This window comes from Phocoena sinus, chromosome 8 (assembly GCF_008692025.1).
Source record: "Phocoena sinus isolate mPhoSin1 chromosome 8, mPhoSin1.pri, whole genome shotgun sequence".
Taxonomy (NCBI): Eukaryota; Metazoa; Chordata; class Mammalia; order Artiodactyla; family Phocoenidae; genus Phocoena; species Phocoena sinus.
The window spans coordinates 68,742,144-69,030,501 of NC_045770.1; the positions used below are offsets into that span (position 1 = coordinate 68,742,144).

Consider the following 288,358-nt stretch of genomic DNA (forward strand, 5'->3'; position numbering starts at 1 on the left):
TATCTTAGATGACAGCCCAAGCTTTTAAAACAACAACAACTTTATTTATTTATTAGCAACAACTTTAATCTGAATTTGTTCTGATTTTCAAAGCAATTTATTATTTCCTATGAGAATTTATAATGGGCATTTCAGTGATGCTGATACTAGTTTGTCATGCCCTTCTGTACAAGCTCAAAATGTATCCATCAAGTTTCCTATTTTAATCTTTGATTGGTAATGATGAATTGTTTATTTTTAAATACATTTTAAAATGTATTTGCTGAGTTCTGTTGAAATGAGATTTTTTTTTTGTTTTTAATATTCAATTGTCATGGTGGAAAAAAGACCCCTTGGATTTTTATCTTTTAGGGCAAGCATTTGACTAACCAACTTGAAAACTCTATTAAATATTTTTTCCTTTACCCAAGAGGCAGACAAGGAAAGGGAATTCTGGTCTTTTTTCATCTTGGTCAAATTCTTGTGCTGATTTCTGTGATTTCTGCTATGCATTGTGAACTATGACCATATATGAAAATAATCTGTTTTAGGTCATGGCTGTGGGCAAAGATTAATTGGTGAAAAATGGGCCTGTTTGTGGGATTTACCACACAGTAAGGTTTCAGATCTCCCTGGAAAAATGTGGAATTAGCTCTTTGAGAAATGAAGTTCTGTCATGAGGTTGAAGGGAGAGTTTTGGTGGAGGGAAACACAGTTCACTCTCTAAGGCGTTATGATTGGTTAGATTCCAGAGCAGTCCCTTCGGTACAGCAAAGTTCTTCCCGCTTTCAAGTCAGCGTTTCCCACACGTAGCTAGTTTCACCAGTAATTCACAGATAGCATCTTACTTGGCTTCTTTCATGGCCAACTGATCCAAACTGGGCAATGGTCCTGGAGAGAACTCCTAATCCGCCCATTCCCCATCTCTAGAACATGTAGTTACAGTGAAAAAGCCTTCCACGGGGAAAGAACTTTTCGACAGCAGATTTTCTATGCTCCTTGAGACGGATGCAGATGTCAACCAGTGCGTATGTTTGGCAAGGACGCAGGGAGGATGGAACGGTAGTTCCTCCCCTAGGAAGATGGTTCTTGAGGAAGACAATCTCGGTAGTATCTTCTAGGATGCTCCCAGAGAGCGCTCCCCGTGCATGCTCCTCTCTAAAAGCCGCTGCAAGGGCCTGCTGCGTGGCCCAAGAATCCACGTTGCTGTTGAGGTCAGACCTAGCCACAGTGATCAAGGTTTCTTCCCCATGACCTTGGCGGTGGCTGGCCCTTTACCAGGTCACAGCTCGGCTCGGACAGTCCAAGGGTCCAGCCTAAACTGGGATGAGGGTAGAGGCACGACCCGCCGCCTCCCCCCCCCACCCCCGCAACTCGGTTTCTCTACTAGACACTCCCCTTGGGAACCGTAAACATCCTCTTTCCCTACGCCCCGGTGGTGAGCCTGCCTGGGGTCCGTGACTTACCCCCAAAGGGAACCTGCGCGCCTGGGGTCCCAGGATGGCGGGCTTGCCCCCTTCCACCCGAAAAGGACCCCTCCCGTCTCTCCCAGCCCGGGCGGGTCTTCGGGCGGCCGCGGCCGCGCTCTCCCCAGTCTGGGGACGCTTCGTCGGCTGGGGTCCCCAGCTCACTTCCCGGAGGGCGGGCGGCCGGCAGTGCGAACCGCGGAGCGGGTGGCGGCGGGACTGGCCGGGGCGCGGGCGCGCGCAGGCGGCTGGCGGCGGGCGGGGCGCGCGCCCGGCCCGGGCAGCCGCGGGGGAGGAGCGCCCGCCAGCCGATCGCGCGCCCAACGGACTAGGATAAAGCCGTGAGGTAACTGTTGCAGCCCGCGGGAGCTGGGAGGCAACACCGAGGCTCCAGTCCCGAGAAGTGCCCGAGGGAAAAGGAGGGGGTCCTGCTGCAGCGGTCCCAGGCAGAAGCCCCTTCCGCCCCTCTCCCCAGCCAGCATGTCGCGGACCCCGCCGCTCCTCCGCCCGCGCGGCGGGGACCCTGGGCCACGGCGGTGGGCGCAGCCCTGACGCGCTGCCGAGCCGGGGGGCTCCTCGAGCGCGGGGGCCAGGCGGGAAGGAGCGCGAGCTGCAGCTGCGGTCCGAGCGGGGCGTGCCGAGCCCCTGCGGCCACCCAGCGTCCCGGCCATGAGGAGGGACGAGCGAGACGCCAAAGCCATGCGGTACCCGCAGCCGCCGGACGGGGCCGGCTCGCCCCTCGAGAGTCTGAGGAACGGCTACGTGAAGGGCTGCGTGAGCCCCCTGCGGCAGGACCCCCCGCGCGGCTTCTTCTTCCACCTCTGCCGCTTCTGCAACGTGGAGCTGTTGCTGCCGCCGCCACCGGCCTCCCCCCAGCAGCCGCGGCGCGGCTCTCCCTTCTCCCGGGCGCGCCTCTCGCTGGGCGCCCTGGCCGCCTTTGTCCTTGCCCTGCTGCTCGGCTCAGGGCGCGAGAGCTGGGCTGTCGGGGCCGCCCGGCTGCGGACCCTGCTGAGCGTCTGCTCGCACAGCCTCAGCCCCCTCTTCAGCATCGCCTGTGCCTTCTTCTTCCTCACCTGCTTCCTGACCCGGACCAAGCGGGACCCCGGGCCGGGCCGGAGCGGTGGCGGCTCCTGGTGGCTGCTGGCGCTGCCCGCCTGCTGTTACCTGGGGGACTTCTTGGTGGGGCAGTGGGGGTCTTGGTCTTGGGGAGACGGAGACGCTGGGGCCTGGGCCCCGCACACGCCCCCGGCGGTGGCCGGCAGGCTGTTCTTGGTGCTGAGCTGCGTGGGATTGCTGACGCTCGCGCAGCCGGGGAGGCTCCGGCACAGCATCCTGGTACTGCTCTTCTCCGGCTTCGTCTGGTGGGTGTCCTTCACCAGCCTCGGGGCGCTGCCTCCAGCCCTCCGGCCGCTGCTGTCCTGCCTGGTGGGGGGCGTCGGCTGCCTGCTGGCCCTGGGGCTGGATCACTTCTTCCAAATCAGGGAAGCTCCCCATCATCCTCGGTTGTCCAGTACCGCGGAGGAAAAAGTGCCTGTGATCAGACCCCGGAGGAGGTCCAGCTGCGTGTCGTTCGGAGAAACTTCGGCTAGTTACTATGGCAGTTGCAGAATGTTCAGGAGACCTTCATTGCCTTGCATTTCGAGAGAACAGGTATGTTACCAGAAAGCAAAGTTTGGTAAGGAAGGGAGGGGGGTTTTATCGCTTCAGTTCCCGAGTTGAATTAGCGTGTTTGAAAGCATGTTTACTTCCATGGTGAAAAAAAGACAATTTTTTTTTCTGAAAAGAATTCCTAAAATACAGGAAGCTTTTAAAAAATGCGTAAGTACTATTTATCTTTGAATAGAAATGAAATAGCAGACAAAACATGTTTCACTTTTTAAAGAGTTTGTTAATGTAGATGCGTTCTCAGAAGAATGAAGTGAATTACTTGAAGTATAATAGATTGACTACTCCCACTTTGGCATAGTCTGATGTGTAGCTGTTTGGTGACATTTATCTGTTGCTGTTATAATGGTGATGTCTCCCCAAAGATAGCGTACAGCCATTAGAATGAGTGGGGAAAAAAATATATATATATGCATTTTAATCAGTGTGGTTTCATTATTCTTGATAATTGAGAGGGCAAATCTGAGATCTCATAATATAAAGAGAAAACAGTGGTGAGTTTTGGAAGAGACTTGTTAATTTAGATAAAAAGACTGTTGGGGATAATTATAAGAGATTTCTCCCCCACCCTCCACCCCAAATTTCAGCAGTGTAGGCTAATATAATCTTTTACAGACTAACTCATGGTCCTGTGTGTTTGTTGCATAATTAGGAGAATGTTGTAACAATTTAACCTTTAAACTTAGTAATGTTTGGAAATATGCCAAAAGCATTTGTACAATTTCTTTTCCTGTAGGTTTATATGGTTTTGCGTTTTAAAAAAATGGAAATCATCACTAGGGAAAGAGTGTCTATTTTTGTATAGCCTAGGGAAATCTTACCTGTTCTACATCACTAAGAAACTCACCAAGTATAGCTACTGTTCACAGAGCATTTACTAAGTGCAAAATCCTTATATTGTCTTAAACCCTCACAAGGGCTCTGTATGGTAGGTGACATTAACCTCAAGTTAGAGATGAGCAAGTTGAGGCTTATAGAGATTATCCAACTTCACACATTTAGTAAGTGACAGTGCTGGGATTTGAACCTAGATTTTTCAGTTTTCAATGATGTCTTCTAAGCAACTAAAAGGATGAGTGTAGAGGTTTTCCTTAAGTAGGAGAGTAGGAGTCTATACTATTGGTTTTCAATCTTTTTGATTAGTGATATGCTTTACACCAGGGACCCAATATATTTGAAACAGGAGTTTCTTATTACTACATCTGATGCTCTTTGCTCTTTGCTCTTCAATATAATCTACAAGCTCTTACACTATCCGTAGTGCTCAAAGAGACAACACCTTGCTCCCTGAAAAGTGTTTTCAGAGGCTGCTTTGTGGTCTGTAGTTATTTGGCCAAATGCTTGAAAAAAATTGTTCAAAAAATACCATGGCTTTTGTTTTCTCAGTTTACTGTCAGTGATAATAGACAATGTTCAGAATAATGTGTATCAAGAGAAAAATTGTCAGGAGAAGATTCACTGTAGAGCAGAGTCATATCAGCTATTTTCATAGACTGGAATAGCGTTTGACATTTGACTATTTGCAAATATATTCTATTTTTTAACACCAGGAAAGTGTTTTAGCACAGTTTCATCACATTTGTAAACAATTTTCCCGAGCTTAGCAGCGTTACAGTTTAACGTAACTTAATTGCAATATGTTGGCCTAGTGAATTATGGGTGTTATCTTATAAATTGAAAATTCCTGGTCTACTTGATCCTGGTCTGGTGCTCTTTCCATCACAGCAACCTTTTTTCAGCCATTAACTAGGTGCGGCATTGTTAGGCTAGGTAGCTTTATTAGTTGTATTAGAGGAAAATATTGTGCTTTTAAAATTTGTGCTTTTAAAAAGGGCATATTTTATTAGTGTAGAAAACCCTTATTCACATTCCACTATGAATAGGAACATTTTCTTGGTGGAGGGGGTCTTAAATATATGCTAATAGTTCAAGGGTTTATACATGGTTAATGTTCAGTGTCATAACATAATACTCTTTGGGCAATACTAGAAACTACTAGATATTTTTAGCTTGGCAGAGACTGTAATAAAAAGTTTTACTTATGCTTTTTCCTGAAGTTTAACAGTGGATCTGTGGTTTTGTTTGGAGGTATGTTATGTGAAAGAAATTAAGTGGAAACCAATACTTTTATGGAAGTAACAGATCAAGAGATTTTCTAATTTTTGAAGTGCTAAACTTTGTATGTGATAATTGTAAAGTCACTCTCTTGTTTCAGAAAGTGAAGGGAGACAAACGGTTTTGGGTAGAAGCTGATATAGGGGAAAGTCTCCTGGATTCATAGAGGTTCAAGGGTAAAGTCTTAGCCCTGCTGTCATATTGGAAAAGTTGGTGAGCCTTTCCGAGTCTGAGTATCCTGTCAAATCAGGGGATCCAGTAGGTGAATTCTATACCACCTTCCAATTCTAGAATTCATTTCTTTTAGTTAGTTTACACTTTTTGTAAGGTATAAATAAATGTATGACTAAAACTTCAAAAGTTAATAGATCTCGAAGTTTTACTTAAATGTTTAATGTTGATACTGCTAGCCTATATTTTCCAAGGTGTGATAATTGGAAAGTATGAACAAATATTCTGTATTATTTGAAGAGAAAGAACTTTTAACATGTATATGTGGACTTTCATTTGTGGATTGATAAAATTATTACGCTTTCATTTCCTTAAGAATTTAAACGTTTTTATTAACATCTTTGAAAAATAATTGAAAACTCATTAATATAAATGTTTTTAATTGTGTGAGAGTAGATTCAAAGTAATTTTTAACATTTGGGATGTTATGTTAGATACTATATTGAAAAATAGTGACATATGTTTGTAAAACGTATGATTTTTCATAATTAGGTTTAAAGTTTAGTTACTGCTGACTGTGTTCTGCCTTGGTGGGTTAATGGAAAGAAGCACTAAGTTTGTAGTATATTTGTGAAGAATCAGCTGAGACTAATAGGAAGTAAAAAAAAATTTTTACATCTACCTAAGATGCCTTGGCCTGAATTTAACAAGCTACATTTCTATGCCATTTTAATTATACATTCTACAATGCAAATTTCGGCCGTCAACCAGATCATTTCATGTGTGATAGGCTAGGTAAATATAAGGTTTTGAAAGGCATAAGTCTGTGTGTGAGATATTTTTCTATACCTAAAATGCTGAGTGCTTTCTAAATGGTTAGGTAAATATTTAACAATTCTGTGGCCTTAAAGCCCATAAATATTATTTAAAGTGTTAATTTTGTTTAAAAAAGGATACACATGTAGTATGAAGCCTTTTTAAAAAGATTTTAAAGTTTAAGTGATTATTTATTCTCCTGAGGAATCTGCAAGTCATAACCCGCCATGAATTTTTTAAAGAATCCTGTGGAATTTGTGAAATTTAATGAGTGAGTGTTTTATTCTAATTTCATGTTAATATTTTGTAGTGAAACATCAGCCTACGTAATATTTTTATGCTTTATTTTGTAAATATTGTATGTACCCTTGCCACAGAGTTATCTTCCAAAAACACAGATTTGATCAAATCACTTGCTCTGTTTTAAAAATCTCTTACGGCTTTTCATTGTCCACAAAATAAAGTTCATGCCCTTGACCCTTGCTTGCAAAGTCTTAACCTGCTCTTGGCCTTGTTTTGTTGTTTTTGAAAGCCGTTAGCAGTTATGGAGCACCTCCCCACATCCATCCACCGCTCTAGCTATTTGAGGACTGCTTATTGTTACTGACGTGTAGACTTTTTTCTTTTGGTTCTACCATTCACACTGTTTGAAATCTCCTTTAAGAAACATATAAGATTAAGAAGTGTTTAGACACTACAGTGATGCTCAGACTAATGCATAAGCTGAGAACAAAACTCCATCCTAGTAGAGTTGGCCGGGTTTAAAAATAAAAGTTGACAAGTCGTGTCAAGCAGTGATGTGGTGAAGTGTGATAGAATATTTTCATTATACCACATGAAATAGTAACATCTCCATAGTTTGTTTTCCCACAGTGAGTGGAAGGTAAATAGGGCCAACCATATGTAAAACTTTGACTTTAGTATAGTTTAGTGATGTTTGTTTTCATTGTCTTCTGATTTAATCCTCCTCAGTGGCAGGCGCTTCTCTGATTCTCTTTCCTTCTTCCCTTTCAGTTACCAAGTCAGCCTGTTTCCCTAGCGCATTCTCCTGCCTTCTTATACCCCACCCAAAGCAGGAAGAATCTATACTTGCTGAAAAAGTTTATTTCAACATAAATATGTTTGTATAGATATAGAAGAAATAGAAGAGATTTGGAGTTTATCTAATTGAAATCTGCTCATTTTATAGAAAGGAAAAAAATTCAACTCCAAAGAAGTATATTGTCTCTAGGTTACGCCACGAGGTTTTGGGATACAGGGACTAGAACCTAGGTCTTGACTCCTAGTTCAGCTGTACTTTCCATTAAGAGCGTATGCACCTGCAGTCATAGTTTTCCAAGGCTGTTCTTAATTTGCCAGCTATCTCTAATTATGTGATAAACAATGCTCCTGAGTAAAAGCGGTTGAGGGTGGTGGTGGGAAAGAGGGGAGTGAGAGGTAGGAGGTACTCTTGAAAACACATAGTTCATGATGACCTTGAAGATAAACTTGGTACCTGATATGGTTATTTCAGGATGACTTGTCAGGATGCAGCTGGTCTGAAACTCAGGTGCCTTAAGAGGCCAGCCACATAGCCTATTTATGTTATACGTTGGGGAAGGAGGGGGGGTAAGGAAGAATGGAAGTGAACTGTTGCCTTCTTTGCCTAAGGGCTTTCAGTTTAAATAAAGCAAACTGAACAACCCTGTTAGCCAAGCAAAACTTTAGAAGAGCTGGGTTCTGTCTGTGGGTAGTTCCTGACAGTTTATAACTGTATATAATTGTGTATAAACAATTATAGTTTATAATAATTATAATTATTATATTTGTTTAATTATATATTTAAATACATAATATTTTTATTATATTTTATTAAGTTTATTATAATTAAATAGTTTATAATTGTTCACCTTATTATTTACAAACGGATTCAGGTTTATTTAAGAGATTGTTAGAAACCTGTTCTTAGAACTTGGGGAAGAGGAGGGTGTTTCCCACTTTTTCTTTTACAACCTAGAACTTTTTCTCCAGTATTGATTGACCTGGAAGGTTATCTTATCTTCATAGATTATTCCCTCCTCCATCAGATAGAGTACATTGTTTGACTGCTTCCTTACATTTCGTACAACTTGCTTTCAGTATATTTTAAATTTATTTAGTTGGCATTTAAATTTGTTAATGAGAAATGCCATACATAAAAGACTGTACATATGTATATTTTTATATGGTTTAAGGAAGAAAATAAAACAAAAAGAAAAATGTCAAGTACTTACCACTCATTTCCTTTGTATAACCTCTTTTGCATCCCCTTCTCTCTGCCCCAGAGACAACACATCTATCTTGATTTTTTTTTTTTTGCTGTTCATTCCCTTGCTTATCATTATAACTCCCCCGAACATATTACTGAGTAATCTAAATAATATGTTGTCAGTATTGTCTGCTTTTGAACTTTAAGTAAATAGAATCATGCTGTATGAATTCTTCTGTAACTTTTCTTTTTTCTTTACATTTAAGATTCATTCATGTTGATGTGCATAGATGTGGTTCACTTTTTTCAATGCTGTATAGTGTTTCATTGTATGAACATAATAAAATTTATCCATTCCACTGTTCATGGACCTGTGGGTGGTTTTCAGTTGTTTGCTATTAAGCACAATGCTGCTATGAAATTTTTTGTAAATGTCTCCTAGGGGCATGCACACATCTAGAAGTAGAATTGCTGAGCTGCAAGGTATGCTCATATTCAACTTTACTATGTATGATAGGCAGAATAATGGTACCGTAAAGATGTCCATGTTCTAATTCCTGGAATTTGTGAGTATGTTGCCCTGCCTGGCAAAAGAGACTTTGCAGGTGGGATTAAGTTAAGGACCTTGAGATGGGGAGATTATCTAGGTATCCAGGATTATCTAAGTAGACCCAGTGTCATAGGGTCTTTAAAAAGTGGAAGAGGGAGACAGAAGAGATCAGAGAAGGAGAAGTGACAATGGAAGTAGGATTAGAGTAATGTAATGTGAGAAAGACTCACTCAGTCCACCTTTGGCTTTCACAGTGGGAGAAGGCCAGGAGCCAATGAAAGCAGGCAGCCTCTAGAAGCTGGAAAAGACAAGGAAATGCATTTTTCCTTATAGTCCTTGAAAGTAACAAAGCCCTTCCAATACCTTGATTTTAGCTCAGTGAGACCTTTGTCAGACTTTGGACCCACAGAACTGTAAGATGTTAAATGTGTGTTGTTTTATGTGACTGAGTTTGTGGTAATTTGTTACAGGAATGTATTAGTTTGCATTAACTGCTGTAACAGTTGACATGGGTTGCTGTGACAAAGTACTACAAATTGGGTGGCTTAAACAGCAGAAATTTATGGTCTCACAGTTCTGGAGTCTACAAGTCCGGATCAGACTGTCCCCAGGGTTGGTTCCTTCTGAGGACTCTGAGGGGGAATCTGTTCCATGCCTGTCTCCTAGCTTCTGGTGGTTTACTGGCAACCTTTGGCATTTTTTGGCTTTTAGATGTGTCACCCCATCTCTGCCTTCATCTTCACATGGCACTCTCCATGTCTCTTCATATAGTCTTCTCTCTGGGCCTGTCTCTGTGTCTCAATTTACCCTTTTTATAAATACCCCAGTCATATTGGACTAGTGCCCACCCTAATCACCTCATTTTAATCTAATTACCTCTGTAAAGACCTAATTTCCAAATGAAGTCACATTCTAAGGTGTTGAGGGTTAGGACTTCAATATATCTTTTTTGAGGGACACACTTTAACCCATACAAGTAGCAGTAGAAGACTGAGACACTCTGGGAAGTTGAGTTGTTTTCCAGAATGGTTGCACAATGTATATTCTGCTAGCAGTGAATAAGAATGCCCTTGAACCAATGATTCCTATTTAATAACTTTAATTTTTGTTAGTCCAGTGAGTGTGAAATGTATTTCTTTGTGATTTTAATTTGCATTTTTCTAATTACTAATAAGGCTGAATATTGTTTATGGATTGCATTTCTTATTCAGGGATTACCTGTTCATGTCTTTTGCCCTTTTAAAAATTTAGTAGTTTGGGGACTTCCCTGGCGGTCCAGTGGTTAATACTTCCAATGCAGGGGGTGCAGGCTCCATCCCTGGTCGGGGAGCTAAGATCCTACGTAACTCATGGCCAGAAAACCAAAGACATAAAACAGAAGCAATATTGTAACAAATTCAATAAAGACTTTAAAAATGGTCCACATCAAAAAAAAAATTAAAAATTCAGTGGTTTGTTTTTTCTTGGTTCATGAGTTCTTTATATATTTTGGACATTAATCCTTTATTGGTTATTTGGGTTGCAAATATCTTCTTCCAGTTTTAGTGGTGTCTTTTGATAACTGAGATTCTTAATTTTAATATTATCAAATTTACCAATCTTTTCCTTTAATGGTGTGAGACTCTCCATGTCTTGTTTATAAAACTCTTCTCTATTGGAAGTCATAAAATAAACTCTTATATTATCTTTTCAGAGTTTTAAAGTTTTGCCTTTCAAATGGTTTTTATCCACCTAGAATTGGTTTCCATGTATAATGTGATACAGAGATCGAATCTCATTTTTTACCCGTATGTATATCCAGTTATGTCAGCACAATTCACTGAAAAGTTTATTCTCCGTTTATCGGCAATGCTGCCTCTGTCAAATGTGAAATTTCAGGGTGTGTGTGAGTCTGTATCTGGCTTCTCTGTCATGGTTCACTGACAAGTTTATGTGCCCTGTGTTAATGCTACACCATTGTAATTATAATAGCTTTATAATGAGACAATATATAGGAAGTCTCGTCATCTTACGGTTTTTCTTCAAGAGTTTGTCAGTTATTTTTGGACCTTTGCTCTTCAATATAAATTTTAGAATAAGTTTGTCAAGTTCTACAGAAATTCATATTGGGATTTTGATTGCCATTGCATTAAATCTTTTGAACAATTTAGAGGAGAATTTGATTTTGATTGAAAATTTTAAGTTGCATTTTTCTACAAATTTATTTAGTATAACTTTTCAAATTTATTTTCTTTGTAATATCTTTTTATTATCTGTAATATCTTTTTTATTATCTATTTATTTAATTTGTTCAGCATCTGCATTTTTGTCTTCTTTTTCATTCCTACCATCATTTGTATCATTTTTCTTTGTTTCTTAATCAACCTGGCTAGAAGTTTGTTTTTTTGTTTTTTGGGTTTTTCTGGTCACGCCATGTGGCATTCGGGATCTTAGTTCCCTGATCAGGGATGGAACCAGCGCCCCCTGCATTGGAAACGTGGAGTCTTAACCACTGGACCACCAGGGAAGTCCCAGTTTATTTGTTTTTTAATCTCTTAAAAAAACCAGCTTTTTGGATTGGTACTTGTTTTCTTTTTTTAATATGTTAATTTTTATTGGAGTATAGTTGAAATACAATGTTGTGTTAGTTTCTGCTGTACAGCAAAGTGAATCAGTTATACATATACATATGTCCACTCTTTTTTAGATTCTATTCCTATATAGGTCATTGCAGAGTGTTGAGTAGAGTTCCCTGTGCTATACAGTAGGTTCTTATCAGTTATCTATTTTATATATAGTAGTGTGTATATACCAATTCCAATTTCCCAATTTATCCGCCCTTCCCCCTTGGTAACCATAACTTGGTACTTGTTTCCTATTTTATTTATATCAGCTCTTTTATTATTTCTTTTTTTCTTTTATTTTCTTGTTCCTTTTTTTTGGCCATGCTGCACGGCTTGTGGGAATCTTAGTTCTTAGTTCCCTGACCAAGGATTGAACCCTGGCCCTTGGCAATGAGAGCCCAGAGTCCTAACCACTGGACAGTCAGGGAGTTCCCTCTTGTTCCTTTTTTTAACTTTGTAATTGAGATGCTAAGCCCATTAACTTTGATCTTTTCCAGCACATGCGTTGAAGATTATACATTTCTCTCTGAATGTTGCTTTAGTTGAATGTCACAAGTTTGGATGTATAGTATGGTTATTGTGCAGTCTGAAGAATTTTCTAATTTTCATTTTGATTTCCCTTTTGATTGACAGTTGTTTAGAAAAAAAATTCTAATCATATGCAGGTTCTCCAGTTATTGTTGTTGATTTCTGACTTAAGTGCCTTTGGGCAAAGAACGTGGCCTAACATATGATCAGTTTTCATAAGTGTTCTGTTTGCTTGAAGAAATACATCAGTTTGTTAGCTGTCTGGTAGATAAAAGGTGTAAAATGTCCTTTTCATACCTTCTGCGTCCTTATTGACTTTTTATCTTATTGACCCGTCAGTAACTGGACAGAGTATTAAAAAATCTCACTTTCCTGGTGTTTTCTTCAACCCCCCCACCCACAGTTTGTGGGTAAGTGTATGGAGAATAGAACTTTACAAATTGGATGGAATTACTTATCAGAGGGACAGAAAAAGGATGCATGAGAGAGAGCACATGTCATATGTTTAAAGAGTCAGTGTAAGAAAGTAATGAAAATTTGATCAGCATTAATATATATTTACAAATTGCCTTTTATATGTACCAGCCCCTAGAGAGATACTAAGACGACAGTCACAGGGTCTGTATTGCAAGGAGATCACAGTCTAATTGAGATTAAAAAAATGTAAATAAATAATTACAATTCAGTGTGGTAAGTGATATAGCAGAGGTACACATAAGGTACATGGGAGCTTTAGAGAAGGAACAGCTAACTCTCTCCAGGAGGAGAGTCAGAAAGCCTTCAGAAAGTATATAACAATTGAGCTTTAATCTTCAAAAAAGTTTCTTATTGATATAAAATGTATAAAAAATGAATTTAAAAATTTTACTTCTATGACCTTAGAAAGAATTTTTCAAAGTTATTCCAACATAATCTCCACCTTACTGTAAATATGTTTGGAATAAGAATACTTCTTATCAACTGAGAGACTATAAAGTCACAGAAAATATACTGAGTCCAATCAGGCAAACTGTTTACCTTCAGTCCCCAGTCAATACTAACAACCAAAAAAGATGCTTAAATTTTCTATCAGAAATGTCAGTATCAGTGGTAAAAATAATATAAGCAATAAAGAAATGTAACCCAGGATTAGAAAAAAGGGATTATTATAAGATATATTTACCAAGTGCTCGCTATGTGCTAGTCTCAACAACTCTGTGAAATAAGTATTGAAATCCTGTTGTGCAGCTGGAAACGAAGGTAGAAAGGTGAATTGACTAGCCCCACATCACTCAGCTAGCACACAGAAAATACCGTAATATGCTAAATGCCATTTTCAGTGTATAACAAGCCCCTAAGAACTCTCCCAATTGAAACAACTAAACTACAGGTTTAAGCATTTTAGAATGTATCTTTTGAAAGGAATCACTGAGTAAGAAAAATTTCAGATCCCCCCAAAAAGAAGTGAAAGCAGTGTGGGGGAGAAAAAAAATGTTCCCTTCTTCCCTTCTAGGGTCTTTGTTTGGGCTATTAATTAAATTGATTTAAGACAAATTAACAGGGGAAAAAACAAATTTAATTTTGTATATGGGAGCCCCGTAAAAAAGTGAGACTCCAAGAAGTAACCAAAGCAGGAATCTTTTATAACTTTAAGACAAAGAAGTAATAAATTTGTGAAGAGTTGACAAGACAAAGGAGTCTGGGCTTGGGGTAGTGAATTGGCGAAGAAGTAACAAGGTTTGTTAGAGCCAAGTATTCTTGGCCCTAAATTCCCTATCTCTGGTGATAGGATGCCTTCCACCCTCCTGGTACTGGGATGGGTGCCTTTCACATGGGAGATTTATCTCCTGCTTTTGGGGAGGGGGGGAACAAAGGAGGGTCAGAGTGTTCTTCACCACTGTTTCTCAAGTAAACTTTAATTCAAAATAAGCTATATGCCGAGTGACATATTCTGGGGTAGCACATTCTGCTCCCTTTCAGTAGGAATCCCGAGAGGTAAGCAGACATTAAAACCAGCTTTCATTTGATGGTTTCTGACCATCCTTAGAGACCATGAACATTTGCTTCTGTTAGATATGGCTAGGCTCAAGAGATAAAACCTAGGGTCTGTCCAGAGTCAGAAATCTAATAGAAAAACTGCATAAAGCAGAGACCCCAAAGTGCTACTCTTCCAGTGTAAGGGTAAGTGAGAAATAAATATGACCAAGGAGATGGGATGCGGGTCTTGACCTTGGCACGGGGAGTTGGGGGACAGAGAAAATAAATCTTCCCTGGGAATGTATAACCACAGGAGGGCCCTCATAGGGTTTTTGTTTGTTTGTTAGTTTGAAATTGTGGTAAAATATGAATAACATAAAATTGACCATTTTGGCCATTTTTAACTGTACAGTTTAGTGGCATTAAGTACATTCATACTGTTGTGCAACCATCACCACCATCTAACTCTAGAACTTTTTTTTATCTTCCCAAACTAAAACTCCATACCCATTAAACAGTAACTCTCTCCATTCCCCCTCCTCCCAGCACCTGGTAACTGCCATTCTACATTCTGTTTCTATGAATTTGACTACTTTAGATACTTCATACAAGTGGAATCATTTGTATTTATCTTTTGTGACTGACTTGTTTCACTTAGCAGAATCATCTTTGGAATTCTAATAGGAATTACATTGAATCCATAGATTGCCTTGAGTAGTATTTACATCTTAGCAATAGTAAGTCTTACAATTCATTAACATGGCAGGTCTTTCTATTTATTTGTGTTTTAATTTCTTTCAACAGTGTTTTGTAGTTTTCAGTGTACACGTCTTTCACCTCTTTGGTTAAGTTTATTCCTAAGTATTCTTTTTGATGCTGTTGTAAATGGGATTGTTTCTTAGTTTTGTTTTTTAATATTTCATTGTTAGTGTTTGAAAATGCAACTAATTTATATGTGTTGTTTTTGTATCCTGCAGCTTACCTGAATTTGTCTATTCTAATATTTTTTCGTGTGGAATCTTTAGGTCCTCATTTAGTTAAATTTTTTTAAAAATAAGACTTAATTTTTTAGAGCAGTTTAAAGTTCATAGCAAAGAAGGTACAGATTCTCCATATACACTTTGCCCCCAACATGGCCATAGCCTCTTCCATTATCAGCATGACCCGCCCCCCCGCCCCCGACTGTTACATTTGTTAAGACTGATGAACCTACATCATAATCACCCAAAGTCCATAGTTTATGTTATGTTTCACTCTTGATCTTGTGCATTTTATGGGTTTAGATAAATGTATAATGACATGTATCCATCATTATGGAAAATAAATACAAAGTATTCACTGCCCTAAAAATCCTTTGTGCTCTGCATATTCATCCCTTACCTCATCCCCACCCTTGGCAACCACTGATCTTTTTACTTTCTCCATACTTTTGCCTTTTCCAGAATGTCATATAATTGGAATCATAGAGTACTCATTTAGATATTTATCTAAATTACTGCTACATATGTGGGCTTAGAAACCTCAAGTGAAAATGTAAAGTGGTCCCAGGTGACTGATAGAGGTAAATTCAAATTCTCTAAGGCCTCAAATGATTCCCACAGATAAAATTCCAAGGATATTGAGCAGTGCATAGTCAAAAATCCACAGAACTTGCGCAGAAACAAGGCACTATGAATGAGAAGCTGCAGAAAAAGTACACAGCAAAAGAAACCCACAAAGACTTCAGAGCTTAGAGCTATTATTTATCAGATATAAAAAATGTTTAATATGCTTAAAAAAACAAAATAGAAGCTTGGGAAAATGGTTGGGGAACAGAGAATTAAAAGAATAGTCATGCAGATTTGAAAAATAGAACTTCTAAAGATGAAAAAATAGCCACAGATTTAAAACCTGATGCACATATTAAATAGCAGTTGAGAGACGAATCTGTGAACCAGAATGTAGATCCAAAGAAATTGTCCGTAATGTTTTGCAGAGAGAAAAAATGGAAGTTAAGAAAGAGGGATCGAAAAAGTTGGAGAATAAAGAAAAAAGTTTAACATGAATTTAACTGAAGTTCCAAAAGGAAATAATAAAAGGGAAAACAGGCAATATTTGAGGAGATAATGGTTGTAAAATAGAACTTTACAGAACTGATGAAAAATACCAATTGGTATCCAGAAAGCCCACTGAATCCCAAGCAGATTAAAGAAAAAGAAATCCACCCTTAGATTCCATCATTGCAAAATTCAGAACACACACACACACACACACACACACACAGACAGACACAGACACACACACATGAGAAGTTCTAAAAGAAGCCAGAGAGAAAAAAGAAGTTACCTACCAAAAAAATGAACGGCAGTTACACTGAAAGGTGACTTAGGAAGAATGGAAGCCAGAAAACAGTTGACTGTCATTTGTCATGTGCTGAGGGAAAATAACTGTCCAAGTAGAAACCAATGTCCAGCAAAACTTTCTAGAAAGAGAACATATTAAGACCATTTCAGACCAGTAAAAACTGAGAGTTTTTTTACCAGCAAAAGTATGCATACTTTAGGCAGAAGGAAGAACTTAAATCAAGAAGGAATGATAGTAAATATATAGGTAAAATTAAGTAGCCTTGATGTTCTGAAACATTACTAACAGTGCCTAATTTGTGAGGGGAGAACAAGCTAGAACTAAAACTAGAAAAAAATAGCATTTACCTTGGAAGGAAAAATTAGAATAGTGAGCTGATGTGAGAATCTTCTGTCTATAGTGAGAATACTAGGAGTGGAGAGACAGAGAGGTATAAATATTTTCATATGAAGAGAGGTCTGAAGATATTTAAGGTCTGGGTGTCTGAAAGGTTAGTGGTATTGTTAGCCAACATAGGCAGTATGGGGAAAGGACCTGGTTTGGGAGAAATGACAAAGAGCTTGGTTTTATTGATTAATGCATGTTTTCTCATGTGTATACTTGCTATCACTAAATGGGATGTAACCTCCCTGGCAACAATGATCAAACATTTCTATTTTGTATTTCTCATAGTATATTTTGGAGTTGACAATGGTTATCTAATATTGTATTTACTCTTGATAGTTCCATGCTGACCTTGAGAAAAGGAAAGAACTCTAGGTGGAGATGGGTCTCAATTCCCTACTGTCTTTGGTATTCTCGTTAACAGTAAGCTGTGTTGCACAATGATGAAGCCAGACTGCTTCAGAGTTTCAATGGCATCTCCTCCACTTACAGGATATTAGGCAAGTTGTTTAACTTCTCTGTACCTCAGCTTCCCCAGGTGTAAACTGGGGGTAAAATAGCATCTGTCTCACTGATGTGAGGATTAAATGAGTTAATAACCTGTAAAGTTCTTGAAACAGTGTCTGGCACCTGGTAAGGTTGCCATGCAACGTTGGTGCTGTTATTATAGTTAAAATTTTCATTCTTGAATTGCTTGGTACTTCATGCCAAATTACTCTAAAATTAATGGTGGGCTTCCCTGATGGCACAGTGGTTAAGAATCCTGCTGCCAATGCAGGGGACATGGGTTTGAGCCCTGGTCCAGGAAGATCCTACATGCTGCGGAGCAACTAAGCCCATGCGCCACAACTACTGAGCCTGCGCTCTTAGAGCCCATGAGCCACAACTACTGAAGCACGCGCGCCTAGAGCCTGTGCACCAAAACAAAGAGAAGCCCGCGCACTGCAACTAAGAGTAAGTAGCCCCCACTCTCGCTGCAACTAGAGAAAGACCGCAAGCAGCAGTGAAGACCCAACGCAGCCAAAATTAAATAAACAAATTTATCAAAAAACCCCACAACAACCCTTTAAAAAAAAAATCAATGGTAAGGTTAATTGAAATTTAGCTCTTTCAAGCAATCCCTTTTTATTGTCCTGAAACTCCTTTTGCAACCTGTATTGAGTAAAAAGCCTGTGCATAAGGGATAATATGGGGAAAATTCTTCCAGCGGATTGTTCAGTATTAGGACAACAAAGAAAAGATGCAAGTGATGAGTTTAAAAGAGATTAAGGGGACTTCTCTGGTGGTCCAGTGGTTAAGACTTTGCCTTCCAATGCAGGGGTGCTGGTTCGATTCCTGGTCGGGGAGCTAAGATCCCACATGCCTCGTGGCCAAAAAAAAACCCCAAACAAAAAACAGAAACAATATTGTAACAAGTTCAACAAAGACTTTAAAAATGGTCCACATCAAAAAAAAAACCTGTTGTATAAAAAAATAAATAAAATTAAATTTAAAAAAAAGAATAAAGGAAAAGCAACAGAAATGATTTAAAAGAAAAAGCAACTTCAAACGTGATTAAAAGGGGTAATTGGGGCTTCTTATCTTTTGAAGTTTCAGAGTTAAAGGTTAAGAACCTTTGGTCCAGCAGACGAAGAATTTGTCACCTACTGCAACCATAACTTTCTGTCCCTTAAACTTTTGTTCCAGTTTGTCACTTTGGGGTTGGAGGTACACTGGAACTTCAAACAAATGCTCTCACTCATAATTCTTGCTTCATAGTTCACTGTCTGCTAAGCATGTTGACAGTTATGCAGCCCCACTCCAGGGCTGATAAGAGGGAAACAAGAGATGAGGGAACAGAAGGAAGAGAAACGGTGTCTAAAAAAGTGACTCCTCCAACCCTCCAGCCATTATGAGGCACCGAGCTTTACTGCTTCTTCAATTTAACGCTTCGTTCCACCTTTTAGATAAAGTGCCCTGAAGATCTTTCACTACGTAAAAGGTAATGGTTTAAAGCAGACAAAAATAATTATGGATGTGAATTTTTACAAATATATGGGGACATATTTTTCCTTAGGGGGAAAATACCTATGTATACATTAGTAAACACCAATATTTATTATTTTATAGTTTGCTTTTGTTGTAAATTAAGTACCATGTAGAATTAACTTTACTATCTGAAAATTCATTCCTTCAGCAAACTTTGCTAAGGCTAACGTTCTGCTAGGAATTGTGAGGGCTATAAAGAAGAATCATGTATGGATATTATACCTAGGTGTTTAGTATAAGATAAAAGTGAAGATTTTATTTTAAATGAGAAAGCATTATTGTAATTTTGTAGTGTCTGAGGGGCTCAATAAAACCCACATTCCTTCCCCAAATTCTGAACAAACTGAGAAAAGAGTGACAGATGAGAGATCAGAATACCACCTTTATTCCTGATAAAACTCATGTTGCAGGACATGGCTTATAATTGCAGACAGTTTTGCTTTCTAATCATGAAGCCCAGAGTTAAATAGACATACGTGGTCATAGAAAGGACAGGGCCAGGAACATCCTCCCTACTTGCTAGGAGGGCCCATCCATGGAGGAGCACTGGAGAACTTCTAGCTAGTAGGTAGGCTCCCTAGAGCAAAAAGCAACAGGTAGAGTTATGCTTATGTAATTCTTTAGGCTAAACTTACCAATCATGTTAAGTTACTATTCGCCTTCTAAGAGAATAGTGAGGGGATAGAGAGAGTCCAGAAATTTAGGGAAAATTCCAACTCGTGGAAACTGTAGGATTGAGGAAAAGGCATTGCCTTTTAACATGAAAATAGGAAAAGCTATTTGTAATCCTAACAACTTTAATGCAACAGGTATTTTAAATTTTGTGTGGCCTGGTTTTTGCTACTGTAGATTTTTACATAGTTGCATAGAATGTACTTAATTTTAAAACTGAGTCTAGGTTCTACCTTTTTTCATTTTTTCCCTCTCGACAAAATTGAGTCACTGCCTTCTCAGTGTGCATCTACTCTTAACATTCAATATATTTGTGTTTATTTTGTATTCTTTAAATGCAGGGATAGTTTCTCATTCGTTTATGTATCCCCCGTGCTTGAGATATAGCAAATAGTTTATTGAATTGAATTATTGCATTAAGTACTGTTCTTTTTACCACTTAACATGGCATTTTTTTCTAGTTGCTACATACTACTCATAATTCCATCATTAAAAATAACGTGAGTGGGATACCTAAAGAATATGTTCTTGGAATCACAGAACCCAGAAGCAATCTTCTCTAACAGGAGAAGATTGCTTTAAGTGAATGACAGTTTGTAGGTGAAGTTTTAGAAAAATATTCAAAGCTGGGAGAATGGAGACTAATGTAGGACCTTATGGGTCGGAATTCCCTCTTTTGCAAAAAGAGTGATTATTTGAGGTGACATTGTAATGGTTCAGTAGTGCTGAAAACAACTTTGATGTTACTTTTTCAGATATGCCTTACAAAAAAATGCTTAAGATTTGGTTAAAAATTCCTAGGTGTTTGAATGGTTCTCAGTTAACCAGTGTTGATAGAGTGAACACTTTCAGTGTTTAGAAGCACTTTAAAAAATTTTCTAGGGAGAACTTCACCTTCTTAATACAAATCTGCTAATTTTTATAGTTTACCAAGGAGGAAGATGGTAGTAAATGATTAGTCATAATTGTTTAGCAAACTCCAGAAATGTGATTATTTTAAACTAAGTACATTTATGTCCAGTAACCAAGGTTTATCTTGTTACAAGTAACACCTTTTTAGTTTAGATGCATTTTTGCCATGACTGTTTCTCATATGTTTAACTCTGTTTCTGCTTCCTGACAGATCTTGATGAAAATAGTTCATTATTTCCCTGATAAGTAAGGGTTGTCATTTTAAACACTGTTTCTCTTACTGTGCTGTGATACAATGATGCCCTAAGTGCCTTATAAAGCCTTGCCGTATACTAAGTGATCTCAGTCATTTTGTATCTTGAGTTTTTACCTGCTCATTAATAGTTATTTTGCTTGCTTCTCATTGTTAGCTGTTATTTCTTAGTTATCAGTCTTTAACAGACATCTTCCCCACCTTCCCAGTTTGTTACTGATTATCAACAGTAGGTCAAGAAACTAGTTAACCAAGCTAATTGGAATTGGCCTTAAAAGTAAGGATGGAGGGGCTTCCCTGGGGCCGCAGTGGTTGAGAGTCCACCTGCTGATGCAGGGGACACGGGTTCGTGCCCCGGTCCGGGGAGATCCCACATGCCGCGGAGCGGCTGGGCCCGTGAGCCATGGCCGCTGAGCCTGCGCGTCCGGAGCCTGTGCTCCGCAACGGGAGAGGCCACAGCAGTGAGAGGCCCGCGTACCGCAAAAAAAAAAAAAGTAATGATGGAAAAAAAGTCTTTCTCATGGATAAAGTGTATGGACTTTGTAACATCTATTTTGACTATGCAGAGACCTTTTTTGCTTGTTTTGATAAAGAATCTCTGGATAAATGAGGTGTTAGCCGTATTGATTCAACACGAGCAGCCAAATATAGATTTGTTTTTCCTTTTCATTTCTAGTGAGATATACTGTACATGCCATAAAGTGAACAAATGTTAGGTATACAGCTGAACAAAATTTTACATGTGTATATACCCATATACTTACCACTCATCAAAATAAGGAACATTTTCAGCACCCTAGTTGCCTTCCTCATGTTCTCTCCCAGTTAATAGCTACATCCAGAAATGTCCACAATTCTGACCTTTATCCTAATAGATTAGTTTTGTATGTGTTTGAATCTTTATAGAAACTGAAATTTGAGTTTTAGATCATTTTCTTATGTCATGAAGTATTGTTCTTTTGATTTTTTAATGTTATTTTTTCCCATTCTTGAAACATTCTTTCAGTGCCTACTATGGGCAAGAAATTAATGAGTTGGGAGATTCAAAGATGAATAAAACATACCTTGTCATCAAGAAACTTGGAGTCTAGTACAAGAAAAAAAATAAAGTGTCATAAAGGAGGTATAAACAAAATACAGAGAAGGCATAGGGAAAGGGAAGTGGTGTGTCAGTGAGGTCCTTGGCAGAAAATAGATGATACAGTCAAATGGGTGAACTTGCAAGAACTTAATGTAGGGGGTGATTTATAAAAGTGTGGGTAGGGTTAAGGGAAACTGACACGGAATAATGAAGTGTCTGGTGAGCAACAATAGGTAGCCATCACAGCCCTCAGACAAGTAAGGGAAGAGTTAGGAGGTTATTATCAAAACTCGGAGGGCCGCTGTATAGAGGTCCATTTGAACAGAAGCTTTGGCTTCTGGTAGAGTGAGATTACTAACTAGAGGTGACATTACTCTAGGCTCACTCTCTTCCTGTCTCCATTGGCTGAATTCACCCAAAAGACAGGGCAAAGGAGACTGTTATTACAGTCTATTCAGGATAGCCTTCTGGGAACACAGAACAGAGTAGAGAAAAGTGGAGAATGGCTCTGGAGGGGCAAATGAAATATACCCAGCACAACTGGCTTTCTAAAAACACAGTAGAGGACTTCCCTGGTGGTCCAGTGGTTAACTCTGAGCTTCTACTGCTGGGGGTGCAGGTTCGATCCCTGGTCAGGGAACTAAGATCCCACATGCGCGACATGGCCATAAGTAAATAAATAAAAATTAAAAACACAGTAGATCCATTCTCTGCAGAAGTGGAAGGATAGCTCCTTAGAAAGAGAAAATCATGTAAACAGAGGTGGAGGAGTAGTGAAATAAAAAGTGTGCTCAGAAAATGGAAAGTATTTCAGTTTGGAGTGTGTGCTGGACAAAGAGGAATAGTAAATGGATAGTATTTGCAGAGATATTTTAATTTTTACACTGCTTTTCCTCTTGTTTATTATTAAATCTTGCATTATATCATGGCTCTTATAAGTGCATGAGAATCAGTGTTGCCTTCATCATTAGTTTGAAGATATTGGGTCATGTTTTGAGTTTTAGCGTTGCTGTCTGAGTGTTTTGCACATGGTGACAGAGTACAAATAGTAGAAAGAACAGGAGTCATTTAGAGAGTGAGGCTTACAGTTAAGACTGTAGGCTCTGGAGTTGGCCTGTCTGTGTTTGTATTCTGGCCTCAGAATTCACTTTCCAGCTTGATGACCTAGGCAAATTACCTAATCCAGGCCTCAGTTTTCTCATTAGTAAGATAGGCATAGTCATAATAACTTTACCATAGAGTTGTTGTGACGATTAAATGAGTGGTTCATATGAAGTATTTAGCCCAGAGCCCAGCAGGCACTGTCAAGAAATGTTACCTAATTTTTAAATTATATTTAGGAGGATGTAGTTGTCTTCAAATATTTGAAAGCCTGCCTTATGAAATAGGGATTAAATTTCCTGTTTTCATGAGAACTTCTGGGGACAGAACTGAGCTTAATATGTATAAATAACAAATAGGCAGCTTTTTGACTAATATGAGAAAATCTTTTGGTCATTTAAAGTTGTTTGGGTCAGAATTGATTAGCTCGTGACAGTGATTTGCGTGCCAGGGGAAGTGTTCAAGAAAAGACTGGGGATGTTTGAAAGTGTATTCATGCATCATGAAAACACAACAAAACTAACTAATATCTTCAGGATACCTCCCAACTGTAACTTTATTCTCCAGAGTCTGAAAATTGAAGCACTGGATAATCCATGTTGATTTCCTTTTCTCCTTCTCTATTTATTCCTCTTGAGAAGGTCAGTCCCTCCTGCCCCCCCTCCCCCGGCCCTCACCACCTTAATCCAGCTTAAATGTCATCTTTATTTAACTATATTGAGCATATACACATGTGCCAGGTTTTGTTCTAGATACCGTGATTAGTACTGTGAACAAGACACATAAGGGTTTTGCTCTAATGGAGCCTTAACAAAATTCTAGCACAGGTAAATAGAAAATAAAAACACGGTAAAATAACTTCATGTAGTTCTAAGTACTGTGATGCGTGAAGAAAGTAAAACAGAATAATGGGTCAGGGTGGTGGCGGTGGAGCTTTAGGTAAGATGGTCAGGAAAAGCCTCTCTGAAGAGACGTTTTAACTGACACATGAATGTTGAGAAGGAGCTGGTCATGCAGGCTCTGGGAGAAGAACGTTCCAGACAGAAGGACTAGCAAAGGCAAGGTCCCTGTGGTGGGAAAGACCCTGGCATTCTTGGGGGTTAGAAAGAAATATGGGTGGGCGGAGAGTGGTAGGTGAAGTAAGAAGCGTGTGGATCACATAGGGCCTTGTAGACCATGTTGACACTTGCACTTCTTTCTAACCGCATTCTAATGGGAAGCAGTGAGACAATTTCATGACATCATTTAATGCTTCAAAAATATTATTCTGGCTTTTCTATGGGCTCTTGGTGGGGAGTATCTAGAGTGGAAGCAGAAAGATAGGTGGCTGTTGCAGTTGTCTGAGTGAGAGGGGACTGGCTTGGACTATCTCAGTGAACTTTCTTCGCCACCACCCCCTCCCCGCCCCACTTTGATCACCTGGATAGAATGTCCTTTTTAATATTTATAATGTTTTACACACACTACTGTTAAAGTACCTTTAGTTACCTATGTGATTGCCTTCCTATTGAGAAGCTGAGTTCCTTAAGCATAGGGGCAATGTCTTATCCCTCTTCTGCATTCCTTATCCTTAGTGCTGCAGATAGCACTGTAGCACTGTTATTAACATAGCACTTAATAAATGTCTATTAAGTGAATTCATATATACTCTTTATTAGGTTAAAGAAGTTCCTTTCTATTCTTAGTTTGCTGAAAGTTGAATGTCATCAAATTTTTGCATCAAATGATATGGTCATATAGTATGTCTTTTTTTCTTTATACTATTAATATGATGGATTACACTGCTTGTTTTTTGAATATTGAACCAGCTTTTGCATCGCAGGGATAAGTACCACTTGGCTGTGGTGTATTATTATTCTTGTGTATTGCTGGATTTGACTTGTTAATATGTTGTTGAGGATTTTTGTATCTATGTTCATGAGGGATGTAAGTTTGTAGTTTTTTTGGTACGGTTTTTGTCTAGTTTTGGTATCAGGGTAATGATGCTCCCACTATGAGTTGGGAAGTATTCCCTTTTCTGTTTTCAGAAGAGAGTATATAGAATTAGTTTTATTTATTCTTTAAATGTTTGGTAGAATTTCCGAATGATATCACTGGGGACTGGAAATTCTCTTTGGAAAGCTTTGAACTATGTATTCAATTCGTTAGTTTTCTCTATTGCTTTTCTGGTTTTTTCACTGATGTCTGATCTTATCATTGTTACCTTTTTTCTGCTTGCTTATAGGCTTATTTTGTTCTCATTATAGTTTAAGGTGGAAGCTTAGATTATTGATTTTAGATTTCTTTTCTAATATAAGCATTTAGTGTTTTAGCTTTCCCTCTAAGCACTATTCTATCTGCATGTCATAAATTTTGATATGTTGTATTTTAATTTTTATTTGGTTCATACTATTTTCTAATTTCCCTTTAAACTTCCTCTTTGAATTACAGGTTATTTAGAAGTTATTTGATTTCTAAGTGTTTGGAGTATTTCTTTTATCCTTTTGTTATTGATTTCTAGTCTAATTTCTAATTTTATTATGGTCAGAAAGCTTACTTTATATGATTTCAGTTCTGTAAATATATTTGGTGCATGTGTATGATCTTTTCTCTGCTGTATTTACCCTGGATGGACTTGCTAGGTGGTAGGGTACGTCTGTGCTTCAATTTTGCTGAATAATGCCAAATTGTTTTTCAAGTGAAGTGACGACATAAAACTTTGTGTAGGTTGAAAAATTACTAATTTGTGGCTTCTCAAATCTTTATTTAAATAAAAAATTTATAGTAAATTTATAAGTTATATTGAATTGATTTGAAATATTTGAATCTTGAAATAGAAATGGAAGTTGTATCCCAAAGAATATGAAAGTTGAAAAATATTTAAATAGTTCGAAAGCCAGTGGGGAATGTGAAGCAATATTGTTAAATGCTGTTAGAGAAACAATGGAACTGTGTTCATTTAATATTAATCAATTCTGAAGGTTTTCCTGGAAATTTGGTTTTGCTGCCCACTAAAGGTATTTCAAGCCCATTTTATGCACTATACCTGTGTTGCCCCAAGAGCAGATGGAAGTTCCTGGGGGAACTTTCTCAGTGACCCGTAATTTGAGATCGGATGATAGTTTTGGAGCTACAGAAAGTAGTACTAAAGTTGCCACTGTTTCTGTTTTATTTGCCTAACAAACAGATTTCTCGTTGCCTCTTCTTTCACCGATCTTATGGATGACATACAATTCACTTTATTTATTAGTGTCTGATCGATTAGCATATAATCTTAAGATTATAATTCTAAAGGTGAAATGGATCTTAATTGAGTAATTTAGGAGTTTACTCAAATCACCACATAATTTCCTTTTTCTGAACAACGCAAAATATGCACTTCTCTTATCACACAGGTTCAGAAACTTCCTGACCAGATAGGAGATAGTTTTCCTTTAAAGCTACATTCAGAATTTTATTTCTAAGATAGTAACTTGAAAGTATGCAGTTTCTCTTTTCATTTCATTTATTGAAATTGATTTTTATTGTTGTTTTTGGTAAAGAAATTTAAAATTTCACTAACATTTGTTTTTTAACCATAGGGAAAATGTGTTTTCAAGAAATTAGAGATTTGAATTTGAAATATTTTTTATGTTAAACATTCTGCCAATATTTTGTTTAACTGTGGACTCTTCATAACATCAAAGAGTTGCATGTTTTAGAGCTTAGAGAAAAATGGACACACTGAATCCTAGCAACTAAAGGCAAATAGACAGCTACGTCAGTACCACACTTATGTCAGCGGTTTGTCCTATTTGCTTGGGAACTCTTTTGTTTTAGTAGTGTGTTTACAATGAAGTCTTTCACTGGAGCAGGACTACATGACTGAATATGTACTCCGTGTTGTTTGAGTACATTCTGTATACAAACTTTAAGACATATGTATACAGGCATATTTACTGTTATTTAGTTATTTGTTATTGGTATTTAGTCTTACTTATTGTATTTATTTTCTTTCTTAGAAGTATTTTATCTGTTCATATTTAATAACTAGCACTAGGCTTTGCATTTCTAATTATGGTGTCCTTGTATAGGGCACTGAGTGTGATTCTAGATAAGTTATTATAATTAGATCTGTATGGTTTATGAGCCACATGACTTGTTTTTAAGAGGGAAGTTTAAGCTATTAGAGGTGGAATAATCTGTATTCTTCTTGAACAAGGCCTATAATTTTATCATGCCTTAATTTTCCTAAAGGTTACTCTGAAAATTATTTACTAAGAGTTTAAAAGTTATCATTAAAATGAAGTTCAGAGTGCTCCAGGGGCTGTGGGATTTTGTGTGTGTTTTCTGAGGTGGGGCAGATGTTATCTTCATGAAAAAGGCCAATAGGCAGTTGAATCAAAGATCATAGGTTTGAAAAGAGAATGAGGCTAGAGATAAAGTTTTGAAGCTATTCAGTATGTTTCATTCATTCCTCTATATGCCTCAGGGAATTCAGGCCTTGGAGTTCATGCAGACCACAAGGCTGGCATCTCCCTTTCCCAGAGAGTTGATAGTCTAGTCACTATATTCTAGAGGGAGGATTATTTGCTAAAGAAGGTCATAGATGAAGCTTGAGAATAGATGAGACTGGGGGGAAAAAAGGAGTGCAGATAGAATTTTAAAAAAATTAAGACCAACCTGACTTTGGGAAGTACCTGTATTGTGTAGGTTTTCAGGAGAAAGGCAAGAATTGTGGGAAGTACCTATATTTAGTGGTTGGCATGTCAGAAAGGAGTCAGCAAAGAAAACAGAGTCAGGGTGGTAGGTTGTGGGGGATTTACCACTTGTGCAAATTTCTTCTAAGCCTTGGGGAGAAAGGTGTTCACATGGCCACATGTTTCTGTAGGATTTCCAAAAGTAAGGTATTTTAAGTTAAGAGTGCTGTCTCTTTCCATTCTTGATTTACCCACAGGTCATGTAGCATTGGAGTGCCTGTAGGCATTTTTGGCATCCAGCTAAGAGAAAGTTGAATTGGGGTTACATTTAGTTTGGGTGGCATATGTTTATACGGTTCATTGTCACTTCAGAGGGTAGTTAGGTTTTTGCTAGCTGTTCTGGTATAGGGATGACATTTGGAATACAGTTGACCCTTGAACAACACAGGTTTGAACTGTGTGGGTTTACTTACATACAGAATTTTTCCAATAATAAATAACTATAGTACTACGGTATCTGAGGTTGGTTGAATCCATGGATGTGGAACCTCGGATATGGAGGAGCTGCCTATACGGAGGGCTGACTATAAATTATATACAGATTTTTGACTGCTCGGAGGGTTGGCACTCTTAGCCCCCCCGGTTGTTCAAGGGTCAGCTGTACTCTTACTACTTACTGTGCTGACTCAGTGTTATGAAAAAAGATGCAAGGCCAGAGATTATAGATGATATGGACACGTCCTACAGAATCTGACACTAGAAGTACGTGAGTAAGGTAAGAGAAACACAGTTTGAAATACACGGAGCCAGAAGCTAGTCTGGGGAAAACTCTTTTGAATCTGATAGCTTATAAAGGAAAGAAACAAATGTAAGTTTCCCCAAATTTGACAACAGTACTAAAATTTTATATTACATAGCCAGTAACAGTTTGTGAACCAAAAAGAATATTTTCTAAAATGTGAGTAATGATTTAGTCTTCTGAAAGTTTTAAAAAATCTATTTCTTTATAGAAAATCTTACATATTTCTATCTACTTATAGAAAATGTTACATGTCATTGTCACATGAAGAAGTGATCATGAAAGATATGCAATTAAAATGTAGAAAAAGTATCCTAGAAGTGTGTCAGGGAGTTTATTATTGATAGAATTATGATGTTATTTTTCTAGATTTTAGTGATACTTGTGTTGTGATTCTTTCCCCCCTCATTCTAGATAAGTATTCACCATTACACCTAAGTTTGTATTTCTAATTTTGCTTTTTTTTCTTAAAGAGGTTCCCCTAAATTGTTTAAAGTTCAGGCCCAGCAAAACCTGGGAGGCACAGAATCATGCATGTCAAGAGGATACAGTTTAAAGATGGAGGATGTGTCCTGTTTTAAATGATGCATTGAGGTCATATGGAAGGCAGTTTGACTTGGTGATAAAGGTCATTATTGATGATCATATGAATTTGGGAGTAGGGAGTGGAGGTTGTATATTTTTTTAAGAAAGTGGCTGTGACATCAAACAACAGTATTTTGGAAGGGAAAACAAGGTCCAGGCAAGTTTTATGTGTATGTGTGTGTATGCTTCAAAGATAGATGCACATCTAAATATGTTAGAGAGAAAGATATATATATATATATATATATACACACACACACACACACATATATATATGTGTGTGTGTGTGTGTGTATATATATATGTATATACACACATATATAGCACAGAAGGAAAAATTAAAGATAATAGCAAGTGAGGTTAAAGCTCACAGTAGCTAGAACAGAGGGGTAAGGAAATGAGATCAAGACACAGGAGTAAACTAAACAGTAGAATTCAGTGAAGGGGCAAACATCTATCCCTATACACTTAAGTAGTGTTTTTTAAAAAAATTGACATTTAATTGATATATAACATCATGTTTGTTTCAGGTACAAATGATTCAATATTTTGTATTTATTGCAAAATAATCGTCATAATAAGTCTAGTTAACATCCATCACCTTACATAGTTATCAAAAAATTGTTTTTTCTTGTGATGAGGACTTTTAAGATCTACTGCCTTAGCAGCTTTCAAATGTGCACTATAGTATTACTGACTACAGTCATTTTGCACAGCCCTACCCCCCACCTCTGGCAAACCACCAGTCTGTTCTCTGTATCTATAGCTTGTTTTTTTTTTGTTTTTGTTTTTTAGATTCTACAAATGAGTGAAATCATACAGCATTTTTCTTTCTCTGACTTATTTCACTTAGTATATAATACCCTCAAGATCCATGCATTTTGTCACAAATGGGAAGATTTCATTCTTTTTTATGGCTGAATGATATTCGTGTGTGTGTGCACGCACACAACACACATATACCACATTTTCTTTTAATTCATTCATCCATCAATGGACACTTAGGTTATTTCCCTATCTTGGCTATTTGTAAATAATGCTGCATTTCAGCACTTGTTTAGTCATCACTGTTTTAGCTCTGTGTTGATGTTGAGTATTGTAATTGGTTTTTATAATGCTGGCCCCAAGCATTTCTTCCTAAAACCATGACATACTCTGTGCTTAGTTGGCTCCAAAACAATACAGTTTTAAAAGATTAACATTTGGATGGTTATGTCTTTTGTGACATAAATGGAAGATAATTATCTGTATTAGTTTAACATGTTAAAATCAGTCTTCCCAAATTCTTCTTTGCCTATATGTAGTGGTTGCCCCAAATTAGAGATAAATATCAAGTCTTTTGCTGGTAAGGTTATACAAACTGATTATTACCAGAGACTTGGAATACATTTATTTTCTTTTAGCTTTATAGATCTTATGGAAAAGGGTACAAATTGAGTATCAGATAGGAATTTATTATTACTTATTCCATCCACCATTATTTATTAGGTGTCTACTACATGGCAGACATGGGTCTGGGTGCTGGGGGAGAGCAATGAACTACATGGACAAGGTCTCTGCCTTCATGGAACTTGCATTCTAGTGGGAGAGAGAGAAAATAAGAAATAAGCATATATACATGTAATATATTATCAGATAGCAATGTGTGTTGTGAAGAAAAATAAAGGAGAGTAAGATGACAGTGTGGTGGAGGATGATATTTAGGTAATGTGATAGGAAAGCCAGGTAGGATATTTACAAATCACTTTTTCTCAGTATATTTAGAAAATTATTTTATGCAAGCCGAACGGTGTTTACAAAGATAAAACCATTTAAAACTTAATAGGAGCAACATCTATTCACCATAGTTTTCTCATCTCTAAAATTAGTACCTACCCCATAGGTTTGTTGAAGAGTTTAAATAAGATTGTGTGTGTGTGTGTGTATGTATGTGCAAATATAGCCTTAGCACAATGCTTGAGTTATTATCAACTCTCAATAAATGTTGAGTCTCCTTTTTAGCATGACTTTATTTCCTGTTATTTATTTTATATGCATTTATATGAACCAAATAGGTTATGAGTTGACCAAGTCCTCTGTTAAGTACTTTCTTTTCCTGCACATATCTCCAAATTCCAGATTGAAGCTTTTTTCTTCAAATTTAGAGAATATAACTTTTTAAAATTGAGGCATAACATACATACTACCAAGTACAGTAATCTTAAAATATAGTGCTTAATGAATGTTTTCATAGGTATATACATATGTGGTTACCACCCAGATCCAAATATAAAACATTCCCAGCACACCAGAAGAAATCTTTGTTCATGCTTAGAGGCATTACTCCCTCCATATGTTAACGACTATCTAACTCCTATCTCCATCAATTTTTTTGGCCTGTTTTTGAATTTCATATAAATCGAGTTACATGGTATGTTATCTTTTGTATCTGGTTTCCTTTGCTGAAAATAATGCCTACAAGATTCATACATGCTGTTAAATTATCACTAGTTTATTCTTTTACAGTTCTGTGTAGTATTCCATAGTACAAATTCCATAGTACAAATGTATCATTATTTATTCATTCTCCAGTTTATGGTCATTTGAGTTATTTCCATTTTGGGGGAACATTTATGATTAAAGCTGTTGTGAACATTCTTATACATCTTTTGGTAGACATATATTAATTTTTGTTGACTATTTACCTAGGAGTGGGTTTATTGAATCATAGGGTAGGTATATGTTTGACCCTCAATAGAAACTGCCAAGCAATTTTCCAAAGTTGTACCAATTTATACACCCGGTAGTAGTCGATGAGAGTTCCAGTTGCTCCACATTCTAATCAACACTTCAGATGAGTGTTTAGCCATTCTGTGAGTTGTGTAGTGTTGTGTCATTGTCACTTTAATATACATTTCTTTGATGCTAATGATGCTTGAGTACTTTTCTATATGTTGATGGGCCATTTGGGTATTTTCTTTTTTGAAATTCCTGTTTAGATCTTTTGCCCATTTAAAAAATTGGATTTTTTATTATTGATTTCTAGTAGATTTTACATTCTTTATGAATTGTAGATACAAAATTCTTTTGAATTTTACATTCTTTATGAATTCTAGATACATTCTTTATGAATTCCAGATACAAAACCTTTGCTGGATTTACGTACTGGGAATATCTTCTGCTGGTCTGTGGCTTAACCATTTGCTCTCTTAATGATATCTTTTGGTGAACAGAAGTTCTTAATTTTAATGAAGTATACGATTTTTTTTCTATTAATAGGCTAGTATCTTTAGTTTTTAGTTAGCAGTTTAGTGGCCTTTTGAATATTTTTTAAAATCTTTGCTTATATGAAGAGCATGAAGATATTTTCTTATATTTTCTTCTAGAAGCTTTATAGTTTTACCTTTTACTTTTAGGTTTGTGATCTATCTTGAATTAATTTTTGTTAATGGTGTGAAATTGAGGTCAAGGTTCATTGTTTTTTCCTACTAGTTTCCAAAACTCTAGCACCATTGATTGAAAAGTCTCTCTTTTCCCCACACAGATTTTCAGTGGCATCTTTTTCATAAAGCAAGTGATCATATATGTGTGGATTTGTTTTTGGACTCTGTTTCTTTAATTTGTCCATCCTTTGACCATTGTCACAATAAAACTTTATAGTAAATGTTGAAATCTTGTTGTGTAAGTCCTTCAGCTTTGTTCTTCTTAAAGATTGAAGTTGGCTATTCTAGGGTCTTTGCAGTTCCATATAAATTTTTGGATTGGTTTTTCAGTTTCCACAAAATGTCTTGCTGGAATTTTGATTAGGATTGCATTGGAGCTATAGATTAATTGGGGGGAATTGGTTGTCATAATAATATTGAGTCTTACAAACCATGAACTGTGTGTATTTCACCATTTATTTACTTCTTTAAAATTTTTTCTCATTATCATTTTTTAGTTTTCAGTGTAGCTATCTTACCTGTCTTATGAAAGATTTATTCATTATTTGATTTTTTGTTATTATATAATAAATGCTGTTTCATAAATTTGATTTCCCATTTGATTGTTATTACTATATAGAAATACAATAGAAAAGTCTTGAACTTGTATCAAAAAACCTTACTAGATTCACTTATTCATTGTAGTCGCTTGTTTGTAGATTCCTTTGCATTTTCTACATATATAATCATGTTATCTGTGAGCAAAGACAATTTTACTTTTTCTGATCTTTATACTTTTCTGCCTTTTTATTGCCTTATTTCAGTGGCTAGAACCTCCAATATAAAATTGAATAGAAGTGAGGACAGTGGACAATCTTGTTTTCTCCCCAACTTCTGGGGAATATATTCAGTATATTGACATTAAAATTGATGTTAGCTGTAGTTGAGGGATGTGTGTGTATTATTTTTGTTAGAAGGTACCTTTTATCAGTTTAAAGAATTTTCCTTCTTCTATTTCCAGATTGCTAAGAGGTTTGTAAAATTATGAATGAGTTAAATTTTATCAGATACTTTTTCTGTATCTATTGAGATGATCCTAGGATTTCTCTTTTTTTATTTTGTTAATGTGGTGGGGTACTTTGGTTTATTTCCAAATGTTGAACCAACAACCTTGTTTTCTTGGAATAAATCCCACTTAGTCATATGTATTATCCTTTTTGTATGTTGCTAGGTTTGCCTTGCTAAATTATTATTATTATTTTTAGAATTTTCATTAATGTTCATGAGAGATGTTGGTCTGTAATTTTCTTTTCTCATAATGTCCACGTCAGGTGTTGGTTTTAAGGTTGTGCTGGCTTCATACAATGACTTAGTATTTCCTTTTTCACTATTTGCTGAAAAAAGTTGTGTAAGATTGGTTTCTGCTACTTTTAATCTGTGGGATCATCTCTTTTTTTCTCTTATAAAATTTATGAAGTAGTCATCAAAATACAGGGTATGGTTATCTTCTTCTACAGTTGAGGAACCTGAAGCTCAGAGAAGTTAAGCAGGACTAGTCAGCTGGTAGTTACTGATCTGGTATTAAAAACCAGTTCTGTCTTACTTCAAAACCTGTGATGCATAATGTACATGGAGGAAAGTGACTGACCAAGTGGTCATGGAGGTCTTAAGAAATACTAGAAGTTATTCTTTTGAAAGCTGAGAGAACTTCTTTTGGAAACTTACTTTCTGCTAGTCTAAGAATCACACTCCTGATGACTGCTTCTTAGCTGTTTGTGAGGGTTGTGGCTTAAAGCAGCTAAGCTTTATAATTCTCAGCTGGCTCTGTCCAACGAAAAGCCTGTCCCTTCCAAAACTGAACAAATCAGTTTTATTTCTCTGTGGTAACAACTGGTTACTTGGAATTTACTGGAATTCCTCTTTTTCCAAATCCACATAATCCTGGCAAAAATTCTTTGGCTTTGTAGAAGTTAAGATATTTCCTAGCATATGATAGGTTCAGAGAGTCAGTTCATCCTATACTGACAGGACCAAGGATAGGGGAAAAAACTTCATACAAGGGAAATATAAGGTGATTTTTAAGACTTATCTAGTACTTTATTTCCCCCTTAGTACAAGCATTCTCGTCAGAGAGGCTTTCTTATAAAAATAAAGTTAACTTTTATTTCACGTAGAAGCGTCTTTTCTTTCTACGGGGTACAAAGTACATGAAAAGGGGTACTTGTTTGTTGATCATTAAAAACTTCAGGTTTTCAAACAATTATTTACTAATGACATCTCATGCTGTAGCTATTTATTTTTTATTTTTAGAATTGTACTGGAAATGTTTGAATCCTTTATGATTTTTCAGCAAGTTATATAAAGTTGTTTAGTCACTAAAATTTATACTGTGCCCATGACATTATTTTATTCCCTTCATATGAAAGCCTCAATAAGTTTTTCTTGTTTCCAGTTAACTTAATTAGAAAGTCTGGCTTCGTTTGAAACAGCTTCTCATTTTTAAAGCATAAAGCGTTATTTAGTGAAGCCTATAAAAGAATAATATGAGAGAAGGTAATTCTTTTTAGGAGAAAAATGTTCTGTGTTAGTAAAACCTCAGGATTTTAGAGCTGAAAACTTTTCTAAGAGATCATTTAATCCTTTTAGTACTTGTGATATTGATATCTTAATGGGATTATTTTGCTGACAAATATAGTATTTATTGCTTTCTAAAATCCTTTGTTAATTATGGGTGCCTCCAACAATGGAGACACAAATTTAATTTAAAGGAATAGATATTATTGAGAAAAACAATTTATTCAGTCTTTCAGGCAATAAAATTTGATGGAGGGCATTACGTATTATGCCAGGTGCTCCTAGGTACACAAATGAAAGCAGCACAACCATTGCTCTCAGTGGTCGCAATCATTGAAAAAAAAAAAGCCTTGGTCACCTTAAAAATTGGAGTTAAAGTATTGGCCCTTTTTAGTTCTGCTGGTAATAGTAGATCTTATTCTCTTGCCATTCTATAGGTCTAATTGGTTAATATGTGGACTCTAATATTTAGTAAGGTTAATTATTAGTGTGAAATTAAGGATTTCATTTTGGTTTTTATATAAAGCTAGACATAAATAGACTTCATAGTTAATTATTTATGCTGAATAATAAAAGTTTAAGTTTGGAGGTTCTATATATTATTGGGAACACTTGCTCTTAGAAGTTGTATTAAAAATTTGATAGAAAAATAGGAAGTTGATTGATTTTATTGTAATAATTTTGTGAAACAGGAAAAATATTTTAAATTATCAAGGTAAACTGTCAAAAATAAGTATTTAGAAAGGAATGTTTTAATGTTGAATTACTTATGAACTGACAACCGTAATCTTTTGCCTAAGATTAATATCATAGTACAGTGCTTTAAAAACTTTCATAGCAAAGGCTTGTCAGTTTTTCCCATTTTTAGGAAAAAATTTTAGGGTATTATTTCTTAAAATATTTGTTTAATAAAAAGAAAAATTACTAATATTCCAGATGAAGTTTTCTTTCCAAATGAAGTTTTCTCTTTTAACCTTACTGTGTTCTCACTTGTAATGTTCAAGTGATATTGTTGCTGGCAAGGTCTCCTGACTAGTGAATTTATTCTCCTATCATAAGTGTTCTGATGTCATTATTTCCTTCTCTGTCTTTTATCATGGCTCAGTCATTTTATGGGAACCTGACACAGTGGCAGGCAAAAGGTTAGCTGGAAGAGAAAAGAGATGAAACTGAAACTAAAAGTGATTCAATATATACTAAGTTATCAGTTACTACTTGCATATTATCTATGGTAAATTTTATATTTGTACTGGCTTTTCCTTGTGTTTTTAGGAGCCCTGTTTGGAGTATCTCCTTTGGTCATTTAGTTAACAAATCTAAGTGCCTATTATGTGCATAACATTTCTGTGACTATCTAGCTCATTGATTTGTGCTTTAACTTTCTAAAACATATAGAGCTTAGTCTTCCCCACATACAGGGCTTAATCTTCCCGACAAATTATATGTGTGTATTTTAATGGCAAAAATAAATGGATTTATTCATATTCTAGCTCTCTGCCATCGGCACAAATAAATAGGTTTAACTATATTTCCTGTTAGCACTTTCTGAAGTTTTATTGAATGAGATGTCTAAAATGAGTAGTAGATATTATCTGTGTTGCAATTATCTTTGGATTCCAATTACTTACACCATCTCTTTACAACTGATATTCAAAAATAGTTTCAAAAGTTTGAACAATTTTAACATAAAATTTCTGTTCCGCTTTTGTAATACATTTTTATTTCCTTCAAAGTAATACATACACATAAAAAATCAAACAGCACTAAAAGATTAAAATGAAAAATTGCAGTCTCCTTTCTAGTTCTTCCCCACTCTCCAGTCCTGGTCCTCAGATATAATCACTCCGAATTCTTTTCACTGTTTCTTGTGGTATTTATCTACGTAATTTAAAATAGTATGCCTCTTCTGCCAATTTCTTGGCTTAAGTGATTCTTGTATGTTATTGAGAATTTAGGTCTCTTAGAGTCCTTCCCTTTCACTCTTCTTCCATTCTCTTACTGTAGCTATGTCACAATTTTAAAATCTATTTTTGGTATTTACATTTTTTGATTATAAAAATATTGTTTACTGTTGAACTAAGTCTACTTTAAAAAAAAAAGCATCCAGTGTTACTATTAAAATGTCTGAAGCTAATCTGATTTCTCTCTGGAAGTTTTTAGGATTTTCTTTATCCTGGTGTTCACAAATTTTGTGATGTTGTGCCTTGGTATATGTCTTTTTTTCAATCATGTGCTGATATTTGATTTTTTTTTAATTTAGGAGATTCATGTCTTTTAGTTTGGGGAAAATTTCCTGTGGTTTTTAATAATTTCTCTTTTTTTCCTCTTTTCAATTCTTTCTTTCTGGACTTACTATTAACTGGCCATTGTATCTCCTATTTTGACAGTGTATCACTTGGATTAATTGCTTAACTAAAAAAAATTTTTTTTCTCCCCAAGTCCATCTCTTAGGATTTTTGTTTTATTTTCCTTGTTGTCCTTCACTTCATCTTCTCATCCTTCTACTGACTTGCAAAATTTTTGTTATCGTAGTTTTAATTTCTCCAAGAGCTTTCTTGTTCTCTGTTCCCATTTCAATATTATGTTTTTGTTTCATGGATGCAATATCTACTCTTATCTCTTTGAGATTATTAATAACATTTTATCCGTGTTTTCTTCTGTTTCTTTTTCCTGCCATTTCCTAATTTCTTGTGGCTCATTTTAGTCTTTGCCTTTCTATTGCAAGCTTTCATCAGATCCTTAGAGTCTTCATTCTCTCAAAAGCAGACTCTAAGATAGGGAGATGATTCTAGGAATTATAATCAGAGAATGGGGAAGTGAGACAGTACAAGAGGAAAACTAGTAAAGAGTATATTGACTGAGTGGATTACTACTGTGGACAGCTGGGATTCAATATTACTGGAGACTCTCAGAGAGACTCTATGCTGTCCAGTACTAACCACTAGCCATGTACTGTTATTTAAATTTAAATTACTTAAATAAAATTTAAAATTCAGTTTTTGGTCACACTAACCACAACTCAAGTGCTCAATAGCTACTTGCAGCTAGTGGCTGCCATATAGGACAGTGCAAATATCGAACATTTCCATGCTGGTTTAGACCATGATACCACAGAATTGTCTCACTGAGGTGCAGGGAAGCTGGGCACTTTATCTACCAACATCTGTCCCTTATTGGTTAAAGGTTGCTCCTGGCACTTTTTTTTTTTTTCACACCAAAACAGTACTTTATTTTGTAAATTTTGACCCATTACTACTCCCATGTTATGGGTTTTTTCAGCTGTCAAGTGTACAAGGTAAAGAAAAAATTTAGTTAGGTGGGGGTTGTACCTGGAAAATAAATTTCTTCAACTCCATATACACATTTCAGAACTGCTGGGTCCCAAGTCCCTCTATGAACTCCTGGGCTGCCAGTATCACGTGCAGCCTACAAAGCTACACTATCTGAATAGCTTATTAATTCTGCATATCAGGTCAATCAACGTGTCAACCTGTAACAGACTGCACACTTTTAACTGAACATGGCAAAATATTCACTCTCTAGAACTTTACATCATCATTTGATGTCAAACAATGAAGCAAATCCCAACAGTATATACAAAAAACAGCTTTGCATTTACAGAAGATTGTTTCCCATACTGATTAATCCAGGCAGCTAACTCATTGGTTTATGCAACTTTTTTGAAGAAAAATAAATCAATTACTAGCAGAACTATTAGTTGATCACTTATCCATTGACAACTTGCATCGTTTATTCAGTGCTATATTAAATAATGTATTGGAAGATAGATTAACTAATAGCTCCAAGCCTCCTAACGATTTAAATGAAAATTACAAAATGTTTGAGACCCTATTTGGTAATACAAAGGGTGTTTGACTTCCAATTTCCATTCTGTGTAGAACAAGAACAGGTCATTCCTTTATGGACATGCATAAAATACATCACGTTTTCTGTTCTGCTGATGCTATAAATTCAATACCAATTCTCCAGCCACATCAGTTATGAGCATAAAGTATATCATGTAACCTCAGATCTCTAACAGTGGAAGGCTTACCCAAGAATGGATGCTGCTAGAATAATGCTGCTTCCTTTGATGTGATAACTCAGCATCCATCTCCCTCCCCCTCAGATGATTCTTCAGCGTGTTAGAGCAGTGAGGAATGGTTTTAATCCCATACCCAAGTTAGAGTGAAGACATTGGTCACATAATACACATGCTTCATTTTTTAAAAAATTCTGAGTCTTGGGCAACTCTTCTCCTGTAACTACTTTATAGTTTCTAAAAGCAGTTATTGTCCAAAGCTGGAAGAACTTAAGTCTTCTCAGATGAGCATGTGAATGAATGGAGGGAGGTAAACAAAAGATAAAAAAGACGAGGTCTGATGGGGGGAGCAGCTGGATAAGAAAATCAAAAAAGGAATAGTAATTTAAAGTTTATTCCAGCTATAATGCAGGTTATTCTGACTTTCAGCTAGCATCACATGGCATACTTCTGAGTCCATTCCTGAGTTATTCTGTTGTACTTATCTCTGTTTTATAGACCCGTGCAATCTCTGGCAATAGGGGGTCATCTGGGTTTGGATCACATAGCAGTGAACAAATGGATAAAAGAAATTTAGAAGTAGTTAAAGCAGGAGACCACTGTGATCTTAGAATGTCGAGACAAATGCTGCCGTTACCGTTAATATTTGGATGATAAATTTTGTTGCAAATGCAACCTTAGCTGGTTTGAAGGGGTAGTCTGTAGGAAATGAACTGTCAAAAAGAATACACCGCCTTGATATGGGCTGTCATTAGGTCCCATAATTGTAGCTTGCCAATGAAACATATCATCCCCAACTGGACCTGCAAAACTTTGTGCCGCAGGGTCTCGGGCCAAATCACCAAGTTCTTTATTAATCCGTTTCAGTGCCATAGTCTGTGCTTTTCGTTTGGCTCCGTACTATTTCGGTGTGTGCTCAAAAGTCAGGCCAAAACTCTTGATTATCCCGGTGGCTGGGAAGGATTGTCTTTTGTCTCACACCAGCTCTGCCAGACACAGGCACAGCGGGCCGGGGCCTCCCTCAAGCTGCAGCCTGGCCTCCTTCCTGCGTGGCAGCTGGTGCCTCCCTGGCCTTATGGAGCTCACGTGCACGACCTCTCCTGGTGTTCTTAACTCCCTGTTACTTCTGGCCTGTGTCAGTCTGCTATCTCACCTCTGTCTTCTACTAGGTGCCTGCTATACCAAATGCAGAATTTCTCTAGATCTCTGGTCTCTAGAATTTCTCCAGAGACCAAAATTCTGGTCTGCCAGTCTGAAGGGAAGTAGTTGCTTGACTGAACACAGTGGAGGCAGCGTCTTATCAGTATAAATATGTAGGTTTTCAATCAAACTCCCCAGATTTTAGTGGGAAATCTTACCCCAACATTCTATGGCAATTGCTATCTTCAAGTGCTAGATCTTTGGAGGGGTCTGTGAGTAAATTGACTTCCTATTCTTTTCCCTTACTGTAGGCATTTAGGTTTCAATCTTTTTTGATCTGCAAATTACCACCCCTTTGGAGCTTAAGAAAAATTGTGATATATAGTGTTTCAAACATACGGAAAAGTATAAAGAAAAATATACGTGCAATTCTTGTAGTGCTGTGGTAAACCCAGCTAGGCCGTGATGTATTGTTTTGTCTTGTCTTTTCTTTTCCCTCCCTCCCTCCCTTCCTTTTCTTCTTTCTTTTCCTTCAATGCCAAGATCTTTTATTTGATTAAATTTTAGGAGACTTGCCAACACTCATTGATATCAAGGCAGCTAAGATTTGTATTGGTTTTTCTCCTCTACTTTGCTGTGTTTAGTTTGGTAATATTTTATTGAGAATTTTGTGTCTATTTGCATAAGACATTTTGGCATTTAATGTTCTTTTCTTGTAACATCTGTTCTCATCTGGTTTTGATATCAGGGTAGCACTAGACTTATGAAAAAGTTGGTGAGCGTTACATCTTTTTCTGTTATCTGAAACAGTTTTTAAAAGATTAGGATTAGTTGTTCCTTAAATGCTTGTTTGAACTACTCCGTTTGGGGCTAGCTGTATTTCTTGTGTGTGTCACACTCCTTCCTTCTGTTTTAATATTTTTCTTTATAACACAGAAATATCTTTCAGTTAGTGTAAGCTCTTTTTGTGTGTCTGAAAGTTTCTTTGTTTAACTCTCACTTTTGAATGATAGTTTACCAAGATGTAGAATTCTAGATTGTCAGGTTTTTTTCTCCTGGGTTTTTCTTCCTCAAATATCTTTAGAAAATTTTCCAAATTTCTTCTTTTTTAAGTTTGGCATGACCAGGAGGCTTGGGTCTTATCTAAATATTAGGTCTGAAGGTCTAACAAATGGAAATTAATTTTTTAAATGGATATCCCAGTTTTTAATTAGACACCAGCAATATTTATGACAAAAAGTTCCTTATAGTCTCAGATACCTTTAATTTTAATGGAAACATTTCCTCCAAAAGATTAAACAAGAATTTCTGAATCATGGCTCCATATTAGAACCTACTGATTTGATTGGTTTGGGATGGGGGTCTAGGTAGGCTTGGGTTATCTTTTGATGTGTCCAGGTAATTCTAATGTATAGATAGAGATTAAGAAACACTGAGTTACAAATTGATCTGTACTTCAGTGAAATTTTAATACAAATTTCAGCAGTCTTTTTCTTTTTTTTAAAGTTACTGACAATCTAATTCAAAATTAGATTGAATCTAATTTACAGGACTTCCCTGGTGGTCCAATGGTTAAGACTCCATGCTCCACTGCAGGGGGCACGGTTCGATCCCTGGCGGGGGAGCTAAGATCCCTCATGCTGTGCGGCGGCCAAAAAAGAACATAGCTCAGACTACCTGATTCAAGATTTATTTAATTACAGTGTGTAGTAGTAATAAGATAGACATTATGGATCAATAGAATAGAATCGAGGGTCCAGAAATAGACCCACACACATAAGATCAGTTGATTTTTAGCAAAGGTGCCAAGGTACATCAAAGGAGGAAGTTACAGTCTTTTCAACAAATGTCCCAGAACAACTGGCTACTCTGTGGGGGAAAAAATGAACACTGACTCTTACTCACACCATACACAGCACAATTGTTATAGACCAAAATTTAAAAATAAAAAAAACTTTAAAACATATAGAAGAAAATTCTGAAAAAAAAACATAAAAGAAAAAAAATTAACTGGACTTCATTACAATTAAAAACTTTTCTTTGAAAGCTATCAGTAAGAAAATGCAAAGGTAAGTACTAGCATGGGAAAACTATTTATAATAAATATATCTGACAAATGACTTCTATCTAGAATATTTAAAGATCTCTTACAACTCAATAAAAAGAAAACAAATGATCAAATTAAAATTAGGCAAAAAATGTGAACACTCCTGCTAGGAATGTAAAATTGTACATTCCCTTGGAAAATGTTTTGGCAATTTAGCGTATGATCTTGGAGTTCTCTCCTAAGTATTTAATGAAGAGAAATAAAAACATATATCCACAGAAAAATTTGTTCACGTATGTTTGTAGCACTGTTGTTCATAAAAGTCGTAAATTGGAAACAACCCAAATGTTCATCACAGGTGAGTGGGTAAACAAATTGTGGTATATCCCTACAATGGAATACTACTCATTAATAAAAGGGAATGAACTATGAATACACACAACATGTATGAATCTCAGAACATTAGCAAAACCTTATGCTAAATCGAAGAAGCCATATACAAAGGAGTAAATACTGTATAATTCAGTTTATATACAATTCTAGAAAATGAAAAATAATTTATACAAAGCAGATCAGTGATTTGCCACCTAGGGCCAGTGGTAGGGGGAATTGAATACAGAGGAGTTTGAGGGAACTTTTGTTGGTGATGGAAATATTTATATCTTAATTGTGGGGATATATACACAGTTGTACAATATTTGTCAAAAATCATTAAACTGAACATTTTAAATGGCTGTAAGTAAATTTGACTTCAATAAATTTGATTTTAAGAAAAGTAACACTGGATTGGACAATCTCATATTCTTGTCCAATTACCATAGTATATAATTATGTGTCCTTTTCATAAGTTTTTATTTATTACTTTACTATTACGGGTATACACTGACAGTTTAGTTTGTATTATAATAAAATAAAATTCTAAAATCAAAATTACATTTCAAGAAGGTTTATAACTGCTCTTTTTAACTCTGTGTGTGTGTGTGTGTGTGTGTGCACGCGTGCGTATGTGTAGAGTCTTTACTATAGGTATCCTCTTCCAAAACAAAATAAAACAAAAATAAACAAACTGGGAATTGTAGCTTTATTTTACATAGTGCAGAATAAAATAGGCAAAGACAATTTTGGGAATGAAATTGTAGCTTCTAGTTTTTATTTTGTGACTTCAAATCCATGTTAGTGGTTAAATTACAGTGTTTATGGTTGAATGAGGAGTATTTATTGTGGAGAAAGTATATGTATGGTCTTGGCTCATTTACTAATAAAATATTTTAACCTTTAATTGAATGTTGCTATAGCATGGATGTTATGGATGTATGTTACAATTACATTCTGTTGTATAATACCGGGAATGTTTTTATTATTTATATAGTAATAAGGTGAAAAACTGTATACTGTTTAAAAAATATATGGATAATAGCTATTTCAGATCTTTCATGTGAGCCTATTAAAGCAAAAAAAAAGGTTAAATACTGTTTTGTATATGCTGAATTCGCTGCTGCACAAAATAGAATGCAATGACCGTGTTTTCAGAGTTTTGGAGTGATTGTAAACAGATGAAGAAGTGCTGAATCAGGCACTCTAGGACTTTGACAGTTGCCCTGGAAACAGGGTGCATTATACTTGCTAACAATAATCTCCCTCCCTCCCTCCCTCCCTCCCTCTTTCTCTCTCCTCCCCCACTCCCTCCCTCCTCTTCCTTTCTTGTTTTTTGATGATGGCAGTGCAAGTTGAATTTGTATATTGATCTAGGCTCACACTTAATGTAAATGATTTTTTTAAATTGAGTTCAATGAAGGAAAACTAAACTATAGTTTTAATTAGACTGTATTGTACAGTGCCTGAAACTGAAAGGCTAAATAAACTGACATCTTTTTTTTTTTTTTTTTTTTTTTTTTTTTTTTTTTTTTGCGGTACGCAGGCCTCCCACTGCTGTGGCCTCTCCCGTTGCGGAGCACAGGCTCCGGACTCGCAGGCCCAGCGGCCATGGCTCACGGGCCCAGCCGCTCCGCGGCATGTGGGATCCTCCCAGACCGGGGCACGAACCCGTGTCCCCTGCATCGGCAGGCGGACTCTCAACCACTGCGCCACCAGGGAAGCCCTAAACTGACATCTTTTAAAGTATTACATTTTCTTAGCATCTGTTATTGAGATAAAAACGTAGATTGAAATTTGTAATTTACTAAGTGACCTTGGATAAATTAAGCCCTCTGTTTCTCAATTTTCTCATTTGTAAAATGGCAATGGTAATAGTACCACAACTCCTAGTGGTGATGTAAAGATTAGATGAGCTAATGTATTTGAGGTGCTGGCACACAGTAACTTCTCAACAAATGTTTGCATATCATCATCATGATCTTATCCAAAGTAAAACAACTTCTATACCTCACTATGGCTATTTTAATATACATGTTACTAAGCAATATAATGTATTTAAAAGAAAAATGCTGGTAATGACACTTGCAAATAAACAAAAAGAAGTGTATTGTAAATTTTAGATCATATATGTGGTTGAATTTTTAAATTGTATTTATTGCCAATGTATTAGGTTTTGTAATGATCATTTAGATAGGAGCAATATTCATTCATTTTTAGAGTTTTTGGCCAGTTTCATAGATTTTTAAATAGCTGTAAAGACATAATTACAGTTTTCCTACACACATATTTTAGCATTTTGGTGCATGCTGTAGTAGATTATATCTTCAGCATCTGACAGCATGTAGTGACAATATTGATTTCTTCCTTATTCAATCGTCTAGCAAACACATATCGTGTACCTACTGTGTACCAGATGCTGGGGATATCACAATGAACAAGACAGTCAAGATTCTTGCTGTCATGAAACTACTGTCATGAAACTTAGAAATCATTGTTGGGGAAGGTACTAGGGAAGAGTGATTGGATAAAACAACACATAAAAGAACAAGATAGCTTCAGAAAGTGTGATAAGTCCTGAGAAAAAAATAAAACAGGCTGGTGGGATACAGTGTGCCTGGAAGGACTAATTTAGATTGCATGGTTATAGAAGTCCTTTGTAAGAAGATGACATTTGAGCTGAGACTTGAATGATGAGGAGACAGTCTCATGAAGACCTGGGGATGGAATTTCTGGTTAGTGGGAATAGGAGTGCAACTGCTTCTTAGACCTGATGAGCTTGGCATATTTGAATACTTTAAAAGATGAGTATTGCTAAAGGGTAACGATTGAGTGGAAGAGTGATAAAGGAGATGGTGCGTAAAGATAGGCAGGGATCTATATTTCACATTTAGCCCTGGGAATCATTTCTTACTGACTCTGTGAACCTTGATGCCACTAGCAAAGAGAAGTATGGAAAACATGCAGTTGGTGTTAACAATGTGGCTTTTAGGAAACCAAAAAAATATCCACAGAGGTTTTCATTGCAGATTCGGAAGTATAATAAAAGAAATAATCATTAATTTTGTAGGCTCTGGAGATAAATCAGGCCTGACTGATTCCTGGCTTCTTTTTAGTGAAATATCAAGGTATAAAAATTTGTTTTGAAAGCAGTGGAGGAGAAAACTTGTACATAGCACCCTTTCCTCCTATTATATATGTATTTATTATGTAACTACTTAAATATATTCATATATATGGATATGCATATACATAGGGATTGATATAGACACATATATGAATACTAATAATTTTGGTTCATGTTTTGTGAATGCTATTACAAGATATGAACCTCTCATATAGAATTACCAACTATGCAGTTTGCTAGTAGTTTTCTATTTTGGATTAATGCACTTTGAGAATTAATCTTTCAGTCACTGGAATAGTGAATTAGTCACTCTTTGCTTTACTCACTTTGATAATTTACTTGAATATCATGGATTTTATGAAGGGATAGACTGATTTGTTTAAGTTTTTCCTTATAAGTTTAACTTCTGTCATGTTGATAGGTGATTTTTCTCTTTCTGTTTCAGGGCCACAGGCCACAAGTATCCTTTGCTCTAGTCAACCATCTGGAAATTTTATGCCACTGATAATTACTAGAAAGATAATAATGGAAAAACATTAGCTAAGTGCCTACTATGTATATGTGCACAATTGATGATTTCTCCTTCTGGGTTGGAGATTAGAATTAGAATATGAAAAAATATAGTTTTATGCTCTTTCTAGCAGGTGATAGTTCTTTTTATTTCACTTTCAGTTGTGATCGCTAGTTCACCTCTGGTATTGAGAAAATTGTCACAAATTTTAAAAAATTACAAACAATTCATGCTTATGGTTAGCAATTTAAATATTAGAATAAGAAAAATGGAAAGTAAAAGTTCCTGACCCCTGCAGTTTTATTCCCCAGAGATAAACTTTGCTAACACGTTCTTGTGTTTCCTTCTAGAATTTTAGATGTTTATGCAAGCATATGTAAGTGTATGTTTGCGTGTATAAATTTACATATATAGTGTATCTTCCTTTCCTTTCTCTTTTTACATGTATAGGATCTACAATACTGTTCTGCAACTATGTGTACCATCACTTAGTACATATTATTGATATCTATAGACCCATCTTGTTCTTTTTTTTTTTTTTTGGTTGCTTCGGGTCTTAGTTGCGGCATGCAGGATCTTCGTTGAGGCATGTGCAATATTTCGTTGTGGCATGCGGGCTTCAGAGCATGTGGGCTCAGTAGTTGTGGCTCATGGGCTCTCTAGTTGTGGCACAGGCTCAGTAGTTGCGGTGCAAGGGCTTAGATGCCCCGCAGCATGTGGGATCTTAGTTCCCTGACGAGGGATCTAACCTGCATCCCCTGCATTGGAAGGCGGATTCTTAACCACTGGACCACCTGGTAAATCCCCCATCTTGTTCTTTGTAACAGCTGCATGGTAGTCCATTGTTTGAATACAGTGTAATTTATTGACCTGGCTTCTATTGATAAACAGTTTCCTTGTAATTTGTATACTTGCATCGTGTATAAGTTTATCCATAGGCATTGCCTTTAAAAGTTTTAGAGCAGTTGCCAAGTTGTCTTTCAAAATAGTAGCAACAATTTATATGCCCCTCACTGTGTTCCAGTATTTCCCTTTTATGTTCTAGCTAATGCACAAAAACAAAAACAGTTGACTGTAGATAGGTAAATTTTATTGATAAACAGAAATATTTTTGGTTATGATAAAAGTACCATTTATTTTCTTTTTTTTTTTGGTATCTTGTGACATCTTTATAAATACTCACATGGCAAAAGTTGAATTTTACATTTAATCTCAAAGATGGTAGTACAGAGCTCAGCATCTTGTTAGAAAACTTATATAGGACACGAATGATCTAAAGTGGTTAAAATAAATGATATTTATTTTAATATTTAGTTATTATATGCAAGCTAAAGTTCATGTAATTCAAATAACGATAAGTACATTTTTAGACTTCTCAGCATGGACTTTTTCTGTCATTAAATATAGTTAATATAGTTTTAAAATGAATGAGTAAAATGGATTTAAATTTTGCAGATTGGATCAGGCAAGAATCATCAATGGATGCTAAATCCATGGGAAACTTTTAATGAGGAACAGGATATTTCAGTGATTTTAAAGAGTATCCTTGCAGATTGCTTATTAGTTGCAAGGGAAAAAACAATAACTATACAGAGGATAAATCAGACAACACCTTGATCGATGATCAAAATTAATAGTAAGGGGTAGATGGATATCGTGTGTTTCCAGATGTGATTCTCCAAGCAGTGTTAGTATTTCAACCAAGAATGAATAACCTAAATCTAGTTATGAGAAAAGATCAGACAAACCCCAAAATGAGGAGCATACTATTAAAAACAAAGGTTTAGGGCTTCCCTGGTGGCGCAGTGGTTGAGAGTCCGCCTGCCGATGCAGGGGACACGGGTTCGTGCCCCGGTCTGGGAAGATCCCACATGCCGCGGAGCGGCTGGGCCCGTGAGCCATGGCCGCTGAGCCTGCGCGTCCGGAGCCTGTGCTCCGCAACGGGAGAGGCCACAACAGTGAGAGGCCCACGTACCGCAAAAAAAAAAAAAAACCCAAAAAAACCCCACAAAGGTTTATATTCTATAAAAAGTCAGTGTCATAAAAGGCAAAGAGAGGCTTTAGATAGGTTCCAGATTAAAGGAAAGAGATGTAACTAAATGTAATACCGATTGTAGATTGGATCCTATAAAAACTTACAGGACATTACTGGGTCGATTGACAAAATTGGAACAGGACAGTACATTTGATACGAGTATTTAGCAACATTAATTTTTCTGTTTACTGTAGTATGGTTATGTAAGAGAATATCCCTATTCTTATAAATTTACACTGAAGAATTTAGGGATAAGAGGGCATGATATAAGCAATTTTCTCTCAAAAAGTTCAAGAGGAAAAAATAGAGTATGCTTGTAAGGGTGCATATATATGATAAGGTAAATAGGACAAAATATATTTTAAATATTTATTTATTTTTATTTTAAAATTTTCTTTTATTGTTTTTTGGCTGCGTTGGGTCTTAGTTGCAGCACGCAGGATCTTCGTTGAGGCATGCGAGATCTTTCATTGCCGGACACGGGCTCTTCCTTGCAGCGCGCAGGCTTCTCTCTAGTTGTGGTGCGCAGGCTCCAGAGTGCGTGGGCTTCTGCAGTTTGCAGCACACGTGTTCTCTTGTTGAGGCGTGAGTTTAGTAGTTGTGGCGCACGGGCTTAGTTGCCCCACGGTGTGTGGGATCTTAGTTCCCTGACCAGGGATTGAACCCACATGCCCTGCATTGGAAGGTGGATTCTTTACCACTGGACCACCAGGGAAGTCCCCAGGACAAAATATTAACAGATTAGTCCAGGTAAAGGACAGACAGGACTTCTATGCACTCATCTTGTTTTGCAACTCTTCTGTAAGTTTGCAATTATGCTCAAATAAAATGTTTAAAAAATGGATTAAAGATGTTTTTAAATAAGTGACTTTTTTTTTGTGTGTGTGGTACGCGGGCCTCTCACTGTTGTGGCCTCTCCCGTTGTGGAGCACAGGCTCCGGATTCGCAGGCTCAGTGGCCATGGCTCACGGGCCCAGCCGCTCCGCGGCATGTGGGATCTTCCCAGACCGGGGCACAAACCCGTGTCCCCTGCATCGGCAGTCAGACTATCAACCACTGCGCCACCAGGGAAGCCCAATAATAGTGACTTTTAAGAGCTGTTTATACATCTAAAGATTTTCAATCAGTGGTATTTTATTATGTATTAAGTAGGGAGAAATAATTCCAAAATCTAGCTATACCTCATTGCCAGAAATGCTAATTCTTTGTTGGAGAGTTTCTCATACAGAACAGCGTGGCTACTATGATTAGCAGGTGTTAACTATTGGGTTACAAACTAAATGTTTTTAGAACCTTGAATTGGGAAAGATTAGTGTGGGCTACATGTTAGGACTCTGAAGAAAGTGCAAAAGTTTGTGTGTTAGTAGTGGTGGTGAGGTGAGATAGAAGAATTGGAAGGAAATGGCTAGAGGAGAATTCAAACTTGGAGAAAGTGAATTTGGGAGTAAATTTCCATGTAAATGCTACCACTGTAGAGCAGTGGTTTCCAATCTTTTCCTTCCTGAGGATACGTGTCTCATTGATTTTAATATTCACTACCCGCACCGCCCCCCCCCCCGCCGACATTTTAAAACCTCTGAAGTCTGGGTGTGCCTTACGATCAGTGGCATCTGACAGTCAGTGTCAGAGTGGATTGAAGTCAGTTCTTCCATAAAAGATTTGTGTTTGCTCCTGCCATAGCGTGGGGGCCCTAGCAACCTGAGACCATTTTAAATTAAATTTAGTGCTTGAGAATTTGGACCACACTAGTAGCATGAATTCAGATTACAACTCTGTGTTAGTTCTGGATGGCGGTTCAAATTTGAAGGGGAGTTCCCTACCCTCCCCCAACTAGTGCCAAAGTTAGGAAGACAAGTTTCTGTGCTGTTGCTTTTCGTATAATAGGTTTCTCTTTTTCTCCTATATACTTTCTTTTTTTTTCTATATTCTTTTATCATAGCTTTATTATAGGGTTTCCTATTAGACTCCCCATATTGGGCATTTTTTAGTTCTTAGATGTACATAAAAATAATGGTGATAAAATACCTTTTTTTCCCTTCCTGGCTAACTTTCATATCCTTACTATTTGGATATATGTCCTTAATTATATTATTCCTATTCATGGTTTCACAATATCTTTAATCTTGCCTGACCCAGAGGGATCCCTCTAAAAGTAAAATAACACTGTACATTTATAGTCCAAGCTCCCTTAAGCAATTTTTCTTGGTGAGAGGTTGCAAAGTAGTCACCGTCAGTTTTTGGTTTGGAAGACATTTGGGGCAACATTGTAGAATAGGTGAATGAGTATACATATGCCTTGGAGTGAGTCCTGCTTTTGAATCCTCTGCAACTTACTTTTGCATGTTACTTAACCTTTCTGAACCTTAGTTTCCTCATCTAGAGAATGGATATGATAATACCACTCTGATGATGTTATTGTGAGCCTTTCACGAGGTAGTATATGTAAAGGTCTGGTGTGGCATCTGGCACAGATGTGGTGCTGAATAGTGGTTGATTTTTTGGGGTTGACTGTAATAGCTGTTGTTTTTGGTTTCTCAGGGTATTCCCTTCTACTCAATCCCTCTTCTTTTAGAAATCTGTCTTGCCCACCCATTCTCCCCCTACTCTTCCACCCAACCACCAAAGGGATGGACCCATTACTCATCCTGGTGATCTAGGTTAATCCCGTTGATACAATAGTAGGTCTAAGTCTGAGTGGGCATGTGACCAAAGTCCATCAGAGTCTTGTCCAGCCAGAGATCGATATGCATGCGTTGGAGGAACAGAACCTCTCTTTACACACTATTATGAGTGTGAGATTTAGACTATGAAGCTTTAGGCAGCCATCTTCCAATTCCATGTGGAGAAGTTCTGCTTAAATAATAAAGCTAAGGGGAAACTACCAGGGATAAGAGTTGGGTGTGGGGGGAGGGTGGTTAGGGAGTGACACACACACACACACACACCCCCTAACCAACTGAAGGAGACCTACTTCCATTTTTTTGAGGCCCTTTCTACAGTTTTTCTTTCAGAACTATGCCAATTTCCTGCCCAGCTTTATAAGCCAATGAATGCCCCTTTTGGCTTAATGTGGGTTGAGTTGGCTCTCACTTGCAATGCAGATTTCCGATGGGTATGATAATGATATTATTTTTCCCAAGAATATTTCTTGTTCAAAGAACTGCCTTTATTGCTTCCATGCTGAATATTCAAAAACTAGTGTTCAACAGGCCATTAAATGGAGGATAAATGTCTGGGTAAAGAAAGAAAAATGATGAATTTTTTTTTTTTTTTTTTTTTTTTGTGGTACGTGGGCCTCTCACTGTTGTGGCCTCTCCCGTTGCGGAGGACAGGCTCCGGACGTGCAGGCTCAGCGGCCATGGCTCACGGGCCTAGCCGCTCCGCGGCATGTGGGATCTTCCCGGACCGGGGCACGAACCCGTGTCCCCTGCATCGGCAGGCGGACTCTCAACCACTGCGCCACCAGGGAAGCCCCAAATGATGAATTTTTAAAGGAATATCCCTGAGTTTAAGCTATTTTCCATGTCATATGATTCTTTCCAGTGATGGTACAGAGAACACTGTATTGAAAGTAAACTTCTATTCAGATGTGCAAAGAAAAATTTCAGTGTAATTTTAATTAGAAACTGTTAGTCACATTTAGAAGCTCTGATTAAAGATATAATGGGCAAAATGGATGAAGTTACATTTGCAGTTTTTCGTGGGTTGGATCTTCACTGGTTTTGCTTCTTAAGGATCTCAGATAGAATGAGCGGGACCTATCTGGTCTGAAGCTTAAAGGGTGATCCAGAATGCAAGTGAGAGGACCAGCTGGTAAAATGCTCTTTGTGTTCTCATTCGGGATAGTTACTTTGAATAGGGGCCAAGGATCATAATATGGCTACATGCAAGTTTGCAATTTGATTAGACTTGAGAACATGTTAGGGAAGGAAAGAACTTCCTTTAAAATCATGCTGCACACTGAATACTCAGAGTGGTAGAAATGATTTAAGCTGAGAAGCCAAGAAAAAATTTAGTCATTCTTCCAAGTCTAAGGATAGCTGTATCCAGAGAATAGTGTGTAAACTCCTACCATTTGTACTTCTGTTTTCTTTTCTTTGTGTGTGTTAGTATTTAAATTTTACCCAAGATAGGAAAAGTGGTTTATGTGGGTGTACAAGAGATGTGTTTAAAAGTAGATCATAATCCTGTGGATTGACTTAAGTAATTTTCTTTGCAAGTGGTTGCATAGGAGTATTAAATACAAGTCCTCCTACTAATGTCATATTTAAATAATGCCTTAATATAATATAATGTCTTAGTGAACTGCTTGATTATACTAGAGATTATCCCATGATTCCTTTAATATGTCTCATAAAGTTGCACAAAAGAATGATATTGAGATCCTTTACTGTCAGGCACATAGACTTATTTCATTTAGTATTTATTTTAAAAAATTTGATTACCAGTTATATGTAGGACACCATGATAAATACAAAAAATATAGGAAATAGTCTTTGCTTTAGGCCAATTACATTCTCAGAGAGAGTTAAAATATTTATACAAATATCTGTTACTCAAAGCATTGTATATCAGATATCTTGTGCGGACTATAAGTGTTTCAAGTTTTGAACTCTTGTATAGCAGGATTTCATTAGGTAAAGATGGTAAAGAAAAACACTACAGGCAGAGGAAATAGCATATGTGATGGGAACAATCTCAAGTACTATAATTTAGTTGGATTTCAGGGTGTTTCTACTGCTGTTTTGCATTTCAAGAGTTGTGGGAGAGCACCAGTTTTACCACAACCTGGCTAGTACTGGATGGTCGTAGTGGTTGTATGTATGCAACTTTATTTTAAATGACTGTAGCAGGTTGTTTGGTTTTGGTTAAAGGGGAAGCCTACTTTCTCAGCATCCTAGTTAATCTAACCTGTGATCATTTTTCATTACTTTGACATGTTCTAGTCCAGGGGAGGGGATGGTTAGATTCAGAGAGACTATAAATGCCTAAGTGTGTGTGTGTGTGTGTGTGTGTGTGTGTGTGTGTGTGTGTGTTGCTATTTGTATTGGTCTTGGCAGGTTGCAAAGTGAACATGGTAACATTCTTCCTTTGGCCCTATTTTAAGCTTGCTTCTCTATTTGTGGATCTAAGTTATATGTGTGGATATAAAGGCAAAGATTTATATAGCTTTGAAATTCATGTTTATTATTGAGCCCTTGAAATATGGCTAGTGTGGTTGAGAAATGGAACTTTAAGTTTTATTTAATTTTGATTAAATTGTTACATATGGCTAGTGGCTATTGTATGGGACAGCACACTTATAGAGCTTCAGCAGTTTTGACTTCTTTTTAGCTCTATGGTGTTGAGAAGGGATGACCAGATAGTATTTTCACTCACATATGGTAAAGTAAACACAAATTTAAAATAGAATATTATTTTAAATTTATTTAAATATGTTTTTGGTGGTTACACAAATTTTGATATTGTCAACTTACTAATTAGTTAATAGTTGATCGATTACTTATACTCTTCCTAATACCAAATACTGTATGTGAATGTTCAGAAGTGATATATCAATATTAATAATAGGATTATTAAAATAGTGATGAAGGGAAAGAGCCATGTAATAAAAGAAGGCAGGGGACTTCCCTGGTGGCGTGGTAGTTAAGACTCCACGCTCCCAATGCAGTGGGCCTGGGTTTGATCCCTGGTCAGGGAACTAAATCCTACATGCATGCCACAACTAAGAGTTTGCATGCCACAACTAAGAGTTTGCATGCCACAAGTAAGGAGCCAGAGAGCTGCAACTAAGACCTGGTGCAACCAAATTAAATAAAGAAATAAAATTCCTTAAAAAAAAAAAAAAGGTGGCAGAATAAGGGCAGGAGGGGGAGAAAACTTTAGAAAAGTCTAGGTGGAGATTAGTCTGGCAAAAAATCTATCTGTACCAACTGTCAGAGTAAAAAGAGAAATCCAATTAAAAAAATAACACCTTCGTATAGTAAAAAGACATATGCCTTTTGGTCAAGAGAGAAACTTTTCTGTAAGATGAAACACAGAGAGAAATTTATTGAATTTTATAGAGGGTGTTGAATAGCATAATGGGTGGCATCATTTCATAGTAATTTTATAAATGATGGGAGACATTTTCATCTACTATATATAACAGTAGATGAAAAATTTTTGAAGACCTAAAAATTTTTGAAGACCTAAAGTCTGCCAACGACTGTGAGTGAGCTTAGGAGCAGATCCTTCAGCCCTGTTGAGTCTTGAGATGGCTGCAGCCCTGGCTGACAGCTTGACTAGAGCCTCATGAGAACTGGAGCCAGACGCACTCAGCTTGGCCACTTTCAGATTATTTACCCACAGCTCTGAGATAAAAAGTGTTTGTTTTAAGATGCTCACTTTGGGTGTAACTTTTTTACACAGAGGAGATAACTAAAATTATATACTTACTATATGTTTATTAGGCTATGCTTTTTTTTTAGGATGCAGGTACTTGATATTAAATGTGAAATAAAAATTATTTATGAAAATATATTTACTTGAGTTGAAGGTATAGTTAGAAAAAGGGTAAAAATAAGGTACTTAAACTAGCCAACCTAAATGGCTATTTGAATGAATGAAAAATAGCTAATAATAGCTAACATATATTGAACTACTTCTGTGTGTCAGAAACTGTGCTAAGCATACTATGTGCATTATCTCATTTGATCCTCACAAAATCCAACGAGGTATTTCAGGCTTTAAGAGGTTAAGTAACTTTCCTAAAGTTATATAGCAGATGCATTCGGGACTTAACCCCAAATCTCTTTGATTCCAGTTTAGCCAGTGTACTATACTGCCATCAGAGAACTTCTCAGATGCAGAAATGCATTTACCAACTATCTGAGGAATTCTTTTTTTTTTTTCCATTTCATTTATTTATTTATTTAGTTGGCTGCATTGGGTTTTCGTTGCTGCGTGTTCTTTCTCTGGTTGCAGTGAGCAGGGGCTGCTCTTCGTTGCGGTGTGCGGGCTTCTCATTGCAGCGGCTTCTCTCTCTTTTTTTTTTTTTTTTTTTTTTTTTTTTGCGGTATGCGGGCCTCTCACAGTTGTGGCCTCTCCCACTGCGGAGCACAGGCTCCGGACGCGCAGGCTCAGTGGCCATGGCTCACGGGCCCACCGCTCCGCGGCATGTGGGATTTTCCCGGACCGGGACACGAGCCCGTGTCCCCTGCATCGGCAGGTGGACTGTCAACCACTGCGCCACCAGGGAAGCCCCATGCAGCGGCTTCTCTTGTTGCGGAGCACGGGCTCTAGACGCGCGGGCTTCAGTAGTTGCAGCATGCGACTCAGTAGTCGTGGCACATGGGCCCTAGAGCATGTAGCCTTGAAGTAGTTCCAGCGCGTGGGCTCAGTAGTTGAGGCACACAGGCTCTAGGGCGCACGGGCTTCAGTGGTTGTGGCTCGCAGGCTCTAGAGCGCAGGCTCAGTAGTTGTGGCGCACGGGCTTAGTTGCTCCGTGGCATGTGGGATCTTTCTGGACGAGGGCTCGAACCCATGTCCCCTGCATTGGCAGGCGGATTCTTAGCCACTGCGCCACCAGGGAAACCCCTGAGGAATTCTTAAATTTTGATGGATGCTGGAGATGTAGTGATGAAAAAAGTGAGACACAATCTCTGCTGTCACGGCATTTATAATCTTGTGAAGGGAGTAGACATTGATATAATAAGCACATATTTACAAGCTGAGGGAAGTGCTGTGACGGTGGGTTCTGTGAGATCCTTTAAGAAGAGCCTGTCCTGTTTCAGGTGAGTAACGGCACGCTTAAGGAGCCAAAAGAAGGCTGATGTCGTTGTAGCACAGAAACCAAAAAGAAGAGTGGTGTGAGATTAGGCCAGAAATATATGCACGGGCTGGACTGGCCAGGCCTGGGAGGGTGGCCTTTCATTCTCCCTAAGAGGCATGAGAAGCTATTGAAGAGTTTCATGTAGTAGATGTCAGGGCTTTCTTTTTGAAAAGATCAAATATGGACAGATAGAATATAGAGGTACCAGAGTAGCTGTGGGGAGATTATTAGGAAGCTGTTGCAATAATCAAGCTAAATAAGATGGACTAGCCTGATGGCAAAAGTCTTTTCAGAAAGGGAAGTAGATTTGGAAGATGGTTACAAGATAAGATCAACAGGACTTGGCAATAGATTGATTACCAGGGGTTGGGGGAGAAGAAGGTATCAAGGACGACTGAAGTATTTCTGGCTTGCCTATCTGGATGCATGTTGATGCTGTTTATCAGGATATAGAACATCAGAAGTGGGACCGGTTTGGTGGTAAAGCTCACTAGTTAGCTCTTGCTGAATTTGAAATACCTTGAGTCATTCATGTTGAAATCTTGAGAAGCATATATTAGGTTAGGTCTCAAAGAACTCTGGACTGGAGATAAAAATGTTCAAAACATGGGCAAGTAGATGGATATTGAAGTGGTGGGTAAGAATGCCTTGTGAGAGCTAGTGAGAAGAGAGTCTAGAAATTGGGGAGCACCAATTTAACTGGCCAAGCCGAAGAGAATAAGTGACGAAGGAGACAATAGGAGGGTTTTTTCACTCGTTTACTCATCCATTCAACAGATATTTGAGTGCCTGCTATATATCAGGCAATGTTATAAGATCCAGGGATATAGCAGTGGACAAGACAGTCAAAGTCTTTACTCTCATAGAGCCTGCACTATAGTGGACAATATGTAAGTAAACTAAGTTATTCAAATAGGGACAAGTGCTAGAAGGAAATAGAAAAGGATTATGTGGTAGCATCTGAGATGGGGAAGACTAAAAGAGGAACAAGGTTTTTGATGAAAATAAGTAACTTTGTTTTAACCATGCTACTTTTGAGGTGTCTGATAGCCAAGTGGGTAACAGTGCCTGCTGCATGCTAGTAAACAGCACTGCCATTCACCCAGTCTGGCAGTCGTTCTTTATTCCTTCTTTTTGTCTTATATCCCATATTCAGTCCCTTAGAGTAACTGCTGACAGCTGTCTTTAAAACATATGCCCAATCTGATTACTTTGATTACTGGTACGATCTCTTTGGTGCAAGTCACCATTTCTGCTTACCTAGACTCTTACAGTAACCTCTTCTCTGGCCTCCCAGCTTCTAATCGTGTCCCTATGTAATCCATCTTTCACATTGCAGCCAGAGTGATCTTTTAAAAATGAATATCTTACAATGTCGCTTCCTTGATTAAATGCTCCAGCTTTTTTCCTATAAAGTCTAAACACTTTACCATGGCTATAATGCTCTATTAGATCTGGTCTCGTTCTACTTTTCTGACTTCATATTCAAATGCGTTTCACTCTGTTTCAGGTACACTGTCCAGGACTCTTTGCTGTTCCTTTAGGGTGTCAACATTATTCCTGAATTGAGGGTATTTACATTTGCTGTTTCTTCTGTTGAACTTGCTCTTCCTACATATTTCCACAGAGCTTGTTCTCTCACTTCATATCAGTTTCTGTTCAGGTGTGACCGTGTAAGAGAGGTTTTTTTCTTACCATCTCTCCATGCCTGCCTACCATTCTATATTTCCGTAACACATTTTCTTTTTCTTCATTCCACTTACCACCCCCCTCCCCCCACACACATTTGTTTATTACCTTTTTTCCTATCTAAAATTCAAAGATTTTGTCTTATTTATCTCTGTATCCCAGTAACGTAGAATAATGCCTGGTGCATAATGTGTGTATTCATTAACGATCTGTTGAATGAATGAATATATAAGTCTAGAGCTCAGGGGAAAGTTCAGTGCTGAAATGTAAATTTAGGAGTCAGTAGCATATAGATGGTTTTTAAAACCATAGGCGATTATCAAGAGACAATGTGTAGCCATAGCAGAAAAGGGGACCCAGATTTAAGCCTCGGGCTACTTTTCCATTTATAAAGCAGAATAGAAGGACCCAGGAAATTAGGAGGAATACCAGAAGAGATACATCATTGAAACAAAGAGAGGAAATGTTCTAAGGATACAGCTGTGTTGAATGTCCCTGAGAGGTTGACCAAGATGAGGTTTGTGAATTAACCATTGGATTTGGCAAGTTGAAGGTTGTTTTATGGCCTTCAGAAGTTATTTCAGTGGGACGGTTGGGACAGAAATCAGATTTTAATAGAAGAAGGAATGAAGGTTGAGAAGTAGAAAGAGCCAAATAGAACTCTTTTGAGAAGTTTTGCTGGTAAGGGGAACAGAGGATTGGGAGATTACTGAAGGAAGCAAATGAAGCCAAGGGAGGGCTTAAGCAGTCCCCAGGATTTCCTGAATTTGGGATCCATCCATCTTGGTTATCTCCTCTTATCTTATATTGAGGTTGAGCTGTCATCAGTTAACTGGAGGATTTGTTTATAATGCCTTTTTTCAAGGTGGTAAATCCTAGCTTCCTCCCCAAACCTTGTTTACCAAGGTGCTTTTTCTTCCTCCATTCCATTAGAGTCCTTGGTAAATGCTTTCTGTTTAAGTGATAACTCGCTAGTAAATTAAGCTTTTTCAGTTGTTTGCTTTGCTTGATGATTTTATTGCATTGTATAACCATCATAGATACTTTCAAGTGTCAACAACAGTAGTAGTAATTGTAATATGATGCTAATGTATATTGACATTTACTATGTACATGGGACCTTTTGAAGAGATTTACGTGTATTTATTGAGTTAATATTTCAAAACAACCCTGGGAAACAGGTGCTATTTTTATTCTTGACAGAGGATCCAGGGATATGAGGTACAGAGTTTGAACTAATTTCCTCAAGATTATGCAGTTAGTAAGTGGCCATCAGTATTGTTGGAGAGCTTCTGCTCTTAGGCACTACACTAATCTGTCTCTACATTAACAAACAAGTGTCTCATCTTCAAGTTGTGTTAAACAAATATGCCTTTGGTTAAACGTTTTGGTAAAGTCAAGAATTCTTCTCCTCTCCTTTTATATCTATCATATGACTATATGTTTTGGACTGGGTTGTTGGTAATTCCATTATTCTTACAATAATCAGGTTTCAGAGTTAAATGAGACATTTAATTAAATAATGTCTGGGATAAAATTTACTAATCAGATAGACCTGTTTCCTAAATCGCATTTTTTTCCCCAGTATCTTTTTTGACGTACCTCTATTAGGTCAAAAGAAAATAAATATTAAAAAAAAACTTAATGAAAATATTTTTTATTAACTATTAGCTATGAACTTTAAATTTATTTGTGCTTATATCAATATGTACTATTTATTCCATGAGTAATTTAATTAACCGTACAAGGCTTACAATTTCCAGAATGTCAGAGTAGCCATTATCAAGTGCACACTTCTTAAATATACTCTTTTGGATTCATGACATTCCATTTTGACAGTGATAAAGAGCATACCCATAGGCATCATTGAAAAGGAATGTTCGAACTGTTTATGTGATAGTTCTTCAAGTTCCTTTCATCTATCTAACACAGAAAGGTCTTATCAACATGCTTACTATAGTTTATAATATATGAGTAGGTTTTGTAAGGTAATTAGTCATATGCTTAAGTGACAAAAGAGTTTTTAGGAATTTAAGTTTTGAAGTTATTTTAGGATTTAAATTTAAATTTTTTAAATTATGAATTTAAGTAAGTTTGTTCATTTCACATTATTGGCCGAACCAAATGTGGCTGATAAAAATTATGAAGTTGTTTATTATAATTTAAATATGTTTTTATGCTTTTATGAAAGTCACATTTAAAACTTAATGAGGAGGACTTTCCTCGTGGTCCAGTGGTAAAGAATCTGCCTTCCGGTGCAGAGGATGCGGGTTCGATCCCCGGTCGGGGAACTAAGATCCCATGCTGCGAGGCAACTAAGCCTGCACGTGACAATTTCTGAGCTCACAAGCCTCAGTGAGAGTGTCCGCATGCCACAAACTACAGAGAGAAAACCCATTTGCCACAACTAGAGAGAATCCCGCGCTCCGAGCAACTGGAGAGAAGCTCACGCGCTGCAACAAACACCCGACGCAGCCAAAAAAATAAAGAAAATAAACATTAAAAAAAAACTTAATGAAAATATTTTTACTGCTACAATTGTGAAGAACAACTGTGAGAACCTAGATTTAGTCAGTTCTTTTCATGTTAACATTATAAAGAATGCCAGAGGCAATGGAGAGGAGCTGGGAGGATCAGAGAAAAGAAAGAGGAAGTAACATTTTTTTGAGCACCTATTATATTCTTGGTAACTCAGTGATAGGGCTTTTACTTGTATTATCTCATTTAATTCTCACGGAACTCTTGCAACGTAAGTATTAATCATTTCCCTTTTACAGATGAGGAAACTGATGTTGTACAGGTTATCTTGATCTTCATCAAACAGATAGAACCAGAATTAAAATCTAGAGCTATTTGACACTCAAACCCAGTCTGTACTCTTGCTTCATGGAGTTGTTATTTGACCCTGTTAAGCAGAAAATTACTTTAGGTAATAGCAGGATTTCTATGATACTTAAATTTTTATTCATGTAGCTATCATAAACATCAAAATAATACACTACTTCTGTATATGCCTGCAGATCTTTTCATTTATAAATACTGAGTTGCATAACTGCCTCATCTATCAGAGTGTTATAGAATAATTAAAAGTAATTAAAGTAGGTCTCTCAAATATACATTGTCACTGATATTTTTCCAAAGCCCAGACACTTTTATAGCAGTGTGGTTCCAGACCATGCTCACTGCCACATTGAAGATACTCCTGAACAATCTCATCTTTATCTCCACCCAGTTCATTTATCTTCTGTAGGAGCCCCTGAGTTAGACGACCTTCCCTATTACTTCCAACATAGTTTCAGATAAGGGCATGATCAGATGTTTCTTGGAGACATTTTCTTTAGCATTTACCTTAGAATGCCAACAGCAAATGCATTATTGACTGTTGTGGATAAATAAGAAAGCATCTCAGTCCTTTTATTGATCAGAGTTATAGCTCAGTTGTTTTAGGAATTTTAAATAAAATGATAGTCTTGTGTTAATTTGATGACTCTCTTTGAAATTAATTTGAATATACTGACTTTTATGTTTATTACTTTTTTGTAGTTTATAACATTTCAAAGATCACATTGTGCTTATTTCCCCAGTGACCTCTGACCAAAAGCAATAAAGTTCTAGTCTGGGTGGAACTTGGCTAGTTGTAGTTTCTCAGATTTATATAATGATGGATTTGCTTTAGTAAAAATAAATCATATTTCTCACTGCCACCTCTGCCTACTTACCTATGTTATTCCATCTTGGTTGCAGAAATTAACTACTACATAATAAAATACCAAGATTTTATAATTTTTTATATTTTAATTTGCAAGCAAAAAATTTTACTGAAACATACGTAAGACCTAACTACTGTGCGATAAGTATGATGGATATTCAGAGATTGATTATCTAACTTTCAGGACTATACTCATTATATAAAATATAATTAATCTCTATTATACAAGTACTGTGAAACAAATTTGAGTATAAAAATCATAATCCTAAATTTTGTTTTGCACTTAATGGAACACTTTGTAACAAAAACATAATGCATGACTAGAATGAATAAATTATGAATTAAGGGTATATAAATTAGAGTTCTTAGTTACAAATAATAGAAACCAACTTTGGCTGTTTTAAGAACTGAAAAAAATTTTTTAAAGAATATTGAGAATCTCAAAGAATCACTGGGAAAGCTGGAAAACTAGTCTCAAAAAAAGGACAAAAATAAGAGAAGTTAAGGCAGCAGACAAGACCACATCCAAAAATCACAGCACAACATTCATCTGGTGAATATATGCATGGCTGCCACCAACAATGAATACTTACTTGCACCTTGATTATCCTAGCCCACAAATGCCACCTGCTACCTCAGAACCTTGATGTTGCTGTCATCAGTTTCCACCTGTCTCCGGAATGGATTCTCCCTCTATTGCATCATTATCCTTCAATTTAAAGCCCTGATGGGTGTTTCTGAGTAGTTGATCTAAGGATATACGCTAGTGCCATAACTCCAGGAATGATTGGGAAGTGAATGTCTGGTGTTTTCAGGAGGTGTAGTGGGAAGTGAGCTCTGCAGGCCATCAACATTCGTCAGGTAGAGAATTTCTCAAATGTAGAAAAGGAGTTCAGATGTTGGGTGGCCAAGAATGGGCAGTTATCCACGACATTCTCTTTGTTACTGCATCTACTTTTTCATTCTTTTATGAATTTTTTTAACCTACAATTGTATAAGAGAAAAAGGGCATAAATGGTTTTAATATTTTAGATTGAGAGATGTGGTTGGAGACAATATTACTCTAGATGTTCATTGATGTTTCAGGTTATTTTTCAATCTTATTTTTAGTTATTGTTTTAGCAGGTTCTGTGAAGTCATGGTAATATTGATAACATACATACTGATACTGTTCTTTGAGCATTATCACTTGAACATAGCCTTCTGCTTCTTCTGAAAGATATGATTTCCCTAGGCACACCTTCAACTTTTTACCTGGTTTGGGTAATATGCCCTAAAAGTGTAATGGAAGGAGCAAAAACTTTAGAGCCAGATTTGGGATCAGATGTGACCTCTGTCACTCTATCGTTATCATTTAACATCTCACATTTTCTGTTATTTCCATTTTAGTCATGAGAAAACTGAACCATAGAGAGGTTAAGTAGCTCAAGAATTTTTTATTAAACGTGAATGATTAAACATGAAAAAGCCAGAAAAATTAAGTAACTTTGTCTTTTTTTCCTCAATGTAGAATAGATATTTTTGTATCTCAAGTATGCAGTGGTGTCCATATTCTAATTGTGGATGTCTAATTTTTAATTTATATGTAGTAACAGTTAATCATGTTATATCAGCTTGTCTCAGTTCCCTGTGTTTTATGTTTAGAATTTTGTTCACATTCTAAATAACAACTCTTGATTATACCCCACCACTATCACTTCACATTTGTTTAATTTTTTAAAGTCTTTTACTTTGATTTTATCCTTACGACACCCTTGTAAAATGTCTGTTTTATAGATGTGGAAACTGAAATATAGAGGAAAAGTGACTTCTTTTAGATCAATCTTCTAAATAGTGATTATACACTTTATTTAAGGACTTTTGGTATATAATTAAGTCAGAGCATGTTGTTTTAATTATTTTCTGGATAATGTACTATTTTAAAAATATTATTACTTTTTTTTCTTTGTAGAAATGCATTACTGTTTGGTGCTATTTAGCTATCCAGCTGTAGGTCCCATAGAGAAACTGCCCTTATTGGCCTTATATACTAGTAGAAGGAGACAGAAAATAAATGCAAAAACTAATGGTCAGCTGTGATAAGTAAGTGCCATGGCCAAAATTAAGCAAGGAAGGGTAAAAGAGAGTTCTGGGGATGGGAGAGGAAGTTGTAATTTTAAACTGGGTTTTTGAGGAAGACCTTCCTAGGAAGTTGACATCTGAGCAAAGAAAGACCTAAAGGAGGTATGGGAGGGAGACATGCAAATACCTTGGAGAAGAACCTTTACAGGCAGAGAGAAGAGCAAGGGCATTAGTCCTGAGACAGGAGTGTGTCTGACATGTTCAAGTTGAGGCAAAGGAGACAGTTATGTCGAAAGCTGGGCAAGCAGAGGGGCAAGTAGAAGATGATGAGATAAAAATAATAAAAAAGCTTACAAAATTAAGAGTGATTTTTTTTTCCTTATGTCTAGATTACATACTGGTACGAAACTGTCCTGAACGTTGTTAATGCTCAGTTAGCATGTCAGAGGATGGGGTTTTAGCAGCTATTTTATTGGGGAAACTAGGTTGAGAACCATGGCTCCAGACTAATTTGATAAGAAGAATAGGTCATATTAAATATCCTCTGAGGAACTATATATAATTTGAGGCCTTTTTTAGTATCATTTTTTCATGGTTAGATAACTTTGAGAGGAAAATAATGATCTTAAAAAATACAGCTGTTCGGGGCTTCCCTGGTGGCACAGTGGTTGAGAGTCCGCCTGCCGATGCAGGGGACGTGGGTTCGTGCCCCGGTCCGGGAAGATCCCACATGCTGCGGAGCGGCTAGTCTCGCGAGCCATGGCTGCTGAGCCTAAGCATCCGGAGCCTGTGCTCCACAACGGGAGAAGCCACAACAGTGAGAGGCCCGTGTACTGCAAAAAAAAAAAAAAATACAGCTGTTCAAGGAAACTTACTAGGAGGGATCATCTGTGTTTGCCAAATCTAAGAGAACAATTTAAAATATATCATGTTAGCATTCTAGGTGTTTTGTTTTGCTTTGCATGAAATACTGATTGATAACATGATTTCTGTTTTGTGCAGTTTCATAAAGACCTAATGAAATTGGTTTTTGTTTTGTTTTGTTTTGTTTTTGCGGTACGCGGGCCTCTCACTGCTGTGGCCTCTCCCGTTGCGGAGCACAGGCTCCGGACGCGCAGGCTCAGCGGCCATGGCTCACAGGCCCAGCCGTTCTGCGGCATGTGGGATCTTCCCGGACCAGGGCACAAACCCGTGTCCCTGGCATCATCAGGCAGACTCTCAACCACTGTGCCACCAGGGAAGCCCTGAAATTGTTATTTTAATTCCCATTGTTTAGACACACGTATTCTTGATATTTTAAAAGTGCACATTATGGAAAACTCATTTTGGCATATTGACATACTTATTTGGATAGAGTAGTATGTATCAGAATATTGCTTTACAAAATGACAATATGAGAAAGTGGCATTCAGATTCTTCCAACATGCTTGAACACCTTAATTTTTACTCATTAGGTTTCACTAATATTTGTTATAACAAGGACTTTGTGAGGATTCTATAGAGTGTTGAAAGATTAGGATTGAATCTATATAAGTTTTATCTTATAAAATTATCCTTTAGGATAGTCTAAAAAAAGAGACAATAAAACTGCAGTTGTGTATTTTTTCAATTTCTTATTTTACCTGTGTCTGTCTCTTGTCCTCTGTTTTCTCTGTTTTACTTCCTGTTACTCCTGTTTATTTCTCTTAATCTGTCAAAGTTGGAAATTGACCAATATATCTGGTATATTATGAGGCATGAGTTCTGAGATCTTTGTGAATTTTCAGATAGAACCTTAGTAGTATATATTTTCAAATAGAAGTATAATAATTTTGTTAAGGCATTACTTTTAATTACATACTCTTCAGGCTAGGGTATGGGGGTCAGCTAGTAGGTGAGCCTAGATGATTGTCCTACTGTAGCATTTGCTGCTATTTTTCCTGTTTACAATAACTTCCATGAAGTGACACAGACTTTTGTGCAGTATCATTTTGAAGGAAATGGTCCTAAAAAGGAAACAATTGGTATTGATAAAAGTAGAAAGAAAAACGAAAAATAAAAAGTCTAAGAAAGATCTAACAAAAGCTAAAACTAAAGCTAGAAAATGTAAGTTTAAAAGACCTCAAAGAGTAGGATGTTATTTTTTTGCAGGAGCTTGGAGCCATTAACAGGGCCACCATTACACTACATGAGGGGAAAAAAAAAGGGATTCTGACTGTTTCAGAAAGTGATTTTGCTGTATTAAATACTTGAGAAAGAGAACACTTCATTGAAAATTGAAAATTACTGAAAACTGAACATTCACTGTTAGGCTATGCATAGGAGTCACCTGACTCAAAATTTCAATTATAGTTTTGACTCAAATATATCATTTCTTCTGACATTGAAATTAAACTTGTATATTAATAACAATCTTGCTGAACTTACTGTTTCTTAGAAATTTTAGGTTGTTTTTCTTGAAGCTTCCGAGTAAATAATTATGTCATCTGTAAGTGATCATTTTTCTTTCTTTCCTATCTCAGATTTTGCTTTTCTCTCTAATTGCAAAGACAGTATTTTTTCAGCATCTGTTGAACAGTTACATATTTTTTTCTTTCACTTATTAATAAGGGGAAATATATTAACAGGTTGCTCAATACTGAATTATACTTGCATTTCTGGAACATAGGATTCTATTCATTTTTCATTAGTTTTTGTTGTGAAAATTTTTAACCACACAGAAAAGTTGAAACAGTTCATCAAAAATCTGTGCATCCTCTGCCTGAATTTAATAGCTGTTAATGTTTTGCTGTATTTACTGGGTTTTTTCCCTAAACCATTAGAAATCATGATATTTCACGCTATATACCTCAGCATGCATTCTAAGAATAAGGACTCCAACATAACTACAAAACCCTTACATACCTAAGAAAATTAATAATAATTCTATATTATCTAATATCTACCTTTAAGTTTTCCCAAATGTCCCAAGAATATCTTTTATAGCTCTCATTTTTTCCAAATGAGGCAAGGTTTTATACATTGCGTGTCGTTATGTCTCTTTCATCTTATTTAATATAGAATCACACCCTCCCCACCATTTTTTTTCCCTAGTGAAGTGACTTTTGGAAGAATCCAGGCCAGTTGCCTTGATAGACACTGTCCTTATTTTCATAGAGGTTTTTACTAATATGAGAGACAAATATTATACATGCAACTTTATACATTATTTTATAAATATATAGGATTATATAGATGAGAAATGTGAAAAGTGGAGAGATTATGTTGATTATTCAAGATAACACAAGGGATAGTGGCCAAGATGTGTTTTAACTGAGTCTGGTTTCGAAACTCAATTTCAACCATTATCAAGATGACTCTAATTTTAAAATGTTAAAGAGAATTTTCAACTTGTGCAATTCAGGTGATAGGTGTTTTTCTTTAAAACTGCAGGCAAACAATGTTTCTAGATGAGAAGTAAAACATTAAAAAACACTTTCTCTTAACTGTCAGGCTATGGGGTTCTAAATGTACAGGTTAACTTGCAGACCTACTTTAGATTAAGGATTTTCTTGTGATATACTGTCTGATGAAGTAGATCTCACTGTAGAGCTTTGTTTTAGAATCTCCTTTAGTTCAGTTTTCCCAGAATTTTATCTACTGTTTTAATTTTTATTTTTTTTAAATTTGCTTACACACCATCCGTTACGTTGTAAGACCCACTGGCAGTTAAATTCTCCTTCAGCCACACTCAAACACCTGCGGATCAGATATGTCCATGATACCAAGAAGACACCCCTATATTTGTGATTCTTTCAGTTAGGAATCTCTCTAAACTTAGAGGTAACTTCTGTGCAGTGTGGATACTAGAATAAATTCCTTAATTCTTTCCAACTAATGTTTGCTTTGGATTTCGGGGCACAGTAGTCTTGTGGTTTGTTTGTTATTTGTGGTTGACTGCCACAGACAAAAAGCCAGAACATTTAAATGCCTGAGTATTAGAGTAGAGGTATTGAATTTAATCCATTTAATTTTTCTGTAATCTCTGCTGGCTATTTAGGCAGTACTAAATCAAATTAATTTCTTCAGTATGTTCAGTTTTTCTAACTTTTTTGTCGTTGTTGTTATTAGGTACAGATTGTTAAGCTTTGGTATAGGGGCGCTGGGATGGGGGGCAGTGTATTTAAACTACGTTGGCAGGATAGATCAATAATATCTACTAAGCGCTTACACTTACTTTGTGCTGAAGCACAAGCACTGTGTTAAGTGATTTATACTTGTTATCGTCTTAATTCTAACAACAATCCTTTGAAGTTGGTACCATAATTAGCTCCATTTTTACAGATACCAGGCAAAGTTAAAACTTTTCCAGGGTCACACAGCTATTAAGTAGCAGAGCCTAGATTTGAACTCAACTCTGGGAAAGTCATACTCTTTATTGCATTGCCACTGCTGCTACTACCTGTTCAACTCTATTCTACAGATGAGGAAACTAAGGTACAAAGAGGCTAAGTAATAAAGGACTTCTTTGACTACTTGGCCCACCTGATGATTCTTTGACTGTTATCTAGAATAAATGCAAAGAATGTGTTACCTTTCATGATTCTACTAAAGTGACAGCTGTTAACAAAATTCGATTAGTTTGATATACAAAATAATATATACATATAAGAAAGCATGAAAACTTAAGAAACCACCTAGAAGATCTTAACAAAATCTGTATTGTCTTGGAACTGCAATTTGAGAAGGACTTTACTCAGTTGCTAATTTTGGTCCTTTTTAACCAAAGCACAATACACAGGGATAACTAAGAGATGGCCTCTGTTATTCTATTCTTTTTCTGAAATGAGCTGTCCTTCCATTCTGCTCCCCCTACACCCCATTCCTGTTCTTTCTTCCCTTTCCCCCACCTCTTTTCTATTTTTGAGTAATCAAATCCCACCTACCTTCTTCCTCTGGCTCCCTTAAAAACAATTTCTTCTTCCTTTGAACTTCCATAATAATTTAACTGTTTTTCTCTTGCTCAGTGTACTCCTTCATTGTGCTAAAGTACATTCTCAAAGCACCTTTGAAGAAAGACTATGTGGAAGGTATGCTTTCTGAATTCTTGCATGCTTGAACATGACTTTATTCATCCCCAGACTTGATTACATAATATATGTATAGTTTCTAAGTTGTTTAACATTGCTTTTCTTCAGAAATAGAAAGGTTCTGTTGTCTTCTCTCACTCAATATTGCTGGCAGTTGAATTCCAGTCTGATTCTTGGTAGGTGACATTTTTTTTCTCTGCGAGTAGAGGGCATGGTCAATACAATTCCTTTCTTTGTTGACCAGAAGGTTTCTGAATTGGCATCAATTCCTTTACATGTTATATACTCTTAAGTCCTTCGTAATAGAGAAAGAGCATAGAGCAGTGGTTGAGAACACAGTTTTTGGAACCAAACTGCCCAGATTTGAATCTCAGCTCCATCATTTCCTTGGTTCTGTGACCTTGGGCAAGTTCTGTACCTCAGTTTCCCCACCTTTAAAATGGAAATGATGGTAATAATAGCACCAACTTCATAGGATCGCTAGAATGATTTAATATTTATAGATGCTTAGAATTGTAACAGGTATACAGTAACATAGGGATTAGCAAGCTACAACTCTTGGACCTGATCCAGCATTTGGCCTTTTTTTGTACTGCTTGTGAACTGAGAATGGTTATTACATTTTTAAAGGATTGTTTAAAAAAAAACAAAGAAAATAAATAACAGCAAAGAAGAATATGCATGGCACAAAGCCTAAAATATTACTCTCTTGCCCTTTACAGGAAAAATTTTCTGACCCCTTAACACATTAAATATGATTGTTTAAAAAAAATTATACTAATGTAGTTTCAGGAGAATGAGGAAGATAGAAGGAAAGTACATATTAAGTTCAGAATATCTTTTGACCTTTGCCCCCAAATTTTATCCCACCTAATTTTTATTAACCTGTTGGTTTTGTAATTGTGATATAATGACACATCAATTAGAGTGAACACTACAGTTTTTCTTTGCCATTTCCTTTGTCTTCATTGTAGGGCCTGGATAAGTTGTCTGAGTAATAATCCAACTTCTCCTTCTCCTTTTCCTTTCATTATAATTAAAGTTAAACTCATGGTACTTATGGCAGGAATAATTTACAGGGTAATTAGGAAGAATTTTTATTGCAGAGGAGAAATTTAAAATGTGTTTAGTTTTAAGTGTACTGGTTAAATAAACAAATGCCCAAGGGTGTCACTGGCAGGTCTGTGGAATAGGCTATGGTACCACAAACCAAGGGAATATAATAAGAAAAGCCAAGAAAAAAGCACAGAATGGAAGAAATAGGAGTAAGAAAAGGTTTGGCAGTGGTAGTGAATCACAGGAAACTATCTCTTTTGCTGTTTCTTCTTGGTTAAAAAATTTTGAGAGACATGGAAACCAAGTCAGTTTTTGTTCTAGCCTCCTCCTTTAAACAAAAACAAGTGACAAAGATGCCTGAAATCTACTGTTTTCTGAAATGTGGTGTTCACGCTTGAAATGTGCCATTGTGGAAGAAAGTTCATTTCTGACATAATATATCTGACGTTCCTCAGTTTGTGGCGTTTCTGTTTTTTCGAAACACGTTTTTTGTCATTACCCTGTCTTTTAGAAAGTCTGTAGGCATTCATCCAGGAAAGAAACTAACAGCAATCAAATGAAACTATATTGTGCCTAGGATAAAAAATACTGGCTTTTGAAACTGTACCGTTTTTACCAGGATAAAAAATATTGGCTTTTGAAACTGTATCTTTTTTTTTTTTCGTTGATCATATTTTCCATTAGAAAATTTTAGGGTAGAACACATACACTGGATTTTGTCATTATAAGACCATTGTTATTTTTCCTAAAATTATAGTTTTGTCCATCTATAAGCAATCTGGATATTAGCATTTATACTTTAGACTCAGTAGTATTCCCAGTTAGTGTTTCTTGCTGGAATCAGGATTTCTATTCTTCATTTGTTATAGTGCAGATTGCCTTTGATTGGATTTCAAAATCCATTATTACCTAACCAGATTCTTATATTTATAATTTATAGACTCTTAAACTTGCAACAGTGAATTGATTTTAATCTTAAAATTAAATAATTACTTCAGTCTGTGTCATAGGGTTCATAAATTGTAGTTTATTGAATTTTTAGAAACATATAGAATAATTAAGCATTGCAGATTTGTTTTAACATTTCCGTTGAAAAACCTTTAAAGTCTATTACATACATACTTTAATAACCACCGTGATATTTAATTTTTCATGGTAACACAGGGCTTTGAATATTAATATACTAAATACTAAACTATTATAATATGTACAAGAGACTTCCTAGTACAGTATTCTCATTTTAGCCCAATAACACCCTACAGATGAGGAAGATAATGTATAGAGGTTATTTGACTTGCCCGAGGTTCCATGGCTAGTAAATAGAGCCAAGTCTCCTGTGAAGTGCCTTTATCCATTATACTATGACTTCTATGCATACAGAAGGCATGAGATAGGAGATCAGCCTCTTCTAATCCTAGTAATGTTGCTAGCCTAGCTGTTTTGAGTAAATTCCTGATAGGTCTCACTATCATAAAATCAGAATGAAGAAAGCACAAGTATACAAACCATAGAAGTAAGAAGTAGAAGGGAACCTTAGCTTTTTAGTGCACTGGTCCCCATACCTGGCTACACCTCAGAATTAACTGAGTAGCATTTAAAAATGCTATTTCCCTGTACCTACTCCCAGAGATTTCTGATTCAGTAGGCTCAGTGTGGAGTCTAGGGATCTGTACATTTTAAAAGGTTTCTTAAATGGTTATCATGATGTTTGGGAACCTCTGATAGTCCACTTCTTTGTTTTATGGACAAAAAACCTAAAAGCCAGAACGGTGAAGATAGTGTAAGTGGTAAAACTTGGACTCAAAGGTGTTCTCTTGAATCTTAGCCCAGTGCTTTTTCTCTCTGTCTACTGCTTACCTATAACTTCTTATACATCTTTTGCCTGAGACACTTATAGGTACTTGCTAAGTAGTACAATACTGAACAAAAGGTAATAATAACGATAATAATTGTCCATATTTTTTCTCTGTTATGAAAATCATTTTGTATTTCAGTGGTATTTACATACTGTGCTCCTTTAGGCTGTTTTTTAGTATCAGTCAACTTTTCTACCTCACATTTTTGTTGTTTGGCAGTCATCTGTCATAGTGTATTTGCTAAATCTCCTCAACATTGACTGCAGAGCTTTAAAATACTCCTTCAGCAGATGGTCCATAAATTGAATGTACTTTATAAGAGACTCTAGAAGGTGGAAAAAAATCAAATAATAGTTAAATGATAGGTTTCCTTGTAGTTGGGCACTTTACAGTCCGGTAACTGTCTGGGAGACTATATTGATTGTACTAATTGGTATTAGTTTGTTGATAAGAACCAAACCATATGTCTGGCCAGAAAGAGAAAACACAATAGTTAGAAGGAGGCTAACAATGAAAATATCTAGCATTTATCAAACTCTTAATATGTGCCAAGCACTGTGTTAAGTGCTTTGCAGACATTACTTCATTTAATCCTTTACAGTAATTCTTGGAGATAACTGCCCTGTGAGAGATTCTTTTTCAAGGTACAGTACACAGAAGAAGTACACTAGATCTTTTCGATAAAAAGTATATACTGTTATTATCTCTGTCTTATAGATTAAGAAAAAAAACTGAGAATGTTTTAAGTAACTTGCCTGTAGTCATATATTTAGTAAGTGGCAGATCTAGGACTTGAACTCAGCCCTGACTCCAAAGTCCACTTTCCTGATTCACTATCATTGATGCAGTTTTTATTTAGCAAAACTTATGGAGTTACTACACTGACCTTGAAAGGTCAGAAGTGATTGCATACTTTGCCCCTGAGATTAGTACAGATAGTAATCCAGAAGACACTAGTTAGAGAGTGCTTATTGAAATTCCAACCGTATTCAAGATGTATGGAAGGCTGTTGGCCTCTTGTACTAATTTTCAGAGATGTCATATTTTTTTTTTTTTTGCCAAAGGAGAAACATTCAAATATGTGTATGATAAATGTGAATTGATTGCAACGCTTGAAAAGAAGGTGATGGGCATTGAGACTCATACTTCTGCACTGCAACTTAAAGGAAGGTGAAAAGTTCCTAGCTAGAAAAAGGAAATAATGTATAAAGACGTCCAGGGAGTACAGAGCCTATGTTAGAGAAATAGGGAGTAGAGGAATGTGATACAAAGAAGGAAGGAAAAAACTTTGAACCTTGGACCTATATGATAAATGTTAAGATTCTCTGTTTTGAGACTGTGAAGCAGGACTATGAAAAAAGAAGGGGAATAGATGAAGAAATTGTATTACGAGAGTTTAAAAAATATTACAAGATTTACCCTAAATAGAGAGAATGTTAGATCTTCTGGTGAAAAGTGTGGAAAAATAAGGGGATATTGTCTAGAACTAAAAGGTGAAAGAAAGCACTTTGCTTGCACTGTGTAGAAGAGATGGATTGTAGTTGTCAGGCTAGCCACAAATAGTTGTTGAAATTTCGATTAAAGTAATTAAGATTAAAAATTCAGTCCCTCAGTCACACTAGCCACATTTCAAGTGTTCAATAGCCATACGTGGCTAACGCCAGTCATTTTAGACAGAACTGTTCCATGATGGAAAAAAGTTTTCTTGGACAGCACTGCAGTAGACTCACCATAGAGGTATGCTGGCTTTTAGGGCATATGTTCAGGATTTGGCAGAGAGCCTTTTAAAATTTATCAAAATCCTTGATAGTTACCAGGTTCAGATGAATCACGTAGGGATGACAGTGAAGAAAAGAATGTGGAAACGTCTTTATAGTCCTCAGAAAAAAACATGTTGGGAATAATAGGTAGGGGTGTGTGTCTGTCACTTTTTTTTGTGGATTGAGATAGTGGAACACTGAAGGGAGACAGCAGAAGACAAATAATCTAGTTTTATCTCTGTTCTTCTCCCTTTCAAGGTAAGGGCTAAGCCTTTGATCTAGGCTGGATGCCCTGAGACTGGGTGTTGTTAGGACATGCCCATGACTATGGCTGTGGAGTATAAGAGCCCACAGTGAGGATAGCCTTGAAAGCAAGGCACAGAACACAGTTTGATAAACTAAATGAGCAAAAGATGCCCAGACAAGAGCACATAAGAGGATAGCCTGAAGTACAGAAGGAAGCAAAAGCTCCAGTGATGGTAAAAGCTTGTTGAAGTATAGAAGTCTTTGGGAGTTTCTGTGTGAAGCAAGAATTTTAAAGAGGAAACAGGCTTGCTGCTTGGGGCAGATTTTGTAATGCTTTTGGATCATAAAGAAAATGAGATCTCTTCAGTATTTTGGGGCAAGGAGAGTGATTTATTTTCTAACTGAAAAGGGTGGAACTAAAGTTGCCTAAGGGAACTAAAGTCCCAGATCAATGAAGATTATAGGAGAGTATGTAGTTGTTTATAAACATTGAAACATCCTAATATAGATGAATTTTGTCAGGGTATGGAGAGAATTTACAAAAGAGCAAACAGCCTTTATTTTTCTAGCAGGCACTGTAGAGAATGGGAAAGGTTCTGGAATATTTGAGATAGGTACACGATACTCTGATTTTCAGAGGGAGGACAAGTGGGCTCCACAAACAATAAATGCATTTGTTTGACATTAGTCTCAGAAAAGATTAAAAGAATGGATTTTGAGTACCCAAGAGAGGTAGTAGTGGAGTCAGTATGGGCTCACATGCATAGTTGTGACAGACTGGCTCCTCAGATCCACATCCTAGCTGTGCAGCCTTGGGCAGTTTGCTTCATCTCTCTATCTCAGTGGTCCCCAAGCTGTTTGGCACCAGGGACTGGTTTCATGGAAGACAGTTTTTCCATGGACTGGGGGGTATGGGGGTTGGGGGGTGGTGGTGTGTGGATGGTTTCAGGATGATTCAAGCCCATTACGTTTATTTTGCACTTTATTTCTATTATTATTACATTGTAATATATAATGAAATAATTATACAACTCAGAGCTCAGGCAGTAATGCGAGCAATGGGGAGGGGCTGTAAATACTGATGAAGCCTCACTCACTCTCCTGCCACTCACCTCCTGCTGTGCAGCCCAGTTCCTAACAGGCCACAGACCAGTACTGGTCTGTGGCCCAGGGGTTGGGGACCCCTGCTCTGTCTCATTTCTCATTTTTAAAATTAAAACTATTTATTGCATAGGGTTGTAATGAAAATTAAATGAATTAATACTTGTAAAGCATTTAGAACAAGACTTGGTATATACATGTTAAGTACATTGTTAGTGTTTGCTAGATAAGGGTACATTGTCTTCTATCAAACTGTCAGCTCTGAGAAATTAAATAGATAATATGTCTGGGTTTCAGCAGGTCTTCTGAAATTCAGATAAAATTCACATCACCGTTTTAAAGTATACAGTTCTGTGGGACAGTGTTCTGCAGCCATCACCTCTATCAAGCTCTCCAACATTTTCATCATCCCAAAAGAGAAACCCCATGCCCATTAAGCTGTCACTCTCTATTTCCTCCTCACCCTACCCCCTGGCAAACACTCATCTACTTTTTGTCTCTATGGGTTTACTTATTCTAGATATTTCATGTAAGTGAAATCATACATGTGATGTATCATTTCACTTACATGACCTTCTGAGTCTGACTTCTTTCACTTAGCATAATGGTTTTGATGTTCATCCACATTGTAGCGTGTATAAGAACATTATTCTTTCTTATGATTGAATAGTATTCCATTATATGGATTACCACATTTTATTTTTCCATTCATCTGCCAGTGGACACTTGGGTTGCTTCTACTTTTTGACTATTGTAAATAATGTAGCTGTGGACATGGGTATACAACTATCTCTTCAAGTCCTTCCTTTCAGTTCTTTTGGGTATATTCCCAGAAATGAAATTGCTAGATCATATGGTAATTATATTTAAAATTTTTTGAAGAACCACCATATTGTTTTCCATAGCAGCTGCAACATTCTACATTCCGGCCAAAAATGCATCAGGTATTCTAAGGGTTCTAGTTTCTCCCCATGCCCCCCCCCCTTTTTTTGGCTGTGCCATGTGGCCAAATATATTTTTAAAAATTTAAATAAGTAAAAATTGCGTTGTTTTTCTGTTGTTGAATTATGAGGCTTCATTATGTATTCTCGGGCCTAGAGCCTTATCAGACAAATAATTCACAAATATTTTCTCCTATTCCCTAGGTTATCTTTTTACTTTCTTAATACTGTCCTTTCTTGAACAAAAAGGTTTTAATTTTTTTTTTAACATCTTTATTGGAGTATAATTGCTTTACAGTGGTGTGTTAGTTTCTGCTTTACAACAAAATGAATCAGTTATACATATACATATGTTCCCATATCTCTTCCCTCTTGCATCTCCCTCCCTCCCACCCTCCCTATCCCACCCCTCCAGGCGGTCACAAAGCACCGAGCTGATCTCCCTATGCTATGCGGCTGCTTCCCACTAGCTATCTACCTTATGTTTGGTAGTGTATATATGTCCATGCCTCTCTCTCGCTTTGTCACAGCTTACCCTTCCCCCTCCCCATATCCTCAAATCCATTCTCTAGTAGGTCTGTGTCTTTATTCCTGTCTTACCCCGAGGTTCTTCATGACATTTTTTTTTTCTTAAATTCCATATATATGTGTTAGCATGTGGTATTTGTCTCTCTCTTTCTGACTTACTTCACTCTGTATGACAGACTCTAGGTCTATCCACCTCATTACAAATAGCTCAGTTTCGTTTCTTTTTATGGCTGAGTAATATTCCATTGTATATATGTGCCACATCTTCTTTATCCATTCATCCGATGATGGACACTTAGGTTGCTTCCATCTCTGGGCTATTGTAAATAGAGCTGCAATGAACGTTTTGGTACGTGACTCTTTTTGAATTATGGTTTACTCAGGGTATATGCCCAGTAGTGGGATTGCTGGGTCATATGGTAGTTCTATTTGTAGTTTTTTAAGGAACCTCCATACTGTTCTCCATAGTGGCTGTATCAATTTACATTCCCACCAACAGTACAAGAGGGTTTCCTTTTCTCCACACCCTCTCCAACATTTATTGTTTCTAGAATTTTTGATGATGGCTATTCTGACTGGTGTGAGATGATATCTCATTGTGGTTTTGATTTGCATTTCTCTAATGATTAGTGATGTTGAGCATTCTTTCATGTGTTTGTTGGCAGTCTGTATATCTTCTTTGGAGAAATGCCTATTTAGGTCTTCTGCCCATTTTTGGATTGGGTTGTTTGTTTTTTTGTTATTAAGCTGCATGAGCTGCTTATAAATTTTGGAGATTAATCCTTTGTCAGTTGCTTCATTTGCAAACATATTCTCCCATTCTGAGGGTTGTCTTTTCGTCTTTTTTATGGTTTCCTTTGCTGTGCAAAAGCTCTGAAGTTTCATTAGGTCCCATTTGTTTATTTTTGTTTTTATTTCCATTTCTCTAGGAGGTAGGTCAAATAGGATCTTGCTGTGATTTATGTCATAGTGTTCTGCCTATGTTTTCCTCTATGAGTTTGATAGTTTCTGGCCTTACATTTAGGTCTTTAATCCATTTTGAGCTTATTTTTGTGTATGGTGTTAGGGAGTGATCTAATCTCATACTTTTACATGTACCTGTCCAGTTTTCTCAGCACCACTTATTGAAGGGGCTGTCCAAAAAGGTTTTAATTTTTATGAAGTCCAGTTTATTTATTTATTTTTTTTGTTGCTTTTGATTTCATAGTGAAGAATCCACTGCCAAGTCAAAGTTTAAGAAGATTAATCCCTATGTTTTCTTCTAAGAATTTTATAGTTTTAGCTCTTAATGGTCTTTGATCCATTTTTAGGTAATTTTTTTTTGTGTGTGTGGTATGCTGGCCTCTCACTGTTGTGGCCTCTCCCGTTGCGGAGCACAGGCTCCGGACACACAGGCCCAGCGGCCATGGCTCACGGGCCTAGCTGTTCCGTGGCATGTGGGATCTTCCTGGACCGGGGCACGAACCTGTGTCCCCTGCATCGGCAGGCAGACTCTCAACCACTGCACCACCAGGGAAGCCCCATTTTTAGGTAATTTTTATATATGGTATGAGGTAGGGGTCCAGCTTCATCCTTTTGCCTGTGGATATCCAGTTGTCCCAGCACTATTTGTTGAAGAGACTATTTTCCCCCCATTTAATGGTTGTGGTGTCCTTATTGAAAATCAAGTGACAATAAATTATGAGTTTGTTTCTCAGTTTTCAGTTCTGTTCCATTGATCTACATGTCTACCATTATGCAAGTCCCACTGTGTGTTGATACTATTGTAAATGAGATTGTCTTCTTCATTTCCTTTTTGGATTGTTCTTTACTGGTATATAGAAATATAACTGATTTTTGTGTGTTGATTTTGTATGCTGCAACTTCTCAGAATTCATCAGCTCTAATAGTATTTTTTTGGATTGTTTAGGATTTTCTGTATATAAGATCATATAATTTACAAATAAACATAATTTTACTTCTTCCTTTCCAGTTTGGATGACTTTTATTTCTTTTCCTTGCTTAATTGCTCTAGTTAGGATGCCCAGTACAATGTTGAAATAGAAATAGTAAAAGCTGGCATACTTGTCTTGTTTCTGATACTGGTGGAAAGACTTCAGTCTTTCACCATTGAACTAGCTGTGGGTGTTTCATAAATGCTCCTTCGTTATGTTGAGGAAGATCCCTTTGATTCTTAGTTTGTTGAGTGTTTTTTTTTTTTTTTGTCAAATGCCTTTCTCCATCAATTGAGATGATCATGTAGTTATTTTCACTTATTCTATCACTGTGGTATAGTACATTGATCGGTTTTCATTTATTAAAACCACTCTTGCATTCTCGCAGTCCCACTTTGTCATGACATATAATTCATAAGGGATATTGGTTTATAGTTTTATGATCTTTTTGTCTGGCTTTGGTATCAGGATAATGCTAGCCTCATAAAATGAGTTAAAACTGTTGCGTCTTCTTCCACTTTCTCAGAAAAGTTTGAGAAGGATTGGTGTTAAATTTTTTAAAGTTATGTAGAAATCATCAGTGAGGCCATCTTGTCCTGGGTTTTTCTTTGTTGGGAGGTTTTTGGTCACTGATTCAACCTCTTTACTTGTTGTAGATGTGTTCAAATTTTCTAAAGAATGTTTTCTAGAGTCAGTTTTGGTAGTTTTTATAGGAATTTGGCCGTATATCATCTCGGTTATTTTAATTTATGGGTATACAGTTCATACTTTGTTTACCACGTATAACGTAACAGTTCCTTTAACAATGTCATATTATAAATTATTATTATCAGTTTGCATAGACCTGAAATATTAATAAGAAGAGATCACATAGTTAAAAACTAAGTTTTAAAATACAAAGGATTACTTCAGACAATATTATTCTGGAGCCATATTATTCATGTTGGACCTCAAACCTCAGAATTGGTTTTATAATGGGTAGCTGTTCTGTGACTTATTGTTCTCCTGGGTATGTAGCTGTTTATATTTCATACTGGTCACAGATTGGTCACAATCTCAGTTTACCATTGGCAGCTGTTTTGATTTGAAGCAGGTGGCCTGAAGAAGCAGCATCCATAAATTAAAACACTAACACTTTTTCTTTGTATTTAAAATCTTTCTCAGAAATCTGAAGGCTTTTTAGTACAGAGGTGATTTCAAAGCTCGAATATTCTTTCAGTTTTCACATAATCAATTTATATTAACCTGATTTTTATATAACAGCATTCTTTTAAGTTACATAAAATAACTCCTAACTTATTTTAACATAGAAATGAGCTAAAAAGACCCAAATTATATTTTCCAATAGAACTTCTTACAAATAATTATTTAAAATTCTGACCCAGATAGATGAATGGTTATTACATTTATTCTTTAATCATTTAAAAATGGGAAAAATTATTAACAATGGAATTCTCACCATCTAACTTTTTCACTTCTCTCTCTCTCTCTCTTTTTTTTTATCAGTCATTGTGGCTTCGGACAGTCTCCAGGCAGCTGCGTTTATTAAACTACATTATAGTTAAGGTGAAAAGGAAATGGTCTTTGTTTTCATTGTTTGAAATAGCCATACTAAAATGATACTACTCAAAGAAAAGCTAACTTCATAAATGTTTAAAGACTTACTTATGTCATAAGGAGCTTTCTATTTTTATATAAGACTTGTTTTCTACCTAGGTTAGTATATATATAAATGAAAACTAATAGAATGTTCAAGTTGGGGGAAGTAAAAGATCATCTAGTCTGACTTTTCAGTGTTTGAATTACCTTGAACACATAACTAAATAGTACCTAGCTTCTGCAAGGACCAATCCAATGATGACTAACTCAGTCCGTCTGAAGATGATACATCTCATTTTTGAACAGCATTAATGAATTAAAAGCAAATACTTGTAGTGAAGCAAAGTCTGTCTCCTTGTGTTTCTTTTTGTTTTTTACCCACTGGCCCTAGATTTCCTTGGGGCTCTAAAGAATAACGTAAACTGTCTTCTGCATGACAGTTTTGAAATACTTGAGGACAGCTTTTGGTACCCCTCTATTTCTCTCTTCATTCCCAAAGTTTCTCTCCTAGATGAAAAATGTCTGATTCCTTCAGGCATTCTTCATGTGTCACGAAGTCCTTCTCTATCATTGAGAATGTCTTTCAGATGGCCTCTACCAGGGATACTGACCATGAATAGAATTCAGGGAATCCATGGATTTGGATATTGTATTAGTCAAGTTTCTCCAGGGAAACAGAACCAATAGGATATATATATATATAGATAGATAAGTATATAGATCTATCTATCTATCTATATATATGAGAGAGAGAGAGAAGAAAGAAAATAAGGAATTGGCTTAGCCAGTAATGGAAGCTGAGAAGTTGGCAAACTGGAGACTGAGGAGTTCTGCTCCAGTCTGAAGGTCTGAGAACCAGGAGAGGTGATGGTATAAATTCTAGTCTGAAAGCTTGGCAAGCTTGAGACCTAAGAAGAGCCAGTATTTCAGTCTGGGTCTGAATACCGAAAGAGACCAGCTCAGCAGTTAGGCAGAAAATTTCCTTTTACTTGGCCTTTTTGTTCTATTCAGATCTGCAACTGATTAAGGTCCACTCACATTAGGGAGGGTAATTTGCATTACTCAGTATTTTATTTTACGCTTATAAGAATATTCTGAAGATGGTGGAAGAGTAAGACACGGAGATCACCTTCCTCCCCACAGATACATCAGAAATACGTCTACACGTGGAACAACTCCTACAGAACACCTACTGAACGCTGGCAGAAGACCTCAGACCTCCCAAAAGGCAAGAAACTCCCCCACATACCTGGGTAGGGCAAAAGAAAAAAGAATAAACGGAGACAAAAGAATAGGGACGGGACCTGCACCAGTGGGAGGGAGCTGTGAAGGAGGAAAGGTTTCCACACACTAGAAGCCCCTTGGCGGGCGGAGACTGCAGGTGGCAGAGTGGGGGAGCTACGGAGCCATGGAGGAGAGCGCAGCCACACGGGTGCGGAGGGCAAAGCGGAGAGATTCCCGCACATAGGATCGATGCTGACCAGCACTAACCAGCCTGAGAGGCTTGTCTGGTCACCCGCCAGGACGGGTGGGGGCTGGAAGCTGAGGCTCGGGCTTCGGTTGGAGCGCAGGGAGAGGACTGGCGGCGTGAACACAGCCTGAAGGGGTTAGTGCACCATGGCTAGCCAGGAAGGGGTCCGGGGAAAAGTCTGGACCTGCCGAAGAGGCAAGAGACTTTTTCTTCCCTCTTTGTTTCCTGGTGTGCGAGGAGAGGGGATTAAGAGTGCTGCTTAAAGGAGCTCCAGAGACGGGCGTGAGCCACGGCTAACAGCGCGGACCCCAGAGACGGGCATGAGACGCTAAAGCTGCTCCTGCCGCCACCAAGAAGCCTGTGTGCAAGCACAGGTCACTATCCACACCTACCTTCCGGGGAGCCTGTGCAGCCCGTCCCGGGATCCAGAGACAACTTCCCTGGGAGAACGCACGGCGCGCCTCAGGCTGGTGCAACGTCATGCCGGCCTCTGCTGCCACAGGCTCGACCGCATCGTGCCCCTCCCACCCCCACGGCCTGAGTGAGCTGGAGCCCCCGAATCAGCGATTCCTTTAACCCTGTCCTGTTAGAGCGAAGAACAGACGCCCTCCGGTGACCTACACGCAGAGGCGGGGCCAAATCCAAAGCTGAGCCCCAGGAGCTGTGAGAACAAAGAAGAGAAGGGGAAATTTCTCCCAGCGGCCTCAGGAGCAGCGGATTAAATCTCCACAATTAACTTGATGTACCCTGAATCAGTGGAATACCTGAATAGACAACGAATCGTCCCAAATTGAGGAGGTGGACTTTGAGAGCAAGATTTATTATTTTTGCCCCTTTTCCTCTTTTTGTGAGTGTGTATGTGTATACTTCTGTGAGAGATTTTGTCTGTATAGCTTTGTTTTCACCATTTGTCCTAGGGTTCTATCCGTCCGTTTTTTCTTTACTTTTTAAAAACATTTTTTTCTTAATAATTTTTTTTATTTTATCTTACTTTATTTTATTTTCTTTTATCCTCTTTCTTTCCTTCTTTCTACTTTTTCTCCCTTTTATTCTGAGCCATGTGGATGAAAGGCTGGGAGAGCCAACTAAAGGACACTGGTCCACAAGAGACCTCCCAGCTCCACGTAATATCAAACGGCGAAAACCTCCCAGAGATCTCCATCTCAACACCAACAGCCAGCTTCACTCAACGACCAGCAAGCTACAGTGCTGGACAACCTATGCCAAACAACTAGCAAGACAGGAACACAACCCCACCCATTAGCAGAGAGGCTGCCTAAAATCATAATAAGTCCACAGACACCCCAAAACACACCACCAGACGTGGACTTGCCCACCAGAAAGACAAGATCCAGCCTCATCCACCAGAACACAAGCACTAGTCCCCTCCACCAGGAAGCCTACACAACCCACTGAACCAACTTTAGCCACTGGAGACAGACACCAAAAACAACGGGAACAACAAACCTGCAGCCTGCAAAAAGGAAACCCCAAACACAGTAAGATAAACAAAATAAGAAGGCAGAAAAATACACAGCAGATGAAGGAGCAAGATAAAAACCCACTAGACCTAACAAATGAAGAGGAAATAGGCAGTCTACCTGAAAAAGAATTCAGAATAATGAGAGTAAAGATGATCCAAAATCATGGAAATAGAATAGAGAAAATGCAAGAAACATTTAACAAGGACCTAGAAGAACTAAAGATGAAACAAGCAACAATGAACAACACAATAAATGAAATTAAAAATACTCTAGAAGGGATCAATAGCAGAATAACTGAGGCAGAAGAACGGATAAGTGACCTGGAAGATAAAATAGTAGAAATAACTACTGCAGAGCAGAAAAAAGAAAAAAGAATGAAAAGAACTGAGGACAGTCTCAGAGACCTCTGGGACAACATTAAATGCACCAACATTTGAATTATAGGGGTTCCAGAAGAAGAGAAAAAGAAAGGGACTGAGAAAATATTTGAAGAGATTATAGTTGAAAACTTCCCTAATATGGGAAAGGAAATAGTTAATCAAGTCCAGGAAGCACAGAGAGTCCCATACAGGATAAATCCAAGGAGAAATACGCCAAGACACATATTAATCAAACTGTCAAAAATTAAATACAAAGAAAACATATTAAAAGCAGCAAGGGAAAAACAACAAATAACACACAAGGGAATCCCCATAAGGTTAACAGCTGATCTTTCAGCAGAAACTCTGCAAGCCAGAAGGGACTGGCAGGACATATTTAAAGTGATGAAGGAGAAAAACCTACAACCAAGATTACTCTACCCAGCATGGATCTCATTCAGATTTGATGGAGAAATTAAAACCTTTACAGACAAGCAAAAGCTGAGAGAGTGCAGCACCACCAAACTAGCTTTACAACAAATGCTAAAGGAACTTCTCTAGGTAAGAAACACAAGAGAAGTAAATGACCTATAATAACAAACCCAAAACAATCAAGAAAATGGGAATAGGAACATACATATCGATAATTACCTTAAATGTAAATGGATTAAAGGCTCCCACCAAAAGACACAGACTGGCTGAATGGATACCAAAACAAGACCCATATATATGCTGTCTGCAGGAGACCCACTTCACACCTAGAGACACATACAGACTGTAAGTGAGGGGATGGAAAAAGATATTCCATGCAAATGGAAACCAAAAGAAAGCTGGAGGAGCAATTCTCATATCAGACAAAATAGACCTTAAAATAAAGACTATTAGAAGAGACAAAGAAGGACACTACATAACGATCAAGGGATCGATCCAAGAAGAAGATATAACAATTGTAAATATTTATGCACCCAACATAGGAGCGCCTCAATACATAAGGCAAATACTAACAGCCATAAAAGGGGAAATCGACAGTAACACATTCATAGTAGGGGACTTTAACACCCCACTTTCACCAATGGACAGATCATCCAAAATGAAAATAAATAAGGAAACACAAGCTTTACATGATACATTAAACAAAATGGACATAATCGATATTTATAGGACATTCCATCCAAAAACAACAGAATACACATTTTTCTCAAGTGCTCATGGAACATTCTCCAGGATAGATCATATCTTGGGTCACAAATCAATCCTTGGTAAATTTAAGAAAATTGAAATTGTATCAAGTATCTTTTCCGACCACAGAGCTATGAGACTAGATATCAGTTACAGGAAAAGACCTGTAAAAAATACAAACACATGGAGGCTAAACAATACACTACTTAATAACGAAGTGATCACTGAAGAAATCAAAGAGGAAATCAAAAAATACCTAGAAGCAAATGACAGTGGAGACACAATGACCCAAAACCTATGGGATGCAGCAAAAGCAGTTCTAAGAGGGAAGTTTATAGCAATACAATCCTACCTTACAAAAGAGGAAACATCTCGAATAAACAACCTAACCTTGCACCTGAAGCAATTAGAGAAAGAAGAACAAAAAAACCCCAAAGTTAGCAGAAGGAAAGAAATCATAAAAATCAGATCAGAAATAAATGAAAAAGAAGTGAAGGAAACGATAGCAAAGATCAATAAAACTAAAAGCTGATTCTTTGAGAAGATAAACAAAATTGATAAACCATTAACCAGACTCATCAAGAAAAAAAGGGAGAAGACTCAAATCAATAGAGTTAGAAATGAAAAAGGAGAAGTAACAACTGACACTGCAGAAATACAAAAGATCATGAGATTACTACACGCAACTCTATGCCAATAAAATGGACAACCTGGAAGAAATGGACAAATTCTTAGAAATGCACCACCTGCCAAGAGTGAATCAGGAAGAAAGAGAAAATATGAACAGACCAATCACAAGCACTGAAATTGAAACTGTGATTAAAAATCTTTCAACAAACAAAAGCCCAGGACCAGATGGCTTCACAGGTGAATTCTACCAAACATTTAGAGAAGAGCTAACACCTATCCTTCTCAAACTCTTCCAAAATATAGCAGAGGGAGGAACACTCCCAAACTCATTCTGCGAGGCCACCATCACTCTGATACCAAAACCAGTCAAGGATTTCACAAAGAAAGAAAACTACAGGCCAATATCACTGATGAACATAGATGCAAAAATCCTCAACAAAATACTAGCAAACAGAATCCAATAGCACATTAAAAGAATCATACACCATGATCAAGTGGGGTTTATTCCAGGAATGCAAGGATTCTTCAATATATGCAAATCAATCAATGTGATACACCATATTAACAAATTGAAAGAGAAAAACCATATGGTCATCTCAATAGATGCAGAGAAAGCTTTTGACAAAATTCAACACCCATTTATGATAAAAACCCTGCAGAAAGTAGGCATAGAGGGAACTTTCCTCAACATAATAAAGGCCATATATGACAAACCCACAGCCAACATCGTCCTCAATGGTGAAAAATGGAAAGCATTTCCACTAAGATCAGGAACAAGACAAGGTTGCCCACTCTCACCACTCTTATTCAACATGGTTTTGGAAGTTTTAGCCACAGCAATCAGAGAAGAAAAGGAAATAAAAGGAATCCAAATTGGAAAAGAAGAAGTAAAGCTGTCACTGTTTGCAGATGACATGATACTATACATAGAGAATCCTAAAGATGCTACCAGAAAATTACTAGAGCTAATTAATGAATTTGGTAAAGTAGCAGGAAACAAAATTAATGCACAGAAATCTCTGGCATTCCTATACACTAATGATGAAAAATCTGAAAGATAAATTAAGGAAACACTCCCATTTACCACTGCAATGAAAAGAATAAAATACCTAGCAATAAACCTACCTAAGGAGACAAAAGACCTGTATACAGAAAATTATAAGACACTGATGAAAGAAATTAAAGATGATACAAATAGATGGAGAGATATACCATGTTCTTGGATTGGAAGAATCAACATTGTGAAAATGACTCTACCACCCAAAGCAATCTACAGATTCAATGCAATCCCTATCAAACTACCACTGCCATTTTTCACAGAACTAGAACAAAAAATTTCACAATTTGTATGGAAACACAAAAGACCCCGAATAGCCAAAGCAATCTTGAGAACGAAAAACGGAGCTGGAGGAATCAGGCTCCCTGACTTCAGACTATACTACAAAGCTACAGTAATCAAGACAATATGGTACTGGCACAAAAACAGAAATCTAGATAAATGGAACAGGATAGAAAGCCCAGAGATAAACCCATGCACAAAGGAGGCAGGAATGTACAGTGGAGAAAGGACAGCCTCTTCAATAAGTGGTGCTGGGAAAACTGGACAGGTACATGTAAAAGTATGAGATTAGATCACTCCCTAACACCGTTTACAAATATAAGCTCAAAATGGATTAAAGACCTAAATCTAAGGCCAGAAACTATCAAACTCTTAGAGGAAAACATAGGCAGAACACTCTATGACATAAATCACAGCAAGATCCTTTTTGACCCACCTCCTAGAGAAATGGAAATAAAAACAAAAATAAACAAATGGGACCTAATGAAACTTCAGAGCTTTTGCACAGCAAAGGAAACCATAAAGAAGACGAAAAGACAACCCTCAGAATGGGAGAAAATATTTGCAAATGAAGTAACTGTAATCTCCAAAATTTACAAGCAGCTCATGCAGCTCAATAACAATAAAACAACCCAATCCAAAAATGGGCAGAAGACCTAAATAGACATTTCTCCAAAGAAGATATACAGATTGCCAACAGACACATGAACGAATGCTCAACATCCTTAATCATTAGAGAAATTCAAATCAAAACTACAATGAGATATCATCTCACACCAGTCAGAATGGCCTCATCAAAAAATCTAGAAACAATAAATGCTGGAGAGGGGGTGGATAAAAGGGAACACTCTTGCAACTCCTGTTGGGAATATGAATTGGTACAGCCACTATGGAGAATGGTATGGAGGTTCCTTAAAAAACTACAAATAGAACTACCATATGACCCAGCAATCCCACTACTGGGCATATACCCTGAGAAAACCATAATTCAAAAAGAGTCATGTACCAAAATGTTCATTGCAGCTCTATTTACAATAGGCAGGAGATGGAAACAACCTAAGTGTCCATCATCGGACGAATGGATAAAGAAGATGTGGCACATATATACAATGGAATATTACTCAGCCATAAAAAGAAACGAAATTGAGTTATTTGTAGTGAGGTGGATGGACCTAGAGTCTGTCATACAGAGTAAAGTAAATCAGAAAGAGAAAGACAAATGCCGTATGCTAACACATATATATGGAATCTAAGAAAAAAAAATGTTATGAAGAACCTAGTGGTAAGACAGGAATAAAGACACAGACCTGGGCTACCCTGGTGGCGCAGTGGTTGAGGGTCCGCCTGCCGATGCGGGGGACGCGGGTTCGTGCCCTGGTCCGGGATGACCCTGCATGCCGCGGAGTGGCTGGGCCCGTGGGCCATGGCCGATGGGCCTGCGTGTCCGGAGCCTGTGTTCCGTGGTGGGAGGGGCCACGGCGGTGAGAGGCCCGCGTACCTCAAAAAAAAAAAAAAAAAAAAGACACAGACCTACTAGAGAATGGATTTGAGGATATGGGGAGGGGGAAGGGTAAGCTGTGACAACGTGAGAGAGTGGCATGGACATACATACACTACCAAACATAAAATAGATAGCTAGTGGGAAGCAGCCGCATAGCACAGGGAGATAAGCTCGGTGCTTTGTGACCACCTAGAGGGGTGGGATAGGGAGGGTGGGAGGGAGGGAGATGCAAGAGGGAAGAGATATGGAAACATATGTATATGTATAACTGATTCACTTTGTTGTAAAGCAGAAGCTAACACACCATTGTAAAGCAATTATACTCCAATAAAGAAGTAAAAAAAAAAAAAAGAATATTATTCTGAGAAGGGTCCATAGGCTTTATCAGACTTAAAAAAAAGGGACCATTTTTCAATAAGTGGTTAAAAACCTTTAGTCTATACTTTTTTAAAAGTATAATTTTAAAAATGAATACGTTTCATATATGTGGCCCAGTAATGGCAAGTAGAGAGGATTGTCACCTCCCTGCTTCTAGAAAACATTAACCAAGATCCCATTTATTTTGAGGAGCATTCAGATCACGCTAGTTAGAATTAATCCATCTTTTGATTCAGCCTATCCTGGTCTTTATAATTTCTGAATTGCTATTATTGCATTCTCTGCTCTGTGTTTCTGTCATCCAGAAATATGATAAGCAAACCCTCTGTATCACAGATTGCCACACCCTGCCTGCCCATCAGAATCAACTGAGGAACTATAAAAAATAGACTCTGAGGTCCTACCTCACACTTATAAATACTGACTGTGCACCTAGTGATTATTCAGCACTCCTGGCACTTGTCTGTGGGTTCATATGTGGGAATACCATTATTTTATATCATATATACTATTTATAACATTCATTAAAATATTATAGAAGTTAGAATTCTGTAGCGTCGCAGTAGCTATGTCTCTCCAGGTTGACCTGCAGTACTGTTAGTTTCTAACAATTATTGGTTTATATTATAGTGCTATGTTATAATTCATACTTCTCCATTTTGATCAAGCTTGTTTTGAGAAATGAACAGTTTACCTACCTCACATCTCTGATCCGCCATCTCACAATAATCTTCTCAAAAAAGGAAACTATCTTTCATTTTTCTAGTGACTTGATATAAACTTCTGATCCCTGCTTTTTCACCTGACTTCTTGTAACTCATTCCTTAAATCTTGTTTTTGAGCCATTGATATCAGCCTCACTATTTGGTTTGGGTTCCTTTAGAAATCAAGACTGAGACAAGGATATGGAGTGGGTAGTTTATTTGGGAGTGGGAACGGAAAGCAGGAGTAAGGAAGTAGGGAAGAGTAAGACCAGGAAGGAGGAAAAGCCCATGTAAGAATGCATTACTGGGGCTAGATTATGTTGGGATTTCCTGAAAAGTCTTCAGAATGCCAATCAGGTTTTTTTGTTGTTGTTGTTGGTTTCTTTTGTTTTTGTTTTTTTGGCTGCGATGCACGGCTTGTGGGATCATAGTTCCCCGACCAGGGATCAAACCCAGGTCCCCTTCAATGGAAGTGTGGAGTCCTAACTAACCCCTGGACGGCCAGGGAATTCCCAGTCTTGTTTTTCATTAGTTGAGGGTTGCCCTCCCTCCTCAACCTGGGGGAGTTTACCTGCCCATTTTTCCAGGCTGTGCTTGCTCACAGGCTGAGTGGCCCATTGTAGTGCCATTGAAGGCCCTGAATGGGCAAATGGAAAGATGAGCTAATGTATGTTTAAAGTGACATTCTAGGGACTTCCCTGGTGGCTCAGTGGTTAAGAATACACCTCCCAATGCAGGGGATGCGGCTTCGATCCCTGGTCAGGGAACTAGATCCCACATGCATGCCGCAACTAAGACCCAGCACAACCAAAAATAAATAAAATAAAATAAAGTGGCATTCTAGGGACTTCCCTGGCAGTCCAGTGGTTAAGACTCTGTGCTTCCACTGCAGGGGGCGTGGGTTCAATCCCTGCTGGGGGAACTAAGATCTCACATGCCAGACTTCCCTGGTAGCACAGTGATTAAGAGTCCACCTGCCAATGCAGGGGATACAGGTTCGAGCCCTGGTCCGGGAAGATCCCACATGCCACGGAGCAACTAAGCCTGTGCACCACAACTAATGAGCCTGCGCTCTAGAGCCCGTGAGCCACAACTACTGAGTCCACATACCTAGAGCCTGTGCTCTGCAAGAAGAGAAGCCACCGCAATAAGAAACCCGTGCACCACAACGAAGAGTAGCCCCCACTGTCTGCAACTAGAGAAAGCCTGTGCACAGCAACAAAGACCCAACGCAGGCAAAAATAAATAAATAAATAATGAATAAATTTATTTAAAAAAAAAAGATCTCACATGCTGTGGGGCACAGCCAAAAATATAAAAAAAATAAAGTGGCATTCTGTTAATATGAGGTGTCTTCCCAGGACAGTCCACATCACAGCTATGACCAAAAGTGGCCCGAGGAGCTGTGACATGGGGTACCAGTGGTACTAGCTACACTCATCTTTTATATTTTATGGAATCTATTTTTTTCCTTTCAAAAATCAATTACATTTGTTTGTTTCTAGAATTCTTCAGTTGTTAGAAATAACCTCATGTGCTAGTTCTCTCCGTATCCTTTGACTGTAATTCATCTTGACAGAGAAATTGGACTTACCTGTACTGGGCTTTAGTTTCAGCATTATGTTTATTCAAATCTTTTCGTTCCCTGACACAGAAAAGTGGGACAATCTAGGAGTTAGAGTTTTGCTTTCTCTATTGGGATTAAAATACTTTGTAAGTTCTAACAACAGAAAAGTCCCTTTTGCTCTCTCTTGTATTTTGCAAGTCATAGATAATTTTGAGGTTTGGCCTTTTTGAATCTACTGGTCAATTCAAATTTCTTTTCCTAGCTCTGTTAAAGTTCATCCCTCCCTTGAGTTTTCTGCTGTGGAATCATGGCTTTAGTTTCTGTGAAAACTTTGAAATGTTTTCTTAAATTCAAGGAGACACATATGACTATGTCTAGACTTTCTCTTTATGGCATCACAAACACTGTTTACATTTGCCCCTTGGTTGGTTAGCACTGGACCCTTATTGACTGTCTTTGTGCAATACAAAGGCTTCTGTCATTTTTTTGCTCTCCCACCCCATTCTTTCTCTTATTCCTCTTCTTCCTGTAAAAGCTGTCTAATATTCTAATACGGTCTATTAGCATTCACATCCTGAACTATCCCTTTTGCTCTCATTTATTTCATTGTTTTGGGACTCTTATTCAGTGATTACAGCTAATCTGATAAACTATTTGGAGCTCAGATATTAGGAATGGTAGTTTGGGAGTGGTTATATAACACATTTGTCTTTTGTCAGGAACCTAGGATCCCCATTTTCCCCACCTTTTCTTCCTTATCTTTGAGACATTGGATCACAGGAAAGATCAACTGACTATTAATACAAGGCAAAAGTAATTTAGTTCTTTGGAGAGAGGAATATAAAAGTTTCGACTTGGGTGGTTTTAACATGAAGAACACATACATGGCGTTTTCTTCAGTACATATTTTAAAATTTTAAATTTAATTTCATGGCTAGTTAAAGAAAGGAAAGTTAAAAGGAAGGAAAGAGAAAGGAAAGCACTGACAGTGGCACAGAGGAAAATATTTAAGGAAAAGAGAAGATCAGGGAAAATCAGGGAGTGGCATTGTGGGATTATATTAAGTATGATAAAGTGAGTTCTGCATTTGTTAACCTGTGTGTGTGTGTTTCCTGATATAGGAGATCTCACATAATGGTGTTCAGAAAATGGTTAATTATGGTAAGGTGGTAACCATGTAATGATTATTGTGTAGATGTAGTGATCATGGTATATGCCTCAAATGTGAATGGTTCCTAACACCAGCACACCAGTGAAACTTGCATTCTTAGAAAAGCTATCACAGTAACTTATTTGTTGTTCACTTGCCTTTCGTTCATATGCATGCAGTTACAGTATGTGCTGGATGACCTTCTGAGTATTCTAACAGCTTTATTTTAAAAATCAAGTAGTGAAATAAATGCCAAACCAGCACTTTCTCTGAATGTTTAGTAATTTGTGTGAGGGTATTTGAAGGAGACTTTTCCAAAGTCTGCACAAATTTCATGTCAAGAAGATGATGTTTTTGTAAACATTTCAGCAGGTCACAGTTTTCTTAGGCTCACCTTGATAGTTGGCTTTTATTTACTCACTTATCCATTCAATATTTATTTATTTGAGTGCCTTCCATGAACCATGTACTTTGTTAGTCACTGGGGATAAATAAGGAAGGAACCTTGCCATCAAAAAGTCTAGGAGAAGAGATGGAAATGTCAACAAATACCTGAATTTTAAAGTCAAAATAAAATTGAATGCTCTCAATGGGTTTTTTTTTTAATCTCTTCAGTAATAATAGCATTTGATATTATTGAATCCTTGGATTCATAAACTGAGTCATTGGTTGGTTAAAGTCAACATATTATTCTCAGATGCCAATTCTGATTTCTTTAATAAAGCTGAAAATTGTTTAAGAATCCAATAGCTTTGATTTCCTTAGGTAAATGTTAAGCTAACCATCCATCCCCATTTTCTTCCAGAGAGAAGTATTGTTATTTTTATGCCTCTGTGTTTAAGTGGTAGAGGTAATTTAATTGAAAACAGTTTAAGTATCCCTTTTAGGGGATCAGAGGGGAGCAAGAGCCACCCATCTGATCACAGCGACCATATTGCTTTTAAACTCTTTTTTTAGCATAATAAAATAAATAAGTTGATAAATATGAAAATGGTCTGTAAAATTGACTTAAAATTTTCTGCATATTCATTACTGTTTTCCATAGGAAGATAATAAATAACATTTTCTGCAATGTTCAGTCAACTCGTGTTCAAATATTTTAGTAAGCAAAATGCACATAAAGCCTTAAAATCATTACTTTTCTTGGAAAACTCAAGCAGGCCCTGGAGATTTTAAAAGCTCCATTTAATTTTAGATGACTAAATGGTGTTTTGCTTTAGAAGTTAAAAAAGAATTGTTATGAAAATAGTTTATTCCACACCAATAAAGTCTGATTGGCTTATTTATTTTTATTTTTGAACAAGATAGAGTAATTGTGGAAACTTGTGTTTTAGGAACTTCCCTGTTTAGATTGTGTTAAATAACATACAAACAAAGACATAGACAAAGTAATACGAGTCGTGAGATAGGACTTGACTCAGTTAGACAGGCAAAAACTTCAAAATGCATTTTTAGCATTAGAGGGATAGTTCACTTTCCTTGGATTATTTGTTCCTTTTTGAGTTGCATGGATATTTATGGACATTCAGTTTTATTTTTTCCTTGGTAATTTGATCATTTAATTTGATAATCTAATTTTACTGGATAGTTTCCTTAACAATTTAGTTTCAATGTTCACTATTCCTTAACTTTTTGTAAACAAGCACTTAAGTCACGAGAACTCATTATTATTAACATCAATAATACTAATAAATAATGTTAACGTTTATTGAGACAGTTTGTATAGTAGTACATAAGCTCTTCATGAGTATTATCTCACTTTAAATAACCTCTGAGTTATTATTATTATTACTGTTTTATAGATGGCATTATTTAAAAGAACTCTGCAGTTAGTCCTTTGGAAAACTGAACAATGTTCAGAATGTGAGCAGCCATACCCTTGATGTATCTTCTTTATACATATGGATTTTCGTATCTGATAGTATTCCTGTTAAACTTATTTCTAGACCTCCTCATCCTTAATTATGTCTGCTTAGACTTGAACTCTCTATATACCTTTTTTTTTCACGTCTTTATTGGAGTATAATTGCTTTACAATGGTGTGTTAGTTTCTGCTGTATAACAAAGTTCTATATACCTTTCACTATGCACCCTCTCCCCTCCTTTACTGGCTCCCAAACCAGGATGCTGCAGTCTTGAAAAGACAATCCCTGTAATATTCTACCATTATCTATTGTGTATTTTGAGCTCAAGGCTGAGATTGAAATTTTTCTGAATGAGAGAACCACCTTCAACCATTATTATTAAAAACTGAATGACTTTGGAAATTTGCTTATGCTACGGAGTTGGTAATATTTCTTAACGAATTCAACCTAAAATTACGAGGAATAACAATGCTTAAGGGGCTTCCCTGGTGGCGCAGTGGTTGAGAGTCCGCCTGCCGATGCAGGGGACACGGGTTCGTGCCCCGGTCTGGGAAGATCCCACATGCCGCGGAGCGGCTGGGCCCATGAGCCATGGCCGCTGAGCCTGCGCGTCCGGAGCCTGTCCTCCGCAACGGGAGAGGCCACAACAGTGAGAGGCCCGCGTAACGCATAAAAAAAAAAAAAAAAAACAATGCTTAAATGCAAATTTTATACTGTGGTAAAAGTGATTTTGATGACAGTGAGTGTTGTTTGGATCACAAGTAATGTCAGTCTGCTTTACATGTTGTCAAAAGTTAAAAAAGGAAGTGGGATCTCCATTTCCACACAAATTTGCAGCAGCTATATTTCCTAGATCAAATTACGGTTTTAGCAGTGGTATTCAGAACTCAGTGTAAGTAAAGGATTTTCCATATTTCAAAATCCATTTAACTGCACAGTCAGGGAACTTCCAAGTAACCTTCAACTGGAATGCAATGTAGAAAAGACATTTTCAAAGGTGAAATGTATAAAATCTCATTACAGATGAGAATTACAGGTAAACACTGATGTTGAGGATAGGGAATACCAATTTTTGAGTCCCAATTAAATGAAATGCTCTCCTTCCAAACTGATTTTATTCTTCTCATGTGCAGATCTGCATTACAAAAACTTATACTCACTATTATTATATTTTGAATTTTTTCAATAAAAAACTATAGAAAAATATGTTTGTCTCATTATAGAAGTGCCTACATAGTAGATTTGATTTCGCTTTTTGGCTTACAAAGTCTAAAGTATTTACTGTCTGGCCCTTTAAATAAAAAGTACCGACACTGAGTTAAACAATTATTCGTTTGTTTTTAAGTGATCCCATGATTATCCAAACACAAAGAAAGAAATCTCTATTGGTGAGCTTTCAACTATCAGTAGAGAAAATAATACTTGTATATGATTTCTGGAACAGACTTTAGATTACCCTTTAATCCAGCTTCTTTATTTTGCAGTTAAGATTCCAAGGTTTAGTGGAAGCTAGTCATTGGTAGAATTGAAAATAACTAAGATATTCTGATTTTCTGTCTGGTATACTTTATTTACATGCAAGTGGTTTTGCTGGGTGCTAAGGATATTAAAGAAGAAATATGAAAAACAGTGCCTAAATCATCAAGGGACGTTATACTCTAGTTAGGTAGTGTATCAGCCAGGGTCCCAACAAGAAACAAATGGCACACTAAAACGGAGTAACTGAGGATCATTTAGTAAAGGACTATTTATAAAAGTGTGAAGAGAGTTAGGGGAAATAACCCTTATTACCACCCAAGGCCTGAAGAGACAAGGGATATAACTGTAGGATCTGTAGACGAGGGTCCCCAACAGGAGCTGTAGCTTTTAGTGGAAGAATCCAGCCACTGCCAGCCTGTGCTGTTGAGGAAGGAGCTGATGATATCCCCACCTATAAATACCTCAGCCTCATTCTCCTCTTGCCCTCTCCTTTCCTGCTGGTGCCTCCTGTAGTCCCCCATCAAAAGCCAGATGACAAACAACCTTTTGATGCAGTCCAAAATGGTCTGCTTCCTAAGCAAACACTGCCATTTAAGAGAGTGGATCTGAAGGGACAAATGGAGAATATCCAGAATAGGGAGCAAGGTTGTTCATACAGTAATGCATGGTAACATATTCTAAGTGTGAGCAATCTAGGCAACATGTATTTTAGACAATAGCATATAAACACATGAAATATTTTATGAGCATTTTTGTAGTACTTTATGTTTTTTATAAAGTACATTCTTAATTTTATCTTCACAACAAGTTTAAGATAGTGCCTTTTATATCCTGACATCTGGAACAAAAGTAGTTCAGCCCTTGGTTTTCTAATTTGGTAGCCCACTTGTTCCATTGCATAAAGTTGTTCTGTTCTCTAATAGAAGCAGATGTTTTTTTAAGTGGTTAAGAGCTCAACTTCATCAAGAGACCAAATACGAAAAGCCAGGAAGGCAAATAATGTATTGTAATTATTTATCATTTGAAAATTCATTACTTTCACATTTTTGTAAACTGACCTTTGCTGGCAGATGAGACTTACATAGTAGAGATTCTTAGCATAATAATGAATTCTGAATATTCCAGTATAATACTGTCATTAAAATTCTGGATTTTGTAGGTAGAAAAACCAGTTTGAGTTCTTGCTCTACCACTCACCTGCCATGTAAACTTGGTCGAGTTAGTCTCGCTCAGCCATGATTAAATGTAAAAATAAGGACAACAGGTCATATGGTAAGCTCTCGATAAATATTAGCTCTTAGTAGTAGTATTAATAGGCTACATAACCAAAACTTCAAATTTATATAATGTGACAAGTGATATTTATAGGTGAATTCATTCTACAAGTATTTATTAAGCAACTAAGTGCTAGGTACTCACTTTGCTAGATGCTGGGATGATCTTGTTCTCCTGGAGGCTAAAGGTGCATAATTTACATCTGATTTATATTAATAATTGGTGAATTAGTAAACTGCCTATACTGACATACGTACTGCCAGCCTGAGAGTTTATTGAGCTGTCTTCATTAACCATCAGCATACCAAAAAAGAGTAGGTTAGTTTATTTTGTAATAGTTTTGTGGTCAAAAATTAGCACAATTTTCCACTGTGCTAGACTCACTAATCTCAGCGAAATGCTAGGTTGGTGTGCATTTGTCCCCTAATGAGGGAGCAGCCATTAATTTGGGGTGTGTTTGTGTGTGGGGAAGACTACTGAGTTAAGAATAGAACTATTTTTAAAATTTTACTAATATATTGATCATTGACAGACCTTAATATCTGGCTTCCTTTTCTTTGCCAGTTGGAGTAACTACTGGTGACTGTTATTTGTACAGCACTGTCAGAAGGGTTAAGGTTTGGGAAAATAAATTGATAGCGCACTGAAGAGTTAGTAGTTGCTCTCAGTTTTTAGAAAGGGTCTCTAGAAATTATTTGAAACTCGCTTTTGAACTGTCAGTTTATTTATGATCCATGTTACATTATAATAATAATTCAAATTAAATAATTCCCAAATTTTTATTATTTTACTCTATTTTATACATGGAAAATTAGTGTTTAGTGGTCTCTTACATGGTAAAATTTTTATTAAAATGTAGTGTTAAATTTATCTCTATATTTTAAATTTATCAGAAAGTCATTTTGCTTATGCAAAGCATAAAACTTTTAGTACTTTTTTTTTTTGCGGTACGCGGGCCTCTCACTTGCCGTGGCCCCTCCCACCGCGGAGCACAGGCTCCGGAAGCGCAGGCTCAGCTACGGGCCCCAGCCGCTCCGCAGCATGCGGTATCTTCCTGGACCGGGGCGCGAACCCGTGTCACCAGCATCGGCAGGTGGACCCCCAACCACTGCGCCACCAGGGAAGCCCAGATTTTAGTACATTTTGTTTGAGTAGTTTAGGATACTGTGATGATCCTTGGGGAAATCTGATTTTTTTTTTAATAGATCAGAGGTTCCATTTTTCATTTTCAGATCAAGTCACTATGGGGCTAGTATCTTTGCTTAATTTTGATCTGTTACTATGACAAAACTTGTTTACTCAAATAAGTGTCAAACAGATACTGCTGGCAACTTGAATAATTTCTACCTAATAAAAATCCCACATGAAAAATGGTGAATTTAATTTTAAGTGGAAAAAAATAGTTTTGTTAGTATACATTGATCTTAAGTTTCTTTCTTGGTTAATTAAAATCTACTTTGATGCTTTTATGATAATTTCCTTTAATACCTCTATCTGCTAAATTTAATATTCAGTTCTAAAGTAAAATCAGGTAAGGTCCTAGTAAATGTATCTCTGTTAGGTATTTAAAATTTTACCCATGAAAAGTTATATAAATAAGTGGTAAGAAAATATTCTTAAATATACCTGTGCTACTTTCCTATATAGTTTTTGTATGAAATGCCCTTTATGTTTCAGAGATGTAGCCATCTGACAGAGTAAGAGTTCTTTGTGGTCCTGAATCTTTACCATATTGGCAGTGAGCTAGTTCATATAGAATAATCTAAGCTCTGGTTGTTACTTTCTAAATGAACGTGCAGTTGCTACCTTCAACAAGCTTTATTGTTTAAAGAATACCTCCATTGTACCCTTCAAGTATTTCTTCTGTTTTAAGAGGTCAGCTACTTTTAACTGAGATTAAGAGATAGGAAATAGAGAATAGGAACCAAGGAAAATAGGAAGGTTTAAGTCAGATGTAGAAAGTGGTAAGCAGATTTTTGTTGTTAGATTTCCCCCCCCATGGGTTTGGGTAGATAATCAGATGTGAGCTTGGTTGGTAGAATTATAAAATAAAAGGTAATCAGAAAAGATGTTTTTATTTTATTTGGGGGAGGCTTGCTCACTTAAAACCAAATAGTTCCTTTGTTTTAATTGACTGTCTGCCTACAGGTAGATTTTTTTTTTTAGTTGAGTGAGGTTAGACACAGAGGTAAAAAAGACAAAGAAAAACTCAATTACTGTGGACCTTGTTTTCTTTAGTGTCTGTAAAATGAGAAGATTGGAATTAACTTCTAAATTCCCCTAAGCTCAAATATACTCTGAATATTTCTAACAGGAGAGTATCATGATAACACAGCTTTGAAGATGTATAAAGTAGATAAAATTGATTGGAGGCTGTTGAAAGTGATCAAGGCTTGATATGATAAAAATGTGAAAATATGGTGGTGATAGAAAATCAGAAATATCTAGATCAAAATAGATTGATACAGGGAAGAAGAAAGAGGGGTTTAAAAATGAGTCATTTATTCATTCAACAAATTATTTATAAAAACTGATCTCACAGGTTGAATGTAATATATATATAAAGCTCCCAAAAGAGTACCTAATGTAGTAAACACACTTTTGTTGCCTGTGGTTTGCTAGACTTGAAGTTGCCTCCCCCTTTTAACTAGGTTTTGTTTTGTTTTAGTTGCAGTGAGGTAGGAATTTGAGGACACTAAAAGACTGAGACTGATTAAAGGTCACCATGTGTTCTCTTTCAAATGACCCAAGCAATATTTAGCTGTTACCGACAGTGATTTCCACCCTCTGTCCAAATGGGTTGGACATGTTTGAGGATGGGAAACTTCCAGTCGGAATGGTCCTGGGCCCGTAGCTGGCTCTGATAGTTCTAATGATCAAAGGCAGGGTATCAAAGCCTGGAGCTGAGCCCTTGGAAGGAATTTCTAGACTTTTTCCTACAGCAGTATTCTAACCCACTTCAAGTACTCCTCTTGGGGCAGAGATCACAAATTGTTGATGAAATATACTCTCTGGCCATGCTGAAATACCATTAGGACTCTCCATCGTGTTATTTGGGAATACAAAGCTCGTGTCTATGTAAACGCATTAGAGAGTCATGAATATCAGAAGAGCCAAGGCGGAGGATTCCTAAACAAAGGGACTTCCAGCAGAGAATTTGCATGTTCTTTTATTTCCCCTCCATACATATATGTAATTATTTTACCAGTAAGACTGGTGTCTTTGGTTGGTTCACCATTCTTAAGTCTAAACTATCATCTGTCTGTTCTCAGATAAATTATAAAGGGCAATCAGAGAAAACATATATGCTGTATTTGCTTTGTTAGGCAGAGGGTATGCCTGCCTAGGACCAGCTAGTCCCTTTGTTTTACTTGAATGTCTGTGCAATTTATGGATCTTTGAGTTATGTGAACTGTATAGAGTTGATTGGGGCGGGGGCGTGGGGAAGCAACCCAGCTTCCTCTGTTTGAGCCTTAAGTAGGTGAGAAACAGTATAGTATATAGTGTTTGAGAACCTGGACTCTGGCATCAGTCTGCCTGAGTTACTGTATGTATAGATGGAGATGGCTTTAGATATGGTCATAAAACCACCATTTTAGGTTGATCTCAGGTCTCCCCTGAGAGAAGGCCATTGTGATCCAGTTTTCTTTCCAGATTGGAGTCAAGTTTGTAGCATATTCCTGTGCTTGAGGGGAGGAACCTTTTTTTTTTCTCTTTTGGTCTTGTTCATAAACTGTGCTTAGAATTCTAGAACATTTATTAGGACGGTCCTCATGCAATCCTGAATTGTTCACATATTTTAGTAAAGTCTTTTAAATATTAGCTATTATTAATTGAATCTTTTGCTTAGATTATACTGAAAATTACATTTTAACTTAAAAGGAAAACATGATTCACAGTAGGAGGAAAACTGAAGTCATAGGCTTTACAATCCCACTTTTTTTCCAGTTATTTTTGGCACATTCTACCCAGAATATGTATCTCTTGGGGGGAATGTAGAGTCCATGTCTGGGATGGAGATAAAATTCTGCTTAACCATAGGCCAGTTGAGGCATGCACCAACTCATATATCTGGAAGGACACAGGAGGTCTAGAAGAGAAGCAGGTAGGTAAAAACTTGAAAACATCTGGAGTGAATAAGAGATTAAGAATACTGGTAAAATAGAGGCAATTTCATAGTATATTTAGAAAATGGCTCTCTGTGCTTGAATTCCCTTAGCACAACTAATTAGACCACGGTGTGAGGAACTGTTTTAAAAGGGTTCTGAAAGGTTAAAAAAAAAAGTGTTTTACTCAATTTCAGAACATCAAATGATAAAAACAAAAGTCTCATAAGATCAATAGGATATAGAGGTTTAAGTAGTTGGTACTTTTAGAGGTTAAATATCTTTTTCAAATAATCTATGACTTTTCATATTTTTCTCACTCAACCTATGTCCTCTGTCCCTTTAAATATTGTTGTTTCTGGTTTTGTACTCTTGAGAGAAAAAAAACCCCAAACTTATATGTACATTTCAAGGGCTACTTTATAAAATCTGAATTATCAGTATGGCTTTAGAAAAAATCTTTGTTGGAATTGCCTGGCATGTTCAAGGACCAGCAAATAAACTAGTAAAGCTAAGAGAGAATTGTAGGAGAAGAATTGGAAACAAAAAGTAAACATCACTCTTGAGGAATTTTGCTGTAAATGGGGAGCAAAGAACTGGGATAGAGACTGAGTATAAGGAAGATCATGAGAAAGTGTGTGTGTGTGAGAGGTGAGGAATTATGGCATGTTTATAGTCTAAGGGGAATGACTTAGTAGAGAGAGAAAATGATGATGTAGCAGACAGGGAGAGAACTGCTTGTGAAATATCCTCAGGTAGGTACCAGCAGATTGGACCTAGTGCATTTATGGAAAAGTGAGCCATTGACTAGAGCTCAGGAAGTTCATCTGTAGTAACAGAATGAAATGCAGGAAATATGGGATTGGAGGGTAATTTGATGATCCTTTTTTATTTATCATTTTTGGAAAGAAAGGTCTCATTAAAAGCTTAAATAATTATCCTTCAAGCATAGTAGTAGAAAGGGAATAAAATTGTAGGGAGATAAATCTGAATTCAAATTCTAGCTCTGCAGTTTCCTAGCTGACACCTGACAGAACTTGGTTAACAAAGTCCCTGTATTATTTAGGAGTGCAAAAAAGAAATAGAATTCACTCCAAGGTGGTTCAAATAAAAAAATTTTAATGAAGAATCTACTTTGAGAGAATGAGCGGGGTTAAGATGATGGACAAGGGGTGGTTGGGCAACAAGAGACTAGTAACTATGGAAAGCTGTTACCTCACCTGAGGCTGGTGGAACAAGGGTGGAAATGGTGTGTTCAGAGTCACAGCTGAAGTTGTGAAGGGAAGACCATCTGGTTAAGACCTGTAGTCATGGAGGCAGCAGAGAAGAAATAATCAACTCTCTCTCCTCCCAAACTCCAGTTTCCTGCTGTCATCTCCCAGCCTAAGTGGAAACCAGCTGCATGAGAGCTCGGGAGATGCAGTGTAGGGCCCAGCCTCCCCAGGGTGGCGAGGAGGGCAAAGAAGGGATCTGGGAGGCAAATACAGAATAATTAGTATAATCGCTAAGCCTCAACTTCCCCATATATAAATGAGGTTACTTGCAAAATTGTTGTGATTTTACATGGCTGCCAAGCACCTGCCATAGTGCTAGCACATAGTAGTGTTGATAATAACAGTAGTAAATGGTAATAATTATAAGATGGTGTAGAATAATGATTAAGAATCCTTAAAGTTTTGGAATGAGGCAGATCTGAATTTAATTTCTGTCTCTGCCACTTACTAATCATGTGACTCTGGGCAGGTTACTTCACCTTTTTAGTCTCTGTTGTGTCAATTGTAAAATGAGGAAATAAGGCTTACCACAAAGAATTCTAGTAAAGATTAAAGAAGACATTAGGTATTAGGCATCTAACATAGTGCTGGGGCATAGCTTACAGTCTAAGTCACCACGGCTGTAATCATATATTTTGATTGATTAGTAAGAATAGCAAATGAGATTAGTTTCCAAGTAATACTAGTTTCCACCACCACCACCCCCCAGCCCCTCACACACACCTTTTTTCCCCTGCTTGTCAGTTTTTCTGACTGGGGCCCTTATTTGTCAAGGTTACTATTTGAGAAAGTACAGTTTTAGTTTGGCTTTTTGGTGGTCCATTTATTTTATGTTTTTGGTTTATGTTCAATAAACACAAAGTTAAATGGGCCTAAGTTGGAAGGCATAGAAATAGATGGCAATACTGAAATTCAGTCAATTTCATTAGCCTAGATTTATACATGAAGCTCAAGCAAAATGTCAGCCAGAAACATGAGAATAAAGGATGCTGTAACGTTAATTCACAGCTGTACCATAGTAGACAATCTTTCAAATTTCACATAAATATCACAGTTCTGTGAGCTTGACTTGAGGACACATATATATTTTTCTTTTTGGCTACATAGGGAACAATGAAATAAAACCTCATTGACGTAATTGAACCTGATAACATCTCCTGGTTGTGCTGCTGATGTTTCTCTGTGGTATTGATGGTTTTGTAGAGCTCTGTAAAGCATGTTGGACTTATAAACATATTCAAAGAGAAACTTTTATCAGGATTCAACTTTATCACCACAAAGAAAAGCTGAATTTATATAAAGGCACAGTCTTGGGTTTACTTTATCAGATCAACTAAAAGAATTTTTTAAATAGTATGCACCTCATATGTTACTTAACTTATGAGAAAATGCTGTTTTAAAAATTATTTTTGAACAGATAACTACAGTGTGTGAAAATATGTACTAATTTCTGATATTGTATTTGAGTTTAGATGGGAACAGACAAATGTAATATTGGAAGCTCCTAAAAACAGCAATTAGGGCTTCCCTGGTGGCGCAGTGGTTGAGAGTCCGCCTGCTGATGCAGGGGATGCGGGTTCGTGCCCCGGTCCGGGAGGATCCCACATGCTGCGGAGCGGCTGGGCCCGTGACCCGTGGCCGCTGAGCCTGCGCGTCCGGAGCCTGTGCTCCGCAATGGGAGAGGCCACAACAGTGAGAGGCCCACCTACCACAAACAAACAAACAAAAAACCCAGCAATTAAAATTTCATACTTTCATTAAATGATGTCTTATGGGGCTTCCCTGGTGGCGCAGTGGTTGAGAGTCCGCCTGCCGATGCAGGGGACACGGGTTCGTGCCCCGGTCCGGGAAGATCCCACATGCCGTGGAGCGGCTGGGCCCATGAGCCATGGCCGCTGAGCCTGCGCTTCCAGAGCCTGTGCTCCGCAATGGGAGAGGCCACAACAGTGAGAGGCCTGCGTACCGCGCAAAAAAAAAAAAAAAAAAAAAAAAATGATGTCTTATAGTATAATAGAACCATGTTTTGAGAACATACCATAGCCACTAAAACTTCCTTTTTTTACTGAAAATTTAGCAGTATTTGAATTATTTATTCTTAAATTATTTATAGGATCTACCTTGCTATTGAGATTGAAGTTTAGATGCCTAAGGTTTTGCTGACTTGGGAACAGTTTATATACAGAGCATATACTGTTTACTTGGAAGTAAAATTTTAAAAGAGCTACATATTATATATTATATAGGAGGAAGGAATGCTTCTACCAATGTTTCTTAAACTTTTAATACCATGCACCATCCACTATGTATTCAGTATGTGTGGCAGGCGCCTACCAATATTAGATAAATGTATAAAAATGATTCATAATTTTTAAAAACTAAAATAAGTACATTATCAGTGAACATTGTTTGCAATATTAAAGGTATTTCTATTTCAGCTCACTGATGAGTAAATAGGTTGTGTGTTGTAGATTCAGCACATATATCCAACCAGATTCTTTTCTTTTCTCTATTTCTCTTAAATTAGAAAAATTCAAGCAAAATTATAATTTACAGTGGAAGGTAGCAAGTAGTTTTTTTGGTTGTTGTTTCTGAATACTCAAATTCAACATGGACCTTCGAGTCATAAAGAGATTTCTCACTGAAGATTACTTTTGAGGCTGTGTCAGTTGCTAAGTTAATGGTCATTGTCACACTTTAAAACTTGAGAAATAGAAGTTCTTTGCATTTTATTGACTACTTCTATTTGCAGTTTTTACTTGCACTCCATTTTCCCACAGCACACTGAAAAGATGTACTTTCTGTGGCCAAAACTTGAGTGCATTTACACTTATGCTATTCCTTTAACACTGAATCGTGCCCAGCATGTGTGTTTTAACTACCAGCTGTTTTCTGTGAATAAAGCAGTGGTAGATCTGCAGTTAAGGGATATTCTAATTGTTTAGCGAGGCTCTTCCTTGCTCTACAAATTCTCTCAAAACTGATTCCAGCACATGTTTTCAAGTCTCTATCATAGTTTACAAAATAATCATTAAATAGGAAAAAAAATCATATTTCGTAGTATGGGTTTTTCCATGATAAACACATAAAAAAGTTGGCTGCCATCTTTTGCTGTGTGTATTGCACATAAACCAAGAGCTGATTTGGATTCATCACATGAGTGCATTTACCTACCAGTAAAGTAAAATATCTGCTGTGTACAAATATGACAGTAATTACTCTTTTACCTTATATGCCTTTTCAGTTCTGTGATGTCCCAAGGTGTCACATAGTAAATACATTTTGGAAAATTTTTGGTCCATTCTCTCTTCCAGCATAATGTTTATCATCTGTGTGGCTAGTTTTACAAGTCTCTCAGCAACAGTTTATCTTTTTTATACGCTTTTCCTACGAGGAGCACAGAATCTGAATGGTGCCTCTAGTTTATGTCACTTCTGTTTCAGGAACAAAAATCTTCAGTTTCATATAAGAAAGCATTATGTGATTGTTCTAGAAAAGTTCTACTGGTTTACCAAAAAGTCTTCACATTTTGTTTGAATGTCATAAGAGTTTCAAAGTGGACAACATTCAGAAGAATATAAGGTGAATGAATTGCGAGTCTAAAAAAAAGTCCAGTTTTTAGATGGTCACTGTTGTATGACTTAGTAATATTTTTTTTATGGGTTTGTGTGGTATCATCACACCCACAGATTTGTAGTCAGATTGCATTAGAGTCTTGCTCTTGATTCAGGCTTAGCATTTATTCTGAGTTTTGTTACTATAGTACCTTAAGCCTTAGGAAACCAATTTTGAGCCATTTATTTTTTGGACTGGAGACGTAATGTAACAATGCAAAAAATGCAAATTCAATAGATATAAACAATAATATTCGAATGACACGAAAATACTTTACCTAGGTTGATTTGTAGTCGTGCAGAATAATGCAGGCCTTAGGGCACCTGCCTCGGTTTTCAATATGTATGGTTGGGAATTCCCTGGTGGTCCGGTGGTTAGGACTCTGCGCTTCCAGTGCAGGGAGCATGGGTTCGATCCCTGGTCAGGGAACTAAGATGCAACAAGCCGCTTGGCCAAAATTTAAAAAAAAAAAAAAGATAAAAAAATATAATTGTTAAGATGATGATATTTCTGTGGAAATCAGAGTTAATCTTGCAGTTCACAATGTTGAAATATATGTAAACTAAATTGGTTCTTCCCCACCGCTCCGCAAATATTCCAGACCCCTGAGGAACAACTAGTGATTCACAGATTTGATTAATAATGACTAATACTCTATTACTGTTTCTTAGTTTAAAATTTCATCTATGTGCTAATAGTATAGAGGTATTGAGCAATATTTTCATTAAGGATTTTGCTCCTTCGGAAATCATGCACTCTACCCTTTATCATTAGTTCTACTGTCCGGGATCATTCCTATCAAGTAGAAACAAGCTCTAGAACCTACAATTTTAACAACAAAAGTATTATTCCCACATTCTTTTCTGGCTATTGCTCCATTTCATTCTTGCCATGTATAGCACAATTCCTCAAGAGTTTACTCTAGTCACTGTCTCTGCTTCTTTACCAGTTTAGACACTAAGGACAGAAAACACTATTGACCCACCATTATCTGTGAACATTACCAGTAACTTTGAAGTTCCCTGTATGGCACTCCCAGATCCAGTTTTCTTCTCCCCTAGAAATAACCATCCAGAATTTCTTCATAGTTTCCTGTATGTTTATATTTCTAAAAAGTATATTTCAATGAATATTTTATTTTATATTGCATGTAATTATACTGTATGTATCCTCTTGTGACTTTTCTCATTCAACATTATGTTTTTAAGATTCATTCATATAGGTTGTAGCTATCCTTCATTCATTTTCACTATTGTATTCCACTGCATGAATGTACCAAAATTTCCCCATTCTGTTATTGATGGACATTTGGGTCGTTTTTAGTTTTCTTGCTGCCCCAAGCAGTGCAGCTCTGTGCATCCATGTTCTTGTCTCCTGGCATCAAACTATATAGAAAAGGATCAAGCTTTGGGGTTTTTGCCCCAATCTGCTTTTGTAAAATATACTAAAATCAACTCAACAATATCAAATTGATATAAAAATTTCTAAACATTTACTCTTCATTTCTGTACTTTCTTATTGTGGACCACACCTTGAATAACACTGCTGTAAGATGTACCTAGCTGCAGCTGTATGATTCCTGGATTATACATCTCCTATTACTTATGCAGAAAATTTTGTTTTCTCAAAATCGCTAATATTCTAGTTGTCCAATTTATACAGAAGGCAGTCTACCAGCAATTTGTGGCTTTCACTGTATCTCTTTTCAGTTCCTAATATGCAGGGGATTTCAGACTAAGACCTGCTGCCTTTGGCAAATGTATTTTTGATCGCAGAGAAAGTGACTATAAATAAGGTTGATCTACTGCTTAAGAGTTTATTCAAAGCCAGAATAGCAAGTGGGAGGCAAGGAAGACTCAGTGTTAAGAAACCCTCCTAATGAAAGTATGCTGGAGTTAGCAAGAAATCAAATTCTACTCAGACTAATGATTAGGAGAAATGAGGTGTAGGTATGTCACCGTTTGATGGTATCATTTGTAGAAGAAATGTGGAGGTATGAATTGGATGATAGTATGTTAGGCAAGTATGCAGACTCAGACGCAAATCTCATAGGTGATCTTTAGTGATCCATCCTGAGGTTCTGTTTTCACTCCTGTTCGTTCTCTACTTTTTAAAGTGAACTTAAGAAAACATCAGATTTACAAATGTCATGATGATGGGAAGAATGGTGAATAGGCTAGTCGACATTCCACTCTCCAAAGAAACTTGGACAGGCTGAAATCAGGACTGAAGTAAAGTACTGCAGTTGGGACTAAAAAGCCAGTTGTGTAAGAATAGCCTGCAGAAAATGGAGCGTGTATATCAAGTATAAAAGAAATTTAGGGATTTTAAGTTATTTTAATCTTAATGTGAATGTTCTTAGGAAGTTATTAATGTTTTAAACTGCATTAATTAATGTCTCTAGAATCTAGAGTTTATGCTGGTTAAATCAAAACCTGAAATAATTATATGAGGACCACACTTAAGGCCATATAAAATACTGCGTAAATTTGATGAGCCTACTAATATATATTGTGTACTTTGCATGTAGCTGTACCATAGCCATTTTGCAGGTACTGGTCCATGAATTTTGTAAGTGGTCTGGATTTTCTTTGGGAAGAGATAGGTTTCTCTTTACTGGCAGGAGATGACCTTCTGCAAGGATGGTGATAATGACAATTGACAATTTTTAAAAGGGGTCAGCAAGCTATAGCCCACTGACCAAATCCTGCCAGGAACATGTTTTTGTATGGCCACTGAGCTAAGAATGTTTTTTTGTTTTGTTTTGTTTTGCATGTTAAAGGGTTGTAAAACGAAAACAAAAACCAAAGAATATGCCATGGAAGACCTTATGTGGCCTGCAAAGCCTAAAATATTTACTATTTGTACCTTTACAGAAAAAAAATCTGCCAACTCCCTATTTAAATATCAGACCAATGAAAGAGTAGATAACATTTTATGATCTTTTGCAATCAGGACCCTTACGACCAAGGACAAGAAACAGCACATATTTCAGTACATAGAAATTGTGATTGTATTACAAATTAACTAGGCTTACGCTCGATACTAGGGTTCAAAGCCATGTAGAAAATCACAATTATAATCAATTGTTTAGGCAAAAGGAGGAGACCTATTTATTACTTAAGTAAAACTTAAAAGAAATTTAGGATTAATGGTAGGTAGCAGTTATAGCTTGCCAAATTTAAGCTAATTTTATCTTCTAGAGCAGTGACTATTAGATGGAGAAGTAACCACACGGCCTGCTAGGAAGAGAAGGGCAGGAAAAAACTAGTCTGGTACTAAGAAGTTACCATTGAGAATCTATAAAGGAGAAAAACAGGAAAACTAATTATCTGTGAATCAAAAGGATTGTGTGTAGCTTTTTATAAATCCATTCCTTTATGCTTAATCTAAACCAAGGGCAAGCTTTTAAAAGTGCTTTTGACAGAAGTGCCTTATTGGTAAGGAAATAGCACCACCTACTGTCACTGGTTTAAAATGACAAATTATGAGCCTTTGGAGAGGGTAGGGAGGGGGAAGAACGGTGATTTGTCATTTTTCTTGTATTTTTAGTGAATGGATGTGCTTCTGGATTGATATATTCAGTTCTGTGGTAATAGATATTTTGAATCTATATTTTGAATATAGATTAGTTTAGTGACTTTATCCTGACTCTTCTTTTGATTTCTCAATCACAGATTGTGTAATTAATAAAATATTCCATCTAGAGATAATTTTTATTCTAATCTTCCCAATTCCTCTCCCAAACTTTAAGGTATTTTAGGTATCTGTAATTGAAGATGCTCCATTTTGTCTTTACATATATTTATTTACTTATGGTTTGTAACTAAGTGAACTCTTTTTTTTTTTTTCCCCCAGATGATTCTTTGGGATTGGGACTTAAAGCAGTGGTATAAACCTCACTATCAGGTAAATATAAGTGATATCACTAATAATTAATATCTGTAATCAAATTTTTGACATAGAAATCTTCTGAATGTAACTTTAATTTATATGCCATAAGATTTTTCTTTAGCTGAACTAAAATAACCAGAACTTCATTTAGGTAGTTTTTTTAAAATGTATTTTAATTGTAAGGGAAAAGAAAATAAGAAACCAAACTTATATAGTTATTTTTAAAATGTTGCTGATATAATCTGGGCTCATCTATATTAAATATGAGGCTCTTTTCCCCCCAGTTCACTCCACCTAGAGTTACTGATAAAGGTACAGAAAATTGCACAGCTCAATGAATTTCCAAAAATTAAACATTCCGTATAACTAGTACCCATAACAAGAAATAGAACATTACCAGCATCCCACAAGCCTCACTTGTGTGCCATTCTAGTCATTACCTATGTTTCCAAAGAAAACCCCTATCCAGACTTCTAGCAATTAGTTTTCTTTATTTATGAACTTTATATATATGGAATAATACAAAATGTGCTTTTTAAAGATATTTTGATCACTTTATGTTGTTATCAGTAGAATTAAAAATAGAAGTATAGGAGAAAAAAGGAAAATCATTCAAACATCAAGGAATAGCTATGTTAACTTCTGATATATATCTTTATAGATCTTTTCCTAGTTTTCCATTGTATTGAAACATATGGTTTATATAATTCTAGTCTACAAAGATTGTAATATTATGTTTCATATGCTTTTGAAACCTGATGTTTTTCACACTAATAGATAAACATTAATAAAAATCAAATCTTTGTCGTTTGTGTTTACAGACATATTATTTCTATTGTCCCAACATAAAATTTTGCAAAATGAACACCCCTTTGAATGGTTGATTCTTATTTTTAAACTTTAAATGGAATAGCCACAACAGCCCATTAAGAAAAAAATATTCTCTGGTGTAACTGTTACAGTCAGGTGATGTGAGGAAGGCCACATCTGACCTAAAAGGGGCTGGGGTTTCTTGACCTAAATAGTGGCCTTTTTCATCAGTCATATTCACCAAGATCCTCAGTTTCCAATTAAAAGAGTATCTACCTAAATTACTGGTAAAATCTAAAGATAAGCAGTAATGGTTGAGAGCATGGGCTTGTGGACACACAGACTTTTATTTCTCTCTTCTCCTACCCCTCTTTCTCTCCCTAATAATCCTTTTTTTAAAATCAAAGTATAGGGAATTCCCTGGTGGTCCAGTGGTTAGGACTCAGCACTTTCTTGCCATGGGCCTGGGTTTGATCCCTGGTCAGGGAACTAAGATCCCGCAAGCTGCACTGAATGGCCAAAAAAAAAAATTGAAGTGTAACGCTCATATATAAAAGTGCACAGGTCATAACTGTATAACTTGATGAATTTTCTCAGAGTGAATATATACATGTGACCATTTTTCAGATGAAGAATTCAGCACCCCAAAAGCCCCCTGTGCTCCCCACCTAGTCATCAACTTCTCCCAAGTGTCCTTTCAAACCTGATTTCTGCCATCACAACTTAGTTTTTCTTGTCTTTTTCTGAATTGTATATAAATGGAATCACTCATATGTAGTTTCTCTCTGTTTTCTGTCTTGCTTCTTTCAAAATTTATCTGTGAGATTAATTCATGTTATTATACATAGTAGTAATTCATCCATTCTCATTCTATTTAGTGTTTCATTGAATGAATATACAGTTACTTCATCCATTCTATAGCAGATTGACATTTGTTTTATTTTTCAGTTTTTTGTCTATTGCAAGTTATGCTGCTGAAACATTCTTGATGTCTTTTGTTGGATATATACATCAGAGTGCATTGCTGGGTCATAGGGTATACATGTGTATGTTCAGTTTTAGTAGGAAGCACCAGATAATTTTCCAAAGAGGTTGTATCACTTTTACCCAACCATCAGCAGTATATGGATGTTTCAGTTGCTCTACATCCTTGCCAACACTTGGTAGTGTCTGTTTTAAATCATTCTGGTAGCTGTTGAAGGATATCCATTGTGGTTTTAGTATTTGTATTTCATTGATGGCTCATCAAGCTGAGAATCTTTTTATGTTCATTTGCTACTCAGATATCCTCTGGTAAAGATCTTTTCCCCATTTTTTCCGCTGATTATCTACCTTTTACTTAGTGATCATAGGAGTTCTTTATGTATTTTGGACATGAATATATACATTCATAAAAAAAAAAACCTTCTCCCTGTCTGTGGCTTATCATGGTGTCTTATTAAAAGTACTCCATCAATCATTCCCTTTTATGCCAACTTATCAATCATTTCCTTTTTGTCTACTGATTTTTTTGTGTGTGTCCTATTTAAGAACACCTTGTCTACCTCCTGGGTTGTGTCTACCCTCTGGGTTGTGTCTACCCTCTTCTGTTACCTCCTAGCAGTTTTATTGTTTTACTTCTCATCTTTAGATCTGTAATGCATCTAGAATTGATTTTTCTGTATGGTGTGATTTATAGATCAAGACATTTTTTCCCCATATGGTTATCCAATTGACCCAGTTGTTGAACAAAATACACATTCTTTCTTCTTTGCACTGTATTATAACCTTTGTCATATAGCAAGTGACCATATGTAGATTTGTTTCAGGACTTTCTCTTCTGGTCTGTTTGTCAATTTGTCTCTCCTGAAACACTGATACCACACTCATTACTTTAATTACTGTAACTTTATAATAAGTCTTGACATCTGATAGTAAGTTCTCCAGCATTGTTCTTCTTCAAAGTTATCTTGACTATTCTTTAATAAACTTGAAAATTTCCACACACAAAAAAAATACTGCTAGGATTTTGATTGAGACTATATTGACTCTATAAATCAGTATGAGGAGAATTTACATCTCATAATACTGAGGCTTTCAATCCATGAAAATGGTATATTCCTTCACTGATCTGTATTATCTTTATCTTAATAATGTTTTTAGTGTAGGGGTCATGCATATTTTGTTAGATTTATTCCTAGATATTTAATTTTTAAAATTGTATAACATTGTAAAAGGTATCAATTTTTAGAAGTTCCATGTTTTTAATAGTTTGTGCTGCCTCATAGAAGTTCTGTTGATTTTTATATATTGATTCTTTTATCCAGTGTCCTTGCTAAATTTACTTATTAATTCTAATATCTTGTCTGAGGATTCTTTTTTTTTTTTTTTTTTTTTTTGCGGTACGCGGGCCTCTCACTGCTGTGGCCTCTCCGGACGCGTAGGGCCAGCGGCCATGGCTCATGGGTCCAGTCGCTCTGCGGCATATGGGATCTTCCCAGACCGGGGTACGAACCCGTGTCCCCTGCATCGGCAGGCGGACTCTCAACCACTCTACCACCAGGGAAGCCCTGAGGATTCTTTTAGAGTCTTTAGGGATATAATAATGTCATCAATGAATAAGGACAGGTTTATTAATTTATTTCCAGTCCTTTGCCATTTTTCTTGCATAACTGTATGGTTTAGGGTCTTTAATGCAGTGTTGAATAGAATTGTTACTAGTAGGCAGCCTTGTCCTGTTCATGAACTCAGGGAGAAAATATTCAGTATGTTCACCACTAATGTTTTCTATAGATACCCTTTATCAGATTAAGAAAGTTCTATTCTAATCCCATTTTACTAAAAACTTTTTTCTTTTAAGTCATAAATGGGTGTAGAATTTTATCAGATGCTTTTTCTGCACCTATTGAGATGATCCCTGGATTTTCCCCCATTTTTTCTATTGATGTGGTAAATTATATTGTTTTATATTTGTGCCTGTGTTGAACCATCCCTGGAATCCCAGAGTAAAGCAAATTTGATCAAGAAGTATTTTCTTTTTAAAAATATGTATCAGGGACTTCCCTGATGGTGCAGTGGTTAAGAATCCGCCTGCCAATGCAGGGGACACGGGTTCGTTCCCTGGTCCAGGAAGATCCCACATGCCGTGGAGCATCTAAGCCCGAGCACCACACCTACTGAGCCTGCACTCTAGAGCCCACATGCTGCAACTACTGGAGCCTGCGTGCTCTAGGGCCCGTGCTCCACAACAAGAGAAGCCACCACAATGAGAAGCCCGTGCTCCGCAACGAAGAGTAGCCCCTGCTCGCCACAACTGAAGCCTGTGCACAACAACGAACACCCAACTCAGCCAAAAAAAAAAAAAAAATACACACACACACACACACACACACATATATCACTGGATTTTACTTATTAATATTTTGAATCTATGTCTACGTGAGAGAATTGGCCTATTATTCTTGTTTTTCATCATGTTTTTGGCATGTTTTTGGTATAAAGGTTATACTGGCCTCATAAAATAAGGTGGGAAATTACCTTTTTTTCTATTATCTAGAGGAGTCTGGTAAGATGGGTTTCATTTCTTCCTTTGGAAGAATACTCTGGTGATGCTATCTCAGTTTGGAGCTTTTCTTATGGGCAAGTTTAAATTATTAAGTTTCTTTAATAGTTTTAGTACTATTCAGGTTTTCTGTCTCATAACAGTTTGGTTAGTGGTGTTTTTCTCGGAACTCCTTTTGTTTTGTTTTCTCCAGCACTGAGACTGCTGAAAACGATATTTTACTTTCAAAACAGAAATCTTTTTGAGGATTTCTGCTTGGTTTCTCCATCTCTTGGCCACTGTTTACAGATTGGCAAATATCTTCAGGGGAAAAGCAGCTCTGAATTCAAGCTTGCATCTTTGTTCTTCCCTTCTCTCTGGGATCTTGCTTGGCATTTAAAGCTCTCCCTGTCTTTATAACCCTAAATTCCAGTTTTGGTCTCCCAGCATAAAGCTGTTTCCTAGCCTCTTAACTGCTCTGCTTCTCATCTTCTCTGCCCCATGTCAGCTATGAATCAGTAGCAAATTCTGTGAAAGGAAAAAGTAGCACAGAATATTGGGCTCATTTCAATCTTTTCTCTTAACTCTAGGTTCTTGTTTTTTCAAGCCCTGGCTGCTTGACTGTGTTCTGATGCCCTGAAATGGACGCTATTTCTATTTTATTTTGGCTTTTCTAGACCTATTGTCCTAGGCAGAAGAGTTGGTCTGATACAAACTAGTCCCTCCCAGCTGAAAAATTAGGCAAGCCTTTTAAGACACTTTGAACCTATTTCTTCATCTATAAATTGGGAATAATACCAGTTTCCTCAGAGGGCTGATTAAAATAATAATATGTGCCTGGTACATAGTAAGCACACAAAAATATAAGCTGATATTATATTAAATTCAATAATAATAAATACTAACATCTCTGAAATTATAGTATAAGATACAAATGTTTTAGCATTTGAGGGACACACAGCTACCTACTCCTCCCCCTCCTCCACTCCCACAGTAACTGTTAAAATGTAGTATTCTTGGCTCTGTGTACAAAAACAAGAGTTTGCCAGATATAAGCCAAATGGGAAATAAGAATTTAAGTTAAACTTTTAAAGTTATAGCAAATAATTTGAATATTCCATTCGATCTGACGTAAGTCAGATGATGTCAGTCTCTTGCTCACTATGCTCTTATCTCACCAAAAATAAAAGCTGAAGTCCTAATCATGGACTTAAAAGACCCTGCACAATATGGTCCCTTCCTTTACTCCCTTTTACTTCTCTGACCTCATCTTCTGCTTTTCTCTTTCATTTACTCTGCTGCTGCTACACTGGCCTTGTTATTCCTCAAACAAGCCAGGTAGGCTTCTGCCTCTGCATCTTTGCAGGCGCTAGTCTGTGTGCCTGGAATGCTCTTTTCTCACAGTTTTGTCAGGTCTTAACATCATAAGTACTGCCTTCTTTTTAATGCCTTCCATCACTTCTTTTTTCCTTTTCTTGCTTTATTTCTCTTTGACGGCCTCAAAATCCATGACTCTCCATTGTCCATATTCCTTAGCCTGGAATCTGGTGTTATCAAATATTGGTTCCAACCTTATCTTCCACTGCTCTTAAAAAAAAAAAAAAAAAGTATATATATATATAGCCTATACTTAAAAAATTTTACGTTCCCTGTACGTCACTATTTCACCACTTTTGTACCTTTATTTATGCTCTCTTCTTCTTGAAGAATGAGTTCCCCCAAATATTGTTTGTTTTTATTGTAAAAAATTCTTTTCTCCTAATCTTTTTGAGTAAAATCCTACCAAATGAACAGCTCAGCTCAAATGCCACCCTTACCATGATGTGTCTGTTAATCACTCAGATTAAAGTTATCTATATATTCTTTGAACTCTGGTACCATTTTATCTGTATTTTTATCTCACCACTTTCCATAATAATAATATTTATTGCCCTTTACCTATATATTCTATACATTGCTTTATGTGTTCTGCATGTATCATCAGATTTAATTCTCCCTGATACTCTCTGCTAAGTACCAGTATAAACTCTGGAAATAACGCAAGAGGCGAACAAAGGAGAACTCTGAAAAATGCAAAGAGGAGAAATTAGGGACCCCAGTAACAGAGGAACAACATAGTGTGACAGGGTGTCTTGTAACTGTCACCCAACAGCAAATGTTGGGGTAATGCAGACTCCCAGCCTAACAACAGAACGTGATGCAGGTAGGCTCTTCCTTTCCTTAAAACTGAGTGAGAGTCTTGCCAACAACACCAAGGGGAAATTGATCAGGAACTCCATTGACGTTAAGTGGCCAGGGAAGTATGGTTATTCCCTACTAGGCATGAGACTCCCCTTCCCCAATGAGACAGAGGGTGGCCAGGTCTCCACAACACAGGTGCCTAGCCCAGAAAGTGCTCTCGGTCCTTGTGGCTTGGAGACTCCCTTCCCCGACCTAGAGGCACCAGATAGCCCAACCTGAGGAAGCTCCTCACCAACTCTCACCCGCAGCACCAGCAGGGACCAGTGGAAACCCTAGTGGCACCAGGAGAAAATCAAGCAGACGGAAAATACCACTGTGAATGCCCTGAGAATTAAATTTTCATTAGAACTACAGCCTGAAAAAGTAGACTAGGACTTGGTGCTAAATCTAAAGAGGAAGACCACCTCCTACTATAAAAGATTTAAATAGGACCCAGAGTCTTCTAGCATAGTTACCAAAATGTTGATAAAATTTTAAAAATCACCTGTCATACCAAGAACCAGGAGAATCACAACTTAAATGAGAAAACACAGTCAATGATTAACACCAAGATGATGGGATTTGGAATTGTCTGACAAAGAATTTTAAAGCGGCCATCATAAAAACATCCTAACAAGCAATTACAAATTTTCTTGAAACAAATAAACAAAATAGAAAATCTGAGCAAAAAAATAGAAGTTACCAAAAAAAAAAAAAAAAAAGGGAAGTTATAGAACTGAAAAATGCAATAATGGAAATAAAAAACTTGTAAAATGGTCTCAATACAGTGGTGATGACAGAGCATAGAATCTGTTGAGCTTGAGGATGGATCAGTAGAATTTACTCAATTTGAACAACATTGAGAAAATAAATGGAGACAAAAGGAGCCTTCAGGACCTGGTGGACAATAACAAAAGATCCAACGTTCATATCATCAGTGTCTGAGAAGGAGAGAGAGTAGGTTTGAAAAAGTATTTGAAGAAATAATGGCAAATTTTACAAAAGATGTAATTCTGCAAATTCAAGAAGCTGAGTGAATCCCAAATAGGATCAGTGCCCCCCGCCCGAAATCTACTCCGAGGTATGTCAATTAAACATTTGAAAACTAAAAGCAAAGAAAATATTTTGAAAGCAGCCAGAGAGAAATGACACACTGCATATAAGGGAACACCAACTCAAATGACAACAGATTTCTTATTTGGGTGAGGGAAAACAGATACTGTTATACACAATTTGTGGAGGTATAGGTTTGACCAACATATGCAAGGGTAGTTTTATAGTGATTTTGGTTTGGTTCATTTACTTTGGTTCAGTAGTTCAAGTTAGGGGAAGCTATCTGTCAGAAGTATGCTTAATATCTACAGTGACATATAGAGAGAGGTGTTTGCTTATAAAGACTAGAAATAGCTGGGCTATGGCCCAATAATGGAGAACGTTTTAAGATAAAAGCTAATACAAAATAATACTTCACAAGGGAAAAGAAAAGAATTCCACAAAGAGCAAAGACATTACTAAGCTAATTGTTGGTCTAACTTTCATAACATTTCTCAATTTCAAAATGTGTTGAGGGTAATTAATAACCAGTGAACTCAATAAATACTTTGAATACTTACGAACACACCCAGATGTAAATTCAAGGCACAATAAAACAAACCAAAGTAACATTTAGTTCACTGTTCTGATTATCAGTGTACTTATTTCTGTGGGAAATTGAGTTGAACATAATATATATTTTCAAAAAGTAAAAATCATATCATATATATTCATCAATGAAATATTAATTTTAAATTTTAAAAAATGTATTTCCTATCCATTTTAAGGGTCCAGCGTCCTGTTATTCCTTCCATATTAACTATTCAGTTCAGTGTTATCACTATCTCCTTTGAACTCTGACACCATTTTTTCTCCTTTTTATCTCATTATTTTCTATAATATGGATAATAATAGTTTTATTTATTGCATTTTAAATATATGTACCATGCATTGCTTTATGTGCTTTACATAGCTTATCAGATTTAATTCTCATATCAGCCCTTAATGAGGTAGTTGTTATCCCCATTTTACAGTGAAGAAACTGAAAAGTTCAGATGTTGAATAACTTGCTCCAAGTCATGCAGTTAGGGCTAAAGTCTAGATTTCCAACTCAGATGTCTTTGCAACAAAGCCTTGTCACTATGCTAGACTGCCTCTTAAGTGAGGAGTAAATAAAAGAAATGCTGTATATGTTTGAAAGAAATTTTGACATAGAGGAAAGAGAATCATTAATAAATTAATAAAATGCCCAAACTATAGATTCTGAAAGAAACACAAATTTGGTTCCATACTAGTTATAAGGAAGTCATTAACGAATACCGTTAAATATGAGATACACTAATGTAGAAAAAAAATTAAAGTTCACAATATCTGTTATATCAGCATCAAAAATTTTAAAGTTAGAATCGTACCACTTGATGTATCATTTATGCCAAGTCCAAATAAATGAAAATTAATATTTAATAGGATTCAAGTACTTAGTTATTGTTAGAGTTAAGTTTTTCTTAAATGTTAACTTTTCCGTGTAACACATATATAATTTTATGGGTTTTTTTTTTTTTTTTTTTCTTTTCTAGAATTCTGGAGGTGGAAGTGGAGTTGATCTTTCGGTGCTAAATGAGGCTCGTAATATGGTGTCAGATCTTCTGGTTGACCCAACCCTTCCCCCGCAAGTCATTTCTTCCCTCCGGAGTATCAGTAGCTTGATGGGTGCTTTCTCTGGCTCCTGTAGGCCAAAGATTAATCCTCTCACACCATTTCCTGGATTTTATCACTGCTCTGAAATAGAGGACCCAGCCGACAAAGGAGATAGAAAACTTCACAAGGTCAAAATACAGTAATCAGCCAGCCCTGTTTATCACGTTTAATAATGTTTTTGAATTAAAACTGCTCCTTTAAATCTTGCATAAAATAGAATTTCTTTTTAAAGGGCCAGCTTCTTTTCCAGTACATTGAGTTGCTTGGGACTTCAGAGGTAGTCATAATCTCAAATAATTCTAAGCAAGTATTCAGTTTTTATTCTAAATAATATTGCTGTAATTAGCAGTTATAACTTCATTGGTAGCAACTCTTTTTTATTATTGTTGTTATTGTTTTTAAGAAGTAGAGAACAACAGGCAAATTTAATTTCAGGCTGTACAGCAAACTAGTATTCAAATTGTGTCATTATTCTATTTTATTCTTTAGAAACCAGAAATTGTTTTTAAACGAAGAAAAAATGATCATTATAATATTCATTTTATGAAATTACACAGCATTATTTTAAACTGATTTTCACATTTTTTGGAACTGTGTCTCCTTACCTCCCGCCTACCCACTGGAGATTACTATAGCCCAATAGGCATTGACTTTTCCATCAGTAGATATGGGATTAATTTTTCTTTAAATATCACTGATTCAAAATAGGATTTCCTTTAGAAAATAATAAATACTGTTCTAAATAGGTATACATTATGTCTGTTCAGTTTGCTTTTAATTCTTTTATTTGACTATCAATACCTTTACCAGTAGCAAAGATCATAAAACTTTAAAAATAGAAATATTTTAGAGATTATTTTAACTACTTTATTCTACTGGCTAAAGAAACTAAGAGAAGATGAAATTCAAACCAGTTAATTTTGTTCATTGTAATAGTGATCTAGAGCTTAGAACAAGTTAAATATAGTTTTTGGAGAGACTTTGATCATCAGTTAATTCTGTTAATTCTCAGCATTATTGTTTAGAAGTGTTGAAAAATTAAGCCCGATTAGGGCAAATTTTTGATAATTATTGTTCACAAATCTGGATCATAGGTAGTTATGTGATGCTTTTATTTTTAAAGTGTATCGAGTAGCACCTGCATTACACAAAACCCAATGGTAATTAAGTTATATGGCATTTTTTTTTTTTTTTAGCACTCTACCTATGAGAAAGGTTAATCACAAGCAACAAAAAGGGATAGGAATAAATTCATCAATAAAATAACTAATATATTCTTGAGTTAGTTTTCATTTGATATGTTGTTCTTCCTTTGTATTTTCCATTGACATCTGATGTTTAGAATAGTAATTTTAAAAAATAATAATTCTTAAAAATCTTAGTGATAAAAATCACGCTGAGGGAATTCCCTGGTGGCCTTGTGGTTAGGATTTTGGGCTTTTACTGCTGTGGCCTGGGTTCAATCCCTGGTCGGGGAACTGAGATCCCACAAGCCGCATGATGAGGCCAAAAAAAAAAAAACAAAAAATCACATTGATATCAGTATTATGTTTGTTATTACGTTTACTATGTAGAAAAGTGTACTGTACATTTTAGAAACATTTAAACAATAATATTAATTAAATAGGATGCCTAATTCCTCATTTTCTGAACATTCTAGGTAATAAGGCTTATTTTGAGTACTAGAATTTACTGATAGGAATAAGTCATATAAGAACCAGGAAGTAACCCTTATTTCTTTTCTTTGTGTTCTTTAAAATTTCTTATTTGAATTTCTTATGTAATTTATCTCTGCTTTGGAAAAGAATATAAAAAGCCTGATGTTACTTCAGAAAAGAGCAAGAGCATTTATGAAAAAATAATTAGTAAGGAAAAGGGAGTTAGAACAGATAATTTAATGTAAATGTCTTATACGTGTATTAAGAACTAAGAAAGATTGTATGGACCTAAATTATAGTGAGAAAGGATGTTACATAAACAACTTTTTCAATGTAAATATAACTAACATTGAACCTTTAAAAAATCAACATCCTTGGGAAAACTTAAATATAAATGGTATTTATCTCTTTGAGATGGTTTCGTGTCTGCTGATAGGGGAAATTTATAAGAAGCAGAAACTGTTTAATGTCAATTTCATTAAAACACCTATTCACAATGGTCAAAAATGGAATATTCTGGTTAACATTTGGATTAACCGAGAATATTTTCAAAAATTAGGGTAAAATATTCTTAATGTGAAAGGTGTTCTGAATTTAATTAAGTCATTAATTCAAAAGGTAGCTCAGAATTCTGCAGTTTAACCTCTATCTATGTACATTAGCATTGTACTGAAAATATATTAGGAAATAGGGATCACTCCTGATCCTAAGCTTGCCCTCTGAAGTCTTTTTTCAGGGTAAATCTTTCGTATCTACTTTTAAAATTGTCAGTTGCATATTTCTCATAAAACTAGGAATAAAAGGTACAAAAGAAAAAAAATTTGGTTAAACTATAGGGAGTTCAGAAATCATGTTTTAGTTGGAGGAAGATAAATAGAAGAACAATATAGAATGTTATGTTTGGAGTAAAATTGACAGATTTTCAGAATAAAATATTTTGTTTCTCCTATACATGCTAAAAATGTATGGTTGATCCTTAAATGACATGGGTTTGAACTGTGTGGGTCCACTCAGACCCGTATCTTTTTCATTAGTAAATACTACAGTTCTACACCATCTGCAGTTGGTTGGATCCGCGGGTGCGGAATCCGGATATGGAGGAAGCCTGCATAGGGAAGGCCCACTTGTATGTTATTTATGACACCCAGATTATTCGACTACACAGAGGATCAGTGCCCCTAACCCCCGAGTTGTTCAAGGGTCAACTGTACTTTGTATTGATATTTCCATGGACTATCTTTTACGGCATATTGGAGGATAACAATTTTAATCATTGTTAAATTATCCAACAGGGGCTAAACAGTAGGAATAGTTTATCAACCCCACAGCTGAGAAGGAGCTCGGGAACCTCAGGTCTGCCACCTATCGACCAGACTTCTCCAAGGTGGGAACGCAATAATGGCAAAAGGCCTCACCAAGAATTTGGCATTTTAAGGTAAAATCCCCAGAGCCTTTTCAAGAAACCTGAATCTAATACATCAACTTTCTTTCTGTGAATGAAGTTTGAAATAGTTCTAAAAGCATAAAGGAACACTGGAAGTATTTTAGTATAGGATGGCTTTGTTTGTAACGTGGCCTGATAGAGAAACTGATTCTTAAAAAGAAGGTAATCTCCTTTCCCCCAAAATAGGTAAGTTGGGTACAAAGCATGCTGGAGCCTTAAGAACATGAATCAGGGAGGCAGTTTAAGGAAACAAGGATCAATTTAGGATGCAGTACTGGGAAAGCCACGGTGGAGGTGGCCATATTAGGGGCAGTCACCAGGCCCCTGCGTAGTATTCAGAGGTTGGTCAACAGTGTCTGACTTGTGAAAGGAGGAGCATCCCCAAGGTTCACCGCAGATGTTACCTCAGATGTGAGATGTAAGATAACAGGACACTTTTAAGCCCTGTTCCTGCTGGGGAACTAAAACTACTAATATATTGTATATTCTGTTGAGTATTTACTTGGAACTAAACAGTGCTAATCCTACAAAGGAGAGTTGTCAATAACTGCAACCAAGTGAGTGAGGCTGGGAGATTGATTGCAGGAGCTGAGATCTTCTCAATGTATATATATCCACTTACTCTGATAACAAAGGATTCAATACTTTGCCTTTTAAAGGCCAGGAAAGATATTGATATCTTATGTGAGTTATAAGCTTCTATTTAGTCAATTATCTAACCATGTTAATAAAATTGGAACCAGTGTAAATTTCCTGTTAAACCACTTTGTTAGGACTGAGCATGTGTTGTGTTGATGCTTTAACTTGACCTGTGTAGTTACACATTTGAAACAGTAGGTGGCAGTGTTGGATCAGAGCTATTTATCTGTTAAAATTTATATGAACGTTTTGTATATGAAATATGATCAGATCATTGTAATTTTCCAGATGCTTGTGTGGTTTATTAATTTGAATCTTATACAGTACATTCAAGTAGATGAACTCCATTTTTATGAAAGAAAAATTGAGTGAAATGATTTATAAAATAGGAATGATTCAAGTATGAAGAGAACATCACAGGAAAATGAGCTTTGGTCCAAAGCTAGCCCAGAGCCTAGACAGGATAATGGTTTTTGCTGCTGTCGTTGTTGTTGTTTTGTTAACGGAAGCAGGATATGACGAAGTAAATGACGTTAGGAACTGAAAATATGACAGGTATTTCTTAACCCTGGGAAATATCTTGAGAATACTTTTGAGTTTAAGAAAGAATGATGAAAATGATTCTATTTTTTCATCTTTCCATCACATTGATGTAACAGCAATGCATTTAAGATAAAAGAAACGTTTGATGCACTGAGTTAAGGTTATTTTTATACTCCTGCCTCACACGATTGATAATAAAATAGAAACATGGTCCAAGGAAAACTAATCTTTATACGAACATATCTCAGAGTTAAAGGTAAGTATAGGCAGATTCCATATATTTACTTAACACTCATTAAAACAAAATCATATGCCTCATAAAAGATTTAGAACTTTGAAGAATACAGTAATTGGCCATATTAGGAAACGTCTACTTTAAAGAGATAGGCTAGAAGTTATCTTTCTAGTGTGCAGAAGCTGGAGCTTCTCAGTAATAAATTTCTAAGTATACTTTGAACGTAGGGTAAAGGGGAATATATGAAGCATTTACAACCACTCTTCCTTTTGAAATTCGAGTCTCTAGATCAGTGCCGTCCAATAGAATTTTCTGTGATGACTGGAATTTTTTATAGCTGTACGTGCAATTTGGTAGTCCCTAGCTACGTGTGGCTATTGAGAGCTTGAAATGTGTCTAGTATGACTAAGGAACTTAATTTAAATTTGATTTGATTTTAATTAATTAAAATACAAAGAGCCATATGCAACTATCATATAGACATAAATGGCAGGCATATTAGACATCATAGCTATAGATCATTAATGTATGGTGACATTTTGTTTGGGAACATTTAAGCTTTAGTAGCACAAAACAAATAGGCTTGTAACTCTGTAATCACGAGGCATTCATTTTGAATTTATTAGCGTACTCCAGAATGGAGATCACATTTCCTAGTTTTGATAGCTCTGGATTCTGATCATAGCTTCTCTGACTATGATTTTAAATCACCCTGTGATTTCAGCATGATTTAAATATTGAACCTCTTGCTCCCTGAAACTATGTCTGAAACCAAATTTCTCATCCCTCCAGCTGCTTTTCCCTCTGTTACTATTATTCTGTCCTCATTTCCTGGCACAGTGCTGCAGTCCTCTAGTTTTGTGGTTGCTTACAAAATTGATTTACCTAGAAAACTTGGTGTTATCTGTACATCTTGTTACCTTACTCTATAGATAACAGTTGTCAAGTCTATCTCTAAACCTCTTTTCCTCTCTATTCCTTTTTTTCCTTTATCACTTTGCCTACACTATTTCATGCTTTCATTATTCCTTACGTGGGCTATTGAATTATCCTTCCATTTCTAATATCCTTCACTACCCAATCCATCTTCTACCCTTCCACCAGAAATCTTCCGTAAACAAAACTTTGATTATACAGTTTTTTCTAATCATTAAGTTTTTGGACATTTGTCAACACCCATAGAATACTGCCCAAATTCCTAGCCTGAGATTTAAAATTCTGTTACTCCCTCATGACAAAGTTGCACCCTTACTTGGAAAAATTAAGCAAACAGAGATGAGCAGTCTTGCAAAGTATAAGAGTAGAAAAATGATTTGGAAAGCTCTCTACGTGAAAGTAACAGGCATGTAACTTGTGTTAGACTCTTCCTTGAAGTTTTCTCATAATTTCGTTTTTAGTTTCAGTCCCTTTGAAAATTAAGCTGAATTATATTTTTCAGCTGCCTCATTTGTGTAAAGCGTAATATAGGACTTAAATTTGGTTTTCTTTATGCTTTGCCTGGAGAAAAAAAGTGAAGTATTATAAACCTTATGTTAGGTATGATGAGAGGACTCCAAAGGAGGAAAACCACAAGGAAGAAGAATTAGTCCTACTTGAACAGCCACTGTATTACCTACTCTTAAGAGTTTACCACTGCTGAGGCTTCCCTGGTGGCGCAGTGGTTGAGAATCCGCCTGCCGATGCAGGGGACATGGGTTTGAGCCCTGGTCCGGGAACATCCCACATGCCGCGGAGCAACTAAGCCCGTGCACCACAACTACTGAGCCTGCACTCTAGGGCCTGCGTGCCACAACTACTGAGCCCGCATGCCACAATTACTGAAGCCCACGCTCCTAGAGCCCGTGCTTTGCAACAAGAGAAGCCACCGCAATGAGAAGCCCATGCACCGCAATGAAGAGTGGCCCCTAGAGAGAGCCTGCATGCAGCAACAAAGACCCAATGCAGCCATATATTAATTAATTAATTTAAAAAAAAAAAGAGTTTACCACTGTTCATCTCTTAGAGGACTTGAGATTTTAATTAATTAAGAAGGCCAGGGCTTCCCTGGTGGCGCAGTGGTTGAGAGTCCGCCTGCCGATGCAGGGGACATGGGTTCGTGCCCCGGTCCAGGAAGATCCCACATGCCGTGGAGCGGCTGGGCCCGTGAGCCATGGCCGCTGAGCCTGCGCGTCCAGAGCCTGTGCTCCGCAACGGGAGAGGCCACAACAGTGAGAGGCCCGCATACCGCAAAAAAAAAAAAAAAAAAAAAAAAAAAAAAAAAAAAGAAGGCCATTACTTTATGACACCAAAATACCTCTCCGGTATCACCTTTATTTATCTGAAAATCCAGTCAGGCTTAACTGTTTGATATTCCCTCTGTTTGTGCACAGTTGTGCCCCTTTTTAGTTATTTCCTCTACCTAGAAGAGACCCTCTGACCCCTATTTCTGTATGTCTTTAAAGATTGAGCTCAGATGTCACAGTTTAAGAATAACACGCTGACAATCCCCCTCCCTTGTTCTCCAAGGAAAAGTAATGTTTCGCCTCTGAATCTCTTTAACACCTTTTCTTTTTTTTTTTTTTTTTTTTAAACATCTTTATTGGGGTATAATTGCTTTACAATGGTGTGTTAGTTTCTGCTTTATAACAAAGTGAATCAGCTATACATATACATATGTTCCCATATGTCTTCCCTCTTGCGTCTCCCTCCCTCCCACTCTCCCCATCCCACCCTTCCAGGCTGTCACAAAGCACCGAGCTAATATCCCTGTGCCTTGCGGCTGCTTCCCCCCAGCTATCTACCTTACTACGTTTGTTAGTGTTAACACCTTTTCTTTGCTCTTTTATGGCAATTTTCATTTTCTACCTTAGCTTAGTCATTACAACCCTTCTGAGACCTGCTTGACTACTGTAAAGAGTTTGGGATTACATTAAAATGGGTCTTTGAAGATAAACAGCTGCTTAACAAGTACCCTGCAGGGGTATGGTGTCCATATGACAGTTGATACTGCCTTCTGCTTAAGTTTCAGACCTAGGATGAAGTTTTACTGGTCAGGAAATTCCAGGAAGGGTTGAAGAATGCTTCTCTGGGTTAGCTGACAATTGAATTACCCAAGTACGGTGTTAGTACCTAGGGTTAAAAGAATGGCTAAACTGCTATGCATGGAATGCCTGCTGGGACCCAGACCCTCCCTGTGGACAACGTATTCAGAACTCACAGCTCATTTCCTTTGAACAGACTTTCCCTGGGGAAATGTAGGCAAATTGCGTACCAAAACTCTGAGGGCCAGCAACTATAGGTACCCCTACACTAAAGAGGCTTGCCTTTAACCTATCCTGATGCATCGTTCATCGCCGTAAGTGCTCTGTAATTAAATCTAATAACTTGTTGCCTGGCAATAGTATGTCCTCTAAATAATGTACTTGGGAACCAGCTTCTCAATTATGAGTCTCATAATTTATTAGAGATTTATACCAATGCCTGGAACCTATTTGAACTGCAGAGATTCAAGAGGGCTAATGGTGTCATCCCACTCAGTTTTTAAGATAATGGCTCTGCAAATCTGGATGTTGGAGCCAGAAAGTTTTACAGCTACCAAAAAAATAATAAACGAGGTGATACAAAACTTGTCAAGGTAATTTGCATTGATTGTCTTAGAAATCAGCTCTTAACATATGACTTAACTCTGTGACCATAACATTTGACATCTCTTGTAATGCTTGTGCATTTGGATTTGAAGACCGATTCCGAAGTCTGACTTTAATCACCTTCCTACCAACTATTAATAATCACTGGGACTCCTAGCCTATCTTGCCCCCTGCTTTCTTCAGTATTTTTTTTTAACATCTTTATTGGAGTATCATTGCTTTACAATGGTGTGTTAGTTTCTGCTTTATAGCAAAGTGAATCAGCTATACATATACACTCTTCAGTATTTTTTATGTAATCTCATTGCGGTATATATTTATCTGGTTATAGGCAGGGAATTAATGATTCTGGAACTGAGCTGAAAACCTGTCATTTGACCTCTCAATTCTAAACAGCTGTTTCAATGATTAGGCCCCCTGGATTAAGGTAGAAGACTATGGAGCAGTGCTTTGGGTCTCTTCTCTGAGGGAGAAAACCCTGTCTTTGTTTTGAATATTCATCAGGAAGTAGATGTTGGTAGAGTACACAGATTGTTCTATTTGAATATTGCCCTGGGTGGTATTGACACTCTACTTTCCCCATCTCTCCCACTCTGTAAGTAGGCAATGAATATTCAAATACAAAGAATGCTTGAGCATTGGTAGGGAGATGAGTTTATTGAGTGGTATTATTTACATATTGCCTCTTTTTGTAACATTGCCAACAAATTATTATTACTATTGAGCAAAAACTGTTATAGAATCTAAAGGCTAGATGTTATCTTAGAAGTCCTTTATTCTAAATCTCTAATTTTACAGGTGGAAAAACACATACAAAGATAGCATCAGAAATATCAGATGCTGAAAAATAGATTTTCCTTGAGTAAGGGGGTGTGGAAGTACAAAAAAGATGAAGGAGTTAGGGAAAATCTTGAGAACTCAGCCTATACTAACAAAATTTTGAGTGGAAAATAGAGAATCTAGATTTGTCCTTGATCCTGTAGCAAAGTGCCCAATCAGGAATTGACTAACAGAAGAAAACAGGCTAGTGACTAAGAAAGGAAGTGCTATATGTATGGCATTGGGCCAAAAGCTTTAAAATATATAATTTTAAAATGCCTTTTATGTATCAGTTGGTATACTGTGACTACTCACGTATATGTAATTTCTTCATAAGAACCCTAAAACCTGTAATAAACATTTCAGTTACAGGATATGATTGCATCAGTGGGTAATCAATATCTGTGAAGAAGGGGAGACCTTCTTCACAGACCTTTTGAATCAGAAATCTTGGGGATGGGACGAGAAATCTGTGTAGTAAGAAGCCTTCCAGGTGATATTCATAACCTGCTTGAAGCCAGGGTTCAGCAAATTATAGCCTGTGGACCTAATGTGGCCCATACCTGTTTTTGTCAATAAAATTATATTGAAACAATACTCATTTGTTTATTATTGTTTATGGCTGTTTTTATACTGCAGTTGGCAGAGTTGAGTAATTGCAGAGACCTTATGGCCTGCAAAGCTCAAAGTATTTACTACTTCGTTCTTTACAGTAAAAGTTTGCTGTCCTGCTTTACTCCGTAGGCATTAGATAGATGTCTAAACTAAATGTATAAGCAGATATTTGCTAATTGAATTGAAGACCATAAGCAAAAAAGGAATTTCTCATGTTTTTAAATATCTTAACCTATTATCTTTCCCTTTTAGTCAAGGATGCTATCTAAATGGACCTTTTAGTTCAAATCTACTGACAATCCCGAAGCAAAGGTCATCTTCTGTATCGTTAACTCACCATATAGGTCTAAGAAGAGCTGGTAAGAAATCATTTTTGTGACTTAAATATGGGAGGTCTCAACCATTTCCTGTGTTATAGGTTAACATAACTAAGCAGTTTGGGTTGGCTATTAACAGTTTGCTCATTCATTTATTAATTTTTGAACAAGTACTATGTATCAGGCACTTTGTTAGGCACTAGTAATTCAGGGATAAAATATAGAACTATTTAACCTGGGTAGTTGTAGACAGAGAACAAGGGAAAACCCCGGAAAGAGCGTTCTTTTGTAGCATGATAATTGTGGAGGGAGAAAAAAAAAATCTTAATATGAGAATAGAAAAAAACCCTGACTATATCCTATAATAAGTCATTCTAATAGAATTTTTATCCAATTATCTATCTATGGGGGGGTGAACTGACATAACATTATATTAGTTTTAGGTATATAGCAAAATGATTTGATATTTGTATATGTTGTGAAATGATCACTGTAAGTCAACATCTGTCACCACACACAGTTACAAATTTTTTTTTCTTGTGATGAGAACTTTTAAGATCTATTCTCTTAGCAACTTTCAAATATGAAATACAGTATTATTAACTACAGTCACCAAAGACAATAGAATGGCATATTTAAAGTACTGCAAAACAAAACTTGCCAACCTGGAATTCTTTATCCAGTGAAAATATCCTTTAAAACTTAAGGTGAAATAACATTTTTTTCATACAAACAAAAGCTGGTAGGATTTATTGCTAGTAGACTTGCACTGCTAAGATTCAGCAAAGGAAGTTCCTTAGGTAGGAAGAAAATGATCCAGACTGAAGCATGGATCTGCAGGAATGAATGAAAAGCACTGGTAAGCCTAAATATGTGGGTACATAAGAGAATACTGATCATTAAAAACAGTGACTCCCTTGTGGCCTGCATAGTGTATAAAGAAGTCAAGTATATGGTAACAGTGGCACAAAGGGTGGGAAAGGGGTAAATTGGACTTAAACTTACAGTGTACTGGAAGTGACTGAAAAGTACTAAAAAGGTTCTAATTTAAAAGAAACTAATACTTCAAAGATGCACATTGTAATATCCAGGGTGATAATTAAAAGAATAAAAGAAAAAGTATAAGTAAGAAGCTAATATAGGAGGTAAAATGGCATGATTTAAAAAAAAAAACCTTGAATAATCTAAAATAATACCAGAAAAGAGGAAATAAGAAACAAAAACATAAAGAATAACTAAAAAAGAAATAGCAAGATGGAGGATTAAGCAAACTATATTAAATATACACCTAGCGTGGGTGGCTGGTGGGGAGCTGGGGGTGCCAGGGATCTGACCAGAGTTGCTGGAGTATATTATCTGAAATGTGCAGTTTTCCACAAAAAAGTTGAAAATACACTCCAGTTAATAGATACAGACTGTCAGACAATTAACACAAGACTCAAGTACATGCTCTTTACAAAAGGCACACTAAATATAAGGACACAGGTCTGATCTCATGGGTATAAAACACACAAACCAAAAATTAATTAATTAAAATAAAATACACAAACCAAAAATTGACAGAACTAAAGGGACAGAAAAACAAATCTGTATTCATTTTGGAGATTTTAACTCATCACTCTCATTGTCTAGTAGGATAAGCAAACCAAAATATTAGTAATAGATAAATGGAAGATTAGGACAACATGATTTAACTGACTTGACCTAATCGACTATAAAACACCACACTCAGACATTACAAGATACATATTTTTTCCAAGGACACATACAAGATTGATCAAAATAGACCATTTGCTGAGCTATAAAACAAGTCTCAACAAGTTTCAAAGGATTAAAATCATATATAGCGATCCGCTTCCGGAATGGCAGAGAGAGGATCTCAGTAAACTTGTTCTTCTGCTAAAACAACAAAAATAGGGGCAAAAAACTAAATTCAGTCATTTCAGAATTTTGGAAGTTAACAAAAGCCAGAGAACTAGAAGTCATCTATACAAGAGAAACTAACTACCGAACCTTGGTGAGACAGTGGGGTTCTGCGACAGCTTAATTGGGGGCACTTCCCAAACCCTCTCTCTGCCCAGCTCAGTGATACTACAGCTAAAAGCCACTAGCTTTGCAGCCATTAGAGTCTTACCTCTTTAGAAACTGCATTAAAAGCAACAACCTGATAGTACAGTAAACGTTTTGTTCAAGCTCCCTGGCAAACACTTCTACTCCCAGGGTGCTGTGGATATTTCATTTAACTCAGAGCTCAGCTCTCCAAAAACACAAACAAAAACCCCCTATACCCTATGCCAGGCAACATTGTGAGTGCGTAAGGCTGTGATTTCAACTGGGGCAAACAAGAGCTGATTGGGAATTTAAAAGGAAATCCTGGACACTAGATGACCCTGGGGAAGTGGAAAGCTCTGGCAACAGAAGAGGATAGTTTTTTTTTGTTTTTGTTTTTGTTTTTGTTTTAACAAAAGGGGCCAGAACAACTGGATATCCAAGAAAAGAATTTGGACACTTATCCCCCCACATATACTAGGCTGAGCACATGTTTATTAGGGCTGTGCACATGCCCAGGAAAGATCTGGGAAAGGTGAAGGCCCTGGTCACTCCATCTGTAGCTGACCTTGAGGTCCTGCACAAGCAGGAAGTAAAAGCTAAGGCTGTCTTGTAAACTGCCTGGAAGTTTGAAGTTGTATCTTTTCAAACAGATTCTCATCTACAGATGACATAGAGGCAAGACGTTTAAAGTAATCTTCTGTCTCATCTAAATTACACTGACCCAAGAATGGCTTCTAAGAAAGCAAGCGTAAATCAAGGAGAAAAGGGAAAAAAGGCAGCAGAGAACTCAGTGGCTACACACCTCAGAGAAAACAAAATCTACATAATGAGTCCAGGAAATCACTCAATGAATAATCAGAAACAAAAAAAGAACAAACAAAAAACCAGCAGCATAAACCTTGAGGGTGGGAGAGATCTGATATTAGAATTGTTACAACATATTATCTAAAATGTCCAGTTTTCAACAAAAAAACCATGAAGCATGCAAAGAAACAAGAAATTTTTCGCCATGTAGACAATGAAAAACAGCCAACAAAATTTCCCTGAGGAGGCTTGGATTTGGGATTTAGTTATGACTTTAAATCTGCTACCATAAATATGTTTAAAGAACTTGAGGAAACCATATCTAAAGTAAGGACAGTATGACAACAATGTCTCACCACAGAAAGAATATAAAGAATTAGAAATTATAAAATAATTTAAATAATTATAAAATAATTACCACTTCTACTCAATACTGGGTTGGAGGTTCTACTCAGGGAAGTTTAGGTAAAAATGAATAAAAGGAACATGTAAAACTATTTGCAGACAACATAATCATATATTTATAAATCCTAAGAAATTCATTAAACCTATTACAACCAATAAACAAGTTCATCAGTGTGGCAGAATACAAGATCTATAATCGATAATCAATTGTATTTCTATATACTAGCAATGAACAATGCAAAACTGAAATTAAGAAAATAATTTCAGGACTTCCCTGGTGGCACAGTGGTTAAGAATCTGCCTGCCATTGCAGGGGACACGGGTTCAATCCCTGGTCCAGGAAGATCCCACATGTCGCAGAGCAACTGAGCCCGTGTGCCACAACTACTGAGCCTGTGCTCTAGAGCCTGTGAGCCACAACTACTGAGCCTGCGTGCTGCAACTACTGAAGTCCGTGAGCCTAGAGCCCGTGCTCTGCAACAGAAGCCACCACAGTGAGAAGCCCGCCCGCTCCAACGAAGAGTAGCCCCCACTCGCCGCAGCTAGAGAAAGCCCACACACAGCAACGAAGACCCAACGCAGCCAAAAATAAAATAAATACATTTATTAAAAAAAAAATACTTGGGAATAAATTTAACAAAATAGTGCAAGACTTGTACACTGAAAACTATAAAATGTTGAAATTAAAGCAGACCCAGATTTTTTTCTTTTTTTTAATTTTTGACTACGCTGCGTGGCATGTGAGATCTTAGTTCCCCGACCAGGGATCAAACCCATGCCCCCTGCATTGGCACACAGAGTCTTAACCACTGGACCAACCAGGGAAGTCGCAGGAAGACCCATATGGAAAATATCCCATGTTCGTGGACCAGAAGACTTAATATTGTTAAGATGGCAATACTCCTTAAATTGTTCTAAATTTAGTACAAATCCTTATCAAAATCTGAGCTGGCTTCTTTGTAGAAATTTGAGAAGCTGATCTGAAAATTCATATAGAAATTCAAGGGACCCAGAGTAGCTAAAATAATCTTTAATAAAAAAAAGAAGAAGAAAACTGGGGGACTCACACTTGTAAATTTTAAAACTTACTACCAAGCTATGGCAATCAAGACAGTGACACTGGCATAAGGATATTCCAACTCAGTGGTATAGAACTGAGTCCAGAAATAAACCCTTACATGGTCAATTGATTTTCAGCCAGTGTGCCAAGGTAATTCAAAGGGGAAGAAATAGTGTTTTTAACAAATGATGTTGGGACAACTGGATAGATATACAAATGAAAAAGAATGAATTTGGAACCATACCTGTCATCATACTCAAAAATTAACTCTGAATGCTCATACACTCAAATATAAGAGTGAAACCATAAAACTTGTAGAAGAAAACATAGAAGAAAATCTCTGAGTTTGGATATTCTTAGACACCCAAAGTACAGTCCATAAATGAAACAAATTGATAATAGAGGGGGACTTCCCTGGTGGCACAGTGGATAAGACTATATGCTCCCAATGCAGGGGACCCGGGTTCGATCCCTGGTCAGGGAACTAGATCCCACATGCAAGCCGCAACTAAGAGTTTGCATGCTGCAACTAAGGAGCCTGTGAGCCGCAACTAAGGAGCTCGCCTGCCGCAACTAAGACCCAGAGCAACCAAATAAATATTTTTTAAAAATTGATAATAGGAATTCATTAAAATTAAATCATTTGTATTTACTTCAACAGACACCTAAAGAAAGTGAAAAGACAGTCCACAGGATGGGAGAAAATATTTGCAAATTACGATTTGACAATGGACTTGTATTCAGAATAGACAAAGATGTCTTAAAACTCAATGATAAACACACAACTGACCGCACTAAAAAATTGGCAAAAGATTTGAATAGATGTTTCTCCAAAGAAGGTATACAAATGGCCCTAACCACGTGAAAAGATACTCAGCATCATTAGTCATTAGGGAAATGCAAATCAAAACCACAAGGAATCATGACCTCACACCCACTATGATGTCTATAATTCTAAAGACAGTATAAGTGTTGGAAAAATGTTCAGAGGTAGGAACACTCATACATCACTGATTGGAAAGTAAAATGCTACAGCTACTTTGGAAAACAATTTGGCAGTTCAGTACTTGAACAGAGAAATAAAACTGTGCTATATTCATACATACAATTTTATATGTCATTCAAAATGAATGAACATGTGAAACATCTTTTTAAAATGTTGAGCAAGGCATAAAAGCATTTATACTATCTGATTCAATTTACAAAGTTCAAGGAAAGGGCAAAACTAAACTGTAAAGAGATAACATGTGGTATAAATATAAAGAGAGGCAAGAAAAACACTACCATAAAAGTCAAAGTAATGCTTTCCTTTAATGAGAGGGAGGGGAATTAGATATTGGACATGGGTTTCTGATCTCTGGCCATGTTTTATGTTTTAGCTTGAGTGGTGAGCATTCCTGTTATAACTTTTCTATATGTGTGTTATATTTCACAATTTAAAAGGTTTATAACAAAAACGATGAATCTGTATTGTAGAAAGTATTTTATAAGGGTTGCTGGGTTTTTCTTTACCATTTTGTCTTCTCCTCGAAACTTTTCTATGTTATATGAAATTTCTACCCTAAAATTAGGCTATCCTTTATTCTTCTCAGCCTGTTTGTCAGCGTTTCGGACACTCAGTATTATAATAGAAAAAAGAATGCTGAAAATTGGGACTTTAGTCTCCAGTTAGTAACTAACTGTTATTATTTTGACAAGAAAGATACTTCCCCTTTCTAGTCCTCGGTTTCCTCTTCTGAAACTTTAAAGTGTTTGACCGATTATTTATAAAATCTTTTCCAGCCCCAACATTATATGAAATTATAGGAGCCTCTAAACAAATCAGTTTGATAGAATAGCAGTTGGCAGCCCTGTACATGTAAAATGAAAATGCTACTTAACTCACAGGGCTATTATGAAGATTAAATAAAGTAACACATTGTATTAGTCAGGGTTTTCCAGACAAATAGAACTAATAGGATGTTCGTGCATGTGTGTATACCTACATACATACATATATACTTACATACATATACCTGGGGTGGGGAGTGATTGATTGATTGATTGACTGATGGGGATTGGCTCGCCAGATTGAGAGGGCTGTCAGGTCCAGAATTTTTAGGGCAGGCTGCCAGGCTGGAAATTCTAGCAGGAGTTGATGTTGCAGTTTTGACTCTGAAGGCAGTCTGGAGGGAAAATTCCTTCCTCTTTGGAGGACTTCAGTCTTTTCTCTTAAGGCCTCCAACAAATTGGATGAGGCCAGTCCACATTATAAAGGGCAATATGCTTTATTCAGTCTACAGATTTCAATGTTAATCACATCTGAAAAATACCTTCACAGCAACATCTAGACTGGAATTTGACCAAACAACTGGGCATGATAACCTAGCCAAGTTGACACATAAAATTAACCATCACACACATCTGTAACTATGTCTGAAAATACCATAATACCTTAACAACTGTTATTTGCTTTCCTCTCTGATTCACACTTTACTTGGATCTTTATTTCAAAATAAAGTTTTAAATCCACCTACACCTGTCCAGATATACCCTTAATTCAAGGCACCCAGCAAAGACTCTTGAGTAAATCAATAGGATTAGGGATGTATTTCTGAAGCACTCTTTTTTTTCCCTTATTTTAACACTTAGCACTTGTTTGTATTTTCCACTAGACTTTAGGTTCATTGAGTTGTAGGGATGGCATCTTTTTCTCCATTGTGAAACACTGCATGTTTTCCAGCATATAATAGGCTCTCAAATACTTGTTGAATGAATGAATGAGCTGGAAAGATGTGGATTTTTTAAGGGATCTGCTGTTGTGTTAATATAATTTTATCATATGCTTAATTTGCTTAATGCTATCAAGAACTTTGGTTCTTCAATAAAAATGAATTGTATTGTACTGAAAAATATTCAATAAAATTTGGTAAAGATGCTTTTGTTCATGTGGATAATCAAGCTGGTAGGGACACAAAATGTTAAAGACCAATTGAATTAGGAAAATTTGTGCCACACATTATGTACGTTTTAGTTATACTTTTAGTATTTACCTACTATGTGCCATCCTGCCACAGGGTGTTTATTCCACAGTCATCGATGATGACAAATATGGTCTATATTCTGCCTGAATTCGTAGAAGGTGTTGAAGATAGCTCCGTGTAGAAATCTAGTTAATCATTTAACTGTAAATACTTTGCTTTCTTTAAAGAAGGAAAATGCTCTTTATAAACACCCAAACACGGACAATAAACACATACATATCAGTACATACATACATACATATCTCTTTCTTCTCTTTCAATTTTCTAGGTACTTTACCCGGCCTGAATTCTCCCAGTCATGGACCAATGTCTGCTGGCTCTCCAACTAACCGATCGCCTATAGAATTTCCTGACACTGCTGATTTTCTTACTAAGCCAAGTGTTATTTTACACAGATCTCTGAGCAATGCACCCAATTCACCAGATTTTTATCAGCAACTTAGAAATTCTGATAGCAATTTATGTAACAGGTAAGTTTCCCAAGTGTTTACTATTTGTTTCAAAATATAGGTTATTTTAGTAAAGTATTACCAGTTTTCTTGTTCTGTATTATAACTAGATGATTAATGAATACTACGTCCTCTTCTTCATCTAGCAGTTTTTATTCTAAACAATTTTTTTTCATTTCAGTGCCATTATTCATTTCCCAGCTAAATGATCTCCATCTGAAGTGAAATATAGTGGTATTTTATCCATCATAAGATATCAGTAAATGTATGAGAATTATTTTAGTATGTACTAATTTAGTACCTATTTACAGTACCCAGTTCATATGGTGTTTGTTCTTATTTCTGCTTTAATGGTAATAAGTGTTTACCTCAGATCTCAGTGTTACTTCCAAAATATGTTATTTCCTTCATAGGGACACAGGTGCTTTCTAGGATAAAGCCTGTTAAGTTTATAGAGAGATTGGAATATTAGGATATTTTGCAGTTAAAAAATAACCAGATTTTCTGATTGTATTTAGGTAAAAAAATTTTGCCTCACTTATCATATACATATATTTATCTGTTTTATTTTATAAGCTGTGGACATCAAATATTGAAATATGCTTCAGCATCTGAACCAGAGTCTGGTACAGACTGCCACAGGGAAAAGTCAGGTGAGACTGCAAAAGTCATGTGTGTTTAAATTTAAGAACAATTTCTTACATTGTTTTTTAAAATGAATAAATGAATGAGTTTTTTAGTCTATCCATCTTTAAAATGAAGATTATAATCTTTTTTACTTCACAGAGGAGTTATTAGCAAATTATAAATAATAGATGGTGAAAGTATTTTGAAGAGTAAAAATGTGCTGTACGGATGAACATAGTCTTATGTTACGGCTAGGGTTCATAAATAGTGAGATTAACTATATTAACCTCGAAATTTAACTTGCATAATCTTAGCTCAAAAGCGTTTGCATACACTTTTAAATAATTACACAAAGGAGTTGTTTTAAAATTTAGTTAATTATATTATTCTGAAACATACCCTCAAACAAGAAATATTGTTAGTGATAAAGTTGTAGTTGTTTTATAACTTTAAAACATTGATGACTCAAGTGTCCACTAATAGTTAACTAGGTGACTCAGACCATCATATCCCCTGAAGGTAGCTAGAAAAGTTACAAGTTATTAACAATAAAAAAAATCTGCTTGAAGCCACTGAAGAACTAACAAGCTCCTCAGAATTTCCAGTATAAGACCTGGAGGAGGACAGAAATCCAAGAAAGTGAGTCTCAAGTTTGGGGCTACCAAAAGGGTGTTTGCTGCTTCCAGAGGGGCCAGTGACTGATAGAATGAGCAGTCCCTTTGGTAGCTTCATGGGACTAGGGAGACAAAGATTGGAATTGAAGGTTTGCCGTGGTAGGAGTAACTTGGTAAACTCAACAGTACTGCATCCTAAGAATAAAGGTAAACCAGAAATAGGCCCTTTCAGGGGTTATAGGTGCATATCAATCCCTTCACATACTTTAAAATTCCCCCTATTATAGTGTACAATTTAATAGTTTTGGGGTTTTACATTTTAAAGGACTAAAAAACAATAAGACGGGCTTCCCTGGTGGCGCAGTGTTTGAGAGTCCACCTGCCGATGCAGGGGACACAGGTTCATGCCCCGGTCCGCGAAGATCCCACATGCCACGGAGCGGCTGGGCCCTTGAGCCATGACTGCTGAGCCTGCATGTCCGGAGCCTGTGCTCCGCAACGGAAGAGACCACAACAGTGAGAGGCCCACGTACCACAAAAACAAAACAAAACAACAACAACAACAACAAGAAAGAAGACCAATCCTTCACAAACTTCCAAAAAAATAGGAGGGCAAACTTCCCAACTCATTCTATAAACGAGACCAGTATTACTCTGATACCATAAGCATAAGGTATCACAAGATACCTTATGCTACCTTATGATACCATAAGCATAAGCATAAGGCATCACAAGAAAATAAAACTATAGACCAACATTTCCAATATCCTTAACAAAATACTAGCACAGTGAATCTAGCAACAGATAAAATGTCATACCATGACCAATTGGTATTTATGCCAGGAATGCAAGGGTGGTTTAGCATTTGAAAATTAATCAATGTAATACACCCCATTAAAGAGGGGGAAAAATCACATGATAATCTACCTAGATGCAGAAAAAGCATTTGACAAAATCCAACACTCTTTCATGATGAAAACACTCAAACCAGTAATATCAGAGAAGTCCTTCAATCTGATAAAGGGCATCTTTGAAACAAACACAGAGCTAACATCATCCTTACTAGAGGAAGATTGATGCTTCCCCCTAAGATGAAGAATAAGAGAAGGGGGCTTCCCTGGTGGCACAGTGGTTGAGAGTCCGCCTGCTGATGCAGGGGACACGGGTTTGTGCCCCGATCCGTGAAGATCCCACATGCCGCGGAGTGGCTGGGCCTGTGAGCCATGGCCGCTGAGGCTGTGTGTCCGGAGTCTGTGCTCCACAGCAGTGAGAGGCCCGCGTACCGCAAAAAAAAAAAAAAGAATAAGAGAAGGGACATGACTCTTTTTGAATTTTTTTACAATAGCCAGGACATGGAAGCAACCTAAGTGTCCATCGACAGATGAATGGATAAAGGATATGTGGCACATATATACAATGGAATATTACTCAGCCATAAAAAGAAATGAAATTGAGTTATTTGTAGTGAGGTGGATGGAACTAGAGTCTGTCATACAGAGTGAAGTAAGTCAGAAAGAGAAAAACAAATACCATATGCTAACACATATAAATGGAATCTAAAAAAAAAAAAAGTTCTGAAGAACCTAGGGGCAGGACAGGAATAAAGACTCAGAGTAGAGAATGGACTTGAGGACATGGGGAAGGGGAAGGGGAAGCTGAGACAAAGTGAGAGAGTGGCATGGACATATATACACTACCAAATGTAAAATAGATAGCTAGTGGGAAGCAGCCACATAGCACACGGAGATCAGCTCTGTGCTTTGTGACCACCTAGTGGGGTGGGATAGGGAGGGTAGGAGGGAGAAGCAAGAGGGAGGGGATATGGGGATATATGTATATGTATAGCTGATTCACTTTGTTATACAGCAGCAACTAACACAACAATGTAAAGCAATTATACTCCAATAAAGATGTTAAAAAGAGAAAAGAATAAGAGAAGGATTTTTGCTTTCAGCACTTGTATTCGATATTGTACTGGAGGTTCTAGCCAGGAAAATTTCTAGAAAGATAAAAAAATAAAGATATCTGAGTGGAAATAAAGAAATAAAACTGTCCTTATTCACAGATCATTTGTAGAAAATTTCAAACACACACACAAACACAATTATTAGAACCAATAAACAAGTTTAGCAAAGTCACAAGATCAAAATACAAAATCAGTTGTATTTCTCTATACCAGAAATGAACCATCAAAAATTGAAATTTAGAAAATGTTTCCATTCATAATAGTATCAAAAAGAATAAAGTTAAAATAAATTTAACAAAAGAATTAGGAGATTTATAAACTGAAATCTATAAAACATTGTTGAGAAAACTAAAGAAAGAAAATTAAAGAAAAGTTAAAGAAACTAAATAAATTGAGAGGCATAGCAAACAAATTGGGAAACTCACTACTGTCAACAGGCTATTCTTCCAAATCGATCTGTAAATTCATTGCAATTCTGATCAAATTCCAGTAGGCTTATTTTGGTAGAAATTGACAAATTGGTGTTAAAATTTACATGGAAATACAAATGGCCTAAATAGCCAAAACAATTTGGAAAATAACAAATTTGGAGGACTGATACTACCTGATTTCAAAAGACACCAATAAGAAAATCAAAGACAAACCACAGACTGGGAGAAAATATTTGCAAATTATACATCTGATAAAGGTCTTATAACCATGACATATAACTCTTTAACTCAATAGTAACTCAACCAACTCAATTAAAACACAGGCAAAAGATTTTAGATATTTTGGTGAAAGACTTTTGGTGGAGGATATGAAGGATATAAATGAATGGGTAGTAAACACATGAAAAAATTATTAACATCATTAGTCATTAGGGAAATGCAGATTAATACTACAGTGAAATACCAGTAAACTCAAACCAGAATAGCTATAATCAAAAAGACAGACAATACCAAGTGTTGGCAGGGATGAAGAGAAATTGGAACTTGTGCATTGCTGATGGGATTGTAAAATGGTAAACCCACTTGGGAAAACATTTTGACAGTTTCTTTAAAAGGTAGACATGGAGACTTCCCTGGTGGTCTGGTGGTTAAGACTCTGTGCTTCCACTGCAGGGGGTGTGGGTTTGATCCCTGGTTGGGGAACTAAGATCCCACATGTGGTGCGGCCAAAGAAAACACAAAACACAAACAAACAAAAAAGTTAGACATAAATTTACCGTATTACCCAGCAGTAACATGGATAAGAATTTACTCAAGAGAAAACATATGAGCACTCAAAGACAGGATTATGAATGCTTATGACATCATTATTCATGATAGTGCTAAACTGGAAAAGATCAAAATGTCCATCAACTTGTAAATGAATAAATATCACGTGGTATATCCATACAATGGGATTCTGTTTAACAAAAGAAGAACAAACTGCTGATACATGCTACTACGTGGATAAACTTCCAAACATTATTCTAAGTGAAAAAAACTAAGCTAAAAAGATTATATATTGTTTGATTCTATTTATATGAAATTCTAGAAAAGGCAAATTTATAGAGACAATAATCAGAATAGCAGTTGCCTGGGGTGAAAATAAGGATGAACTGTAAATAGGCATAAGGGTACTTTTTGAGGTGATGAGAATGTTCTAAAACTAGACTGTCATGCATAGAGAGCAGACTTGGGGTTCCAAGAGGGAGGAGTTTGGGGGAGACATGTGGTGGGAGGTTTGGGTTAGTAGATGTAAAGTATTATATATAGAATGGATAAACAACAAGGTCCTACTGTACAGCACAGAGAACTATATTCAATATCCTATGATAAACCATGATGGAAAAGAATATTAAAATGAATGTAGGATTTCCCTGGCAGTCCTGTGCTTAAGACTCCACACTTCCACTGCAGGGGGCTCGGGTTCGATCCCTGGTCAGGGAACTAAGGTTCTGCATGCCACACAGCGTGGCCAAAAAATAAAAAAAATAAAAATATAATGTATATATATGTATAACTGAATCACTTTGCTGTACAGCAGAAATTAACACAACATTGTAAATCAACTATACTTTAATAAAAAAAGACTTTTTTGAATCTAAAGACCAAAGCAATCAGGTGTTTTGAAGATAATGATGATAACAAAAATTCTGGGCCAAAAAAACAACAAACAAAAAAACTAGATTGTCATGAATATTGTAGAAGTCTAAATTTTCTAAAATTATTGAATTATACACTTACTCTGAGTGGGTTTTATGGCATGTAATTATACTCAATAAAGCCTTTTAAAAACCACAACAGATTATTAATTCTCACAGTTCTTTGCATTGACTGGTCTCAGCTGGGAGATTCTCACTTGAGGGCTGTCATGTAATTGCAGTCAGATATTGGCAAGGGTGACAGTCATCCAAAGGATTGATTGGACTGAGTTTCCAAGATGTCTCATGTGTCTGCTGGCTATTGACCAGTCCATTTAAATATGACCTTTCTCTGGTCTTCTTCCAACATTTTGGCTGGAGGCCAAAAGAGGAGGCTATGAAAGCTGCCAGTCCAGTTAATGGCTCAACCCAGACCAGACAGAGTTGTCATTTCTGTCATATTCTGTTAATCAGAGCAGTCATGTGGCCTGTCCAGATTCCAGGGGGTTGGGAAATAAATGCTCTCTTGATGGAGCAATAAGAATACATTTCAAAAGAATGCATGTGGGATAAGAGATAGTGCTGTGGACATCTTTGGAGAAGAAATTGCTATATTTATTTCATCTGTTTTTCTTATTATCTGTAAGATACAGTTATTAGGAATTTAGATCATTAAAAAGTAAATCATGTACTTCAAATGTCAACAATTTTTGGATTGACAGCTATTTTAGAACATAATTGTAGTTAGTGCCTTAACTTACCAAGAACAGTTGAATAATCTGAATTTTTAAATTTTCTTAAAATAAAGTGTGTTTATTTGGAAACATTTGAAAAGTAATATTTTCCAAAGGGTAATACTTCCTGATCATGATCAGTTAATGATTTTTTAGTATATTCAGTGTGTTAGGTTCAGATTTGACTGACAGTTATTGATCACCTATTATGTGTAACATCTAGTAAAATAGGTGTTATTATCCACATTCTACAGGGGGGAAAGCTTGCCATTATTAAGTACAAAAATCAGGATTTAAACCTAGTTATTCTGAAAGAACATCTGTATGTGTATAACTGAGTCACTTTGCTGTACAGCAGAGATTGGCACAGCACTGTAAATCAGCTAGACTTCAATAGAAATCAATAAATCAATCAATCAACCAACCAACCAACCAACCAACCAACCTAGTTCTTCTGAAAGTCAACTCGAATGAATACTCTTAAAAACACTTATTTTTTTAAAAATCCCTACATATTGAAAAATAAATAAATCCTAGGTCTGTGGCTTGACGAATTTTCATACATCTAATATACATATGTAATCAGCACCCAGATCAACAAACAAAATATTACCAGCACCTCCTCTCATGCCCCACTTCCAGGAATCTCCCTCAAAGATAATGTTGATCCTGTCTTTCAATACTCATGTGTGTCAATTTTGATATGTTTTTGAACTTTTCATAAAGAGAATTGCAGAGTATATACCTTTGTGTCTGGCTTCCTTAACTTGACATTGTATTTTTAAAAATCATCCATATTGGTGCATGTGATTGTAGTTTCTTCTGTTTGCTCTGTAGTGTTCAATTGTGTGAATACACTACAGTTTGTTTATTCTACTGTTGGTGTGTTTTGGGAAAGTTTCCTGGTTAGCATATTACAAATAGAACAAGTAAGAATATTTTTTTGCATATGAGTGAATGAAATGTAGCTACCAATGTTGCTTCCCTTTTCCATGTAATTTGGGAAAAAGAGTATTACTAATCACATTGGTAGAGAAATAACTCACAATTCATAACATTGTTCTAATTTTTAGATGTGCCTTAATCTCATCCATAATTATGAGTTTAGAATTTTCATATCCAAAACTCAAACAATTTCAGGTATTAGAAGTAGTTTACATGAAATTGGTTTTAAAAAAATTTCCTACTGAGAGGGACTGACATTTTCAGTTTCTCACTTTTATAATGAATTTCCACCCTCTCTTTCATCCATGAGTAGCTATATCAGGTGAAATATTGCCTGAGCACAAGGTACCTGGGTCAGCTGGTCCAGCAAGATACAACTTAATTGTGTCATTAATTTAGATTGAATGCCAGTATGGTTCGATTTATCTGAATACTTTTTACAAATTCTTCTTATAAAACTGTTCATATAGGACATGTTTTATTCTTGTTTATTACTTTAAATACTTTCTGAAAGGTGATGAAGACAATACCGTTTTCTCAAAAGCATCATTCAACCTTACGGAAGCTCAACAAGAAATGGAAACAGAGAACAGAGACTGCAGAAAATTACTTTGGGAAGGTGATAATCACCTAAAAGAAGAGGCACAGAATGAAGAGCAACCAAATGTAAAAGATAAATTTTCAATATGATTATGTAAAGGTGAAATGTATTATTAGTTAGTACTAAGCTTATTATTTTTGCCCAGAACAAGGTTTTTAATATAATGATTTAAAAAAATTTTTTACTGAAAAGTCACTATTAACACCTGAAAATAGAGTTTCTTTAAATAAATGAGGAGTTTGGGATTAACATATACATACTACTATATATAAAATAAACAACCAGGACCTACAGTATAGCACAGGGAATGCTACTCAATATCCTGTAATAGCCTATATGGGAAAAGAATCTGAAAAAGAATAGATATATGTATATGTATAACTGAATCACTTTGCTGTACACCTGAAACTAACACAACACTGTAAATCAACTATACCCCTATTAAAAACAAAAAAAAGAAAGAAAACCTTGGGTTAAAAATAATTACTTTTAAACTCATCATCCTAGAATAACTAAGTGCGTTCATTTTAAAATGGACACATTTATTTGGTTTTATAGTCAATATATTACTTTCTATGCTGATTTTTTCTTCATTGTATGTGTTAAAATATGAAAAAATAAAGTATGTGCATAGTCATTAAAAACAAGGAAAATAACCTACTTATAATTGTAGGGGGTTTTTTGTTCTTAATATTGTTTTTGCTCTTAAAGTTCAAAATCTAAGCTTTTTAGGGAAAAAAAATCCATCCATTTCTTTTGGGAAGTTATCCTAGTAATAAATGTCAGTTTAAGGATATAAGTTTCTATTATCCTTTGATACCTGTAACTTCCAAAATGAAAATAATGGATTTTAGATTTGTGTAGTGTTTTGGAAATATAATAGTCTTATTTATAAAAGTAGTGTAAAGACCAATAAGTCTTTTGATGCCTAGAAGACATGTTTATATTTGTCTGAAGATAACATTCTACAAAGAGAATTAATAGGAAGTACAGTTTATATTTGAGAATAACCATTATAGAAAATAATATTGACCATTTTTATAGTGTTCATTTATAAGTGTTCTCATTTAGCTATGGATTTAACAATATTTATAAAAAGTAAGGTTAAGTTGGTATGTTTTTTTTTTTCCCCCTACATGTACAGATTGAACAAGAAGCATCACGGGACCTGATTTTAATAGAAGATTATGACTCATTAATAGAAAATATGAGTAACTGGAATTTTCAAATTTTTGAACTTGTAGAAAAGATGGGAGAGAAATCAGGAAGGATCCTCAGTCAGGTTTGTTTCAAACCCCTGCTGCTTTATTATAAGTTACTTTTTTCTTGAATCTTTATAAAAAGCAAAATCTAAAGATGTATAATACTGGTTTAGGTACAAGTTCAACATTGTTCATTGAATTATTTTTTTTCACAAATGAAATTTTCAATAGAAAATTTGAAAAGAGAAACCTGGATATATAAACCCATATATATATAAACAAATATATTATTATGTATATAAAGTATTTCATAATTATATATATATTTATATGAAAAGTAGTTTATTTGCCCATAATAATGGGATTTAATTTACACTAAAGAAGTAATAAAGATTTACTTTTTATTAAATCTTGAGGTTGAAAAGGACATGAAAGGTGATCTAGTTCTTTGGACTGAAACTTATGCTTCATCGTTTTCACCGGTCCTCCCTGTGCTTTACCCAAGGCCAAATGGTCCATTTCATGCTAGAACCATGGAAAAATATTTCCATTTTACCACCCAGACTCAAAGTTCTTCCTGGTGGGTCCACACAGCAGCATCAGATTAACCTTCCTGAAATATTACTCTCATTAACTCCCAAGTATCTTATTTATGAAATGTGAGAACATAAAGATAAATTATGTGGAGGACACACAATTTATCACATTGAATTCTTTAGGGACAGAAATGTGATAAATATATTGTCCTGACTTCTTTTAACACCTAGGACTAGAATAGAATACAATTCATATGCCTTTCAATAAATTGTGAATGAAAAGCTAAAGAGAAGAGTGGAAAAATTTCAAACCTGGGACATGATATTATAATCATTCTTTGGTTTTCAAGGGCTTTAGGGCAGTATCTTCCTTTTTCATATTTCGGAAAGAATTCATTATAGGGAAGTTTTTAATAAATTACTTAAGTTAAAGGCATATACATGGTTAACTTTCCCAAATGCAAATCACAAAAACATATTCAACTAGAAATAGAAATTCCGATTTTTAAAGCGAACTTTCTTTTAATTGACATGTAGGTTATGTATACCCTATTTCAAGACACTGGCTTATTGGAGGTATTTAAAATTCCTACTCTACAATTCATGAACTACTTTCGTGCATTAGAAAATGGTTATCGAGACATTCCTTGTAAGTATTAAAATATATGATTTAAGTTGAAATAATACTGGTTTTGAAATTCTTTATAAATTCCCTTCAGATAGTCCCTTAAACACTTTTAAAATTGCATGTTTGGAAAAGTTGGAAGATAGTAATTTAAAAAGAAAATCTACATCCTCCTACCCAGAGTTAACTGACTACTGTTAACATTTTGGTAAGGGACTTCCTTGGAGGATTGGTGGTTAATACTCCATGCTCCCAATGCACGGGGTGTGGTTTCGATCCCCCGTCAGGGAACAGGCCATGCGGTGCAGCCAAAAAATTAAAAACAAAACCCAAAAAAACCCATTTTGGTATATATCCTTCAAGACTTTTTTTTATACATACTTATTTTTTATGAAGTGAATCATAATACCTATTTATAATCTGCTTTTTCATGTAATATAGTATACATCTTTCTATGTTAACAATTATTCATATGAGTACCTTTTCAAATGTTTGGTAATTTTAAGTCATGAGTTTCATAAATTTCTTTACTTTAAAATGTTTAAAATTTATCCATAGAATTCATTTTTTAACTGTGTCCTGATTTGTGGAATAATTTTGTTTGTTTTTTGGCCACACGGCTTGTGGGATCTTAGTTCCCCGACCAGGGATTGACCTTGGTCCTCGGCAGTGAGAGCAAGGAGTTCTAACCACTGGACCGCCAGGGAATTCCCTGTGGAATAATTTTTAATGGCTATTTGATTTTATGATACAATAGAATTTTAATTTTATATTAGGAAAAGGTACAATTTTATGTGTTGATCATTCTACAGTTTACCTCCAGGTGGACACACTTTTGGGAAATATAGAGAGAGCAAATTATTCTTAAATTGGCCTCATAAATAATGGTGTTGCTTAATAATTTAATGTGTGTTATATGTACTATAATTACCACTTACAAAGTAGGCATTTTGAAAAGTGGCTGAATTTTATAAATGGAATAAAGTGATATTTTAAGGTGGACTTCAAGGGCAGGGGGATGGAAAAAAGAAAGCCATGGTGGGGAGTTTTCACGGTCACCTCCAATTAGGATATATTGGTTAAGACAAGAGCCTCTGGGGAATTCCCCGGCAGTCCATTGGTTGGGACTCTGTGTTTCCACTGCGGGGGGCACAGGTTTGATCCCTGGTCAGGGAACTAAGATCCCACGTGCCGCGCTGAGCAGCCAAAAAAAAAAAAAAAAAAGTCACTGGGACCTAACTTATCTAAATTTTAGTTTCCAAATTTATAAATGGGAATAACAATAGTACCTACCCCATAGGTAGTGATAATAATGTAAAGCACATATCAAAATTCATGGCACATAGTAAATGGTCAATAAAAGGTCATGATTGTATTAATAATAAGCTCCTAGTGGGTTGACATCATATCTATAGTCTAAACATTCAGTATCGTATCATTTGCTAATGCTACATGGAAGGTACACATTAAATATTTGTTGAAACATCAGCTATGACTATAATCATTAGATTCACAAAGGTTATCTCATTTAATCTTTGTTGGAAAGGTTGTATTATCTACCTTTTACAGGTGAGAAGTAAAAATTCAGAAGTATCTTTCCCAAGATCATAAAACTGGAAATAGCAAAGCTGGGTTTCACTTGTAGGTCTTGCCTTTTCACATAGTGGTATTTCAGTAAACCAGTGTTTTATTGATCATATACTACATGTCAGACACTATTCTGGATGTTTATATAAAGGTATATACCTTTTAACATGTAATCCTTATAGCAGGCCTGAGAGAGAGTTATTTCTTATCTGGCGAGGCAGCTGTCCAAGTATCCAGAATTTTTAACTGTTCTATGTGCCTCTGTGCAGAAATTGTTTTGTTTGCAAACATGGGTCTCCATAACCGAGACACTATTTGCATATTTTTAAGTTAAATTTTTTTTTTACATCTTTATTGGAGTATAATTACTTTACAATGGTGTGTTAGTTTCTGCTTTATAACAAAGTGAATCAGTTATACATATACATATGTTCCCATATCTCTTCCCTCTTGCGTCTCCCTCCCTCCCACCCTCCCCGAGCTGATCTCCCTGTGCTATGTGGCTGCTTCCCACTAGCTATCTATTTTACGTTTGGTAGTGTATATATGTCCATGCCACTCTCTCACCTTGTCACAGCTTACCCTTCCCCCTCCCCATATCCTCAAGTCCATTCTCTAGTAGGTCTGTGTCTCTATTCCTGTCTTAAACCTAGGTTCTTCTTGACATTTTTTTTTCTTAAATTCCATATATATGTGTTAGCATACGGTATTTGTCTTTCTCTTTCTGACTTACTTCACTCTGTATGACAGACTCTATGTCTATCCACCTCATTACAAATAGCTCAATTTCGTTTCTTTTTATGGCTGAGCAATATTCCATTGTATATATGTGCCACATCTTCTTTATCCATTCACCTGATGATGGACACTTAGGTTGTTTCCATGTCCTGGCTATTGTAAATAGAGCTGCAATGAACATTTTGGTACATGACTCTTTTTGAATTATGGTTTTCTCAGGGTATATGCCCAGTAGTGGGATTGCTGGGTCTTATGGTAGTTCTATTTGTAGTTTTTTAAAGGAATTTTAAAAGTCACAAAAAGCAACCGTAGGGATTTCCCTGGCACTTTCACTGCAGGGACCCACCCTAGTTTGGGAACTAAGATCCCGCAAGCCTCGCAGACTGGCCAGAAAAAAAAAAAAAAGCAACCTTAAGTAAATTAACCCTGGTAATGCTGCCTTTTCTTTGACTCCTTTAATATGTTTTCATAGTATATGTGAAAGTTTTTAAAAGAAAGCTTTTTAACACATCAATAAACTTTTACAAAATAAGATGAAACAAAAACATAATTGTTGGAAATTATTCTAAGCCATATATTTTATTTATGAGGATACAGTATGACTAGAAAGTACTTTTTAAAATGTCCTATGTTAAAAATAACAGAATGATCATTTTTATAAAACATTTTGGTGACTTTAGATCACAATCGTATACATGCCACAGATGTCCTACATGCTGTTTGGTATCTGACAACACGGCCAATTCCTGGTTTACAGCAGATCCACAATGATCATGGAGCGGGAAATGAAACAGGTACTTCCTTCTATAAATCTTTCCTTTAATTATTTGATTAGGAATAATAAATCATACTATCTCATTTCATTATCTCTGTTCTCTTAAAAGTTTTATTAAGTAAACTTTGGTATATATAAAGGACTATGTAAATTTTGAAGAATAATGACATGCAAATTAGGAAACCCACTACCCGTCTTAAAAGTGAGGTTAAGATTCAGTACTACTCAACCTACCATGTTTCTTTTCTGTGTCCCACAGTGCTGCCTTCTTCACTGAGGTAGCCAATATCCTGAATATTATGATAATCATTTATTTGCTTTTCTTTCAATTCTTAGTTTTTTTGTTTTAGGTGTATCATGTAAATTTAAAATATATGACATTCCCAACAAAAGTGGACATGTTTAGAATCTTCATAGAATCTTCCTCTTTCCTCTAGTTTCCAATTATGGGTTCCTCTGAGCCCTCACTGGCAGTACCCTTGACAGCAGTTTTCTACCACCAGCCTGTTCAAGATGATTTAAGTATTCCCTAAGGCAATGCCTGTTTTCTCTTCCATGCACTTTACTTCCTCCTGAGTTCTTACTAGCAATGCTATAAGTCCTTATACACAATATTATGGAATCAAGTATGTGTAGAAGACAAAGCTTTCTTTGGGAGACCAAGTAGCTGTTGAAATGTAAAATTGTGGTAGAAACAAAGACTATAAGGACTATGGGATGTGCTGCCTTATTCTGATTGCAATGGAGAATTAATAGAAAAAAAAATGATGACACCAAAAGTATAAGCAACAAAAGCAAAAATAAACAAGTGTGACTACATCAAACTAAAAAGCTTCTACACAGCAAAGGAAACAATTTAAAAAATGAAAATGCAACCTGCAGAATGGGAGAAAATATTTGCAAACCATATACTGGGTAAGGGGTTAATATCCAAAATACATAAAGAACTTGTACAACTCAATAACCAAAAAAAATCCAATTTTTAAAAATGGGCAGAGAAACAAAATAGACATCCAAATGTCCAACAGGTACATGAAAAGGTACTCAGCCTCACTAATCATCAGGGAAATGTAAATCAAAACCACAATGGGAGGCTTCCCTGGTGGCGCAGTGGTTGAGTCCACCTGCCGAGGCAGGGGACGTGGTTTCGTGCCCCGGTCCAGAAAGATCCCACATGCCGCAGAGCGGCTTGGCCCGTGAGCTATGGCCGCTGAACCTGCGCGTCCGGAGCCTGTGCTCCGCAACGGGAGAGGCCACAACAGTGAGAGGCCCGCGTACTGCAAAAAAAAACCACAGTGGGATATCACCTCACACTTGTTAGAATGGCTGTCATCAAGAAGGCAAGAGGTAAGTCTTGGGCAGGATGTGGATATAAGGGAACACTTGTGCACTGTTGAAGGGAAGGTAAATTGGTTCAGCCACTGTGAACAACAGTATGGAGATTCTGATTCCTCAAAAAAATAAAAATAGAACTATCATATGAATTAGCAATTTCTGGGTATATATCCAAAGGAAATGAAAGCAGAAGTTTAAAGAGATATACACACTCCCATGTTTATTGCATCATTATTCACAATAGCCAAGACATGGAAATCACTTGTCTGTCAATGGATGAATGGATGAAGAATGTGTGTGTGTGTGTGTGTGTGTATACACACACAACGGAATATTATTCAGCCATGAGAAAGAAGGAAATCCTGTCATTTTCAACAACATGGATGGGCTTGAGGGCATTATTATGCTAAATGAAATGTCAGACAAATACTTTATGATATCACTTATATATGGAACCTAAAAATGTTGAACTTGTAAAAACAGGCCATGGGTGAGGGAATTGGTGATATGTTGTTTAAGGGTACAAACTTGGAACTAGTAGATAAACAAGTTCTGGAGAGCTAATGCACAGCATAATGATTATAGTCAACAGTACTATATTACAAAGCTCAAAGTTGCTGAGAGACTAGATCTTAATTGTTCTCGCCACAAAAAAGAAATGATAATTATGTGGTGTAGTGAGGGGTTAGCTAACGCTCCGGGTGGTAATCATATTGCAACATACAAATGTATCAAATCAACACCTTGTATACCTTAAATTTACACAGTGCTTTGTGTCAATTATATTTCAATTAAAAAAAAAGAAATGAAATGACACGTTTAGAGTTTTAATGAATGGTTAGAGAACCAGATAGCTAAAAGATTCCTTAATTTTTATAGTAGTACGATCATAACTACTGAAAACATAATCCAAAGTCTGATCCTGAAGTTACCTGAAATACAATTCAAGTTGAGTTCATGGCCTCACTAAGCCTCTTATGTTAGAACTACGGTATTGATTGGGAAAGAAAGGACCCTGATAACTGGAAGGGGAATATTTGAGTAGATTTCAGTAAATCTGATTACCCTGAACCCCTCAAATCTTGCTGTACCTCCCTGCTGAGAAACAATCATTTCTCCTTGTGTTGGTTGCCTGAAGACCTTGTAACAACCTCACCTGAGATTCTTGACTTGTAGGGGAATGTTATTTCACCTCTAAATCCAGTCCCACCACCTCTCATTTCTTTGTGATCCATAATTAAACTCATATCTGCCAGGATCTAAGTCTGAACACCAGAATAATTTCCTAAATTTATATTGGCAGAAACCTGAAGAACATATGTGGGAATGGATTTAAAGTGTTACAGCAAGGGAAAGGAAGGTAATGGTTGATCATTCTGAATTTATTGATATAGGTGTACCTATTAGAGATTCTGGATTCAGGACATTAGCTTGAGTGTTCGGCAGTGGCCCTAACAGTTTGCTCCATTCATTGTCTGAAATCTAGGCATTAAGAGAAATTGAGGTGTCACAACTTCCTGATACACTGTGGAGGAAGGAATTCAAAGGCTTACACTGATAAGATACTGAAATGGATTGGTCATGTAGTCTTCCCACCCATACCTAACCATGTCCCTCAGAAGTGTCCCCCTTCATCAGTGTTGAGAAATACATTGCAACGCTAACTCCTGGAGGGTAAACTACCACACTGGCCCACCAATCATAGTAGGGGCTTACGGAATTTAGATGATAAAAGGACTTTTGGCCTGGGTCCATCTCATAGTGGTAGTTCCCTGAACCCACCCATTTTTGGAATGCACAGTTGGAATAAACATATTTAGCAACTGGCAGAATCTCTCCATTAATTCCTTGATCTCTGCAGAGAGGACCATCATGGTAGGAGGGGTCAAGTGAAATCTCTTGAAACTGCCTCATTCTAGCAAAATAGTGAACCAAAGCAGTACCTTATTTCTGGATGGACTGCAAAATTAGTGCCACCATCAAATACTTAATAAATGCAGGAGTGATGATTTCCATCACATTGCTATTTGACCTGTGGTACTTTAGCTTTTACACAAGATGAATGGATCTTGAAAAATGATGGTGGATTATTCTAAACTTCATCAGGTGGTGACTCCAGTTGTCACAGCTGTTCCAGATACGAATTTTTGAATAAGTCAACCCTACTCATCCTATTTGGTACACAGCTGTTAATCTGGAGAAATGTTTCTTTTTTTATACCTGTTAGCAGAATCCACAAGAAGACATTTACTTTCTCATCTGGCAGGCATAGCAGTACACTTTCATCATCCTAGTTCTGGGCTATATCAAGTCTCCCATTCTGTTATAATCTAGCCTAGTCCCATAAGGTATCAAAGTGGTCCAGTATAATGACCAGATAATGCTGAATAGCTCTACTGTGCAAGATGTAGCAAATATCCTAGATACCTTGATAAGAGTGCCAGAGGAAGAGAAATGAGAGAACTTGCACGAAAATTCAGAGATTTGCTACCTCAGTGAAGTTATTAGGAATCTGGTGGTCTAGGATACGTTGAGGTATCCTCTCCAAGGTTAGGGACAATGATTTTGAATTCTCTACCTAGAGTGTTCTTTGGATTCTAAAGGCAAATTTACAATATCTCGATACTGCTGCTCCAACCCATGAACTCTAAGGCTATGAATTTTATGTGCAACTCAGAGCAGGAGAATCATGTGAGGCAGTTTCAGGGTAGTGTAAGCTGCTTGGACACTTGGCAATATGACCCTCAACACATCCAGCAGTTTTCAGCGTGTCTTTGGCAGGTAGGGATCCTCTGTGGAGTTATAGAAGATCACTACAAGGGAATCATAGTATAAATCCTTAGGATTTTGAGGCAGTGCCCATCCTTCTTCCTCGGATAACTGTTCTTTTTGTAAAACAGCTGCTAGATTGTTACTGGGCTCTGATAGAGTTTGAATATTAGACCATGTGCACTGTTACCACATGACCTGCCTGTCATAAACTTGGGCCCTCTGACTCTCCTAAGTTGGCATGTACAGTAGCACTCAGTCATCAAGAGGAAATATTAAATACAAGGTTAGTTTTGAGCTGCCCCTGAAGGAACAGGAGACTCCAAATACGAACTCAGATTCCTATGGCAGCTATTGCTAACACGCTGGCACTCTTCCTTAATCCATATGGCTTCATGGGGAATTACCCATGACCGGGTGACTGAAGGAGAAAAGACCTGGTTTCTAGATTGTTTTGTCCCATATACCAGTCAGTACCTCCTGAAAGTGGATGACTACAGCTTTATAGACTCTCAAAGGTATCCTTTGAAGGATAAAAAGGGGAAGGTAAATCCAATCAGTAGGCAGAACATCAGGCAGTAAATCTGCTTGTTTATTTGGCCTAGAGAGAGAGATGACCAGGAGAAAGGATCTACACAGATACATGGCCCGTGGGTAATAGCTTGCTTGGATACTTAGAGTTTTAGAAGGAAAAAGATTGGAAAATTGGTGATAAGGAGTTCTGGGAAAGAGATTTGTGGCTAGACTTCTCAGAGTGGAGGATATGTGTTTCCCATGTGAATGCTTACTGTAATGGTTGATTTTATGTGTCAACTTGGTTGAACCATGGTGCTCAGACATTTGGTCAAATATTTTTCTGGATGTTTCTGTAAGGCTGTATTTTAGATGAGATTAACTCATCAGTGGATTTTGAGTAAAGCAGATTGCTCTCCATAATGTGGGTGGGCCTCATCCAATCAGTTGAAGGCTTTAATAGAACAAAGACTGACTTCCTCCAAGAAAGAAGGAATTCTGCCTGCAGACAGCCTTCATACTTGAACTGCAGCATTGACTCTTACCTGGTTCTTCAGTCTGCTAGCCCATACTGCAGATTTTGGACTTGCCATCCCCCATATTCACATGAGCCAATTCCTTAAAATCTCTCTCTCTCTCTTTCTCTCTCTCTCTCTCACACACACACACACACACACACACACACACTCTCACACACAAACACACACACTGTTGGTTCCACTTCTCTGTACAACCCTAACTAATACACTTCCCAAAGAGCATTCCCTGCAAAAGAGGCTGTCAATAATCAAGTAGTCAAAATGACCTCTTCTCTTGATTATCAATCAGACTCTTTTCCTTAGCTACTCCCGTTTTCATTTGATGGGCTTATAAACACAATAGCCAAGATGGCAAGAATGGAGATTATGTATGGGTTTAGCAACATGGACTTCCTCTCACTGAGGCTGACCTGACCCTGGCTTCTGTTGAGTGCCCAGCTTGGCAATAGGAGAAACCAATGGTGAGCCCTTGATCTAGCACCATTCCCTGGGGGAATATCCAGTCATCTATCTGGTAGTAGTAGGTTGATTATATTGGATCCCTTGTCTTATAGAAGAGACAACTTTTGTTCTCACTTACTCTGTGTATGGATTTACTTTTACTGTCTATAGTGCTTCACCATCACCATCTATGAACTTAGTGAATGCCTTATTCACCATTGGCTTCTTATATACAGTACTGCATATCAAGGAACTCATTTTTGCCTCAAAAGATTGTTGCACGGGGCTCATGCTCACAGAATTTACTGATCTTTTCATGAACTTTGTCATCCCACAGCTGGCCTGAGAGAATGACATACTGAAGACTCAGTTGGGGCACCTGTTAGGTGAAAACATTTTGTGGGGCTAAGGTGCTGTCCCACAAAATGTGGTTTATTTTCTGAACCAGTGACCAATATATGGTACCATTTCTCCTATTTCAAGAATACACAAATCTGTGAATCAAAGAGTGGGATTAGGAGGGTTTTTTCTGTTACCTCAAACGATCCACTTAGAAAATTTTTGCTTCTCCCCCAACCCCCACCAAAACAAACAAAAACTTGGCTTACACACCTTAGTTCCCAAGGAAAAATGCTTTCAATAGAGGACACATAAAAGGGAAACTGTAAACTGAGACTGACATCTGGCCACTTTGTGTTCTCCATGCCTTTGAACCAGTAGACAGGAGGAGGATTCTGTACAAGGTCAGGTGATTGATCCTGTCTGATCCTCATTATCAAGAAAAAATAGGGTTCCTACTACACATGGGAGGATGTATGTTAGGAACCCAGGGGATTCTCTGACCTTTTTGGTACTCCTATGTCCAGTGACAAAAGATAATGAAAAACTGCAGTAATCCAGTGCCATAAGGGTCACTAATAGTACAGAACCCTGAAAGTATGGGTCATCCCACTGCGCAAAGAACCATAATCAGTAGAGATGCTGGCTGAGCAGAAAGGGAATGAGGGATGGGTAGTGAAATAAGAAAATGATTGAATCCCAAACACAGCTATGTGACCAGTCACAGAAATGAAGTCTATAATAGCCATGTATTTTCCTCATTGCTTTGATATATATTGATATTTATTTTATATATTAAGCATTTTTTTCTGCCTCTTTCTCACTCTTCTACCAGTCATTATGCAGTTGATGGAAATTTGGGTTCTTTCCACTTTTGGGGTGTTATGAATAATGCTGCTATGAATATTCTACCAGCTTTTGTGTGGGTATATGTTTTCATTTCTCTTGGCCATATACCTAGTTTTATGGAATTACTGGGTCATAAGGTGACTCTGTGGTTAACATTTGGAGGAACTGCCAAACTATTTTCCAAAGTGGCTGCACTATTTTACATTCCCACACACAACGTATGAAGGTTCCAATTTCTTGTTATTATCTATCTTTTTGATAGCCATTCTAGTAGGTGTGAAGTGGTATCTCATTGTGGGTTTTTAGATTCGCATTTCCCTAATAGCTAGTGACATTGAGCATCTTTTCATGTTGTTATGGGCCATTTGTAAATCTTCTTTGTCCATTTAAAAATTTGGTCATTTGTCTTTTCATTACTGAGTTGTAGAAGTTCTTTATATATTCTGGATACAAGTATCTTATTAGATTTATGATTTGCTATTTCCTCACATTGTGTTGTCTTTGCACTTTTTTGATGGTCTGTTGAAGCACAGAAGCTTTTAATTTTGATGAAGTTTAATTTATCTTATTTTTTCTTTCATTACTCATGCTTTTGGTGTCATATCTAAGAAGGGTTTGTGTAACTCAAGGTCATGAAGATTTACCATGTTTTCTTCCAAGAGTTTCATAGTTATAGCTAGCTCTTAAGTTTAGGTCTAGGATCCATTGGAGCTAATTTGGGGGGATGAAATAAGGAAGAGGTCCAACATTCATTCTTTAGCACATGGATATCTAGTTGTCCCAGCACCATTTGTTGAAAAATTTTCTTTATATATTCTGTACATGGTTGGCTCTTAAATGTTATGAAATCAGTTTCTACCTTTTAAGATGTGAGCATTAAATGAAACATGTATGAATGTGCCTTGCATCACACAGGGCATAGTTGGCTCTCAACGAGGTCTTGGCACGCTTGTCCAAAAGCAATTGACCGTATATGTGAGGATTTATTTCTGGACTCTCAATTCTATTCCATTGATCTATGTGTCTATCCTATGCCAGTACCACGCAATCTTTGTTACTAAAGCTTTGTAGTAAACTTCAAAATTATTCTTCTTCCTCAAGATTGTTTTGGCTAATCTGGATCTCTTGCATTTCCATATGAATTTTAGGGCCAGCTTATATATCTCTTGTACCAAAAAAGCCAGCTGGGATTTTGGTAGGGATTGTGTTGAACCATAGATCATTTTGGGGAGTATTGCTATCTTAACAATATTAAGTTCCCTGAACCATGAACATGGGTATTTTTCTACTTATTTAAGTCTTCTTTAATTTCTTTCAACAATATTTTTTAGTTTTCAGAATACTGGTTCTGCACTTCTTTTGTTAAATTTATTCCTAAGTATTTTATTCTTGTTGATGCTAGTGTAAATGGAATTGCTTTCTTGGGTTCATTTTCTGATTATTCATTCCTAGTGTGAAGAAATAAAATTGATTTTTTGCATATTGATCTTGTACCCTGCAACCTTTATGATCTCATTTATTAGTTCTAAGTTTTCCAGTGGATTTTTAAGGATTTTTCTGTATACAATCATGTCATTTACAAATAGAGGTAGTTTTACCTCCTCCTTTTCAATCTGGATGCCTTTTACTGAGGCCTGCTTTTATTTTATTTAATTTTTTAAAGATTTTTTTTTTTGATGTGGACCATTTTTAAAGTCTGTATTGAATTTGTTACAATATTGCTTCTGTTTTATGTTTTGGTTTTTTGGCATGTGGGATCTTAAGCTCCCCTATCAGGGATTGAACCCGCACCCCCTTCATTGGAAGGCGAAGTCTTAACCACTGGACTGCCAGGGAAGTCCCGTGAGGCCTCTTTTTAAATGAGATCTACAGTAGTTATGTTTAGTTGTCCTTGCCATCTATTTTCTTTTTTATAGTACTAATTTTTATACTACTAATGTTAAGTATATACAAACTAATGTATTAAGATCCTAATATGTCAATTCTAAGTAATTATTGAGTTTAAAAGGATTTTTTGGCCATTTTTGGTATTTTATGTATATATTTTAAATTCTAGGGGAAATACAGAACGCATATAATGCAGGAAAAATTGAAGTTATTGACTCTGATATTGGTAATTAAAATCTTATCAGAATTAAATATATCTTTATCCATACATTTAACTGTCTTGTTTTTGCTTTTTATAATTATTTTTTAAAGTAACTCTAGTGTGGGTAATTCTAAAACTCAATTTAGATACAAAATATAAACAGCATGAAAATAATTAGGTATCTTTATAATGATCAATAGTGTGTGTTAAAGTCATTATGTTAAAACATTCTTGTGATTGCAGATATTGAGTGAACTAAATTATGATAAAGTCCTTTTGGACTTTGACAAGCCAGGGCATTATTCTGAGTTTCCACTGGTGAACACACCAATGAAATTTAGTATCTCTCTAATATCTTTGTGGTTTTATTTGCTGTCTACTCTCAATATAGTTTATTATTTCCTTCTTAATACTTTAAGATCCCTTTAGCAAAAACAATCTAGTGACTATCTAAATGGAGACAGCCACCCAATTACAAAAAAGGAAGAAACAAATGTAAGATATTAAGGACACCAAAAGCACAGTGCTGATAGTGAAAACACTGTTTCTAACTAGAAGATAAAAAGAGTTATATTGACTGAGTCATTCCTCAGTTTTCCATGCCTTTTCAGTTTTCATAGTTCTTCTTTACAGTATTTTATAAGGGGCTTCATGGAAGGAAAAAGAAGAGGAAGAAGGGTTGTAGTCAGGGTTACAAATGAAAGGTAATCTATCTGGATAAGATTTGAAAAGCATCTATGTTGAATCGCTTACTTTGTTAATATATTAAATTCCTAAGTCTCTATACTATTTCATGAAATGTTATTCTCCAGGTTGGTTTTTCCTGTTACCCCGGCCATTATATCTAACCATTAAATAACAAATGTTTAGAAAATCAGAGGTTTGGCTTTTTTATTTTTATTTTTTAAATGCACACTTCTCCAACACATTTATTTCTTTAAAGGAATGGATTTTGAAGAGAAAAAACATGGGGCAGAGAGGTATGGAATAGAAAATACAAATGTAAGCTCTTTTGCTAATTGCTTTATGACCACAACAAACTAGTACAGAGAATGCCCTGTACAAAACAACACAATAAAGATCGAGGTATTCCCTTAGGCAAAGCTGAAGATTTCAGTCTCTTGGTATTTGGAATTTAGGTTGCAGTCCTTATTTTTGGACGGATCACTGGGTGTGTGGCACAGTCCATGCTTTTAACCAGATTTGAACAGGAGAATGGCCACTTGGCCCAGGTAGAAGTAGATGAAGTGTTTGGTTTCATGTGTCACATAAATACCGAAGTTCCTCCCCACGATGCAATGCCAGGTGGGGTTATACTTCTTGTCAAACTGCTTCTTGATATGGGCCGCAATGTCCTTCTCTATATTGTATTTCTCCAATGCCTGAGTAGCACACTCCACCGAGCCCTGTTGCATCTCCTCCGACATATCGGCATTTTTGATCACAGCCTTTCGGTCACGCATGGTTACCTAAGAGCAGGGTCTGGCCCACTGCGACGGTCTCCTGGGGGAGGGCCTGGCGAGGCTCAGACCCTTTGAGAGTAGCGATCCCTACCGAAGCCACGGTGCATCTATCAGAGGTTTTAAAAATTATCACGAGCTTGAGTAACAGCATCATGAGAATCCTGTCATGTCCTGTAAAGTGAGTGACTTCAGGGTCGTGTTTAACACTATTCCTCTCTAGTAGCATGTATGTTGGAAATAGTATACTATTTTATGTCCATGTTTACAAATAGAGTCTATTTCTTAGGTAAGTCAACAAGTAAGATAAATAATGATATCACCTGTGGGAATCTCCTTCTTAGCCTCCTTGTGAGGTTATTATGTGTAATGCTGGTTTATTTTGCTTTTTCCTCAGATTCTAATGGTAGAATTAACCCTGGGCGAATTGCTTACATTTCTTCGAGGAGTTGCTGTATTCCAGATGAGAGCTATGGCTGCCTGTCTTCAAACATTCCTGCATTGGAATTGATGGCTCTGTACGTGGCAGCTGCCATGCATGATTACGACCACCCAGGGCGGACAAATGCATTTCTAGTGGCTACAAATGCCCCTCAGGTAGGAACTACTTTTTCAGAAAGTTTAAGGAGTGGTTCTGAAATTTTACAGCCATTCTGCATTTCACTTTGGAAACCATTCTTCAGTTGAATCATTTGGCCGTTGGATAATAACACACGGCAGTGATATGACATGTGCTTGTGCTGAAGAATTAGGGAAAAATCATCTTCCGCTGGAAAATAAATAAAATGTTCCTGAAAGAGTAATTCGCTACTTTTATGAAATTCTGGAGTCTTCGCTGTCAATATCTTTGCCTTTGATCAAATTGATAAGACTTTGACTACATGTAAGACTTACTCTTCCTTCTAGCAAGATCCTTCATATGCCTAAAAGCTATAATGACTGAGAACTGTTATTATTTTTGTTGTTGTCCTCTTTTTTTCTCTAAGACATACCATAATATGCAGTCTCTTAGGTCTGCATATATTCATATATGTAAAAAATCTTCTAGTACATTATTTTTGTATTCAGTACAGCTGATAAGGTGCAAGATTCCTTTAGGGTCACAATTTGCATAAGAGGTAGGAGTCCCCAACAAACGGATATTGTAATTGCGATGACTTTAAACATTAGGACTTGGAACTAGATACAGTCAGCCCTCCATATCCAGGGTTTCTGCCTGCATGGATTCGATCAACTGCAGATCAAAAGTATTTGAAAATTTAAAAAATTCCAGAAAGTTCCAAAAAAAGCAAAACTTGGAATTTGCTGCACACTGGCAACTATTTACATTGTATTAGGTATTATAAGTAATCTAGAGAAGATTTAAAGTATACAGGGGATGTGCGTAGGTTATATGAAAATACTACATCATTTTATTAATAGACTTGAACATCTGCAGGGGTCCTAGAACCAATTCCCTGCAGATGCTAAGGGATGACTATTGGTTTTAAGCAGAATTTAGTGTGGTTGTGAATTTTTGTTTAGGCTGGTGATTCCTGAAATGTCAGCTTTGTATTTCTGCCTGCCTGCCTTACAAAGAGCAAGTTGTCAATGATTGTTTGCTGAATTCATCTTACTTCCTCACTTTGTTGCTCTGTGTTCAAAACTCAGTTCTGATTCTTTCATCTTTTATAGCCATTCTCTGTGTTCCTTTTCTCATTTCTCTGACACACTCCCACTGCTTAAAATATAGGAGATAGATTCTCTACCCAGAACAAGAATAGGATTCAGAGAGAGAGAGAGAGATTAAAAGTGCTATGTAAAAAAAAAAAAAAGTGCTATGTAATTCATTTTCTCCAGTTAGACTTCATCTCTTCATAGCTCATGATTTCCACAGGTAACTTTTAAATGAATTTCAATCTAGATATTAATATTTTTCCACTTTCTAAGAATTGCTTTGGGAGAAATTTCCCACTAAGGAACACATTTCCTCATTTGCAGTCCCATTCTGCAAGAACCAGATGCCCGTTTTCTCTAGCCTAGCACTTCACAATCCTAGTCCTATGGCAAGTCACAGACCTGGGCAGTAGTGGTACAGTGGAAAAAGTACTGGTCTTCGGATTGAGAGACCTGAGTTTAATTTCTGGTTACCTACTATTAGCTGTGTGACATTAGGCAAGTAACCCTTATCTTTCTGAACCTCAAAATATGTACCTGATATGACTAAAAGAGATAACATTTGGAAAGTTTTCTACTGAATCAGATTATCATGTAGACAGAAATTATTTACTATTCTACTCCACCCTCTGCTTTCATTCTCTCTTTATTAGCTTTGAGTATAGGTGAGTCAGACTTGTTTATTACCTCTTCTTCAAGGATATTACAAGTTAGTGAATACTAGTGTTGTCTTGCATGCAGATAATTGAAAACAATGACACATGAATGTAATTTATATAAGTTGTATACTCAAAACTGTTGTCCTGATCAAAATACAAACATGAAGTCTGGACTCAATCAGTAACAATGTGTTATTTCTAAATTCTCATTGTTAAGGACTGCCAAGAGATGAAGCAATGGAAAGGGCTGGACTGGAAAGGAAATTGATCAGAGTTCAGCTATGAAAAAGTGTAGCCTTTTACCTAGTCTCCTTGCTTACTTCCTGCTCCCCTTCAGTCTGGTTTCAACACATAGCAGCCAGAGTGGCCCTGTTTAAACGTGCATTACATCACTCTCTGTTCCAAGCCCTCACTCCTAGTAAAAGACAGTCATTACAGTGGCTCAGAAGGCCCTACACCATTTAGACCCCAGTAATTCTCCTTTTTAAATTCACTCAGATCTAGCCTCACTGGCCTCCTTGCTGTTTCCTTCCATGTGCTGGCACACTCCCTTTCTAAGAACCTGGTCAGTTTCTGTTCTCTCTGCCCAGAGTGCTCTTTCCCCAGACATATATTGGGTTAGCCAACAAGTTCATTTGCGTTTTTCCATAACATCTTACAAAAAACCCTAACGAAGTTTTTGGCCAACCCAATATATAGCTCACTTTGTCACTTCCTTCCACCTGAAATTTCAAAAGCCCCTCCCTGGCACTCATTATGTTCCTCCCCTGATCATAACAATGGTCATTCAGCATACTCTGTATTTTGCTTGTGTATTTTGTTTATTCCATGCCTCTCAGAGGAGTATAAGTTTCCAAGAGGGCAGGGATTTTTATCTCTTTTATTCCCTAATACCTAGAATGGTGCCTAGCACACAGAAGGCATTCAGTAAAAATTTGTTGAATGTTGAAGGATCCCTAATTTCTTTGCTCTGCAGGACCGCTAAGCTTGTCTGAAATACACTCCGTTGTTCCCAAAGTGATGAAATTCTTGAGACCTTCTTCAGCTAGTGCCTGTGAGATAAGGACTCTTTTATGAAAGCCTGAGGCCTAACCTGTTTATTAGGTAATAAAGCAGTCTCTCTCATCTTAGGAAGCTCAATAGGTCTAATCAGGCCATAAATAGTGAAAGATATTATTGCTCTGGTATATGATAAAAAGGGACAATAGTGTATATCACCACCAACTGGATCAAGCATTCTTCATTCTCATGGTAAGAGAAGTGTGTGGGAAGACTTAGGAAGATTATTTTGAATCCTTGCCATGAGAGAAGGGGAAACATTTAGTCAGCTTTATCCTGGAGGGATGTCAGTATTAAAATTCTAAGAGATTTCTGAGCTATTTCCAAATGAATAGTTGGCTGAAAGATGGAGATTAGTGACTGAGATGTTAGAGTTTGCAGAATATTTTGATTTGGGGTAAAAGTAAACAAAACTTTAAGAATTGTAGATCTGAGACAGTCATAAATGTTTGTCCTCCCAAATATAGATCAAGATGGTGACTAAACAAGTACATTTTTCTCCTTTTCCTCCTGATCAAAATATTAGTAAGGGATGAAACTCATTACAACAGAGAGGAGTTGGTGGGAGGATATTATCACCAGTAGGTTAAAGAATTTCATACTGTTTCTGGAAAATGAAAAACATGTGGGCAAATATTATGAGATTAAAGTATACTAGAAGGGGGCTTCCCTGGTGGCACAGTGGTTGAGAGTCCGCCTGCCGATGCAGGGGACACGGGTTCGTGCCCTGGTCCGGGAGGATCCCACATGCCGCAGAGCTGCTGGGCCTGTGAGCCATGGCCGCTGAGCCTGCGCGTCCGGAGTCTGTGCTCCGCAACGGGAGAGGCCACAACAGTGAAAGGCCCGCGTACCGCAAAAAAAAAAAAAAAAGTATACTAGAAGGGAGCTGAGGCCTAAGTGGAACCCTAGAGACTTCTGATGCAATTTGCCTTTGTCTGCTCTACACACACACACCTCCCATATAACACACACCACACACCTTTAAGCAAAGCTACTGTATTTACTGCATTTACTTCCAGGCAGAAAACACATCTCTTAGATATTGAAGAAAATGGCCAGGAGAGATTTAGTACTCCAGAGTAAATCCTTCTCATTTTTGAAATCACACTGGTGATTCTAAAGCAAAACCTGCTAGGTAAACAGGCCCCATCCATGTTTACAGGATTCCTACTCATCCTTCCCAATTAAAGAGACTCAGCAATAAAACATACACAAGGCTATTCAATGCATACTATGAATATTATTGAACAAAACAGGCAAAAAAAATATTCTGCCCCCATGGAACTTACATTCTAGTAAAGCAAGAAAAAACAAATAAGTGTGTGTGTGTAAAAGACAGAGAGATGATTATGACATAAGTGCTAGTAAAAAAGTAAAACGGGAAGAGATAGTGCTGGCATAAAAGGATTATTTTCATGTTAGAGTTCTGTATCCAGCTAAGCTACAGTTGAGTGTTAAGAGCAAAATAAAGAGTCTCAGGTATGCAAAGATTTTTAAAAATCATGTTCCATCCATCCTATCTGAGAAAGTTACATAAAAATGTGTTTTAGCAAAACAAGGGTGATAACTAAGACAAAGGGTCTTAGAAGATAATGGGATTACCAGAAATTTTAGAACCCAGAATTTGAGAGTAAAGGAATCCCCAGATGACACCTGTTCATCAAGACTATTTCTTTAAAGAGAAGTACTTCTTTAAAAAAGAGGCTTCATTGTTTTCTACTGCACCTAATTTGTTTACTGCCTCTACTGGATTTTTTTTTAAGTTAGGAATATTAATTTTTTTTAATGAAAACAGCCTTTCTTAATCCAAGATTTTTCATTCAGAAAAATTAAAATACCTTCTTTAATCTTATGACTATGACCTAGAGATTTTTCTGTTTCCTCCTTTTTCTTGTGTTTCAAAAGGAGACATTTGTTCACATTTGTCATAGTCTTCCTGTTTGATCAAAGTCTTTATGTCTGATGGGTTTTTGTTAAGATTAATTACGTCAGAGTTTGTATTAAACCCCTTTTCAAATCTTTTTGATTCAGAGAGGGTAAAAGTAAACTTTATGATCAACTAATTTGCTTTGCCATGTTAGAGAAGTATTTGCTTGTGGAGATAAGGATGGGATCCATAACTAGAGAAAGCAGGTAGCAAGTTGCTTTAGCAAAATTCAGAGGATGTTAAGTTACTGCAGCTCTAAATTAGGGGGGAACTGTCCTCCTTTTCTAGTTGTCATGGCGCTCTCAGTAAAAGCCAGCTGAGGCTTCATTATCTGTTTTACCTGGAATGTTTTCCTCACAGAGTTTAAGCTTGGCTTGTTGCTCTATGTGCAAGCTTCCAGTATTCTTCTAAAGCAGAATTTGCCTCCTTACTGCTCCATGATTCTTGCCTCCACTCAGCCATGAGGTAGAGAGTTGACTAGGGTCCAGCAGGGGACTCCTTCTACTTACTCTCCAGGTGGGTTTTCCCTTCTTATGCAATGACTTAGATGGCCTTTCCTCAATCCATTCCCACTTTTACCATGTCTTTAAAGCTTCTAGTATAGTGAGTATATCTAGATTCTAATATTGACTCAGATTCTTTTGGTCCCCATTTTATATTTCTTTGGTAAGGTCAAAGGGTAATTTGGATGCTGCAGGAATTCTGAATTACTAATTTTTTTTTTTTTACTGATCTCACTAGCTGAGAGTTTAAGTCGGCTAGCTTTACAGGACACTCATTATACATTGTAATTTATTGAGCTGGGAGTTTGATTACTTCTTCATGAACAAAGCTATTCTGATAATTTATCAGTCTTTATTGGATTTAAGCATGAATTAGTTAAATCACAATTAAATGCAAGTTGACCCCTTAGGAAGTCTTTGAAGTTTCACATGTATGTTTTAATTTGATACGTATATTGTAATATGATTACCACCATAGCGATAGCTAACACCTCCATCACATCACATAATTAACTTTGTGTGTGTGGTAAGGACATTTAAGATCTAGTCTCTTAGCAGTTTTTTATTATATAATATAGTATTGTTAATTATAATCACAATGCTGTACACTAGATCCCCAGAACTTGTCTTCAGACTGCACATTTGTACCCTTAGACCACCATCTCCCAATTCCCCCACCCTCTGGTAACAACCTAGTTCTGCTGTATCTAGAGTTCAGTCTCAGATTATTTGTAAGTGATATCATACAGTATTTGTCTTTCTCCGACTTATCTCACTTAGCATAATGCTTTCAAGGTCCACCCATGGCAGGATTTCCTTCTTTTTCACAGCTAAAAAATATTGCATTGTGTCTATATATATTACATCTTCTTTATTCATCCATTGGTGGACACAGATTGTTTCCAGCCTTTTTATGACTCACTGCAAAGTTTAAATCATATCACTGCTAACATAAAAATAAATGATGTAGGGCTTCCCTGGTGGCGCAGTGGTTGAGAGTCCACCTGCCGATGCAGGGGACGCGGGTTCGTGCCCCTGTCCGGGAGGATCCCACATGCCGCGGAGCGGCTGGGCCCGTGAGCCATAGCCGCTGAGCCTGCGCGTCCGGAGCCTGTGCTCCACAACGGGAGAGGCCACAACAGTGAGGGGCCCGAGTACCGCAAAAAAAAAAAAAAAAAAATGATGTAAAAAAAAAATCAAATGGTAAGTATCTATGCTTAAATCTAGACTATAGCTAATTTTCACAAATATGTAAAACAATCTAATTAGGCTCAGAATATGCATCTTAACTGAGATTGTGCAGTATTTTTATCTGTCCTTTTCCATTAGACAGGAAGCTCTATGAAAATGGGGACGTTTTAATTTTTATACTCATCCGTTAGCACTGGCTATGAGAGTTCTTTTAATAATTACTATGCTTATTTAATAATTTTAAAAATTGCTTGCTTGTTAGAGATGGAAGAAGTTTTAAAAATTCTATATAATCCAGTGGTTTTTAAAATCTGTATTCCCAAATCCTAGACTACTGAGGTAGTACCTCAGGGTCTTCCACTAGAGTGAAGTGGAAAAAAAGTGAATAAATCTACACCACTTGAACCAGAGAATTTGTGCTTTTACCTGCTTGATACTTCTCTGACTCCCAGGCACTGTGTCAGTTGGGAGTATAGGATGTGCCCTTCTCATATTTGTGGGTCTCTGACTCACCACGCACAGTATTCCAGTCAGCATGTTCATTCCATGCTGGCTAAAGAACAGTAATATATCCCTAAACCTGCTCTCTCTGTCCCTAATGACTTTATTAACAGAAGCTTTATTTTAGAAGGTTCACTGATTTAATGAAGTTGACCTCAGATATCAACTTTACATCTCTTGGTAGGCAGCGTGGTGTCTGCAAAGATGAACTTTGGAGACAGATTACCCTTTCGCTTACTAGCTGTGAATGCTGGAAAGGTGTACCTTATCCTCTTTGCACTTGTCTACTCATTTATAAAATTATCAACCCTTCTTTACAGGTATTAACATGCCTGGCATGTAGTAGGTACTCATTGTATTCTTCCAACCTGATCCTAACTCTGTTTATTATTAAAGTTCAGTATCTTTGAGATGCCTGCCTCATTTTTCTTATTCCCTTTTAGGCAGTTTTGTACAACGACAGATCTGTTCTGGAAAATCATCACGCTGCATCAGCCTGGAATCTGTATCTTTCTCGTCCAGAGTACAACTTCCTTCTTAATCTTGATAATGTGCAATTCAAGCGCTTTCGTTTTTTAGTCATTGAAGCAATCCTTGCCACAGACCTTAAAAAGCATTTTGATTTCCTTGCTGAATTCAATGCCAAGGTTTGTTATGCAAATTAATTCCTGGTTTCAAAAGCAGAAATTATTGTCAGTGTTACTGACAAAAGTTATTTTTTTGTTTTGTTTTAAATTTTGAGAGTTTATTTGATCAAAAGCTGATTTGAATCAGGCAGCATCCAGTCTAACAGAAAGGAGCTCCAAGGGCCAGTATAAAATGAAAGACTTTTATAGGCACAAGGGGACAGGAAGTTATACTGGGCAAAAAAGCGGGTTGGTAATTGAAAAGTTACTTTTCTTTGGGGGATGGCCAGGTTCTATCAGTCAGATTACCTAACTGATTAGGCCATTCCAAAAGGTATTTTTTTAACATTAAGTTAGAATAAATCTGAAGTCATGAAGTCATGATAAGTCTGACATAATACAATATATATGCCAATATTTTAAAAAAATTATAGCATGTCCAAAAATACTATTGCTTGCTACATTTCCAATTATGTCAATTGAAGCTTTTAGGGACAGATTTGAGAAAGTTGTGCAGTGCCAAGTAAGGCATTTTATGAAGTTAAAGATGTGTTTCTAAGAAGCCAGTTATGCCTACTTTGCTTCACCTGTTTCCCTTTATATTATTAAGTGTTTAACTGACTGGTGTGGGTCTGGAGAAGTACGTGAGAATAAGGCACTCATTGAACTGCTGTTTATTGGGATTGCCCACTGCATGCAATCATCCTAGTGAAGAATAAGGAATGAGCAGATGGAAGTCCCTGTCCTCACTGAGCTCACATTCACTGTGGAATTGAGAATCACTGCCCTTGTGTGATGGTACTAATGGGAGCACGTTCTATCCCTCAGAAGTTCGGGTGAAAAAATGTTGAGAACCACTGCTTTAGATTCCTGAGGGAAGGATGCCCCACCTTCTGCAGGCAGGAAATCGTTTTCCTGATAACATTTGTGCCCTAAAGGAAGGTGTACCTTCAGGGTAGAAGAACAGGTATCAAAGGAGTACTAGATTCAACCTCCTGGAAGGAGACCTATATATGTCACTGTTGTGATATTGATAAAATGTTTATAAAAATCAGCAAGAAATTTGAAATTTCTTTAAACTTATTTCATCGCTGTATAGCTCTATTAACTTTTATTTTTATTTAATAAAAATTCACTTAAGTGCTTAAGTCAGAGTAAATAGAAGTTTTTATAGGTGAAAGATTATCTAGCCCAAAACTTTTGACTCTGTGTTCCTCAGAGATTTCTATTCTGTAGTCTCTCAGAAAAATGTCACGAGTGGGGCTCTAGACTACACAATTTCTTTCTTTTTTTTTTTTTTTGGGCCATGGGGCGAGGCTTGCGGATCTTAGTTCCCGACCAGAGATTGAACCCGGGCCACGGCAGTGAAAGTGCAGACTCCTAACCACTGGACAGCCAGGGAATTCCCTAGACTACACAATTTCAATCTAAACAGCTCACCTTTCTTTTAACTGTTTTCTGTAGTGGTGGTCTACATAAGAGTTCCTTTAACAAAACGGGTGGATGTCAGAGAATTCCCTGGTGGTCCAGTGGTTAGGACTCAGGGCTTTCTTGGCCGTGGTCCTGCTTCAGTCCCTGGTCGGGGAACTAAGATCCTGCAAGCTATGCAGCACAGCCAAAAAAAAGAAAAAAGAGGGGGGTAGATGCCAAAAACAATCTACCATCACAATAAAGTTCCAAAGCCACTGATCTGGCCTATTCACTTTATTTCTTACAAGAGGAAATTTGAGTTCTTGAAAAACATGGTAATTTGCCTAATAACTAGCATTTATTTAAATAACAATGTTAGCATTTACTATGAACTGTGAATTTTTCTTTGTTAATCCTCATGGCAATATGGCTAGATTAATATTTTTCCTATTTTATAGATGAAGAAAGGTGGACTCAAGGAACTTAAGTAATTTTTCCAGCATTATGCAATGAATTAGTAAATCATTCTGAGTCTGGATTTAAAACCATAGAGATTAGCTTGTAAGACTTGTGTTCTTTCAGCTATATAGCATGTTGTCTTTTACAGTTAGATCCTTAAGTGTTCCTTTTTGAGACAGAAATAGTTATAATTCTTATATGATTTGTTTTTGCATATACATATATACTTTATATTATATACGAATGTGTTAATGTACACAAATTACAATTTTCTCTGGTAATCACAAATATTGAAACCCATGGTTTGTTGTTCTGCTTGTACAGTGCTCTACTTCCATTGAAACAAAACCGTAAATGACACTTCAAAGGGAAATTTAACCCATAGAGGTACATGTTATGGCACAAACCAATTAAAAGAAGCATTTATTGAAATTCCTTCCTGTCCTTTGGACAGGAAACAGTTTTAAGACAATTTGGTAAAAACAAAAAACTGGGGAATTCCCTGGCAGTCCAGTGGTTAGGACTCCACGCTTTCACTGGAGTGAACCACTGAGGGCGTGGTTTCAAACCCTGGTTGGGGAACTAAGATACCACAGGCCGTGCGGTGTGGCCAAAAAAAACCCCCACAACAAAAAACTCCTGTGCCCTCAGCACCTAAAATAATTCTGTTTTTCCAAACTAGGCCAATGATGTAAACAGTAATGGTATAGAATGGAGTAATGAAAATGATCGCCTGTTAGTATGCCAGGTGTGCATCAAACTGGCAGATATAAATGGCCCAACAAAAGTTCGAGACTTGCATTTGAAATGGACAGAAGGCATTGTCAATGAATTTTATGAGCAGGTAAGTTGAAACATTAGATTGGTGGGACTTTTAGATTGGTGGACTTTTCTGCCATCTGAAGACACTACCCTTTGGGTTTGGATAGCTACATTAAATGCTTGAAATGAGTTGCTTTAACCAAAAATGGGTTGCATTTGCTCTGGTCTTAATATTTTCTCAGCTCCTTTGCCTTTGTTTCTAAAATTTAAAAACAGGGAGTTCCCTGGTTGTCCAGTGGTAAAAGAACCTGCCTTACAACGCAGGGGACGTGGGTTTGATCCCTAGTCAGGGAACTAAAATGCCACAGGGCAACTAAGCCTACACGCCACAACTACTGAGCTCATGCACCTCAACTAGAGAGAGAAAACCCACACACTACAACCAGAAAGAAGCTCACACGCCACAACGAAAGAACCCGCATGCCTCAACAAAGATCCCATGTGCCACAACTAAAGACCCAACGCAGCCAAAAATTTTAAAAATAACAATAAATAAACAAATCTTTAAATTTTAAAAACAAAAATAGTTTATTGCCAATCTGGAGTGGGTTGAATGTACTCCAGTCTAGAGCTAAGGAAAGACTACATATTGATTCCAAGGTCCCTTTCAATCCTGAAAACCTATAGCCTAGGATAATTTATTTCCAGAAGAAGTTGTTTAATTGATTCAGGGTATACTTAGATTGTATTTTTAAAGTATCAACCCATTTTCAACTCTGCTATAGAAAGACTGCCTTAGATACATCAACTACGTAAAAGTCCTGGCAGAGGGTAAGAAATTAGCGCTAGAAATGGGGACAAAGTAGATACTTAGTGGCTTTCAAGTTTCAAAAATATAAACGTGCTCATTTCTCATATGTTTTTTTGTTTGTTTGTTTTTTTTGTTTTTTTTGTTTTTGCGGTATGCGGGCCTCTCACTGTTGTGGCCTCTCCCGTTGCGGAGCACAGGCTCCGGACACGCAGGCTCAGCGGCCATGGCTCACGGGCCCAGCCGCTCCGCGGCATGTGGGATCTTCCCAGACCGGGGCACGAACCCATGTCCCCTGCATTGGCAGGCGGACTCTCAACCACTGCGCCACCAGGGAAGCCCTCTCATATGTTTTTAATCTTGTCTTTAAAATAATCCTACCACTTTGCAGTCTTTACCACTTTTCTGTCCAATCTTGAGGCTCCCTACAATGTAGAAAAATACTGATTTCCCCAGAAGCCTAATATTTCATTATCTCCAAAATAACAAATACATCCTCTTGACTGGAATTGCATTCCTTGGGAATCCTTACTAGACCTACTAATCAGGAAAGATCAAGATGTTTACCAACTGAGACTTCTGTGACAGGGCTTTCTTTACCAAGAGTTGCTACTCTAGTAGGAGTGACGAAGGTGAGCCTATAAACTGCACACTGATCTGTTATACCTTGTCACACCCAGATTGTATTGAATGACCAGTAAATGTAGTATCTTTCACCCACCTTAGCTGAACATCCCAATACAATAGTGTATACTCTGCTGTTTACAAGTCAACAAAATACCGTACTGTGTAATCATGAAAATAGATTAGTAAAATCTTAGCAATAATCTTCGAATACTTTTCACTGATACATTTGAACTAAATTATATGTAATTTGGGGTAATAAATGGTTATAAATATTTACCCTAATTTGTAGACTGCAGTATGTATAGTAGTGTTTGCATATTCCCATCCTCATTCTCAAAGATAATTGAAGACTGCCTCAGGCTTCAGTTCAGGTTCACAAAAGAATTTTATGCTAAGGAAAATGTTGTCTTTATATTATCTGTACAAACAGTGGTAGTAAGAAAGTGGTAGTATATGCCAATTTTAGAAAACCCACTAATTCAGTAAAAGAACATTAGAAAATTTCATTTAGACGCATTTTATGATATATTTTTAAAGTACAGAGAATTAATTCTTATTAAACAAACTTGGAAGCCATGCCTGAGGTTGAATCCTGGCTCCTCTTCCTTGCCAGCAATGTGACCTCGCGTAAGTCCTGTGCCTCAGTTTCCTCATTGAGAAAATAGGAATATTGATGGTACCTACCTTATAAGGTTGTGTGAGGATTAAATGAATTAATTTATGTAAAGTTCTTAGAACAGTTCCTGACACATAAGTGCTCAATAAACTGTTATAATTCCAGATCACTAAAAACAATATAATATTTCAGACAGTTTCACTTAATCTTTCTAGGTTTCATTATTCTTATGTCAAAGGAGAAAAATGCCATCTGATAATCCTACCACACAGTGGTCATGAAGGTTAAATGTACTAACCTATAGGAAAGTCAACCCTCATCAAAACCATCAGAATTCCTTCTCAGTCTTGTTCTGCTATTCAACCTTCTTCAGATATGGATGCAAATTTCTAACCTGGCCCAACCTTTTACCTTTTTATAACCTTAGTTATTCTATCTTTATGTATACTCCTATAGCCATTAAGTGCCATGGGCTTAGAAAAGCCTAACTCCTATTTAAAAGTCAAATGTATGAAACTGTAGAATCCTGTGGATAAACCCACCTGGATATTTTTTGTAAATATTAATAATTTTCATCCTCACAGAAGATAAAGCCATATAAGATTTTTAATCATGGGACAGTTAATCATGGGACAGTTTCTGGTTGTCTCCTTAGGGCTCTGTTGGCTCAGCACAGATAGACACTGCCTGCTTGCAGAACTTGTGCACTGTGGAGAGTATTCACCCTCCACCAGTTCAGACAGTAGGCACTAAAATGTTAATAGTACCATTTGGGGACTGCTCAGCCCTGTGCTCAACATTTTATATAATATTGCTTTTCATCCTATAGCAACCCTGTAGATTATTATTCACATCTTACACATGAATTGGGCATAGAGCTTGCCCAGCACCACACAGGTAGTAGGTGGCAAAAGCAGGTTGTGAAACCACATCTGTCTGATCTCCAGTTGTGCTCTCCAGAACCCTAGGGACCACAAGTGGGAGGGTATCACAGGGCAGGCAGCTGGGGTGAACCCTCACCTCAACCACAATAGCTCTACTTTTGTCTGTTTTACATATTGAGTTTTCTGATTTAGATTCATTAAAAGGTTCTGCTGTTAGAAAAAAAAAGGGAGGGCATTGAAAAGCATTTGCAAAATTCAACTCTGTACTTTTGAGGTACAACTACAACAAAAATGATTCCATTATATCATCTCCCCATAGGAGAAAGAGGATCTATATTTGATATTATAGAATTTTGGTAATTTATATAGAATTTATATATTCTATTAATATAATTTTGGTTTGTTAGCAAATTTGCTGAATTCTTTATTTTTGCGGTACGCGGGCCTCTCACTGTTGTGGCCTCTCCCGTTGCGGAGCACAGGCTCCGGACGCGCAGGCTCAGTGGCCATGGCTCATGGGCCCAGCCGCTCCGCGGCATGTGGGATCTTCCCAGACCGGGGCATGAACCCATGTGCCCTGCATCGGCAGGAGGACTCTCAACCACTGCGCCACCAGGGAAGCCCTGCTGAATTTATTTTAAAAGATGTATATTTTTCTTGCTACCTGAATATTAACTGTACTGGTTGACTGGGGGTGTGAGAATAAAGTCTTGTTAAGGATTTCTCAAATAGTAGAGAAATTCTTTGAGTTGGAATGACAGAGTAATTTCACTGATACTTCTTTGTAAACATTATTTTGAGTTAGACTGTGCTTATTAAAAAACCTCAAGATAATTTTAACAAAGCTCAGTGGTTGTTCTTTCAACAGTTAAATGTATACTTTTCTTTTTAATATGATCAGGGAGATGAAGAAGCAAATCTTGGTTTGCCCATCAGTCCCTTCATGGATCGTTCTTCTCCTCAACTAGCAAAACTCCAGGAATCTTTTATCACTCACATAGTGGGTCCCCTGTGTAACTCCTATGATGCTGCTGGCCTGCTACCGGGTCAGTGGATAGAAGCAGAAGAGGATGATGATACTGAAAGTTGTTATGATGAAGAAGATGGTGAAGAATTAGATACAGAGGATGAAGAAATAGAAGACAACCTAAATCCTAGTAAGATATAAGGATACTGTCATTTCTTTAATGTTATTAATTACCTGCAAATGTCCATTTAATTTGGATGTTTTTAAGATACAGATTCAGTAGTTATATCTTAAGTAAGTACTATCTAAATGTTCAGCCTGAATAGTCTCCTTTTGAGTAACTACTGCTTGGGTACCACGCAAATGCTGTCACACAACAAGCATTCTTAGTGAAAGTAGCATCTCTGGAAGTGCTGTCCTCCAGCCAGTGCACTTCAGCAGTCTCTACCTGTGCACACATGATGGGGCTGTCGCCAAATCTGAACTTTTGTGAGCTGGCTGGTCCTAGTGGCTAGTCCTCCTTTGCCTAACCCCTCTTCACACCACCCTCCCCTGTTAACATGCCCTTCATATAGACTTGGGAAATAGTTCATTCAACACAGTTGGGAGAGGAGGAAAATACACATTATCTGACTCTAAGAGGAAAACCAAGTTTTGTGGCATTATGGCTTTGAACTACCAAACCGTAATGCATAGTTTTTCTATATAAATCAGTGAGTATAAATGGAAAATGAAAAGGACATTTGTCATCTTTGTAACTAAAAATGAAATCAGTTATTTGCTCTTTAAAGTAGGATTTAAATTATATCTAGCTAATTATTTTTTTGTTTGTTTCCCAAGCATGCTATAAATCAGAACAGATAAGACAGCTTGAAACAAGATAACAAAGTACTACCCCCACCCTACCTTGTGTTCAGGAGTAGCATAGTGAAGAGTAATCTTATGGCATTTTGGCATTACCATCTGATGTCATCTTGGGAAAGTTGATTGGCTTCTAAAAATTATTTGTACTCACCAAAATTTTGATAATTGTGTTTAATTCAATACATTAAAAAAATCCCTAAAAAGGATGGTTTTTAACTTTGCACTGTTATTTATCATTTGAAATTTCAGTACCATCCTCCCTTCTCCTTGAAACTCCCACCCCACCCCATCTTCCCTAATCCCCTCTCTTCTTTATTTTTATCCAGTAACACTTAACACCATCTAACACACAAGCGTCTTGCTTCTTTGCTTATCTTGGTTTTCCCACTAGAAAGAGAGCCCCATGGTGCAAGGATTATTTTAATCTTATTATAACTATAACCCCAGTGTTTAGATAAATGCCTGGAATATATCAGGCACTCAGATATTTACTGAATGATTGAATCATATTGCTATGATTAGAATACACGTGTGTTAAATTTCACAGAACCACAAAGGAAAGGCAGACGGCGAATATTTTGTCAGCTAATGCACCATCTCACCGAAAACCACAAGATATGGAAGGAAATCATAGAGGAAGAAGAGAAATGTAAAGCTGATGGGAATAAACTGCAGGTGGAGAATTCTTCCTTACCTCAAGGAGATGAGATTCAGGTCATTGAAGAAGCAGATGAAGAGGAAGAGAGACAGTTGGAATAAAAGAAAAGGCATATTGAAGAAGCCCTGAGGGCCGTGCTCAGTGCCGACGTCATTGCCTAGTGCTCACCACGCTGACTTGGAACCGACTGCACCTAGGTGGACAGGCGCTAACACTGTGAGAGGATCCCTGCTGTGCCGGCACTTTCACCACACGGACTAAAAGTATCCTTAGAGCTTGGTTTCAGTTGACTTGTGTTGCCAAGCCCTTACTTAATGCCTTTACTGGTGTATAAATATTAATACTTTGTCATAATACTGCTTTGCTGGCTAGAAGGCTCTTATTTTTCATGAGGGGGGAGCTATAACTAAAAACTCAAGTGACTCACTTTAGTTTCCTAAATGTCCAGAAACTTTTCCTTTCTTGAAGACAGGATTAAAAAACAACAACAAAAAATGGGAATTCCCTGGCGGTCCAGTGGTTAGGACTCGGAACTTTCACTGCCATGAATCCCTAGTAGAGTTCAATTCCTCATCAGGGAACTAAGATCCTGCAAGCTGAGCAGCACAGCTGAAAAAAAAACCCAAAAACAAAAAACCCCACCAAAAAACATGATTCATATTGTACTTCCAAATGTGTCTTTTATGTCTTTGAATATCTGGGGGGGACATGTCTGTGCCTATCTAAAAAAAAGAAATCCAGCGTTGCCTTTCTGAGGGATCTGTTCAATGCGGTATACCGTTCAGTGCTGTTCTCCAGCTAGGTTTATCCATGAAGGACTGAGTAACCTTTGTTATATTTAACAAAATCCAGGTGCATCAATTTTTGATGCTTTTTACTGTTTTTTTTTTTTTTAATCTACTATGTGTGTGTTCTTTCTGCTCAGAGCATTCAGGTTTGCCATGGACATCAGAAGTCTGAATTCCAGTCTTACTGACTTTATATCCCATGGTTGAATTTTAAAGCTGTTTAGGTTTAACAATGAAGGAATTTTATTCTTTAGTCAAAACTGTTCTTATTTTAACTCTTGCTCAGGATTAGTATTTTTAAACATTTATTTTAATATAAACACAGCACAGATTTGTCAGAAGAAAAAAAAAATGTCCTAATATCAATGTTAACCTTTTATGAAATGAGCATTATTCTCTCTTCTTAAATTTGAGACTAATTAAAGCCAAGGAAAAGGAGATGTCTGTCTTTCGCCTTAATACAAAAATCAAATGCAATTAATCCTATCAAAGATAAAGAACAAATGAAATAGCGTGAGCTCTAAAGGTCACATACATTGAATAAATAATTGAATATGTGCTTAATCTTTAGATCCATATCTTGGGTGTTGTGTGTTACTGTAAAACTGATGCTCATCTTTCTGTTAGTTTCCTTCTGCCTTGAGACTACATGAAATGACCTATGACTACTCAATACTTCTAGAGCTCAAATGCAAGTCTAGTTTCTGAGATAAAGTAAATGGTGGGAGTACTTATTTAATTTTTATATTTTAAAAACCTAAACATTTTAGTAAATCATTTTACACAAAAGCACATTAAGATAATTACAAAGAAAATGGGCCATATTTACAATGTTTATAAACTTGTTAGGGTCCAGATATATACCCTAGCTGTGAAAATTTTTTTGAAGATATAAAATGCAGCCAGAATGACAGCAAGACGGTAGACCAATATTTTCCATTATTTTTGGAGACTGTATTATTATATTTTGGATCTGTGCAGCTCTTATGAAGCTTTTTCAGTTTTCCAAGGTAATTCTTTTTTAAATTAATTTTTACTGTATAGTTGGTTTACAATGTTGTGTTATAGTTTCTGCTGTACAGCAAAGTGAATCAGTTATACATATACCCACTCTTTTAGATTTTATTCCCATATAGTTCATTACAGAGTACTGAGTAGACTTCCCTATGCAAGGTAATTCCTTTAAAATATGATGTCAGCAGGCAGTTTCTTACCTACCTAGATTATTTAGCTTATCTGAAAGATAGCAATTAAAGATCTACATAAGTGTTGAAAGTTTTGATCCTGTACAGTATCATAATATTTAATGAATCACTAAGCTTTATTTATTAGATACGGTGAGTGCTAGCTCCTTCCTACTACTTTTGCTACCATTGCCACATCACTGTAAACTGGTCTCTCATTACTGAGTGATAAAATTTTAACTAATTTATTGAGTTTGCCCTTATAATGTCTATATCCTGTGCTTCTCGTTCTCTAGAGTACATTTTACATCCTGCAGAAGTATATTTCTGCTATTGCAAACTACATATATATATATATATATATATATATATATAAATTCACACACATGCATGTGTGCATAATGACTCAAATTTCCTTACTTTCTATTTCATTAAAATTTTGTATTGGGTTGTTTAGTGTATATTTTTATTTTCTCAAAAGAAGCATGTTTTTATTCTGTTAAAAATGCTATTACTGAAAATTCACTTAAGTAATTTAACCCTGAAATTATTTAGCCTTTACAAAATAATTGGCATATATTAAAATAACCCAAACACTAAAAAGTATTCTTGCTGAAACTTAAATTCATAAATTGTAAGAAATGAATGTGAGTGTATGTTAAGTATAAACAGTACTATTAGATGGAATCTTACTTGAGAAATCGTGGAAAGTCATATTGCAGATCCTATTTTGGTTATTACTGAATCAGATTAATTTTCTAATTAGAATCATTTTCATCATGAATTTGCTATTGTTTTAAGTCACTGGTCTTAGAAATAATCTTGTAGTGCTATAATATCTGTGTGCTTACTGACATTTTTCTCCATAAAAGTCTACTTTTTAAAGTTATTTCATGATTTGAAGGCTGTTTCCTGCTATTCTCACTCTGCTGGTGCTGTTGGATTTTTCTACTTATTTTTACAAGACTCCTAGGAATTCTGGCACTGCTTAGGTTTCTGTCTATATTGCATGATCTCATAGGAACAACCTTCACAATAGAGACGAATAGAATGAACTCTGGTTTCTTCACTGTAATTGCCAAGCCAGTCAGCAGCTCTAGAGGGTGTGTGGGGATGACTGGTATATGGAGCAGGGATGAAAGCTTCCCAGAGACTTTAATGCTGAGAACTGAAGACTTAATGAGTTAGCTTGGAGATGATGGCTTGTGGCCAGAGAATAACAGCATGTGTAGAGGCCAGGAGAAAAAGCATCCCACCTTGGAGGAGCCGAAAGAGATTTAGGATGGCTGAAACTTAAGAGTGCAAGAAGAGGGGATGGTAGAGAGAGAGTGGTTAATGAAGGGACTTGTAAAGCATGACATGCCACTTAAACTTTATTCCAAAAGGAAATGAGGAAAAATGAAAAGAGTTTTAATATGAAAGTGACATAATTAGATTCACATTTTATGAGGATCATTCAAATAACGTATCATGTTGAGTGGAAGAGTAAGATTAGACATGGGGAGACCTCAGTGCTCTAGGATAGATTGTAGGACAACAGGAAAGTGAACGGATTTGAGATTTAAGGTATACAATAGAATCAATTTACCCTGATTAACTGGGTGTGGTGGTAAGAAAGAGATGATGACCTGACTCCCAGATTTCCAATTTGGGCAACTGTCAATGTCATTCACTGTGGTACGGTATACCAGAGAAGGAGATTTTGGATGTGATGGAGGGTGAGGTGTTTATATGTTCTATTGGTTCTTTCTCTGGAGAACTTTTTTTTTTTTTTTTTTTTTTTTTTTTTTTTTTTGCGGTATGCGGGCCTCTCACTGTTGTGGCCTCTCCCGTGGCGGGGCACAGGCTCTGGACGCGCAGGCCCAGCGGCCATGGCTCACGGGCCCAGCCGCTCCGCGGCATGTGGGATCTTCCCGGTCCGGGGCACGAACCCGCGTCCCCTGCATCGGCAGGCGGACTCTCAACCACTGCGCCACCAGGGAAGCCCTCTCTGGAGAACTTTGATAAAAGCAACAAACACAAGGAAACAAACATCAGCAAGAATAGCAGAAATAGCAGATTTAGACTTCCCAGTATCTTCAGATGCTACATTGCATTATCAAAAACAATATAAAATAACTATGTATGAAATGTTTAAGGAAATAAAGCATGGAATGACAAAAATGAGCAAGCAATAAGAAATTTAAAAGTCACAAGAAAGGAATGGCTATTAGGCTGACAGCAAACTTCTCAGTACCAACAATGGAAGCCAGAAGAGACTCCATGTATCTTCTACTACTCAAGATGTGTTAGGCATTATTCTTAGTGATTCACAACTATGATATAAATGTGATAAAAATTATGTAAGATATTTATATTTTGTCACAACCCTCATAATATAGGTATTATTATCTGTTTTGTAGAGGAGGAAATTCACCAGGTACATAAAATACATGTACTTGTCTAATGGCCTCAAAGATGCATAAATCGAAAGTGGGTAGAACTACAGAGGAAAACTGACAAATCTACAACCCAATCCGGAGATTTAACACTGAATAAGTTAAATAGAGCAGAAGTTAGTAAAAATATAAATAGCACAAGGGACTGTCTTGATTTATTGGACATATACAGAACCCCAAATCCAAGAGAGATTGTATGTTTTAAATATCAAAAGAACATTTAAAAATGTTGACCACATGCTTGTCTATAAAGCAAGTCTCAATAAGTTTCAAAGAATATGTACAAACAAGACATGTTCCCTGATCACAAAGCAATTAATTAGAAATAACAAAGAACTTTGAAAACTATGTATGCTTGACAGATTTAAGAAATTGCTCCTAAATAACTCCAGGGTCAAAAAAGAAATACTAGTGCTCTCACTCCCTCTTGCAAGAACACTGGAATCACGACTAACTGCTGCGCAATCATCCACAGGAAGACACTGGAACTCACCAAAAAAGAGACCCCACATCCAAAGACAAAGGAGAAGCCACAATGAGACAGTAGGAGGGGTGCAATCACAATAAAATCAAATCCCGTAACTGCTGGGTGGGTGACTCACAAACTGCAGAACACTTATACCACAGAAGTCCACCCACTGCAGTGAAGGTCCTGAGCCCCACGTCAGGCTTCCCAACCTGGGGGTCCGGCAATGGGAGGAGGAATTCCTAGAGAATCAGACTTTGAAGGCTAGTGGGATTTCATTGCAGGACTTTGACAGGACTGGGGGAAACAGAAACTTCACTCTTGGAGGGCACACACAAAGTAGTGTGCGCATCAGGACCCAGGGGAAGGAGCAGTGACCCCATAGAGACTGAACCAGACCTACCTGCTAGTGTTGGGGGGTCTCCTGAAGAGGCAGGGGGTGGCTCTGTCTCACTGTGAGGCCAAGGACACTGGCAACAGAAGTTCTGGGAAGTGCTCCTTGGCGTGAGACCTCCCAGAGTCCCCAAGTAGCCCCGCCAAAGAGCCCAGGTGGGCTCCAGTGTTGGGTCACCTAAGGCAAACAACCGTCAGGGAGGGGACACAGCCCCACCCACTAGTAGGCAAGCAGATTAAAGTTTTACTGAGCTCTGCCCACTAGACCAACAGCCAGCTCGACCCACCACAGGCCCCTCGCATCAGGAAACTTGCACAAGCCTCTTAGATAGCCTCATCCACCAGAGGGCAGACAGCAGAAGCAAGAAGAACTACAGGCTGTAGAACAAAAACCACATTCATAGAAAGATAGACAAGATGAAAAGGCAAAGGGCTATGTACCAGATGAAGGAACAAAATAAAACCCTAGAAAAAGGTGGAGATAGGCAACCTTCCAGAAAAAGAATTCAGAATAATGATAGTGAAGATGACCCACGACCTCGGAAAAACAATGGAGGCAAACGTTGAGAAGATGCAATAAATGTTTAACAAAGACCTAGAAGAATTAAAGAACAAACAAACAGAGATGAAGAATACAATAATTGAAATGAAAAATACACTAGACGGAATCAATAGCAGAATAACTGAGGCAGAAGAACGGATAAGTGACCTGGAAGACAGAATGCTGGAATTCACTGCTGCAGAACAGAATAAAGAAAAAGGAATGAAAAGAAAGGAAGACAGCCTAAGAGACCTCTGGGACAACATTAAATTCAACAACATTCGCATTATAGGGGTCCCAGAAGGAGAAGGGAGAGAGAAAGGACCTGAGAAAATATTTGAAGAGATTATAGTCGAAAACTTCCCTAGCATGGGAAAGGAAACAGCCATCCAAGTCCAGGAAGCACAGAGAGTCCCATACAGGATAAACCCAAGGAGAAACACACTGAGACACATAGTAATCAAATTTGCAAAAATTAAAGAAAAAGAAAAATTATTGAAAGCAGCAATGGAAAAATGACAACATACAAGGGAACTCCCATAAGGTTAACAGCTGATTTCTCAGCAGAAACTCTACAAGCCAGAAGGGAGTAGCATGATATACTTAAAGTGATGAAAGGGAAAAACCAACAACCAAGATTACTCTACCCAGCAAGGATCTCTTTCAGATTCGATGGAGAAATCAAAAGCCTTACAGACAAGCAAAAGCTAAGAGAATTCAGCACCACCAAACCAGCTCTACAACAAATGCTAAAGGAACTTCTCTAAGTGGGAAACACAAGAGAAGAAAAGGACCTACAAAAGACAAACCAAAAATGATTTAAAAAATGGTCATAGGAACATACATATAATTACCTTAAACGTGAATGGATTAAATGCTCCAACCAAAAGACACAGGCTTGCTGAATGGATAGAAAAACAAGACCCATATATATGCTGTCTACCAGAGACCCACTTCAGACCTAGGGAGACATACAGACTGAAAGAAAGGGGATGGAAAAAGATGTTCAATGCAAATGGAAATCAAAAGAAAGCTGGAGTGGCAATACTCATATCAGACAAAATAGACTTTAAAATAAAGAATGTTACAAGAGACAAGGAAGGACACTACATAATGATAAAGGGATCAACCTAAGAATAAGATATAACAATTATAAATATATATGCATGCAACATAGGAGCACCTCAATACATAAGGCAACTGCTAACAGCTATACAAGAGGAAAGCGACAGTAACACAATAATAGTGGGGGACTTTAACACCTCACTTACTCCAATGGAAAGATCATCCAAACAGAAAATTAAAAAGGAAACACAAGCTTTAAATGACACAATAGACCAGATAGATTTAACTGATATTTACAGGACATTCCATCCAAAAACAGCAGATTACACTTTCTTCTCAAGTGAGCACGGAACATTCTCCAGGATAGATCATATCTTGGATCACAAATCAAGCCTCAGTAAATTTAAGAAAATTGAAATCATATAAAGCATCTTTTCTGACCACAATGCTATGAGATTAGAAATGAAATACAGGGGAAAAACCGTAAAAAATACAAACACATGGAGGCTAAACACTATGTTACTAAGTAACCAAGAGATCACTGCAGAAATCAAAGAGGAAATCAAAAAATACCTAAAGACAAATGCCAATGAAAACACGATGATCCAAAACCTACAGGATGCAGCAAAAGCAGTTCTAAGAGCGAAGTTTATAGCTATACAAGCCTACCTCAGGAAACAAGAAAAATATCAAAAGACCTAACCTTACACATAAAGGAACTAGAGAAAGAAGAACAAACAAAACGCAAAGTTAGCAGAAGGAAAGAAATCATAAAGATAAGAGCAGAAATAAATTAAATAGAAATAAAGAAAATAGCAAAGATCAATAAAACTAAAAGCTGGTTCTTTGAGAAGATAAACAAAATTGATAAACCATTAGAGTCATCAAGAAAAAGAGGGAGAGGACTCAAAACAATAAAATTAGAAATGAAAAAGGAGGAGTTACAACCAACACTGCAGAAATACAAAGCATCCTCAGAGACTACTACAAGCAACTCTATGCCAATAAAATGGACAACCTGGAAGAAATGGACAAATTCTTAGAAAGGTATAACCTCCCAGACTGAACCAGGAATAGAAAATATGAACAGACCAATCACAAGGAATGAAATTGAAACTGTGATTTAAAATCTTTCAACAAACAAAAAGTCCAGGACCATATGGCTTCACAGGTGAATTCTACCAAACACTTAGAGAAGAGCTAACACCCATCCTTCTCAAACTCTTCCAAAAAACTGCAGAGGAAGGAACACTTCCAAACTCATTCTATGAGGCCACCATCACTCTGATACCAAAACCAGACAAAGATACTACAAAAAAAAGAAAATTACAGACCAATATCACTGATGAATATAGATGCAAAAATCCTCAACAAAATACTAGCAAACAGAATCCAACAACATATTAAAAGGATCATACACCATGATCAAGTGGAATTTATCCCAGGGATGCAAGGATTCTTCAATATATGCAAAGCAATCAATGTGATATACCATACTAACAAATTGAAGAAAAACCATATGATCATCTCAATAGATGCAGAAAAAGCTTTTGACAAAATTCCACACCCATTTATGATAAAAACTCTCCAGAAAGTGGGCATAGAGGGAACCCACCTCAACATAATAAAGGCCATATATGACAAACCCACAGCATATATCATTCTCAATGGTGAAAAACTGAAAGCATTTCCTCTAAGATCAGGAACAAGACAAGGATGCCCACTCTCACCACTATGATTCAACATAGTTTTGGAAGTCCTAGCCACGGCAATCAGAGAAGAAAAAGAAATAAAAAGATTACAAATTGGAAAAGAAGAAGTAAAGCTGTCACTATTTGCAGATGACATGACACTATACATAGAGAATCCTAAAAATGCCACCAGAAAACTACTAGAGCTAATCAATGAATTTGGTAAAGTTGCAGTATACAAAATTAATGCACAGAAATCTCTTGCATTCTTCTACACTAATGATGAAAAATCTGAAAGAGAAATTAAGGAAACACTCCCATTTACCATTGCAACAAAAAGAATATAATACCTAGGAATAAACCTACCTAGGGAGACAAAAGACCTGTATGCAGAAAACTATAAGACACTGATGAAAGAAATTAAAGATGATACCAACAGATGGAGAGATATACCATGTTCTTGGATTGGAAGAATCAATATTGTGAAAATGACTATACTACCCAAAGCAATCTACAGATTCAGTGCAATCCCTATCAAATTATCAATGGCATTTTTTACGGAACTAGAAAAAAAAATCTTAAAATTTTTATGGAGACACAAAAGACCCCAAGTAGCCAAAGCAGTCTTGAGGGAAAAAAACGGAGCTGGAGGAATCAGACTCCCTGACTTCAGACTATAATACAAAGCTACAATAATCAAGACAATATGGTACTGGCACAAAACAGAATCATAGATCAATGGAACAAGATAGAAAGCCCAGAAATAAACCCACGCACCTGTGGTCAACTAATTTATAACAAAGGAGGCAAGGATATACAATGGAGAAAAGACAGTCTCTTCAATAAGTGGTGCTGGGAAAACTGGACAGCTACATGTAAAAGAATGCAATTAGAACACTCCCTAACACCATACTCAAAAATAAACTCAAAAGGGATTAGAGATGTAAATGTAAGACTGGACACTATAAAGCTCTTAGAGGAAAACATAGGAAGAACACTCTTTGACATAAATCACAGCAAGATCTTTTTGATCCACCTCCTAGAGTAATGGAAATAAAAACAAAAATAAACAAATGGAACCTAATGAAACTTAAAAGCTTTTGCACAGCAAAGGAAACCATAAACAAGATGGAAAGACAACCCTCAGAAGGGAGAAAATATTTGCAAACGAATCAACAGACAAAGGATTAATATCTGAAATATATAAACAGCTCATGCAGCTCAATATTAAAGAAACAAACAACCCAATCCAAAAATGGGCAGAAGACCTAAATAGACATTTCTCCAAAGAAGACATATAGATGGCCAAGAAGCACATGAAAAGCTGCTCAACATCACTAATTATTAGAGAAATGCAAATCAAAACTACAATGAGGCATCACATCACACCAGTTCAAATGGGCATCCTCAGAAAATCTACAAGCAACAAATGCTGGAGAGGGTGTGGAGAAAAGGGAACCCTCTTGCACTGTTGGTGGGAATGTAAATTGATACAGCCACTATGGAGAACAGTATGGAGGTTCCTCAAAAAACTAGAAATAGAATTACCATATGACCCAGCAATCCCCCTACTGGGCATATACCCAGAGAAAACCATAATTCAAAAAGACACATGCACCCCAATGTTCATTGCAGCACTATTTACAATAGCCAGGTCACGGAAGCAACCTAAATGCCCATCAACAGACGAATGGATAAAGAAGATGTGGTACATATACACAGTGGAATATTAGCCATAAAAAGGAACAAAATTGGGTCATTTGTAGAGACGTGGATGGATCTAGAGACTGTCATACAGAGTGAAGTAAGTCAGAAAGAGAAAAACAAATATCGTATATTAACACATATATGTAGAACTTAGAAAAATGGTACAGATGAACCGGTTTGCATGACAGAAATTGAGACAGATGTAGAGAACAAATGTATGGACACTAAGGGGGAAAAGCAGTGGGGGGGGGTGTGATGAATTGGGAGATTGGGATTGACGTGTGTACACTGATGTGTAGAAAATTGATGACTAATAAGAACCTGCTGTATAAAAAAATAAAATTAAATTCAGAAAAAGAATGTAATAGTAATGGGAAATACGTAAATTAGGTGATAATACCCATTTCACAGGTGAGGAAAATAAGACTTGACAAAGCCCACATGACTAGAAAGTGAAAGAAGAGTACAAATGGGAAAATTAATTGGTTTAGGAACTCAAGAGATAACAGTTATGGCCCTTTCTTTGCCATTAATCTGGATAGGTGACGTTTCCCTCTTGGCCTGTTGCTTCACCTGATGTTCTGGAGGGGTCCTTCGAGCTGTCCACTATGAAATGGTAAGATCTCTCCATTTCCTTTCACAGCCTCCTCACCTGGGAAGCTTCCTAAACCTGATGTGCAGGCCACAAACCAGACCAATCTAATCAGAATGTGGAAAAGAGGGTGGAAGTTGGGTATCAGCATTTTGCAAAAGTCCCGTGAGATTCCAGTGAGCATCCAAGGTTGAGAACCAATGTATTAGAAGTCTCTGAGGGGCAGGCATGAGTGAGGGCCACGCAGACTGTCTTACTCTGCCTCCCACTCCATCCTCCATCACCTACTCCTCAGGTGCCTCCTCCCTGTCTTAGGGCTGCTGCTGAAGCTCCAGTCAGGCCACGCCCCTTAACTGCTTTCCCCTATATTTGCTGTCCCCTCCCTGTTGATGGCCCTAATGGATTCTGCAGGTTAAACATTCACAGCCGGGAATTCCCTAGTGGTCCAGTGGCTGCCTTTCCATTGCAGGGGGCAGGGGTTCGATCCTTGGTGGGGAATCCCACAAGCCCCATGGTGCAGCCAGAAAAAAACAAACAACCTTCACAGCCATGTCTAGCTGCCCTGGGATTAGCCTGTCAGACAGTGGCAGAAACCACTCTTACTCCTGGTTCTAATGGAATAATTTACAGTAAATGGTCTCCCTTCCCTCACCAGTCTCCTTAGACAAATGGAGGTGAGCAAGGGCTGCCTCTAATGGGATGCAGGAGCAGAAATGAGCTGTCCAAATGGAGTGGGTGTCACAGCAGCTGCTGTATTAAGTGAGAGACACTGAAGGCTTCAAATCCTTCTTGTAAACTAACCACTCCTGGTGAGAGATGCAGCCAAGAGTCGTACAGAACCCAGGCTACAGGCTCCAGGGTGGGATTTCCAATTAGAAAGGGCCCCAGGGGAGGTGACTAGGGGGTGGGGGTCCCCCTCTTCCCTGTTGACTTCCTACATCCTTCTTCCTCCTCCCCTTCTTCCCACCCCTTCACACCCTCACCCCTGCTCTGCCCTAGTGTTTGAAAGGATTCCTTGGAGCCTTATTCCTACTCACTTTAAGAGAGAAGTTCCGTTCCAAACCCTTGCTCTGGGCTCAGCTAAGATTAAGATGCCTGATACCACCTGGCACTGGTGCCTTCCTGGGAACCACGACTCTGAGGACTCACTGATCAAGGAACATTTTCCATGCTCATAAACTTTTCCATCAAGAGAGATGCTGCTCAGCATTGATTATCCATTATTAATCCCCTCATTCAATAAATATTTATTTTCAACACAAACAAGGTGAATCCCATGTTTCTTCTACAAGTTGTGTACAGCCCAGCAGCAGAGAGAAATATGTGCACATGGCGGGACACTCACTGGAGCTGTAGCTCAGATGCCACAGAGGTGGCACTGACAAGATCTCCTTGTCAATATGCTCAAGTTCATGTTCATTTGGTCATTGGTGACCATATAAGTTGCAGTATGCAAGGAGGAGACTTCTGGAAGGAAAGAGAATTAGACTGTGGCCATTCCCCTGGTTGATGTTAACTAGACTTATTGTGGTGATCATTTTGCACTATATACAAATATCTAATCATCAAGTTGTACACGTGAAACTAATTAATATATCAATTATATCTATTAAAAAAACCTTAGTAAGTGGTGAGGGGAGACCAGCATGGTAGACACAGACACTTTTTGCTTACGACTAATTTCTAGACGCCACCTGCTGGCAGACATAGGACACTCTTCAATGTACTGCTAACACTGTGTACATTGATTCAGAAATGGGCGGGACAGAGCTTGCCTGTGAAGGTCCCCCCAACGCCTACAGTTGAGCTTGGCAGGACAAAGGTAGATAGTAATACCTGCAATGCCTTAACCTTCTGAAGACAACACTAAGACAATTTAAGGATTGAATGGGAGGTAGAAGATAGGTTTGATGGCCTACCTCCCCTTTCTGGGAAAAGTTCTATCTCCATGTGGTTTAGACCACCTTGTTGGAACCACAAGGGTCTGACCCACCCCTCAGGCCAGAGTTGATTGATCCAAGAATTTACACCAAACCCAAGTTCCAACCCATAGACTAAGCTTAGTCCGCCACATTCCTCCTCAAGAATTTGAACTAGTAAACTAAGAAACCAAGATTAAGAACCACACTATCGGGAGGGAGGGAGACGCAAGAGGGAAGACACATGGGAGCATATGTATATGTATAGCTGATTCACTTTGTTATAAAGCAGAAACTAACACACTATTGTAAAGCAATTATACCCCAATAAAGATGTTAAAAAAAAAGAACCAACAGCCAAAAAAAAAAAAAAAGAACCACACTATCAGATAGTAGAGATATTGGACTTAAAAGGTCATTGCAATGGATCAAATTTTTGTGTTCCCCCAAGTTCATATGTTGAAACCTAATCCCCAATGTGACGGTGTTTGGAGGTGGGGCCTTTGGTTGGTAATTAGGCCAAGAGGGCAGTTATGCAAGGGAGGATTAACATTAGAAATTGAATAATGGGAAATTCCCTGGCGGTCCAGTGGTTAGGACTCAGCGCTTTCACTGCCCTGGGCCCAGGTTCAATCCCTGGTCAGAGAACTCAGGTCTCATAAGCCACATGGCACACCCCAAAAAAATTTTTTTTGATTAATGTAATTAAACACATTAACCAATTAAAGGAGAAAAAAAGAATTATTATCTCAATGGATGCAAAAAATAATAAAAGTCACTCATTTAAGAAACAAAAGAGGAATGAAAGAAGGATGGATGCATGGGAGGGAAAAAAAGAGATAAACCTAGAATATAGGGAACTTAGGTTTGTGGGGTATGCACAAAGGAAATAACAGTCGATGACATATTTAACGATGAAATGTTAGTCATTCCCTTAAACAGACAAGAATGCTCACTATTATCACTTTTCATCAACACGCTACTGGAGTTTCTAACCAGAGTGGTAAGAAATAAAAGCCATAATAATTGGAAAGGGAGAAACAAAATGGTCGTTATTTATAGACGATATTATTGTCTAATGGAAAATCCCAAAGAATTGAGAAAAAGAATTATATTTTTCAAAATAGAAAGTTTAGCACTATTGTCATATGCTATCAATACACAAATTTCTATTGCATTTTCAGAGAACAGCATCAAATTCTGCTGTCACCAATTTTAGCTTAGAAATGATCCCCAAGTTCAGGGTCCCAGGCACACTTTAATTCTCTTGAGTCTTCACACATAGTCAAAATTCCCTGCTGGGGGCTCCCTGCTTGTTTTTAAAGGAAAGTTTTTAAAGAGGATATTCACAGTAAACGTCATCAGGAAGACAGACAGTGTAAGTGCGATCCGGTTGCTAACACTTTGTCTCAGTCTATTTTCCCTTAATAGCCCTTTCAATACTATCAGCCTAAATGAAGACAAAGAAGATCCAAAAAGATATAAAATATCCACCACTAGAAGAGTTAGTATGATTCATTGCATTTAAGTTCAAATAACTGCTTTTGGAAAAGGATAAATGGAGAAGAGCTGGTTTAATCAGCCCTCTAATGATAATAGCCCTGGAAGCTGTTGTCAATTATCTATGTTTCTCTGGTTAAGAAAAAGAAAAAAAAAAAAAAGGCAAAGGGTTTCATAAATTGCATTCATCAGAATATACTGTCTGCATCCACCCCATTCTGAAATAGCCAGATAAAATAAATGGAACACTGGTAAATTAGAAGTCCAGAGAAGAGTGATAAGAGCCAAATCAGATAAAGAACGTATGATAACTACCCTGAACTTGGTGTTTATTTTTCCCATCTAGGACTTTACAGTTTTACTACATAAGTATGTTTCTATTACAAACATATGCATTTTTTAAACTTTAAATAAACAGCACCATACTTCACACCTTCTTTGCAAGTTTCTTGCAAAAAATTTTTTAGGCTTATTCATGTTTACATGTGTAGCTCTATTTCATTCATTTAAATTGCTGAATTGTATTACATTGTACTTATCCATTTCCTCTCGAGGGACATTTAAAGATTTTTTAATATATGCTATTGTAATAAACATTGAACTTAAAGGGAAATTTTAAAACATACAAATCCTATGACCCATCTTCAGAGCTTTTGACTTAGTAGGTCAAAGACAACCATATAAAAACCACCACTACCACCTGTGATTCTAATGTTCACGTCAGTTTTTCAACCACTGAAGGTTGACCCCATTCTCCACTCGCCACCTCTCTCCCTACACCACTTTACAATTAAGTCCCTGGAAGTTTACAAAGTCCCTAGAAGCTTGGACATGTTCAAGGTCAGAGAAAGATTCATGGATTTTGCAGCCATCATGTGCTAAACTTTAGATAGGTCCTGTGGACATAAAATAATAAAGAAGACAGAAAAAACCCTGCCTTCCTTGAGCTTATCATCTAGACCAGTGCTTTTCAAACTTTTATGTGCATATGAATCACCTGGGGATCTTAAGGCATAGATGCTGATTCACAAATCTAGGTGGGCCTGAGATTCTGCATTACTAATCAGCTCCCAGGTAATGCTGCTGGCCCATGGACCAGACTTTGCATGGCAAGGAGTGGAACAGCTTCAAGGCTAAGACTAGAATGCAGGTTTCCTGACTCTGATAACCTGAAGCCAGGGTCTGATTCCCTAAGCAGCTCCCCAAAGACAAATTTACTGGTTACCTGAGGGTGAGTATTCTGCAAGCGTTTGATGGAATTCCTTTCAAAACCAAAATTAAGGAAACAAAAAGAGAAATAAATTTAAAAAAAGAACCTATGACATTTTAGCCTGGAGAAGCAAAGACTCACAGGGGAACCCAAGTGAAAGCTTTCTTTCAATGTTTGAAGTGGGGGTCACATATTTAAATACCTACAAGACCAGATAGAACATTCCAATTAATGTGGACTTCGTGTCGTACACATGTATATATCATGTAAAAAGCCACAACTCAGCTCTAATTGTTTTTTGCGTCAAAAGGCCAGCCCAGCATTTATGGAATATCATATTTTTTAAAAAGAAACGCTGAAAATATGGATTTTACAAGAAATTTAGATTGTTTTTAAATGTTAACTTTTATTTTTTAAATTAAACCTAAATATTCTGGAACCAATACCTACGTGGGAGTGTGGTTTCCCCCATATCACAAACGATCAATTCTCCGACAGCAACTGGGTGTCCTACAAGTCAACTCTATTCTGACACTATTTACCCAGAGATAGCATCAGATTGCACAAGGGTTCAGTCCCACAAGACGGCCCCCACTCAAATACCAGCCTCAAGTCCATGTTGTTCTGACCAACTGGCTATAAATCAGAGGCTCCTGCTACCCTCTCTTTGGGTTCAATTAATTTGCTAAACCAGCTCACAGAATTTAGAAAATCAATTTACTCACCAGATGAGTGGTTTATTACCGAGGATATTAAAGCACAGGAATCAACAGCCAGATGAAGAGATTCACAGGGTGAGGCTGAGAACAAAGAAACTTCAGTCCCCTCGGAGTTTGGAGCCCAGCACGGCGGCACGTAGAGGCATTCTGCTTCATCAACCTGGAAGCTCTCTGAAACCCCTCCTTTGGATTTTAATGATGGCTTCACTACACAGACATGGTTGATTAAATCCTTAGGCATTGGTGATTAATTCAACCTCCAGAACCTTTCTTCTCCTCCTGGGTAATCAGGGAGTGGGGTTGAAAGTTCCAACCCTCTAATCAAGGTGGTTCCCCTGATAACCAGCCCCATCCTTACTTACTTTCCAAAATCACCTCATTAACATAAACCCAACTATTGTGGAAAGAGGCTTGTTACGAATAACAAGGCACCCATTTCACTTCTATGGATGGCTCTGAAGCATTTTTTCAGGAATTGAGGACAAGAGACAAAATACTGTAACAAAACATGCTCCATTGGTCTTACAGTTTAGGAAACTCCCAAGGGTTTGGGAACTGTGAGCCAGGAACTGTGGATGAAGACCAAATATATTTATTGTGAATTTTTATGAGTCAGGAATTTAGAAATTGCTTGTCTGAGAAGTTCTAGCTCAGGATCTCTCTCATGAGGTCACAATCCGATGCTAGCTGGGTCTGCAGTCATCTTAAGGTTTGAGAAGAATCTACTTCCAAGGTGGCTCACTCACGTGGTTGGCAAGTTGATCCGGGCAACTGGTGGGAGGCCTCACTTTCTCTCCATGTGGGCCTCTCCACAGGACTGCTTGAGTGTCATCATGACATGGTGACAGGTTTCCCCAGTCAGGGAGAACAAGGTGAAAAGCTGCAACGCTTTTAGACAAGCCTTAGAATTCACGCACCACCACTTTCATCGCATGCTATTCATTATACAAACTAGCTGTGATTAACAAGTTTGTGTGTACCAGGTGAGGATAATTAAGGGTATTTTTGGAGGCTGGCTATCACAGGCTGTACCTTGCTTTTCCTTGTTTTTGTTTTGTTTTGTTTAGCGTGATTTATCCTGGAGATCTCTCCATATCGCTACATAGAAAATTCCTGACTCTTTGGAAAGCTGTAAAATATTCTATGCCAGAATATACTATTCCTCTATTGATAGATATGTATTATTACATTGACTTTTTTGCTTCGTTTTGCTATTAGAAATAACACATCAGAGAATAATAACCTGGCACTTATGTCTCTTCATAAGTGTTCAAGTGTATCTGCAGGAGAAATTCCTAAGAATTAGAACTGTTCAGTCAAAAGGTGAATACATCTATTATTTGATAGATAATGCCAAATTCCCTTCCGTAGGAAATGTGTGTAAATTTGTACTTTCATCACCCATGTATTAAAGTGCATGTTTCAGCACAACCTTCTCAATAGTGATTACAGTCAAGTTCTAGGATTTTTGCCAATACAATAGATGAGATATGTTATCTTAGTAAAGTTTACATGTGCATTTCTTTTTTTGATTAAGGTTTAGTCTGGTTATCTTTTTAGATGTTTACAATGTGGTGTATGTTATGTGAACTGTCATAACTGGACTTTTGACCAATGTTTTCTAATGCATTATTAAAACTTTTTCTCCTGTGTTCTTGTATTAAGGAGATTAGCCATTTGTTTGCAATAAGATTTGCATATTTCTTCCCAGGTTGTTTCCACTTATAGTGTTTGCCTTGTAGAGGATTTATGTTGTTTTTATGTTGTGTTTTATGTTTCTATAGTATATCCTGCAATAGAATATTGTACAGCTATATAAAGAATAAGGAAGTTTTCTATGCAGCAATATAGAGAGATCTCCAGGATAAATCATATTAAACAAAACAAAAAAAGAGTTTACAGAATGTAAACAAAGAATCTTAAAATTTGTATGGAGACACAAAAGACCCCGAATAGCCAAAGCAATTTTTAGGGTAAAAAAATGGAGCTGGAGGAATCAGACTCCCTGACTTCAGACTATACTACAAAGCTACAGTAATCAAGACAATATGGTATTGGCACAAAAACAGAAATATAGATCAATGGAACAGGATAGAAAGCCCAGAGATAAACCCATGCACCTAAGGTCAACTAATCTGTAATAAAGGAGGCAAGGATATACAATGGAGAAAAGACAGTCTCTTCAATAAGTGGTGCTGGGAAAACTGGACAGCTACATGTAAAAGAATGAAATTAGAACACTCCCTAACACCATACACAAAAATAAATTCAAAATGGATTTGAGACCTAAATGTAAGACTGGACACCATAAAACTCTTAGAGGAAAACATAGGAAGAACACTCTTTGACATAAATCACAGCAAGATCTTTTTTTGATCCACCTCCTACAGTAATGGAAATAAAAACAATAAACAAATGGGACCTAATGAAACTTAAAAGCTTTTGCACAGCAAAGGAAACTACAAACAAGACGAAAAGACAACCCTCAGAATGGGAGAAAATATTTGCAAACAAATCAGTGGACAAAGGATTAATCACCAAAATATATAAACAGCTCATGCATCTCAATATTAAAAAAACAAACAACCCAATCCAAAAATGGGCAGACATTTCTCCAAAGAAGACATACAGATGGCCAAGATGCACACGAAAAGCTGCTCAACATCACTAATTATTAGAGAAATGCAAATCAAAACTACAAGGTATCACCTCACAGCAGTTAGAATGGGCATCATCAGAAAATCTACAAGCAACAAATGCTGGAGAGGGTGTGGAGAAAAGGGAACCCTCTTTCACTGTTGGTGGGAATGTAAATTGATACAGCCACTATGGAGAACAGTATGGAGGTTCCTCAAAAAACTAAAAATAGAATTACCATATGACCCAGCCATCCCACTACTGGGCAAATACCCAGAGAAAACCGTAATTCAAAAAGACGCATGCACCCCAATGTTCATTGCAGCACTATTTACAATAGCCAGGTCATGGAAGCAACCTAAATGCCCATCGACAGATGAATAGATAAAGAAGATGTGGTACATATATACAATGGAGTATTACTCAGCCATAAAAAGGAATGAAATTGGGTCATTTGTTGAGACGTGGATGGATCTAGAGACAGTCATACAGAATGAAGTAAGTCAGAAAGAGAAAAACAGGGGCTTCCCTGGTGGCGCAGTGGTTGAGAGTCTGCCTGCCGACGCAGAGGACGCAGTTTCGTGCCCCGGTCTGGGAGGATCCCACATGCCGCGGAGTGGCTGGGCCCGTGGACCATGGCCGCTGAGCCTGTGCGTCCGGAGCCTGTGCTCCGCAACGGGAGAGGCCACAGCAGGGAGAGGCCCGCGTACCGCAAAAAAAAAAAAAAAAAAAAAAAAAAAAGAAAGAGAAAAACAAATATTGTATATTAACGCATATATGTGGAACCTAGAAAAATGGTACAGATGAACCAGTTTGCAGGGCAGAAACAGACACAGATGTAGAGATCAAGCGTATGGACACCAAGGGGGGAAAGTGGCAGGGAGGGTGGGGGTGGTGTGGGATGAATTGGGAGATTGGGATTGACATATATACACTAACATGTATAAAATGGATAACTAATAAGAACCTGCTGTATAAAAAAAATAATAAAATTCAAAAATTCAAAAAAAAAAAAAAGAATGTAAACAAAGGACGTTGCAGCCATTCAACCTTCAGCCACTGCAGCAGCTTGCCCTCACCTGCACAGCGCACCCTGAGGGGGTTCAGGATGGAGAGAAAACAGGATACTGGCCATAGATAGTTAATGTGCATGTCAAAGGAAGAATTTAAATAAGCCCAGACTCTTGCATCTTCTCATACACAGAAAAGTGCTAAATTCATTAACTTTGGATGTCTGGCTTTTCCTTAATTAGCAGTAATATTGATATTTTGATGTTCGACTACCTTTTCTTTTTTTTTTTTTTGCAAAAACTCCTATATATCCTGACTCCTTCCTTAGGATGTATCCCAGGCTTAAATCCTCATAATGTCCCTAAATAAAGCATAATCCTCAACTTTTAGTTGTGCATTTTTTTTCAGTCGACAGTAGTATATCAAGGCATATGCTATGAGATATGGGTTCAAATTTTTAACTGGTTTCAAATAACTGAAAAGAATTCCCAATACCATTTATTAAAAATTCCATCTTTGTTCCACAGACTTGATGTTCTTCTATGTATTTGAATTTATTTCTGACTTTCTTTTCAATTCTATTTGTCGGTCTATTCATGCCATTATTACAATATTTTAATTATTCAAATTCTATAGTATATTTCAATACCTGATGGGGCTAAAACCCCCATACAGCTATTTGTTTGTGGCTATTCTTTTACTTTTCATGTAAATTTTAGAAACAGCTTGTCTGGTCTTATGGGGAAAAATACCTGATCTCATTAAATTCATACCTTAGCCAAGGGAGAACCAACATCTTTGTGTTGTCTTCTTATCCAAGAACATATCTATCCATTTGTCAGTCTCCTTTTGGCTCTGTAGGTGAGCAGAATTTGCCACCCTAAAATATGTCTCTACAGCATATTGCTTTAGGCTGGTTATTTTCTGAGAAAAGGCAGACTTTACATGTTATTTAAATTTTGTTTGATTTTCTGTTACTCTCTGTCAATTAAATTCTTAGATCAGCCAGAGGAACTTTGAAATGAAGAGGAAAATTTCTTCCTCCTCTACAGCTCCTTCAAGAATGTTTTAATGTTTTCCCCACTCATCTATTTCTATTGATTTTGTAAAAAGGTACTTTCTCTTCCATGTATCTAATGGTTGCTGTACATATAATAACTATTGATTTTTTGTATTTTAATTTTATATCCTATTACTTTATTAAATTAACTTACTATTTATTCTCATGGGCTGTACGGGAATATAGTCATATTTTCTGCAAATAAAAAGTTTTACTCTTTTCAAGTCTTGCAATCTAATGTTGTCATTGTGCTAGCTAATACCTGTAATACAAGAAAACAGTATGGTGAAAGTGGACTCATTTTCTTGTTCTTAACTTTAGGGGAATACCTCCAATATTTTCACATCAGTTTTGGAATGTGTATATATAATACACATTATATATACACATATTTACATATGTACACACTGTATGTTTTAGAGGTGTATATATGTATATATACATGTATTCATTCCATCAATTTGTATTTTATTAAATGTTGAATTTTGTCAAATGCTTTTTTAACATCTATGAGCTTGTCCATATGAGTTTTCTCTGTAAATGATTAATGTTTTCTAATACTGAACCATTCACATATTCCTGGAATAAACTCTACTTGATCATAATGTATTAATTTTTAAATGTAGTGTTGGATCTTTTTTTTTTTTTTTTGGCAGTACGCGGGCCTCACACTGTTTTGGCCTCTCCCGTTGCAGGGCACAGGCTCCGGACGCGCAGGCTCAGCGGCCATGGCTCACGGGCCCAGCTGCTCCGTGGCATATGGGATCTTCCCGGACCGGGGCACGAACCCGTGTCCCCTGCATCAGCAGGCAGACTCTCAACCACTGTGCCACCAGGGAAGCCCTGGATCTTTTCTTAATAATTTATTTAGGACTTTTAAATTGATATCCATGTTTGCTGTTGTTTTGATTCTAAAATAGCATTCAAAATTTTCCTTTTGTTTCTATGCTCTAGAACAGCTCAAATAGTTTTCTGAGGGTCACATCTTTGGCAACTTTTTTTAATGAAATGTGGTCTGTTAAGACTTTGTCTTCCTAGGGTCATCTTTGGTAAATTATATTTTCATAGAGATTATCCATTTCAGGTCTTCAAACTTCTTTGCATTTAATTGTATAAATCAATTTCTTATGATTATTAAAATTCTATTTCTGGATTATTCTCTTTTGTTATTTTGTATTTTGAGTATTTATGCTGTCGCCCCTAGCTACTAGTTTTTCTAACTCCAAAATCAGCAAACTTTTTTGTACAGGGGCTGATAGTAAATATTTTAGGCTTTGCAGACCAAGTACATTATGTAGGTACTTATATAAAAGAGAAACAATTTTCTACAAGATTTTTATTGATGATATTCATAATATAATATAGTAATACTATATTAAGTACTTTTTTAAAAAAAGTAATATTGATCCACTAATGAGAAAAAGGGAATTCTTTTTTAGGAGATAAAATTTTGCTTAATTGGGGTTCAAAGTGTGTGTTTCCTGTCATTCAAAACATTACAAATGTTCATCTGTTAATGCTGATCTGTAATGAGATTTACATGTTTCATATTTGAAAGTGCCTTTTTACACAGATGGGTACTGCCAAATACTGATATCAATCCATGAGCATCTGATTTTAATTAAGTATATTAATCACTGGGAAGGCATTTATAGAATTCTATTAAATTCTCTGATATTTGCCTTTTAGCATGTCATTACTTTGCAGACTAAACACTTGCAATTGAACGTTAGGTGGAAGCTCCTCAACTACACAGTTAAATAAATTTTGAAATAAGGATTTTTTTTTGCATTTGCATCGAGGTCCAAAAAAGAGCTTCTGGAACTTTAGTTTGAGCTCACAAAATTTATCTGCTGAAAGGCCGCATGGGGATGGAGGCCTAACTTCTTGTTTTAACTGTTGACACCACAAGAAGTATAGAAAGTGTTAGGTTGTTGTTGAAATGACTTTACCTGCTGTAAAGGCCAATGTCCAGAGTCATTCAGTACTTGATAACAGTAGTTAAAGGTGGTTCTCCTCATTCAGAAATATTTCAATCTTGGCCCTGAGCTCAAAAAATTTGCAATAAAGTGTTATCACTGCTAAATCATTGAAGTGTGGTAGAGCAGGTCAGGATATTCAGCTCCTATTTCTGACAAAAATTCACAAAAATGATGATGGTTAAGTTCATAAGAATAAATGAAGTTCACTGTTGACACTACTGGTTTTATAACACATGATAGATTCAAGCACTTTCTGCAAAGTACCTGCTGATAATACAATTTGTACAACTATGCCTTTTAATGCTCCACATATATTTTTACTATCAATTGTAACACATCTTAGCAGATTCCATCTTAGGTTGTGCTGAATCAGTGTTGTCTCATCGTCTTTGAAAATAACCTCTTCCGTACTTGTCACAGGCAGACTATTCACAAAGGCTAAATCTTCAAACTTGGCATTGACTCTGAATAAACAACTGAACAGTATTGGTAATATTTATTTACTCACTGAGAGAGACGGAAGACCACTCAATCTTCTGCCTTGTTTTTTTTTGGTGGTATGTGGGCCTCTCACTGTTGTGGCCTCTCCCGTTGTGGAGCACAGGCTCCGGACACGCAGGCTCAGCGGCCATGGCTCACGGGCCCAGCCACTCCGCGGCATGTGGGGTCTTCCCGGACTGGGGTACGAACTCGTGTCCCCTGTGTCGGCAGGCAGACTCTCAACCATTGCGCCACCAGGGAAGCCCCATATGTGTCATTTTTAAATACCTTATTGTAATTTCCTATCTACTTAACTGCTGCTATGAGGGTCACAGGGACCCTCGTTTGTAGGAAGAATGACGCCGCAACTCTTATGAAGCTATAGTAGGAAGCAAGATTTGAAAGCACTGGCAGGTTTTACATTAAATATACTGTATAGCTATCTATTCTATCATCTGCCACCATGTCTAAAATACCGCTGTAGTCCAAACTCATTTATTTGGGTTTTAATTTCTTCTTTAGTCCACTATTAAACTGGACTAGTACCACACAATCTATTAATGGCAATACCTGATCAGAAAGGAGCTGGCATTGACATTTGGAAGCAAAGAGCCCAGAAAGGAGCAAATTGCAGTCAAGAAGGGATGAGGGGTACCTGGTGCTCAACAACAGGCTGAAAAGTCAGGTCATCGATGGCCCTTCTTAGTATCTTAAGCAACAACTGTCATTTGTACCTCTGTTTTCCTCAGATAATTCCACATTATAAGTCATAAAAGGTTGGAAAAAGTAATAGCTAATGCTTATTATTACAGTCTTTAAAGACACATCTGTGTTCATTTGGTTTTTATGATGCTGTGATCCTTATACAAACACAGACACTGTATAAACAAGGTTCAGGGGTGAGGCAAACACCTTGTTCCACACAACAGCCAGGCACTTTCAGCGTCTTTCTGTACAGATGAGGTAGGGCTGGGGTTGCAACGTCATGCCTAACCTGGGCTTCAGATTTGGAACCAGTTCATGTGGAAAATGCAAGTGAAATCGCTGAAGCAATGTTGTAAAAAACAGGAACATTTCCATCCGAGCCAGCTGTTCTCCAAGACAATGTCTTCTCCCTCAACATAAAAAACAGGCATAATAATTTTTCTAAATCCACAATATTTACCAAAATTTAAGTCTAATACGTACCATTCAGGAAACCTGGAACTTAAAGAAACTTAGAGGAAGTTATGTTTATTTTATTCATTTCTTTTTAATAAATTTATTTATTTTTGGCTGCGTCGGGTCTTCATTGCTGTTCATGGGCTTTCTTTAGTTACGGCAAGCAGGGGTTCCCCTTCATTGCAGTGCACAAGCTTCTCATTGTAGTGGCTTCTCTTGTTGTGGAGCATGGGCTCTAAGCCCACAGGCTTCAATAGTTGTGACTCGTGGACTCAGTAGTTGTGGCTCATGGACTCTAGAGCACAGGCTCAGTAGTTGTGGCAGAGGGGCTTAGTTGTTCTGCGACATGTGGGATCTTCCCAGACCAGGGCTTGAACCCATGTCCCCTGCATTGGCAGGAGGATTCTTTTTTTCTTTTTTATAACATCTTTATTGGAGTATAATTGCTTTACGATGGTGTGCTAGTTTCTGCTTTATAACAAAGTGAAGCAGTTATACATATGCATATGTTCTCATATCTCTTCCCTCTTGCACCTGCCTACCTCCCACCCTCCAACCCCACCCCTCTAGGTGGTCACAAACCACCAAGTTGATCTCCCCGTGCTATGTGGCTGCTTCCCATTACCTATCGATTTTACGTTTGGTAGTGTATATATGTCCATGCCACTCTCTCACTTTGTCACAGCTTACACTTCCCCTCCACATATCCTCAAGTCCATTCTCTACTAGGTCTGCGTCTTTACTCCCGTCTTGCCCCTAGGTTATTCACAACCTATTTTTTTCTTTTCTTAGATTCCATATATATGTGTTAGCATATGGTATTTGCTTTTCTCTTTCTGACTTACTTCACTCTGTATAACAGGCTCTAGGTCCATCCACCTCACTACAAATAACTCAATTTCGTTTCTTTTTATGGCTCAGTAATATTCCATTGTATATATGTGCCACAACTTCTTTATCCATTCAACTGTTGATGGACATTTAGGTTACTTCCATGTCCTGGCTATTGTAAATAGAGCTGCAATGAACATTTTGGTACATGACTCTTTTTGAATTGTGGTTTTCTCAGGGTATATTGCCAGTAGTGGGATTGCTGGGTTGTATGGTAGTTATATTTTTAGATTTTTAAGGAACCTCCATACTATTCTCCACAGCGGGTGTATCAATTTACATTCCCACCAACAGTGCAAGAGGGTTCCCTTTTCTCCACAACCTCTCCAGCATTCATTGTTTCTAGCTTTTTTTAAAAAAAATTTTTTTACATCTTTATTGGAGTACAACTGCTTTACAATGGTGTGTTAGTTTCTGCTTTATATCAAAGTGAATCAGTTATACATATACATATGTTCCCGTATCTCTTCCCTCTTGCGTCTCCCTCCCTCCCACCCTCCCTATTCCACCCCTCCAGGCGGTCAAAAGCACCGAGCTGATCTCCCTGTGCTATGCGGCTGCTTCCCACTAGCTATCTATTTTACATTTGGTAGTGTATATATGTCCATGCCACTCTCTCGCTTCTTCACAGCTTACCCTTCCCACTCCCCATATTTTCAAGTCCGTTCTACAGTAGGTCTGTGTCTTTATTCCTGTCTTACCCCTAGGTTCTTCATGACATTTTTTTTCTTAAATTCCATATATATATATATGTTACCATACGGTATTTGTCTTTCACTTTCTGACTTATTTCACTCGTATGACAGACTCTAGGTCCATCCACCTCATTACAAATAGCTCAATTTCGTTTCTTTTTATGGCTGAGTAATATTCATTTTATATATGTGCCACATCTTCTTTAGCCATTCATCCAATGATGGACACTTAGGTTGTTTCCATCTCCTGGCTATTGTAAATAGAGCTGCAATGAACATTTTGGTACATGACTCTTTGAATTATGGTTTACTCAGGGTATATGCCCAGTAGTGGGATTGCTGGGTCATATGGTAGTTCTATTTGTAGTTTCTTAAGGAACCTTCATACTGTTCTCTATAGTGGCTGTACCAATTCACATTCCCACCAGGAGTGCAAGAGTGTTCCTTTTTCTCCATATCCTCTCCAGCATTTATTGCTTCTAGATTTTTTGATGATGGCCATTCTGACTTGTGTGAGATGATATCTCATTGTAGTTTTGATCTGCATTTCTCTAATGATTAATGATGTTGAGCATTCTTTCATGTGTCTGTTGGCAATCTGTATATCTTCTTTGGAGAAATGTCTATTTAGGTCTTCTGCCCATTTTTGGATTGGGTTGTTTTTTGTCATTGAGCTGCATGAGCTGCATATAAATTTTGGAGATTAATCCATTTTCAGTTGCTTCATTTGCAAATATTTTCTCCCATTCTGAGGGTTGTCTTCTAGTCTTGTTTATGGTTTCCTTTGCTGTGCAGAAGCTTTGAAGTTTCATTAGGTCCCATTTGTTTATTTTTGTTTTTATTTCCACTTCTCTAGGAGGTGAGTCAAAAAGGAACTTGCTGTGATTTATGTCCTAGAGCGTTCTGCCTATGTTTTCCTCTAAGAGTTTGATAGCCTCTGGCCTTACATTTAGGTCTTTAATCCATTTTGAGCTTATTTTTCTGTATGGTGTTAGGGAGTGTTCTAATCTCATACTTTTACATGTACCTGTCCAGTTTTCCCAGCACCACTTATTGAAGAGGCTGTCCTTTCTCCACTGTACAGTCCTGCCTCCTTTGTGCATGGGTTTATCTCTGGGCTTTCTATCCTGTTCCATTAATCTAGATTTGTTTTTGTGCCAGTACCATATTGTCTAGATTACTGTAGCTTTGTAGTATAGCCTGAAGTCTGAGAGCCTGATTCTTCCAGCTCCGTTTTTTGTTCTCAAGCTTGCTTTGGCTATTCAGGGTCTTTTGTGTTTCCATACAAATTGTGAAATTTTTTGTTCTAGTTCTGTGAAAAATGGCAGTGGTAGTTTGATAGGGATTGCATTGAATCTGTAGATTGCTTTGGGTAGTAAAGTCATTTTCACAATGTTGATTTTTCCAATCCAAGAACATGGCATATCTCTCCGTCTATTTGTATCATCTTTAATTTCTTTCATCAGTGTCTTATAATTTCCTGCATACAGGTGTTTTGTCTCCTTAGGTAGGTTTATTCCTAGATATTTTATTCTTTTTGTTGCAATGGTAAATGGGAGTGTTTTGTTGATTTCACTTTCAGATTTTTCATCATAGTGTATAGGAATGCCAGAGATTTCTGTGCATTAATTTTGTATCCTGCTACTATACCAAATTCATTGATTAGCTCTAGTAGTTTTCTGGTAGCATCTTTAGGATTCTCTATGTATAGTATGTCATCTGCAAACAGTGACAGCTTTACTTCTTCTTTTCTGATTTGGATTCCTTTTATTTCCTTTTCTTTTCTGATTGCTGTGGCTAAAACTTCCAAAACTACGTTGAATAAGAGTGGTGCGAGTGGGCAACCTTGTCTTGTTCCTGATCTTAGTGGAAATGCTTTCAGTTTTTCACCACTGAGGACAATGTTGGCTGTGGGTTTGTCATATATGGCCTTTACTATGTTGAGGAAAGTTCCCTCTATGCCTGCTTTCTGCACGGTTTTTATCATAAATCGGTGTTGAATTTTGTCGAAAGCTTTCTCTGCATCTCTTGAGGTGACCATATGGTTTTTCTCCTTCTATTTGTTAACATGGTGTATCACGTTGATTGATTTGCATATATTGAAGAATCCTTGCATTCCTGGAATAAACCCCACTTGATCATGGTGTATGATGATCCTTTTAATATGCTGTTGGATTTTGTTTGCTAGTGTTTTGCTGAGGATTTTTGCATCTATGTTCATTAGTGATATTGGCCTGAGTTTTCTTTCTTTGTGACATCCTTGTCTGGTTTTGGTATCAGGGTGATGGTGGCCTCATAGAATGAGTTTGGGAGTGTTCCTCCCTCTGCTATATTTTGGAAGAGTTTGAGAAGGATAGGTGTTAGCTCTTCTCTAAATGTTTGAGAGAATTAGCCTGTGAAGCCATCTGGTAGTGGGCTTTTGTTTGTTGGAAGATTTTTAATCACAGTTTCAATTTCAGTGCTTGTGACTGGTCTGTTCATATTTTCTATTGCTTCCTGATTCAGTCTTGGCAGGTTGTGCCTTTCTAAGAATTTGTCCATTTCTTCCAGGTTGTCCATTTTATTGGCATAGAGTTGCTTGTAGTAATGTCTCATGACGTTTTGTACTTCTGCAGTGTCAGTTGTTACTTCTCCTTTCTCATTTCTAACTCTATTGATTTGACTCTTCTCCCTTTTTTTCTTGATGAGTCTGGTTAATGGTTTATCAATTTTGTTTATCTTCTCAAAGAACCAGCTTTTAGTTTTATTGATCTTTGTTATCATTTCCTTCATTTCTTTTTCATTTATTTCTGATCTGATTTTTATGATGTCTTTCCTTTTGCTAACTTTGGGGGTTTTTTTTCTTCTTCTTTCTCTAATTGCTTGAGGTGCAAGGTTAGGTTGTTTATTCAAGATGTTTCCTATTTCATAAGGTAGGATTGTATTGCTATAAACTTCCTTCTTACAACTGCTTTTGCTGCATCCCATAGGTTTTGGGTCGTCGTGTCTCCATTGTCATTTCTTTCAAGGTATTTTTTGATTTCCTCTTTGATGTCTTCAGTGATCACTTCGTTATTAAGTAGTGTATTGTTTAGCCTTCATGTGTTTGTATTTTTTACACATCTTTTCCTGTAATTGATATCTAGTCTCATAGTGTTGTGGTCGGAAAAGATACTTGATACATTTTCAATTTTCTTAAATTTACCAAGGCTTGATTTGTGACCCACGATATAATCTATCCTGGAGAATGTTCCATAAGCACTTGAGAAAAATGTGTATTCTGTTGTTTTTGGATGGAATGTCCTATAAATATCAATTAAGTCCATCTTGTTTAATGTATCATTTAAAGCTTGTGTTTCCTTATTTTCATTTTGAATGATCTGTCCATTGGTGAAAGTGGGGAGTTAAAGTCCCTGACTATGAATGTGTTACTGTCGATTTCCCCTTTTATGGCTGTTAGTATTTGCCTTATGTATTGAGGTGCTCCTATGTTGGGTGCATAATTATTTACATTATATCTTCTTCTTGGATCAATCCCTTGATCATTATGTAGTGTCCTTCTTTGTCTCTTCTAATAGTCTTTATTTTAAGGGTCTATTTTGTTTGATATGAGAACTGCTACTCCAGCTTTCTTTCGGTTTCCATTTGCATGGAATATCTTTTTCCATCCCCTTACTTTCAGTCTGTATGTGTCTCTAGGTCTGATGTGGGTCTCTTGTAGACAGCTTATATATGTGTCTTGTTTATGTATCCATTTAGCCAATCTGTGTCTTTTGATGGGAGCATTATTCCATTTACATTTCAGGTAATTATCAATATGTATGTTCCTATTCCCATTTTCTTAATTGTTTTGGGTTCGTTATTGTAGGTCTTTTCCTTCTCTTGTGTTTCTTGCCTAGAGAAGTTCCTTTAGCATTTGTCGTAAAAGATGGTTTGGTGGTGCTGAACTCTCTCAGTTTTTGGTAGTCTGTAAAGGTTTTAATTTCTCCATCAAATCTGAATGAGATCCTTGCTGGGTAGAGTAATCCTGGTTGCAGGTTTTTCTCCTTCATCACTTTAAATATGTCCTGCCAGTCCCTTCTGGCCTGCAGAGTTTCTGCTGAAAGATCAGCTGTTAACCTTATGGGGATTCCCTTGTGTGTTATTTGTTGTTTTTCCCTTGCTGCTTTTAATATGTTTTCCTTGTATTTAATTTTTGACAGTTTGATTAATATGTGTCTTGGCATATTTCTCCTTGGATTTATCCTCTATGGGACTCTCTGTGCTTCCTGGACTGGATTAACTATTTCCTTTCCCATATTAGGGAAGTTTCCAACTATAATCTCTTCAAATATTTCTCAGTCCCTTTCTTTTTCTCTTCTTCTTCTGGAACCCCTATAATTCAAATGTTGATGCGTTTAATGTTGTTCCAGAGGTCTCTGAGACTGTCCTCAGTTCTTTTCATTCTTTTTCTTTTTTCTGCTCTGCAATAGTTATTTCCACTATTTTATCTTCCAGGTCACTTATCCATTCTTCTGCCTCAGTTATTCTGCTATTGATCCCTTCTAGAGTATTTTTAATTTCACTTATTGTATTGTTCATTGTTGCTTGTTTCATCTTTAGTTCTTCTAGGTCCTTGTTTAATGTTTCTTGTATTTTGTCTATTCTATTTCCAAGGATTTGGATCATCTTTACTATCATTATTCTGAATTCTTTTTCAGGTAGACTGCCTATTTCCTCTTCATTTGTTAGGTCTGGTGGGTTTTTATCTTGCTCCTTCATCTACTGTGTGTTTTTCTGTCTTCTCATTTTGCTTATCTTACTGTGTTTGGGGTCTCCTTTTTGCAGGCTGCAGGTTCGTAGTTCCCGTTGTCTGTCCCCAGTGGCTAAAATTGGTTCAGTGGGTTGTGTAGGCTTCCTGGTGGAGGGGACTAGTGCCTGTGTTCTGGTGGATGAGGCTGGATCTTGTTTTCTGGTGGGCAGGTCCACGTCTAGTGGTGTGTTAGGGGTGTCTGTGGACTTACTATGATTTTAGGCAGCCTCTCTGCTAATGGGTGGGGCTGTGTTCCTGTCTTGCTAGTTGTTTGGCACAGGGTGTCCAGCACTGTAGCTTGCTGGTCGTTGAGTGAAGCTAGGTGCTGGTGTTGAGATGGGGATCTCTGGGAGATTTTCGCCATTTGATATTATGTGGACCTGCGAGGTCTCTTGTGGACAAGTGTCCTGAAGTTGGCTCTCCTACCTCAGAGGCACAGCACTGATCCCTGGGCGCAGAATGAAAAGCCTTTCATCCACATGGCTCAGAATAAAAGGGAGAAAAAGAAGAAAGAGAGAAAGAGAGAGAGAGAGAAAGAAAGAAAGAAAGAAAGAAAGAAAGAAAGGAAGGATGGAAGGAAGGAAGGAAGGTGGGCGTGATGGAGGGAGGGAGGGAGGAAGGAGGGCAGGAAGGAAAGAAAGAAAGAAGATAAAATAAAGTAAGATAAAATGAAGTTATTAAAATAAAATTAATTATTAAGAAAAAAACAAACAAAAAAAATGGACGGATAGAACCCTAGGACAAATGGTGGAAGCAAAGCTATAAAGACAAAATCTCACACAGAAGCATACACATACACACTCACAAAAAGAGGAAAAGGGGAAAAAAATAATAATTCTTGCTCTCAAAGTCCACCTCCTCAATTTGGGATGATTCGTTGTCTATTCAGGTATTCCACAGATGCAGGGTACATCAAGTTGATTGTGGAGCTTTAATCTGCTCCTTCTGAGTTTCTGGGAGAGATTTCCCTTTCTCTTCTTTGTTCTCACAGCTCCCGGGGCTCAGCTTTGGATTTGGCCCTGCTTCTGCGTGTAGGTCGCTGGAGGGCGTCTGTTCTTCACTCAGACAGGATGGGGTTAAAGGAGCAGCTGCTTCAGGGACTCTGGCTCACTCAGGCCGGGCAGAGGGAGGGGTACAGAGTGTGGGGCGAGCCTGCAGCGGCAGAGGCGAGCATGACGTTGCACCAGCCTGAGGTGTGCCACTCTGCGTTCTCCTGGGGAAACTGCTCCTGGATCCCGGGACCCTGGCAGTGGCAGGCTGCACAGGCTCCCCAGAAGGGGGGTGTGGATAGTGACCTGTGCTCGCACACAGGCTTCTTGGTGGCAGCCGCAGCAGCCTTAGCATCTCATGCCCGTCTCTGGGGTCCACACTTTTAGTCGTGGCTCACGCCCATCTCTGGAGCTCCTTTAAGCAGCGCTCTTAATCCCCTCTTCTCACGCACCAGGAAACAAAGAGGGAAGAAAAAGTCTCTTGCCTCTTCGGCAGGTACAGACTTTTCCCTGGACTCCCTCCCGGCTAGCCATGGTGCACTAACCCCCTGCAGGCTGTGTTCACGCTGCCAACGCCAGTCCTCTCCCTGCGCTCCGACCAAAGCCCGAGCCTCAGCTCCCAGCCCCGCCCGCCCCAGCGGGTGAGCAGACAAGCCTCTCTGGCTCGTGAGTGCTGGTCGGCACCAATCATCTGTGTGGGAATCTCTCCGCTTTGCCCTCCGCACCCCTGTTGCTGTGCTCTCCTCTGCAGCTCCGAAGCTTTCCCCCTCCGCCACCCGCAGTCTCTGCCTGCGAAGGGGCTTCCTAGTGTTTGGAAACCTTTCCTCCTTCACAGCTCCCTCCCACTGGTGCAGGTCCCGTCCCTATCCTTTTGTCTCTGTTTATTCTTTTTTCTTTTGCCCTACCCAGGTACGTAGGGACTTTCTTGCCTTTTGGGAGGTCTGAGGTCTTCTGCCAGCGTTCAGTAGGTGTTCTGTAGGAGTTGTTCCACGTGTAGATGCATTTCTGGTGTGTCTGTGGGGAGGAAGGTGATCTCCACGTCTTACTCTTCCACCATCTTCCCTCTGTTTCTAGCTTTTTATATGATGGCCATTCTGACTGGTGTGAGATTATATCTCATTGTAGTTTTGATTTGTATTTCTCTAATGATTAATGATGTTGAACATTCTTTCATGTGTTTGTTGGCAATCTGTATATCTTCTTTGGAGAAATGTCTATTTAGGTCTTCTGGCAGGTGGATTCTTAACCACTGCGCCACCAGGGAAGCCTGGAAGTTATGTTTATTAAAGGATTTTCTTAAGCCACAAAGAATAGAAATTGGCACTTTGGTTCCCACAGGCCATTTCTTCATCTTCTTTTGTAAGGTCATGTACTGTTGTAAGCTCATTAGTTCTATTCTCCACTTCCTTTGCATGTGGCAACAGAGCCTGAGATATGCCATGAAAGATGTGAGGTGTGACACTTTGTTCTCTTGACCCAGGAGAAGTTCATTTCATTTCAAATGACTGCATGTGTACCCTTCCCCAGTGAAAGGATTTTTCCAGTCCATCTTCCATGGGTCTCGTGATCCGTGTACTTGTTCACAGGAGACGCAATATTTTTGGAGATGAGGTATAAGAATTGAGAGCCAAGAGAGCTAGATTCTAGTTTCACTTCAAGTTATGATGCCATTCCTGTCCCTGGGTCTCAGTCTCTCAAGCTGCCTGTTACTGATTTCTAGCTCTACAAGTTTTGATTACAAGCCAAAATCCACAAGCAAGAAAGTTTCAGAAAAAGCCAGAGCTTCTCATCAATTTCTTTCTAGCTGTTAAATTATGGCTTATTTTGAGTAGAAATAGGTGTTAATGAGCTCTAATTAAACCATTCTCTCCCATAAGATTCAATACTGTTTTCAGAGTTGGGATATTAACTCTACAAGAGAATGCTTCAGATTAAGGTATTATACATGATAAATCAGCATTATACTTTTTCCTAAAGTTATGCCCCTTTGAAAGTTCTCTTACCTAGGGAAAAGGGAACCAAAGCTTCTTTCTTGGCAAAATATCCACTGCTGTCCAGAAATCGGTCTGGATAGAACACTTCTGGGTCTCTCCAATACTTTTCATCAAAGTGTACAGAATAAAGATTTGTAATTACTGTTGTGCCTTTAGGAATGGAATAACCACGTACAACTGCATCCTCAGAGGTTGCATGGAAAATCCCTAATGGCACTATATTACAGAATCTTAAAACTTCATGTAAAACTGCCTCAGTATAAGGCATTTTGCATTTGTCATCCCAAGAAGGTGTCCCACTTGGTCCTATAATTAAATCAATCTCTTTCTGAACTTGTCCTGTAAGAGAAAAAGTGTTCAAGTTATTATGCAATTCTTAGAATTATATCTAAAGTAATTTCCCTTTAGGATAAAACAAAAGATAACCTGTAGTAAGCCAACAAGGTATGGGGACACCCAGATTCAGATTTTTCATTATCTGGAAGTTCTACTTAAATATGTGCCACATATCTTATACAACCAGTACCCAATGATCTAAGTAATTTTGTTGTGAAAAACACATTATAAGTAATAAAAATTAAACAAATCTAGAATTAGAATAACAACACTCTCAGCAAGGAAAAGAGTGAAGCATAAAAACTTAAATTAAAAAAAACCAGGGTTGGGACTTCCCCGGCAGGCCAGTGGTTAAGACTCCATGCTTCCACTGCAGCAAGCACGGGTTCGATCCCTGGTTGGGGAACTAAGATCCTGCATGCAGAGTGGTGCAGCCGAAAAACAACAACCACCACCACCACCAGGGTTCAGGTCCCAGCTTAGCACTGGAAGGGAGTGAGCAAATCAGTCACTCAGCCTTTTCCCTCATTTATGAAATAGGTATTATAAGACATCTCTGAGGTTTTTATACGAATTTAGATAACAGTTTTGAAAACCTTATAGCTATTCAATGCTTCTCTTTTTGGATAGCACAGCAGGAGTTCCTAAATAGAATACCTTGTACAAGGCCAAAGACTCTAAAACATGTGTGAGCCTTAAATGTAAGAACAGACCTTGAGATCACTGGAATCCTTACCTTGAATGTTAGGATAAAGGGCCATGAAAAGAATTGCCCACTGTAGCACATTGGTTGTAGTTTCAGTTCCAGCAATGATGAGTTCACCCACCGAGAAAATCAGGTTTTCTTTGGAGAAAGTAGATGATGGGTCATTTTTACCTTGATCCATCTCATCTAAATAAGCATCAACAAAATGCTGAGGTAACTGAGGCTTTCTGTTGATGGAAACTTTTTCAATAAGCCTGGAGAGAAAGTCATAGACCACAGCTGCATTTCTAAACAGTTGTTGATGTTTTCCAAAAGGTAAGATGCCAATCCATGGAAAGGCATTATAGAGGAAGACTGAGGCGTTGGTGGCTAGTTCCACATTTTCACTAAATAATTCAATCATGTGCTGAAAATCAGTGTCTTCATAAGTGAATCGTTGTCCAAAAATTATCAGATTGGTTATGTTTGAAACGGCATTTGTTATTAATTGTTTAAAGTCAAAAGGGCTACCATTGTATGTTTCAATAGCATCAATGAAAAATTTGGTTTCTTCTAAGATTTTAGATTCAAAAGACTTTTGGCCATATCCAAAACAGCGAAAGCTGTTTACAGCTAATTTTCTGTGATCAACCCATCCTCGGCCATATCTGGAATTGAGTAAGCCTAAAAAGAAAAAGGGATGGTTAGTCATTCTTCTCCAAATTATCTTTCTATGATACTATTAAAAATTTTTTTATCATTCCTACATCCCTGTATCTAACAGCTAAAAATACTATGCAGGGAAGAAAAAAAAAAAAAAGACGGTATTCATTCTTCTCCAAATTTTCTATAAAACTAAAACTAGACCCAGTAGTTAAGCTCTATTCTTTACTCCTCATTAGCCATGGACTATTATAAACAGATAAAGCTTATCCATACTTCTCATCTGGGCACAGGCAGAAAAGACTTATAATCTCCCACCACAAGAAACTGAACTGTCTTCTGTAATTCAACCTGGGTGAACAAGGCCTTGGGTGACCTTATTATCCAACTTCTATTATAAGCCTAATTTACAAAAGACGAATGACTGTGTGTTCTATGGGCAAAATTTTATCCTGGACTAAACACATACCTGAGAAATCATCCTTCTCGAATTAGAAATTTCCTGCTTTAAGAGACTAGATTTTAGAATACAAATTTCCTCCCATTAAAGGCATATGTTACCTAATACTATAACTGGAAGTGGCAAGGATGGCCTGAATGAGGTGTCAACATAGTGGAAATACTCAAGCCAAAAGCAGGTGCTAGGGACTGAATGTTTGTGCCACCACAACATTCAAATGTTGAAGCCTAATCCCCAATGTGATGGTATTAGGAAATTAGGTATTTGGGAAATAATTATGTAATGAGCCCTCATGAATGAGCTTTAGTGCCATTATAAGAAGGGATGTGGGAAGAGATGACTGCTCTTGGTTATGTGAGGATACAAGGAGAAGACGGCAGTCTGCAAGCCAAGAAGCAGGCTCTTTCCAGACACTGTTCTGCTAGTACCTTGATCTTGAATTTCCTAGCCTCCAGATCTGATAGAATAACTGTCTGTTGTTGAAGCCACTTAGTCTATATATTTTTGTTACAGCAGCCCAAACTAAGGGGACAAACATGAAACTCAAACTTCTAATGTTGATATTGCTTGCCTTGAAATCTCAGTCTCCACAGTATACTCTGCTGTTCTGATATGTCTACTATGGAATATTTTCCCTTTAAATCGATTATCAAGAAAAAAACTTCTTCCGCATATATATTTCTGTAACGTGTAGTTTACTTGGAATTTCATTCATAATTGGTACATAGGTATACCTATGATGAAAAATGTCATGTTCTCTTGTCTACATGAAGTACCTATGTAATTTACATTTCAACAACTTTTGTGCAACAGTTTTTGAATTTGGAACTTATGATGAAATTAACCATAAATAAGGGGGTCTTTAACGCTGTGCAGCAATTTTATATGCCATATTCCATTCTCTTTTCTATACTCCCAGATGACTATTCATTCAACATAATGTATTTCTGGAGCTAAAGTGTCTTAGATATATCAGTGAATAAAAGAGGCAAAGATGGCTATTTCTCATGGGCCTTACATACTAGTGAGGAGAGACAAACAAATTATAGAGCAAGGAAGGAGACATAGGGTGGTCAGGAAAAGCCTCAGTGAGAAGGTGACATAAGTAAAGACACAGGAGATGGGAGTGAGTCAAGCAGATATCCAGGGAAAGATCACTGCAGGTAGAGAGAACCAGTGCAAAGGCACTGAGATAAAAGCAAGCCCAAGAGAAATGTATGCATATGGGATACATGTGCATAATATATGCATACAGTTACACACAAGAAGGTACACAGGAGCCTGGTTATAACCCTATACTGGCCAGTCTGTGTGCCCAGGCATGGGCTGAACCCGCCTAAAGGGCCACTTTTTCCTATTCAAACAGCGGGTTTATGGTGGCTCTGATTTCCCACTTCCAAGTTCAGTGCATATGCATCTTAAAATAACACATCTAGGGAATTCCCTGGTGGTCCAATGGTTAGGACTCCATGCTTTCACTGCTGAGGGCCCAGGGTCAGTCCCTGGTTGGGAACTAATATCCCGCAAACTGGGCAGTGCAGCCAAAAAAAAAAAAAAAAGAAACCACATCTAATTTTCTTTCTTTTTAAAAAAAAAAAAATTTATTTATTTATGGCTGCGTTGGGTCTTCACGCGGGCTTTCTCTAGCTGCGTCAAGCAGGGTCTACTCTTCGTTGTGGTGCACAGGTTTCTCATTGTAGTGGCTTCTCTTGTTGCGGAGCACAGGCTCCAGGAGCACAGGCTTCAGTAGTTGTGGCACACGGGCTTCAGTAGTTGTGGCTCATGGGCTCAGTAGTTGTGGCTCACAGAGCGCACGCTCAGTAGTTGTGGTGCACGGGCTTAGTTGCTCCACGGCATGTGGGATCTTCTCGGACCAGGGCTCAAACCCGTGTCCCCTGCACTGGCAGGCAGATTCTTAACCACTGTACCACCAGGGAAGCCCAACACATCTAATTTTCTACTTATTTTTTTACTATTTCTTTAAAAGTCTTAAGTTGAATGCATGTTTTTTCTTTCTTTATGATAAAAACAGTCTAAATGATAAGTTTATAGCTTCAAAAAACATATAGTTTATCCTAAATATTACTCTGATCACATCATACATTTTCATAATTTCTTTAAAGGTCTTCTATTATAATTGTGGTATAATTTCTTCTTTGGCCTAATTATTACTTGGAAGAGTATTTAAGAAGCTGGAGATTTGCTTTTTATTTATATTATTGCTTTCAAGTGTCATCATGCCCTGGCCTAAGAATTTGGCCTTTAAAATTGGTGTTTTCTTTGCATTAATTGATTTGCTTTGCAATTTAATATATGGTTAATTTTTATGTTTTTCCTTTTCAATCAATGTCTTCTTTAGTCTATGTAACCAAGATACTGTTGAATTTTTCTTTCAAATGAAGAGTGAAGCTCTCATTGAACTGGAAAATTTTGGAGATAAAAACTCTCTTATACTATTAAGTATGAAAACGGATGTATCTGACGTCAACATTCTATTTTAGGCTTTCTGTTGCTGCTTTCGTCTCATCCGTTCTGTTAACTTTCAGCCTTTCTCCCTTGTTGAATATGCAATCATCCGACACTGATCAACACTAAACCATAGAGAATACTAGTCCTTTACACAAACCTACAATTCTTCATTTACATATCATATTAATTAGTAAAGAAAGGCTGTTTCAGGGTCTATAAGCTTATAAGTAAAATAATAGTAAAATGTCACCAAGCACTCAAGACTAGCTTCAAAGATACTTTTGATTCAAGTATGTGTACATGTGTATGTATTCTTAACCTGTTTCACAAAACCTGCACATATTATTAAGTGCTAATTCTTTAAAACATTATTTACAATATTTATTAGAACTGGATTACAACAGTAGAATTAGTATGTACTGGCCTAAAATATGAATGTAATGCAGCCTGAAGGGTTCTCAAATATTAGGGTCTGTAACCTAAATTAACTAATTAACACTTTCTTGTTAATCAGTACAACAGAATCCAATCTCTATGTACTAAATTTACATAAAATAAGAAATGTGGGGACTTCCCTGGTGGCACAGTGGTTAAGAATCCGCCTGCAAATGCAGGGGACACGGGTTCAAGCCCTGGTCAAAGAAGATCCCACATGCCGCAGAGCAACTAAGCCCATGTGCCACAACTACTGAGCCTGCACTCTGTGAGCCACAACTACTGAGCCCATGTGCCACAACTACTGAAGCCCGTGTGCCTAGAGCCCATGATCTGCAACAAGAGAAGCCACTGCAATGAGAAGCCCACGCACCACAACGAAGAGTAACCCCCACTCACCGCAACTAGAAAAGGCCCGTGCACAGCAATGGAGACCAAATGCAGCCAAAAATAAATAAATAAATAAATATTTTTTAAAAAGGAAATGTGATTTAAAATAGCTTAGTAAATCATTAGGTAGGTGAAAATAAACATACCTCCCATTTTTGTCATCTTCATGAATAAAGGAAGGCATGGTCTGTCTGCAAAAATTTCACTTTGATGAACAAGGCATTCCTTTACTACATCATAGCCATTTAGAACCACTGCTGATATACCTCCAAGATCCAAACTGAAGATCTTTGAGAAGAAAAGAAAAACATTTAAATGGCAAAATACATGGAGAAATATAACCATAGAAATCCACATATACTAAGTCCAGCTCTCCCAGTATTTGTTACTCCCTGAAAATGCTGGCATTTATTACTCAGCTGACAATGTTTAGAGTGCCTTCTCTCTACAAGGCACGTCAAAGACCATGATTTCATTACTCATTCAGTGGCTCAAGACATAATCTTATAAATGGTGTAATGAAAAGAGTACCAGACTCAGGAGGCCTGGGTTCTAGTTTAAGTTTTGCCATTAAACAGATACAGGACACCTGGCAGAACCCTTTAACTTTTTGGGCTTCAGGGCTGCCACAGAAAATCAAGAAATACTTGATATTTATGCTCTTTTAAAATTCATTCCAACTCAAAACATTCAATGATATCTCAGAATCTGTTTATTTCCAAGATGAATGAGGAAGTGGCTCCATCTACACATCATTTATTATTCCAGGTTTAGGTAGGGGAGGGGATTGTCAAAGGCCTGAGAGACAACTTTTGAGGTATAAAATGTTGGGGCCCAGGATATGCAACCCCAAAATATGCCTCAATGGCATATTAATTATTTTGAATTAAAGTTACTGAAGAAATGGCCAACGCAAGAGGGATGCTCTAGGGAGTTCCCTGGTGGCCTAGTGGTTAGGATTTGGTGCTGTCACTGCTGTGTCCCGGGTTCAATCCCTAGTAGGGAACTGAGATCATGCAAGCTGCTCGGCACAGCCAAAATTTTAAAAAAAGAAAAAAAAAAGAGGGACACTTTCTCTTTTTTGTCTCCCTGAAAGCAGGAAATAAATCTCTCATGTGAAAGGTATACTCCATGCATCTGGAGGTAGGACACCCTTATTGCCAAAGATAGGGAATTTGGGGGTGAGAATCCTTTTTTAAACAAACCTTGTTACTTCTTTAATGTACTGCCCAAGCACAAACTCTCTTTAGATTCTTCACCAATTGGGCACCCAAAACCAAAGTTTCTTTGTCCTGTCAATTCTTTGCAAATTTATTGGTTCTTTGTCTAAGAAGTAGAAAATCTGCCTGCTTTGGCCACTTCCTCCATCCCATGTCTGTGAAACCTCCGTGTGCATGGAGTCAAATGTGTTTCTTTTTCTCCTGTTAATCTGTCTTGTGTCAATTTTATTATTAGTCCAGCCAAAAGTACTCAAGAGGGGCAGAGGGGAAAATTTCCCTCTCCTCAACAAAACATACTGAAACTCACAGGCTTATTTATTTGGGCCCCTGAATTCCACGAAGTTAACAAAGAGGGCCCTAAGGGAATTTGACCTTGGAGGACTGGCATCCACCACATTGGCACAGGCGGCTGCCCCTCAGCTAAAAGATGGAATATCCATCCTATTCCTTGCTGAAGCTTCTCATGTGCTTCACCACAGGTTCACTTACAACGTCACACCTCCTGCAGTCTATTCTAGCTAGCCCTATATAGAGGCCTAGGGAACAATGCTGCCTTATTAGTGGGATGCAAAGATTGCTTATCCCCATCCTCTCAGTGGGTGGCTGAGAGCTTTTGAGAGCCAAAACACTGAGTCAAGCCTCATCTCTGGGCAAACAGGTAGAACAGATTTAGCTATGATTCACACTACTTTGGGGGGTGGGGTGGGAGGTACCAGGAGACTTAGCAGAGAATTGAAGTTCAGCAGAAGTAGTTACAGTAGCAAAAGTGATGAAGACCTCCAAGTAGTAAAGAATCAACCAGCTGAGAAGGGTCTTTGGCACAAGGATGGGCCCTGCCAACTGAGCAGTAGGTATATCCAGAACTTTGGGAAGCAGCATGGACTGCCTGCCACAAGTAAAGTTATTAGTCAAAAGTGGCAGTGTAAGAGTTTCAGCACAAAGGAAGTGGTTACCAGCTGAGCAAAGATGGGGCTCTTTCAGTTCCCAAAGCAGTAATGGGATGGTCTTAAAATCTTTTCACAGAAGCGTAATTTTAAGCAGATATAAAGAAAAAATTCCTCCTCCTGTGTGTCTCCTCTACTCTCAGTACTCCACTACAACACCTATAACACCAGATGTGTGCAATTCTGGGACACCAGCTGGGTGTCCTACAATTTAACTCAATTCTGACATTATCTACCAGGAGAAAGTGTCAGATTCCGCAGGTTAAGGGCTCAATAACACAAGAGTGCTCCTCCACTTCAGACTCCAATCACAAGTCGAGGTTGTTACCTGTGCTTCTGATCAAAGGGCTATAAAATCAGAGGTTCCCATGACCTCCTCCTCAGGTTTGATTAATTTGATAGAGTGGCTCACAGAACTCAATAAAATATTTTACTTACTAGATTACCGGTTTCTTAAAAAAGGATGTAACTCAGGAGCAGCCATATGGAAGAGATGCATAGGGCAAGTGTATGGTCAGGCCACTCAAGATGGCTGTTCTCTTGCTCTCTGTATATCACCCTGCTCAACCAATGCCTGCTTCACCTATACCCTACTCACATGACTGACCTTCCTACATACTTGCCCCAGGCTCCAGCTACTGACTGTTCTTATCAAAGGGGCAGCGAGGGGCGTGCCCCTCTGCTAGTGTACCTGATAACCAATGAAGCAACCTGAATCAACTCCCCTTAACTGGTAATCCCCTACTCCCTTCCCCTGCTGCCAGGTCCTGCCTTCCACCTGCCACACACGGTGGGGTATCGCTCCAGGACCTTGCTTCAGTTACGTAAGATCCCTATCCATTGATGTCTCCGTTGCTGACTCCGGGCTCTTTCTTCAGTCTTGGAGCTGGGCAAGTACAGGCCTTGCCGGCCTGCAGGGTGCAGTCCAACAGCAAGGTATGAGGAAAGGGGTGTAGAGCTTCCATGCTCTCTCCAGGCATGCTAGCCTCTGCTCACCTCCACGTGTTCACCAATTCACCATGGAAGCTCTCAGAGCCCTATAATTCAGGGATTTTTATGGAGGCTTTATTACCTAGGCATGATTGATCAAATCATTGGCCACTGGTGACTGACTCTACCTCCAGCCCCCCTCCCTTCCCCAGAGGTAAGATGAGTAGAACTGAAAATTCCAACCCTCTAATCCTGGTTGGTTCTCCAGGCAACAAGCTCCCATCCTTAAGGGCTTTCCATTAACATTCACATAAACTCTGAGGTGGGTGAAAGGGGCTTATTATGAATAATAAAAGATGCATCTACCACTCTCAACACTTAGGAAGTTCCAAGGGTTTTGGGAGCTTGTGCCAGGAAAGGTACAAAGACCAAATACACATTTATTAAAAATCACAGTATCACAAGCAGAGACAATAACGAAGGGTATTAGTGAATAGGCAGTGGTCCTGATGCAGGAAAAAAATCCCCAACTTTGTGATTAAATCAACTTTGTGATCGATTTCACAACGATGGGATTACAAATTCTGTTAATAGGAAGGCAGAACAGACAGGGGAGTTAATTTCAGGGTAATGCTGTCAGGTTGTGGACACTAGAGATTGCAAAAACCAACTAGGAGCCATAACTTGAGAACATTGTTATACAATCCACCTTTACTCAAAAATGAGATGGTCCTCTATTTCACGGTGAAAACTGGGGAAACTGTTACTTGAGCTAGCATCTATTCAGGTACATGCTCTTTTCAAGGACTTTTGGTAGAAGTTTGTAAATCAAATTGTGAAAATTCATCCTTATGCTGCTTTAATCTATGGAAGTGTCCAAGATTAGTTTTATATATTTTTTAATTTATTCAATAATTTTTATTATTATTATGGGGTAGTTATGATGCTGGCAAAGATGGAAACAGGTACACATAAAACAGCTTCTAGAAGTCAGTCTATGATCTTCAAGTCTTTTGCCCTATTCCCAAACTAGCTCTACCCACGATTTTTCACTATCTCAGTTAATGACCATTCCAGCCATCCTTCAAGCTATATTCTGGTCCCAAACTGCCCATGGTTTTTGTTTTTTGGGGTTATTTTTGGCCACACCGCAGCACGTGGGATTTTAGTTCCCTGATCAGGGATTGAACCTGCACCCCCTGCAGTGGAAGCTCGGATTCTTAACCACCAGACTGCCAGGGAAGTCCTGAGCTGCCCATGTTGACTCCATTTTTCACCCAAGCCCCACATCACTGCTTAGCAGTCACGATGTTTCAACTTTAACAATACAGACAGGATATGACAATTTCTTACCACTTCCGTCACTAACACTCTAATCCTTCGTTTCTCCCCTGTGTTATCTCAACAGCCTCTTAACTTGTCTCTTTATAAGTGATTCTCAGCATGGCATACTCCTGCTTCATGGCCTTTGTACTTGTTCCCTTGGCCTGGAATGTTTTTCCCCTAGATACTCCCATACCTTGCTCCTTCACTTCATTCAAATATTTGCTAAGACGCCTTTTTTTTACAGTGAGGCCTGCTCTAACCCATTTAAATTTCACCCCCTAGCATTCTCCATTTTCCTTACCCTAATTTAGTTTACTTCTTACTCTGTACTCTAACATATTATATATTTATTGTGTTTATATTGTCCCTATCCTGCTCCCCACCTCCCCTCCACTGGTAGAGTGTAAGCTACACGAGGGCAGGGATTTTCACCTGTTTTGTTCATTGCTAAATCTTCACATCTAGCATAGTATTAATACATAGCATATGATAACAACTGATAAATATATGCTGAATTAAAGAATAGTGGGGGAGACACACATTTAAGCATATTATTACAACACTATGGGCTAAGTGCTAATAACAGAGGAATGTAAAAAGTGCTGTTGATGAAAACTGATAAATAACTGCCACACACTTTTCAACATTTGCTTGGGCTGTTTTCTCATTTGGAATGCCTACCTTGACTGCCATACCGTCCAAACCCCACCAAATCTTTAAGGACCAACCTCCATGAAGCCTTTCTCGGTGCACTCTCTTTCTCTCTCTCCCTTGAACCACCACAGCACATGCTCAGAAGCTCCCATGGCACTTATTTAATACTACCTAAAACCAGAGGCATTCATATTCCTGTCTTCTGCTTGCCTGCTAAATTATAAACTCTTTAGATTCAGTGATTTCATCTCTTTCATCTTTGAACGCTCCACGGAATCTCATTCAATGCCTTGCTTAAATCTCAATAAACACTTACTGTATAAATAAATTATAGGTTGTCAACTCCACATGCCTCAAATTAATTATTTTATTATCCCTACATGCATTACCTGAAAATAATCTGTAAAAACTCCTTGTGCTAGCTTTGCTAGCTAGGGAATGCTTCTCGAAATCTGGGTTAACATTAGTCACTGCAGAAGCTTACGCATTCAGAGTGAATCTCCAAGGAAATGCTAAGTCTCAGTGTGATACATTTCTATATAAGATTGTCTTTAAAATGACTGTATAAGTCTTGAGCACCGGTTGTCTTCCTTTCAAGAATTATGAAGGAGAATTGAATTCACAGACTTCATAAAAGTAGGTGTCACTTGAAGGGACTGTCATTTCTTATAAGCAATTTTAAAGTCCAGGGCTTGCTTTCTCTGAGTACACATCTCCAGATCATCAAGTAAGACAGTGGAAAAATAAGATTCTGTATTTATAAGTACGACATATAAACAACTTTCCACAACCTTCTAGAAGTACAGGAGATAATAGTTTCCTTCCACTTCCAAAAAAGGTATAGTATTTTAACAACTCATACTGTTAGCGGAAACACTGACTGAAACTGCCCGCCCTGGCCAGGCAAAGACAGTAACAATTTGCATGAGTTATTTTATGACAGGAGATCCTGGTAAGGAACATAGAACTAACAAGCCACCAACCGGAAGAATACAGAAAAGGTAAAACGGAGAGAGGAGATGCCAGTCGACATGTCCTACCAACCTCCCAGAATCCTCCTCGCTTGAATCCATCTTGGCTGAGCAGTTGCGCACCCACCAGAAAGGAACCTGAGTCAGAATGGTTGGCCAGAGACAACCCGGAAACTAATCCCATCACCATAAAACCCGAGACTGCGAGCCACATGGCAGAGCAGTTCTCCTGGTTTCCTCACCCTCCTGCTCTCCACCCAGGCACCCCTTTCCAATGAAGTCTCTTGCTTTGTCAGCACATATGTCTCCTCAGACAATTCATTTCTTAGTGCTAGACAAGAGCCCACTCTGGGGCCCTGGAAGGGGTCTCCCTTCCTGCAACAATACCAACTTTGAGACTTTGTCAGAATTGGAAAATACCTCTGAGACAATGGGAGAACTGTAGGGGTGTTTCACAACTAAGATAAAGAGCAAGTAGCTTAAAGGGTTAATACATCAGGTGGTTTTCAACTTAAGTCTAAAACTGAGTTACTCAAACCATGTCTACTCTTCAATGCATACATCCTTTCCATTTCTGCTCCTTTTTCTTTTTCCTCTGCTCCTCTTATACCTAATAGCACAGGTTAGCCCTATTTAATTTTACCACCTTCAGTAAAAAGACCTCTTTGTAAAGAACCAAGGTTGCCTCAAATATATAGTTGCACTAGCAATAAAACTGGTTACTCATGCCAAATTCTTATCCAATGTACCAGATCTACCTATGCCAAGATGACAGTCTTCCAGCACATTTATAATTTGCAGTCTATTATAAGACTAAATTACCCCTCTCCCAAAAGAACGTTCATAGTAAATACAGAGTTCATTTCAGTTCAAATATCTACGTATGAAAAACAGTTCCCTATTCTGCATGACACCATTTCACATAACTGGTCTAAAAACACTTTCTACTTTGTAGGCCTAATAAGTTGTTCTGTAATTAATAACTAACATTTACTCAAAGAACATCTGAATAGCACTTAACTGTGTTCAGTTATTATTATTACCATTACGCATATCGCGAAACCTTAAGATTCAGACAAGTAAAGGTCAAGTTTTACCTGACGAAAGAGGACTCAACCTCTCGTCTTGCGCTTTCACATCTTATGATTTCTCTAAATATTAATGCTGCTTTGAACACCAGAGATCAAATATATTCAATGGAAATCATGGAAATACACTCAATTCCTGAGAACTGGAGGGTGGAAAACAGTATCTAAGAATTACACAATTTGCTTTATCTAAGCCCAGCCTCCCTTTAGCGACATATACCATCAGGGAACTGCAGAAACCTAGAATAATTATTGTAAAAGCTGGTTTAAATACGGATGTAAGCCCAAACCTGAAACACCGCAATTGCCAGGCAGCCCTGTGGTACTTTTCCTTCAAAACACAATTTGTGGTCGATCGTTAGATTAGTTTTTTTCTCTGGCTAGACTGTAACTACCTAAAATTGGGCTGTGCCTTCTTCATCTCTCCCCAGCACCTGGCAGAGCCTGGCTGGTCGTTTCCTATAAAAGAATGGATTCAAAAGGAAACAAGTGAGCCGTGTTAGTGCCAGTGTTCTGGAAACTTCTGCCTCCTCGAGGTCAGGACACCCTTCCAAACACAAGCTAGCGTTTTGGCCTTTCCCCTGCTAGTTCGCAGCGGCGTGGCTGCCTGCAAGTCACTCAGCTGGTCTATGCCGCAGTTTCCTCCTCTGTAAAACGGGGAGGACCAGAGGATCTGCCCCCGGGGCGCCCGCACTGCAAGGGAGGCTGGCCCACGGCCGGCGCAGTCTCCGTGTTTGCTGCGGGGACGCTCCCGGCTCCGGGCAGACAGGAAGGCACTGCGACTCCGCACTAATTTTCACTCAGTTCATTCTCTCTTTCACGGTCATTTCCCAGAGGCCTTCACCTGCGCTCTCTCAGCCTCTCGGCAGACGCCTAGACCAGCTGTTCTAAAACGCAAACATCCAACGACCTCCTATTAACCATTAACTCGGTCCTAGATTTCGGACGCCTGGTTTTCTCGAGAAGCCGTGGGTGGAAGCTAACCTACGAACTTCGTGCACATCCATGGGCGCTACAAGCTGGTAGCGCTGAGGGTAACGCCCGTCACTCCCGACCGGGCTTGCGGCGCTGGACCCAGGCCCCACTGCGCAGGCGCGGGAGCGGCACCTCGTCGCCCTCGGGGGCGGGAGAATCCGGCCAGTACCCCGCGGGCGTCAGGTGGGAGGGGCGCGCGGCTTGGCCGGGCTCTCCCTCCCCCAGCGGCGCCGCTGGAGTACCTCGACCCCGGGCCTGGGAAGCCAGCTTCCCCTCCACGCTGCCGACACACAGAGGGGGGTCAGACAGCTCGCACCCACGAGCGTGGGTCATCCCCTCACCCCGGGAGGAAGGCCCGAGCTTTCCCTGCCCGAGGCCCGTCGGCTGTACCTCGCCGTACACCTGGCTCTGCTTTTTCATGTAGACGTGGGGGAGCTCGGCCGAGGCGCCCAGCGAGTAGATGTTGCCGATAAATGGCAGCCCCGACGGTCCCGGGGGGAAGCCCGACGGCCGTCTCTGCTTCAGCAGCTGGCGGACCCCCAGCGCGAAGAGCAGCAGGAAGAGGGCGCCTCCGAGGGCAGCCGCGAACGCCTCACCACCGTGAGGCTCCCACATAGCCCAGGCTGGGGCTGCGAAACCCCACCGCCCCGGGACCCGGCGAGCGCTCCAACCCCGCCGCATCGTATTGGCCCGGTACCCCGTGGTCCCGCCCCATTTCCATGGCCATTGGCTGGCTGAGCGTAGGGCCCTCGGGCCAGTTACTCTTGCCTTTGTTCTGGTCAGAGTCTGCTCTGCGGAGGGCGGGTGGCCCTATGGATCTGGGCGCGGCTCTAGGCAATCCCCAGCTGGTTGGGCACAAAGCCTGGAGGCCTCTTCCGGGGTGTTGACACTTGGGGCTGGAAGACGTGACAGCACCGCCTACCTCACTGGGTCAGGCGGATCCTGCATCCCAGGCAGCCAGCCTTTTCTGTGGGTATCTTTTTAGGAGCCAGGTCTGCTTATTTCAGACTGGAAAACTGGGGAGATTATCAGTACTGCAGTCTTTAGCAAAACCTGGTAATCTTAAGAATCTCCGTTAAAGAATTGACCCATCAATATAAAAAGAAAATAATCTCACTATTTATCCTTTTTTTACTCATCTATTCTTTTGTCCTATGTTATGAGGTATTTTTACATGTGATCCCTTATGAATTGTAATTGCACAATATTTAGGCAACCTGAGTTAATTACATATCTTTTCACAGCTTTCTGGTCGTTCCCAACTGGTTACTTCTTGGCACTCACAGAAGACTCTCTGGTCTACAGTTGCCCAGGGATAGTGATTGCCTACTTGGAAATTTCTATTTGCTGTTTCTGTTTCTATTCCTGTTTTGTATTGGGTAGTTCCTTGCAACACAGGACCTACTGGGCATGGGACTCTTTTTAACAGCTGCCTTTTGTGATTGAGCAGTGGCAAGAGTGTTATGGTCCTCATTAGCTTAAGGCTTATTCACACTGCAGGTGTTTTTTTTTTTTTAACATCTTTATTGGAGTATAATTGCTTTACAGTGGTGTGTTAGTTTCTGCTTTATAACAAAGTGAAGCAGTTATACATATGTTCCCATATCTCTTGCGTCTCCCTCCCTCCCACCCTCCCTATCCCACCCCTCTAGGTGATCACAGTGTACAGAGCTGATCTCCCTGTGCTATGCGGCTGCTTCTCACTAGCTATCTATTTTACGTTTGTTAGTGTATATATGTCCATGCCACTCTCTCACTTTGTCACTGCAGGTGTTTTTTAAATGTCCACCATGTAGTCCTATCCAAAGCAATGGAGATAATATGTGAAAAGAGCAACAAAGTCCCTACCCTCCTAGAACTTACATTCTTGTGAGGGAGGAGGAATAAACACATAAAATAATTTTAGACAGTCATTAGCAGACGAAAATAAAAGTGTGTTATAGAGAATGCTTGGGCATGGGGAAATCGTTTAGCAGGTGAGAGATGTCAAGAAAAGTCTCTTTAAGAAGATGACATTTGAGCTTAGATCAGATGATAAGGAGTTATATTAGTTTTCTACTGCTGCCGTAACAAATTACTACAGTGCCTTAAAACCACAAATTTGTTATCTTATAGATTTTGTGCTCAGAAGTCCAAAGTGGGACTTACTGGGTTAAAAGGTAGGTGTTGGTATAGCTGCATTCCTTCTAGAGGCTCTAGAGAAGAATCAGTTTCCTGGCCTTTTCCGAATTTTAGGGGCTACCCACATTCCTTAACTCGTATTCCCTTATCTTCATCTTCAAAAGTAGCAACATCTCACATTGGATCTCACTGACTCTTCTGCCCTGTTCTCTGCCTGCCTTCTGCCTGCCCCTTCTACTTAGAAGGACACTTGTGATTACATCGGGCCTACCTGGATAATCCAGGATTATCTCCCCACCTCAAAGTCAGCTGTTTAGCAACCTTAGTTCCATTTTATTGCTCCATGCTGTGAAACCTAACATACTGTTTCTGGGAATTAGGATGTGAACATATTGGAGGTGAGAGGTGGGGGCAGGGGCGACCAGGGGGAGATATGGGGGAAAATATTCCAAAGACGGAATAGCGAGAGTAAAGGCCTCCATGTACTAAGCAAGCCTTGTCCTCTGGGAGTGTTTCCAGTCTCTCACTTTCTATATCTCTGATGCAAATACACTGGATCGGAAGCCAGGCAGTGAGTTAACCTTAAGTTTTGCTGTTTAACTGTTTTGAGCTCACTATCTGGTATATGGACATCTCCAGTGTCCTGTACGTTTCACAGGATCTCCAGCCACGGACTATCTACCTACTGCCTATCACAAATGCCTAATATATTACCTTTAGGGATTCCTTTAAACTCTTATTAATCAAGAATCTTCTAGTAAAATGGAAAAATAATATGGTAGATAATCATTGCTAAACTTAGTCCTCAATGTCTAACCAAAGGTCAATGGAGATGGCCTAGGATGGATATTGGCGTTGCAGCTGGAGCACAGTGATGCCGAGGCATTAGGAGTGGAGTGATATTACCTACTGGTTATCTGAGGTCACCCCTGCCTGCCTTCCCCAACATCAATCAGCTTGCATTGTCTGGCTGGCCACAGCTGTTACGCAGTATGGTACTCAGTTCAAGAGTGGCCCCTTTCCATTATTTATTTTCAAAAACGATTAATTTCCATTTCAAAAATATCCTCCCATTCACTTAAGGTAAGGAGCATTTCCCTTTGGCATTCTGCCCCTGCCTACGTTAGCGGAGGAGGGCTGTAGCCTTGACAGCAGCCTGACTCACTAAAGGCACTGATGAGATGCCTCATCTCCACCTCCACTGCCCCTTGGGGACAGTGTGTGTGGGAGGTCCTCACGACTCAGTAAAAGTCTCTCAGAACACAGTTCCTTCCCTGTCATCATTTTCATCATTTATCATGTTCTCTCAGCGCTCAGCAAAGAGAAGTAGCTCTCTTTGTTCCCCCTCCCTGCATTTGCTCCTAGAGTGATAGAAAACAACCAATATTATGTTTGTCTGTGGACTTTATCAGGACAGGGATGTTTGGTAGAACAGGAAATGAAGTATTTCGCTGTTTCATGGTAGAGAGCCCATCTTCAGTATGCAGGGCTGAATGGGTGCCTGGAGAAATGTGAAAACCCTGTACATGGCTCTGATATTTCTGTGTGCAGACAGGTAATGGTTTCAACAGAGAGTCTGTGCTCCAGTGAGAGCCTCTTTCTTGGGCTTTGGGAACCTCCCTCCAGGATGCATTCTGAGGGCTCCCTGCCCTTCCTGGATGGCTGCTCCCCTGGCCTGAGCCCTGGGTGCTCTCCCAACCCCCCAACCCAGCACACAGTGATGCAATCAGCACAAGGTATCTCCTTGGCACATTTCATTATGTGCACTCACAGTGGCACTTCATCAGAATGGAAGGGAGTGAGAGTCAAGGAAGTGCCTAGCCGAGCCACATTGGAGCCCGAGGCAAAAGAAAAAAATCAACAATACTGATGTTGGCTCATTAAAAATTTGATATCTTGTTCATCATGGATTTTTTCGCATTAATTTTGAATTTAAAGTGTTATATTAGAATATTATCTTGATTACTAAGCATTTTGGTGTCCCCTTATTTTGCTCCCAAGGTGAATGCCTCACATGCCTCACCAGAGTCCCAGCCCTGGGATGTAGGGTACATAACTGATGATTTTGATGACAAAATGGCATGTAGGAACTGGGTTTGTGCACTTGGATTTTCCTGACGCTCCTAGGAGCCAGGTACTGAGGTGAAGCCGGTGGAGCGTGGCACCTCTGCATGAGATTTGAGGAGCTTTATGAAAGTCTCCCTTTGACCACTACAAAAAAGTCCCCACCTTGCCTGAAGTTCAATCTTTATCATTTAATTTATATGAGTTAAACATTCCCCCAAAGAGGCTAAGTTAGAAAATGTAAACCCTGATGGCAGCAAGGTGATAGAAAGTTCCTAAAACTGCACTTACACGTGAATGTGTTAATTCCAGCATTTTCTTAGAGACAGGACAGAATGGGAGGCGTGATGACACTGATTTGCTGGAGTTATTGGCATGGTCATGTTGATGGTGGTAGGTATGGGGACTTAAGAAAGGGATACAGAAAGAAAATAGAGGTTTTCAATGAGAAACTTCTTTCCCTTCACAATTTTTCCAAAGGCTGCAGACCGATCACACTTCTCCCAGGAGTCATTCCTGCCGTTTCCTGGGGATGCTCAGCCAACCACCCTCTGCCACTGCCTCTCCTCCAGCACCCTACTGGTCCATCTTCTAATCTTGACATCTTTTGTTTCTTTTCTTGTATTTAAAGAAATTAGAAGTCTAAAGTGGATGAACACTTAGTCACCATCTTGTTGAAGACCCTCTTCCAAATGTGGTATCTGAGACTCAGTGGAAATGTAATTCTCTGTCCAGGGTCACACAAGGCAGCACCAGTGGAACCAGAAGTCTGGGCTCTGGACTTGCCACCTGTTTCTTCAGTCATTCATCACAGAATTATTGAACACCTACTAGACTAGATGCTGGAGATGTAATGGTGAGCAAAACCAGTCATGGTCCCCACTTTCCTGGGATTTACAGTCTACTGGGGGATGTGTACATAAATAATCACAAATAGATATATCATTACAAATAGTTAAGTTTTCTACCGGTATCAGTGTTATACCATTTTGATGGAAATGTAGAAACCATGCTACATTTGGGCATCTTTGCCCTTTTCTCTCTTTAAATATTGGATTAGCCAAAAAGTTCATTCGGGTTTTTCTGTAATGTGAAATGCCTGAACGAACTTTTTGGCCAACCCTAAATATAGTTTTAGGTGTTTCCCCTATATGTGTTGCACACCATGTCAGAAGGTGTAATAATTTTTGCTTCAACCATCAATTTTGCCCATTCTGATGTTCTTTTTTTTCCTGAAGTTCCAGACTTTCTTCTTTTGTTTCCTTCTCTGATTAGAGAACTTCCTTAAGCCATTTTTAAAAAATTATTTCTTATTGGAGTATAGTTGCCTTACAATGTTGTGTTGGTTTCTGCTGTACAACCAAGTGAAGCAGCTATACGTATACATATACCTTAAGCCATTTTTAAGAGTAGATTTACTGGCACAGATTTCTTAGTTTTCCTTCAGTTGAGAATGTTTTTATTTCCCCTTTCATTTCTGAAGGATATTATCTCCAGATATGCAATTCACAGTTGACAGTTTTTTCTCTCAATTAAAAAAAAATAGTTAAGTTTTCTGATGTAAAGAAACAGTTTTATAAGCCTGTATAACACAGGAAATGGGATCAGTGTTGGGGGTCAGAAATTGCTGCCTGGGGCACAGAACTAGCTTATATCCAGGGACCTGTCTTCTCCACAGTCATGTTGACTGCAAGGTTTACTGTTCTTCTCAAGCAGCTGGACTTCTGTGGGACTTCGAGCACCAAGTAGGAAGAGAAGGGAAAGTGGATGTGACAAATCCATTCTTTAAGTTGTGAATATCGCTCAGAGAGCCACTTCAGTCCTAATTTGAAGCCTTTTTACTCTTGCTTTGCAAAAGATTTTTTTTTTTTAAACATCTTTATTGGGGTATAATTGCTTTACAATGGTGTGTTAGTTTCTGCTTTATAACAAAGTGAATCAGCTATACATATACATATGTTCCCATATGTCTTCCTGCAAAAGATTTTGATAAACATTCTTATACTGTGCTTCTAAAAAGGGTAACTTTGAAGAAGCAAAGTAAACAGCAGGTTAACTTGAACATGCTCATTAAAGAACATTAAAGTTATTTTAAGAAGATTCTAACTTAAGTGTGCAGGGGAAATGTGTGGTGTATTTTTGGAAGATTTGGCTAATTTTTTTTTTTTTTTTTAAATCAAGAGTTTGGTTGCCATTTAGTAAACATTGTCAGGGCTTCTCTGGTGGTCCAATGGTTAAGACTCTGTGCTTCCACTGCACGGCGCACGGGTTCGATCCCTGGTTGGGGAACAAAGATCCCACATGCCGTGAGGTGCGGCCAAAATAAATAAACAAACAAAAGCTTATTTAAAAAGCATTGTCAGATATGTTATCACTAAAAGATCTCACAATCAAAAAACTTATAAGGACAAAACATGTCTGTGAAAACTAAGTTAGTTTGAATCCATGATGTGTGTAATACCCTTTGGCAAGGTTGGCTGACAGGGTCCTGATTTGCTACCAGATAAGCCAATGAGACATGAGTTATATTTATTGAACATGGAATCAAATATTAAAAAGATGCACACTAGATAACTACAATGATTTTATTCTGCATTGAGCTTTAGTTTATTTCAAGGAAAAGAGTGTTTTCAATATCAAGAAGCATGCCTATATATGTGTCTTCCATGCTATTTTTTCTGCAAGTTGCTTTCACTGCAAATTAAAGAAGTAGAGTTCAGCTGCTAACATGTATCTACTATAGTTGCCTTCAAGTTATATGGGGAAACTGAGGCTCAGAGAGGGTCTGGCCCATGGTGACATAGTTAGCAGAGGACAAACACAATATTTGAACCCAACTCTATGCTCTGAATCCAGATGTACATAACATTGTAAGGAATACTCCCAAAGGGTAGAGTCTTTGCCTTTCAAACTCAAAAACTAGAATATCACAATTATAACTTCAGAAAACAGTGTTTTAAGTGAAGAGGTTCTATATTTCCTGGCAGATGATCTTAGTGTCACCAGGAGACACTGGAAAAATAAAAATAAACCCAAGTTAGAGGGATTTCAGTTATTGAGACTCTCTGTTCTATATCCAGCCGCTACAGATTTTTTTATGATACATGCCCAGGGAGGGTTAGAGTGTGACCCGCACCCCTGCCATAATACCCAGCCACCAGCCATGCCATTCAAAGTAATAGGGCGGTCACCTTCCTAGAGTCATTTCACTGTTCAGGCCTGCAGGTCCCTGTGGTGGTGGCCAAAGGCTCTGGAGCCCACGTTGGTGGGCATGAAGTTCCTCTTAATCACGCTCCCAGATCTGCTCAGCCAGCCCGCCATCTTATGGGTCACGCAAGTGGCAGTGTCGCACGAACTCTTCTGGGCAGTGATGCTGATTTGTAGGATGGAGAAAATGAGAAGGCCTGTCAGTGAGAGGTTGAGGGCAGATGCTGCCCTATGGGATCATCAGTGGAAAATTACTACTCTGAGAGGCACCAGTGAACCTTAAATGTTTCTGCTAAATACAATCATCACAACAGAAAATCAAAGGGTTTTAGGGAAAATGCCACAATCACTCCCTGTAGACATTTTTAGGGGTGTCAGAAGACCAAAGATGTCTCTGGGTTAATGTTCTTGGAACACAGAACTGTAATCTTTCCTGTGTAAATTAAACACCAACCAAGGCTTATGAGATGAGAGAGAGATTTATGGCACTATACCCAATCTCATTCTTAAGTAGACCCCTTCCTGGTAAGCTGGGGGAAGGGTAAGCCATGTTCTGGGAGGGGTGCAGAGATTTACCTGAAGCCCTCTTCCTCATGCTCCAGCTCACTGGCCTTCATCTGCACATAATACTTCACCATTTCAGCCAGTAGGAGGCGCGATTCCTCCTCAGTGAGTGTAGCAGGTACAAAGCCACTTTCCAAGGCCGGCCTAGGGAAGGGAAGGAAGCCCAACTCATGCTCTGAGCCCCTGCCTACCCCCACACCCCAGGATAAGCAGCCAGCTTTCTTGGTTTCTGGGGCTTCCACTGAGGATGTGGCCAACCCAATTCTCTCTCTCTTTTTAATTTCTTTTTTTAAGGTTTTAAAAATAACATTTATTTCTTAAAGGTTAACATGTGCAGGGCTTCCCTGGTGGCGCAGTGGTTGAGAGTCCGCCTGCCGATGCAGGGGACATGGGTTCGTGCGTGCCCTGGTCCGGGAAGATCCCACATGCCGCGGAGCGGCTAGGCCCGTGAGCCATGGCCGCTGAGCCTGCGCATCCGGAGCCTGTGCTCGGCAACAGGAGAGGCCACAACAGTGAGAAAAAGTTAAAATGTGCATAATAAGAAACCAAAAAACACAAGAAACAAAAAACAAAGTCATCCATCATCACAAGCAGTATACTGATGTGTCCTTCTAGATCTCATTTGTGTATTTACACAACTAAGCATCCATTTTTATGTAACTAAGATCATACAGTTATGTATCATGCTTGTTCACACATCATTTCAAAGTCCCAAAACTATGAGTATTTTGATAACCAAGAATACACTACACCAACTCAATCTGGAAGGAGAAAAATGTAATCCTGCCTTTCTCGGTGACAAAAATTTCAGAAAAGACAAAAATGGCAACAGGCCTCTAGACAAAGATATTGGCAAAGTTATGATTAAAATACTATATTCCCTTAATGTTCAATTTAAAATGAGACATAAAGCAACAGAGTACACAAAGTATAATGCTTCTAAGAGGATTCATTATCCAATCTAAACTATTAAAGTGTTAGCAAGGAGGTATGTTTCCATTGAATTACTTAACAATATATTCCTATAGTACAGCCAAGAGATGCACACACATCAATGGTTATCATCAAAATATAAATATGAACATGTCCACATACATCTCTCCCTTTATACTTCCTTCTGCCCCTCTCCTGCCAACCTAATGAACACGTCCTGACATACATTTCTCAGAGACGGTTTAACAATTCCATGTCCAAGATGCTGCTTTTTCATGAATTATAACAAACATATTTACAAATTGGTTAATTCACTAGCTCTACTTTTTACCATATATTGTCACTTCAGGACATCTAAAAAAGCCTAGATGTTGCAAAATAATGAATGAACCTTGTCTATAATAAACATTGGTACTTTACAAAAATGTACATATAGTCATGAAGAACCTAGGGATAAGACAGGAATAGAGGCGCAGACCTACTGGAGAACGGACTTGAGGATATGGGGAGGGGGAAGGGTGAGTTTTGACAGGGCGAGAGAGAGTCATGGACATATACACACTAACAAACGTAGTAAGGTAGATAGCTGGGGGGAAGCAGCCGCAAGGCACAGGGATATTAGCTCGGGGCTTTGGGACAGCCTGGAGGGGTGGGATGGGGAGAGTGAGAGGGAGGGAGACGCAAGAGGGAAGACACATGGGAGCATATGTATATGTATAGCTGATTCACTTTGTTATAAAGCAGAAACTGACACACCATTGTAAGGCAATTGTACCCCAATAAAGATGTTAAAAAAAAATGTACATATAGACCTATGCTTATAACCTAAAATTGTTTTCTATACGGAGATATTAGCCAAGAGCCCTTTCCCTTCACCCTTTCTCTTACCCCTTCTCCAGCATTTCAACGACTAAGTACAAGACTACATGTAGCTCCAAGATGTGGATTAACATAGACACTCCCAGAATATACAGCCCTTCCTAAAAACCAACAAAAGGGCATTTATTAAGGGATTATTTTACTACTCTATTTTTAATATACTTTGGGCATTAGGAGTTTCTTATTCTTTAATACAAAGCAATATTAACTAAAACACACAAATAGAACAAGGGTTAGACAATCTGAACTTGTCTAAAGACTCATGGGCACAGATCCCTTCTCTGCACTTCCTTCCCTGTCCCCTCTTCCCTCCCCGACTACCCAATGAACAGTCAGCCTACTCTCCAAGACTCAAGTTTAACAATTCCACTCCCCAAATATAACCGTTCCTATAAATTAACAGAAAAAAATACGTAAAATGTATTACTTTAACTCTCTACTTTCAACATATGTTGTGCACTTTTACACATCTAGAAAGACTAGATGATTCAAATAAGGATTTAAGTTTGTCCACTATCTATACACATAGTAGCAATGAATAAACTGCACACAAAGGCTTTAATCTCAAAGTGTCTTCTAAACAGGAAAACTCAGGCCTAGATCCCTTCCCCTTTTCATCTCTATCAACCCAGCCCAGTTCTCAATGGACAGGGCATGAGGCATGTATCCATCCAAAAATGCCACTTCACCAGGATTTAGGTTCTGGTGTGACCTAAAATAAGTGGTTTGCTCCAAGTGGATTATATAGACTTGTGAAAGGTGATGGTTAGATTTTCAAGAATTTTATGAGCTTAGTGTAAATACAGCCATTATTAAAAATTAAATGATAATGATTTGAATCTGAAAATGATTTCAGTTTAATGTAATTTGAAAAAAAGTGAGAAATTAGATGAAAACATCACATAGATATAATAACAAACTTATTGGCAAAGTAATTAGCAGATTAGGATGCAATTCATTGACCAAATTATGGTAAAAGTAGTAAACAGGTTTGCTAAAGATAGAAATGTTTGGTAACAATCAACAAAAGCATGCTGTGAGGTTCAATGAGTTACAGTATATGAAATTGACAAGGAGTATCCTGTATCTTATGTGTGTTTGTAAACTGTGTGATACACATGTTTGTATCACAAAAAATTTATGATAAACTTATATACATGTTTACATTCATACATTACCCGCCCATCCATAAGAGCCAGATTCAGCACAGCACAACTTAGAACACAGAATTATAAGATTGGGAGTTGGGAATACTCCTGGCAGGGCTGTCTCACCTGAATGGCGCTGAGTGCAGCACGCCTGCCTGGTACAAGACCAGGATGCTGAGGACCAGGAAGGGGGGGAACTTCCAGAAGACCATGATGACTCTCTGCAAGGGAAGAATAACATCAGCACCTGCAGAATAACAACTTCCATGAGCCCACAGACCCAGGCTCTGCTCCTGCCTATGCCTCTAACTCCCTTGCCTTCTGGTTTCATGCTAGTCATGTCACTCCAATTCACCATCATTTCCTGCTCAGCAAAATGGACTGCTGGAAGATCCAGTAAGGCTGCGGCATGCTTGGTTTAGCAAAGAAACCTAGTGGGACAACTGGGTGAGGAGGTCTTAGTCTATAGCCCCCGCCCCATCACTCCACTCACTCTCACATACAACCTGTTGGCCAGGACTCCTGGAGGACAGAGTCCGAGTACCTGTCACCACAGCTTTTCCCACTGTGCAACCCAGAGCCGTCCTCCTGGTGCCGGGCTTTTGCACATACATGGAGGGGGGAGGGGATTACCGAGGACAAATTTCTGCAGTTGGAATCCCTGAGAAGCTGAAGAACCACATTCTGCTGCTCAGCTGCTCCACACTTTGGTAAAGAGTGACCTGTAAGAATCAAGCTAGAAGGGTCTCAAATTGGAACCCAGGACTTAAACTGGGAAAAAAGTTCCCAGAACCCGCAACGGGGGCTTGCGTTTAAAGGCTGCCTGCCCCTCAGTCACTGCACCTATTTGCCTCCCGCTTGCGCTGGCCCAGGTTCTGAAGCATTTCCCGCGGTCCACTAGGCACAAGACGTGATCCGTGAGAGCACCATCTGCACAAAACTGTTCCTGCGTCCAGATCTGCTTGCAGTGCCAGGGGAGCTCCAGCATCCCAAACTGACCTAAGCACGTGTGCTTCGGGAAAGGAAGCTGGAGCCCGCCTCAGCGCGGGGAGAGTGAAGCAGGGAGTGCGTGAACTGAGACCATCCCGTGTTACCTGTGGAAGACGCCTGGGATGCATTGCAGAGTAATGCAGGTTGTGTGAAATGACCTAGACAGAAGTGGACAGAGCCTTTGAGACTGGAAGAGATCAGCTAAGAAAAAGTAATGGAGAGAGAGAAGGAAGAGAGGGGAGAGAGAGAAAAACAGAATCCCAGCTAAGCAGGAATCTCCGGGCTTACCTGGCAGCAGGAACCAGGCGGCTTGGAGCAGAGGAGGGAGCAGGGGCAGTAGCTTTGGCTTCAGGCGATGGCACGGTGGCAGAAGTGGCAGTGACACTCGAGCAGTGCGTCTGATGCCTCCCAACACCAGCAGCTGCTCTTATTCCCACTGCTCTGGGTCTGGGGTGGTCCAGGAGCTCTGGGCAACCAATGAGGGGAAGGATCTGAGCCCCAGAAGGATTGTGTCATCACTTGCGTCCAGAACCTGGAGCATCCAGAAGGACCACCCCACTTGTATTTGCATTGAGGTCATTGACGGCGGGGGCGGGAGGGGGACGTGGGGGGGTTGGTGAGGACCAACGAAAAACACAGGAAAAGTGAGTAGGAATTTGAGGACAGTTTGATGTCATGGTTAACTTCACCTGTTCGGTTTCGTGGGTTTTGAACACGCACGTGTCCCACTCCATCCCCAGCTGTGCGATCTTGTCGGGCAGAGTCCAGCATTACAAGGAACCCTAGGTCTCCCCTAGGTCTGACCGCAGACCTCCGTGCGAGCGCAGCTTCGAAGGTTAATGCACAGTAGAGTTGATGATTCTGTGCCCAAGCAGGGGGTCTGATTGAGGCAGCTGGAATCACGCACAGGAGGGCAGGGCTTATGGGTATCAGACACAGAGGATCAAAAACTTTGTCACACTGGAACTCTGTTGCAGCTGTGCCTTTTCCAGGTGGAAACATCGTGGGCTAGTAACTTCTAGTGCCTCAGTATACTTATCTATGAAGTGGGGATCATATTGTCATCTTGAAGGAATGTTATCATTACTAAGTGTGTACCTGTTATCTGCCCAGGTAGGGATCCAGAAGTGCTTACCAGGGAAGTTCATAGGGGATTCTGTGGGATCGCAATCCATCTTCCCAGACAGCACCCTGTGCAGCTGCCTGGAGTCATGCTGGTTGGTCCATGACGTGGGTTAAGGAGGGGCTGGATGCCCTGCTGGGCCTGAGCACGGAAGTGCAAGGCTAAAAGCTTCCAAGGGGACCTCTAGGCCCACGCCTCCTCCCCCACCATTCATCACCTAAAGTTCAGCCTCCTTCTCGAACCATTTGCCCAGCTGCCCCTTGCTTCCGGCTGCTATTTGCCAAGACGTTCCAGTGACCTGTGATTCCAGCCCTGCACCGATGTCTACCGCAGTTCAGTCCTCTGCTAGAAAGCCCGCCAAGCTTGATGGTGCTGAAGAGTCCAGCGGAGTGCAATCCTCGCTCTCACTTCAGTCATATAGTGCACACACACAAACTCAGTACTTTCTCCAAACATGTGCCCACTCCCAAACCACAGGCACTCACAAAATGACACTGGCGCTCAGTGGCATCCAGGTGATGCGCTCAGCCCCGCCCTAAGTATGCACAGAGCGGCATGATTAGGACCTGCATCCTCGAAACCTGCACCGACTCTCAGTAAGTGTGCTCTGTAAAGCCCAATTACCCAGAAACCTCGACTCTCCTACACCCTGCCCAGCACGTTTCTGTATCTCTCTGTCTAAGCTCCTGCTCTAAGCCTTCCAGGAAGGTCCGAGGTGCTGACCTGCTGTCCTCAGCAGATAGAATACAGAAAACGAAGCTTCTCACTGTCCGCAGTATCGCTGGGTCTGAGCACATAGCGCAAGATCCAAGCAGCCTGTACAGACCCTCCAGCGCGGCAAGCACTGCGGCGGCATCGCGGGGTGGTGGAATAAAACACGGATCCCAGGTAGCTGGTTTTCTTAGGCGGAACCGAAACTAGCCGAAACGAGCCACGAGGTGACCCGAGCCACTGGTCCACGCCCCAGACCTCAGTGTCAAGAAGCTTCAGTGTTTTTGTTCGACACGGCGGCGGCCTCGCGGCACATCTCTTCCCCTTGCAGGTTGGTGGTCTCCGGGCTCAGGACACCTAACTTCCAAGATGCCCTTATTCCAATTTTCTGCTTCTTAACCGCAGCGGTGGCACTGATGCAAGCGAATAAAACCCTGGGGCAGGGAACTGGATATCTGAAACTGGCTCTCCTCAGGCAGGGCGGTGGGGGATCCGGGGAATGGAATAACCGGTTGGAAGCGCGCAAGTGAGCTTGGGCGCGGAGCCGGGAAAGGCAAGATGTGCAAGGGAAGGATTCAGGATGGCGGATCGCGGGTTCAGTGCATCTTGGAGTCTCGAGGCAGAAATCGGGGGCTGAGACCCAGACCGTGGTTAGGGAACTCAGCAGCAAGACTAAATTGGCGAACGCGGCAAAGCAGATACTGTGCGGCATGTAAATTGGGCTCTGCCACTTAAGACTGTTGTAGGCGAGGCATTAAAACTCAGGTGCAAAACGCTTCTGCCGACATGACTTCCAAGACCTGAGGTTTCTGACTTATCAATCTTCTGAAATCATTTGTAAGTACGTGTGTACATGGATTGCCTTTTCCTTTAAAAAAAAAAAAAAATACTTATTCATTCATTTGGTGGTGCCGGGTCTTAGCTGCGGCAGGGGAGATCTTTGTTGCCGCGAGCACACCGTCACTGCGGTCTGCGGAATCTGTAGTTGTGGCCTGCGGGAGGTATGCGGGATCTATGCGGGATCTATTTCCCTGACCAGGGATCGAACCCCGGTTCCCTGAATTGGTAGCTCGGAGTCAAGCACTGGACCACCAGGGAAGTCCCGCCTTTTCCTGGGGAAGTCCTGCCTCTTCCTATTGAGAGAACCATGGCTTTCACCAGTGGAATGGTGATGACAAAATGGTTAAGAAACGACTATTTTAGAAGCCGAATTTGTAACCATATCATTTTGTGAGCTCAGAACTCCACCCCTGGCTGTCACGTGTGCCATCAACCTTCAAAGCCTACATTCATTCCCCCTCTGAAATCTTTGGTGGCTACGAAGGGCTAGCAGTGTGAAGCAGGACACAGGGTCTGTACCCAGAGGGTGCTAACGTAGCCTCCTGCAATTTCAGCTTTTCCTGAAAAGTCAGTCTCTCAAGATAGGGAGGGATTGTCATGAACTCATCCATCAAGTACTCTGAATTTCTCATGAGTCCTGGTGCTGAGCTGGGGGCAAGGTTTTAAAAAAAAATCTTTGGGGCTTCCCTGGTGGCGCAGAGGTTGAGAGTCCGCCTGCCGATGCAGGGAACGTGGGTTCGTGCCCCGGTCTGGGAAGATCCCACATGCCACGGAGCGGCTGGGCCCGTGAGCCATGGCCGCTGAGCCTGTGCGTCCGGAGCCTGTACTCCCCAACGGAAGAGGCCACAACAGTGAGAGGCCCGCGTACCGCAAAAACAAACAAACAAACTTTAGCACTTAGCAGCATGTGTTGCATACCAGGTGGCACTCACCCAATGTTTATTAAACAAAGCAAATTAATTTACTGTGGAAGATTTACCAGCCAGTCTCACGGCTCTTAGAGACATAGGACTCTAATCTAATTCCAACCAGCAGAGAATCCGGACCTAGCTAGGTAGTGCAGCTTTTCAATTGGATTTCAAAATTGTGAGCTCAAACGTTTGAGACACTCTTCTCATTTCATTTGACATGCAGAGTTGGTTTCCCCATGGAAGTTTCCAGCAACAAGACAGGGAAAGGAAGGTTAACCCTAGGGTTCTTTCGGAAGTCTAGAGTCTCCTAGTATGAGGCACAAAACTATTCTCCTCTGAGCCCATCCCTGATTTACCAAGTGAACTCAAAGTTTAGACCTTACCATGTGCACATTGCTTATGTTGCATCCAGCCGTACCTGAGACTTCTTTTAACTCAAGCACTAAATGGAAATCGATCTTGAGAAAGTCAAGGAAAATACTGATTTAAAAATAGTTACCTGATTATTTGGCACTTGATTGTACAGTTTTATTTCATAACTTTTAAACCTGAAAACCAGGTTTAAAAGTTTAAAAGGTTTAAAAGGGGGAAACAATCTAGTTTGGAGAAAACATTTTTTACAACATCTGATAAACTCTAACTGTTGTGTTTATTTCCATACTTTTCGCTTAGATTCCTGTGCTTTGTTTCAAAACTTTTTTCAATTGAGGTATAGTTGATTTACAATGTTGTGTTCATTTCTTCTGTGGAGCAGTATTCAGTTTTATACATATATATATTCTTTAAAATTTTATTTTCCAATAAGGTTTATCTCAGGATATTGAATAATCTATAGGACCATCCATATTGCTGCAAATGGCATTATTTCATTCTTTTTTATAGGTAATTTCCTACTATATATATATCTTTTTTAAAAAATTATTTTAATTTTAAGTATAGTTGATTTACAATGTTGTGTTAATTTCTACTGTACAGCACAGTTATTCAGTTATACAATATATATACATTCTTTGTCGTATTCTTTTCCATTATTGGTTTACACAGGATATTGAATATAGTTCCATGTGCTATACAGTAGGACCTGGTTGTTTATCCATTCTATATATAATAGTTTGTATCTACTAATCCCAAACTCCCAATCTATCCCTCCCCCACCCCGCCTCCCCTTTAGCAACCACAGATCTGTTCTCTATGTCTGTGAGTCTCTTTCTGTTACATAGATAAGTTCATTTGTGTCATATTTTAGATTGCACATATAAGTGATATCACATGGTATTTGTCTTTCTCTTTCTGACTTACTTTACTTAGTGTGATAATCTCTAGGGCCATTTGTGTTGCTTCAAATGGCATTATTTCATTCTTTTCAATGGCTGAATAATATTCCATGTTATATATGTACCACATCTTCTTTATCCATTCATCTGTTGAGGGACATTTAGGTTTCTTCCATGTTGGCTATTGTAAATTGTGCTGCTATGAACACTGGGGTGCATGTAACGTTTTGAATTACAGTTTTCTCCAGATATATATCGAGGAGTATGATCATTGGATCATATGGTAACTCTATTTTAGTTTTTTAAGGAACCTCCATACTGTTCTCCATGGTGGCTCCACCAATTTATATTCTCACCAACAGTGTAGGAGGGTTCCCTTTTCTCCACACTCTTTCCAGCAATGATTATTTGTAGACTTTTTGAATAAGCCATTCTGACCAGTGTGAGGTGATTCCTCATTGTGGTTTTGATTTGCTTTTCTCTAATAATTAGTGATGCTGAGCATCTTTTCATGTGCCTGTTGGCCATCTGTATGTCTTCTTTGGAAAAATGTCTATTTAGATTTTCTGCCCATTTTTTGATTGGGTCGTTTGTTTTCTTGATGTTGAGCTGTATGTGCTGTTTGTATATCTTGGATATTAAGACCTTGTCAGTGGCATTGTTGTAAATATTTTCCCCACTTCCATAGGCTGCCTTTTCGTTTTGTTGATGGTCTCCTTTGCTGTGCAAAAGCTTTTAAGTTTGATTAGGTCCCAATTCTTTATTCTTGCTTTTATTTCTTTTGCCTTGGGAGACTGATCTAAGAAAATATTGCTACGATTTATGCCAAAGAATGTTTTGCCAAAGTTCTCCTCTAGGTTACTCCTTTAATTCTATATAATTTGTGTATGATACAGAGTCAACAACAACAACAAAACCACAACAGTAACAACCTCAGCAGCAGTAGCAACAACAACACAAATTCATTCTCTTCAGTCTGGGTGAAATTTGGAGCTGTTAAATTAACTGGAGAATTTTAACTGAAAATTGACTGTACAGGGTTCCACTTACAAGGAATTTAGAAATCACAATAACAAAAAGCTGAGCATACCGAAAAAATCAACAACTCTTCTAGGAGCCCTATGAGAGATAAGGACTGAATGGGCAAATTTCTGCCCTTAAGACTGGGGAGACAGAAAGGTGAATACAGAGAGTAATGGCTTCCCAGAGCAGGCACTCACAAGGGCAAACTCACCTGGAACCAGCAGCGGACAGAGTTAGAAATCCTGAACTATAACTGAGGAATTGCTAGAGCATCAGTGTGGACAACTTCTGAAACTTAAAAACCCACCTTCCTGCCCTGTACGTGTCTGAGATTTACCTCCAGTAGCTCAACCAAGTTCTCACAGTAAATAGGGGAGAAAAATCCCCTTGTGCTTTCAGCTGGGTAAGAAGAAAAGGAATCATTCTGAAATACACCACAGCAATCTGTATTTCTTAATAAGGCCTGCCCTTATTAACTCTTGTTAACCAGAGCCTAGCTTTACTGCTATATTATCAGAGACTAAGTGACCTGGGGGAAGGGAAATTCCCAATTAACTTCATTCCTTGGCTTTCAGGTGGGAGTAGGGAAACACCCAACTCTAGGACCCACTAGTCCCCTCTGTCACCTAAGTGGGGAGTAAAAAAAACTGTGAAAAACTGTGAAAAACTGAGAAACACCTATTCCCAGTCCGGTAGAATACTCTCACTAAAAGACTGAGACCTAATTATAGGGCTATGGAAGTCTTTCCCTGTCCCCAGACCTCACCACCACATTACTAAAGGCCTATTTCTAGCGTTTCCCTTGACCTGGTGTACTAAATGTGTATTAAAAGGCGACAGAACAATATGAATAGGCATCAAGTATCCGATCAATTTACTTTTCTTATACTTACTTGATCTAACAGATAACAATTTGTTCAAAATAATAATAGCAATGGTGTATTCAATAACATACAGTTATATATATCATATATCTATGTAATTAGGTATATATATGCCTGGAGAATGTTGCTAAACATGAGGAACAGAGAATTTTCAAAATAGATAGGAGGAAGAGGGGGACAGATACCTTGCCCTGTATCCCTGACACTAAAATAGGTAATAGTGCTCTCTGAGACGGGAAAGAGAACTTGACACCTGGATGGCAGCACCAAATTCTTTTGTCATAAAAATGGACCTACAACTGACTCCTAGTCCTTGCCTGGATGCCACGCTTTCTGCAAGTTGTCAGCAGAAGCTTTGTAATATGACTGCTTAGTGAGTTCACCTAGAGCCTAAAGCACATATATAATTGAGCCTGAAAAAGAAAGAGGAATAAGACCAGTCTCCTAAGAATGATTATGGTCTCTTAGGGAGGTGAGATTCAATAAATGAAATAATTAAAGAACAATAAAAGAGAGGGAGTTAGTACTTGTTCCCTATTGCTGCTGTAGCAAATTATCAGTACTTTAGTGACATAACGCAAGTTTATAAACTTACACTTCTGTGACTAGAAGTCCGACGTCCATCACAGGTCTCACTGTGCAAAAATCTTGGCAGGCGTTCTGGAAGTTCTAGAGGAGAATCCATTTCCTGTTTCTAGTGGCCACCCGTGTTCCTCGCCTCGTGGCCCCTTCCTCCTTTTTCGGAACCAGTAATAGCGACTTGAGTCCTTCTCACATCGCCTCACGCCAACCTCCTCTTCTGCTTCCCTCTTCTACTTGGAAGGAGCCTTTTGATTTTACTGGGCTCACCTGGATAATCCAGGATAGTCTCCCATCTGAAAGTCCTCAATTTAATCGCATCTTTAAAGTCTCTTTTGCTGTGTAAAGTAGCAAATTTGCATTTCCAAGGATTAGGATGTGGATGTCTGGGGGCAGGGGTCCTTATTGTACCCACCATAATAAGTAAATGTTGGGCTGACTGGCAAGGACAGTGAATGCTGGGGCTTGGAGAAAGAGGCTGCTGTGGGCTGGAGCACTGAGGAAGTCGCCCAGAGCAGGTGGGCCAGAGCCAGAAAGTGGCTAAATAGAGGGGAGGTAACAGAGTGCCTGAAAAGAGAGTGCATCCAGTGGGGTGTGGGGCAGGGGGTGAGGAGACCACTCTTTATATCATGTGCCATCCTCTGTCCCTCTTCTTGAGAATGGTGCCTCCCTGAATCTACAACCTGTATGGCTGGCTGCACTGAAATCTCAAGTATCAGATGTTCCTCCTCTAGCAACTTCCATTTTCCGTTCTTCAATATTCCTGTTCATATGTGCTACAGAGCAAGGGGGGCTATTGAGCGAACCGTTGTCACATTTGGTGAAACTCCAGTAGAGGTGGGAAACGGACTGCTTTGCATCACATAACTCCAGGCCTTGACAGGTTATTGGTTAGGATGCAGTTAAATCCTGAAGTTGGTGCTTGAACTTTGAGCCCCATCCCTTACATACTTCTACTAGATCCCTTTGACAATAACCAAACAACAAGGCTTTTAATTAAGTGAGGATTGTATTAAAGCCCACCTGAAAAAACCCACTTTATTTTTATAACCTGTATCCAGTATTTAATGATGCATGCAGGTTGGGCAGGCAATAGGGAATTGTTAACACATGGAAGATGCACGTGAGCCCCGGGACTTTTCACTGCTCTGAGTTGGAGAAACTTTCTAATGTGCCCGTGCTCCCAAGAGACATGTGATCATTATTTAGGCGTCAGGCTTCTGGAGCTTTGATGTATGATTCCCTGATCCCTCGGTGGGAATGCCAACTGCCATTAGAGCCTAGAACCAAGAACACAACATCAGTGGATTTTTAGGTTAGGCAAGGAATGAGAAAGGCACTTATGGCAGAAGGAAGGAATGGGATATCGTGTCCGTGGGGTTTTCCTGGCCTCTCATTCTTGGAAAATGAGAGGTCCTAGCTTATTTTCCTGTAGCATAGAGGTGACTTGACCTGGAAGGCTGCTTTTTTGGTTTTTTTTTTGTTTGTTTTTTGAGGTACGCGGGCCTCTCACGGTTGTGGCCTCTCCCGTTGTGGAGCACAGGCTCCAGACGTGCAGGCTCAGCGGCCATGCCTCACGGGCCTAGCCGCTCCGCAGCATGTGGGATCTTCCCGGACTGGGGCATGAACCCGTGTCCCCTGCATCAGCAGGCGGACTCTCAACCACTGCGCCACCAGGGAAGCCCTGGAAGGCTACTTTTAATCTTTTTCATCTCTTAATCGTATATGCGAAAGGATCATATAATAAACCTCATAGAAAAATATCAATTTCCCAACTCAAAAATTAGTAGATACTACTTTCTCAAACCAACCTCAGTGCAAAACCTGGAACTGAATAAGTGAAGCATAGTCTTAAAAGCTATTCTAAATTTTAAAATACTCTTCTATATAACTTTTGAGTTAAAGTGAAAATCAAAACAAAAACTATAGACTATTTTAAATATGCAATCTACATCTTGTAAACATGTCAGTGGTTACAGATGAACTCAGAGAACGAAATCCGAGCATTACATAGTTTCATAATTTACTTATTAACTCAACAAATGTTTATTGAGGGCCTATCATGTTCTATGGAATTTTCTATGTTCCAGGGATACAGCCAAGGATACATGTAACTTCCCTCATAGAGTTACATGCTGGTGGAAGGACATAGATAATAAAAGAAAATATATATAATATTTTAGATAGTGGTAAGTTCTATGAATAAAAAATTAAGCTGAATAATCAGGTGATAGAGAGTAATCTGAGAAGGAATGTACTTTTGTATATGGTGGTCAGGAAAGTCTTCTCTGAGGTGGTTCATCAGAAAGAAGGAATGGGATATTGTGTCTGTGGAGTTTTCCTGGCCTCTTATTCTTGGAAAATTAGAGGGCCTAGCTTATTTTCCTGTAGCATGGAGGTGATTTGCCCTGGGGGCTGCTTTCCCAACCCCGCAGGCTCCCTCCTTCCAATGCCGCAGGCTCCTTCTTTCTGTAGACACCAGGAGAGGTTCCTTCCAAGGTCACAATGTTATTTTTAGAGTGACTTCAACTTCCAGGGAAAGAACTGTGTGTGGTTGAGGAGGGCCAGGCTGGTCACTCAGAGAGGTGGAAAGACTCAACTGGTCATGTTAAGGAGTTACTCTGGATGGGTTCCTCTTAGATGATTAAAATTCTGCCTTGGCTTAGACTTACCAGATACACAATGTCTCTCTTCTCCCAGGCTGAGAACAGTGCTCCATAGAGAAGAGGGATAGAAATAGGAACCTTCCCACTGTACTACAAAGGTCCTAACAGGGATGACTCCTTTATGGACACTGTCAGGGGGACATAAGGTGCATATAAGGGGATTTACTCTGTAACCAGAGTCACCTGGGATTGGGAAGAGTAAGACTTTGGTATCAGGCAACTGGATTTGAGTTGTCTCTACCAATCACTTTTTGTCCTCCAAACAGTAATCTCCCTCAGCCAGTTCCTCAACATGTAAAAGGGGGATAACAATAACTACCTGGAAGTAGTAAAGATATTTATGTTAAAGACCAGACACATTACTTGGCAAGAAGCAGATACGTAAGAGTGGTGGCTAGGCTTATGCCTTCAAGTGCCAAATTACATCAGGTTAATATTGTAAATTAATTGAAATTATTACACACTCCTCTGCTTTCTTAAGAAAAAGGCAACTGTGTTTTTAGTTCTCAAAATGAAACTAATCACCAAGGCCACAACAGAATCAATCTGCCTTCCCTAAACCTCTCAGATACCTGCCTGGTCATGTTGCAGCATCACTGCCCAGCAGGTTAATGACAATTTATATTAAACACCTGGCATATTGTCTGGCATGGAGCAGGCACTCAAGAGTGGTGGCTATTACTGTCATTAAAACAAAAGCTTACCCCTACCCCATCAAGTTCCAAATTATATCAACTTCTATGGGTACACTGTATACTCCTCTTCATTCTTAAAAGGATATAACAAATATCATTTTAATCCTTTCTTGATTTCATCAACACCATGATAAGAACATTGCTTAAGGTGCTGGACACTTATACTATCCACTCTCAGGGGCTATAAGACATGTAGGGCCAATAGCCTTGAACTAGTTGATCTCACATTATCTTCCTTTTTGAGGTTTAAAATTAATATAATATTATAGTTATTTTATTTCATTTCTTGTCATCAGGTTGTCAACTATCACTTCTTGCTGGTGTCACTGTAACTGTCTTTTGCAACAGTCTACCCACTCCCATTTTCATTTGGTGTGCAGTGAAATAAACAACAAAACAAAAACCATGCTTAATGGTTTTGTAGAATGGTAAGGGACCAACAAGCCTATCTACAGACAATGACTGCAAAATATTTATTGGGTGTAAATATAAAATGTATTTGTAAATTAATTATATATATTTACTTTATATAATGTATATTTTATAAATTTATTGTTATATATTTCTTATATATTTATCAAGAACTATAAAAAGCCTCTTTTTGTACATTTACTGCATTAATCTGTACTAGTGAACAGAAACAATCCTTGTCCAATTTATGGGTAAGCACAGAGTAAATAGATACCAAGTGAGTATTTATGAGTAATGATCAGGAATTTCATGGTCTTTTTAAACAACAGCTTTAACGAACTTGTGCTCAGGGGAAAAACAGAAAACAGCCAAACAAGTGAGAGCTGTGTGTGAATGAAGAGCCTACATTCACTGAATGAGAACTTAGTAATGGTCAGGATGGCGGTAATGAACTGCTGTGACGCCTATTTCAGTTATCCAGAGCCTATTGGTTTCTTCTTCTCAGCTTTGTCTGGTTTAAGGGAAGTCTGCAGTCAAGGGATACCTGATGAGCGGGTGTTTTTTAGTTTCTTTCAAGGGGCACAGTCATAGTGAAGACAAGACAAAGTCTGTGATGTGGGAAGGGCTTGGCCATCCAGGCTGCAGTCTTGGGAGGAGTGTGTCCCTGGATAACAGGATTCTGAGGACATCAGCAGAAACTGTGTTTCGTTTTTGGCAAATATGTAATTGGCTCTTGGACCTGATGTGAGATCAGTCAGCTTTCAAATGTCCAGATCAAAGTCACCCTTTGGCATAAAAAACCCAGAGGATCTTAAAGGTCCTTTGAAAGCTCCTTAGCCCTGGGCCAGCTGTCCTTAGCACACCTTCACCAGTAGTCAAACAGGCTTAAGCAATCAATGCCCAACTTCTCTTTAGCACCAATAAGTGCCATCACAGCAAACTTCCAGTTAAGATGAGAATATGAAGAATAAGTTCCCTGAGGAGCCCAAAGGCTGAAGAGAGGACATAGCTTAGAGAAGGGTTGGTTTCTCCTTTTCCTACTTTGCCTTGTGGTCAACCTGTGATGATTTGTACCTCTTCCCTTTGTCTCAGGAGTGCAGGAATTTTCACTGGCCAAAATACTACTAAGAAATCTGTTTTGTTCTCTCTCTAGCAAGATAGAGAACCAGTTCCTACAGGTGCTGAGGTAGAATAAGTGGGATGTTGTTGAGAAAGCGTATTCCTACTTCTGCTTGATATAATTACAACCCTTATCATATAATTATCTGTTTTACATCAGACTGTAAGCCCCATTAAAACCAGAATGATATCTGACTTGTTCACCCTTTTTAAAAAATAATTAATTAATTTTTGGCTGCATTGGATCCTCGTTGCTGCGTGCAGGCTTTCTCTAGTTGTGGCGAGTGGGGGCTACTCTTCATTGCAGTGCATGGGCTTCTCATTGCGGTGGCTTCTCTTGTTGCAGAACATGGGCTCTAGGAGTGAGGGCTTCAGTAGCTGTGGCATGTGGACTCAGTATTTGTGGCTCACAGGCTCTAGAGTGCAGGCTCAGTAGTTGTGGTGCCCGGGCTTAGTTGCTCTGCGGCATGTCTGGGATCTTCCCGGACTAGGACTCGAACCCGTGTCTCCTGCATTGGCAGGCGGATTCTTAACCACTGCGCCACCAGGGAAGCCCCCTGTTCACCCTTGTATCTAGTGCTTAGAGCATAGTATATGCTCAGAAACCTTTTGAATTAATAATTTTTTCCCCTGGCGCGCATCACAGAGTGTGGGATCTTAGTTCCCCAACCAGGGAACAAACTCACACCCCCTGCATTGGAAGCGCAGAGTCTTAACCACTGGACCTTCAGGGAAGTCCCAATGAATGAATTTCTATTAAGTTTAAAGAATATAAGAAGGCAAATATGAAAATTCTCATTCATAGGATTTTTGGGAAACCGCTTAGCGCACTATAGGTTTGGGGAAGACATGAGCTAAAAGCTTTCTAGATATTTCTAGGAGGTTCTGAAAAATGCCAAATAGTAACAAATCAGTCTTTGGAGAAATCATCCTTTCAGTAAGTCATTGTAGTATCCATCCAGTTTTCAAAGTTGTACCAAACATTGAAAGAAAGAAAGCTGATTTAGGAGGCAGTAATTTCTGCACTAAAAAGAAAAGATCAACCAAATACTACTGTTCTTGTTCAGTGGCAATTCATGTTGATATTTAAAGGAACTACAAATATTAAAATACCAAGTACCTCATAAGCATATACTCTAGGAGTCTTATTCCCTCTCTTGTTTTTTTTTTTGGCCGCACCCCATGGCTTGTGGGACCTTAGTTCCCTGAACCCAGGCCCTTGGCAGTGAGAGCGCAGAGTCCTAACACCTGGACCACCAGGGAATTCCCATCTGTTTTTTAATTCGAATGAAAACATGAAAATGGAACTTCATCGGATTCAGCTCAAAGGACATTACAATAACCTAATAAGATAATTGCAAAAGAATGTATCAGAATCTTGGCTTCTACTAAAGAACAGACATTACCTAGTAGGTATTCCACCCCCCAAAAAAGAAAGCCAGGAAAAAAAATCTGATGAGGCAAGTGACATCAAAACATTTTTCAGGACTTCCCTGGTGGTGCAGTGGTTGGGAATCTGCCTGCCAATGCAGGGCACACGGGTTCGATCCCTGGTCCCAGAAGATCGCACATACCTCAGAGCAACTAAGCCCGTGAGCCACAACTACTGAGACTGAGCTCTAGAGCCTGTCAGCCACAACTACTGAAGCCTGTGCACCTAGAGCCCATGCAACAAGAGAAGCCACAGCAATGAGAAGCCCAGGCACGACAATGAAGAGTAGCCCCCGCTCACGGCAACTAGAGAAAGCCCGCGCACAGCAACGAAGACCCAACACAGCCATAAATAAATAAATAAACAAACAAACAAACAAACATTGGTGATCATGCAATTGCCACAGTTTCTAGCCATAATGGGGAGTAGATTGAGTATTACATGTCCAGAAAGGATACAAACTGCTGATTATAGTAAAATATTTTTAAGAATATGATCAAAGGAAAACCCACAAAACATATCCTTGTTTTAAAAGTCAGCAATACCATTTTATTATGAACTATCTATCTGTAGTTGAAGAAGGTATCTTTTGACTGTGGCAGACTGTATTTTCCAGTATTGGCTGAGATAATATTTCCCATCCCACATGTTTTGTTTTGTTTTTTTAAACCTTGTCATATTCCCATTAAGTGTTAGGTGGCCAGGTTGAAGGTAGGTGGTGCGAAAAGTCAGCATAGGGAATGAAATTAGCATCATATTTTCTGTGAGTCAGATGGAAATACCATAGATAATTAGGCATTTAATATTGTCAAACCATGTCTCTCAGTATAGATTTGACGTTTTCATGTTATTGTACCGTGTTTCACGATAGAAAATTTCTAATTTGAAAACTTGACTAAACAATCACTCTGAAGAAATTATCATGAAAAATAAATCTCATTAGTAATAATCCTAAATATTAATCAACAAAATATAAAGAAAGCCACAACCTCAATGAGCTTGTATGAAATCTTCAGAGATTAAACTTTCAGTTCATACCGTCTTCCTACTCTGTCCTCTGAACTCCCAGAGCATGCATTCATTTGGTTAGGACGTCTGTGTTGATGTCCACTGTGCCACTTATTTTGCCTGATGCTAAGGACAGAGAGGTAAAGGATGCTGTCCTTGCCCTCTGACCGTTGGCTCATGTCATCACTATAGTTCATATCAGGTTGCAGCTCACTGTATATGTATTAAGGAAAGGCCCAGGTCTTATTCACATTTGTTTACTGTGCCAAGCATAGTAGTCAATTTTAATTGTAGTAGAAAGTTTAAACGGTAATTTTTTTCTCCGAAATATGGTCAGAAGAATAAGGAGAAAATGAGATTAGGTGAAAAAGAATCAGAATTATTGGACTGAACAAGGCACCAATATTTCCTGATTGACCACCATGCATCAAATATCATTCCAGGAAATTTGTATGTGTTTCCTTGTGTAATCCTTACCCCAGTCCTATAAGGCACGAAGGAAATTAATCTCACTAAGACTTACAGAAATTGATTCCTTACACCCTTCTGACTCATCCTCCCTACTGCAGCCAGGTGACCTGGTCTGGTCACTCATTGGCTTAGCAGCCTTTCATGACTCTCCACTGCCCTTGGAATAATGTCTAAAACCCTCAACTGTCTAAGAAGCTATGGGACCTGGTATTTCCCCAAGTCTCCAGCCTCATTTCTTGCCTCTCTTTCTCCTACTCCGTTCTCTCTTGATACAAAGCTTTTCTTTCAGTTCCTTGAGCACACCTACCATGCCTTTTTTCATATCTTGCCTTTCCACAGGCTGTTCTCAAATTTGGAATGCTGTTCATTAACTGCTGAATGAATGAGTGAGTGAATGAGTGAATGAATGAATGATTGAATAAGGGATATTGGAGAGAGTCAGGATAGGATCCTGTTCAGGGGAAAGATTAGGAGTAGGAAGGGGATTAGGGAATTAATCACAAAACTATGATAATAGATGAGTTCTTGTTGATCACAGATATAGCACATCTAGCACCCAGACCTTGATTTCTTACCTTTACTAGTTCCTGTTCTTCTTTTAAGCATCAGTATTAGTGCCACATTCTCTAGGAAGCTTTGCTACTCCCAAGGTAGTGAAAACCCCTGCTATACGGCATAGGACTAGCTATATGCACTTCCCTTCTGTAATGCTCATCACCCTTTGATGACACACACTTTCATGTCTTTCTTGTTTGCTTCTCTATCCCCAGAACATAACACGGTAAACACTACTGGTGGGTATTCTCTCTCTGTATTTAGACTTAAGTTATACACAATTACTCCAGGACATATAGTTGAATTGTTTTTCTCATTGGTTTGGTGTTTTATTTGTTTGGCCATTTGTTTCTTTCATGTAGCATTATGGAGTAGCTGGAGATTTTATAAATTCCCTACCTTCTCTTCCAGGGTGAGTACAACTCATCAGGGATTGGGGCTACTCTCAAGTATAAAATGATATTATCTAATTAAATAAAGAATTAAAATAACAACGATTCTGATTCTCTAAATGTCCCTCTGGGCACGTGCTCTGCTGCAGCACATGTCTTTATTTTCCTTTCTTTTACCTTCTCAGCTCTTCACTCTTTTATGGCTAATTCCTATCCATCTTCTACATGTCAGCAGGGCTATCACTTCAGACAATGTGCACCTAGGCTATCTAAATGACAATCATATTCCCAGTGTCAAGTAAAAGGGTACTTGACAAAAGGTAGGAGCTCAATAAATGCTGTTGAATAAAAGAGTGAGTGAGTAAATGAAGGTGTGTCGGGGAGATTTGGGGTAGGATATTGTTCAGGGGAAAGATCAGGAGTAAATAGATGAGGAAATCAATCACAAAGTGATTTTTTTTTAAAAATTTAATTTTATTTATTTTTTTTATACAGCAGGTTCTTATTAGTCAACAATTTTATACACATCAGTGTATACATGTCAATCCCAATCCCCAAATTCAGCACACCACCATCCCCACCCACCCCCATGGATTTCCCCCCTTGGTGTCCATATGTTTGTTCTCTACATCTGTGACTCAACTTCTGCCCTGCCAACCAGTTCATCTGTACCATTTTTCTAGGTTCCACATACATGCGTTAATATACGATATTTGTTTTTCTCTTTCTGACTTACTTCACTCTGTATGACAGCCTCTAGATCCATTCACGTCTCAACAAATGACTCAGTTTCGTTCCTTTTTATGGCTGAGTAATATTCCATTGTATATATGTACCACATCTTCTTTATCCATTCATCTGTCAATGGGCATTTACGTTGCTTCCATGACCTGGCTATTGTAAATAGTGCTGCAATGAACATTGGGGTGCATGTGTCTTTTTGAATTATGGTTTTCTCTGGGTATATGTCCAGTAGTGGGATGGCTGGGTCAGATGGTAATTCTATTTTTAGTTTTTTAAGGAACCTCCATACTGTTCTCCATAGTGGCTGTATCAATTTACATTCCCATCAACAGTGAAAGAGGGTTCCCTTTTCTGCACACCCTCTCCAGCATTTGTTGTTTGTAGATTTTCTGATGATGCCCATTCTGACTGGTGTGAGGTGATACCTCATTGTAGTTTTGATTTGCATTTCTCTAATAATTAGTGATGTTGAGCAGCTTTTCATGTGCTTCTTGGCCATCTGTATGTCTTCTTTGAAGAAATGTCTATTTAGGTCTTCTGCCCATTTTTGGATTGGGTTGTTTGTTTCTTTAATATTGAGCTGCATGAGCTGTTTTTATATTTTGGAGATTAATCCTTTGTCCGTTGATTCGTTTACAAATATTTTCTCCCATTCTGAGGGCTGTCTTTTCATCTTGTTTGTAGTTTCCTTCGCTTTGCAAAAGCTTTTAAGTTTCATTAGGTTCCATTTGTTTATTTTTGTTTTTATTTCCATTACTCTAGGAGGTGGATCAAAAAAAGATCTTGCTGTGATTTATGTCAAAGAGTGTCTTCCTATGTTTTCCTCTAAGAGCTTTATAGTGTCCAGTCTTACATTTAGGTCTCAAATCCATTTTGAGTTTTTGTATATGGTGTTAGCGAGTTTTCTAATTGTATTCTTTTACATGTAGCTGTCCAGTTTTCCCAGCACCACTTATTGAAGAGACTGTCTTTTCTCCATTGTATATCCTTGCCTCCTTTGTCATAGATTAGTTGACCATAGGTGCATGGGCTTATCTCTGGGCTTTCTATCTTGTTCCATTGATCTATGTTTCTCTTTTTGTGCCAGTACCATATTGTCTTGATTACTGTAGCTTTACAGTATAGCCTGAAGTCAGGGAGTCTGATTCCTCCAGCTCCATTTTTTTCCCTCAAGACTGCTTTGGCTATTTGGGGTCTTTTGTGTCTCCATACAAATTTTAAGATTATTTGTTCTAGTTCTGTAAAAAATGCCATTGGTAATTTGATAGGGATTGCATTGAATCTGTAGATTGCTTTGGGTAGTATAGTCATTTTCACAATATTGATTCTTCCAATCCAAGAACATGGTATATCTCTCCATCTATTAGTATCATCTTTAATTTCTTTCATCAGTGTCTTATAGTTTTCTGCATACAGGTCTTTTGTCTCCCTAGGTAGGTTTATTCCTAGGTATTATATTCTTTCTGTTGCAATGGTAAATGGAAGTGTTTCCTTAATTTCTCTTTCAGATTTTTCATCATTAGTGTAGAAGAATGCAAGAGATTTCTGTGCATTAATTTTGTATCCTGCAACTTAACCAAATTCATTGATTAGCTCTAGTAGTTTTCTGGTGGCATTTTTAGGATTCTCTATGTATAGTATCATGTCATCTGCAAACAGTGACAGTTTTACTTCTTCTTTTCCGATTTGTAATCCTTTTATTTCTTTTTCTTCTCTGATTGCCGTGGCTAGGACTTCCAAAACTATGTTGAATAATAGTGGTGAGAGTGGACATCCTTGTCTTGTTCCTGATCTTAGAGGAAATGCTTTCAGTTTTTCACCATTGAGAATGATGTTTGCTGTGGGTTTGTCGTATACGGCCTTTATTATGTTGAGGTAGGTTCCCTCTATGCCCACTTTCTGGAGAGTTTTTATCATAAATGGGTGTTGAAGTTTGTCAAAAGATTTTCTGTATCTATTGAGATGATCATATGGTTTTTATTCTTCAGTTGGTTAATATGGTGTATCACATTGATTGATTTGCACATATTGAAGAATCCTTGCATCCCTGGGATACATCCCACTTCATCATGGTGTATGATCTTTTTAATGTGTTGTTGGATTCTGTTTGCTAGTATTTTGTTGAGGATTTTTGCATCTATATTCATCAGTGATATTGGTCTGTAATTTTTTTTGTAGTATCTTTGTCTGGTTTTGGTATCAGAGTGATGGTGGAATCATAGAATGAATTTGGGAGTGTTCCTTCATCTGCAGTTTTTTGGAAGAGTTTGAGAAGGATGGGTGTTAGCTCTTCTCTAAGTGTTTGATAGAATTCACCCGTGAAGCCATCTGGTCCTGGACTTTTGTTTCTTGGAAGATTTTCTTTTTACATCTTTATTGGAGTATAATTTCTTTACAATGGTGTGTTAATTTCTGCTTTATAAAAAAGTGCATCAGTTATACATATACATATGTTCCCATATCTCTTCCTTCTTGCTTCTCCCTCCCTCCCACCTTCTTGGAAGATCTTTGATCACAGTTTCAATTTCATTCCTTGTGATTGGTCTGTTCATATTTTCTATTTCTTCCTGGTTCAGTCTTGGAAGGTTATACCTTTCTAAGTATTTGTCCATTTCTTCCAGGTTGTCCATTTTATTGGCATAGAGTTGCTTGTAGTAGTCTCTGAGGATGCTTTGTATTTCTGTGGTGTCTGTTGTAACTTCTCCTTTTTCATTTCTAATTTTATTGATTTAAGTCCTCTCCCTCTTTTTCTTGTTGAGTCTGGCTAATGGTTTATCAATTTTGTTTATTTTCTCAAAGAACCAGCTTTTAGTTTTATTGATCTTTGCTATTATTTTCTTTGTTTCTATTTCATTTATTTCTGCTTTGATCTCTATGATTCCTTTCTTTCCTTCTGCTAACTTTGGTTTTTTTTTTATTCTTCTTTCTCTAGTTCCTTTAGGTGTAAGGTTAGATTGTTTACTTGAGATTTTTCTTGTTTCTTGAGGTAGGCTTGTATAGCTATAAACTTCCCTCTTAGAATTGCTTTTGCTGCATCCCATAGGTTTTGGATCGTCGTGTTTTCATTGTCATTTGTCTCTAGGTATTTTTTGATTTCCTCAGTGATCGCTTGGTTATTTAGTAACATATTGTTTAGCCTCCATGTGTTTGTGTTTTTTACGTTTTTTTCCCCTGTAATTCATTTCTAATCTCATAGCGTTGTGGTCAGAAAAGATGCTTGATATGATTTCAATTTTTAAAAATTTACTGAGGCTTGATTTGTGGCCCAAGATGTGATCTATCCTGGAAAATGTTCCATGCTCCCTTGAGAAGAAAGTGTAATCTGCTGTTTTGGAATGGAATGTCCTATAAATATCAGTTAAATCTATCTGGTCGATTGTGTTATTTAAAGCTTCTGCTTCCTTATTTATTTTCATTTTGGATGATCTGTCTATTGGTGAAAGTGCAGTGTTAAAGTCCCCCACTATTATTGTGTTACTGTCACTTTCCTCTTTTATAGTTGTTAGCAGTTGCCTTATGTATTGAGGTGCTCCTATGTTGTGTGCATATATATTTATAATTGTTATATCTTCTTCTTGGATTGATTCCCTGATCATTATGTAGTGTCCTTCCTTGTCTCTTGTAACATTCTTATTTTTTTTTTTTTTGCGGTACGTGGGCCTCTCACTGTTGTGGCCTCTCCCATTGCAGAGCACAGGCTCTGGACGCTCAGGCTCAGCGGCCATGGCTCACGGGCCCAGCCGCTCCACAGCATGTGGGATCTTCCCGGACCAGGGCACAAACCCACATCCTCTGCATCAGCAGGCAGACTCTCAACCACTGCGCCACCAGGGAAGCCCCTAACATTCTTATTTTAATGTCTATTTTATCTGATATGAGTATTATTACTCCAGCTTTCTTTTGATTTCCATTTGCATGGAATATCTTTTTCCATCCCCTCACTTTCAGTCTGTATGTGTCCCTAGGTCTGAAGTGGGTCTCCTGTAGACAGCACATATATGAGTCTTATTTTTGTATCCATTCAGGGAGGCTGTGTCTTTTGGTTGGAGCATTTAATCCATTCACGTTTAAGGTAATTATCGATATGTATGTTCCTATGACCATTTTCTTAATTGTTTTGGGTTTGTTTTTGTAGGTCCTTTTCTTCTCTTGTGTTTCCCACTTAGAGAAGTTCCTTTAGCATTTGTTGTAGAGCTGGTTTGGTGGTGCTGAATTCTCTTAGCTTTTGCTTGTCTATAAAGCTTTTGATTTCTCCATCGAATCTGAATGAGATTCTTCCCAGGCAGAGTAACCTTGGTTGTAGGTTCTTCCCTTTCATCACTTTCAGTATATCATGACACTCCCTTCTGGCTTGTAGAGTTTCTGGTTGAGCTGTTAACCTTATGGGAGTTCCCTTGTATGTTATTTGTCATTTTTCCCTTGCTGCTTTCAATCATTTTTCTTTGTCTTTAATTTTTGCCAATTTGATTACTCTGTGTCTCGGCCTGTTTCTCCTTGGGTTTATCCTGTATGGGACTCGCTGCGCTTCCTGGACTTGGGTGGCTATTTCCTTTCCCATGTTAGGGAAGTTTTTGACTATAATCTCTTCAAATATTTTCTCGGGTCCTTTCTCTCTCTCTCCTTCTTCTGGGACCCGTATAATGTGAATGTTGTTGCATTTAATGTTGTCCCAGAGGTCTCTTAGGCTGTCTTCTTTTCTTTTCATTCTTTTTTCTTTATTCTGTTCTGCAGCAGTGAATTCCACCATTCTCTCTTCCAGTCACTTATCCGTTCTTCTGCCTCAGTTATTCTGCTATTGATTCTTTCTAGTAGTTTTCATTTCAGTTACTGTATTGTTCATCTCTGTTTGTTTGTTGTTTAATTCCTCTAGGTCTTTGTTAAACATTTCTTGCATCTTCTTAATGTTTGCCTCCATTGTTTTTCCGAGGTCATGGATCATCTTCACTATCATTATTCTGAATTCCTTTTCTGGAAGGTTGCCTATCTCCCCTTCATTTGGTTGTTTTTCTAGGGTTTTATCTTGTTCCTTCATTTGGTACATAGCCCCCTGCCTTTTCATCTTGTCTCTCTCTCTGTGAATGTGTCTTTTTTTAAAAAAAATTAATTTATTTTTGGCTGTGTTGGGTCTTTGTTGCTGCACCCAGGCTTTCTCTCGTTGTGGCAAGTGGGGGCTACTCTTTGTTGCAGTGCATGGGCTTCTCATTGCATTGGCTTCTCTTGCTGTGGAGCACAGGCTCTAGGTGTGCGGGCTTCAGTGGTTGTTGCATGCGGGCTCAGAAGTTGTGCCTCATGGCCTCTAGAGTGCAGGCTCAGTAGTTGCGGCACACGGACTCTGTTGCTTGTGGCCTGTGGGATCTTCTGTGTTCAGGGCTCGAACCCGTGTCCCCTGTACTGGCAGGTGGATTCTTAACCCCTGCACCACCAGAGAAGTCCCATGTTGTGTTCTTTGACATTTAAACTTTTCAAAAGATGCAACACACCTAGCACCCAGATCTAGTTTTCTAAATACCATTTTCCAATAAAATGTAGAAGAAATCCTTAGAGAAATGGCTGATTTTAAGGCTGGGGCAGGTAAAATTTAATATGAGTCTGGAGTATCATTTAGGGCTAGAAAATAAAGAGGTGGTCAAGTGGCTGTTAAATGTGGGCTGAACATAGTGACTTGCATCTAACAAACAGAATATGAAAAATGAACCTGAGTAACTTTAATAGGAGGAGAAACCTGGCAGATGCTATCTAACCAAGTGATCAAGGTTAACATCACCATGTTGACATCATGAGTGCCCTGATATGATGAGATGAGAAACATACCTTTCTTCTGAGATATTCTTCCAAAGAACATGAACCCCAAGAAAATATCAGATGACCTCAGTTGGTGGGAAGTGTAAGAAATATCTGACCAGTTAATCAAAAGTGTCAAGGTCATGAAAAATAAGGAGTGATCGAGAAGCTTTTAAAGAATCAAAGGGGACTAAGGAGACATGACAACTAAATGCAACATGGTATCTTGGAACAGAAGAAGGGTAATAGTGGAAAAACTGGTGAAATCTGAATAAATTCCCTAGTTTAGTTAATTTCACTATACCAATGTTAATTTCTTTGTTTTGATAAATGGGCCATGGTTATGTAAGATCTTAACACCACGTGAAGCTGGGCAAATTGTATATGGGAATTCTGTACTATCTTTGAACCTCATCTGAAAAATCTAAATTATTTCAAATAAAATTTTCAAAAAAAGAGGTCACACAAGGTTTCACTGCAGTGTCCATTTAGGGGAGTTCAGGGAAGCTTGCTTGATTTGAGGTTCATGAAATCTTGGCTGTCTAGCAGTGTATACAAGGCTAGCCTTACCTGCATAGTGATTTTAATTTTACGGGAGAATTTCACTCTTATACTCATTTGACCCTCTCCAAGAAGAGAAAGGATGGAGAAGGAAGGTGTTTACATTCATGGGGACTAGAGTGAGCTTCTCCCAGGCCCTTGTGTTAAAATGCATAATCTCACACATAATGTTTGAGATCAGGCATCTGTAGAGACCAAAGTGTAGACCCTAAAAGGAACTTATCTGAAAGAAGACTGTGACATCGTTATTAACACACTAATGACAGAATCACACAGAGATGATAGGCAACCAAGTCTAGAAAAAGGACAGCCAGACTGAATTAGTCAGCATGTTTGCAGCAAGGACCAGGGGGATGTAGGTGCAAGTTGTGTCTCATAAACCAAGATAATAGGATCTTCTCTTCGGTAAAGATCAATGACTCAGGCTCCTGTGCCCTGATTCCTTTCTCTCTAAACAAGTTATTAAAGCATGAAGAAAGAAAATTGATTACCAATGTACTCTGCTAGATAATTTAAATGCTTAATGTTTTTTAATTCTCTCAAAACACTATGAAGTAGACATTACTGTTCCCGTCTTACAAGTGGGAATGAGAGACCCATAGAGAGATTAAGCTACACACTTGGTTACAAAGTAAGTAAAAGAGCTGGGATTCAAACCCAGGTATATCTGATGCTCTGACCCAGTCCCTTTCTAAGACCAGAGGGTAGGTATAGAGAAAATGACCCTTAGCCCCATTGTGCTGTTTAATCATCCTACCTGATGGAGACTCCTAGAAAAAAATTGGATCACTGTTCTCTGGGGTTATCTTTTGGAGCACTCATTGTTTAAAGGAAGAAACCTCACTTGCCTTTTGAAGACAACAATCTCTACAGTGAATGGACAAGAGGGTGACTCCCCAACATCCATTTCCCTTTCTCTTTGTACTTACCCTGATTTTTGTTGGGTATTCGTGCAATCCCTGCCCAGCCCAAGTACTTTGGCTGAAGCTCAGTCCACCCCTGGCCCTTGGGGAAGGACATCTGGTTCAGACTAGTGTGACCTTATTCTCTGGCCACAGATTTTGGTGACGGGATGTGCATGCAGGCAAAATTAGGTGAAGGAACACAAGGATTCCTTTGCTGGGAGCCTCTGAGAAATATGCCTCTTTGCTTTTATTTGGTTGGGGGAGTAGCTCAGAGATTTCTTTTCTCTCTTCTGGGAATGGAATGAGGAATCATGTAGGACAGTGTATGGATGAGGAAGAAGGTTATAGCTATTTATTTTGCCCCAGTGAAGTGGAGTCAGCTTTTGGAGAAAGTGCCTTGTGCATCAGACAAGTCAAAATAAACCAAGCCCTTTTTTTGTTGTCTCCACCTTCCTCATGAGCTTTTAAGTCCCTTTAGTTATTTAATACAGTTTCAGTTTGTTTTTTCTCTTGCTTACAACTGAACTAATCTTCACTGACAACTTTCAAAGTAACTTTTTTGAAAGTCGGTCAGTGAGTAGGGTGACCATATGATTTATCATGCAAATCAGAACCACTTTTGATAGAGTAAAGGAGAGCTATTACTCATTACATGCTTGCAACAGGTGGCAACTGGGACCATCCTGGACAAACTAGGATGGGTGGTCCCTCTACCACTGAGGCATATGTTACTTGCAATTCTACCAGTGAATAAACTGTAAAACTTTGGATGATTACTCTGCTCTCTGGATAGCAGTTTGCTGTATAAAAATGAAATACGACATTTTGTGAATCTAGGTAGTTTCTCCATAGTCTGTAATATACTGAGCTCCATCCTGCTGGGAGTCCAAAGATAGAAATGTTCCTTACAGCAGAGATCATCATCATCACCACCACTTTATTAGTCAACTATTGCTACAATAATGCTACACACCTAAGAACCACAAAATTCACAGTCACTTACAACATCATTAATCTTTCTTGCTGATGATTCTGCAGAGAAGCTGTGGTTTGGCTGACTGCTGGGCTTGGTTGGAAAGGCTGCACTCCAGACTTTGGATTGGATTAGGATGCTCCACTTGTGTTTATTCCTGTTCCCAGCCTGAAAGAGAATGACCGCCTGAGACATTTTCCTCTCATGGCACAGGGTAGAAACCCCAAGAGACCAGAAAAAAAAAAAAACTGAAGTTGGGCCTCCCTGGTGGCGCAGGGGTTGAGAGTCTGCCTGCCGATGCAGGGGACACGGGTTCGTGCCCCGGTCCGGGAGGATCCCACATGCCGCGGAGCAGCTGGGCCCGTGAGCCATGGCCACTGAGCCTGCGCATCAGGAGCCTGTGCTCCGCAACGGGAGAGGCCACAACGGTGAGAGGCCCGCGTACCGCAAAAAAAACCCAAAACAAACCCCCCAAAAAACTGAAGTACATTTAAAGTCTTTGGTCTGACATGCCATGTGTTATATCCACTCACATTCCTTAGATCAAAGGAAGTCATATGGCCAAGCTCAGTGTTAGTGGGACTGGGCCATGAATCCACTTCAAGAAGGAGGCACTAAAAAATCACATGGCAAAAAGAAAAAGAAAAAAATCACAGGCAAATGGCTTATATATAAAAATCTATTACAGGGTGAAAGTGAAGAATTGGTAACAATAATCCATTCTAACATCTACCACTCATTGGGTACTCACTATGTACCAGACACTTAAGTATATTATATCATTAAACCATACAACACTTACATGGGACAGATATGAGTATTTTTTGGATGAATGAATGTCTATTGTATGCCTATTGTGCTATCCACTGTGGTTACTGTGTAAACAGGTCTGATATTCAGTTTGCTGGAGAGCAGGCAAGGTAGCTGTAGGGGTCAATTAAGCATGGAGAGAGATATGCAGTTATTTCCTAAGCTGAGATCAGCAAGATGCACCTTTGATCCTAGGGAAGCCAATGAATAAAGACCTTTCATTTAGGTTGGAAGAGAGCTTCCAGTGTGGATGCCTCTTTCCCCTCCCCATCCACCTCAGCACCCTTGAGCTTCATTCTTCAGAATTACTTCCTTATGGTAGTATTAAGCTATGTCCCTTCCTTTTCCCCAGACATTGTGAAGCTGCCACTGTGCTGAAGCACAGTGTTTGCTAATTGGAATTTGCTATTCTGCTATTTTCATAGCAGCTCTTACATGAATATAGAAAAGCACCAATAAACAAAAATGATAAATCATAAAAGACTTTAATAAACAGAAAACTGCAAGATGGTATACTTGATGTCTAGGCATTCTAATGAGGGAGTCCTAAATCAAGGAACAGCTGAATGGGGGAAAATCTAGCACAAGGGTGACTTCCAGTCAATGTTCGAGGAGTTTCTCCTCCCACTCACTCCCCCAACCATTTTGATATCATGGTCCGAGCTACCAATTCTGAGTCTATTGCCAAGTCATTATCCTTTAAAGGATGGGTAAGAAAACCCATTTTTCTACTTTATAAATAACACACTCTAACACAATAAAAGATGTCAGGCCACACAATTTTATTTCATTCAACATTTACTGAATATCTACTATATGCCAGGCATTAAGTTACATGCAAGTGATAATACTGCCGTTAGGGTCACACATAGTCCAGTATGGAAATAGCACATAGATACAGATTTAACCTTTGAGGTGTTGTCAGTCTTTTGAGTTATGAACAAGTACTATGAGACACAATAGAGGGATCATTTCTTTTGGACAAAGGAAGAAAGAGTAGGTGCCATCTAATCTCAGCCTTGGATATAAGAGAGAAGAAGAGAGAGGGCATTTTGGGAAAAGGTTCAGAATGTAAAATGGTACAGATGAATAAAAATATAGTGTCTCCTGCAGAGCCCTGGTCAGTGTCCTGCATGGCCTCCTCAAGTACTGCTGTGAGCTAGGGAGTGTTATGGATTGAATTGTGTCTCTGAAAATAGATAAGTTAAAGTCTTAATGAGAACATGACTTTATTTGGAAATAGGTTCTTTATAGAACTAATCAAGGTGAACTGAGGTCACTAGTGTGGGCCCTAGTCCAGTATGACTGGTGCCATTATAAAAAGGAGAAACCTGAATACAGACAGACAGGCACAGAGGGTACACAATGGAAGGAGACATAGAGAGAACCTGTAAAGCCATGTGAAAATGGAGGATTGGAGTGATGCGTCTATAAGACAAGGAACACCAAAGACGCCACCAAACCAGCAGAAGATAGGAAGAGGCAAGGAAGGATTCCCCTACAGGTTTCAGAGGGAGCAGGGTGCTGCTGACACACTGATGTCTGATTTCGACCCTCCAGATCTAAGAGACAATAAATTTCTGTTGTTGTAAGCCACCCGTAGTTGGCGGTACTTGCATACAGCAGCCCTAGGGATCAAATACAGGAGTTAAGATGTTGGTCTCAGGATTCTGGGCTGCCCACTCCTACTTTAAACACATTTTTCTTTCATTTTATGCTTCTGCTTAAGGTTTTGTTTGAAAAGCAGGGTTTCACTGGTGAAATTAACATGAAACTACAGATCTTTGAGAGTTTATCAGTTGGACACTTTCAATTGCAAATAAAGCCGAGGTCAAATGTCCTAAATAACCAAAGGATTTATGACTCCTATAATTATAAAAGTCTAGAGAAGATGTCAGGTTCCGGTGCACTTTGACAGAGACATTGACCAAGACTCTGACTCCATTTCTCTGCAGTTTCCTGGAGAGTTGTCATATATGGGTTTCGTCCTCAGGCTGATCGTGTAATGGTGGCAAAATGGCTGCATAGTTCCAGCTTCACCTCACAGCACACTATGCAGAGTAGGGAGGAACAACGTTGACCAGGTATCCCCAGCCAAGGCCTTGAGGTTCTCACTGACTGCACCACACCTGAGCCTGCATTGATCATCTGACCTGTGTCTGGATCAGCTGTGACAGGAGGGAATGATTCACCCTGATTGGCTTAGCCCACTCTTTCCATTAGCCTTTGCTACATTAAAAAAATACTCCAAAATTTAGTGTCTCAAAACCACAACCATTTATTAGTTCATGAGTCTGTGGGTCAGGAATTTGGGCAGGGCTCAGCTGGGATGGCTCACTCACTTCCATGTGGTGTTGGCTGGGCTCACTCATGCATTTAGGGTCACTTGGCAAGTCAGCTCGGGGCCAGCCGGTCCTGGATGGTGTCGGTCATGGTCATACGTCTGCTGGTTGTCCGGGCTGCCTCGGTTCTCTTCTGTGTGTCCTCTCCACCCAGCCAGCTGGGGCACGTTCTCATGCACACAGCACCTCATGAGGGTGAGAACAGAGGCTCAAGGACCCTTGACATCCAAACTTGAGACCTGTGCCACATAATTTCTGTCACATTATATTGGTCAAAGCAAGTCCCCACCTCTTGGTGGGAAGATCTGTAAGAATTCGTGATGGTTTAAAAACATCACACCCACCCTTAGAGCTGGGGGAGGGGGAACCAATTTCACCAAACCACAGAACTCCTGAACAGAATGGACATGAGGGGGAAAACTGGCCAGAGGCTGGAGAAGAGGCTAAAAGGTAGATTGAAATAAATTGTGAGGGGCTCTGTATGCCTTGCTAAGTGGACTTTATCATTTAACTTGCGGTTCTCACCCTTTTTCTGTGACAACATAATTAATGATTCTGATGCATTCTCATTAGGAAACATGACTTAAAAGTAAGTCACCATGGCTGTTCTTCTCAACCTGAAGACTGGGCATGAATAATGTTTTTTTTAGGGGGGACTGCATGCTCCTTCCTCTTGGGGAGTGGGGCTGCCTTGGTTGTAACTCACTGTTCCAGGCACTGGGGAGCCACTGATGTTTTGTTCCTGAGTGCAAGGGAGATTTCTGCTCTGAGACTCAGTCTTAAGCTGCTCCTGTAACAGCTCTGAGTTATACTCACACACCTTTCTTACTTTCCCCCAGTGTGCACATAAGCCGCTAGTTTGGGATTTTCCTCTTTCCAGCAGCACACGATTCCCAGAAGCAACATTTCTTCCTGCTGGCCAAGTCCTTGGGGCCCAGTCTGCTTTTTCCTGCATTCTGGCCTCGACTAGGAGAGCCCCACTGCATACAACGTGTTTGGACAACAACCAGGGGAATGGCCACCATCCAATTCTCTTTCCTCCCAGAAATCTCCTTCTTGCAACTGATGTGATCTCCAGTGACCAAGCAACATGAGCCTGAGCATATTGACAAGGGGATCTTGTCAGTGCCATCTCTGTGGCATCTGAGCTGCAGCTCCAGTGAGTGTCCTGCCATGTGCACATATTTATCTCTGCTGCTGGGCTGTACACAACTTGTAGAAGAAACATGGGATTCACCTTGTTTGTGTTGAAAATATTTACTGAATGAGTGAATTAATAATGGATGAATAAAAAGGATAACGCTGAGCAGCATCCCTTTTGATGGAAAAGTTTATGGGCATGGAAAATGTTCCCTGATCAGTGAGTCCTCAGAGTTGTGGCTCCCAGGAAGGCACCAGTGCCAGGTGGTATCAGGCATCTTAATCTCGGCTCCCCCCACACACTAGTGGAGGACACCTGAGCCCAGAGCAAGGGTTTGGAACAGAACTTCCCTCTTAAACTGAGTAGGAATAAGGCTCCAAGGAATCTTTTCAGACACTAGAGAAGAGCAAGGGTGAGTGTGCGGAGGAGGAGTGGGAACAGGGGGAAGAGGAGAAGGATGCAGGAAGTGAACAGGGAAGAGCAACCCCCATCACCTCCCCTGGAGCCCGTCCTAATAGGAAATCCCACCCTGGAGCCTGCAGCCTGGGTTCTGTAGGGCTCTTGGCTGCACCTCCTGACCAGGGGTGTTTAGTTCAAAAGAAGGACTTGAAGCCTTCAGTGTCTCTCACTTAATACAGCAGCTGCTTTGACACCCACTCCATTTGGACAGCTCATTTCTGGTCCTTCATCCCATCAGAGGCAGCCCTTGCTCACATCTATTTGTCTAAGGAGCCTGGGTGTCTGCTGGAAAGGGAGGGTATTTAGAGTATATTATTCAGTTAGAACCAGGGCTTCTGCCTTTGTGTGACAGGCTAATCCTAGGACACCTCAAAATGGCTGGGATTGTTTAATCTGCAGGATGCATTAGGGCTGTCAACAGAGAGGGGACAGTAAATATTGCAGAAAGCAGTTAAGGGGTGTGGCCTGACTGGAGCTTCAGCAGCAGCCCTAGGACAGGGAAGAGGCACCTGAGGAGTAGGTGATGGAGGATATGGTGGGGGTGGAGCAGAGTAAGGCAGATCTGGTGGCCCTCATTCATGCCTGCCTTTCAGGGATTTCTAATACACTGGTTCTCAACTTTAGATGGTCATTGGAATCTCACGGGACTTTTGCAAAATGCTGATACCCAAGTTCCACCTTCTTCTCCACATTTTGATTAAATTGGTCTGGTTTGTGGCCTGTGCATCAGGTTTAGGAAGCTCCGCAGGTGAGGAGGCTGTGAAAGGAAATGGAGAGATCTTATCATTTCATAGTGGACAGCTGGAAGGACACCTCCAGAGCAAGGTTCTCAGGTGAAGCAACAGGCCAAGAGGGAAAGGTCACCTATCCAGATTAGTGACAAAGAAAGGGCCGTAACTTTTATCTCTTGAGTTCCCAGGTGAGTTAATTTTTTCATCTACACTCTTCTTTCATTTACTAGTCATAGTCTTGGTGAAATCTCAGTTTCCTTACCTATCAAATGGGTATTATTACTAATCTACTCATTTCCTATTATTGCTATGAAGATCAGGGTTCATGAAGATGCTTTGCAAACAATATAGAGCGGAGAGAAGAAACAACAGAGATGTTTCTCCACTCCATGGCTTCCCATGCCACCCATGTGCACTTAGAATAAAGTGCAAACTTTACTCAGGCCTACAGACCACCCCTCCGCCCCAACCCCTCTGCTCCCAGCTGCCGCCACATGGCGGGGCTCCTGCCCGCATCTGCAGGTTCAGTCGCTGCCACTCCCCACTGTGTTCACCATGTCTAGACATACTGGCCTCCTCTCTGGCCTGGGACACACTGAGTCCATCCTTCCCTGTGCAGTTTCTATCTCTTCCACCTGGATTGCATGAGCCCTACATTTTGCTGTGTAATCTATCTTTTCTTGTTGTTTTGTCACAACTAATGTTAATGGCTGTGGGCAAAGCAGTGACTGGTCAGTATGGAATTAGAAACAAGAAGTATGGAGTTGTGAGTAAAGAGGAAAGCAAGTTATAGAACAGATGGTAAGAGGGGAGTGTGGAGTCAAAACTTAATTTTTGCCACAGAAGAGAGACTTGAGCACATGCATGTCTCTCAGGTAGGAGACAAAAAAGGGACATACGTGATGTGGAGGAAAGTGGGATAACTACAGCAAATTCCCTAAGCCCCTTTTAAATGTAATATCCCTTTAAAGAGATAAGATATTTGACTCCTTAGGATTCAGGTTTCCACTTAGTTTCCTTTCTTTGTTTTCTTACCACTTTGTGAGCTTCTATAGTGTAGTGCAAATATCTCCTTATCTATCTGTGTGTAGACTGTGAGCTCACTGGGCAGAGGGGAGAGGTCTTAATGATGATTGTATCCCAGCACTGAATACAAAATAAAGCCTCCATAATGAATGAATCAATTTATCTGTTGCCTTTCCATCTAAGTGACATGGGTACTCTGAAGCAGCATGGAGCCTCAATAAATGGGTAAGAAGACACTATGAAAAAGAGGTGGCAATTAAGTTAGAGGGATGTGTATATGCCAAAAAGAAACTGTACCAACTTCATATTTTGAAGAGAAGAAGGAGGAGCAAACATAATCTATTTTTCTCCCCTCTTGTAGTCCTTGTCTACATTCTGGTATATTTTACAGAGTTAAAATCAAAATGTCTACATAATTAGATGTTTTCTTTTATGAAAGAGTGTTTTGAACAGCTCCTTGCTGTATCTCACATTCTTTATAATTATTATTGTGAGAGAGGCAGAACATTCTGTCCAGTTAATGTACTGAAATATACTTCACTGTTTTCCCTGTTCCTATTGTTGAACATTTAGATTGTTCTCAATTTCTGCTATTCTAGAGAATGCTACAGTGAAGAGCATGACACAGGGATTTGCCCTCCTTTAGAATTATCTCCTCAGTTTAAATTACAATGAGGGACTTCCCTGGTGGTGCAGTGGTTAAGAATTGCCTGCCAATGCAGGGGATGTGGGTTCGAGCCCTGGTCCGGGAAGATCCCACATGTTGTGGAGCAACTAAACCTGTGCACCACAACTACTGAGCCCACGTGCCACAACTACTGAAGCCTGCATGCCTAGAGCCCGTGCTCCGCAACGAGAGAAGCCACTGCAATGAGAAGACCACTCGCCGCAAAGAAGAGTAGTCCCTGCTCGCCGCAACTAGAGAAAGCCCATGCACAGCAACAAAGTCCCAACGCAGCCAAAAATAAAAATAAATAAACAAATAAATTTTAAAAAAAAGGAATCCGCCTGCCAATGCAGGGGACACGGGTTCGAGCCCTGGTCCTGGAAGATCCCACATGCTGCAGAGAAACTAAGCCCGAGCACCACAACTACTGAGCCTGTGCTCTAGAACCTGCGAGCCACAACTACTGAAGCCTGCGCGCCTAGAGCCTGTGCTCCGTAACAAGAGAAGCCACCACAATGAGAAGACCATGCAATGCAAAGAAGAGTAGCCCCTGCTCTCCACAACTGGAGAAAGTCTGCATGCAGCAGCGAAGACCCAACATAGGCAAAAATAAATAAATAAAAATAAATTTATAAAAAAAATTCAATGCATCAAATTACTGGGTCAAATGGTGTGAATATTTTATGATTCTCAATACATCCTGCTATGTTCCTGCTTTATATCCACTGTCAAAGGTATTTATCAATTTCACTGTTAACCCTGGCGCTATTATTACATTTTCTTTGCCAAGTTAATTGGTATAAAAACATACTTTGACATTTAATTTGAATTTTGTACAGCCTGAACATTTTCCCTTGTTTGCTAACTATCAGCATTTCATTCTATTTATATCATTTGCCATTAACTGGACATCTGTAATATTTACATTAATGTAAAATATTACATTACAATGTAATATTTACATCTGTAATATTTACATGTAATAATTCATTTCTCTGATATTTGAGACAAATACTTTTCCTGCTGTTTTCATTTTCACTGTGATTAGTTTGTTCTTGTACATAAGTTTTCTAGTTATTGATCTTTTCGTTTTTGAATTCTTTCAAAGATTTGAAGTTCCAACACTCAGTGTAACAAGTGACAAGGAAGGCAGCAACAGGAAACTTTCTCTTATTGCCTTTGTGGCAACCAAATTCATAGTTTTTCCTCCAGTGGTGTGCCTTTTTCTCCCTTCAGGATGGCTAGACTTCTACAAGTTCTCTCTCATGTATGAATGCCTGCTTGGTCAGCACTTACTCAATCTTTGCCTGATAACTAGAGGGGTCTAGGCAGTTTCACTAGCCTCACCTGTTCTGCAGCCTGTACCTGTATGGAGGTTTGTCTCTTACTAGCTGCAGTGGTGGGTGAGACTCCTCCTGGGTCCCTTGGAGTAAGGTTCTAGGATCCAAAAGACTGGCCAAGGGCTTCCCTGGTGGCGCAGTGGTTGAGAGTCCGCCTGCCGATGCAGGGGACACGGGTTCGTGCCCCAGTCCAGGAAGATCCCACATGCCGCGGAGCGGCTGGGCCGGTGAGCCATGGCCGCTGAGCCTGCGCGTCCGGAGCCTGTGCTCTGCAACGGGAGAGGCCACGACAGTGAGAGGCCCGTACCGCAAAAAAAAAAAAAAAAAAAAAGAGAAGGAACATCTTATGCTGCCACACTGCTGATGTTGCTCCTCTATTGCTTTTAGTTGTCACGTCTCCTTAGTCTCCTCAGCTTCTCAGCCTCCTAGTTCTTTCATGACTTTGACACTTTAAGGTCATGAAAATACACTAGTCAGATATTTCTTACACTGCCCCCTAATATAGGTTATCTGAGGTTTTCTCATGATTACATAAAGGTTATGGATCTTGGAGAGGAACATCCCAGAATAGAGGTGACTTTTTCTTTTCCTTTTTTAAAATTGAAGTATAGTTGATTTACAATGTTGTGTTAGCTTCAGGTGTACAGCAAAGTGATTCAGATTATATATATTCCTTTTCAGATTCTTCTCCCTTATAGATTATTACATGATATTGAGTATAGTTCCCTATGCTATACAGTAGGTCCTTGTTGTTTATCTATTTTACATATAGTAGTGTGTATATGTTAATTCCAAACTCCTAATTTATCCCTCCCACCCCCCCTTTCCCCTTTGGTAACCATAGTTTGTTTTCTATGTCTGTGAGTCTATTTCTGTTTTGTAAAGAAGTTCATTTGGGGCTTGCCTGGTGGCGCAGTGGTTGAGAGTCCGCCTGCTGACGCAGGGTACATGGGTTCGTGCCCTGGTCTGGGAAGATCCCACATGCCACGGAGCGGCTGGGCCCGTGAGCCATGGCCGCTGAGCCTGTGCGTCCGGAGCCTGTGCTCCGCAACGGGAGAGGCCACAACAGTGAGAGGCCCGTGTACTACAAAAAAAAAAAAAAAAAAAAAGTTCATTTTTAAGATTCTGTATATTAGCAATATCATATGATATTTGTATTTCTCTGTCTGACTTCACTTAGTATGATAATCTCTAGATCCATCCATGTTGCTGCAAATGGCATTATTTCATTCTTTGTTATGGGTGAGTAATATTTCACTGTGTGTGTGTGTATACACACACACACACACACACACACACACACCATATCTTCTTTGTCTATTTATCTGTTGAGAGACATTTAGGTTGCTCCCATGTCTCGGCTGTTGTAAATAGTGCTGCATTGAACACTGAGGTGCATGTATCTTTTTGAATTATAGTTTTGTCCAGATATATGCCCAGGAGTGGGATCGCTGGATCATATGGTAGTTCTACTTTTAGTTTTTTAAGGAATCTCCATACTGTTCTCCATAGTGGCTGCACTAATTTACTTTCCCACCAACAGTGTAGGAGGGTTCCTTTTTCTCCACACCGAGAGGTGCCTTTTTCATTGCATCGTATTAGGGAGTCCTTGATTAGGGAGTCTTATTTACTACTGGTGATGTTAACTTGATCCCTTGGTTAAAGTGATGTCTTCCAAGTTTCTTCTGTTACAAAGTTACTATTTTCCCCTTTTCATAGTCTATCTGATAGATGAGAATCACTAAGTACACCCCACACTTCAGACACTTGAGCCTCTCCTTACTTTTTAGCACTACAAGATGTTCCAGACTCATCTTGTATAATATTTTCCCTGCCCCAGCCCTAGAATCACTTATTTCTGCAAGGATTCCGGCTTCATTTTATTGGAAAACATTATATAGAAATATATAGAGAGTAACCACTAGTGATGTTCTCAACATTTTTTGAGAATAGAGGAAGGAAAAGCAACCTGGGTAGAAAGAACAGCCTGTGGGAAGTCCAGGATAAGAAAAAGGGCATGGTGTGCTCAAGGAACTGAAGGAAGTGCATTATACCAAGAGAGAAGAGAGCAGGAGAAAGAGACACAAGAAATTAACCTGGAAACTTAGGAATGCACCAGGTCTCATAGATCCTGAAAGGTTAGTTAAGGGTTTTGACCATTATTTCAAGGACAGTGGAGAGCCATGGAAGCTTTTGAAGCCAATGAGTAAAACTAGACTATGTTACTGGTCAGCAGTGGGAAGGATAGGTTGGAAAGGATTAAGTCATTAACCTCTGTAAGGCTTAGTTTCCTTCCTGCCTCACAGGATTTGGGTGAAGATTAAACAAGGGAACACATACAAGTTCCCCAGAATGATGTTTGGCACATGATGGGCAATCTGGAAACGTTGGTGCCTTGTTCAGTCCAACAATCCTGCTTTCATTTTCATCTAATCTCATCTTTCTCATTATTCCCCTGACCACATTTTGGGTAGAAAATTATTCTTTAAACATTTTGCTGAAATTAAAATTCATTATTGTGCTAGACACAGTGAACAAATGTTAATAAGACCTGGGCCCTTCCTTAATACCTATTTACAATAAGCCATAACATGATGTGATATGAACTATACTAATGGCACAAGTGTAAGCTCAGAGGGCAAGGATGACATCCTTCACCTCTCGGTCAGGCAAAATATGTGGCACAGAGGACTTCAACACAGACTTCTTGACCATATCATGCTCTGGGAGTTCAGAGGACAAAGGCAAGAAACTTGGCTATTGAACTATAAGTTCAATATCTTGGGAATTCATACCGTCTCAGTGATGACCGTGGCTTTCTTTCTTTATACTTTGTTAGTATTGTTTGGGATTATTGTTAGTAGGCTTTTAAAAAATTTTTTCATGAAAAAAATTTCAGAGTGATTGTTTATAGTCACATTTCCAAATCAAAACTTTCCTACACTATAGGAATCACATGAATCACACTATAATAACATGGAAACATCAAATCTATACTGAGGTGCTTGGTTTGATAATATTAAATTCAAAAGATACCTTCTTCAATTTCAGGTGGATAGTTCATAATATAATGGTATTGTTGATTTTTGAATTGATGATATCCAAATTTTATTGTCTTTCCTTTGATCTGATTCTGAAAATTTCTTTTATTAGAATTGTAAGTTTGGACATGTAATACTCATGGTAGTCCCAATTATGACTAAAAGCTCTTGTAGTTGCATGATCACCAATATTTCTTTAATGGATGAGAAACTATTTAGTTTTCCCTTTTATTTTCTACTTAGCACAGCATCCAGGTATTATTAGTTATTCTTCTTTTTATTATTCCATATGATATATTGTATTTTCACTTTACTGATGAGGAAATCTAGAATTGGAAAGGTGATGCAACTTTTCTAAAAACACATTAGTGATACAGCTGGGATTTGAACCTGTATCTTTGCTGTAAGCCTAGATTTTTTTTAATTGAAGTAAAATTGATTTACAACATCTTGTTAGTTTCAGGTGTACCGTGCAGTAATTCAGTTATACATACATATATACTAGGTTCTTACTGTTAATTAAACTCTGTCTAATGCTTTGGGTCAAGAATTACATGTCAAGCTTATAAGTAGGAAAATACTTAATCTAAGTGAGCTGTGATACCCTCCCTGAAAACCATATCTTATCTTTTATGCCGGGGATATGGGTTACATACAGATTTGCATTTGAATATTAATATGTCTATTGTTTTGGGAGATTACTTGAACTAATATAACTAAGCAGAATCTAAAGATCCAATGTGGAGAACTAAAATATTGTGTTGCTTCTTCTCCATTCTTCTCCTAACTCAGTTTCATGGTTCTACAAGATAACACACTCTGATTAAATGCCACATTAAGATAAAGAATTAGTACATAAAAGAAAGCACAGACATTTTGCCAGTAGGCAGAAGAAATCATAGAAAACTTCCTACAGAAAGCTGATCTTGACTAGTGTGACGAAGGAAAAAAAGGATATATTATGAAGACTTTGACAGTTTAGAGTTTGTTCCCCAAACTGGCTGTGTATCAGAATCACCTGGGGAGCTTACTAACTATTCAATGCTCAGACTTGACCCCTGCAGATTCAGATTCAGTTGGCATAGAGTGGGACCTAGGAACAGTGTCTTTATCAATACTCAGATGATGCTGATGTAATAAGCCTTCAGTCTCTTTTCTGGGAAAACATAGGTTTATAGCACAGTTCAGGAGTTTTTCTTTTTTAAAACTTCAATCTTTAGCACTTTTTTAAAGTTTTCATGTCATTCTCTCTTGTCATCAGATTTTATTCTGACTTTAAAAAAAATCTACAAGGTAATATCTTTTCTTTAATAGAAGCCAACATTCTGACTCATTCTTTTGCTGTTGTCGTATTAAGTTTTTGTAATATCTCTTGAGCTGAAACAGATAAAACTCTATTTTCTAGTTTCATTGGAATTAAAAATGGAATAAGACTCCTAGAGTACACAATTATGGGCTAGAGATATATTATATTTACATTTCCTTTAAATATCAAAGTTTACTGCCACTGAACTACACCTGTAGTGTTTGGCTTAACATTCCTTTTTAGTACAGAAATGACTGCCTCCTAGAATCAGCTTTCTTTCTCTCAATGTTTTTTACAACTTCGAAAACTGGATAGATACTCCAGTGACTTATCAAAAGGATATTTTCTCTGAAGACTTTACTGTTACTATTTGGCATCTGTCAGAACTTCCCAGAAGCATACAGAAGTCTTTTAGCCTCTTCCTTCTTCAATCCTATAGTGTACTAAGGAGAGTTCCCTATAGCTGTATTGAAGATTTTTATATTGGGCCTCATATAATCTTTAATCTTAGTAGGGAATTCATTCAATCATTCAATAATATTCTGAGCATATACTATACTCTAGGCACTAGAAACACAAAAGTAAATAAGACAGATACCATTCCTGTTTCAATGGTGCTTATAGTCCGATGGGAAAGAAAGATAATCATATAATCTGATATAGTAATTGTACTAGGTAGTGTTCCATCAGAGAAACAGAACCAGCAAGAGATACCTATATATATGTGTGTGTGTGTATGTCTGTGTATATGATATATGTGTGTGTATATATGTGTATATACATACATACACATATATAGTATATGTATATTATATGTGTGTATATAGTATGCATATATAATATATATAGGATGTGTATATACATATATTATATATATATATATATATATATATATATATATATATATATATATGGAGAGAGATAGGGTGGGGTTGAGAGATTCATTGCAAGGAATTGGTTTATACAATTGTGAGGGTTGGCTAGTCAACTCCAAGATTCCTAGGGTGGGCGGATAGGCAGTCAAGAAAGGAGGGCTGGACATTCTCAAGCAGGAGGTGACACTGCAGTTCACAGGCAGAATTTCTTATTCCTCAGGGTAACTTGGGTTCTGTTCTTAAGCCCTTTGAACTACTTGGAAGGTCTACCCTGATTATGGAAGATAATCTCCTTTACACAAAGCCAATTAATTGTAGATGCTAACCAAATCTATAAATTACCTTCACAGCAACACCTCAATTAGGGTTTGATTGAATAACTTAGCACTATAGCCTAGCCAAGGTGACACATAAAACTGACTGTTACAGCAATGTTTGAAAAATGCTATGGTGGAGAAAGTATAAAATGCCAAAGACCAACATAGCAGGGGCATCCATCTTAGTCTATGGGGAGTCAGATGACTATTAAGGTAAGACCTGAGAGATGAGTAGGAATAAGCTAGATAAAGAGGTGGACAGAGAATATTCTAAGATGTAGGAAGTGTAAGCAAAGGTCCAGAGACCAGAGAGAGAGCACCAGAGATGTAATCTTCTCTTCTCATCAGATGTTTTTTCCTGGCTTTCTTTTTTCAGAACACCCTGAGGTGATGGTTGTTCTTTAACAGAAGCTGAGATTTAATTTTTTTGGTAATTATTATATTAGCTTATTGTAATGCCTTCAATACTGAATCAGATGAAACTTTATTTTCATGTTTTAATTAGCACTTTCAATTGCTGGTGAGATGAGGCACCTTTTCATGTTTATTTGATATTCAGGTTTCCTCCTCTATAGATTTCCTGTTTCTAACCTTTGCACATTAGGGTAGTTTTCTTTTCCTTATTGATTACATAGGATTTGGATATTACCAGAAATCCTTTGTCTTTATATGCATTGCAGATATATCTCCCAGAGAACACCAGTCCAGACTGGGAGGTACTTTGTAGACTACAGTTGCAGGTGAGTGCAAGGAGAGCTTGTTAAATCAGAGAGTGCTGGTGTTACCTTAATGCCAGGCTCAAGTCTCACTTCTAGGACAGAGCCACCACAGTGAGCAGGAACAACAGGGGCACAGGAAAGGAAAGGGGAAAGAGACAGCCCATCTCACAAGGCAATGTATTTTTTAACAAGTCAAATAAATGACAGAAGAGGGAGCTCTAGAATCCTTACACTAGGAAATCTACACTGACTGTCCTTCCTTCTAGTACAGGCAAACTCATCTCGCTGAAATATAAGCAGTAGGAAAGAGAAGTAGTCAAACCCACTCAAAATTATTTTCAGAAAAATAGGAAAACTAGTATCAGAGTAACATTCTTTCAAACAACGAAAACAAGCCAGAATGACATTCCCGCAAAATAAAGGAAAACTATATTACTATTTTAAACAAACAAGATTAAACAAATTAAGAAAATGATAAAAGGTATAAAAGAACAACTTAAATTAGAATAAAAATAACTCAGACATAATATTATTGGGGAAAAAAACAGGAATATTTGAAAATGCAGTTTATAAAACCAAGGAAAGTTAGCAATAAAAGAAGTAATATTTTAGAAATGGAGAATGAAGTAGAAGTAATACATTAGTTAATAAATATGATGGGTAGTACATAAAGAGAAACATACAATGAAGGGAGGAAATTTTTAGCTTAAAAATATGAAAGAAATGAAAAAGGATTTAAAATATCCTCAGAGTGTGTGTGTTTATGTGTGTGTGTATGTGTGTAAATTCCTGAAGAAGAAAGCCAAAGCAACTGAAGAGAACAGAACAAATACTAAAAAATAATCAAACAACCCAATCCAAAAATGGACAGAAGACCTAAAGAGACATTTCTCCAAAGAAGAAATATGGATAGCCAATAAGTACATGAAAAGATGCTCAACATTGCTAATTATTAGAGAAATGCAAATCAAAACTACAATGAGGTAGCACCTAACAGCCGTCAGAATAGCCATCATTAAAAAGTCTACAAATAACATATGCTGGAGAGGATGTGGAGAAAAGGGAACCCTCTTACACTGTTGGTGGGAATGTAAGTTGTATGGCCACTGTGGAAAACAGTATGGAGGTTCCTCAGAAAACTAAAAATAGAATTACCATATGATCCAGCAATCCCACTTCTGGGCATATACACTGTTGGTGGGAATGTAAGTTGTATGGCCACTGTGGAAAACAGTATGGAGGTTCTTCAGAAAACTAAAAATAGAATTACCATATGATCCAGCAATCCCACTTCTGGGCATATACCCGGACAAAACTATAATTCAAAAAGATACATGCACCCCTACGTTCATAGCAGCACTATTCACAATGGCCAAGACATGGAAACAACCTAAATGTCCATTGATAGATGAATGGATAAAGAAGATGTGGTACATATAAACAGTGGAATACTACTCAGCCATAAAAAAGAATGAAATAATGCCATTTGCAGCAACATGGATGCAACTAGAGATTATCATACTAAGTGAAGTAAGTCAGAAAGAGAAAGACAAATATCATGTGATATCACTTATATATGGAATCTAAAATATGACACAAATAAGCCTATCTACAAAACAGAAACAGACTCATGGACATAGAGAATGGACTTGTGGTTGCCAGTGGGGAAGGGGTTCGGGGAGGGGTTGGGGTTAGCAGATGTAAGCTTTTATATACAGAATGGATAAACAACAAGGTCTTACTGTATAGCACAGAGAACTATATTCAGTATCCTATGATAAACCATAATGGAAAATAATATTAAAATATATATATATACATGTATAACTGAATCACTTTGCTGTATAGCAGAAATTAACACAACGTTAAAAAAAAAGGAAAAAAATCATTGAAGAAAAACATACTGAAATAAAAGGCAACTTGAAATCCTATATTGAAAGAATATACTGAGTACCCTGGAAAACCAACCCAGAATAACTGACTCCAAGGCATATTCTAGTAAAATAATGAGAACTTAAAGAAAAAGAAAACTGAATTAAAAATATATACTCAAGGGCTTCCCTGGTGGCGCAGTGGTTGAGAGTCCGCCTGCCGATGCAGGGGACACGGGTTCGTGCCCCGGTCCGGGAAGATCCCACATGCCACGGAGCGGCTGGGCCTGTGAGCCATGGCCGCTGCTGAGCCTGCGCTCCGCAATGGGAGAGGCCACAACCGTGAGAGGCCCTCGTACCGCAAAAAAAAAAAAAAAAAAAATATATATATATATATACTCAGTAACAAAATTTTTTTTAAACTAATTAATTTCTTTAATTTTGGCCACACTGCGTCTTTGTTGCTGCGCGCGGGCTTTCTCTAGTTGCAGCAAGAGGGGGCTACTCTTCATTGCGGTGCACGGGCTTCTCATTGTGATGGCTTCTCTTTGATGAGGAGCACGGGCTTCAGTAGTTGTGGCACGTGGACTCAGTAGTTGTGGTGCACGGGCTTAGCTGCTCTGCGGCATGTGGGATCCTCCCAGGCCAGGGCTCAAACCGGTGTCCCCTGCATTGGCAGGTGGATTCTTAACCACTGTGCCACGAGGCAAGTCCCAATAACAAAAATTTTAAGAGTCTCTTTCATCTAGAAATTAAAAAGTCATGCTGGCAGACTCATCCCAGGGGCAGGGGTGTGGGGGTAGGGTCAAGTGAGAGTGTCTCACGGGCTCCTGCCAGCTCTTGGCTTGAGTCCTACTTGCTCACTCTACAGTGCTCTCCCTGTGAAGAGTAATGCAACCAGAACAAAACTTCCCCCTTTGCACATTCCGTTATGTGTACTCATGTGTGTTTCATCACAGTGGAGGAGAGTGAGGGCCTGTAACAGGACAACCCAATTCTTGATCTCAATGACAAAATTATACATGAAAATACACTGCAGTCTTGGTAGGAAGAAATGAAACATTAAGTGAGAGCTTTTCCTTCTATTGGATAATCATAACCATAGGCACCAGTAAGCCAGAGGTAAAACTGTTAGAAATCATTTGTGTGTTAAGATCTGAAATGCCCTTCCAGCACTAAGAGAAAGAAGAGTTTCTCCTACTAATGGATGAAGTTCCATTATTAGACTTTCATTCCTTTGGCTTAAGCCTTATCCTTAACACTCTGGAAATATTTAAAGCACTTGGCTGTGTCAATGGAAATCGTATCAGCACACTCAGGATCCTTTCAACTTGCCTAGTTAGCTGGAAAACTAAAGCATAACTGTCCCCACAGTTATGTCCCCACACTTAAACCTACTGTCTTAGGGTATTTTTTTTTTTCCAATTATATGTCTCATGTGAGAATTGAAAGGCAGAGTTGGACAGTTCTATATTCCTGCTCTTCTGTTTTCTGCTGGCAAGTGGTCGAGAAATCAGGTGTTCAACAGCAGCATTCCAGGGCCCAGCATTTCGTAGGTGTTGAAAGGTAGTTGTGGCAGCACCAGGGGCAGTGTCCTGATCCCTAGATCACAGGCTCCATGGGATTTTCTTCATGTCTACAGATCAAGTTTGTGGACTTCTGAGTCCCCACCTTTTGGTTATGGTAACCGTAGCATCTTCCAGAACTACTCACATTATTACTATTACTTTTAATTTATTAATTTTATTTATTTTTGGCTGCGTTGGGTCTTTGTTGCTGCGTGCAGGCTTTCTCTAGTTGCAGTGAGCGGGGGCTACTCTTCATTGCGGTGCGTGCGCTTCTCACTGCGGTGGCTTCTCTTGTTGCAGAGCACGGGCTCTAGGAGCTCAGCCTTCAGTAGTTGTGTCTTGCGCACTCTAGAGCTCAGGCTCAGTAGTTGTGGTGCACAGGCTTAGTTGCTCCGCAGCATGTGGGATGTTCCTGGACCAGGGCTCGAAACCATGTCCCCTGCATTGGCAGGCGGATTCTTAACCACTGTGCCACCAGGGAAGTCCCACACATTATTTTTTAACATCTAGTTCCCTGTATGAAATTTCTTTCTGTTAAAATACCTAAAGTAGCTTCTATTTCTAAAACTGAATGGGGGCTGTCTCATGTGAATAAGCATGCTTAGTGGAGGAGAATGGATGAAGTAATATGAGGGAATAAATCTCCTTATGAGGGCATGAGCTTTAAAACATGAGGAGAAAACAAAGCTCACAAGAAAAGCAGTCGCATTTCAAACTGGACTGAAAGATGCCTTCCTGGAAATCAGCTTCTTCCAGAACTCACCAGTAAGTCTGGCTGGGATTCTCCACAGAAATAAAATAAATAATATTAATCAGTGTCTCCCAACTAACCTCCAAGTAAATCTCATTGCCATCACATGGTGTCCTTCATTTGTTCTTCTTCTTTTTTTTTTTAAATTGGGGTATACTTGCTTTACAATCTTGTGTTAGTTTCTTCTGTACCATGAAGTGAATCAGCTATGTGTATATATATATCCCCTCTTTTTTGGATTTCCCTCCCATGCAGGTCACCACAGAGCAGTGAGGAGAGTTCCCCGTGCCACACAGCAGGCTCTCACTGGTTATCTATTCCACACACAGTAGGGTATACATGCCAATCCCAATCTCCCAATTCATCCCACACCTGCACCCCCTTGGTGTCCATGTGTTTGTTCTCTACGTCTGTGTCTCTATTTCTGCTTTGTTCATCTGTACCATTTTTCTAGATTCCACATATATCTGTTAATATATGATATTTGTTTTTCTCTTTCTGACTTACTTCACTCTGTATGACAGTCTTTAGGTCCATCCACTTTTTTGTTCTTCTACACCCACCTCCTTCACTCCTCTCCCTTCTCATTTTAGTAAAATAAAAGAATTAGACTGCAATGTGCTTCACAGCTATTTTCATTAAATGCTACTATTTTCTAGACTTATAAAAAAGCAAAGTCAGTAGAATGACTTACAGAATATGATCTATATGTGATCTAATGACTACATATGCTCTAAATTTACCCTGTACCTCTTAAGACTGTAGAGAAGTAAAATGAATGGAAGAGGGCTAGTCAAAACATTTAATGCTGAAATACATCATACAGGTAAGAATAAAATTTCTAACCACTCCACCTTACCTTGCTCATCACCGGCAGGACCTGATGTCTATCTTCCTACAGAGAGAGCAAAAAGGATTTCATAGCCTTACTTTGACCAATGAAAACTCCTTAACTTCTGAGGCAAAAGAAACAACTTATTCAAGGTTGACCACAAGACAAAAGAGGAAAAGAAGAAACCAACCCTTCTCTAACCTGTGGTCTCTGCTCAGTCCTTGGGCTCCTCAGGGAGCCCATTCTTCATATTCTCATCTTAACTGGAGGTTTGCTGTGGATGGCACTTATTGGTGCTGAAGAGAAGTTAGGCATTGATTGCTTAAGTGTGTGTAACTACTGCTTAAGGTGTGCTGAGGACAACTGGCCCAAGGCTGAGGGGTTTCCAAAGGGCCTTTAAGATCCTTTAGGTCTTTGATGCCAAAGAGTGATTTTGCATTATGGAAATCAATACAAGATCTGACATCTGAAAGTTAGTTGATATCACACCAGCTACAAGGATATTTGCCTAGTAATAGGAACACAATTTCTACTCATATCCTCAGAGCCCTATTATCCAGGGACACACCCCTCAAGATTGTGGTCTGGATCACTGAGTCCTTTCCACATCACGGACTTTGTCTTCACTATGATTGTGCCTCATGAGAGAAACTACAAAACACCCACTCATCAGGTGTCCCCTGCCTGATGACCTCCGTTAAACAAGATAAGGCTGAGAAGAAGAGACCGAGAAAACAGCCTCTGGATCATTGAAACAGGCATCACAACAGTTCATTACTGCCATCCTGACCATTACTAAGTTATCCTTCAATGTCTGTAGGCTCTTCATTCACACCCAGCTCTAACTTATTTGGCTGTTGTTACAAAAGACCATGAAGGAGGATTCTGAGAAGAAGGCAGAGTAGGAAGTACCAGGTATCTCTGTCCCCACATAGCCAACAACTGTGCTGGTAAACCTGTCTAATGTAATTACTCTGGAACTCTGGAGTCTGTTGAACGCTTGTAACTCTAAAGGGAAGACTTGGACTGAAAACTGCAGTTTATGTTAGCCAATTCCAGCTCTTAGCACCATCGCAGCTACCAATCTCCCATCCCCAGATATAAGGCAGTCAGCTGTGTTCCTGGAGTAGGTTGCAAACAGCTTGTGGGAGCCAGAGTGGACTGAAAGGACTCTGTCGTCTGAGTATCAGGGATCTGTGCTCTGATTGCTGATTGCTGGTTTTATCACAGAGGTTCTGGCAAGGAGGTGGATCTGAGGGGCATGCTGCACCTCCTCTCATCCTTGCAAGCCTTTCTCCTCTGCCTGTAGTGACTGCCAAGGAATTTAAGGGCCAGCACCCATTTTCTCTCCTCTTCAATTTTCTCTTTTTCCCATGCGAAAACAGATTATAGACTAGGCTATTCGAAAACAACTGCATATATAGGGGAAATTAGAAAGTGACCACACATGCACAGGGGAAAAATTCAGAAGAGACCTGAGAAGACCTTAAGTTTACACATCAGGTTGATCCTCAGCAGAGAAGCTAATGTCTTGGAGCACAAAAGGTATAAAGATGTAATTTTTGACATCAACAACTGAAAGGAGTGGGGATAGAGATGTAATGGAGCTGAGTTTTTTTGTTTTTTAAAATTTGTTGGCCACCTCACGCAGCATACGCGGGATCTTAGTTCCCCAACGAGGGATCAAACCCATGCTCCCTGCAGTGGAAGCACAGAGTCTCAACCACTGGACCGCCAGGGAAGTCCCTGGAACTGAGTTTTTGTATGTTATTGAAATTTAGCAGGTAGAGATTCAAATTAGAGTGTATAACTTTAGGGTATTAAATTTAATCCCTATGCCAGCCACAAAGAAAATAGCTATAGAATTACAAAAAGGAAATGAGAAATGTATTTAAACATATATTACAAAAAATCAATTAAACACAAAAGAAGGTAGTAATACAGGAAATGAGGGACAGAAAAACTATGAGGCATATAGAAAACAAATAGCAAAATGAAAGTTCAATTACTTTAAACATAAATAGATTAAGCTCTCCAATCAAAAGACAGAGATTAGCAAAATGGATAAAAACACATGGTTCACCTATATACTCAGAAGAATCCCCTTTGATCCAGAGACACAAATGTGTTAAAAGTAAGAGGATTAAAAAAAAGATACTGCATGCAAATAGTAACCAAAAGAGAGCAAAGGTGGCTATATGAATATCAAACAAAACATACTTTATTTTTATTTTATTTAATTGAAGTATAGTTGATTTACAACATTGTGTTAATTTCTGCTATATAGCAAAGTGATTCTGTTATACATATATATACATTCCTTTTTAATATTCTTTTCCATTATGACTTATAGGATATTGAATATAATTCTCTGTGCTACACAGTAGAACCTTATTGTTTATCCATAGCTTACATCAGCTAACCCCAACCTCCTGCTCCATCCCTTCCCCAACCCCCTCTGAGTCTGTTTCTGTTTCGAAGATAGGTTCATTTGTGTCATATTTTAGAGTCCACATATAAGTGGTATTATATGGTATTTATCTTTCTCTTTCTGACTTACTTCACTTAGTATGATAATCTTTAGTTGCATCCATGTTGCTGCAAATGGCATTATTTCACTCTTTTTTATGGCTGAGTAGTATTCCATTGTATATATGTACCACATCTTCTTTATCTATTCATCTATTGATGGAAATTTAGGTGCTTCCATGTCTTGTGAATAGTGCTGCTATAAACGTAGGGGTGCATGTATCTTTTTGAATTATAGTTTTGTCCGGGTATATGCCCAGGAGTGGGATTGCTGGATCATATGGTAATTCTATTTTTAGTTTTCTGAGGAACCTCCATACTGTTTTCCACAGTGGCTGTACCAACTTACATTCCCACCAACAGTGTAGGAGGGTTCCCTTTTCTCCACATCCTCTCTAGCATTTGTTGTTTGTAGAGTTTTTATTTAAAAAAAAATTTTTTTTTTGGCTGTGCCACATGGCTTGCGGGATCTTAGTTCCCTGACTGGGGATCAAACCCGGGCCCCTGGCAGTGCGAGAGTGGAGTCTTGACGACTGGACTGCCAGGGAATTCCCTGTAGAGTTTTTAATGATGGCCATTCTGACCGCTGTGAGGTGGTACTTCATTGTAGTTTTGATTTGTGTTTCTCTAATAATCAGCGATGTTGAACATCTTTTCATGTGCCTATTGGCCATCTGTATTTCTTCTTTGGAGAAATGTCTACTTAGGTCTTCTACCCATTTTTTCGATTGGTTTTTTTTTGTTGTTGTTGTTGAGTTGTATGAGCTGTTTGTATATTTTGGAAATTAAGCCCTTGTGGGTCACATAGGTGGCAAATATTTTCTCTCATTCCATACGTTGTCTTTTTGTTTTGTTTATGGTTTCCTTTGCTGTGCAAAAGCTTGATTAGGTCCCATTTGTTTATTTTTGTTTTTATTTTTTTCTCTATTGCCTTGGGAGACTGACCTAAGAACACACTGGTACAATTTATGTCACAGAATGTTTTGCTCTTGATCTCTTCTAGGAGTTTTATGGTGTCATGTCTTATGTTTAAGTCTTTAAGCCATTTTGAGTTTATTTTTGTGTATGGTGAGAGAGTGTGTTCTAACTACATTGATTTACATGCAGGTGTCCAGCTTTCCCAGCACCACTTGCTGAAGAGACTTTTTCCTGTTGTATATTCCTGCTTCCTTTGTCAAAGATTAATTGACCATAGGTGTGTGGGTTTATTTCTGGGCTCTCTGCTCTGTTCCATTGATCCATATGTCTGTTTTTGTGCCAGTACCATGCTGTCTTGATTACTTTAGCTTTGTAGTATTGTCTGAAGTCTGGGAGGGTTATGCCTCCTGTTTTGTTCTTTTTCTTCAGGATTGCTTTGGTAATTCTGGGTCTTTTATGGTTCCATATAAATTTTGGATTATTTGTTCTAGTTCTGTGAAAAACATCATGGGTAATTTGATAGGGATTGCATTAAATCTGTAGATTGCTTTGGGTAGTATGTTCATGTTAACCATATTACTTCTTCCAATCCAAGAGCATGGGATACCTTTCCATTTATTTGAATCATCTTCAACTTCCTTTATTAATGTTTTATAGTTCTTAGCATATAAGTCTTTCACCTCCTTGGACAGGTTTACTCCTAAGTATTTTATTTTTGGGGGTGCAATTTTAAAAGGTATTGTTTTTTTACATTCCCTTTTTGACATTTCATTGTTAGTGTAAAGAAATGCAACCAATTTCTGTATGTTAGTCTTGTATCCTGCTACCTTGCTGAATTCTTTATCAATTCTACTAGTTTTGTGTGGCGTCTTTAGGGTTTTCTATATATAGTATCATGTCATCTGCATATAATGACAGTTTTACCTCTTCCCTTCCAATTTGGATACCTTTTATTTATTTTTTTCTTGTCTCTGATTGCTATGGCTAGGACTTCCAATACTATGTTGACTAGAAAGGGTGAGAGTGGTCATCATTGTCTTGTTCCAGATTTTAGCAGGAAGGCTTTCGGCTTTTCACCATTGAGTATTATATTGGCTGTGGGATTGTCAAAAACAGCTTTTATTATGTTGAGGTATGTTCCCTCTATATCCACTTTGGTAAGAGTTTTTATCATGAATGGATATTGGCTTTTCAGACAAAATAGACTTTAAAACAAAAAAAGTTACAAGAGAAAAAAAAGACATTCTATAGTAATAAAAGGCTCTATACAGCAAGAAGATATAATAATTATAAACATTTTCACATGTACTAACAGAGCAAAAAAACTATATGAAGCAAAAGCTGACAGAATTGATGGTAGAAATAGACAGTTCTACAATAATAGCTGAAGACTTCAGTACCCCACTTCCAATAATGGCTAGAACAACCAGACAGACGATAAGTAAGGCAACAGAGTACTTAAGACAATAAACCAACTAGATATAACAGACACCTACAGAACACTCTACCCAAGAACAATAGCATACACGTTCTTCCGAAGTGCACATGTACATTTTCTAGGATAGACCATATGTTAGGCCACCAATTAAGTCTCAATCAATTAAAAAGATAGATATCATAAAAAGTATCTTCCCCGGGGCTTCCCTGGTGGCGCAGTGGTTGAGAGTCCGCCTGCCGATGCAGGGGACACGGGTTCGTGCCCCGGTCTGGGAGGATCCCACGTGCCGCGGAGCGGCTGGGCCCGTGAGCCATGGCCGCTGGGCCTGCGCGTCCGGAGCCTGTCCTCCGCAACGGGAGAGGCCACGGCAGTGAGAGGCCCGCGTAACGCATAAAAAAAAAAAAAAAAAAAAAAAAAAAGTATCTTCCCCAATCACAATAGGATAAAGTTAGAAATCAGTAACAGAAAAAAAAAATCACAAACTTGTAGAAATGAAACCACACTTTGAAACAAGCAATGGATCAAAGAAATATGGGAAATTAGAAAATTCTTGCAGATGAATGAAAATGAAAATTCAACATACCAAAACTTATGAGATGCTGTGAAAGCAGTGCTAAGGGGAAATTTACAGTCTCAAATGCTTATGTTAAAAATCAAAAAAGATCTCAAATCAACAACCTACCTTTACAACTTAAGAAACTAGAAAATGAAGAACAAACTGAATCCAAAACTATCAAAAGAAATGAAATAATAAAGATTAGAGCGGAGATAAAGAAAAGGGAGCTTAGAGAAACAGTAGAGAAAATCAATGAATCCATAACAAGTTCTTCAAAAACATTAACAAAATTAACAATGTTTTAGCTAGATGGACTAAGAAAAAAAGAGAAAACTAAATTACTAAATCAGAAATGATAGTGGGGACACTAGTACCAATTCTATAGAAATAAAAGGAATAATAAGTGAGTACTGTGAAAAATTGTACACCAACAAATTGGATAACCTAGATGAAATGGACAAATTCCTGGAAACATGAAACCTACCAAGACTAAATCATGAAGGAATAGAAAATCCAAATAGACCTATAACTAGCAAGGAGATTGAATCAGTAAACAAAAATCTTCTAATAAAGAAAAACTCTGAATCTGATGGCTTCAACTGGTGAATACTACAAAACATTTAAAGAAAACTTATACCAATCCTACTCAAAATTTTCCTACTAGAGAATGAACTTGAGGATATGGGGAGGGGAAGGGTAAGCTGTGACAAAGTGAGAGAGTGGCATGGACATATATACACTACCAAACGAAAAATAGATAGCTAGTGGGAAGCAGCCGCATAGCACAGGGAGATCAGCTCAGTGGTTTGTGACCACCTAGAGGGGTGGGATAGGGAAGGTGGGAGGGAGGGAGACGCAAGAGGGAAGAGATATGGGAACATATGTATAACTGATTCACTTTGTTATAAAGCAGAAACTAACACACCATTGTAAAGCAATTATACTCCAATAAAGATGTTAAAAAAATTTTTTTTCCAAAAACGTGAAGAGAAAGCACCACATCCTAACCTATCCTACCAGTCCTGATACCAAAGTCAGAGAAAGATTTTGAAAGGAAAACAAAAAAGCAAAACCAAAACCCTACCATCCAATATCCCTTATGAACGTGGATATAGAAACCCTCAACAAAATACCATGAAATTGAATTCAGCAGCATATTAAAAGGATTCTATAACATAACCAAATGAGATTAATTCCTGGAATGCAAGAATGATTCAAAATATGAAAATTGATCAATGTGTTACTCCACAATAACAGAATAAAGGGAAAAAAATCCACACATGATTATATCCAATGATACAGAAAATGTATCTGGGAAATTTGAACACCTTTTCATGATAAAAACTCTCATAGGAATAGAAGGAAACTGACTCAATATAATAAAACTATATATGAAAAACCAACAGTAACACCGTACTCAAGGACAAAAAACTGAAAGCTTTTCCTCCAAGATTTGGAATAAGATGAGACTTCCCTCCTGAAACTATGAAACTCCTTGAAGGAAACATACTCAGTAAACTCTTTGATATTGGTCTTAGCAGTATCTTTCTAGATATTCCCAGGTTAGGGAAACAAAAGCAAAAATAAACAAATGGGACTACATTAAACTAAAAAGCTTCTGCACAGCAAGGTAAATCATGAATAAAATGAAGAGACAACCTACTGAAAGAAAGAAAATATTTGCAAATCATATATCTGATAGGGGTTAATATCCAAAATCTATAAAGGCTCATGCACCTCAATAGCAAAAAACAAAAACAAACAAAAAAACAATTCGATTAAAAAATGGACAGAAGATCTGAATAGATATTTTTCCAAAGAAGACATATAGATGGCTAATAAGTACATGAAAATGTGCTCAATATCTCTAATCAGGGAAATGCAAATCAAAACCACAATGGGATATCACCTCACACTTGTTAGAATGCCTATGACAAGAAGACAAGAGGTAACAAGTGTTGGGCAGGATGTGGAAGAAAGGGAACCCTTATGCACTGTTGGTGGGGATGTAAATTGTTGCAGCCGCTATGGAAAACAGTATGAAGATTCCTCAAAAAAATAGATAATAGAACTACCAGCAATACCACTTCTGGGTATTTATCCAGAGAAAACAAAAACACTAACTTGAAAACATATATGCATCCCTTTGTTCATTGCAGCATTATTTACAACAGACAAGATGTGGAAAAAACCTAAGTGTCTATTGATAGATGAATGGATAAAGAAAATGTGATATATATATGACATATATTTTTATATTTATAAATATATAAATAAATATATACATATTTACCATATATAAAAATATTTATCACACACACACACATATATATAATGAAATATTATTCAGCCATAAAAAGGAATGAAATCTTGCCATTTGTGACTATGTGGATGAACCTCAAGGGTATTATGTTAAGGAAAATATTAAGTGCAATAAATCAGACAGCTCACAGATACAGAGAACATATTGGTGGTTGCCAGAGGTGGGAGGTGAAGGGTAGGCAAAGTGGATAAAGGAGGTCAAAGGTACAAACTTTCATTTATGAAATAAACAAGTTATGGGAATGTAATATACAGCATGGTGACTATAGTTAATAACATTGTATTGTACATTTGATAGTAGCTAAGAGAGTGGATCTTAAAAGTTGTCATCCCCCACCCCCCAATTTTCTGTAACGTTGTATTGTGATGAATGTTAATTAGACTTATTGTTGTGATCATTTTGCAATATATACAAATATCAAAATCATTATTTTGTCCACCAGAAACTAAGCTAAAGTTGGGACTTCCCTGGAGGTCTAGAGGTTAAGACTCTGCGCTTCCAATTCAGGGGGCACACGTTCAATCCCTAGTCGGGGAACTAAGATCCCGCATGCCACGTGGCATGGCACACACACACACACAAAAAGAAACTAAGCTAATGTTGTATGTCAACTATACCTGAATGAAAAAAAAAATCCTTAAAACATCATTTAAAAAAAAAACCTCTTGCAAATTTACAGTTATCAAAACAGTGTGGTAGTGGCATAAGGACAGTCATATAGAGCAATCATTTAGAATAGCAGAGTCCAGAAATAAACCTTTGAACATGAATGGCCAAATGATTTTTGACAAAGACATGAAGACCATTCAATGGGGAAAGGACAGTGTTTTCAACAAACAGTGCTGAGAAAACTGGAAGTCCACATGCAAAAGAATTAAGTTGGAGCCTTTAATTAACACTGTGCAAAAAATTAATTCAAAATGGATCAAAGACCTAAATGTAAGACCCAAAGTGATCTACCTCTTAGAAGAAAACATAATACAAAAGTTTTGCAAGATTGGCAGTTATTTATTGGATATGATACAAAAGGCATAGGTATTAAAAGAAAAAAAGGACAAATTTGAATTAATGAAAATTTAGAATTTTTTTTCATCAACAGAAATAATCATCAGGGT

At 38.2% G+C, this 288,358-nt stretch overlaps 4 protein-coding genes and 1 pseudogene across 7 annotated transcripts; 1 reads left to right on the plus strand and 4 right to left on the minus strand.

The window, feature by feature from the left end:
- The first annotated feature begins 1,978 nt into the window (after positions 1 to 1,978).
- On the plus strand, positions 1,979 to 178,150 carry PDE3B (phosphodiesterase 3B). 2 transcript variants are annotated; one of them, XM_032641473.1, is made up of 16 exons: positions 1,979 to 3,095; positions 108,714 to 108,764; positions 117,909 to 118,157; positions 120,980 to 121,122; positions 127,861 to 127,967; positions 135,538 to 135,739; positions 136,295 to 136,371; positions 143,229 to 143,380; positions 144,460 to 144,597; positions 145,591 to 145,702; positions 148,684 to 148,797; positions 159,510 to 159,709; positions 167,052 to 167,255; positions 169,786 to 169,947; positions 173,702 to 173,957; positions 175,179 to 178,150. In XM_032641473.1, the coding sequence occupies exons 1-16, from the start codon at positions 2,115 to 2,117 to the stop codon at positions 175,388 to 175,390; spliced, it is 3,360 nt and encodes a 1,119-aa protein (XP_032497364.1). In that variant the 5' UTR covers positions 1,979 to 2,114; the 3' UTR covers positions 175,391 to 178,150. The 2 variants fall into 2 exon arrangements, with proteins under 2 accessions (XP_032497364.1, XP_032497365.1); XM_032641474.1 differs by having other exon boundaries at positions 148,708 to 148,797.
- LOC116758555 lies at positions 38,739 to 40,528 on the minus strand (annotated as a pseudogene).
- LOC116758556 (dynein light chain 1, cytoplasmic-like) lies at positions 157,321 to 159,490 on the minus strand. Its single transcript, XM_032641475.1, has one exon. It carries the CDS (start codon positions 159,113 to 159,115, stop codon positions 158,846 to 158,848), a length of 270 nt encoding a protein of 89 aa, XP_032497366.1. The 5' UTR covers positions 159,116 to 159,490; the 3' UTR covers positions 157,321 to 158,845.
- Positions 178,151 to 197,005: 18,855 nt separating the features above from the next.
- Positions 197,006 to 223,369, minus strand: LOC116758785 (vitamin D 25-hydroxylase). Of its 3 annotated transcripts, none has more exons than XM_032641963.1 (5): positions 223,110 to 223,369; positions 214,758 to 214,899; positions 210,246 to 210,878; positions 209,183 to 209,512; positions 197,006 to 199,787 (listed from the first exon to the last, which is right to left on the minus strand). In XM_032641963.1, exons 1-5 carry the CDS (start codon positions 223,332 to 223,334, stop codon positions 199,612 to 199,614), a joined length of 1,506 nt encoding a protein of 501 aa, XP_032497854.1. In that variant the 5' UTR covers positions 223,335 to 223,369; the 3' UTR covers positions 197,006 to 199,611. The 3 variants fall into 3 exon arrangements, with proteins under 3 accessions (XP_032497854.1, XP_032497856.1, XP_032497855.1); XM_032641965.1 differs by lacking the exon at positions 223,110 to 223,369 and adding an exon at positions 223,061 to 223,101; XM_032641964.1 differs by lacking the exon at positions 223,110 to 223,369 and adding an exon at positions 222,589 to 222,705.
- Positions 223,370 to 229,796: 6,427 nt separating this feature from the next.
- LOC116758271 (calcitonin receptor-stimulating peptide 2-like) lies at positions 229,797 to 233,847 on the minus strand. The gene is made up of 4 exons (XM_032641122.1): positions 233,762 to 233,847; positions 230,688 to 230,819; positions 230,096 to 230,277; positions 229,797 to 229,916 (listed from the first exon to the last, which is right to left on the minus strand). The coding sequence occupies exons 1-3, from the start codon at positions 233,845 to 233,847 to the stop codon at positions 230,118 to 230,120; spliced, it is 378 nt and encodes a 125-aa protein (XP_032497013.1). The 3' UTR covers positions 229,797 to 229,916; positions 230,096 to 230,117.
- Positions 233,848 to 288,358: the final 54,511 nt, after the last annotated feature.

What these genes read in the sequence shown, in the direction of transcription:
- LOC116758556 (XM_032641475.1), bottom strand. Translation starts at nt 159,115, where the DNA reads ATGCGTGACCGAAAGGCTGTGATCAAAAATGCCGATATGTCGGAGGAG.
- LOC116758271 (XM_032641122.1), bottom strand. Translation starts at nt 233,847, where the DNA reads ATGGTCTTCTGGAAGTTCCCCCCCTTCCTGGTCCTCAGCATCCTGGTC. An exon ending in CTGCACTCAGCGCCATTCAG is followed by an intron (nt 230,820 to 233,761) that starts GTGAGACAGCCC and finishes TCCCTTCCCTAG; the next exon opens with GCCGGCCTTGGAAAGTGGCT. An exon ending in CATGAGGAAGAGGGCTTCAG is followed by an intron (nt 230,278 to 230,687) that starts GTAAATCTCTGC and finishes CCTACAAATCAG; the next exon opens with CATCACTGCCCAGAAGAGTT.
- PDE3B (XM_032641473.1), top strand. Translation starts at nt 2,115, where the DNA reads ATGAGGAGGGACGAGCGAGACGCCAAAGCCATGCGGTACCCGCAGCCG. An exon ending in GATAGCAATTTATGTAACAG is followed by an intron (nt 135,740 to 136,294) that starts GTAAGTTTCCCA and finishes TTATTTTATAAG; the next exon opens with CTGTGGACATCAAATATTGA. An exon ending in CTGCCACAGGGAAAAGTCAG is followed by an intron (nt 136,372 to 143,228) that starts GTGAGACTGCAA and finishes ACTTTCTGAAAG; the next exon opens with GTGATGAAGACAATACCGTT.
- LOC116758785 (XM_032641963.1), bottom strand. Translation starts at nt 223,334, where the DNA reads ATGTGGGAGCCTCACGGTGGTGAGGCGTTCGCGGCTGCCCTCGGAGGC. An exon ending in GAAGATGACAAAAATGGGAG is followed by an intron (nt 210,879 to 214,757) that starts GTATGTTTATTT and finishes TTTTCTTTTTAG; the next exon opens with GCTTACTCAATTCCAGATAT. An exon ending in CCTTTATCCTAACATTCAAG is followed by an intron (nt 209,513 to 210,245) that starts GTAAGGATTCCA and finishes TTTCTCTTACAG; the next exon opens with GACAAGTTCAGAAAGAGATT.